Source organism: Tyto alba, unplaced genomic scaffold, assembly GCF_018691265.1.
Source record: "Tyto alba isolate M040663 unplaced genomic scaffold, T.alba_DEE_v4.0 Super-Scaffold_33, whole genome shotgun sequence".
Taxonomy (NCBI): domain Eukaryota; kingdom Metazoa; phylum Chordata; class Aves; order Strigiformes; family Tytonidae; genus Tyto; species Tyto alba.
The window spans coordinates 2,145,594-2,433,951 of NW_024881308.1; the positions used below are offsets into that span (position 1 = coordinate 2,145,594).

Genomic DNA, 288,358 nt, shown 5'->3' on the forward strand with positions numbered 1-288,358 from the left:
GGCAACTGTAGGCATCCTGAAAGTCCCTTTGGAATTCTGTCTTTTCTTTCTAAAAAGTAACCATTCTTTCCTATCCATTAAGGAACTGTTGTTACAAAACTAGTGTGAAGTCTTGCACTTAATTCTTGTCCTGTGACAGCTTAGTTTCTTTAAGTGCCTTCATAAAGGCACTGTTGAAAGATGCATGTTTTTAAAAAAATAAATATCTGTGGTATATCAACAGCAGATCTTTATCTCTGACTTTTAATGCATTAACATTTTTAGATTTCTGGAGCAAAACTTCTCTCTGCAAAAACTATGTTGGCTCTTATCTAAATATTTTATCTATTTAAGACTATAATAACTCGGTTATTTAGTACAGTACTGTGATGGGGTGTTTTGCTCCATAATCATACCTCCTTTATTTCACTCTGCAGGAATTCTGACATAAGTCGCATGTGCAGGTTGCTGTAATAGACTGGCTCTTCTGAACTGACAGTCTGACCAGCTGCTAAGCACAGCTCAGGCAAAATTCAGAGCTCCATCTTCTCTACACTTTTGCTGCCTATTTGGGCCAACAAGCAGCTGTTTGATATCTAAGAATGGTACCTCTGCATTATCTACTAGTGCGTTTCCCACTGCACATGACAGATAGGTGACATCTGTTCTTGTGGCAAGTGGGAAGACAGAAATCCGGACTCCCTTCTTAGGAAATCAGTCATTGTGGCTTTTTTCAATTGAAAGGTTTGTTTTAAAACAGTGTTCAGAAGTGGTTTGTCACAAGTTGTGAAATGATTTGTCATGTCACACTGACACTTTTTTTGTTTTGTTCCAATAACAAAAAATTAGGGGCGATTTCTGTTGTGCTGCCTAAGGATACCTCTCACTGCATTTGTCTTATACTCTCAACATTCACACTATATCCAGTATGGATAGTCTTTTTAACTGCTAGTAGAAGGCAGACCAGCTTCTTAGCAGCTCATGGCCTGTTAATCTCTTCTTTCCAGTGACTGGCCTGTTACATGCTAGAGGTAGCATATATTTCCTCCAGTAGAAAAAAATCAAGGTTACAGACATACTAGCAAAACTTCCTGTGTGTTGAGAGTGTGTGTTTGCATCTCCATATGCCCATCTACTGGTGCAGTACGTATAAATTTCCAGGAAAAAAAGAAGCTCTAATGACAAACTGTGATTTCTGTAACGGGGATAGTTAAAACAAGCAGTATCGCTGAAGACTTAGCTATACATCTCAACCACCACATAATATCTATTAGTGTTTTTGACTCTTTGCCTAGACCACAGAATTTACTTAGAACAGAAAAGAGACTCACAAACAGTTCTGGTTAGCATGAACTAGACAATCGGACCTTTTCCCTGGCTTGATGCAGATAATTGAAGTGATCATGGTTGATCCTTGGTTTCATAATGGTGTCAGTCTGGACCAACTTAATTAAGGTAAAAGATACCAATCTGCACCAGGGAGGAGCTAAGGACCAGGATTTGTTAATATGACTTTGCTATTCAGTGCAGATAGACTGTTAGCATTTACTATTGCAGAGAAGATTCCTTGTAGAAAATAAAGGCATGTGAGATACTCAAGGTGTGGTTCCAGATTTCTGAATTTCTCTGCTGGCCTAAATTGAGGAAGAGCAGGACCACAACATGCATGAAGATTATAGGCAACCTCTAAAGGTCATGGGTAAAAAATTGAAGAAAAGAAAGGTCCCCTTCATCTGGAGGCTCAGCAAACACCACAGCTTTCAGTGTGCCCAAGATTTACTTCAAAATTAACTGAGAGCAAAGTTGGGGACCAGTGCAGATATGTTTGACTCTATTCCTTGGCTACCTATTCTTTATTATGCATAATGTTCTTGTCATACCAAGAGTCATCAGCACTTCTTGTCCATTTTACTGAATAACAACCCCCCCCGATCATTAGTTTTGGAAGTTTTATTAGTGGAAAAAACTTCGTTTGTGTTGGGCTCCATGATGGCTCTGAAAGAGTTGTTTTCCATTCCTAAAAGGAGATGCAGTCAGACCCTGTAACTTTGGTTACCATCAGGAGCAAGGCTTCGTAAGCAGGTTTTGCAACAAACACTTAATACAAGAATGCATATTTAAAAGTATGAGAAAATTACACGACGATATAAATTCAACATAAATTTGTAATTTTTATTTAATATAAAACCAGAAAACTAAAATTTTTCAATGTGTTTGTACCACAAACCCTCTCCTAGAATTATGTGAAATACAGATTTTACAAGTCTCTAGCAAAAAAAGGGGAAAAAAAATCAGTATGTGATAGGAAAAACTGCAAAACAAATTTTAGGCAAAGGAATACATCTAGGCTTTCCTTTCTGCTGCCTAAGCTCTTCAGCACTTTTGTTTAAGGTATATACAGTATGAAAGAGTCAATGCGTTTCATTAAGTGTTGAAAGGCAACGTTTTTCGTAACAGCGTAATATTTTGACACTGCCATCTCCTTTCTTTCTGCCAGGTCTGCCAGTGAATTTTGTCTCCATAGAATATAATTTTCAGTGAGTTTGAATAATTTGTGAAAGATCTTGCTACAATATTTCGTTCTAGTTCCTTTGCAGAAGATTTAGACTTGGAAGTTTTAATGTCATATGAAAGTGGATGCACAGTTATAAATTTCCATTGGGTTTGCAGCTTCTTAGATTTCAACTATTTCCCTCAATACATTTCTCTGTTTTTTTGTCTTTTGTGTTCACAGTGGGCATACTTTTCAAACTTATTTTGCACATCGAAAAAAAAACCAACCTTGCTCCTGTTTTCAATTAATGGATTCCTGGATAAAATAGTACTAAAATACTCTCCAACAATGATTGAAATAGGGTTTACTCATTGAGCTGTGCTAGCAAAACTCTAAACTCACTTCTTAAACGTTAATCTGAAACAACAGCAAAATCTCAACCCTGAGGCCAAACATTTGCCCTGACTGATGGGAGGGGATTGGGGACAGGGATGGGGATGTGGGCAGGCAGGGGAGAGGCAAGATGGGCTTCTGCCTACAAAAAGACTGGCAAGGCATTGATTTTGGTTGTAAGGCAGACAAGCCCAGATCCTGAAAAGATGTTTTTACTTGTTTAAACAATTAAATAATTAAAATAATTTGGATTTAAAAAAAAAATGACAATATATAATAATAATAATTATTATTAATAATAAAATTACTTGTTTAAATGCTGTACATCATGGTACTGAAGCCAATTATCACATCTGGAGTTTGTGAATTGAACCACATGTGTCACCTTTTGCAAGACACGGACTGTAATTTACTACTTGGATTTCTAGAGCTGTGCTCCCACATGGAAAACACCGCTGAGAGGTCCTTCACACCACAAACCTACTGGGAAGGATTCTCCGTATTTCAGTGAGAAGTCAAGTGAGTTATGGATTTCAGTTTCTTAGAAAGTGGGATTTAGAAGTTTCCAAATACAGTAAGAAGCTGTTATACTACATAGGGGGTTGAAATACAAAACCATGACTGTAACGGAGATGACTTATGGTAAACACATAAGGATTTAATTTTTTCCTTTTTTAAAGTGTTTTTTCTTTTTGATCTAGGAGCTGAAAGATCTATCTCTATCTATGGTTTTGTTTCTTCAGCTTCGTGGAAAATCTAGAAAAGCCAACACTGCTAATCAGGCAAGTATGATTTTACCTGCAAGTTGGTTTTTTTTTGGTTTTTTTTTTTGCAAGATGTATTATTCAAGATACATACATATTTTTATTTCTTTCACAAACCAATTTAATGTTTCAAACTTTGACTAGATTTTCAAAAAAGGATTAAATCCAAGCAAAAATTACAAGGTACTTTCAACAGCCACATAAGACTTAGATTGCTTTTTGCACACAGAACATGGAAGGACCATATAACAGCTTCAGCTGTCACACTGCGCTTTAACTGTAGTTTGCATTTCTTCAGCTTGAGGAATGTCGAAATGCACTGTGTAAAAACAATTTCATGTATTAAAGGAAAATATAGCATTTGAAACTCTAATTGAATCATGTAAAACTTATCTTGTATTTCAGAAACTGAAAGCAAGAACAAATACAGAAAGAAATCTATTAAGCATATGGGAGCCAGGAAAAAAGAACCTATACTTATTCCTAGATTTTAAAACAACTCAGTAGACTTCCCTTGAGATAGAAAATCTGGTTAAATTACACTTTAATTCTTGTTTAAAAGCTTTTCAGCAAATATTTAAAATCAGAATGCTGAAAGTGGTATAGCAAATTTAAAACTAATTTTGCCATTTTAATAGGTCACTTCTGTAAATAGATAGTTAGCATGTATCTGTCACAATCTTTGTAAAATTGCTAAAAAGAACTTTATGCATTAAGCTTGCTATAAGTATACATTTCAGTACAAACACTAATATATATTCTTTGTGGGTTATTATATGTTTCAGGATAAAGAGAACCATAATCACAATCTTCATTAAGATGGCACTTGCTGGGTTTGGATTTTTTAAGATAGTCTTCTGGAACCGGACACTTTGATCACTAAATAATGTCAACACAGAACTGCATGCCATTGCAATGCAAGATGTATAATAGGAATAGGTAGGTTTTGCATCAGACATTTGTGGCATTTATAGAGAAATATAGTTACTGAAACACTCTTAAAACTCATTCAGTGGATTTTCCCCCAAATATTAAAAACATCTGTGGTTGTGGATATGTACTTTCATCTCTTTGTACATACCTGTAATACACCGAGAAAGTGAAGTCATCAGGCAGTTCTTAAGAGAAATTTCTGAAGAGCTTCACAAATGCACATAATGTCATTACTGCAGAGGGCTTTAATGATGTTTAGCTTATAAAACTTAGTAACTTTTAAAAATTATCTGTATTATCTCATGCTTTGACACATTCTAAATTAACAATAATTGAGAAAATGAAGAAAAAAATAAAGCCTAATCAAAACATGGAAACACATTTTTCTTATTAGAGCTTTAAAGAGGTGCTTTTTGTATTTCAGGGTTGCTTTGACACATTTAATATACATCAGTGCTTTACATTATTGATAGACTTTATTACTGTCTACTTATAACACCAAATAAATAAAACCGATGAGCCATATATCTTGCATATTGGAAACACTTCAACCTCAGTGATCACTAAGAAAGAACAGTATAATGATGATTTTGCCAAATAGCTCCCCCAGATCCTTACAAAACTGTGAGTTAAAGAGTGTTTATGAACTTTGGTAGAAAAGCACTTACTTCTCTTTTTTGCTACTTCGGTAGCTTAAGCAATGCCATAAATCCAAGAGTCTTAGAAAATTAGCTCCTTGTATTTTAAAGATGTAAAAAATTCTGTACTTTCTACTGAGAATTTTTAAAATTGAGTAATAAAAGCTTAATTGAGAATGATTCAAAGGCTAAAAAAAGGTGCTACAAAAAAGGAAATATACTAGAAAGAAACGGCATATATTTTAAATTAAAAGCTATTGAGCAACAGTGTAGCATCAGTCTGAGTTTTGTGTCGTTTGTATGTATACCATAGAAATTTATTTCTCTTCTTATTTATTTTACTGATAATAATCACAGACAAATTTCATACTTTAATAAACTAAAACTAGCTAGGCAGTACTGGATGGAAAAAAAAATTCCTACAAAAGATAAATTATTTGCAAACAGGAAATGTAATATTGAGGTCTGTAGGTACACACCTTTGTACCTTCAGATCAGTGCTTTTAAGTATAAATTTTTTTAAGAGTTTGTGAGATTCTTTATCTACAAAGTGATTCCCTGGTATTGCAAGGAAAATCTGCTGGTGTTTTCAGCACCAGTTCAAGATATAAAATGATATCTGGAACCTTTCTTTATAGATGTCTCTAAATTATAAAGCCTACATTTTTCCATCTGCAAAGAAGCTTATTGTAATACATAAATGACAGATACTATCAGCAACTCATTTAAAAGGTCAATTAGCCATTAAAACAGCCAGTTTTAACTCCTAATGCTACCTTCAGAAACATGATACACAGGAATCATGTATCTTCTAATCACATAGTAAACACAAGACTCTCCAAAAAGTCTTCTGTACATTTGCAGCTGAAAAGGATAAGATAAAAATCAGTGCAAGATAATTTCCTGAATAACCAAGATATGACATTTTCCTCTACAATGTGTAGTATCACTGAAAGATTTTGAGAGAAAAAGGCAGGAAGGGAAAGGGATATAATTTGTTACGTGCTTGAGGAACGAACTCAAGGAGCTCTGTTCTACCTGAGCAGAGACCAGCTCTAATCATTCATCCCAAGGGCTCCAAATTCTCTCTAGTGCCACTGGAACAGCTGTGGCCTTTAAGAAGCTATAGCCTCTCAGGCAAGAAGAAATCTGGTACCATCTTCCAAAAAAAAGACACACATGTAATAAAAAAGGGGAGAGGGGGTGGAAATGAACCCCAAAATAGTCAATAGAGGACATAAATGTACTGCCTCCACCACAAATCCACCAGTTTTCCCATCCCCTATCTAAGCATTTATTGCTACCTTCAAAATGGAACTCATCTGAAAAGCAAACACACCAGTGCATAATCATCTTTTTCTTCTCCAGATGAGTCACTGATTGCAGTGTAGTTTAGGGTCTTTTTCCTTGTTCTAATTTGTGGTGAAATTCATAGGCCAACTTTATTCATTTTCAGTCCCTTGAAAATCAAGGTACAGACTTGTTCTTTACAAAAGAAATCCAGGTTTTCTGCTGGGAGCAGGAAGCCAGCATTCTTTGTTATACCTGAACACAGCCTGGCTGACATGCTCCTTCAGACCTTTAATTTGTTCGGATTTTTGTCCCGCTTCAGGGCCTGATCGTGCAATCATCTGGCACCCGACCGAAGTATTTCCTGCAGGTTCCATTATTTGGTTTGCGTTAGTCCCCTTCAAATGGAATGTGGATTTGTAAAACCATAGGAAGACTAGAGTTTGTGTCACAGGAGCTAACTAATTTCTACAGGCCTTTCCTTCCAGTTCCTCAACTCAAGCTTCAGGATAGTGTGGGTTTGACATTTTCCAGCTATTCGCATCTGGCCACCTCTGCGTACTCAGATTGTACACAGCTGGTGCAAGTTAAATCTTGCTCTAATATAGTCTTGGGCAAAGAATAAGAGAAATACGGCTTCGGGCTATTTGCACCCATTTTAAATATAGTCTCACAATTTTAAGCAGGAAGAAAATTGATCCTTTAGCAAATATTTCTCACTGGTACCAAAAAAGGCCCTCTGAAACTGGACACACTCAGCTTTCTCTTCCTTGCATTTGATTGCACAGCTCTTGATGCAAGTATTAAAGTAAAGTGATTTCTTAGGCATATCAGGATTTTTTTTCATGGCTACATTGTGTGGAAGGAGGCACCCCTAAAATCTGCAGTCCCTTCTGTCATGACTTATATTAGGAACAAATCTTTGCAAATTCTTAACCATCTGATATTGGACAGTTATAAATCAGTGGAAGGGATACAGATAAATAATATCTGAGCAATTGCAGGCAATTTATTTTTCCCCTGTATAAACAAAATAATGTGGAATAGACTAGAATATAAACTGTAATTTGTTTCAGCTTGTGGATCTCAACACCAGTTTTATTATGGTTGATACTATCATCACCATAAGGGCTTACCGACTTGAGAAGGCTTGGAGCACCTCATATATAGGCCTATATGGAGATTAAAATTTTACAGTGAAGACATGAAATGATGCACTGAATAAAAGGAATTATACCTGATTTTTTTTCTTATGTAATTTTTGCAAAGACACAAGTAAATTAAGGATGTCTTGTAACTTGCATACAAGTCTTGCCACCAAATCTTGGAACATATTGTATCTCACCTTATAATACTTAAAATAAAAATGGATAAAATCAGTCTTCCATTTCAGAATATTGCTGCTAATATGAGAGTTGCTTTTCTTTCAGTTAAATCTTTTTTAAAAATTAAAAAATATTTGTTTTCCATGCAACTTGTCATACACGTGATTTCTGAGGCAAATCACAAGGAAATACAAGGAAAATCAAAGAAATGTTTGGCACAGTACCTCATTTGATTTGTCACAGTAGCTTATTTGATTTTTTTAAACTTGATTTTTACCTGCCTTGTTTTTTTTCCACAAATCTTGTATAAAGCTTCAGTGAAGGTGGAATGAAATTAACAGCAATACTGATGCCAGTTAGAACTATATCGCTCTTTCTCTTCTGGCAGCACAGAAGAACTGAAGGGTGGTGAATCTGAGATAAGTCATGGGAATATTAGAGCTGCCACAGCTTCCCCAGCTTCTTTCCCCAGACTGTGGGGACAAGGACGGGCTCTACAGCTGCAGCCCCAGTGGGAACTTATAGTTCCTGATCTGTAAAATGAATGAACCATCCCTCTCTGCCATGGGGCTAAACTGTTCTGAAAAGTATCTGTAGGTTTGGGTGGGAACAGTGAGAGCTAACATTCTCTTCTGAGAAAAAAATTTGGGAACTGTCATGGTTTCATCACAGAGGGCAACTGAGCGACAAGCAGCCATTCGCTCATCCCTTCCCCCCAGCACTGGGAAGGGGAAAATGAAGTGAAAGGCTCAAGGATAGAGATAAGGACAGGGAGGGGGTTCTCACCCATTACAATGTCCTGGTTCCATCTGGAATAGAGTTAATATTTCTTTTTGGTAGCTAGAATAGTGCTGTGTTTTGGATTGAGTATGGTGTTTGATATGAGAATAATGCTGATAGCACACTGACGTTTTGAATTCTTGCTGAGATTTTAAGGACTCTCCAACTCCCCATGTCCTGCCTGTGCTCAGGTGCACAAGAAGCAGGGAGAGAGCATGGCCAGAGCACCAGACCCAAATTGGCCAATGAAACATTCCATATCATGTAACGTCATGCTCACCATATAGAGGAGGGGTGATCGGGAAGGGGCTCTCTCTCGCCCACTTCTGGGATTGTGATCTTGGTATTTTGGGATTGCTGGCCGGGAATGGGCTGGGTATTGGTCAGCAGGTGGTGAGCAATTGCATTGTGCATTGCCCGATATACTATTACTGTCACTGTTTTATTTTATTACCATTATTAAACTGTTTCTATCTCAACCTGCAAGTCTCCCATTGCCCCTCCAATTTCCCCCCCATTCCCAGGTGGGGGAGGGTGGGCGAGCAGCTGCGTGGTGTTTGGCTGCTGACCAGGCTCAAATCATGACATACAGTCACAGGCAAAAGACAGACTGATTAGGGGAAGAAAAAGAACATCACTTTAATTCAAACTCTAAGAAAAACAACACTTAACAGACAAGGTGGGACAGTAAGAAGTGCCACCACATCCCAAAAAACAACTACCGCCACCCCTTCCTTCTTCCCAGGCTCAGCTCTGCTCCCCATCTCTCTACCTCATCCCCTGCAGTGGCTCAGGGGTCAGGGAACGGGGTTACGGTCAGTTCACCACAGTTCTTTCTTGGTAGGGAGGGGAGGAACTCCTCGCACTCTTCCCCTGCTCCACATGGCTCCCCTCTCACTGCAGACAGTCATCCATGAAATTTCTCTGACCTGAGTCCCTCCCCCAGGCTGCAGCTCTGGCGTGGGCCCCCACTGCATGTTGCAGTCCTTCCAGCACTGAACTACAACAGCGGGGGCTTCTCCTTCCCACAGAGTCCCGGTGTCCTTTAAGCACAGACACCTGTGCCAGTGTGGACTCCTCCACAGGCTTCAGGTCGGCCTTTACTGAACCACAGACCTCCACGGGTGGCACGAGGGGGTGGCCCTGCCACCTCACCGAGGGATACAGGGGGGCTCTGCGCTGGTGCACCTCCTCCCCTTCCTCTTCCTTCTTCCCACTCACCTCAGTGTTCACAGATGTGTCCTTCTTGTAACTCCCCCCTCACAAATATCAACCCCCTCTCAGGTTCCCCTTCTTAAATACCTTATTGCGGAGGCGCAGCCACCATCACTAATTGGCTCAGCCCTGGCCAGAGGTGGGGCTGACTTGGAGCCGGGGGAGCTTTGAGAAGTTTTTCACAGGGGTCACTGCTATAGCCACCTCCCCTGCTACCAAAAAAACCCACCACACAAATCCAGAACAGTAATTTTTAGCACTATGGGGGAAAGAGATGGGGAGTGCTGACAAGAACATAAAACAATCTGCTAAATTTCAGTTAGCAATGGAGGCTGTGTCTGCTCTTAGATGTGATGCTATGGACTTTAAGCCCCACATCAGGATGTCTTAGCGTTGGCTGGGCTTTTGTTGTTTTCCCCCTTCCAAAACAAGGGGTTGCATCTATGGCTGGAAAAAAACCACAACATGCTGGTACTTCCAGTTGCCTTGGGAAAACTCACTGCTAAACCTGGGTGTGGTGGTGATGCTCCCAGGCTTAAGCCAATTGCCAGATTTGGGGTCATGAGGAGATCTTCCACAAGAAAGACTGTCAGGAATAATTGTGGCCATTTTGTTGCCTTTTTCTACTAAGCAAGAGGTGATTTTCTCCTTAGTGCATGAAGTTGATTTTCTACTGTCAGAAAAACTTTATCTCCTTACCGTTATTTATCTTCTCACCCAGTTTCACTGACATCATTAAACCAGCTCTCTAGTGGATTTGTCTGTTTTTCCCTCATCTCTGCTCCCCTTCAGATAGTTAAATGGTCATAATCTACGTGTAGAAACAGTCTATTTTCCTTGAAAAACAAACTTTTACCCAAACAGAAACTCCTTACCAACTCCAGCAAATGGCTTAAAAGAGTGATCCTCAAGAGTCAGCCTTAAATAAGTCCTTGTGCCCTTAAATGATGTACATGGAGACTTGAAATACTCTTAATTAACTGCATAGCAATTAATGTGAGATCCTGAATGCCAGAAATCTTTGAGGTGGGGATGTAGCCATTATTCTGACTTTTCTTGGGGAACTACAAAGCATTGAGGGCTGAATTAATAAGGAGATAGATGCAATCCAAGGTGCTCTTCTTTGAGCACTGCAGCAAACTCCCCTCCTTGGTTTCAGCGGATATAAATAGGGTGAGGCTGGAAGTGTCAGCCAGCATGCTGTAGCATGACTGGCAAATGCATAAGTGCAGCATTCTGATATAATATTTCACTTATAATACTCCATTTGGGAGTGTTGGCTGACAGACAGCTGAATATGCGCCAACAGTGTGCCCAGGTGGTCAAGGCCAACAGCATCCTGGTTGTATCAGAAACAGGGTGGCCAGCATTTCTAGGGAAGGGATTGTCCCCCTGCACTTGGCACTGGTGAGGCTGCACCTCAAATACTGGGTTCAGTTTTGGGCCCTTCACTATAAGAAAGACATTGAGGTGTTGGAACATGTCCAAAGAAGAGCAACAAAGCTGGTGAAGGGTCTGGAGAACCAGTCTTATGAGGAGCAGCTGAGGGAACTGGGGATGTTTGACCTGGAGAAAAGGAGGCTGAGGGGAGACCTTATCTCTCTGTACAACTACCTGAAAGGAGGCTGTAGCGAGGTGGGGGTTGGTCTCTTCTCCCAGGTAACAAGTGACAGGAGGAGAGGAAATAGCCTCAAGTGGCACCAGGGGACGTTTAGATTGGATATTAGGGAAAAGTTCTTTACTGAAAGGATTGTCAAGCACTGGAACAGTCTGCCCGGAGAAGTGGTTGAATCACCATCCTCAGAGGCAATTAAAAGATATGTGGCTGTGGGCACTTAGGGACATGGTTTAGTGGTGGACTTGGCCATGTTAGGTTTACAGTTTGATGCAATGTTCTAAAGGGTCTTTTCCAATCTAAATAATTCCATGATTCTGTGATTCTATGATTTACCTTTCACTATTTCTATAGGTCTGGAGTTAATACTGACTTCAGGAGCCTCTGCTTTCAAATAAATGGTCCCAACCAGAAGATGTCTTTTTTTTGACATTTACAGGAATCAGTATAGGCCATATCATTATAGTGAAGATAGATGATACAGACACTGTATAAATGCAGGAGACTGAGCTAGACAAAAAAGAGGAGATTCAGAAGTCTCGATTGTATGGAAATATTCCTCATCTTTCTTGTTACATCAGGTGGATAAAACAAGTTGAAGACAGAGAGATTTGAGTCATACCTGTGGTGATGATGATGGACAGGAACACAGCATATGCTGTTACAGTCAGAGGAGAACTTGGAAGACAGAAGATTTAAACAAGGGCCTCCTTTCACAGTGCTTTCTCTGTGAGGAATATATGGGACATTTGCTCTAGTAGGATGCTACCCTACCATCCCAACAAAGGGCCCATCCATTCCACATGCTTCTTTCCACTACCTTCTAAATATGCATCCATCAGTTCTCTGCATGTCTTTTTCCCAAATCTGCAAGTTCCTCTTCCCACCTTGGCCACTCAGTGCACTTGCTGTGACATGGTGGCTCTGCTCTGCCAGAGGACATAGGGTTGGGGGGGCCCACGGGGAGTCCTCCAGTCCATTTCACTTCCCTAGGCAGGATCAACTGCTTGTAAAGTTTGTGGCAGAGGTTTGTCACAGTGATCTTAAGGATTAAACCTGCTAAGCTTCAGAGCAGCTTTGTTATCTACTGCCTAATGGAATTTACATACAGGCAGTCAGAGCGAAGCTCTCAGAATGATGGATATGAGTAAATTAAATGTGCCCAGCTTTGGTCACTGCTACTGGAGCCCAGAACTGCCTGTGCCCACATTGGTGGATTCCAGGTTCTCCAAAACAGGATGGTTGTCCTCCAATTGCAATTTAAAGGTGGAGACTCAGGTTTGGAAGGTCTGCCAGGACCCTTTGCTTCTCACCCACCCACTGGTCTGACAGGTCATGCTTGCCATGATTTCCTTCTGTCAGTCCCATACAACACAAGTCATCAAGCCCACAGACACCTAATATGGGCTTTGCAACTCTTGCCGTCAGTTTGGGAATCTCTGCTGAGCACATGGTGAGACAACACGCTGCCTAGAGCTGCTGCAACGTGGTTTAGTATGTTCAAGCTCCTAATAGCCCCATTGCTCCCACTTTTCATGTTTTCTTCATGTCAGACAGACTTTAACACCATCATGGACCCATGGGCACAGCCCTGGGGCAATGCCAGCACTGTGGTTTGGAACGACAGAAGGTGCACAGGCAAGGTGGGTCAAGTTGCCCCATTGTTTTTAGCAGGGTGTTGTAGGGACACATATGCCGAACTATATCAGGGTGACGGTTGTTGTCTCAAATCTATACCTGTGACAGCTTCATCCTCCTAGGTGGTATCACCACCGGTAACTGTTGGCTCTGCTCCTATACAACAGGGATCTCTCCTGGGGGATCCAGGCGGTTCCCCAACACGTCTCACCCACATTTGGAAAGACTGGGTAGGTTGGGGTAGTGTCTTTAGTGTGGTTTTCACTGCCTGATGTTCAGATTGTGCCCAGAGGTGCCTCAGTGGAGTTCTGAGATCATGGGGGCAGAATGTGCTCAAATTCTGCTGAGACTGCAGAACTGTGGCCAAAAGAACAGGGCCTAAGCTGCACAGCTTCATTTGTAGCAGTAATTAGGAAATGTCCCTAGGACATTTTGACTGCCAAACCATGATCTGGACTTGTCTGGCAGCACCTATTAGCACGTGCCAAAATTATGCCAGGGACTATTCAGGATTTTAACAGCTGAGACAGTCACAATTAAGTCCTGGAAACATCTGTGTGCAGTTTTTTATATACTGGCTCATCTTGTGACAGCTCTTGAGGAAGCCTCTTTCAGAGAATAGTTAGAAAAGAGACTGTATGTTATAACTGATAAAAAATTTTAGAGAACAAACAAAAAGTAACAGTTGGAGGAAGGATATAGGAAGTTAGTCTGCATGAAGACGACACCTGAACAGGACATCCCTGTGATCATACTGAGTGTGTTAAGGAAAATAGCAGGGAATGAGAGGTCTCTTGCTCACAGAAGATGAGCAATGACTGTCATTCTTAGGATTTTTCTCTTTCTAGATGAAGATCCATTCTCATTTCTTGTATGTTCTTGAACTAGATAGGATCATTGCTGATGCACACTGCAGTGAGACGCTGCACCTCTTGGGTCAGAGGTTTCTTTCCTTTTGAAGGCAATCTGAACAGTAATGAAAATAATGAATTCTGCTCTCTGCTTAATCAATATTCCAATATTTTTATAAAAGATAAGAGGATCAAACATTTTCTGTATGAGAGCACACTGTCAGAGCACAAATATCTTTGAGAAAAATACATCATAGGCTCCAGACTTCTTTCACTTTCAAATCCGTACAAAGTCTGTTTCAAGCGCTTGAAAAGATAATTCACCTTTTGATCATATGAATTTCTTCTATAAGTTTTCAATGTCAAAGAGCTGATTTCATATAAATTCAGACATATGTTGCAGTTCTAGCCTTTCAATTTAATTCTCATTTTATTCCTATTTTATTCCTCATCCATCTCTTAGTTACCTTATAACTGAAATTTTGTTTGTGTTTGTTCAAGTGTATGTTTTCCCTTGCCAGAAGTCTAACATGGATAAGTATGCCACTTTCTTCTTTGCTTTCTTCAGGAAGATGTCTGGAGCTTCTGCAGTTGCACTCAGTACATTTCGCAATCAGTAGTTCTTCTGCTTGAATTGCCTCCCTGACTCTTGTACTGGACAATGAAGCTATCAATATTCTTTGATTTTCATTAATAAGCAATTTTGCCTGGTAGCTGGAAAGCAGCTTTCTTCAGAAATCACCTGTTTTAGAGGAATTACATTTTCCTTTCTCAAATATTTATTGTGTTATACTTTCATTAATCATGTAACTTAATCTGCAAATTCAGAATTTTGTACAAAACAATCTCTTTTTCCTCTCATCTCTTGTGAGGTCATATGGCATAAGTAACATCCAATTCCACCAGTGCTGGGAAACACATTATAGCTTAATTACAAAACTAACACAGGAAGCATGTCACTGATAAGGCGTGTGGAAATGGAATTCTTAAATGCCATCTTGGGAGGTTTTTTAGGAACAGTGGAAATAGCTGGCTTTATTAACGGGCATATAGAAAAAGAAATAGCTTGCTTAAACCATAAGGATGCAGCCTTTCCTCCCTCCTCCATCATTGCTTCATAGCAAAATGGATCTCATTTTATACAAAAGCACACAAAACATTACCTGCTGAGATTTATTTAGGAATTATTGATTTATATTCACTTACTGAGGTATGGGATCTGATACTCTGAAAAAAGCCACTTGTCCTCCAGTTTTGTTGCATGCACTAAGAATTTCACTTTTCTCACATGACTCATTTTGCTAAGGTCATTGCACAATGCTAATTTATGCAGTGCATATTCTCAGATAATTTGCACGTTTGTAAGGAACTCATTTTGGCTTAAGACAAACAACCTCTTCCGTGGATGTCAATGGCAAGAAGTGGAGTTCTCCTCGTCTTGGTTGCAAGCTGTGGGGAGCTCAGGATAAAGAACTATCATGGGAAGTTTGTAACTGGAGGAGTTGTAGGCTATACTGGTATCACCACCAGCACCCTCAGCTAAGTTACCTGCTACTATGCTAGGCAGTTCATTAAAAGGGAGAACATAAATTTTAGCTCTGAGACATTGAAGAGTGAGTAAAATGTGAGCTAAGTGGAGCCCTTGGAACCAAAACAAGGAGTGTGCATAGGACAGCAACTGTTTTCCGTGTGAGCTCACCAGGCACTGGCACCCTCTAAAGTAGGATTGCTGGAGAGCACAGCTCTTTGAGGCCATGCCCAAGCTTTGAATTTCACCCTAAGTAGCATTTAAACCTTTCCTCATGTGCCTCCCAACCCTTCCTCACTGCACGTCACTGGGTCTCAAAATTTCTCCTGGAGTGCTATTGTCAGGACTTTTTTTGCACTTCTCTCCTTCTCCTGCTTTCCCCTATTTTTAAACAAAAATTCATCACAATTTTCTGTGGGCAAATCTGCACCCTCTTCTTTCTCGCTTCTGCAAGAAAGCAAACAACCCCTCCTGAAATGCTACTCCTGGCTATGCTTGCAGAGTCTGCCTGGGAACCGGATCATAGCCAGTCTCATCACTGGTCTCCCAGCTGGAGGTAGGGAATCCTTGGCTGTCCTGTTACAGCAGCTGTATACTGCCGTTGCATATGGTATGAACAAAAGGGATAGAGGAAGTCTGCAGATCTAGCCCTAATTATGGGAATTTGACCATGACATAGCAATCCTTCCTCACTACTATTTTAATAGCTCTGGAGCCACACTGAATCCACAGTCTTTGCTAACCCAAGTTACCACAGAGGATTCTTGAGTACATATCTATAATGAAGGAGGAGTTAGTTTGCAGCAAATAAAAGTGTCTGTGGTCTCCACACCTTGAGCAATACTGTGTAATGTTAGGGCCCTGTGTGCACCAGTAGGACTTAATGGCCCTGACCAGGCTCACCTAGGACTCCCACCCACATGCCCTGCTCGTGGGTCCTGCTGCCCCATTTAAGCTCAAGCCTTAAGCTATGCTGTAGGAGTAGGTTCTTGAGGTTGACCTTGGAGGTGTGTGCCAGGTAGCTGGTCTCCTGGATGGGCTTTAAGTGCACTTTATCATCCTTTTGCTCCTTGCTGGACAGCCTGGATGGACCCTCGACCTGGTTTGTTGTTCTCCTTGTCCTGGATTGTTGATGGATCCTGTTATCAGCACCCAGCTCTGGCTACGCTGTTTATATCCCGTGGGACTGTGCCTTGCTGGTGAGGCTGTGGCTTGCACTGGGGTCACCCTTGGCTTCTGGCTTGTCCCATTCTTGCAGTGAGTTCTGGAGGCACGTAACTGAAAATGGGTCTGACTTAGAAATTATGATGGGAAACAATAGTGATAATTAAAGACCAGTAGGATAAAATGCAGTCTAAGTCTTAGTAAAATAAAACCTTTTCATAAAATAACTCTTCTGAGAGTGAAATGATCGATTAAGCTCAGCTCTACTCAGTTACATTTATAGTCCTAAAACATTATTTTGTTATGATATTCAGTATTTTGCCACATAATTAGGAATGCACAAATTTTTCTTCTCAGCTCTTTAAAATGGATATTTTTATAGCATATTCTATATATTTTCAGCTCAAATATCATTTAAATTTCAGCGTGTTCTACAATTCAGATCAAGTTTGGAGAAAATCAATGTAATATTTATTCAAATTAAGATAGTATATTCATTTTTAGTGACCAGGAAAGCAATATTCATAACACTGAATAGCACGCTGTGGGAAAGTTACAACAGAGACAGTCATTGCTTCCTGATGCTATGAACGTGACTTAGCAGCCTCAAAGTCTTTCTGACATTCACCCCTGCTGCATTGCCCCTCAAAGAGCACACAACATTTGGAAGTCACTAATATCTTCTATCCTGCATGCCAGTAACACAAAACCAGATTAGGATTGATGTCCTCATGAAGCCTTGTGAGCCTACAACAATGTAAGGGAGGATAATACAAAGTCTCTTTGTTAGGCTTATTATTTTCCTCATTATGGAAAAATTTAAAAGCAATAGGGGTTTTTATGGAGAAAGCCAATGAGAATCTGTCTCCACTTAACTCATCACAAATGTTATTTTAAATAACCTTGACTATACACAAACAATTCTTTTGTGTGCAATACAAATCCCAGAATTGCCAGTTCTCATCTTTGGTCTTTCAGTGGTGTAGTTAAAAAGAAGCAGCAGATTCAGAGGACTCATCTGAAAGACACTAAGTCTCCTTTACTAGGAAATCTTGTGAAATCAAGAAACTTCTTCAGAACGTTATTTTAATCTTTTGCATTTTGAGGATCACGATCATGTCAAAGCAGTAGTGTTGTTTTCCTTTTCAAAGCTTATTTGGGCATAGTAGTTCATCTGGTGTTATTTTGTTTTGCTTATACTGTGGAGTACATAAGCGGAATTTAGAAATTCAGTTAAGGAAGACTTGAATGACCTGCAGTTGACTCTGGATGTTTGATGCAAGAATGAGGAGTGAGGACTTAAGATATATCTGGGCAATTTGCAGCCCTTTGCTGTCCAATGCGTGGTACACAAGTCCACAGTGAGCTTAGATGGGTATCCCTGCTCTGTGGGACGCATGCTCCTCTACGGTGTGTGCTGCTCTAAGGGTTGCAGTGCTTTCTGCTCTGCCGAAGGCTGGTGTTGGGACAGGGTCCAGCAAAGTCAAACACCCCTTTGGAGGCTGCTACAAAAGAACTTTTCAATGGATTTACTGAGACTAGACCATAAAGTAAACAACATCTTCAGCTATACAAAAAACAGAGGGAGAAAAAGAAGATGTATTTGTTAACATAAGTATGTTACTCTGTCTAGAATACAAATGTTAAGATAACTTTAAGAAACTTCTGACTTTTCAGACTACATGCCCAAATCCCAGTCCAAAATTATTAATTGAGAAGAGACCATGACTACTGAAAAATTTTGACTTCCAGCTGCTGTAGAATGATGAACTAAACCTCTTAATGCTGAGGAAGGATAAAAGCATTTAATAAAAGAAAACGTTAGTTTTATTCCTATTTATTATCTGTTCCTTCTGATTTACTTTTCTGAATCAGAGCACTGATGAAGGAAAAAGTACTCATCAGAAAATGCTGCCTAATGGAATTTTATTGAATTGTTAATAGCAAAAATTACAAGTACAATTTATAGGCTTGATGGCAATCTGTTTTTAACCTTGCAGATGAGATAATGATAAACTCTCATTCTTTTATTTGTAGTAAAAGTTCTTAATATGTGGTTTGTAGGCCAAAACTTCTGACCAGTCCTATATAATGGCAACTGTATGCCTTGAGACAGAATCTTCACTGAGTAAAATCCTTTTTCAGAGAGAAGGGATAAAGTTGCTTGTCATGCTGAATGCTGTCCAATAAATTTATTCCATAAATATTGAGTATTCAGTGCAGAAGTTTTGAGACATTTCAGCTTTGTGTTGTTAATATTTCACTATAAGACCACATGTTTTTCTGCTGTCCATTTTGAAGGAAAATGTGAATATCAATAGTAGTAGGTAACTCTTCTGAGGCATTTTAGCCAAGTAATGTAAAGGAGTGTGAAGAAAAATGAAATAGAGCTATTTTGGGTCAGAAAAAAAAACCTCCAACTTTTAAAAATAATATTTGATACATTTAGTTGGGGTGAGCCTATTTTTTTTTTTTTTTGGTAAGGAGATTTGTCTGAAGAATTTAAGTCCAAAGCTTTCAGGTGTGATTAGATGCAGCTTAGTCACTTCTAAATAGAAGGTATATGTCTTGAAACATTGTCATGGTTTAAGCCAGAGGGCAACTGAGCACCAGAAGCCTGCTCACTCACTCCTTTCCCCCCAGGGATGGGAAGGAGAAAATCAAACAAAAGACTGGGAATCAAGACAAGACAGGGAGGGATGACTCGCCCATTATGGTCAGGAGTGAAAGACAGACTTGATTGGGGAAGAAAAAAGAACATCAGTTTAATTTGAACACCACCATTACTTAATTTACTAATCAGAGTAGGACACTGAGAAATACATCTTAGAAACACCTTCTCCCACCCCTCCCTTCTTCCTGGGCTCAACTTTACTCCTCATTTCTCTTCCCTCTTCCTGCCAGCAGTGCAAGGGGCAGGCGGCAGGCGTTGCTGTCAGTTCATCACCTGTTGTTTCTGCTGCTCCTTCTTCCTCAGGGGGAGGACTCCTCACACTCTTCCCCTGCTCCAGCGTAGGGTCGCCCTCACGGGAGACAGTGCTCCATGAACTTCCTCCAGTGTGAGTCCTTCCCACGAGGCTGCAGCTCTTCACAAACTGCTCCAGCGTGGGTCTCTCCTGTGGGCCGCAGTCCTCCCAGAAACAGACTGCCCCAGAGCAGGCTGCCCTCAGAGTCCCGGCCTTCTTTGGGCTTAGCCACCTGCTCTGGTGTGCAGTCTTCCACAGGCTGCAGGTTGGCATCTGCTCCACCAGTGACTTCCGTGGGCTGCAGGGCACAGCCTGCCCTCTCACCATGGGCTTCAGAGGGGTCCCTGCTCTGGGGCACGTCCCACCCTTCCTCCTCATTTCTTCAACTGGCATCAGTGTTTGCAGAGCTATTTCCCTCACAACTCCTCCTCCTCCTAGATTCCCCTTCTTAAATATGTTATTACAGAGGTGCAGCCACCATCACTAATTGGCTTGGCCCTGGACAGAGGTGGGTCTGACGTGGATCTGGGGGAGCTTCAAGAAGCTTCTCACAGGGGCTACTGCTGTAGCCCCCTCCCCCTGCTACCAAAAAACCCACCACACACAAACCCAACATGAATATCTAATTTCCTGAATAATGTTTTAAAAATCTGTGTTTTACTTCAGCATGAGAAGAAAGATTCTGATATTGTTAATTTTTTTTTTTTTTAATTTATTTTAAATTACCTGGCTATTGCTCTTGGAGCATTCTTACCTGTGCTCTTGGCAGCATGGTGAAGGGTAAGTCTGTTGCTGTGCCTACAGGGAGGGAGAGGAGCAGCCGTACCTCAGTACTAACATAATTTTTCTTGGTTCTAATTTGAAATATTTTTATAACTGCAGCAAAATGCCAGCTTTTATGACAAAGTATTGAACTACGTGTGCAGTAGTGGATGCACTGGTAAGGTGCACAGATTTCCAGAGTGCTTCACAGCTACCTGTAATAGGCAAACAAAGAGAAAATGGGATAAATTGTACAGAAAGCATCCTCTGGAAAAGGTGTCAAGTCTTGCTTTAGTAAGGCTAGGATTTCATTCTGAGCCTGAGTTTGTAGTTGTATTTAATTTCCTTTTGCTGTAGCATAAAAGGATGGTAACCTTAAAAAAATACTTTGCATAATTCAAGATTTGTGCACTGACTCTGTTCTTCCAAGCAGCAGCAGAGCAGCTCTCTTGGCCATAGAGAAGCAGTGTGTTCTCCAAGGGTTCAAGACTCTACAAACAGTGCAAGGATGAGATATCAGAACTGGATGGTCTTCAGACACTGCCCTTCTCTGTGGCTCTGCCTGCTCTAGCCATGATACTTGGTAGTTCTCAGCTACACACAGCTTCTTGGGCTCTAGCTGGATAGCAGGTTATTTTTTTACATATATCTGTTTCCAGGGTCATAATGTCATGAGACTTTTGGTACTGTATCTCAGATTGATGAACTACAGCCTGTTGTGCTCCTGTTGGATAACTATATCTGGACAACTCTGAGCTACATGCAACCAGGAATGTGGCCTGGCAAATTCCCTAATCTCTGTTCAGAAAAGGCAAGATGATGCCTTTCCTATGTGTTCCTACTGGGGACTGGCAGGAGTGCAAGTGGCAACTTGAATGGATATGGTGAAGGAGTGCTTAGATCCAACAGTATAGTCCAGTATGGCAGCCTGGGGCTTCTTGGCAGAGTGCTGTATTTTCTTCTCAAACCGGGTGTTCTTCAGCAGTGAATAATCTGAAGTGTCCCTTGGGTTATGCTGACATTTCCCCAGGCATTGGGTTTAGCCTTGCCCACAAGCTCCATGCAGCTCACCACGCCCTCCTGCAAAGACAAAAGCTGAAGGAAACAGAAGTGTGTCAAGAATCAGTCTTGCTTGGTAACCTGTGCCCCTTTAACTAATAAATTTCACTTATAAAAGCCAAACACAAAACTGCACATCTAAAAAGAAAGCATGCAGGCTGTATCTAAAGAATGAGTGACTGGGAAGCAGCAACCATACAAAGGATCTACCACCTAAACAGGAATGAATAAGCAGTGTCCCAGGGTCTCCAGTTCAGTTCAAGAGGTGTAGGCAACTTAATTAGATGTTCGTGAATGCTCTTTAGAATTGCATCAGGTATCAAACCTAATATAACTTTCGTAAAGGGAACACTTTTCTTTGCATGGCTTAGATTTCTAGAGGCTGCAGAAGCCTGGATTGCTCTGAACAGTAGAAGAGTAGCTATTCATAGAGCTGGCTGCTTCTGGAAACTCGACAGGCTGTACCTACACCCGCTCCTTCCTGTGGCAGTGCTATGTCTGGAGGCCTGGGCGTGTGTATCTTCCCCCAACCTCTGCACTGGTGACAGCGTTTGCTCTTCCCACACTCCACCCCAGTGAGCTAAAGCTTAACTCCTCAGGGTTCTGCAGTTGCTCTGCATTACTGCTAGTTCCTCCAATCTAGCAAGTCTGTATGTAGCTCTTCTCCATGGCTTAGTCACTGATTTCCAAAGTACTGATATATTTTCATCTTTTACCTGTAAGTGGACTGTCTGCAGTCCTTACAGTGGAAAACATCTAACCCTTGTTTTTCAGCACAGGGCTTTCCTCAGGAGAATTTAAATGTTCTTGATCCCATATTGCCTTCTGAGATCAAGGGTATACTGGTTGGGCAAATATTCTTGCACTGAACAAGACTGATATGAGGTTTGTAAAACTGTTACAGAGTTGTTAAAGCAATGAGAACCTGAAAACTAGGAGGTAGTGTTGGAAGGGAGGTAGCAGAAGACGTGTTCAGATCTCGGCACAGCCACCAGCACCTCCATTTGCCAGTAACAAGGCTCCTACCTGTGTGCTCTGAATCTGTCCCTGGAGAAGCTGCTCTCAGCTGACTGCACAGGGAGTCTGGCCTCGGGACGGTGGAAGAACCTAAGGTGGAATACTGCTGTTGGGTCTACGCTAGTTGACAGCTAGATAGGCTGAAGTACAGTGAACTGTTCCCTACTTTGTCTCTTTTTTTGATGACTCAAACACCAACAAACTCACAGGGTGTAGCTCTTCTAGGACAGCACAGCATGAAGCCACTCAATATGTATATATGCAGATGACCAGTCCTGCTGATCGCCTTATATCCAAGCGGGTCTGTTAGTGCTAATATTGTCTGTCCTGCTTTGCTGAAGCTGTTTCAAATAAAAGGTGCAAATGACATTTTGTAAGGCTGACTTTGAACGAGGGAGGCCCAAGAGCTCTAGCTGTAAGTGCAGACACAGCTATATCCAGCTGTGCACCAGATGGGGACAAAAGGACACCAGAGGCCAACCTGCTATCTTGAGGTTATTGGCACCAGCTGTATTCACCACTTGTGGATTTAGGTGTCCCCGCTTGGGATTTGTCTCTACCACAGAATAAAATGTTGGTTTTCCCAGGGCGAGTGGGTATAGCCCACTCTGGGATGGCACTGGTAGGAAACTAGGCTCTGCTTTTGTTCTAATTCATGCTGTACTTGCTGGTTCTTGGTTGATCCATACATTCAGTCCCAGTGTGTTGTGGAAGAGCTTAGCTGACCTTTCTCAGCTTCCGTGGGAGTGTATTTTTAACTGCCACCTTGGTTAAATTAAATGCCAGCAACATGGCCCATTGGTGGTTACACATACTGCATTGCAGAGAAAGGGGGCAGATCCAGGTCATAAGGCAGAGTGATAGAAGTGTTAACAGTGGTATGTTTTGCTAGTGAGATAAGGCCAAATGCATGTGTGGCAGAGGAAACAATTCTGAATTTAATAGTTGGGTGCTGGTTCTGGAGATGTCCTGCAGCATCAAGTGCAGATTGCTGTATGCAAACATGGCATGACCAGCACATCATCTCTCGTGGTTACAGAACTCCTGTCAGAAAAGGCAGCCTGCATGAGAATCTGCCTTAGATTTTCAACAGTGCCAGGGCTATGGTCAGTGGCTAAGGCTGGAACTGGCAAACTTCTTGCTGGGGCTGGGATGATGGTGGAGTTACATGGTGATGTTCAAAGAATTGTGGTATCTTAGGTGGGGAAGGTTGATGTTACTCTGGGGACATGTCAAAGGACTCCTGGAATGTATGGGGGCTGTCAACTCATCCGGGTTGAGGACTGCCATCCTCTGCTGATGCACATGAATGAGTACAATGGAGTTTGATATTAAAACATGCCTGACATCCTGCATTTCTAAATGTTGTTGACTAGCCAAGAGTCTTTTCCAGTTAGTAATGTTTTGTGAACTTTACCCACTGTTTTGATACTGCTCCTCACTTGTCTGGTCTAGGAAGCCCTCCCTAGAGTTGGAAGCAGGGGCGGAAAAATATTAATGTTGTGCTGGGTGAGCACAGTGACAGTGGAATGAGTGTTTGGCTGTCACAAGGCTCTGTGTGCACACCTGAATTTTTAAACCAGCTATTTCATAGCTTCAGCAATCAAATTCATGATCCTTGGATTGGAAGGTAGAAGAACAGGGTGAGGGGGAAAAACACCTAATAAACCTCCAAGAACTCAAGGAACTGAGAGCTAGGGCCTTGGAGAAGGCAAAAGGAAGAGGTTGCAACAAGAATTTACCGTTACTTAAAGAAACAATATTAAAGACAGAAACTGAAACTTGTTCAATGCTCAGGAAAGGCAAGTGTACTAAGGAGTCAGTTTGTCTGATTTGCAGTCTTTCACCTCAGTGAAGTGAATAGTAGGACAACTTACAAAGGATATTATGAAAGAATAGCATGAATGTGCACAGAGAAAATTGGAAAGGCCAGAGTGGGATATAGCTAATAAGGGATCAAGACTACAAGAAGAAAATATATCCAAGAACATTACTATAAAGACCAAGTGCAAGGAAAATCATGGTCTACTTAAGAGAAAAATATTAAATTGAAGAGTTTAGTGACTGTATTGTTTCAGTTCTCATGAAAATGTTCAGTTGTGATTAGGCATCTTATAATATAAAGACAGCTGACATCTTGGACTAGGATATGAAACAGGCCAGAGGAAAGTTAACCCAACTCAACATTTCCACGTCAGGTGGGCATGATGTATTTCATCTCAATGTAAATTTGAGGAGATGCAGAAGACTGCATGACCAGCCAGTAACGAGACCTAACCATCAAGGAGAGGGAGAGAGGATCAGCAGGGGAGACAGGTTTCTACCAGTTTTCCCCAACATGTCACCAGACAAGCTGCTAGCAAGATAAAAAGCCCTTGTGGCTATGGATAAGCAGCACTGTCACATGTCTTGGCTTAGTAAGACTTCAGATACATGACAATTTTGTGAGCATGGAGAAACATGTTCTGAATGAAGCTTCTCAGATAGCTGTAAAACTGCTGGAAAAACATGGAAGCTCTGTCAACAGCTCCCTGTCAAAGAGGAAAGATACACGGAGGGTTCTTAATGTGGAGCAGGAATAATCAATTTCTGAAATATGGATCAGGGAACCAATGGCCATGTAACAATTCTGCAGGAAAAATCTGGCAACAGAGTCCGCAGATGCTGTGGGTTCAGATCCAGCTTGTGAACCATTGCAGTGATTGTTCACAAGCTGTCTCTGAGCCCACTGCATCATGCTACAGTGGAAAGGCAGATATTAGACCAGAACGTGTGAGCAGCTGGATGGTGTAAAACAAACGTGGAATAGACCTTCCCCTCCATACGGTGCTCAGGCCTTTGCTGCAGTGATATGTCCAATCATGGACACTGAAAGAAGAAAAGCAGGATGCATGAAAGGGTGCAGGAAAGATTAGTAAGAGTTCTTTAAAACAGGGAACTGGGACCTAAGGAGCTGCAGTCCTGCCTTCGGGGGAGATGGAAGCATTTGAAAGAATGAATCCTGGAACACTGGTTATTATTGGGCTACTGTAAAAGCAGAAAGGGGAAGAACACGCAGAAATGTGAAAATACCACCTATAGCTGGTATTTTCCAATATATTAAAATGCAAAATATCCAGACTTTCAGAGGAGAAACAAGTTACTGCTTTCAGTTAAGTCCTTTAAGTAAAATGTATGTACTGTATCCTCTGTTAGGTGAGGAAAGCAGCTTAACTGTGAGTGATGCAGAGAGCCCTGCCAAGGCAATGCTACTGCTTCTGACCCAGCAGTTGTAAAAACTGAATTAAATGCAGCTCCTATGGTAGTAAATAATCGGTGTGCTACGTGAACTTCAAAAGCAAGAGCAGAAATAGAAGAAGAATGAAAAAAAATATCTAGAGGAGCACAATTCCAACGAAAGCACAGAAATATATTTGGGGTTGAAAGCTTCTGTCTGTGGTCTTTTAAATAAAAGCTGGACAAGCTCCAAATTATAACCAGGCGGCATTTAAAGCAACTTTAGTAGATGGCCTGACCCCAGGAATGTGTCCATGTGTCTAGCCTTAGGGTGTGTAGATGTGGGAACAGCATGGGATTTGTTAGAAGCTCTGGGGCAGGCAGGAATAGGCTGTGAAATAATGAATACAGCTAAAAAAACGGTCACAGTAATGAGAAGGAATGGTCTTTGGTACTATAACTCCCTGACACCTTTCCTTGGGGAAGGACAGAAAAGGAGGGTGACTGGGTAAAAAGGAGGCATAGAATAATGTAACCTTTTAAGTAGCATTAGATAAATAATGCAGCAATGGATCTGTAACAGGAGCAAACATGAGCTCACATATGGAAATGTCCTTGGGGGTTTGGGGAGGGTATGAGGCAAGTCTTCAGGATGTGTCCTACTTGATCCCTTGACAGAGGTCAGGATGAAAAAAAGGGAAGTTGAGCCCAGGGCCTCCATCACACCAGTTCTAGAGGAGGGATGCCCATCACCTGATTTACCAGCACCTGTGGACTAGAGAGTGCCTTGCAGTTACAATGAATTTACAAGGTGCTGATGTGTCAATCAGCATAATGGTGGGCACCTGGCTACCAACCTCCATTACGTGGGGCTACAAGAAGCACTATTAACTAATCTGTTACCAGATGCACAGCAAAATCCAAAGAAATTGGACCTACTGAAGTATGTACTGGCTTCAGGAGAGGAACTAAACATTCTGTGCACAGCCTTATGCTAATAGCCTACCAGAAGCGTAAGAGCAAGACTTTCTGCCTCTAGTCTTTTTGTGAGAAAATGAATTCATACTGGATTAGCAAACCAACATCCCGATCCTCTGTCACAGAGGCAGTCAAAATACCCTTGCCCACAGTGGAAAGCCTAGAGCCCACTCACAGAGGCATATTAGAGCAGGGAGTAGTTGTACAATGCCACGTGCCTGTAGGGATCCCGTTTGGCATGTCATGAAAGCAGATGGAAAAGCTCACCAGCTAACATATTTTTGTTTCTTTATTAATAATTCCAATTTAATTTCTAATGTAGGAATTTTTATCAACAACATTTTTATGAATAATTTTTAGGATTAAATACTGTTATGCATCAAACACCAACTATTGTATAAAATAAAAATGTAGCTCTAACTGTTGCAGTTACCTTAATAAAACAGTTTGAATCCTAGAATATTATTTTGATTTTAGTTTAAAAGTATGATTTTGATTTAACATGAAGCTACAGTAGCTCTGAGAATATAAAGTACACTGAGGCCCTTAGGATTAAGCAACTAGTATGCTGTGTGCCTTGAACACTGTAACAATCGTTATGGACTCTGAATTAACACAATGGGTACTGGTTATGGATCTTGACTTGAAACAACAGGTACCGGAGGAAAACTGGTTTGGTTGGGAAGATCGGCCAAAGGAGAAATGAGCATTAGCCAAAGGTGGAGTGAGCATGCGCAAGGATGGAGTTCAATCAGCAGACGCAGTGATGAAGACTATCGATGACCACCAGAGGACCCCCGTCCAGTATAACCACGCATGCGTTAGAGACATTTGCATATGATAATGATTTCCAGGAAATAATATGAATATGCTAATCATTGCCCTCCCCCCATTCTATTTAAATCAATTGGTAAAAATGACCAATGATTTCTGTAGAATAGGAATATAGATAAGGTGAGGTAACTAAAAGCCAATCATTATTAAGGTCAACTTAAACGTTATGAATTTATTGATCTTATGTAACTATGACTCTGCTGAAAAAGTGTATAAATATGTTGTGCTTTGTACCTGTCGGCGAACATGTCTTTGGCGGAGTTATCCCCCGTGTTCCCCAGCGCTGGAATAAAGAAGTGCCTGCTTATCTGCTGGGTGTAGATAAGTTCTATTCGCAATTGCAACCGCTAACATAACTACCTTGTAGCCAGTTGGTAGCCCTAACTGTCATACTGGCTGGGGCAAAGTGGTTCCATGTAATAAACTTAGCATTACTTGCCCTACTACTAAGCACTGCTGGTACAAGTTTGTCTTTCAAAAGACAGCAGTAGTTCTTTACTCAGGTTCACTAAGGGCTTCACAGTACCCAGCTGTGTTATACTTGCATCATCTGGATGCAGGAAAAAATATCATAAGCTGATAAAGCCCGTGTTTCATATTTAGATGTAGTGTTTCATGGGCACTCAAATAAAAGTTAAAAAGTGAATTAAACAAATGTTAGCTATAGTTATGGAAATAGGATTCAAAGTAAGTTGGGAAAAGACCTACCTGGTATAGAACAAATTAAAATGATGGGAATAGATTTGGATGGGAAGACTGTCTTTGCAAGGGCTCTGTGAGAAACATGCTCACAACTTCAGACCAGCAATGGTGTGTGAGACCTGCCTGAACCAGGTTTGTCTGTCCTGCACAAACCCAAAAACTTGAACCCCCAGACTTGGAATTATTTTCAGAAACATTCCCACTGGCATTTCAGCAATGACTCCCAGCTAAGAGGCAGTACTGGCTGTGCCAGTAGATGCAGTGTTTATGCGAACACAGTAGATACGGGTGGAAAGATCTTGTGTCAGCAAGAAGGCTGTGAATGAGGTTAGTTTTTGGGGTGCTGTTACCCAGCTCTTCAGCCGTACTCATGGAGAAGAGCAGCATTCAGGGGAAGGGCAGCAGCAGAAATAAATTGTTGTGGATGTGCTTTACTTTGTTAGATAATGCAATCCCCTCATAGAAGGATGAAATTCAAGACTATTGCCCTGACCCTTGCAACATGAAAAAGAAGGGTGAGGGAGTAGTTGTGTGTACATTTGCTGTGGTTTGAGTCCAGAGGGCAACTGAGCACCATGCAGCCATTCACTCACCCCTTCCCCCTCAGTAATGGGAAAGAGAAGATAAAGTAAAAGGCTCAGGAACTGAGATAAGGACAGGGAGGAGTGGCTTACTCATTAGGGTCATGGGAAAAAGACAGACTCATTAGAGGAAGAAAACAAGAACATCACTTTAATTCAAATACTAACAACACTACTTAACAGACAGAGTGGGACAGTGAGAAGCATTACCACATCTTAAACACACCTCCCCCCACCCCCCCCCTTCTTCCTGGGCTCAGCTCTCGCCCCCAGTGGCACAGGGGGCAGGGAATGGGGGTTATGGCCAATCCGCCGCTCCTTCCTCCTTGCATTCTTCCCCTGTTCTATGTGGTTCCCCTCTCATGGGAGACAGTCCTCTGTGAATTTTCTCTGGCATGAGTCTTCCCCATGGGCTGCAGCATTTTCTGAGCTGCCCTGGCACAAGTCAGCCCTACGCGTTGCAGTCCTTCCAGTGCCAAACTACAACAGAGGCTTCTTCTCCTCACAGAGTCCTGGCCTTCTTTGGGTGAAGTCACTTGCTCCGGCGTGGGCTCCTCCATAGGCTGCAAGTCAGCCCCTGCCCCACCACGGACCTCCACGGGTGGCAGGGTGGGCAGCCCTGCCACCTCACCATGGGATACAGAAGGCTCTGCTCTGGCTCACCTCTCCCCTTTCTTCCTCCTTCCTTTCACTGACCTCGGTGTTCACATAGGTGTCCTTCTTGTAACTCCCCTCCCAGGTTCCCCTTCTTAAATCCGTTATCGCAGAGGTGCAGCCACCACAGCTAATTGCTCAGCCCTGGCCAGAGGTGGGTCAGACCTGGAGCCGGGGGAGCTTTGAGAATCTTTTCACAGGGGCCACCACTGGTATCCCTTCCTCCACTACCAAAACTACCACAACAGAAATCCAGCACAAGGTTGTTGTGCCATACCTTAAGTTTATGATGTTTTTTCCCCCTTCCACTATTTATCAGTTTCTCTTAAAAAAAAAAACAAGCAAACAAACAAACACAAAAAACCTCCAAACTCCAATAAAACCATAGTCCCATGATGTCAAACAGTAAAGTCCTTCCTGTTTCCAGCTGTTGCCATTCACTCCTGTCTCAGAAGGCCCCCCTGGGTAACTGATCCTTGTTTTGTTTCTGCTGGCTGCAAATTAAGTAGAATTACATTGATGAAAAGGAATTGGAAATATGAAATTAAAGCCTTCACCTTTAGAACAGTACAATAAGGTCCACAAAAGAGCAAATAGTCCTGACAATCTCAGGAGTCACCTGAGAAAGAACTAAGGTAATAATTTAAAACAAGGTAGCTAAATTACTTTAGATGCTATATAGGTCTTAATTTTTAATGGCTTAAATTTGCTTTAGCTTGATGAATTCTCACAGGCTGAACTACAAAGTCTTGTACATAATTTTCTTATTTCCTCCCTCTTCTCAGTTTCAAATACATACAATTAGAGGCACATTTGCTAGATTTAAGATTATTTTTTTTTGTTCCTGTCCTGCACTTCAGGCAAGAAATTCTTCTTAGATAAAATCTCAATAAAATATTACAAAAATTTTACCCAGCTATTATCTTGTTTCTAATCAAAGAGAAACTGTTAAAGATAAACCATATAAGCCATGCCAGGCAGAACTGCAACAAACAGAGCCACAACACCTAAATAAGTACAGCCCTGCCGAGCCCTTGAGCAGCCATGGGTGGGTCTTCTCCTGCCACCCGCCAACAGTGCCCCAGCAGCATCCTGGGACTGTACTGTGTACCAAAGTCTGTTCTTGTCCTAGATCCATGTTAAAGTGTGATGAGGAAGGTGGTTATTCCTGCTACAGTCTTTTGCGGGGGGAGTGGACAGTTGTTTATGAGATTCGAATCTGCCCTGGCTCTGTCCTGGATGAAGCACGTGGAAATCAGGACCAGCACTGCTGAACTACAGAGCCATGACACTTCTATTAAACCTTAATAAGCAAAGAACTCACTGGTCCAGTTTTAGATGTTGCTCTTTTCAGATTTGTAATAGGACCACAAATCAGGCAGGAAGTAATGTAAATTGGAAACAGAAATGTCATTTTCATTGACATCTCTCACATATGAAGTGGCTGAGGCAGAGAGGGGACCAGATGGCAGGCTTTGAAAATTAGGTGTGGAGATGGGGAAACCAGCAGGGGATTAGAGGAGTAGAGAAGCCTTTGCAGCTGGCTTTCTTTCCCTGTCTTTGTTTCTAAGGTCCCAGAAATTTTCTCTCTCTCTTCCCCTTCCTGGCTAAGAATTAATTAGATTCCCTAATCTGCTAGGCTTTACATTCATTACAGAAAACTTTTCTCTTTCCCTTTCCCTTTCCCTTTCCCTTTCCCTTTCCCTTTCCCTTTCCCTTTCCCTTTCCCTTTCCCTTTCCCTTTCCCTTTTCCATTTCCCTTTCCCTTTCCCTTTTCCCTTTCCCTTTCCCTTTCCCTTTCCCTTTCCCTTTCCCTTTTCCCTTCCCTTCCCTTTCCCCTTCCCTTCCCTTCCCTTCCCTTCCCTTCCCTTCCCTTCCCTTCCCTTCCCTTCCCTTCCCTTCCCTTCCCTTCCCTTCCCTTCCCTTCCCTTCCTTCCCTTCCCTTCCCTTCCCTTCCCTTCCCTTCCCTTCCCGTTTTTCCTACCTGTACTTCTTTGCTTCTGCTTCCATTGCCTCCCACTACTTTTCTTCTCTATTTTACTTTTCTTTACAGATTTGGATTTCTAAAATCTGTACTGATTTAGTATGGTAATATAGCTGTGCAAGTACAATATATCAGTACAGCATGCTGTAGGCTTTCTGCCTTCCCCAGGGGTTCTTGTGATTGGGAGGCAACAGTGTGAATACTGGTATCATTTGCACTAGATGACTTACCAAGATTAGTTACTTTTCAGATGATTGTTGTGTTTGCTGAAACTTTTGCTGTAGACCCATTCTGTACTACATACAGATATGTTATGATAATCCCAGAAAGGTGCTATATCATAGAAAATAAGAATGAACTGTATTGCAGATTTAATGCTGGTCGGTTAATATTAATATTTTGATCCCCTCCTGTGTTTTTTCTCCATACATTGCAAGAATAAAAATGCAAGCATTCTTTGCTCAGCCTTATTCAAGCCCTGCCAACTGCATTCAAAAAATCAGCTAGGAGGGATATTACATAAAATATTTTATAAACATGGAGGCAGGGTTACTACATCATTTGTAGATAATGTGTAAATTATATAACATGCTGATTTAGTTCCTTGCTTAAGCTATAAAACCCACTTATTTTTTTCCACTCTTTCGAAATGCAAGATTTAAAGGTTATGGTGTGGGCAAACATGTCTACTTTTAAGAATGAGTGGGCAGTTAACAGTAAACTACTTCCATGTTATGTTTGGGGTGACCTTGGGTAGTGCACAGGTCTTTTTTAATTTAGATGAGTGTTATTTTTGTTGCATGCTTCTGTTCTCAATTCTCTGACTTCCACATCAGGAACAGAAAATTCACTCTTTTCTCTGCAATACCTAGACCAAATTGACAGGAGTCGCTTTTATACGTTATCCATTTTGCTTTGAATAACCTGACTGGACCTGAGTGCATCCAATAAGGCATGCAACTACAGCATCTCTCTTGAAAATTCCAGACTACATTAATACTTCTGCAACTGTGAAATCAGTTACCCAAGAGACGCTACAGACAGTGAGGTGATGTTGTATTCTTATCCAAAGAAACGGAAAAATGCATAAGGGTCAGCAGGCACATACTTTGAAAATACATAAAATACGCTGCCCTGCCCTGTGTTAGTGACTCATCCAGTTCAGGTCCCACCACCTGCTCAGAGAAACTTCATGCTGACACACTGAGAGGGCTTAGTTCATGGAGCAGATCCCAGTCCTCTTCTGAATTTCTTCCCTCTTTCTGGTAAATATGAATACTCTTGTTAGTCTTGTGAGTCTCTAGCCCTCTTCTGGATCCTGTTAAGCTTGACTACAATTTTATTTCATGACTATGAACTTAAAATTTATTTCACTGAGGTAATAAAATACTCTTTATCTGTTTTAAACCTGTTGCCTTTCATGTTTTGGTATCTCCCCTTGCTCTTCCATTAAATAGATAACCTGATTTTCACAATAATAGGCACAGTAATACGTTAGTCTGTTATATTTCCACCTGTTCTTCTACTTAATTTCCTACAGGAATTCAGTAATTAATGAGCATAGCTGTAAAATTTATGTAACAAACATGTGAAAGACATTTCAATGCTAAGAACTTCTGGAAACTGCTATTTTCATCTTTTTCATGATTTATTGGGCTAAATGTTTACATTTCTTTGAACACAAGGAAAGTATTTTTAGTCAGAAATATTTTCTTTTGGCAGATGGATCTACTTCTCTGAAATCTTAATAAATAAAGTTTTGTTTAGGATTACGTTGAAGGAAATAGTGTGGTTGAAATTGCAGAGAAGAGAATGTAATTAAAGGAGGAATGAAAATTGAAGCTGTTTAGCTTTGGCTCAACTTGAAAATCAAGTTTCCTATTCGGCACCATTTTGTCAATGAATCAGAAATCTTTCATTGTTATAAAAACCTCATGCGGACTTTTTCATACCCTTATAAAGTCTGTCCGTTAGAAGAAAAGATGTCGCTGTTTGAAGAACCATTTGCTTTTATAATCTTTCATTACAAAGAAATGAAATGTTTCTTTAAATCCAAAAGAATGATTTGAGCATATTTTTGATCATAAAATTGCCCAGAAACTCAATAGTTTTCTGTGATTTTAACAAAGAAGACACACGAACTTTATAGCTCCTAATGGCATATGAAACTGTGGGTTGGGCAGATGTTTTTTATTGTAATATTTGTGATCAATGATTCTATTCTATTTGTATACATAAATATTGGGAGGGAATGTATATTGCACTGTTGATTCACATTTGTTTCTTTCCTCCTTGATAGACAATTAGAAACTTTCTGAGTTTCCTGAGTGTAAAAAACTCAAAGTGGTGTACTTGTTTTCAGCCTGGAATGTCAGACAGTGGTTTCTTAGTCCTTCGCTTTGGAGAGCCGTTGACAAGCATTTGAAAAACAGCACAGGGCGATTAGTGGGACAAAACTTCACAAGAAATAACAAGATAATCCCAAGAATGGAGTTTTGCATGAATGCTTGCAGATGTGATAAATTACATCAAATAACTTCAAGACAGAAGGGCTATCTGCTTTACCAATTCCTTGTGTTCTCCAAAACACTGCCATTCCTGTTTCTGGCTTCCTCTCATTATATTTAGAGTTTCCTTAAGTGTGGTGTTTTCCATCTCAAAGATGTCTCTTCTGAAGTCTTCCTTTTGAAGGTTGCATTTTTGGCAAAAATAACCAACACTGTTTGTCCAGGACAGTTGTGTCTTTTGTTCCATCTTCTACCCTCCAAGTAGGGGGTGTCACCCTTGTTCCTGTCCTTTAAAACAATGCTGGAGCTATCACTGAAACCTGGGAGATATTTGATCCTCTTCAGTATTGTAAATTATCATAAACACCATTTATATAATTTTAAATTATGCAAAAACTAATGGAGGAGCAGGAACATTCAAAGTACAAGCCATGAAGCAAAAAGATAAAAACAAATGAACGTAAGTCAAAAAAGTCAGGAATATGAAAAATAGCTGAGGAAAGCATTACCTAGAAGAATGCCTTGATGAACAATGAAGTGATATTTCTCCTAAATTGGGCCATCTTTGGGGATTGATGAGTCTGCACAGCAAAGACCAGCACTTTCATTGCCAGGCACCTTCTCCCAACATCATTACCAAGAGATCCAAATAAGTGGCCTGAAAAGGAAGGGACTTACAAAGCCTTTTGGTGCCACCCCCAGCCCATTTATGCATGTTTTGTTTGTTGATCCCGAAGATAAGCACCTCAAATTTCCATGGAGGCGAAAGGTAGGGGCTAAGGATGCTGCACAACTCTGGGCAATCTTTGCACTGCAGTGTTCCCATAGTAAATTTCACATGTGGTGCCCTTGGTACTCAAAGCTGCACAGACTCATGTCCTAACACATGGAGGCCTGTAGTAGAACTATTAAGTGCAAGCTAGAACTCTCTTTGGTATGCTCATGGAGAATGGTATTGCAATTGTTTAACATAACATTTGGGCTTTCCTCATAGACAAAGTACTTGTCTGAAATGCAGCAGCTACTTATTAAAACACATTTATGGCTCAACTAAGCAGCAAACTGGAGGAGAGATTTGGAAAAGCACATTTTTTATTTCCTGATTACTTTGTTGCTCGTTCTAAGCATGCTGCTCCCACAACCCTTGTTCAGGCTCTGAAGCTCTGGCCCATTTGGCTGCATTGACCCATTACACTGGGAACCTCTGACACATGACTCAGGTTTTTTGATTTCCAGCAAGCTGCAAGGCATTTCCTCAAGGCTGCTATGAATCTCATCCTAACTCTTTTGGACAGCTTCCCAGAGAAAGACAATAGCAAAGTTTTTTTCAGGAATCCCAATCCAATGCCTCAATCATAGACCTCTGCAAAACTCAGCTGTTCTTTAATGAATAAATAACTTTGGTAAGGTTAGCATACTGCCAAGATGATGTACCAGCCATGTGGCTTGGCAGCTACATGTGTAGGAATGTAGCTCTTGGGGCAGGAATCGTAGCTTGTTGCTGCTGGCATTTGTTGTGCTGCTTTCAGTGAAATCTTGTCACCTCAGCCCACAAATGATTGTCCAGTTCTGTTGACTTAACTAAATCTGTGAGTCCAGGTGCAGGACATGGGAAATGCCATCACTCTGGGAATCCCTTAGATAGTCACTGATGAGTAGGACTGTGAGACCATGAGTACATCTGACATAGTCTCGGATGCAGCGTGATACAGTGGAATTAGTTTCACAATCTGATCTAAAGCCCCCTAAAGGTAGTAGGAGGCTTTCTGTTTGTTTCTGTGGGCTTTGGGTCAGTTTATGCAGTTTGAGCTGCTGGTTTAGTATGTATTATTTAGTATGTATTATTTAGTCCCTTACATTGTTTTAAATTTAGGAACTACTCTCATGATAAAAATAAAGGTAGACAGAGATTAGAGGAGAATTTTGCTCCACCACATTATATCTTCTTAGTAGAGTCTACTGTGCAGAATCATGGGAACCAAAAGGTCCAGCAGATACTGTCACATGAGACAAAAGGGAGGAATTTCAGTGAGTGGTACACCCCAAGGTGCCTCAGTCTGGTGGAAAGGAGCTCCTGTATTTTACCTGTGGACAACAGTTCACTTCCATCACACAGTTGTGCCAGAGCCATTGCAACAGTAAAGATGAACTAGCTCCTAAAATTGATTGTATATGCCTTATGCAAAGAAGTTACGGGGCAAGGCATCCCTTCAGTGGAGAAACAGATCTGCCAGAGGCATGGGACAATTTGTGATTACAAGGGACTGGTGTTTTGGTGTCTCAAGGCCCAGCAAAAACATTCCCAGCTACTGTGGAGTAACAAACAGGCAAGAAAGAAGAAAGAAGCACAAAATGAGAGAATCTGTAGCAACCGACAGAGCACAGCTCTGAAGAGGGACTGTTATGGTCATGTAATTTTCTCAAGACAAACTATATGGACAAGAAAGAACACATTCCTTGGGTCAAAGACATAGGCCTTGCCTGCATAGCCAACAGTAAATGATACATATTTCACTGTAGCTGTATGTATGCGTACCTGTATGTGAATACATGAATGTAAAGAATACTAAAATAACCAAATAAGCTCTAAACTAAGACTTGGTGTGAGAGATGTGGAAGGAAAATTAAATGGGAAGTAGCCAACAGAGCTTGGAAAATATTTTCAAGCCTCCATAGCATCAGTGTCACGCAGTTCCCTGCCATCACAAGCAAGGTTCCTATCTTCCTTGGTACCAAACAACTGCAAGACTTTCCACTCTACTGGAGGATAAAGAAGAAATCTCCTAAAGCTAGGGCAAAGTATGTGATTCTCAAAGACAGATGACAGCTACTAAACATTTTTCTAATGAGCCACAGTCGTCCTCTTTATGAAGATACGGGCTTTATTGGGCTATAATAGAATAATAAAAACGAGCAAGTTCTAAAAGTCATGTTTTATTCTGCTACCTTAAATGCTCATGACAGCAGAGATCCTATGATAAATAAGATGTTTTTCCTCACAGTGGACACATTCTGCCTGGGAGAGGTCTCCACATCAGCCTAAGAAATATTTGCTAAATTGCTAAAGCCCATGAGGCAAAAAGGTGAGTGCTGCTTCTTGGTCTGTTTTGGCTCTCTCCTTTTGGGCTTAAAATCTGCCCAGGTCCCTGAGCACAGAGCGGTTTCATCTGTTTTCCTTTGGGAAGCACAAACACTGCAGCTGTGCTCAGCCATTGCAGCAGGCTGCTGGGGCAGGATGGTTTCTGGCTCTGCAGCCAGATGAGAGACCAGCACAACAGCCTCCAGGGAGGAGACGTTCATGATGACTAACTCAGCTGTGAACTATTGTGACTGATCTACAAGGCTGTGACTGCTCCTAGCTCACTTATAAAGTGGGTAAATCACAACATTCCTTTAAATATCAAAAAGCTGCTTTTTGTTTCCCCCCCCTCTTTTCTGTCCTGCAGACCAGGGGCCTCCTGGGGAGGAAGAGATTGAGAGAGCTTTGGTTTTGATTTGCTTTGAAGTTAAGGTTAAAGCTGACATCCTGCGACAGTCTCGTTATTTAGTGGGTGTTGAAAGGTATTGTTCTGCACTCGGGTGCGTTTCTGGGAAAAGTATTGCTATTGTTTGTTTTGCTGTCTTAACTGCAAAAAATCATAAAAATCAAAATAGAGAAAATTGGTGTCAAGGATTGTATTGGGTTTGTGTGGCAAGGTTTTTGTAGCGGGGAGGCTACAGATGTGGCTTCTATGAGAAGCTGCTAGAAGCTTCCCCCGTGTCCAGCAGAGCCAAAACCAGTCAGCTCCAAGACGGACCCACCGCTGGCCAAGACCGAGCCCATCAGTGATGGTGGGAGTGCCTCCATGGTAACATTTAATAAAAGGGAAAAAACTGCTGCATGACAGCAGCCGGAGGAAGTCAGTGAGAATACGTGAGAGAAACAACTGTGCAGACACCAAGGTCAGTGAAGAAGGAGGGGAGGAGGTGCTGCAGGTGCCAGAGCTGAGATTCCCCTGCAGCCCGTGGTGAAGGCTGGGGTGAGACTGGCTGTGCCCTGCAGCCCACGGAGGTTAAGGGTGGAGCAGGTACCCCCATGTAGCCCATGGAGGACCCCACGCCAGAGCAGGTGGATGCCCCAAGGAGGCTGTGACCCTGTGGAAAGCCCACACAGGAGCAGGCTCCTGCCAGGACCCGTGGGCCTGTGGAGAGAGGAGCCCACGGTGGAGCAGGTTTGCTGGCAGGACTTGTGACCCCGTGGGGGACCCACGCTGGAGAAGTTCACGAAGAGCTGAAAATGCAGTAATAGAGATCATGCTCTGTCTGTGAGGGCTGAGCTGAGAAGAAGTCATCAGTACAGATAAACCGAGCTGGTTCGTACCTGTGAGGAGCCAGGCTCTGGTGCAGGATGTCCATCTCTGTCTGCAAACTCATGGAGAGCAACTGGCCTCTTAGGCTGTAAATACCTTAAAGAGTGGCAGACACCGTGTCAGGCAGAATTGTAAATGAAAAGAAAAATATTGTTTCTGTGTTTGCCCCAGGGATACAGGAGTCCATAAGAAGCAAAGTAGCAGTACCTCCTGTTACCGGTAAGGCCACTATGGATTTCCATAAAAGTAAAAAATATGTCTCTTGCACTGGGAAGAGCCTGTGGGAAAACAACTGGCTGAATGACAGAGGCTGGAGACAGTGACATCTGCAGAATTTGAGCTAGCTGCCAGTTGCTTTCCTGAAAGATCAATATCAGTGGAGTGTCTAAATCTGCCAGCTCAAAGGGGATCAGTTCCTAAGTAAACAGATATATAGACAAAACTTTCAAGGAGAATAGGGTTTCTCAAACTATATTTATTCCAAGAATAACTTTGAAATGACAAGGTGCCTACTTAGATTTAAAATATTATAATTCGTTGTATTTAAAAGGGACCTGGAGCAAATGCTGCAGGGAATGAAAGCATCTGCCGTATCTAATAATCAGGTGACATGCTAATAAGTGAGAGAAAGTTTTTAAACCTCCCCCCCCCAAACACACGGAAAACATTCTAGAGCTGTAAAGAGTTTGGAAAGACTCTTTAACAACAGTAAGCATCCTTCCCCCCCTCCCCACCCCCCCCCCCCCACTTGTTTTCCCTGAAGCGTTAATTTAAGCAGTTAACTCTGGCAAGCAGGCTCTCCCAAACTGTGCATCACTGAGTCACAGTGACTACTGTGTGCATGTTCTTTACGCATGACAATGCAGCCTTTCTTCATCCCTCATTGAAGAGTATTCAGCTGAAGTGCATCACTTTGCACTTACCTTTGGCTACACTTTCAAACACAGAGTTATTGCAATTTAGTGGATGTGGTCTAGTAAACAGTAGCTTAGCACATGTGGCAACTCGCTACCATACCCTAAATTACTAATGTGTTTAGTTTCCCGGTTCAAGTATATGTATTTGTTATTCACAAAAGCACCCTCTGAAGCATCTATATATTGCAATATATAAATGAAAAAGCAGACAAAAAGATAAAATTTTGAGGCAGAAGTAGGCAATGCTCCACTAATGGCTAAGGACTGCATGGATGGTTATTGATCTTCTAGGTTCACTGGTGTGATAGTTGTTACAGATCATCAAAAGAACTTGCTATTGCAGGTACCCTGTTTGAATTGACCCATTCATAAGAAAACATACAATGGGGAGTGTTGTGCTGATATGATCCTATTACTGGCAGAAATCCTGCTCTGGAAATAAGCCAAGTCTCTGCCTTCCAGATAGTGGTAGTAGTTTCAGAATATGGGAAGTGTACTGGCCAAGAGTAAAGTATCTCCAATTTTGCTTAGTTATGTCTTTCACTTTTCTGTAAGGATTCTGAGTTGCACATAAGCCTCATTAAAATAATATATGTAATAAAGATATAGGAAGAAGCTATCTTGTCGGGCCAAAGATGATAACAAAAGGAGTGAAAAATGTTCCTTTGAAAAAAAAAGGATATTGATTTCATTACCAGATGATGAATACCACTTGCTGGGAATTCTCAGATCTGTAAAACTACATTGAGCTGCAATTTTTCATACTGAGGTTTAAAAATTAATGTTGGTGGCAAGTGTGTGGGAAGGAGCTACGTTTTTAAGAAAACCTGCTATTGGTTTAAATTGTAGAAAGCATTTGTTTCCTGTCTGCAAGTTAAAGTTCTCATGGGAAGTATGTGATCAGGATGTTATTTCTACTTTCATTTCAGGTTCAAGTTTCTTGCAACAAGATGGCTTCAATTATCTCTGTGAAAGAGGACTTTTATTTTGTGATGTTAAAAGACTTTGTTCTAGATTCTCCAGGAAGAATCTTTCTGTTGCCTGTTCAGGAAGAGTATAAGTCATGACTGGATGTTCTTAACTTCATCGTGCATTACAAAAACACAGCTATCACCTGAACTCTTTTCCTTTTAATGACTCTCCAGGGAGAGCAGGCAGATTGCAGGACAGTACCTGAACTGAACAGGGACTGAATTAGCTGCGCTCAGAGCCCTGGGAACTGCCGAGGGTTGTGTTGGCAGAATGACCATCTGGCTTCTGAGAAGCTGTGTTAATCAGAGCTCTGGCCAATGCCCTGAGACGCACCCATTGCTTCAGGTTCAGAGACACACTTTAGGGTTTATGCCCGTGGATCAGACCTGAACAAAACACACAGCTGAATGCACAGAATGCATCCCCAAAGAGAAAACGGTCAGAATGACTTTACAGCTTTTTTCCTACACCTCTCGGGGCAAGTATCTTCTTCTTACATGATTGCAGAGACCATGCTGTGAAAGAGCCATAAACATGAAGGAATCAATCTAACGAATTACCCTATGGGTTGCTGTGCATGGATGGAGCCCTGGGCCCTTCCAAGCAGCTTGGTGGGCACCTGGCATCCACCCAGGGCCAACCCACCACATGCTTGTTCATCTCTGCAGGTGAGGGAAAGTTCCAGATTGTGTTTGAAAGAACTGCAAGGGAAAAGCAGGAGTCAGAGACAAAAGAAATATACTTATCAGAAGTTACCAGTGATCTAATGAGCTCAACTTTACTTTTATAGGTGGGCTGTATTTATCTTTGTCATTGGTTACTAATTCTTACAATTTTCTGTTTTGGTTTATTCCCTGCTGCGGTAAAAATGGAAGTCATAGATTTGGTCATGAAACAGAGGACTGTTTATTTCTTCTAGAAAAAGGGAGTGATAACAATAGACAGTGAACTGAATTTTCTCCCCTCCTGGCAACAAAGCTAAGTAATTTTGGGATGGCAGACTGCTTTCTGCAAGAGGCAAGAGATTTGAGTCAATTTATTGGTGAAATCTTTCAATAAATCAGGGATTTCCAGCTTCTCCTGTGCAGAACGGATGCCAGGAGCTTCTGCCCCTCTCAGATACCTCTTTCAAAACAGCTCCCTGCTGTGTGCTTGCGCTGCTGTGTTGTCTGCCCACTGCCCGTGCCTTTGAGTTACAGCACAAATCCATTAACTTTGTCCACTTGAACTGCGGCAGCAACTGCTACCAAGCTTAGAAAATCACCTGAGTTGTCTCCTGAAGGAGGAGGGCATGATTCGCTCCATGTTGGAGTCTCAAAGGGAGCGTCTGCAAACAGCTGGGAAGAGTTCAACATCAGGATCCTTGGGCTCTTCAGCCTGTGGTTTGGGAGCAATGTGTAATCAAGAGCAGAACAATAGCCACAAAACCAGTGTCAGGGGTGGCAAAGCTGTGGAACGTATGTTCTGAAAAGCAACAGAACTGATGGGAAATGGGCCAAGACGCTTTAGTGCATGTGGTTCCCAACTCCTGGTAAGCTTTTCAGGGGAAAGAGGTATGTGGAAAAAGATTTTATTTCTTCTCCAGTGCTGCTGGCAAAGATATGCAGCTCACAGGTCAGGGAGAAAATGGCTAAAACAGTAATATGGACACACCTGCTGGAATTCCTGAAAGCCAGGCTGTCCCCAAGGGGTTTCTCTGGAGAAAGGGATTCATCATGCACAGCTTCTCTGCTAAGCCAGAATATGTCCCTTCACCAGGGGGATGATTCAAACCAGCCTCCTGAACCAATTCATTTCAGAGCATTTCAAATAAATACCCCCTTTCTGCAAGGCTTCAGTCCAGCCTTGGTCGTGAACTGCTGCGCCGTAACTCAAGAACTCAGCAAAAATGAAGCATGATCTCAGGAGTGCTTATAGAGTAAGGAGGCTGCAGAGCACACTGTCTTCTAACAGTGCAAACCTCATAGCCTCTGAAAGCGGATCTTAGCAGCTAAAAACTTCATCATTTTGAAGATGTAGATGGGGATGGATAAGTCTTCCTGATGCTTGAATTCTTATGCTAACACCCAACTGAAAGTTAAAATCTATTATGTACAGTGGAAATTGCAGGAAAAGGAGAGTGCTAGTGTGGTGTGCAACAAAGCAGCTGGGTGTGAGTCAAAGCTTCATAAATCTCCAGGCACGCTTCAGCTGCTTTGTCTATGTCTTCAGATGACTATAGATCAAGATCAGGGTGTTCAGAGAACAAATATGGTTTTCTGTCCTGAAACCTGGGCTCCTGATTTCTGTTTTCTTTCTCACTTGGCTCAATATAAACAAAAGTATTCAATACTGAGGCAGATGTTTGCTTGTGAAGAATTTAATGGCTTTTTTACCATGAAAGTAATGCTTGTGGGAAACCTCAGACTACTCTTCAGGAGTCCAGGGTTTTCCAGACAGCTGCACTGTGAAGACTGCAGTGCTACTGACAGATGCAGGAAAAGGGGTGCCTAGTTCCCCTTTCTACTTAATGTGTTTCTTTTCTGGACCTCCATCCTCATGATCAAGCCCAGACAGATCTGAGAACTAATTTGTATTTAGTTTTGCATTTGTAGTTCAAAGACAAAAACCATTAGATGGGTGGCCAGAAGCCCTAGGCTATCTAAAGCCTTAGCCTTTCCCTTTTTAGAGTACCCCTTAACCACTAACAAGGCTATCTCCTTCTCTGGTCCACTTCCCACAAGGATGTTGCTAATTACCTTTTTTTTTTTTTTTTTTTAAAAAAAGTGGCCTTATTTGTGCCTTTCCTAGTTTTTTTTTTTTTCATGACTGGTAATCTGTTTTCTGTTTGACTTATTGTTGTAATACAGACTATTTTCTCAGCAACTGCATTAAGCACATGGCCATCATCTGCAGAGACTGAAGAGAGCAGCACCAGCCAGAGCCATGCTTAATTGCCATGTCTCTTTCTGGAAGGGGAGATTAGCTTCTGCATTTAAACAGGGCTAGTTCTGGACCTGCATACATACTATATCGTATGGATGAGGGAAAAGGATCATTTATGCTTGCTCTATATGGATTTGGGTTTCCTTCAAACATCAAGCTGGGAAATAGTTTTGGTCTTTCCCTTCTGTAAAACTGCCAGTCACTGAGCTGGCTGCACAGGACTTACTGCTGTGAGAGCATGTAAAGGTGAGAGAGCGTGGGAGACACGAGGCTGCCTTTGGCATTCCCTCTTCCAGCAAGATGCAGCAGGATCATACCTACCGTTAGTGCTACCGGGATGACATGATTACAGCTGGAGGAGCAGCCCACCACACAACGGGCTGGGCATCCACTACCTCCCAGGTCAAGCCAAATGCACAAGTGCTTAAGCAGCCTGAATACTCCATGAGAGAAAGCTCAACTACTTCACAGGTGTATTTGATGCTGAAATTTGGTTCTGCCAGATGTGCGCTTAGCAAAGCAAACACAGCCATGGGTGTCCATGGAGAGTGTTCTGGGAAATCTGTCTTTTCTTTCACGCAGAAGTATAGGCTCATGTATAAATCCCCAGATTTTAGCTCCTGCAGACTTTTGTCACTCTGGTGATAATAGGCAATGAAATCACTGTCAGTTCCCAAAGATCAGCATATTGTTAAAGTACTAGGTTTAGCAACTCTGCTATATGTCTGGATCAAATCAAATTTTATTTCTCTTATGTCAAATTTTAACCGTAGATATGCCCTGCATGCTCAGGCTGTAAACAATCTTCTGTGCATTTATTTTCAAGCTGCTTCTAAGAAACAGAAGCAGCATTCTGGGACCAACACATTTTTTTAATTTTTTAAGTATCTTGAAGATGGGTTGGCCTGAAATTAGGGCTTGTAAGGCAATTTCATGCAGCTAACAATCTAAAAATATTATTGTTTGTAAAGAAAGCCATGTCTGATCTTCATCTGAGACACATTTATCCTGCTTCACTGCATAGCTGAATCATCTGGCTGTTCTACAAAGCTATTTTTCACATTTTCAGCACCTTCCTCCCCTCAGATCCATCTGAATTCTTGGATAACTCAAAAAATGATTACTTCCGTTTCCTTTAAACAACTGCCCATTTGTCAGAGTTTGTTCTCAAGAAAGGCTGACCGCTTTGATGTATCTGCTACAGGGGCTGTACAGCACCAGCAGGTCCTGCCGCGATAAGCACAACCTCCACACGTGCTTAGGAAGAGGCTCTCTTGTAATGCATTCATAACTCCTACAGACAGAAAAGGTGATAAGGAAAAAGAAGAGAAGCAAAGGCCTGAGTTACCAATGATATTCAAGTGTCTGAAATTAACGGGAGTTGAGCACTTAGTATCTTCTCATAATGTGGGGCAAAATGAAATGTCCTGAGTCCTGAGATCCTTTAAACCTTGCTTAAGCCCTGCCCATTTCTACCCGTGAACTCTCCCATGCCCCCAATATTTCTGCAGCAGAAACATACACAACTACAGAGGGTCTCTGTAATTGCTGAGCCAGAGGGAATGAGAGAGATGGTCAGTGATAAAAGCATCTTCCTTGGAGATCTAAGAACAATCACCTCTGCTTGAATGGTTTCAGTGTTTTATACAATGTAGAGCAGCTTTGAAGGAACACACAGAGTACCCTGCTGTCCATCTTGCCCCATTACCAGGGTGTGCACTGAGGAAATGGGTGATGAGAGTTCAACTCTGTGTTCTGGAAGAAGAAATTAAACTGAGACGGTTTGCTTTCCCACAGCCTGAGTGCTCTGGCTCTATGTTTGGGGGGGGGAAGAGCTGCTGCTTTCTGATCCTATCATGTTGGCTGGGCTGCAAGGCTCCTGCTCTGCTCGTGCGCTGTGCTGGGAGACTGGGCATCTAACTGGGGGCTGAGCGTCCCACCGGGTCCAGCCCGAGGTCATTTTCTATATATTGTACAGAGAGGCAAGGCCAAGTTGGGTTACAGAACCCAGAAAGTGACGTGCAGCAAGGCATCTGAAGCCTTTTCAAGATGTCCTCAATGCCATCAAGACCTCAGTGGCCAAGTGTTTCCTTCTGGCTCCACGTCTCTAAAGGCCAAAGAGCAATGCGAGGAAGAATTTAGACCCAGGAACTGTCACAACAGTTGTGCAGCCCCATCAAAAAGCACTGATATAATCTTTCCTTGCTTCCCATAGACACCAACAGCCTCATAGTGGCAGCATTATTTGCTCCCAGGACCAGTTAAGTTACTGTGTGAAGCAAAAAGTCTGTATCGCTGTCTGTTTGAGATGGTGTGGTGCTATGTGCAGTCCTGCAGGGAGCATTAAAAGTCTTTTTTTGACGTCCATGACAGTGACTGCCAAAGCACTGGACTCTATCAAAATGTGTGACTAATGAAGCCATTCCTGCATTACCCAAATCAGCTCCTCTGTAATTTATTGAACAGCTCTGACCCTCACTGTGGATTTGCTGTCACCATTAAGCTAAGGCATTTGCTTTTAAATGAATCAGCCTTCCAGATATACTGATCTTTATTGATTGAATAGTCTTCCTCACCTTGTGAAGGAAGGGTATTTCCAGATTGCTTCTGGAAAGCATTTTATATTATATATTAGCATTTGAAAATATGATCAATAAATTAAATATTAGTTTGGATTTTTTGATTCTTAAATAATTCACAGAATCAGATCAGATCTTTACTGCCAGACTGATGAAAATGAACTTCAATTTAAGGCCAGCAACTGAACTTCAGGATGTTGGATGCAACAGAAACTTTACAACTTTCCTAAGTAATGCCATGATATGCCTAGAATAGCACTTTTTTTTTTTTTTTTACTGTGTATCAAGAATCGGAAAACTGAAAAGCACTGGGCCTCCGTTTTTCAACAGTGACTACACAGAAATCCCATTTAGGAATGTGGACGAGTTGCACAGTGTAACTTAACCCAGCGGACTGCTCCAGTGTTTGAAAACCTTTCCTAGCTTGTACAATAATGTGCTAATTAAAAAAATACTGAACAGCGCTTTTACTAATCCCTCTGATTTTTCTACCACAGCCTACTGCACACTTCTGTTTGTACAGCTTACGCTGATATTAGTCACCTTGTCTGACTGGCACAGTTGTCCCTGCAAAACTTCTATTGCGGATGCAGTTATAATGGCAAGACTGAACATTTAACAGAGTATCTTTGGTCTGCGTGAGATGGTGGATTGCTTGAAATGGGTTTTTAAAACCCACTCAACATTTGCTTTTTCTTTTATGAGAGATTTATTTTGACTGGGCTTAAGCCAATCACTTATAAATTTAGGTAGGAGAATGATAAGCTGCTGCTTAAGTAAAATATATGCATTCACAAGATCTGTGCCTATGTGACAGTTTAGAAATGCACCTAATTGCTTCTTTTTTTTTCCCAGGACTTCTTTGAATTCCAAAACCGAGATGCAGTTTGGTTCTGTCAACGCTAGTAAAACTGTGTTGATTCATATTGTCAGTTATCACTAATAGGTATGTGTCAACTTCCAGTTAAGGGGCTATGATGAGAAAGGAATCTAAAACATATGCTTATGCGTATCCGTTTTCTTCCTATATTTGCCTGATCAAAACTTGTGACAGAAGGTGGCATTTCCATAAAATCTGGAAAAGGTTGTTCATGGTCTTGTATCGTTTCTAGACATATCGTTGACATTTTTATCCACATGCAACTTTTTGAAATATAGGCATGGGACGGAGTGTTTTCTGGCAACTAGGACTTACTCTTTGTTTAAATGGATGCAATTAAAATCTTGCATACACATGGTGGTGGTCTTGATCAAACTTACCGACAATTTTTCCTGAGTGAGATGCTGCTCAAGAATAGCAGTGGTGCTTTAAATGTTTCTGATGTCAATTAACCCTCAAGTGCAGGAAAGTCTTAAGTGAAAAAAGTGACGCCTCAGCAAATGTGACCACCTTGCAGGTGGTTTCTGCACCTCTGTAAGAGGAAAAATGTTGATGGAGACAGGTAGTATTGATGCAGTTTTCCTTATGTACAAACAAAGGCACAAAGTTCTTTGATCCTATGTATACAGGAGGAATTCAACGTGAACCATGTTCTTGGCTTTCAGGGCCAAGCTTTGTTTCATCAGCTCTTTCTCAACCATATTTAGAGCTTGTCCAGGCTGTGCATTTAGTTTCTTGGCTTTTTTAATGCCCAGAGGTGTTTATCTTTCTCCTTCTGTTTTCCATCTGTACTGGAAACAGTACGTAGCAAAACCTCTGCATATTATTTCATTCCCGAATGGATTTGTCTGCGATTTTTGGTATGCAAAGCAATAGGAGGGACAACAACAGCACGTACTTTAGGTTTCCAGAGAACTCCTAGACAGGCTCTAGACGATGGCTACCAAAGCTACCAGATCAGGTAAGCAGAAACCCAACTGTAAAAGCTACATTACACGGGCAACGCTTCCCAACCTGAGCATTTCTCACACACTGAACAAAATGTTTATATTAATGGACACTGTGTGCCATTATCCAGGCAGAGAGCTGAGAAAATTACGTCGTGACATAGGAGAGCTAAGCTACATCCATGGTTTTCAGTGCATTTCAAGTACCCGATTTGTTTAGCATCTGTTGAAAATGTCTGCCAACACCATGTTCAAAATAGCAAGGAGCTGGAGACAGGAGAACCAAGTCCTGCCTTGCCCCCTTCCTCTAAAATAGTGAATGGTGTCTTGAAACTTTCCTTTGCAAGTAAGGAGCAAGCACTTTCAAGCGTAAACCTCTGCATTACCTGTTGCTGGCAGATCTGACCTGAGAGCCGACTAATCTGCCAACGTTCCGGAAGAAAAGGGCTCCAAGCTAAGCCGGGAACCCCCACGCTCCCCTCTTACCCCCCGTCCCGAAGGAGGTGCGGGGGGGCACGGAGCTCAGCACCGCAACGCCCCGCAGAAGAGCAAACGCCCCCCCCCCCCCCGCCCCGGCCCCGCCGCGCCCGGTTGCCTTTGCGCTGGCGCCCCCTGGCGGCGGCGGGGGGCGCGGGGGCGGCGGGCAGGGCCGCCGCCATTTCCCCCCCACAGCCCCGGCTTTAACCGGCGGGGCCGGGGATGGGAGCAGCTGCCGCGGGGCCTCGCACGGGTGGGGCGTTTCTGAGGCGCTGTCTCTGCCGCAGCAGCGCTGGCACCCGCCGGCTGTGCTCACGCCTCGCTCCGCCCTACGCACCCCCGGCTTCACGGCTCCCCGCAGCTGCAGAGTGCCCAGGGATAGGGGATGCAAGGGTAAAAGGTGAAGAGGCAAGGGGTGGGGGGAGCGGAGTGCACTTGTGCAAAGCATAGGACACAGACCCGCACAACAGCCTTGTCTCTAAATTGGAGAGACATAGATTTGAGAGATGGAGCGCTCGGGGGATGGGGAATTGGCTGGACGGTCACACTCACAGAGCTGCAGCCGGTGGCTCGGTGTTCAAGTGGAGACTGGTGACAAGTGCCGATCCTCAGGGGTCGGCGTTGGGACCGGCACTGCTTAAAATCTTTGTTGGCAACATAGACGGTGGGGTTGAGGGCACCCTCAGCAGTTTCACCCACGGCACCGAGCTGTGCGGTGCGGTGACACGCTGAGGGCAGGGATGGCATCCAGAGGGGCCTGGGCAGGCTGGAGAGGGGGGGTCTGTGCAAACCTCATGGAGTTCAACAAGGCCAAGGGCAAGGTCCTGCCCATGGGTCGGGGCAGTCCCCAGCACAGACCCAGGCTGGGCGAGGGGTGGCTGGAGAGCAGCCCCAAGGAGAGGGACTGGGGGGGTTGGTGGGGGGAAAACTGCCCGTGAGCCAGCCCCGTGCGCTCTCAGCCCAGAACCCACTCGTGCCCTGGGCTGCAGCCAGAGCAGGGGGGGCAGCAGGGCCAGGGAGGGGATTCTCCCCCTCTGCTCTGCTCTGGGGAGCCCCCCCTGCAGTGCTGGGGCCAGCTCGGGGGCCCCCAACAGCAGAAGGACACGGAGCTGCTCGAGCGGGGCCAGAGGAGGCCACGGAGATGCTGGGGGGGCTGGAGCAGCTCCCCTGGGAGGCCGGGCTGAGAGAGTTGGGGGGGTTCAGCCTGGAGAAGAGAAGGCTCCGGGGAGACCTTCGAGCGGCCTCCCAGGGCTTAAAGGGGGGGGCAGGAGAGGTGGTGTCCTGGGTTTGAATGAGTGGTGGGTTTTTTTGTAGCAGGGAAAGAGTCTACAGTGGTGGCCCCCTGTGAGAAGCTTCTCAAAGCTCAACCAGCTCCAAGTCGTCCCCACCTCTGCACCAAGGCCAAGCCAATCAGCTGTGACTTTGCAATAGTGTATTTAAGAAGGGACCTGGGAGGAGGAGTTGAGACATCTATGTGAACACCAAGGTCAGTGGAGGAATGGCAGAGGAAAGGGGGAGAAGGTGTGCTGGAGCAGAGATCCCCCTGTATCCTGTGGTGAGACAGCAGGGTGGCCCCCCCCGCCACCCATGGAGGTCTACAGTGGAGCAGACACTGATAATCCAGACTGTGGGGAGCCCTGCACAGTCAGTTAAGGTGCATGTGCACAAAGGAGGCCAGGACCCTGTAGCAAGAAGCTCCTGCCATTGTAGTTTGGCACTGGGAGGACTACAACACGTGGGGGTGTCCCACTCCAGAGCAGCTCAGGAAGGGCTGCGTCACGTGAGAGGGACTCAGGTTGGAGAAAGTTTGTGGAGATCTGTCTCCTGTGAGAGGGGGACTATGCTGGAGCACGGGGAAGAAGTTCCAGAAGTTCCTTCCCCTCTCTCAAGATGGAAGAAGCAGCAGCACTGACTGCACTCCCCATTCCCTGCCCCCTGCGCCACTGGGGTGAGAGGTAGAGGTATTGGGAGCAGAGCTGAGCCTGCAAAGAAGGGAGGGGTGGGGAGAGGTGTTTTCAAGATGCGGTAATGCTTCTCACTGTCCTATTCTTTTTGTTAAGTGGTGGTGGTGTTAATGCCCGTATTAAATTTATGTTCTTTTTTTCTTTCCCTAATGAGTCTGTCTTTTACCCATGACCGTAATGGGTGATTCATCCCTCCCTGTCCTATCTCGAATCCCAAGTCTGTGTTTATTTTTACCTTCTCAGTGCTGGGGAGGCGGGGGGGAAGGGGGAGTGATTGCCTGCGTGGTGATCAGTTGCCCTCTGAGCTCAAACCACAACAGATGGGGAGGGACTCTTTATCAAGAAGTGTAGGGATAGGACAAGGAGTAATGGTTTTAAACTGAAAGAAGGTAGATTTGGATTAGATATAAGGAAAAAGTTCTTTACTGTGAGGGCAGTGAGACACTGGCCCAGGGTGCCCAGAGCAGCTGTGGCTGTCCCCTCCTTGGAAGGGTTCAAGGCCAGGTTGGACGGGGTTGGGAGCACCCTGGGCTGGGGGAAGGTGTCCCTGCCTGGGGAAGGGGGATTGGGACTAGGTGATCTTTAAGGTCCCTTCCAACCCAAACCATTCTATAAGCCTATGATTCTATGATATGAATGTACACATGAACAACAAATCTTGAAATCCAACCACACCGGTAAGTAACAGGATTTTCCTCTTCCAGCACTTGCCAGAGCACAGTGTTGCTGCTGGGAGTTTCAGTGGAGACAGACTTGCAGACGAGCAGTGCTTCAGGCAGCTCTGAGCAGAAGCGTTGTCGTGGTTTGAACCCGCCTGGCAGCCAAACCCTGTGCAGCTGCTCGCTCCCCCTGCCCGGGGGATGGGGGAGGGAATTGGAGGGGTAAAGGGAGACTCGTGCTCCCTCCCAGCTTCTTGTGCACCTGCGAACGGGCAGGACACAGGGAGGTGGAGAGTCCTTGATCTCTCAGCAACAGCTGAAAACATCAATATATTATCAGCAGTCTTTTCATACAAAATGCCATTCTGAACCCAAAACACAGCACTATTCTAGCTACTAAGAAGAAAAATTAACTCGATCCCAGCCAAAACCTGGACAAGCGTTTTTGTGAGACAAGAGATGTTGTAGCTTGGACTCCAGCACATGTGCTCTGATTACTTCAGGCCAACCAATCTTGCCTATCCTGTGACAAATCTTGATACAGGCTGTTATTTTGTTAATCTCTGCATGGAGATTGTTGTAGTGTTTGATCTCTCAGCTAATGACACAGACAGCTGAGCAGACTGCCTGAAAAGCCCATGCAGCAAGGAGGATGATGCCTACTAGACATTTGACATTCAATGTGCAAGGGGATTTCCCAGCCCCTTGGGCATGAAGTGGAGGGAGGAAAATAATCCCTTGTATTTCCTGACTCACGGGTGATTTAGGATTGGATATTGGAAAAGGTTCAAAGAATAACGCAGTCCAGGAATAAAGTGGTGGGAGTGATGATCACCTTAATCTCTATTACTCTTCCTTTCAGAGATGGCTGATAGCCATTCCACCAAGGAACACCACCATGGAGCGGTGGCAAACAAGATGTCAGAAGCTTAAAGAGACCTATCGTGGAGGTCCTGAGTGTCAGGGTTTGACGCTGTTTAGGAACAGTACTTCTGCAGTGAAACACTTTCATAAGCCCTTAAGGACTATAGTCTTTAGGACCAAGTACTTTCAGGACTGTACTTTGGAGAAACATCAGAAGACAGTTACTAGAGGTTGATAGCCATAAATGCCTGCGAGGTGTGCCTTAACATGTGATTGTTCCAGGCAGAAAAGGGAGTAAATACATCCACTGGTCCTGGGAATATGGCTCTCAGGAAATTAGACTTTATATATAACTTTATAGTGGCAGGTTTTGGAAAATAATCTCTGGTCATGAAAATATGTGGTGTTCTTCTCCAGACCTGAGAAAGCATTTGGACAGAAATGATTTGTGTACAGAAAACAGAAGAAAAAGACCAAAATATTTGAGAGGGAAAAGCAAGACAAAGATAGACTGTCAGGAGGACTGTATCTTGACTATCTCCTGGATTCCAGAGAGCAGACATAGTATATTCTTGTGAACAGAGCTGCATTAATGATAATTGACTGTAACTAGTTTTCGCCTTTAAGACCCTAGCCTTTGGCTTATTGTTCTGCTAAATCTGTCAGTTACCATGAAGTTCAACTTTGGACAATAACTTTCACCCTTTTTTATGCTGCTTGTGTCTCTGTTTTTCTCAAACAGCCCAAAAGTGACAATCTAATTTAAACCTGCTGCTTAAAATTTTACCAAGAGTTTCAAACCTCTGGCTGTGTTCATTTTCATGCAACTGCAGTCCAATGTAATATTCCCTTAATTGTTTTAGGTTGTTTGAGGATGATTCTACTCTTTACTCGAGTTGGCAACAATGCAGGATCATTTTTGGAGTGGAAAATGAATTTTAGTATGGCTAATTATGCGACATTCTACTTCTTCATAAACAATTTGACAGTGTTCTGGGAGTTATTTTCCATTTTTCTCTCAAAACACTGGTGATCTGTCTGCCTCAAAAGAAAGCAAGTATAGAACCTATTTTATTATTATTATTTAATAACTGAAATCAATAAAAAGACAAGAAACAGCAGTGGTGTGGGGAAGAAAATACTGACAGTGTATCTAGCACACCAGCAGCCTAAGCACTGCTATGTTTTTGTAAGTATTGTGACAAAGAGAAGTAAGGATGGATTTGGAGGTTGGTTTTGAAGTGACTGAGAAGTTCAGATACTGGGTGGATAAAAGCATGGATAAAGACAGAAGAAGAAAACTTGCACTCAGCTTGAACGATTCTAGACTGTGGGCTGTGAGAAGCCTCAAAACCAGGCATTTTGACCAAATGCTGGATCCCTTTGGGGAAGAGCTTTCACCACTGTATGAATGCACTTATTAGAATGCAAATTTGGTTTTTCAAAAACTTCTGTTGTAAAAGCAGGCCCACAGGAAAGGTTTCAAATCCTCCCCTCCCCTTTTTGGCTATTCCCTTTCTGCACAGCCAGAACAATATCACCCCTGTCCCTGACAGTTGGGCATTCGGCTGTGAAGCAGATCGTTTTCTGTCCTCACCCCCAGACTGTGATTAAGTCCTGCAGGCTTCCTCTGCCTGACGCCTCCTCAGAGGGGTTCTGTTTGTCTGGGCTGCTTTGCTAGAAAGCTTTCTTTTGCCATACAACTCCTTTCTTCTCCAAACCTACTTCATCCATTCTCTGGGATTCCCTATGAGCACAAACCTGTTTGCTTCAGATTTCCATTGAGGATCCTTCTTGCTGTTTCACTCTTTATGGATGGAAATAGGGCTATAATTCTGTCTCACAGGTATCTTAAGTGAGGGGCAGTGGATAAACCTTTGTCATTGAGTTTAAGACCAGCTGTTAACATCATTTATTCCATGGCAATCCTTAGACCAGACATTTTAAAATGAAATTACTTACTGAGAGAGAATTCAGTGCTATGCATAGACTTAATAAAACTGACACGAATTTTAAAGCAAAATCTAATTTAAAACTCAATGCTCACATAAGCCTTAAATTGTACCTAGACTTACACCAACTCCATGGAAGAGTGAACTTCACTCTGTACAGGAAGAGCTGTTTAGCCATCACCTAACAGTGGCCAGAATGAAATTCTTCCTTTTGCTCTCCAGGAAATCATAAAAACACAGCTAAAATCAAAACAGGCATGCGCGATTCTATAATCCTTAGTTTATGTGTGTAACAGCTACTTAAAACAGATGTCCGATGTCTTTTGTTTTTGGAACTGTATGAAAGTATGGCTTCAGCATCACAGAGAGCTCTAGAGCAGGGCTCAGAATTCAGGAAGGCAAACTCACAAGGTCTTTTTCTGGAGGGCTGGGTAATGCTCAGAGGGAACACATACTCACAGCCTCCACAAGCGTATTTCACATGATTGTGATTTTCATTGTGCCATCCCCCCCTATTCAGGGGTGCATTTGAAGTTTATTCATCCCACACTGTGATTGCTCATCACTTGCTGACTGTAACGGGTAACTGCAGAATACTTCCAGTGCACTCAGTTTCTGAGCTTTAAGTATCTGAACTGTAATTAGTGAAGTTAAAATTCTGCTTGACGTGCTGCATCATATGCCTCTTTCTTAATATGTCACGACTGTCACTTATCAATAAAAAAAAAAAAGAAAAAAAAAGTTTTTAATTATGTGTTTCTGCAAACTTTTTAACCCAGACTATCCTTTCCTTAACAAAAGTCATGTAGGATTTTTTTCCCCAAGTATCAGATCAAAGATACTAGTTCCAGCTCTCTCTTCTTGGTCAACTGTTGTCATTGGTAACAACTAATTAACAACTAATGTAGCAGCACTCTTAATTTTCTTTAATTCACAAGAAAAGCAAAGAAGAAAACAGAACAGGAAAGTCCTGCATCCTGAATAGTCTGCCAGAAGAGGAGGGGAAAAAATCAGAGTAAGGAGATCTCCCAGGCATGCCTTTGATGTTGCTGTGTCTGCAGTCAAGAGCTTCAAAGACAGTGTTTTGGTTTCTATCTGAAGATCAGGTCTTAACTCCAGCATCGCACTTCTAGTGACTCCCACTAGCTTTTCCTCTGACATTTCCCAAATATTGTGTATTATGTGTGTGCACAACGTTATGTTACTTATTATTCACTAGGCAATCCAACTGGAGGGGATCTCAGGATTTTTGATCACCACGTTTCTCAGGGTATTTCTCAACAATAATACTTGGTCCTCAAGTATTACTAACAAAGAAAATGGTGAATCTTATTCTAGAATGTATTAACAGATATGTTACGGATGAGACATTGAGGAGAATTATGCTGCTCTCTTTGGAACTACCAAGGCATCCGGTGAAAGTACTATGCCCAGTGTTGGGCACTACACTTAAGAAATATGTATGTAAGTGTGGTGCAGAAGATAGAAATGAAAATGAGAAGTCATCAAAAAACTATGATCTTGTGAAAACGTTTGGGGGCCTGGATTTGCATCTTTTGAAAACAGAAGACTGTGAGGGCAAGACAAGGAAGGGCACAGCGATATTCCAAATGCCTGTGAGTTATCACACAGAGAACAGTGAACTTCTATGTCCTCAGGGGACACTACAACAGGTGTTGGATTAAGTCACAGCAAGGATGAAGGAGGAATTTTTTTTATCAGGCTCTTGATCAGGCTGCAGAGAAAATCTCTGTCCATGGTGGTTTTTAAGAACAGCTTAGACAAATGTAATTGGGGGTGATATAAAAATACAGTTATCCTGTCTCAGGACAGGAGGTTGGTCTAGGTGAGCTCCGGGAGGTGGCTGTTGGGCTGTGGGTAGGCCTGCAGCAAAAGAAGGAAGAATAATTTGGTTGGAGACCATCTTCAGCACTGAATGCGTCTGCTCAGCTTATCAACAGCATTAAATAACAGCTGCCTGCAGTACCTGAAAGTCCACAGTATCTCTGCAACGTAATGACAGGTGACAAAGGCACAAATGCTGCAAATACCCAGGGAAATGTGGTGGTATTGAAGCAAGAAAGGAAAGTAGTCTTCTGAAGTTGGATTTCAGAGTTTTAACAGAAAAATATTTCAGTCATACAGGGAAAAGCTAAAACTGATCCTGTCCTGGTGCCTACTATGTCTCCAAACTGTTGTTTTTGCATACAGAATATGCTGGGTGTCCTCATTTTCAACCGAGGCAAGCAAGAAAGGCAGATGAAAGGAAGTCCAAGGATAGACAAGATGGGCAGTCTTTTCTTATAGGCACTAAAAAGTTAAATGATGAAGTGTGCATAATCTCCCACTAGCATAAAAAGGATAGTACAAGTTTACACCACATAATGGGAAGTTATGGGACTCCAAGAATGCAAATGGTCTGGAAATACTAAAACGTAAATCACTCTGTACCAGTGTTTAGGCTGATGGCTCTGTCTGCTTTAACACTAAATCTTGCATGAAATGGATGACCTTTTAATTTCAAAGATTTGTTTGGGAGGCAGAATTTTAACACATAATTCACCGTAAGTAATTCTGTTGTGTATTAGTGCCATGTTCTTTTATTAGCTAGTATTTGGGAAGACTGTTGCCTCCCTGGAGCCCATATTAAGGACATCACTAGGAAATTTCCTAGCTTGGTATGGCCCTCAAACTGCTACCCATTACTCCTCTTCCATGTGTGTGGTGATGAAACCAGAATGTGTAGTCCAAGGGCAATCAAAAAAGACTTCAGGGCCTTGGGCTGGTTGGTAAGGGAATCTGGAGAGCACAGGATATTTTTATATCTCTCCTTCCAGTTGCAGGCAGCAACACTGGAAGAAACAGGCAGGCTCAGTCTATTAATACATGGCCCTGTGGCTGGTGTCACTGATGAAGTTTTTTTTTTTTATGATGGGATGGTCTACATGGCATCAGGCTTGTTGCCATCAGATGGGATTCACCTTTCTCAAAGGGGGAAGAGCATCTTTTCTCATGAGCTAGCTAGACTTTAGAACCTAGACTTTAACCTAGACTTGAAGGGGGAGGGAGATAATATCAGGCTTGCCCAAGACAAGCTGTGGGACGACATGCCAAGGTTAGAGGGACTAGGTGCTAGAGAGAGCACTCAGCCTGTTCTACACTGGAGCATGCTTGAAGTCTTTCAAAGATGAGCCACAGGCTCCTGAAGTAATAGAATCCAACAGGGAATCACCAGTGAAATACCTCAAAGGAACTAAGGGGTGTTCCTCTAAAAAGGTGACACAGCCGACAGCCCAGCAGAAGAGCCTCTACACCAATGCATGCAGCATGGGCAACAGGAAGAGTTGGAAGCCACTGTGCTGCTAGAAAGCTATGACCTAGTTGCCATTACTGAAACTTGGTGGGATGAATCCCATGACTGGAGTGTGGCTATTGATGGCTACAGGCTGTTCAGAAAGGACATGTGAGAAAGAAGGGGTGGAGGGGTTGCCCTCTATGTCAAGAAATGGATAGAATGTGAAGAACTATCTCTGAGGAGTAGCCACGAGCAGGTTGAAAACTTATGGGTAAGAATTAAAGACCAAGGCAACGAAGGTAACCTTGTGGTTTGTGTCTACTGCAGACCACCCGATCAAGGAGAGCCTATTGATGGAAGCCTTCCTACTCCAGCTACTAAAGACATCACACTCACAGGCTCTTGTCCTGCTGGAGGACTTCAACTACCCTGACATCTGCTGGGAAAGTAGCAGGGTGAGCTGTAGGCAATCCAGGAGACTCCTGGAGAGCATCGAAGAGAACTTCTTAAGTGAGATAATAGCTCTACCAGAGGGGATGTGATACTGGACCTGTTGGTCATCAACACAAGTGAGGTAATTAGTGGTGTCAAGATTGGAGGCAGCCTGGGCTGCAGGGATCGTGCACTGGTGGACTTTGCAGTCCTGAGGGATATGGGTCAAGTAAATATCGGTCAGTAAAGTCAGAACTCTGAATTTTAGGTAAGAAAACTTCTAGCTGTTCAAGGAATTAGTCAATAGGACCCCCTGGGAAACTGCCCAAGGGAGCAGAACAGAGATGGTAGCTCTTTAAGAACACTTTCCATAGAGTGCAAGAGCTCACAATACCCAGGTGTAAAAAATCAGGAAAAAAATGCAAGAGACCAGCATGGCTGAGTCAAGACCTAAAGGTCAAGAAGGAAATGCACAGGTGGTGGCAGCAAGGATAGGTACCCTGGGAAGAGTATAGGGACACTGTCCAGTTATGTAGGGATGGGGTCAGGAAGGCCAAGGCGTGACTGGAGCTGAACTTGGAAAGGGATGCAAAGAATAATAAGGACATCTACAGTTGTGTCAGCCAGAAAAGAGAGGTCAAAGAAAGCGTACCTCCCCTGATGAGCAAGACTGGCAAACTGGTAACAACAGATGAGGAGAAGGCTGACAACAACTTTTTTGTCTCAGTCTTCACTGGCAACCTCTCTTCCCACACCTCTTGAGTGGATGGACCACAAGACAAGTCTGGAGGATCAAAGGCCCTCCCACTGGAAAAGAAGATCAGGTTTGTGACCACCTGAGGAACCTGAACATACATAAGTCTATGGGACTTGATGAGATGAATCCGAGTCCTGAGGGAACTGGCTGATGTAGTTGCCAAGCCACTCTCTATGATATTTGAAAAGTCATGGCAGTCAGGTGAAGTCCATGCTGACTGGAAAAAGGGAAACATTGCACCCATTTTTAAAAAGGGTGGAAAGGAGGACCCTGGGAACTACCGACCTGTCAGCCTTACCTCTGTGCCTGGGAAGATGACAGAACAGATCCTCCTAGAAGGAGGATCTATGTGCCTGTGCTAAGGCCCATGGAGGACATGGAGGTGAGTCAAGACAGCCAGCATGGCTTCACTAAGGGCAAGTCCTGCCTGACCAACTTAGTGGACTTCTATGATGGAGTGACTACATCAGTGGAGAAGGGAAGAGGTACAGATGTCATCTATCTGGGCTTCTGTAAGGCCTTTGACATGGTCCCCCACAACATCCTTCTCTCTAAATTGGAGAGACATGGATTTGATGGGTGGACTGTTCAGTGGATGAGGAATTGGTTGGATAGTTGCATTCAGAGGGTAGTGGTCAACAGCTCAATGTCCAGAGGGAGATCAGTGACAATGGTGCCCCTCAGGGGTCCATACTGGGACCAGTACTGTTTAATATCCTCATCAGTGACATAGACAGTGGGATCGAGTGCACACTCAGCGAGTTTGCAGGTGACAGAAAGCTGAGTGTTGCAGTTGATAAGCTGAAGGGAAGGGAGGCCGTCCAGAGCAACCTCCATAAGCTCAAGAAGTGGGCCCATGTGAAGCTCATAAGGTTCAACGAGGCTGAGTGCAAGGTCCTGCCCATAGATCAAGGCAATTCCAAGCACACAGACTGGGCAAGGAGTAGACTGAGAGCAGCCCTGAGGAGAAGGACTTGGAGGTATTGGTGGATGAAAAGCTGGACATGAGCTGACAATTTGTGCTTACAGCCCAGAAGGCCAACTGTATCCTGGGCGGCATCACAGGCAGTGTGGCTAGCAGGTCGAAGGAGGTGATGCTTCGCCTCTCCTGTGCTCTTGTGAGACCCCACCTACAGTACTGTGTCCACCTCTGGAGTCCTCAGCACAGGAAAGACATGGACATCTTGGAGCAGGTCCAGAGGAGGACACAAAGATGCTCGGGGGGGCTGGAGCACCTCCTCTATGAGGACAGACTGAGAGAGTTGGGGTTGTTCATCCTGAAGAAGAGAAGGCTCCGGGGGGACCTTATAGCGGCCTTCCAGTGCTTAAAGGGGGGACAGGAAAGATGGGGACAAACTTTTTAGCAGGGCCTGTTCTGGTAAGACTAGGGGTAATGGTTTTAAACTAAAAGAGGGTAGATTTAGACTAGATATAAGGAAGAAATTTTTTACACTGAGGGTGGTGAAACTCTGGCACATGTTGCCCATAGAGGTGGTAGATGCCCCATCCCTGGAAACATCCAAGGTCAGGCTGGCCGGCGCTCTGGACAACATGGTCTCATTGAAGATGTCCCTGCTCACTGCAGGGGGAGTTGGACTAGATGACCTTTAAAGGTCCCTTCCCACCCAAACCATTCTATGATTCTATTAGGGAAATTAAATGAGGAAGGACTAAGGAACTGGAGCATCTGACATATGAGAAGCCAGGAGAGCCTGGATTGTTAAACCTATAAAAGAGAAGCCTCACGGGGATCTTATGAACGTCTATACAGAGAGGGGTAAACAAGAGAGAGCCAGACTCTTCTGGGTGATGTAACAAGGGGCAGTAAGTACAGGTTGAAACACAGGAAATTCTACTTAAACATAGAAAAAAACCATTTTTATTATGAAGATGATGCAACAAGTTGCCAGAGAGGTTGTTGTGTCCCCATCCTTGGAGATATTCAAATCTCAGCAGGACAAGGTCCTGAGCAACCTGTTCTAGCTGACTCTGTATGAGCAAGCAGGTTGGACCAGATGCTCTCCAGAAGTCCTTTCCTACATCAAGGAGATTCTGGGGAAGGAAAGTCTGCTTATTTAATGACGGACGAAGCAGTATTGCATTTCTCCACTACTTTGATCAAAGAAACCACCCAGTCAGTTCACTTCTTCCCCTATGCCTCAGCCCTGTCATTTTCTGGTGTGTAGTCCTCCTATTCCCTTCGTGCTTTTATGTCCAATGAACTTGGGAAAGAAATGCCACTCTTCCCGGACGCAGCAAACCCCTCATGGCTCCCGCCCAGCGGCCCAGGTCGCCGCTCGGGAAACGACAACTCCCGCCAGGCGCCGCGGCGGGGCGCGCATGCGCGGCGCAGGCGCGGGGCCGCGCGGCGGGGCGGGGGAGGGGATCGCTGATGCAAGAGGCGAGCGCGGCGGTCGTGGGCAACGGCCGATCCCGTCCCTGAGAGTCCCGCGCTCCGCGCCGCGCCGCGCCCGGCCGCAGCCATGTCGGGCGACGAGGTGAGACCCGGCGCCGCCGCCCTCGGAGCAGCCGGGCTCGAGGCCTGCGCCGCAGCCGGGGCCGCCGCCATGTGGGAGCCCGGGCCTGCGGCCTGCGCCGGGCAGCGAGCGCGGCCTCCGGCCTGGGGCAGGGCGGTGCGTGGGTCCCGCGGTGCGCGGGTCCCGAGGCCCCGCTCGCCGTCCGCCCCGAGCAGGGTGGCCGCGGCCGCCTCTCGGTGCGATGGGCGGAGGCCGGGCCGGGCCGAGGCTCCTTCCCCGGAGCCTTCCCGGCCTCTGCGCGCTGCGGGGCCCCGCCCGGCCCGCGCCTTTGGTCTGGCCCCACGTATCGTGGAAAGGCCGGAAAGTCGCCGGGAGCTCCCCGTGTTGCGCCGGCGCCCGTCGCTGGCAGAGGGAGGGCCGGGGAGAAAGGCCGGTTTCCCCCGCCACCTCTTCCCATCGTGTTCCATGCCGTTTTAGCGATACGGAGCGCTTAGTTCCCTTATCACTCTCTGTGCAGCTTTAATATCTTGTCTTTTAACCCGGAGAGCTAAATAGCTACATCTTAACAAATGATAATTTAGTTTTTCCCAGATACGATGGTCTTTGCTTAGGCCAGCTTCCAGGGAGGTGGATACATACATCTGTCTCTGAGAATTTCTTCACGTGTTGTAGATGCCATGTGTTGGCACCTTTACTAACTTCATGTCAGTTGGTCTTATGGGGAAATGGAATGTTTTATGTGTATGAGGTTATAAGGGTCCTGATGGATGACTCTGTAGCCTGTGGAAAACTGCACTGGCTGAGCCCACGAGATGGTGCTTTTGGTCTTGCATCTTCTTTCTGATGGTGTTTAAAATACCCGTGTGGCTTGTTTCCTTCTGAGCAAAGTGATCATTCAAGCCTTGGAGAAAGGCAAGTCATAATTTGTTCTACGTAATAAAGGAGAAGTAGTATAATTACTAGTTATTTTAATGAAAGCTGAGACCGGCTTATTCAGCTATTTTAACATCTAGAATGAATGTACTGCATTTTTATGCCTAATTATGTCCCTAGAACTGCAATTCCAATGTCTAGGTTGTACTCTAGTTCCAGAAATTAGGACCCAGGAATTTGCATCAGGTGCTTTCTGTCTCAGGTGATCATAGGACCATAGAGGAGTTCATCTGGCGTTTTCCAGTTTGTATTTAGTTGAAGCATCAGTAAAATTTTTTTCTTACATAAGCATTTGTTCTGATGTTGAGGTGATATCAGGAATATCTGGTACAGGAGAATTAAATCTCTCGATTGCTTTATGTAGCAGACTGACAGAATTAAAATGGTAGCAGGTATCACAGTTGAACTGTCGCTGTTAGATCTTCTGGCTGGTGTATGTGTGAGAGTGAGTCCGCAGGTGCACACACTTTCCAGAACTTCTCTCTACCTGGTTTCTAGGAGCCAAATAATTTGTTTTTGTGCTAAGTTGGTGAAACTTTTTAAAGTTGATGATCCTATAAAGTTGAGGTGGATGAAGACACATGAAGGCAAATTCGCACCTTACAATGGTATAGATTTACAAAACTTGTTTTGTTTCATTGGACTGTGGCTTAAAATTTTCAGAGCTGTATACAAGATGAAACTTCCTGATAGAAACATCTACTGTCTGAGTGCTGCCCAGAAGTGTGGTGCAGTGGAGGCAGCACAGGCCCTATTTGCAAGGGGAAGCAGTCTGTTAACATGTATTTGCTCTATGAAAAGTCCTGATATATATATATATATATATATATATATATATATATATATATAAATAAATATCTTACTAGTTATCTAAAAGTTATTCTGGCCCTGTAGTTTTATGAAGCTTCAGGAAATTGTATTAGAGAATGCTGTGTTTTGAGCAGCCAGGGGTTTAGGTGCAGATTGGTCTTGATAATTTTGCACTTCATTGTAGACATCAGCTCAGTGTAGTGAAAGGATACCTGAACTACTTTCAGTGCTGAGTTGCTGTCTGCTTTGTAGACATGCTTGTGTTTATTCAGACTAATGAAATGGGATTTGTGACCTCTGATAGAATCCCGAGCATGTGCCACTGGCATAGCAGTTTAACGTTGGTTTCTGTCTTGAGAGTTGTATTTGGACTATGAAGCTTTGATTTTTTTTTTTTTTTTTTTCCTTCTCCCTCTGTTCTTTCACTTGCTCATTTTTCTGTAAGTTGGGATTTTGACTGTGTAGGCATTTGAAATAAGGAGTAGATATATGGAGCTGGATGTGAGAAAGAACTGTGTGGTCTACAGAAGAGAAAACCCCATATGGGAATTTGTCTCTGAGAGCAGAAACAGGATGGAAATTTATAACCATTTCTACGCAGGAAAAGCACAGTTTGGTGTATTTGGGCTGGGGACTACAGTCCTTTCAGTAGAGGGCATGCAGCTTTGTAGTGTTTTTCAGTGCTCAAATGGTGTCATAATGCTTCGACTAATCAAACATAATGAATAGAGAAAAGGAATGAAGAAATTTCTGAAATGTCTAGCTCAGAAGGGAAAACCCCAGAATAGCCCAGTTATCAGCCTGGTTAGTTTATATCATGATCTGTTAAAGTGTGTGTGACCTAAGACTTCTGTTTAGATTTCGTTGAAGCCCTCAAGGAATAAAGTATTTCAGGCATAGACCTCCTTCTCAGGTTGTGTAAACTCTTGTATTAGCTTCCTGAGAACAATTAGCACGTTATGACTAGTTCTTAGGTTTGCAGAACCTTGGACTGACTGGATGGAGAGGACCTACAGAGCAAGCAGTCCTTTGTTTTTTTAGCACTAAAACTGTGTAGTTGGCCTTGAACAATCTCCTGTGTCCAGAAGTTGTCCTTGTGTGTTAACTTCAGTTTAGTGTGGTACTGCTGAAGATGCATTCTGTCTTGTAGACACAAGATGTGGTTCAGGATGAAAGATGTCTTTTTCTTTGCAAAGAGAAGAGTGATTTGGGGTGGGTGGGTGGGCTGATTCCTTCTTGGAAATTATTACACTTGACCTAAGGATTATCTTGTTTGCTTAATAATGTGAGAACATACAAAACCTCAGAGTCTTGCAAAGCTTCATTGAAATGAGTCATGACCTTGAAAATGGTGTTCATGTGCTTGTTCCCAAAGCTGTGGACTCTTGCAGACGCAGGCAGCTTTCCTTCTGTTTCATCAGACTGTGGAGGTTACAAGAGGAAGCCAGCAGACAGTGTAACTGGTTGTGCACATTCTTTGATAACTGTGCATTACAAGAGCATGATTCATGCATGCGTCTGTCTAAGCATTAGAGGGAAGCTCTCTGACAGAACTTTTTTGAAAATACTTTTTAGTGTATACAGCTAAGATGGCACTGAAGCCTCAAGCTTCAGCATCCCATGTATGTGGACGCTTTTGTGGCGCTGTGCTTCAAACTCCCGTATGTGCACTTTACTGACTTTCAGTAGAGCCTTAATGAAATGTGTAAGTTCCAGAAAATCAGAAGACTATCACAAGAATATCATGTGTAGGAGAATGAGAAGTGTGAGGAAAAGGTTGCTTTGTGGGGGGAGGGAAACCACCATACTTGTGGCTTGTAACAAAGCAAGAAGTTGGAGAACTGTTCCTTTGATGAAGCGGTGGTATTTTCATGAGTGAGGGTATTCATGATGTGGAATTTTAACTGCCTGTGAGAATATTCTTCAATTACTAGATAAGAAAAACTGCAGAAAGAGTCTCATTAAGTGTCCAGAATTGTTTGATGCTTTAAATATGTACTGTGATGTGAAATATATGGCCAGATGTATGTAACAAAACTGACCAATAGCTATGATGTCAAACTTGCATCTTAAATGAAAATAATAAGTCCTCCTTGTGTTAGAAAACTAAGGAGCTTGTGTGTTAAATATCTCACATCTGTAGATGATTAATAGGTTAAAAGTGAGTCTTGGGGTTAGTGCCTTCTTCTCAGTCAGACTAGATTAGTTAAGCATATTCACTGGCCAAAGAACTCATTAACAGCTTTTAATCACTTGGTCTCTGAGGTTGTTTCCCACCAGTGGGGGAAAAGGATGAGACCTTTGCTACTTCATAGTGTTGAGAGCTGATGCAGGCTTTGCTGCATCACCAGCCCCCTAGGTTTCTCCCTAGTCCAGAGCATTCTTGTCAAGAGAGTTGTTGGTAAATCTCACCTTTTAATAAATCTGGAAATTAATGTGTCTCGCAAATGGAAGTACAAAGTGTAACTGACATGTAATCAGGCTCTGTGGTATATGTGTGCTTAAATTTTTTTCTGATGTTGAGTGGTTCAGTAATTGCTTTGCATAGTCTTACTTCAAAATTTGAGTCCATAATGATAATAATGGATAAGTAGCTGGTAGCTAATCTGTCAGAGGTTCACAGCTTTAATATATTTTCAGCTGAACTAATACATAGATGGCAGGAAACATGAACTAGCACAGGAAAAGTAGCAGAAGCTCTAAACTGTCAAGCAGTGTTCTAATCTCTCTTGCTTCTCTTGTAATTGGTTGTATCAGTTATACCTTGGGACAAGATCTGCTGTGATTTTAAAGAAGCCTATGTAATCACTGTTTTGAGTCAGTTAACTTTTATTATATTGTCATAGATCTAGAAGAATCCCTAGCTGATCTTGAAGCCAAGGAACAGTTTGCGTAACTGAAGGAATGTTGAGAGAAACTTAAAGATGTTAGAAATATTAAATGGTAGGTGATTATTGTGCTGCTAAGAAATTCTTGACTTTTACAGATGATTTTCGATCCCACTATGAGCAAGAAGAAGAAGAAAAAGAAGAAGCCCTTTATGTTGGATGAGGAAGGAGGGGATACACAAGCGGAGGAGACTCAGCAGTCAGAAACAAAAGAAGTTGAACCAGAGCCAACAGAAGACAAAGATGTTGAAGCAGACGAAGAAGACAGCAGGAAGAAAGGTAAAGTAAATCCACATAGATGAATTAGTAAGGGTAGCCATTCTGTATTTTGAGACTGCAAGCCCCACTTCAAGAATTTGGCATGACAATGTGTAATGTTGGGGCCCAGGTTTGTTTAGAGGCTTGTGAGTGATACTCTGTTGCCAATTTGGAGGGTCTATTTCCCTCCTGCTTGAAATCGTGTTCACAGACATCCAGCAATGAGAAACATAAATTCCACTTTCCTGACTTGAAGTCTTTAGTGTGAGGCAATGAAAAGAGAATCCCTAAAATAGATAGCATGAAGTTCTGTGTCTTCCACATGCAGTTGTTTCAATAATTACACAATTATGGCTGGTTTTCATTTGAACGATTAAGCAATAATGTGATGACAGAAATACGGTTTAAAGGGTTTCTAGTTTTTGGGACAACTGTGAATGTGATATCTAGAGTGTTCTTCAGAATCTTTCAGGAAATAAGCTTCTGATTATGTATATAATCTTGCTTTTTAAATTGAGGCCAATGTCATTTCAAGATGACCCAGTTTGGAGAATGCTGTTAACTTAAATCCAGTTTGTTGATAATTGGTTCCTGCAGTAGACCGAAGGAACTATACCTTCCTCCTACAGTTCTCTTTCATTTTTTTTCAAGCATATGTACTATGATGACAGAAGTGGCTAGTTTCACTTGTATATCAGAAAGAGAGATTAAGCACTTAAAAAACAAGTAAATGCAGTTAGAAGTCTAAAATAATACTGAGGTATTTGGAGATGGAGGGGAATCATCTCTTTAAAACCCTAAAGGATATCTCTAGGGGCTATAGATCATTGCTTATGTCTTGCTGTAATGTTTTGAAGATTTGGATGTAAATTAAAAACCTTAATGTCTAAACTGCTTCTACAGTTACTACACTTCTCGCAATCCTGTGTTTTTTAGATGCAACAGATGACCTGGATGATTTAAACTTCTTAAATCAAAAGAAAAAGAAAAAAAAACAAAAAAGATATTTGACATAGATGAAGCAGAAGAAGGTGTAAAGGTTTGTTTGCATAACCAGGCCATCTTGTGTATGGCTGAAAACTTTCTTGCTTTCTTTTTCTGGGCATTGGCAGTGTGGGAGTTGTTTCGGATCTGTCATTGTGTCTTAGTGCAGTTAATAATGAAACTTGTGGTTCACTGCGTTTTTCATATGTAGCAGGTTCTGCTGAACATGTTGCTTCTGCAGGGCGCTTTGCCCAAAACTGGAAAAAAAAATCTAATGATCTGCACAATGACAAGTAATTATGCAATCTGTAGTAGGGATTGACTAGCATCAAGGTTAATTGTCTTTTGGGGTGAGAGAAGTAAATGAATGTTGGAAACCACGCATAGAATAGTCTTCTAAAGGCCAGCCCTTCAGATAAAGAGTATATATCTGTTAAGAAATCTGTTTCTACTCTGGTGTTTTCTTTAGAAATGATCAGCTACTGTTCTGTGTTCCAGAAGGTGTACGAGATATTTTTACACTTCTCAAGTTTTATTCCAAGTCGTGGTTTTGTATCATGTGTCAGTGTAGCTGACAGGCCCAGGGAGCAAGAGGACAGAGAAATGTTACATGTAAACCTCTTCTTTAGATCCTGCCTTTTGGGAAAGAAAATGTCCCCCTGATCTGCCCCAGAGAGGCAAAATGCAGGTTCTACATGTGCAGAATTGTGATAAAAATTGGACTGGCTGCAGGTAGCACAGCTTTGTCTTACCTTATTGCCTGGCACGTAGGGTGTTTTCTTCCCTTATGCCCTAAAATGGCTGATGTCTTTGGGCAGGTAAAGTGTGACCTTGTTCTTGACCAGCCAGAAGGTAGACCAGATTTTTGCCTGCATTAATTACCTAGTAGGAAATCAGCTATTCCAAAGAAAATAGTATAAACTAAGTTTTAATACAAGACTTCACTGTTAGATGCCTGTACATCATTGTGTCTGAGCTAGTCATATAAAAATCTATCCCTGTTTCATGGTGTAGCGCAGCACTGTCTTCAACACTAATTCCTTTTTTATCTGTTATGTTTCAGGATTGTGGTAGATATTACTGGTATTAATCTAGTATAGTGTACTACTATTAGTGTTTCTAATGCTGTACAAGGGAGATTTGTGTTTAATACTGTAAACTATGGTCTTACTATTTCTTTGTAGGACTTGAAAATTGAAGGAGATGTGCCAGAGGCAGTAGAACCTGAGGATGACCTTGATATCATGCTGGGCAATAAAAAGAAAAAAAAGAAGAATGTGAAGTTTCCAGATGAAGATGAGATAATGGAGAAGGATGAAGGTAAAAGGATAACATAGATCAATGAGACATTGAAAGTTAAATGTAGTCCATGTTGTAGGTGAATAAGTTCTGTTCAAGTGCCTTTTTTTGTTTCAAAATTCCTTTTGTTACCTTTACCACTATATTGTTTGTCAGAAAAATGTTCTATAAAAACGCTGTATAAATTTGCCATAAGTACTGGTGTCCCTTGTAGGCAGACAGGGAAGACTTGTGTTCACATCACAGTGGAATCTCTTTTGATGTACTTTCCAGAAATGGTGTAAGCATGAGGTTAAAGAATGTTTCTTCTTTATGAATCCCAAACAAATTTCTTTACAGCTTTTGAGGATGAAGATAGCAAAAAAGATGATGGAATTTCTTTTAGCCTTCAGTCAGGACCTGCGTGGGCAGGCTCAGAAAGGGACTACACGTATGATGAGGTACCGTTCAAAAGACTTTTAAAGTTTTTTCTGTGTTGATATGCATCAGTAGAGCAGGGCCTTATGCTCCAATGTTCCTATTTCTAACTTAAAATTAAAGGACTTATAGTCAGAAGCTTGTAAACAGAAAAATAACGGAAAGTGTGTCTTTTATCACAGTTAACTTTCATACAGGGCAATATTAGTGATAGTTAAAACACCTCTGCAAATAGACGGAGACATTGTAGATTATGAAGTAAACCCTTGGGGAAACAGCTTTTTTCAAGTGTGTGTTCAAAAGCATATGGGGAAATGCTAATGGGCAATGACGGGCTAATATTCATTGTGAACACTTTCAAGTCTTTTAGAAGGTTTACTTCATTTGAGAAATGCAAGATACTCATGATGATATGAATCCATTCTTTTGCAGTTGCTCAACAGAGTATTTAACATCATGCGGGAAAAAAATCCAGATATGGTAGCTGGAGAAAAACGAAAATTTGTCATGAAGCCTCCACAGGTTGTAAGAGTAGGGACCAAGAAAACATCTTTTGTCAACTTCACAGATATCTGCAAATTGTAAGTTTCCTCTTAGGATTCCCCAGGAATAGTGGATGAATGCACTTTTCTGTGCTGTTGGCTGCTGTGTTGAATGCAAGTTTTCTGGCAACAGACTATGGCAAAAGGGTATTTCAGTCATACTGCTTATTTCCTCTACATCTCTCTGTAAGAAGATATTTATGAAGGTGATTTATTGAAATAATTACTTATTTTATACTTAAATTCTTAAAATGGTAGGTTTGCTACATGGGGCTCATGAACTGAAACAAAACGTTTCTGTAAAGTCTGTGGATGGGTCACTAGTGATATTTATTTGCAAGTCTAGGGCTGGGGAAAACGTATTCTGATTTCAGCTGGCTGCACATACTGTTCTTTTGGTAAATGGTATGGAGTTTGATAAGTTGTTTTGTGTTTTTTTTTTTGTTTGTGTTTTTTTTTTTTCTTTTTTTTCCATGGTTTTCTGCAGTGCTTTCTATATCTTAATTCTTGTGAAAGCAGTTCTATTCTTTGTGGGCACTTCTGGGAATGCATATCTGGTTTGTTTCATAACTATGCCAGAAACCAGTCCTGATGAAATTGTACTGAAGATCTGGGTGGTATACTAAAGTGAATTTTCAGTGGTAGCTGGTAACACTTTTTTCAGAGAATGGTGGGGGGATGGGGCAACAAGAATGGAAAATCTCAAATAGAAGACTTATTTTCAATAGTTACTGTAATTGTGAGTTTGGTTGGGGGGGGATGGTGGCATTTTTTTGTGGGCTGTTGAACTTTCTTGGGTCCTCAATCATTGCTTATGCTTTTTGGTGCAGATGCCCTGGCACTGCCCCCTTTATACTTAGTAATGTAAGATTGTGTTGGCCTGCCAGTCCTGTACAAATATCAGATTTCTCTGAAGGGGGGAGGTTAAACATATCCTTATTGTATTTTTAGATTACATCGTCAGCCAAAACATCTTCTGGCATTTTTGTTGGCAGAATTGGGTACAAGGTAAGGCTACTGGGCTACGTATGTGCTTATGCATGTAGGAAGCAATGGCAGCATAGTTGATGTATGATCAAAAATCAAATTCTTGGGTTTAGGTCTGTATATATGTGCTTGAACCTTCAGGTTTTTCCTTTCCAGCACTTAGATGCAGTGCTGAGTGGTTGAAGAGATACCATCTTAGGGAAGAGGAACAGAGGCAAACCATAAGTCCCAGGGAACAGTTTGGATAAGGGTTTGGATTCCCTGTTTGGGACCTCCCTTAAAGTTGCTCTGACAGCAGAGCTGTGTGGTTTGTATCAACTTAAGGCAGATGATGGATAGCTAGGGAGGAGAGAATGCCTGACTGCCTAATGGCAAGTCTTGTGGGCCTGTAGCTGGTTATTCTGTCTAATGCTGCAGTGAAATCCGCCTGTCTTAGCATAAAAACAGTGTTGATTTTTTATGTCTCCTATCAGGTGGTGTGCTTTCTGTTTGTCTATTAATTTCTCTGTTGTAGACTACAATGTTGTTGTATGTAGACATAGATAATCAAGGAATCTGAGTTGCAATATGTATATAACATGCCCATTTGATTGGGCTTTGGAGTCTCTTCAGCTCTAGACAACTTAAACACTTGGAAACTGTGATGACAAAAGATTGAACACAATACATCAGAATGGGTCGGAGAGGATCTTAGTCATATTACACCTTACTAGGCAGTTGTTTTGGTCACTTCTGTGAGATAAGCAGGTGCTAATTCTCAATTCTGTAAAGTTCTTCTGATTGGGTAGCTTAACTATGAGGCTGATCTCTGATGTAGTTTCTTTTATTGGAGTGAGGGTTATACTTCATGTAGGTTTTCAAGTACCTTCAGAATTTTGCATTTTTTTTTTCCTCAAAGTAGTTCTGGCTTAATGAAGAATACAGCATTATCTTGCTTGATGTCCTGACTTGTTTTAATGCTTGATGTCTTCTGCAAATCAAATAATTAATTTTTCTTTTAAATTAGTGGCTCAATAGATGGTAACAACCAACTTGTAATCAAAGGAAGATTCCAGCAAAAACAGATAGAAAACGTTTTGAGAAGATATATCAGTAAGTATAACTCCCTTTTCCACTACAGATTTCTTGGACCCCTTTGACCAGTGTCCCCATGTGTGGTCCACATGTGTGTGCAAGCTGTGGAGATTTTGTGCTAAGAAGCTACAACTTTGCTGCAACTTTATAATGGAGTAATGCAAGTACAGGTGTTTCTACCATGATTATAAATAAGCACGTAGGTCGTACTCTATCCTGGCACTAAAACATACTAGGAAAACAGGAAGAGCATTTGAGAATTGCTTGTTTCTATCTGCCTTTAATTTTTTGACTTTGAGGACTACAGAAATGGTTAATTTTAAAGTCCATTGTACACATTAATTAACAAATACAGTGTGTGTGCTGCTGGCCAAAGGACTTGCAGATTATATGTAACAAAAAACTCTGCTTTAGTGCTGTGTCTGTACAAGAGTTGCGGACATCTGGGAATGCTGTTTCAGCAGAGGAAGTTATGGAACGCTAGTGGGAAGTCTTAACTGATGGTTACTATTTTTAAAACATCAGTGTCAGTGCATCATGTACCATATGAAACCTGGGAACTAGAGGGAATTTTTAGGTTGCCTCAACCTCTGTGGTTTTCATAGTAAGCCACTTCTAAGTTGGTAGATGCATTTGAACAGCCTTTCAAGACAATTGTTAAACTAAAGGTTGAAGTGATAACTTGTTCCCTGATAATGCATTATCTTTTAACTGCAACTTATTTCCTTTTGTGCAGAGGAGTATGTCACCTGTCATACATGTCGGTCACCAGACACAATCCTACAGAAGGACACCAGATTATATTTCTTGCAGTGTGAGACCTGCCACTCTCGCTGCTCTGTCGCCAGCATCAAAACTGGTTTCCAGGCTGTCACAGGCAAGAGAGCACAGCTCCGTGCCAAAGCTAACTAGTTTGCTAATCAACACTGGATTTTGCAAAGTGTTCTGGGGAGATATGACTGGACAGGTTTACGATCGGAATGGATTTACCATTGTATTAAAACAAGATTGTAAAAGCAACAGGAAATTTGGCTTTTGATTGGTCTGTGAAATCCTTGCAAGATGCAGATCCTCAAGCTGTTCACATACATTTGCTCGTTGAATATATTTTACCAACTGTAAGGAACGTGATGGGAAAGGAAGTGCTTTTTAATCCATTCAGACTTCTGTAAAACACAAGATAAATTAAACATACTATAACAGTGAGTGTCTTCGATTTGGATTTTTCCTTCAGTTTCCTCTTTTTAAACTGCTCATGGGAATGGTTGGCATGTTGTTCTGCAGATCATGTCACTGAACTATGTCCAAGACCCAGAATAAAGTTTAAGACAAAGGTTATTTTTCTTTTACATAACAAGCTTATTTTTAGTTAGGCTGTCGTTAAACAGAGAAACCAGTCACAAAAGGTCACAGGGACAATATACCAACATGAGAACTGCTCATGCTTTTATAGCCACACTAATATGAGAATGCATTTTGCACAGAAAGTGACGTCAGGACATGTTGATACTGCTTAATTAGGCAGAATGTAGCTTTGAGATAGTTCAGACACCATATTGATGCTGAGTTTTAACATAGGATCGATGAACTGTACTGTAAGCTTTCATAGTGTCATAATACTAAATTTCATGATTTCTAGTAGAGAAATGTTTATATTTCTAAAGTCCTGCACTCTTCACCACTTTAAAAAGAATCTAACTAAATGCAGCAAAAGGGAGAACTAAAGAAGAATAAAAAAAGGTATAGGTAACATCATTATATGATGGCTGCAACACACTGTCTTATATAAATCTTGAATTTACAGAAGATACTGCCAAGTAGTTTGAGTTCCAAATTAACACGTTATGCTTCTTGATCATAACATGCACTTCTCTTTGCTAGCAGTCAGTATTGGTAATCTCTAGGGGACATGCATAGTGCTGGCCTAACTACTTTTTCTAGTGCTGTAGGAATTTTGTTACAGCTGCCAAGTACAAAGATGCAAATGGGGAGTGAAATCCCTCTTGAGTACTGTAAGGGGGTGACAGTTTTCATTGAATCACCAAAATAGCTCGGGGTCAGGATAAGGTGTGCTCCAGACCTGGGGCACCCATCCATGCAGGTAAGAAGAATAGCCTTCTCCTCAGAGAAAATAGTGGTCATTCTGAATGCAATTCATGAAATACCAGAAACTGAAGGGTTTCTACTGAGTTTTAATCTTTGTATGTATGTTAATACAGAACACAGTCTTGTTGGGAAGTCACTTGCTATTTGAAAACTTGACAGCACTGTAAGGCAAAAATTGAGGTTTTGTGGTTGGTTTCTTAAAAGCATTTTGAATTTCAAGTGAGCTATAACAAATGTTGGATGTATCTTTAAGTGAATAAAGCCAGGATCAGTGCCTCTTGTAACATTATTGTTGTATTCTTGTTTTTTTCTCTAGCAAATAGGCATTCTCCTGTTGGAAGTAAAACTTTTTGGAGAACTGCTAGGCACCTTTTTGTTTCAGTGACTTGCTGCCGAGACACACTGAAATAGCTGAAGAACAATGATACTTTCTGGTTTTAAATGCTTACGTTTTGCTGTGTCAAATACTTATAACTTTGAAAAAAATACAGCGTGCCCTTGGGCTGGTGCTATATTTTAGTGCATTAAATACAAAGCTTGATTTCAGTATAATTGGATCAAAAAGATCAAGTTAATGTTCAAACGCATCATCTCTGAGCTCTCCTGGCTCACAGGAAAGCTTTATAGGTGTATTTTATAGATGTATTTTGAGTCTGTGCATAAAATCCTGAAAGCATCAGTTTTGATGACTAATACTGGAGTGCAACATCTTGAGCTGTAGACTCTAGTTGACTTCTGAAATAACCTCACTGGTGCATGAAGTGTCTTCTGTTTCTAGGAGCAGATATTAGTTTATTTATTTATTTTAAAAAAACAAACACCTTCCCGTGTACATGCAAAAAAGAGTATGGTCTACTGCAAGTGTTTTATGGACATAAATGCCTCCTGCTGCTTGTAAGGCTGATGTAACTTTCAACTGCAATCATGTGTTTTGCAGAGGCAAAAAACCAGAGTTTTATACTTCAGCTGAACATAAGCATGAAGTTCTTAACAGATGAAGGTGGTAGCTTTGTTTGCCTTGGGTCTGTACAGGTGTGTATTTGGAGGCAGACAAAACTGTGTTTCTCCATGCTTTTTTCTCTGAGCTAAAACTGTCTGTATGGTGCTGATGGAAATATGGGAGCCAAATGTTTAGCTACTGAAAGACTGCGGAGCAGAATGGGATCCCTGTTTGAATGGGTTGAGGAGGAGCCTGGGAGCTAACAAAGAGCAGAGTGATGCAGGTGGGTTACTCCTCCAGGGCTCCTGCCCTGCCCAGGGTTCTCTTGCACCTCATCAAAGTAATCTAAACTGTTGCAGGTCTGTTCCTTTCTAGCGGTAAAGATGCAACACCCCTTTCAGCCCAGAACATGCAAAAGAAAATCTGAGACTTGTCGTTGGAGCTCCTAGGAGAACTGTACAGAAGTTTTGTTGCTGTCAGTCAGCTTGAAATTTGCAGATAGCCCTCTAAGATGAATACTCTCTTTATAACCCACTTTTGCCAGGTAAATGCTTTTACCTCCATTGTGTTGTCAGAGGGTTGGAACTTAAAAGGGTTAGATGACCTTGCTCAGGTCACCAAAGTAACCAGTAAAATGAAAACTAGTTCCCCCTTTCAGTATAGATGTAGTGGGATCAGCTGCATTTGAGGTGGTGTGGTTCTGTTCTGCAGAAATAACTGTTCACTATTACGAAAATAAGTGAGATTAAACTCTTTTTTCATAAAAGCTTCTGGCCAGAGCAAGGGTTTAATCAAAGCAGTAGTGTTTTTATAACCAGAAAGGGTGTAAAGAAGGAGGAGCATTTATGAAAGGTTTCCACTGAGAGTGGGGGATTTCTGGTTATGACTGTGCACGGGTCGTCATGCACTGTGTCCTCCAGACACGTACACCACACCTTAAAGTCCCTGGTTGGTGTCAGGTGTGGGCCCGCTTGACAGGAAGACTTGGTCATCAGAGATGGTAAGCAAGAAGAAGAAAAAGCAGACTTCCAAAGCTGCTGCTGCTGAAAACAGGACAAGGTTTGTCACGAATTGCATGGGATGTTCTGCAGTTGGGCGAAAGTGTGTGTGATGGTATCTAGTGGAGGAGGTACAGAAATAGAAACAGCAGGAAGGCTCTGAAAGTCAAGAGAATATGAAGTTGAGTGTGATGCTGACAGCTAAAATTCATTAGAACTTATCTGTTAATCTTTTAAATAACATTTTAGCTATGTGTTCTGCCTCTCTGCTCAGTTTTTTCCTAGAGGTTTATTCCAGATTATCAGACTAATAGAAGAGTATCCAAGCAAGTGAGAGGCCAAGCTTTGAGAAATAATTGAATGCAGATGTTTAACAGAAAACAGCAGCTGCACAAGAATTGCCAGTTCAGCTTCAGCCTGTATGGACAACAAACTGCAAAGCCACACCAGCTTCCAAAATAATTGCTTGCTTTTCTATTTTTAAATGTGTTTTTGCCATAGCAAGCGTTAGTCCCATGTTGCCTGAGTAGCAGAATATAATTTTTTGCAGCTTTCGGTTTCATGAGTGGTTGCCCTTGCAATATGTAGGTTTGCACTCTGGCTGCCCCAGTGCAAGCGCTTCCCTGAGCAGCCGGGGCAGGATGGTAAATCTGGGCTCACTTACCCTGCTTCTGAGCTGTCTTGCTAACTGTTGTATTTTTTTAGCCACTAAGTTCCCTCTTCCCTAGAGTCATGAAAGACTGAAATGATGGGAAAAGGGGCAGTTTGGTGTCCTTGGAGGAAAAGGGCCATAAACCCCCAGGTTAGAGATAGTGGGCAGGTATCAGGACAAGCCTGGCCTGATGAAAGCCTCTCTTGGGCTTTTCCAGCAGTGCAAAGCAGGCCTACAGCTAAAGTCTGCAGAAGTTTGGATTCCCATGATGTTCTTGGGGATCAGCCGGGTTATGTTGTACCTGTATGGCTCTACCTCATCTTCTGCTTTCTGCACGTATAGGGGCATTTTGGCAGTTAACCGTAGTCATGGCTTGCTCGAGTCCCAGGTGTCTGTCAGCCTTGGGAAAACTCAAATGGATCTAATTTGGGCTAATAGCTAAAAGGGTTTTGGCTAAACAGTAAAACCCTATGGCAGAGAAGGGAGTGCAGCCCTATGTGTCCTTTCCCTCAGCACACCTTTGGATGCAGAGCCGATGGAGAAGAAAGGCTGCTTTGATCATGGTAAGTTGCTTAAATGATCTCATGACAGGAGGAGGAAAAAGACTTTTGAAGGAAGATAATACTTGGAAATTGTGGAATCCTGAAGAGAAACAGGTTCAGAGGCTCTTGCTGATCTTTAACACATGCTATCTCACCTGTGAAAGCCTTTGGTTTGAAGGGACCTCACCCACCTCCAGTCCCTTGGCTAAGAAACTCGTTTTTTTCAGCTCTTTCCGTAGTCAATGATGAAGATGGGGAAGTACCTCCAGAGGCAATTCAGCCTGTCTCAGTTTTTAGAAAGAGCAGAGACTGCGCTTCTACTGTAGGTGTTTCACCACAGATGAATATAGATAATATATGCATAAATATTCACATAGGTATCATATGTATATACACTATACATTTCTATGTATTCTGTATATAAGAATATGGCTGCACTTGTGCTGTTGGTCTCTGTCACAAGCCCAAGGGAGCAACCATACTTCTTTATATAGAAGTAGAAATTTAAGCTGACCCTGGAAATGTGTTGCTGCCTGATAAACATGTGGAATTGGCTTTTTCTTGCAGGAAGAAAAATACCTTCTCACTTCCCTTCTGCTTGTGACTATAACACCAGGTTCATTCCTTGCTGTGTAAGCTTGCTGTTCATCCTTTTTCCTTCTTGCATATTGCAAACAACTGCACATTTCTGAAATAAAAGTCATAACTTTACATCTGTGTTATTACTAATCTTTCTGACGAATACACAGCAGAAATGTGTGGTACCTCCCTCTTCAGCCCGTTGCATCTTCCATAGTGGGTCTCTGGGCTTACAGAGACTTTGGATTTTCTAACGCAGAAATTCCACGTTTTTTTATTAAAATAAATTAGTTTTAAAAACTTTGTTTCTTCCCTCAGCCGTGCTTTGGGTAATTATCCCATAGGTTTCTTCCATGTGGAAACATTGCACTTGATGTGGAGCAGGGCTGTGTGACTTTGATGGCGAAACATGCTTGTGCCCTAATTGTCACCAGTGTTAGGTGACAGGGCTGGATCTTGGTGCTTCTAATGTGGTCTTGCAGTCCTCTTCTGATAATTTTAATTAAAAAAGGAAAATAAAAGGGAGTTTTATTGCCTTTGTTAGAGGGAGACAAGCTAGATGTGATTCCTTTTGAAAACAAGGCACAAAAGGCATGTAAAACTTTCAGTTCTTTTTAGTTTTGTGGACTGAGATGTCTTTCTGTACTGCTCATGGTCTTCAAAGCCTGCTGCAGGCCTTGTGCTATGTGTTTGTTCAACACCAGAATAGCCTTTTTTACACCATAAACGTGAATAACTAAGTTCTGGGAAATGTGAGCTCATCTGAAATAAAATGTTTTTCTTTGCTGCATTGTTTCTACACTTTCTGACACCCTCAAACAATGGGTTGTTCTACAAATCCCAGCCAGCAGAGAGGATTACATTTCTTTTTTCTTCTGAAGGAGCTGTGTAAAGATTTTCTGGGTTCTCTTGAAGCGCTTGTTTAAGGCTGTGGTTGTGATTGAGTTTTCCCTGTTAGTGGGAAGCTGCTCGGGCAGGCTGGGTGGTCTCAAATTTTTTTTGTTTTATGACAGTTTTTAATTCCAGACCTATTCCACTTTCTCCAATTAATTTGTGTGCTGAAGCACACTGTTTCCCTCTACACTTTGTTCTCCGTGAGGGAGGTGGCTGTTAAGTCCTGCCCCTGCCCAAGGCCATACTCAGGCTTGAAGAATGAGGAGTGTGCTGGGGCTGGAGCCCCGTCTGCGCCTTGTGGAGATGCTGCGGGCAAAGAGGTATCTTCTGAGGTGGCGAAAATCAGGAGACTGGATGCTTTGACGTGTGGATACGAAGGGAACCTGAGCAGTAATGAGGGGGCCAAGCTGGAGCACCAGGCGAAGATCAGGAGTGGATGTCCCAGCTGTGCTGCCAGACCTGCCCTCCTCTCCCCAGATGGCTCAGGATCACCCAGCAGAAGGAAACTCCAAGCAAACGCAGGGAATGTTTGCACTGTTGCGACTCTGAGCCCCTCCTGCCTGGGCTAACCCCCACTCTACAGCCCGAGCCCACCCTGGGCTGGCATCTCCTCAGCTCCTGCTGCTCGTTTTACCAGAGATGGAGCTGCAGTTGTCCCCGTGCAGCAGAGAGCTGTTTTGCCGTGAAGGTGGAAGGTTTCTTGAAGGTAGAAATGAATTAAGTAGGTAATGAAAAAATAAGATTAAACTTAATGCGTAGAAATAACAAAAGGTGAGGATTGGGCAAGTATATAAATGCCATAGAGAAAAAACCTGTGAAATGCAATCAGAAAGGTATCGATATGAGTGTGCAGAGGCACTGGTTCTAGGTTAGTATTCCTGCTATCTTTACTGTTGTTTGAGAGCTCTGCTGTTAAAAAGGTGATTCTGTATATCAGATTTATCTTTCTAATTTGGATTGTAATGCCCAGTGCACCATGTTTTTCCCTCTTAGACATTGAATGTTTTCCAGAAGAGTATGATATTCAGTGTGTCTTGTATATCCACAGCCTCATGGGTTGAAATGATGCTTAAAATAACACAAGAAATCAGAGGAAGGGAAGAGGGGAGTGTTGTGAGGAGCAGAGCTGATGGGAATGAGACAGATGTAGGGAGTAATACAGCCCAAAGCAACATCCCATCCCTCTGCATTCCCACCGAGTGCTCTGCCAAGCCATCACTATGGCCAGTCCTTGTCTTCTGAAGTACAGAAGGGATTAGACCGTATATACTCTTTTCAGCGGTTCTGTCTGTGTGTTTTATATCACCACATATGAATTGGGGTGTGAGCAGGGTTCTTCCATCTCTAACTTGGGTTGCTCTTTGCATGTCCTCGGTTGCAGTCATGTTCTTACAGTTTCTTTACCAGCTTAAGTTCATCACTCTTTGAGTTGGTCCCCACTACGTGTTTAGCAATTTTCCAAGGCAGATTTTCTTCATGCACAACCAGTAGTGATGGATAGTGAAGGTGCAGGTTGGCTATCTAAATGCAAACCCTATCCTATTAGGATAGTTTCTGGCTGAGATTTGGGAGGACACAGGACTCTCCCATATGCCCGGGCTTGGTGGCTGGAAAGACAGGGAGCATTGCTGCTTCTTTGACAATGCAATTATTTTTTATTTGGTAAGAAAGTAGCAGAGATCTGTTTTGGATTGAAAAATAATCCCACAACAAAAATTATAATGTGAGAAATGGTCTCTACTGTGAGACCATTTAGGAAGACAGCATCCTACTGACTATTTTCAACATACATATTCATAATTAACTAAAAAAGCTGTTTTTTACCAGAAAACCAGCTGAAATTATGGCAATAAAACCAGAATATTTCATTCATTACAGTGAAGTGGTGTGAATGACAGAAATAGTCTTAAAGCTGTGACAGATGAAACGTACCTCCTGCAGGTAAATGCCATGGTTTTTGACTCAGCTGGCTGGTTCTGTGTTGTTTCCAGCCAGTTTCAGTACCTCGCTCCCAAGTTCAGTGCAGGTTTGATATGTTCTGCTGCTGGGGAAGTGCTTTCCCTGCTGGGGTAATAATTCAAATCCATTAAGGCATGAGTTGAAAATTGTGAGGAGGAGTTGCAAGAGCAGCACTTGAATTTTGAAAGCTGGACCCAGAATGAATTAGAGAAGCCAAATACATCTTTTGCCCTTATTCTTGCTGTTATGGTTCTGAAACATTTGACTTTTAATGTTGGTTTTGTGGTGTCGTCATTGTTCATCTCAGCCCCGTTGTGGGCCACTTTCCCCCCAGTGTCTCAGTCCCCGTGAAGGCAGCACTGCTCTGGTCACCGTGCTCCTGCCTGCAGCATTGTGCTGAGCTCCACAGCCTGGGGAACGCTCCTGGAGTTGTGAGGAAGGAAGAGAAATTTTTATGACAGCCTTGTTGTTGGGAAAGCCGTGTCATGTGTGCCAGGTATGTGACAGGTAATGCTGAGGCTGGAGCAAGGGTGCATTGCTCAGCGAACTGCTTGTTTTGGGGAGAGGAGAACAAGAGCAGGAGAGCCATTGGATGAAAGACCAGCCACTTGTGTGCCCCAGAGATTCAGCTGTTGTTGACCTGGCTCCCCATTTCCCCCCCGTGCCCTCCGTTTGCCTCCTGGCAGAAGGAAATGGTGCCCAGCCTGCACTTCCCACGGGCACGGTGGTATGGCACCCAGAGAGGTGCCTCTCTCACCACATCCTCGGGATTTGCACTCTGCAAGGAGAGGGGCCAGTCTCTGGCTGTTGGGTTCAAGCCAGTTCACTTTCCCCCAGTGCCAGACAAGTTCAGGTGTGAAAAACTGTCTGGTAAGATTTAAAGCCAGGCTGTTTTGTAATAGACCGTGAACAAATAACTACAAGTAAAACTGATACGAATTACATTTTTGCTTCAGCATAACTATCAAAGAATTTTCTTTATACTAGGTTTCCTGTAACAGAGTCTCAGGCATCAAATCTTGTAAAAATAATTGCTTCTGATGGTATAGCAGAAAAACAGCTCAAGCTGTGTGCCTCTGGAGAGGGACCCTGAACAAGGAAATCTTTGGGCCTTTATACCCTTACAATCTAAGTTCCCCTCCCCTTGTGAGATAGTTTGGACCAATAGTAATATTTGGGCCTGGGGTTGTCTTGTTCCTCATTGGATCCTTCTCTGTCTCTAGGCTGGCTGTTTCTTTTCTTATCTTGAGGATGCAGCTTCTGCTGATGGATGTGGCTGCCTTACCTTTCACAGGATGCACTGGTCTTGGGGCTTCCCTTCATGTAACTAAGTTACACGTACATAAATTCAGCCTAAGTTCCCTGGTGGTGGCCTAAGGCTTTAGTAAGTTTTTCTATTAATGATATACAATGGATTCTGTTTAAGCTAGGAAGTGACTATACAGAGGATTCCATTTGAGCTACCACAGCAATAACCCCCAGATATGTTTCGAGTTGCTGTGCTGCTTCTTCCTGCGATGTCCCATGTGTCCAAGCCCTGAGAACTGGAAAATTTCATGGGAATATCTGTCTGTTGGTTTACACTTTGGGGCTGTAGATCTCCAGGAGGGTTGGGTGCCTGTGCTATTATTTCTTAATGTCTTCGGTTTGTTGTTTTTTGTTTTTTTGTTTTTTTTTCCTGTCCTCTTCGTTTAAATTCACTTTCCCCCATTGCTGTTAACACATACTTGCTTCTCCTTTTATCTCTGTAGTGTGTCTTGAAGTTTAGGCTTTTGAATGCAAATGCATGTCCCAGGTGGCAATGTTGGTCATAAGTGCTCTGAGTACATAAAAATTATTTCTGACTCATTCATAACCTATCAGCCAGGTGTATGTGAGTTACTTTAGAAGAGCTTTTAGGTGCAAAGATAGGTCATTATGGTATGTTTATGAGTATTTTACTTTTGTCCCTATTCCTCCTGCTGGCTGCCTGCTTCCTGCCCAGCCTGAAGGCCCTTCACATAAAGCTCTTCATGCATTTACTGAAGTATTATGTTAGCTACTGACATGCAAACAAGTTCCTAGTTTCTTGTGTTAATAGCATGTGCACATTGTCTCTTCCTCCCCACCCCTCCATGATACAGCATTAATAGCCAGCTCCGGTGGCACTTGGACATCACTGGTTTTGCCTCTGGGAACATGGTGCTGCCACAGTCTGGGGCTGCTCATGCAGCTGCGTGAAGACCTGTGGTCAGGGCTGGACCTGCTGACAAGGGTGAGTCTTCTGTTCTGCTGGGCTCCTGCATCGCAATGAGGTAGGATGCTGCATTCGGGTCCCTGGGCCCCATCGCCACCCTGGTCTTTAAGCAGTTTAAATGGATATATTTAAGTGTTGCCACCTTGTCGCGTCCAAAGCAATTTTATCAAAGGGGATGTGGAAGTAAAAGTTCCCAAAGCCTCCAGGTCTCAGTTGTGGTCCTAATGCAGGAAATTTTCACCTTGACCTTGAGGAGCTGCTCATGCTGTGCTCAGTGTGATGGGCTGTGCTCCAGAGCGGCTGACAGGCTGGGAGCATCCCCCTCCAGCTGCTTGCAGCCAACCCAGCAGCTAAGTGGGGACATCTCTGGCTTCCAAACATGTTGAATTCAACTGCAGTGGATGAGAAGGAGCCGCAGAAGTTGCCCACCAGTGGGGCAGGAGAGGTGAAGTAGTCAGTGAGCAGGCAGGAGAGGCTGCAGCTTTGGTTTGTGTTTTACCCCCGGTGATGTCTGCTATTCTTCCTTTTTCCCCCTCTGGCATTTTGTCTATCTTGATCACGCTTTCTCTAGGTCTCCTTTGCAACTAGTCTGGGTGAATCATGGGGACTGTGAGCCCAGGGAGGGAGTGAACGCCGGGATCTGTAGGAAACTGTGTTTGAGGAAGCCTTTCAAACCTGTCAGAGAAAATAATCCACCTGCTAGGAAGTAAACTGGGCAATCAGAAGGTGCTGAACTTGAGGGTTTTGTTGCTAAGCTGATACAGCACATACGTACTGTCATGTCTGTCCACACGCTGCCGTGATGGGTACGCGAGTGGTGCTGGCAGTGCGGAGCTTAGCGCAGGCAGGAACGGCTGCTCGAGCCCCTCTGCCAGATGTGCACGGGGAATTTTGGATATGGCCAAGTCCTTTTGGCATCGGACTGTCCCTGTCCAAGGCTTGGGTGTATTTTCCTGGCCGAGGACGGACAGACTCCACTAGGAGCCCTTGGGGTTCTTGACCACATCTCCAAATGTTTCCACAACTTTCTTGAGAAGAACAACAATATGGAATTAAATCTCCTGCAGATAATAGGAAGAAAGTGCAGGAGGGATATGACAACTCTCACAGAGATAGCAACTGGCTTTTACAAATTCCCCAAAGAATGGGTCCTATTAAAAGCTGCAATAATTGAAGTATTTCCAAAGCACTGCATGGACTTTTAACAGTGATGATCATTAAAGTTAATAGGATTTGTTAAAGTCAGTGGGGCTTTTGTTGAATCTCCTGACTCAAACTGACTGCAAGATTACAGGCGTTTTGGCCTGAGAGATTATCTTTACATGTCCAGAAGCACATAGAAGGAGGATCTGGGACTCGAGTAACCCTGCTCTATTGCTTTAATGACTGACAAGGCCAGCATATGAAAAAGCAGAGCACCAAAACTTCCTGCACATCTGCTATTTCTATTCAGAGCAGCCCATTCAAGCCCAAAGTGTGTTGGCAACCTCACACATTTTCTGTTTCCTTTGCAGAGGTGCAGGCAAGGCAGTGAGGATTAAGACCTTTAGTTTCCAACAAAGACCATGCTGCTGTTACCACCAAATGCAGATTGGCCAGCAACAAGCAGAGCAGCAATGTGAGAAGCCGAGCGAGGTCCAGGGTTCTTGGTAACGAGATCTGGCCTTTGTGGGTGGTGGGGAATGGCTTTAACAAAAGCATTGTTTTTTTCCCAGTTCATAAGATGGAAACTGTGTGTGTTCAGTTGAGTTGCTCAGTTTATGTTGGTCATTTTTCTTCAGAATGTGCAGATGTTGAATTAACTGTTGCTCTGAGGGAAATGCTGGGGAGAACGGGCTGGCCCAACCCTCCTTTTCCCACATCCCAGCAGGACAGGGATGATTTACAGGGAGTGACTATGGAGACACTGGGTCATAGAAAAGGATGTTGGGTGCATGTAGGGTGGGACCCCTCTATATTCATTCAAGAGCTAATGAGATCTGACAGTCTTTTTGTGTCATGATGATTTAAAATGCTCTGTGGAGGACCACATTTCCTTCTGCTAACCAGAACAAGCCCAGTTAATGGGGCTTCTGCTCTTCACTGCGGTCTGCTCTGCTGTCACAGCAGTGTGATTTGGCTGGGGTTGAGGATGAGGATGGATGGGCTGTGGTTAAAGCGCTGTCTTGTGCTCTGAGCATGCAGCACCCCACACTGTACCTCACATGTGTGTTCATGCTTGGAAAGATGAGATGGGAAGTCAGGGAAGAGTAGCCAACTATGATAAGGTGCACACTTATGTAGCACCGATGGCTTTGTCCGTGCTCTGTGAGCATGTTCACTATAAATACTCTGGAGTCCTTAAACCTCTACAGCCCTGGCTCCTCTTGCCCATGTGATTTCACCTGCCTCTTTCTCCAAAGCTCTGCCCCTGTGCTTCGTGCCCCTGCGGTGGGCATCTGCCTTTCCCCCTGCCTGCCCTCCCTCCTCGGAAAGCAGAGCTCAGGGAGGCGGTGACACCTCCTCTCCCTCTGCTCCTCTCTTGATGGACCCAGTGAAGTCAGCAGGAAGCTTTGCAGCTGCTTCGTGGCCTTAAGGGATGAAAGGGGTGGTGTGAGTTCCCTTTCCCGCCCCGCTGCTGTGCCCTTGCTTTTTCACACAAAGATTTTCTGGCTTTTCACATACAGAGCTCGGTAAGCATGAAAAACCCAGAACTCATTTCATTGAGGTCCTATCCCCAGCCAGCAGCAGTTAGTTACCATAAAGGGGCCTGCATAAGCGCACCCAGAGTCCCTCACTCTCCCCCTCTTCCCTAGCCCCCCACCCCTCCCCGTAATTAACAAAATCAAAGCAATTGTTTGCCAGACCATGCCCTAATGGCCTAAAGCTCATGAGCTGCATGGCTCTGGGATTACCTGGCCAGGCTGAGTGTTTGGCTGGTGGGGCAGGGGCTCGAGGTGGGGATGGAGCAGGGAACTACTCTGCCCTCCTCTGGGGCACTGAGCCATGGTTACTCTCAGATCCCAGGTACACGGCTCAGCGGACCTAAAGTTGGGCTGATTTTGATCTTATTGATAGCCAAATGTTTTGACTTGCTCATTTTCTCCGCCCCCCCAGTCCTTCCTCCTTCTTCCCAGCTGCAAAGACATCCAGCTATTAGTCTGACAATACTGCTTTCCTCATCTTGAAGTGAATGGGTGACTGATGGCTGGATGCTCAAGCATCCTCAGACTCACCATGAACTTGAACAGATGCAGTGGGCAGCTTTGCCCTCTAGTGCTGGATGGTGGCTCAGACCAGGTTCAGCAGACAACTTTCTAGGACTGGAAAATGAAAAAAGCATTGAAAGTGGGGTAGCAGCTGGGTTCTCCTCATGTGATAACTGGTGCCCTCCAGATGCAGCCCGGGTGCCAAACATGCCAGGGTTTGGATGACTACTCCAGTGAACACGGGCACAGCTGGCAACATGGTGTGAGTGTTGGTCTGCTGATGAAGGGACTGGGGAGATGGCCAGAAGACATTGTTCTTAAGGATCATTTATTAGCACAGTTGGCTTGTGCAAACTGGAACAGCAGCCTCATTTTTCCACTCTGTTATGAGCTGGACCAGTGTAAAGTCCAGAGATTAAAGGCCTGGATTTGTCCCCTGCTCTCCTGCATCAAATGAGTCTCCAGGCTTCCAGAGAAGATCCAGAGCCCCTGTGAACCCAGATGGTTTGCACAGCCCAGTGGGATATGCCTTGTGTAAAGGAAAGAAAATTCTGTGGAGCTCAAGATCTTAGAAAGGGAAAGAAGACTTATTGTCTGAAATAGACACAAAAAGCATGTGTGTGTATATGTATGACAGAGAGAGACGAGAGCAAAAGCAAATTAGATTTCTTTCTTTTATTATACAGGATTGTATGTACAAGGTCACCTTTCTCCCAAACATCAGCATCACAGTCAGTTCATAGCAAAAACTGCAGCTCATCTCTCAAAGCCTAGAAAACAGCTCTGCAATGGCTCAGTACAACACAATGGATAAATTGTACAGGAACCAGAAAAAGGTAGGGGAAAGCACGGTTATCCCTTTAATCCCTCATAAATTATTTGAAACTAAGAAATGCAAATAAAACATTGTGCTTCAAGAGCCATGCTTGCTCCAGGATGGCCCTTGGGGGAGGGAAGTGTTGCCCCCGGGACCTGTTTTCCCCTTCATCCTTCAAAGAGAGATGCCATAGATGAGGGCTGGCTTTGAGCATTGGAGCACAAAGCAGGAGTCCCCTTTCAGAGCATTCTACATGACCTGGGGGCCACGCATTTTGTGGAGGGTTTGACCAAGGGTAAGGTGTGGACACGGTTCTGGATTCAAAGCACTGATTGTGTGTGTGTTTTGGAGGGGAAGAGAAGAGACGGGCAGGACACATCTGATCTGAATAAAGTGCTGCATGAGTATCAGTTCCATCTACCCTGAACTCAGAAAAACTGGGTGAGCCCATGAAGGAGGTACGAACAAGAGAAAGGCCAGAGACCTCTTGGGTGCTCTGGCGTAAGGGGGTTCCCATGACAAGCCCCACGCTGGCTGCTGCAGTCCTGCTCGCAGGACGTGGCACCAGGTCAAAAGCAGCTTGGATTTGGGTAGGCAGGGGAGGTGCTTGCACGCCCACATGCATCATGCTCGGGGATATTCACTGTTCCCAGCCTCGTGATGCTCAAGCAAGTTGTTCACACTGCGCAGACCTGTCAGACTGGTGATGGTGCACAGCCCTCGCAGCCAGGAGCGGGAGCTGTTGTGCCGGTGTGAACACCCAGCGAGGCCGGGGCAGGAGGAGACATGGGCACCCGGGGAGGGGGCTGATGTTTTTGGCACTGGGCTGGAGAAGTGGGAGCATAGCACCCTTTCCAGGGAGCGGCTGCTCCATGGAGAGGGTCTCATCCACACATGCTTGCATCCCCCTACTCTGCAGAGACTTGTTTGGCCTTTACAGGGTGGTTTCCCAGTGGGGAATGAGGAGACCAAACCATTGAAGATGATGTATGCTTTGTTTCTCCTGCTTGGGATCACTTGCTTTCCTGCAGGCACCTTCCTTCCCCTTCCCCTCTCTTCAAGCAGCTGCGCAGAGCACAGCACATACACCAGCACTGACTCCTTTCCACCTGGAAGTGACCGTGTACCTGCAGCAGCTCATGGGGCAAAAGAGACACAGCTCACCCCACACCCTCTTCCTCAACAGGACCTTTAGCATGAGAACACAAATTGTCCAAACTGAGGCACTACTTCTCCCCCAGTTAGCAAATGCTCTGGCTCTCACCTAGCATGGGAAAAAAAAAAAGTCTTTATTGGGTTAGCCTTAGTTCTCCCTCCTCTCCCTACAAAAAAATCTCTATAACATCTCTGACTCATTTGGTGACACAACCGCTCTCCTGTTATCCAGGCAGTGATGGTTATGGACTGTGCAGGGTTTGGTTCCTGCCTCTGCTGGCTGCAGAGCTCCGAATTCATTGCACAGGGTAGTGGGGATTCACTGGTATGATGAGTTTTCTTTGTCTTTGCTTTACAGATGGATGGAAGATGTCGGGCCATGTTTCTCCTTTTTGAATGCCAGGTAGAGATGACAGCACCACTTCGATTCAGCTTGTCTTGCTCAACGTGCCAGGACAGGATCTAGCCTCGTGCTTTCCTCACACTGTTGCTCACTGCTGTTCTGAATGGGCTGCAAGGAGAGAAGAGAGGGGGGTGGAAAAAAGGTACGTAATTTTCCTTGAACCTCAGTGACCCAGCTAAGCAGCCAGGCTCAGTGCTAGGAAAACGCAGAGGATCAGTGGGAAAGAGCATCTTCTGAAGCAGCAACCCCCCCCTTCCCCCTCAACGTGCATGGAATGAAAGCTTTTGCTCAGAATCGGCCTCTAAAAAGCAGTGAAGCAGAGTGAGCTGTACCTGGTTACTGTAGTCTGGCATCCTCCACATCTGTGTAATGGCTGTTCTCCTGGAGGGAAAAGGGAACCATAAACAGTAAATCACCACCTGTCCCTCCTGCCCTGCCTGGGACACCGTGACACTTCGCGTGCCGTGACCAGCTGGTACCGTGGTCTGGGAGAGCTCGCACGCTGTGAGCAGTGTCAGGTTGCTCAGCATGTGGAGGAACTACAAAACACACCTGATATGGACACCGGGTGCTGTGCTGTGGTTTCTGGAAGACAGTCCCAGGCAAACCCCAAAATTTCCTCCTGGCTCTTTATTCTGCAAGGGCTCTGCCAGCCAGACCTGGGATGTGTGATTCCCTCTTGGATTTTGAAGTCTGTCTCCTGCTGAACTTCAAAGGGACTGGGATGAAATTAAGCCCAGCTTCCCTTGTGTAAAGTCAGGTGTGTGTTCTGGGCTATGCCAGAGTCAACACCTCCAGTGAACATGTCCCAGGGAAGGTCTTGAGCCTGTGGCATGAGTTGCCATGCTTTGACTGGATGCCTAATTTCTGCATGGCAAGGTTAAGTCCATGATCAGCACTTTCATAAAGTTTATTGTGTGCTTGCACAGCTCATGCCTTGTTATAGCACTGTGAGAAGTTAATTTGGGACCTAGGAATGTCCTGCACCAGGGAACAGGCACTGCCACTGGCCAACACCACCAATGTGCAGTCAGTCTGCAATGGCAAACTGCACACGACATAATTCTGCTGTCGAGCACAGAAATTGGTCTCAGTTTGCAGCAGAACTCATCATCCAGAATGATAACACTCATTCATGACTCCAAAGGCCACCGTAATGGTGCCAGTGTGCTGAACCACTCCCTGTGCCACAGTGGTTTTGAAAGCACAGCGTGTGAAAGTCCCCCTCCTGGACCCATTCTGCAATGCAGTATCATTAAAAGAATTAGGTGCTCACAGCAGTTATCTCCTGCGCAGGCCAAATTTTGTGGTGAATATTTTAGAGGTGGAAATGAATCCAGGAGATGTCTGCCAGTGGTGCTAGGTACTCTGAAAGGAAAAGCAAGGGAGCCCAGTCCCAACGTTGTTAGCAGCAGACTGGTGTAGAGGGTACTGGGGGACGTAAATGGATTTTTACAATCAGAGAGACCGACAGGGTCTTTGCACAGACCCCACAGGGGTAAAGTCTCAGGACTGCAACACATAAAGAAGGGACAGCTGGAGACTACGCTCAAAGGAGCGGTGGATGGAGGTTCCCAAGTGAGGGAAGTCTGGAGGCTTGTGACTTCTGGCAACAGAACAAAGGCTCCTTCTCTGCAATTACAGAGCAGGTAGCACCATGGGAACAGGATCTTCAGGAAAGCCAGGTGAGGTGGCATGTGCTGTGGGCAAAAGAATAGCCCAGATGCACAGGGATTGCCTTGGAAAAGTGATGAGTCAGCTGAGAGCTTGTTTGTGAGGATCAGGGGACAGACCAACATGGGTGACATCGTGGCAGGCACCTGCTGCAGGCCACCTGATACGAAGGCCACCTCCTCTGGATGGCTGGAGGAAGCCTCCTGATCGCAGGCCCTTGTACTCCTGGGGGACTTCAAAGATAGCAGAATCAAATCCCTAAACTTAAGAGAGCAGATTTTGTGTTGTTCTTCAAGGACTCCTGCATCGAAGGATAAAAATGGCCCGTGCTGATGACAGTTGGGCAGGTGTGGCAGGAGGCCAGCGAGGATGAACAGCAAGCTCCCAACAGAGCTTTTTTCCTACATGAAAAGGCAGAACCTAGCAGATGGAAAGGAAAGCTGAGCCACCCAGGAGGAGTATGGAGCCATCCCTCCAGTGTACAGTGATGGAGTTAGAAGAGCATGTGTAGGTACACCAGCAGCAAAAGGAAGGCTAAGGAAAGTGTAAGCTCACTGCTGAGTGGGGCAGGGGACAAAGGGACCTAGTGACAAAGCACAAGGAAAAGGTCAAGGTACACAATGCTGCTTTTTTTTTCCCTTTTTGGTTTTCACTGGTCAGGTCTGTCTTCTGGCCTCCCAGGTCCCTGAGACTAGTGGCAGAGCCTGTGGGAATGAAACATTACCTACTTTATCCTTCCTCCCCTTTCCTTCCCTGCCCACCCTCTCTGAGAAGGACACAAACTCATGCTGGAAGGGGGCCCCCCTTTGTGCTTCTCCCTGTGGGCTGCAGTGTGTATTTTGGACTTCATTTACCCAGGTGATGTTGGAAACTTCCCCCAGGCCAACCAGAGGTTTGTGCTCAAAACCAGGGCAGCCGACTTTGCACCAGGAGTGAGGCTGAAAGGAAGTATTTGCCCAGCTCCCATTGACTTTCAGTGGAAATTGTGTGCCTGATTCCTTGGGGAACTAAAATACTCCCCCTCACCCAGCTGGGGCTAACACCATGGTGAAGCACCACTCAGCTTAGCCACGGTATTTTCACATGAGCCCTGTTCAGTGAACTCCCCTACAAGCAGGGATGCTCAGGCCTGCTGCTCCCCAGGAGACATCCTACAGTTGTCTGCAGGGCATGGGTGGGACCGAGACCCAAGTCCAAGTGGACCTTCCCCACTTGTCACCATGGGGAAGAGGTTCAAGGCAAGGAAGCCTCTGTGCTGGGTACTGCCCAAGCATTGGCAGGTCTGGTTCCTGACTTACCTAAACTGTGTCTTTCCCACTTGTGATGGATGTCTTCTCCTGTCTGAACTAACTGGACCTCGGTCCGGGCAGTTGCTCAGAAAGTAAGCCTAAACAAAGTTAATCCTATTGTGTGAGGCTATCGGTGAGAACCCAGCACCACACCCAAAAAAGCAGTTTTGCTGGAGACTGGGCTGATAAGTGGCCAAAATTGCACGAACACAGCAGAAAATATGACTATGAATCAACCACTTTATGCTATAAATATCTGCAGCCATGAAGGCCCATGGAGCTCTCCCTCCATAGCCGCTGGCTGCGCGGCAGGGATCTCCCCTTGAGTAGGGACACCTCAAAGTTACCCTTCAAGGCTGAGAGATCCCTTACCTGACACCAAGCATTGATGGGTTGGTAAGTCACATTTTTTGCATGCGTGTAACATATAGTAAGCTTACATGATAATCTTTGTATCCCATACTAACTTTAAATGTAATAAATAGTAGAATATTGACTGCCAGTCCAACTGTACTTGTTAAATATTTTACGTGCCCAAATTTACTGATTAGAACTTAATAAACTAACTACTAGATCGGATCTGTCCAAGTGACCTCTGACTCTTCTCTTGCGACACCACTTCCCCTCCTAGCCAAGGGTAGATAATGCTTTTAGGGACTGGTGTGGGCACCATGCCCACGGACAGCAGGTGGTGAAGGCTACACTGATGTGTGTAAGCCACAGAGGCGTGGGATAAAGGAGTCATGCCCCAGGAACTGGAAAGACTTCAGAACTGTTCAGTGTTATAAGGTCAGGAGCAAAATATAAAGGATGGCTTTTGTGAGTCACCTTGCAGTGTTTAAGAGAACATCCCCGCAAACAAACTGCACATTAACCTGCCCCATGCTGAGCACATGTGAGCCTGTCTGATGTTGGCAGTAAAATATTTCTGATCTCAATGCCACTTTAGGACCAGAGAGCTACAGAAAATAGAGATGTAAGGGAGCTGAAATAGTTATCTTGTTCATCTACTCTTAATGAAGACCAGCTCTTCCAAAATCATTGCCAGCAGATGTCTGTCCACTCTGTTTTCTTAGCCACTAATAACAGAAAAGTCCACGTTTTTTTTGTTGACAGGCGGTGTGCTGCTTTATCATCATTAGCATCAGCAAGTTTCCCCCTAATTTCTTCCATGTGTTTCCCTTGATGTAATTCAAACCTGGCCTTTGTTATCCTAATTGATATAGAGATGGAGGCCAGCTTTTGCCTTTCTTCTTTATAGCGTCTGTTATGTGTCCCCTTAATCATCTCTTCTTAGCAGGAGTCACAGACTTTAGCCATGAGGCCCCAGAAACTGAAACAGCTGAAAGACCCTGTTCAGATCCCTCATCCCTCAGGACTGAGGTGGGGCAGAGTAGAAGAGTACAAGCGAGCTGGGAAGTGTTTGAGTTAGAGGAGCTTTTGGGCCGTAGGAAGAGTGCTGCTCATGTGCAGTGGGGTTCAGTCACCCCAGTGATGAAGGGACAAGGGAGAAAGAAAGGGATGCCGAGCTTCATCCTCACTTCTGCTGCAACCAGCGCCGGGGAGGGGAAGGAGCAGAGCTGTTGCAGGGACACTCAGTACAGGCTCAGAGGCTGCCCCGATGTGCCCCAAGCCTCCACTGGTGAGCTGTGCCAGCCAGCCCCACTTCCCAGGACTGCAGCCCTGCAGAAGAGGCAGCAAGCAGGGCCGTCCTTCCACCACAGCACCCTGTTGCTCTCTGCCTGGGTCCGGAGCTCACCCCATTCTCCAAGGAGTCTTAATCTGTGATAAGTGACAGTGCTGCCAGTGGTAAAACAGTGCCCCGCATTTCCCTTAACACCAGGGTACCAAGAACAGGGCTCCCATCCCGATGCTTTTTAGGCACAAAATTTGCTCACTGGGTTCACCGGGAGTGTCCTGGCTCGGGGCAGGACTCACACCAGTGGGGCTGATGTGTGCACGGCATCAGGCCAGCCACGCTCAAGCGCTGCCCTGGCTATGGATATGCAGCTTCATGCACAGCGGCTGTGGCTTGCTCGGACCTTCTAACTAGGTTTATGCCATTTCGTGTCTGTTTAGGTGAAAGGGCACTGCAAAGGCACGGTTCTACAAGTGCAGTTAATATAACATGGCCTGTCGTTGCTGTATGTTTCAATCCAAGAATTACCTGGGAGCAGAGCAACTTATTTTAACCATTAATTAACAGTTGTGAAAAAAGGATAAATGTGGTCCAAATTTCAAGAGCCAAACATGTTTCTTTAGCGGCCCTACAGTGCATTTGCTAGGTCAATGCTTTTGCAAGCAGCAGAACAGTTTGAAAGAACAAGCTGTTAACAATGACAGGGTTTAAATACAACTATTTCTTTTGAGGAAGGAAGAACTGTTTTTCTGGGGATTCAGTAAGTTCCAGTAAAACTGCGGTCCATTACTGAACTCCTTTGTCTAGAGGGATATATTACCCAAATTCTCTTACCAGTTCATCTTCACACTCATCCCGTGCGAGACCCTCTTCCTCACCCTCGTCCCCATTCAGCGGCTCCTCTGTGTTGATCTCTGCCTCTGATGCTGTGTCTTCCTGGGAGATTTCGCTTTTGCTGCCATCTGCCTTCTTCCGTACCTCTGTGAGAGCAAGAGCCAAGCCACCAGGATCAGAGGCTTGGGAGGCAATGCCTGGAGCCTGATGACATTAATCCAGTGGGCCTCCCAATTCAGTTTGTAGGTAAAGAATGGATCTGGGTTTTTTTCTGCAACAGGAAGTTTTGCTGATTTTGAGGAAGATGCCTGAAAGCAACCCTGGAGAGGGCAGAGCACGTCATTATTCTGCATCCCTCCGGAGTGAGTGTGGGAGAAAGATTAGAATAGAGTTAGAATTAGAATTAGAATTAGAATAGAATAGAATAGAATAGAATAGAATAGAATAGAATAGAATAGAATAGAATAGAATAGAATAGAATAGAATAGAATAGAATAGAATAGAATAGAATAGAATAGAATAGAAAAAAAAGGCAAACTAAAAAAATACAAACGAGATGACAAACGAAAAAAAATCTCATTATTTTAAAACCCAATTCCATAATTTGGGGAATTTTGGTATGTAATTTTTGTCTGTGATTCTACCCTGGAACCTGGGGATCAGCACTTCACCACTGGAGCCCAGAGGATGCTCTAAGTGGAGATGGTTTCAAGGCCAGCTCTGCATGGCGCTCCCTGAACTCTTTGCCCATTCTCAGAGTGGTCCCAAGGCATCCGCATGCACCCGACTGACCTGCAGACAGCTTCTGTTCCTCAGCGATCTGCTCCAGTCGGCCCAGGAGAGCATCAATGTTGGATTTGATCTGTGTCAGCTCGGTTTTGATTGTTTGCAGCTCGCTGCACTTCACTTGGACGAAGGAAGGAAGGAAGGAAGGAAGGAAGGAAGGAAGGAAGGAAGGAAGGAAGGAAGGAAGGAAGGAAGGAAGGAAGGAAGGAAGGAAGGAAGGAAGGAAGGAAGGAAGGAAGGAAGGAAGGAAGGAAGGAAGGAAGGAAGGGAGGGAAGGGAGGGAGGGAGGGAGGGAGGGAGGGAGGGAGGGAGGGAGGGAGGGAGGGAGGGAGGGAGGGAGGGAGGGAGGGAGGGAGGGAGGGAGGGAGGAAAGGAGGAAAGGAGGAAAGGAGGAAAGGAGGAAAGGAGGGAGGGAGGGAGGGAGGGAGGGAGGGAGGGAGGGAGGGAGGGAGGGAGGGAGGGAGGGAGGGAGGGAGGGAGGGAGGGAGGAAAGGAGGGAGGGGAGGGAGGGAGGGAGGGAGGGAGGGAGGGAGGGAGGGAGGGAGGGAGGGAGGGAGGGAGGGAGGGAGGGAGGGAGGGAGGAGGAGGAAAGGAGGGAGGAAAAGGAGGGAGGAAAGGAGGGAGGGAGGAAAGGAGGGAGGAAGAAAGGAAGGAAAAAAAGGCATTTAGTGCCCTGCAGAGCACCCAAAGGCACCTGCTTCACCCCTCTGCCCGCTGTCAGTCACTTCTCTAAGCAGGTTGTAAAATCAACTAGAAGCCCCACGCTAGAAACATACTCCATGCATCCCTGGGGCCAATGTGTGGTGATGCTCCCACCTCATCGCATGGCGCATCTGAGCATGTCTAGGCTGGGAAGGAGCTGCGGTGTGTGGGGTGCAGGGCACCCAGCTCAGCTAGCAGGGCTTGGTGGGCAGGCGAGGAGAGGCTGGCTTGGCACGGAGCAGCAACGCGCTCTCCTGCACTGTCGGCCCTCGCCGCCCCGCTGCCTGTTATGGCACTGGCAGGGAAAGCTGAGGGGCTGTGGGTGATCATATGCACCAAAAAAAGCCTGGGTGTCTGCTCTCCGGGCACATTGTGGAGGCTGACACCAAGCTTTGGCACGATCGGGTTGTACTTGCACTTTCCCCTGCTGCATTCGCAGCCTGTGGGCTTCTGAAAGGCCCTCACTTGGGCCGCTGTTCCCAGACTGTTTTGGATTTTTTAAGGTTTTCCCTGCGAGCATCTGGCCCTGTGGGTGAATGCCTGGGGATGGGAGGTCCGCATGCACATCAGTCTCCACGCTGTCCCGTTCCACCCCACGCACATACTCACACTTCAACTTGGCCGAGCTGTTGGCGATGGCAGCCGATCTGGCGAAGAGCTTGACAGGGAGCGTTGCCTTCACACGCCGGACGAGGGGGATGGTGACCCGCGGCCGCTTCACGGGAACCACCCTGGGCACCGGAGAGACTCGGCCCCGGTACTCGAAGAGCCTGGAGTTTGGGGGGAGGGATGGGGGGGGCTGAAGCAGCCCCGCAGCACCCCCAGCCCTGCCGTGCCGGCGATCGGGTGCCACAACCAGAGCCCAAGCGGTGCTGGCGGTGAGCCGGGGCACAGCGGGGCCATCGGACCCCACCGCTCCTGGCTGGGAGGGACCACCCTGCAGCCCACTGCGCTCCCCACGGCAGGAGCCTTGCTGCAGGGAAGATCCTGCCCCACAGAAAACCCCTTTGGCTGAGGCCTCCCTTGCTCACCTGTCGTAGAAGTCATCTCTGTAATAGTCATAGTCGAAGTCATAGCCGCTGCAGAGACAGAGTCAGGATAGCAGAGGTTAATTAGTGCTGGCAATTCATTATTATTACTCCCCCACTGCCTGATGAGCCTCCCAGGTCCTTTATTTATTCCACCTCCATAGGGGATCCCCTGTCCGTTCCACCTGGCCAGATGTGGTGGTGAGGTGGGCTGAGCCTGGGAGAAAGATCTGGGGGTTGCTGAACACACTGGACAGGGTGATGCTGGCAGTGGGGTGTTAACCTGGTTATCTCAAGGTGGAGCAAGAAGACCCGTGGGTGGATTAAAACCTACAAACAGGGGTGGGGAGACATCTCCGCAAATGCCCTGCGGGGATGTCTGCTGAGTCTGGGGAGCAGGGACCAGCCCTCCATCCCCGGCCAGCCTGCAGAGAAGTTGAAAGTATGGCTAATGGGTTGTTTCTGTAAAGTGTCAGTTGAACTGTACTCGTGTCATTGCTGATATCCCTCCATCCTGCATTTTGTGCAGTGGGGCTGTGTCTGCGTCAGGATGGCACTGCCCTGCTGCCACCCTCATACAACTTTTTTTCATACCATTTATAATTGTTGGGGGAGAAGTCAGGAAGAAGAGGGTATTTCTTAATTTAACATCTTCGCTATGAAGATGTTTAAGCATCTCTCCTCCCAGCGAGACATTGCCCATGTCCTGTATTTTAACCTTGAACTGCATGTTAACCCGAAGTTGGAGCAGTGCATTACCTAGTAACATGCTTTCTCTCTTGCTGCAGCTGGTTCTTCACAAGGCAACACAAACCAGGTGTTTGCAGCGGGCAATCACAGCTCTTCAGAAACAAGACCCACTCTGGTGTTGCCTGATGTCCTGGCACACTCCCATCAGTGGGGAAGAGCAACGCTGCTGAACATACCAGCCACCCCCAGCTAAACACAGCGTCTGGTTCCCTTGTGTGCTGCTGGCTGAATGAATGCTGGTTAAATAAGAAGTTATGTTGACGTTCCCTCCTCTTTGCTTTGAACGAAGAGACTGGTTATTGCAGCCCTTGAAAGCAAAGAGTCTGTCCTGCATCGTGAAACTGTTTGAAGTAACTTATAAAAAAGAAAAATCGAATGGGAAGAGAGTGATGGGGAGAGGGAAGGACTCTGAGCGAGGATAAACTGGGGCATGGGGAGAGAGAAGGATGAGCTGAGAGTAAACTTGGTGTCCTGCATCTTAGGCAAGAAGTGACAAGAAGAACATGTGGCTGGCCAGGATGTGCAATGCAGGGTCTTGCTGCCGAGCAAGCAGCACTGGAGCGGGGTGGGGAGGGAGGTGTGCCTATGGAGGTGTTATCACCATAAGCCTTCTGAATTCAACTGCATGATGAAAAATAGCCATTCTGCTGACAGTCTCAGCACAGACGAATTTCAACATCTTTTCACCCGTGGTGTCCCCGCCTTCTGACTCAACCTGTAGCCAACATTTCTGCTGGGCTCACAGAGGAGACGTGAATATCCCGGCAGCCTTCTGTCCCAAGCAGCCAGTGACCTGTATTTATGCCCTTGTGTGATTTTCTGAATTGAAAAGGAATTCCTACCACATCAGCTCTTGCTGGATTATAACCAGCCTGTCTGTATGGCTGAGGAGATGGGCAGTATGGAACGAGGAAATGTATTTTCATGGAGATTCTCCTGACTGGTAACTTGATTTTCATTCTAAACTGGGATGAAACCTGGAAATACAGAAAATCTCCAGAAAACAGATCCCCTCAGTCCACCAATCTATCTTGATCACTAAGGATGTTTGACTCCAGTTCTGTTCAAATCCAATAAACACAGAATACAATCAAAATAGGAAGTAATTTGAAAGGAAAATTGAACTAGGATCCTTCTACACTGTCAGACTCCCCTCCTCATTTTTGTTGTTTCTCTTTTTTTTTTTCCCGCTTAGACACAACTTAACTGAAATTGCTGTGATTTTGTAATATTTGTCAATCCTGACAGACTCTGGTGAACTGCTTCTGGCTAGCTCCAGCAGTGCTCTGGAGCCCATGTTCTCTGTAGCCACAGGCAAGAGAAGAGAGTGGCAACTCTCTGCAGCTCAAGGACTCCAAGTGGGAATAAGCAGTGTCTTTATTAACAGCAAATACTCCCTCCATGGGCTGTAGCTCTCACTGTGAAACTTGTTGTGGCTTGGAGACCATGATGCAGCTTTAGACCATTTGCTCATAAACAACTCAAAGCTTGGAGGCATCTGGAAAAATTCTGAAAAGCCCACACGGCGCCCACACTCCCTTCTTCTCACCCTATTCACGCTCCTGGTCTGAGGCAGCTTTTCTTCCAAGCCTTCGCTGACCAGTGGGAGCCCGGCTGGCAGAGCCGAGGACACTGTGGGCTCAGCACATGGCTGGATCCCGGGAGAGATGGGGATGGAGAGGAGCTTCAGCTCCAACCCCCTCGCACAGGCATTGCCCTGCTGCTGTCAGCACTGTCCTGGGCAAAGCACTGCACCTAGGAACAAGGAATGAAGCACGGAACAGGGTGGGTACCCTCCGTGTCCATCACTGACCCTGTCCTGCAGTGTTTGGGCACCTCCGCCTCACTCCTGGGCTCAGCCCCAGCACCAACAGGATGAAGCCCGGCCTCGGGTACCCATAGATCCAACCTAGTGTGGACTGGAGAAGGATGGAGAAGCCTAAAACCTCAGGTGAAGTCCTAAGCCTTTTTCAAGGCTAGTCAAGACAACAGTTTGGTATATGAGGTAGCTAATAAATACTGTGGATGTTAATATGTTACGTGCAGTACGGAACGTGTGAGCAAAGCTGGGCAGCCTTGTCTTTTTCTGGTGGAAATCACTGGCCCAGTTTTGCAGCTTGTCTACAGAGGCAGTGGAGTTGGCTTACAACATGCCTGACTTACAGGGCAGTGGGTCCAAGAGCATCTACTAATATTTGTGGGTGAAAAGCAAGATGGTGTGTGGGGGTACTACTGCCCTGGCACTGAATCCTCAGGGGACTGGAGACACTTCCACCCATTTCAAAAGGAATTAGGGGCATTACTATGCTGGGGAGCTGGTCCTGACTTCCCCAAAACAGTAGGATTCATCTCACTTGGCTTTAGACACTGGGAGTGTAAAGAGATAAATCCAAGCTGGGGTGAAAGAGGCAGTTCCAGGTCATACATCACATCCAAAGGCAGACATCTAAAATACTGTCAGGTGAAGAACTGTTTTTTTTATCCATCAAGCATAAAGGTAGTCCAGTCAACCAGACCACATAAAAGCCTTGACAGCATAGAGAGCTGAACTCAATGTGAGATGAATCCACCCTTCGACTCAGTCTGGTGCGGGACAGCAAATACTCTGATCTCAGCCTCTGGCAGTACCACTTTTAATACCTGCAAACCATGAGACAGCCCTCAAGGAAGGCAGTGGGCTGAAATAAGGGATTTTTGGAAGTCTGTGACTGTATGATCCTGACATGCCAGTCAGGTCATGGCTTAACAGATGATGCCAAGGTGGTGGTGGCCGGATGCTTTTACCAGCATCCTTGGAAGTCAGGGCTTGAGCTAAAGGCAGGTCTTCCAACATGAATGCAGGGAAAAAAGCTAGTAAAAGTGAGTGCCTTAGCATGGGTGATTTATCTGGACATTGTGTGCCTGAAAATTTCACTGAACGTAGGATAAACCTTCATAAGACTGATAGATCGTTTTTCAGTGACCTGGCAGGCCTTCCTTTGTGTACAGGAATAATTTTTGCTATTTTTCAATCAGTCGGAGACATCGTGCCCTTTAAAACTAAAGCAGGAACAATGAGAGTGAGAGGCAGCAGAAGGCTGTAAGGCTGTGTCAAGTAACCTTATGCTTCTACCTCCTGATGCATGCCTTCTGCTTTTTCTTTAATAATTAACATTTATTAATGACTCACAAAGGTTCAAAATCCAAATATTCCTACCTGAAGGGCAATTGTTTCTATGTTCTGCCTTTACATTACATTTGTGATGCCATTTCTGAGCATGTACCTGAACAGCAAATGTACATTTGAGCGGCTGTGCATCTAGTTACTGGCTGACAGCACCACACCCATAATCACAGGTGACACGTTGTGCTCAGCTCAAAACCTCCTGCTAATGGTTGCACAACCTTAATTCCTGCAGCAGCAGAAAAGCTACTTAGAGAATCTGGCATTGATTGAATAGTGAACTTTTCCCGTCTTGTCTATCTGCTGTGAAATTCCTTCCTCCTGCAAATAGCCAAGGTAGTGGGAAGCTGGGAGAGAAATGTGGGAAGGGAGCCTGGCATTTCCAAGACACCAGGGCTGCAGCGGGGCTGCTGTAGGCTGGGATAGTGTGCACATCCCTACTGCCAGCATTGCCTCTGCTGGGTTTGGGCACTGGTGCTTGCCCCCTCCTCTGCCCTGTGGTTGTTTCTCAGCCCCATCTGTGTGGATTTGGCACCAGGGCTTGCCGGGGTGTCAGTGCTCCCCGTGCTGCTGCCAAGATGTGGGAGGGGTGGATCTGTTTGGAGATGGGTTGATACCAGCTTTCTGCAGGGATCGTAATGGGGTATAACAAGGGCTGTGAATGCCAGCTGAGCCGGAAGGACACCGTCCACTTGTGTCTGTAGACTGAAAATAAGTCAGCAGTGGTTTGTGTCTGTCACCATTTCGGAGACAGTTCCTTGGGCCACTGAGCAGCCAGACACTCGGTTGCTCTTGCAGCTCTTGCTCTAGGTTGTCCTCACTGTCCTTTTGGCCACTGAGCAACATTAGCACCAGCATCACAGGGAAGGGCAGAGATTTGTGCCTTCAAAGGTCAGGTGAAGCACTGGCAGACTCCACTGCTCTGGGGCAGAGCCACCTTCCCTTCCTAGCCCGTGGCAACAAGCAGCCAACTCACAGCACTGCAGGATCACTGTCACCAACCCGAGCATGGCCCAAAATGCCCCAGGAAATCCTGTCCAGACATTTGCTGTGCAGGCAAAAAAAGTTTTGCCAGAAGGCAAAAGGTTTTGAGACACAGTATGTAAACACCTCGGGGACACGGTCAAAATACAAATTCATTTTGAGCCATCCTAACTAACTTGCAGTATCTCCAGGCACGTCTGCATTCAGCAGCAGTGGCCAGGGTGCCAGACAGGAGCACCCAGGGGACTTTCTGTGTGCAAAGAGATGCACTGGCAAATTCCAGAGGCAGAGAGAGGGAGGTCCTGAAGGTCTGGAGAGAGCAGTTACTGCAAGGCTTTATATTAACTGAAGGTCCCTCTTGTGGAGAGACCTGAGAAAAATATCTGATGTCATGAACCTGGGTGTATGTTTTACCTACTGGAAGTAGATGGGAGGCTATGTCCCAAAGGATTGCTATTAAACACCCAGATACCCCCTGGGCCGGTGGATCAAGTAAGACTGTTGAGACTGTTGCTTCCTCTGTGTCCAAAACGAGATCTCCCTTCCCTTTCCTTCTCTTCCCTTCTCTTCCCTTCCCCTTGACCCTCTTATACAGTCTCGGAGTAAGACAAAGTAAAACTCAACCTTTGAAAAAATAATCTTACATATTTAACACAGCATTTCTATAAATTATAGTGCTGTGATTTTTGAAGTTTAACATTTAGAAAAATTTATGATGCTTAGGGAAGCTATAACCATGGCTCACTGCAAACTTGTATTCCCTGCTTTCCATGAGATATTGTAAGTTCTGCTGGTCCAGATGGCAAAGTTTAAATCTGACAGCCAATCTGGGATGAAATATTGTTGAAGCTCAGAGCAGTGTAGTTCTCTGGCCCATATTTTAGCAGATCCGTATTTGTGGGAAAAAACAAACATCTCTCATTTGCTCTCTCTTCATCTACATGGCAGCCTGGAAGTCTGAAATATTGGTCATTTCAATAGAAATGGATTAGCGGTCAAGGCACAGACAAATAGTAAATGAAATGCTCTTTATTGCAAGATGTACGGAATGAATTGATTTGCGTTATGGCTACCAGCACGATGTAAGTAGTATACGTGCAGCTAAATAGGAAGATTTGTGTCAATTCTATTTCCATATATCAGCACAGGCAATGCAGTCTATTTCCCCTCAACTGGCATCCCGTGTGAATACAGAGGGCCAAATTCTGGTGAAGGTCCAAGATGGCCCAGGGTGAGAGGGAAAATTTGTCTGGTGAAAGCTGCAGAGGAAGAGCTCAGCTGAGAGACTCATGGAAGGTCTCAACAGACGCCTTGCGGGTGGTGGTGGGAGGACTGCTGAAGCTCTGGTGGGTTTGCCTGTGCCAGAAGAGTGCTGCCACCACTGAGGTTTGCCATTTTGCAGCATACCGGTATTGGACTGCACGGCTGAGTCTGAATCATAGATTTTTTTAATTTCTCTTAATTCCTCTCACTTTTATTTTTTTCTTTTTGTAGAAAAACCTACAGTTCTCTCATGATACCCTTTTTTATTACACCTACTTATAACCCTGATACTGATTTTAGTCTTTTCTTTCCAACATCACACCTTCTAAATCCTGACTCAGTGCCCCAGTCTCCATACGAGACTGGCATAAAAATAACGAGAATTTATAAATAAAACACATTTTGGGATCTTGTTATTCACTTCTGGATTCTTGAATACCTTTTCAAGTTTTCCCTTCTGCAACCACAGAAGCAAGAACTTAATGAGTTTCTCCCATATTCTCATGACTCCAGTCTCTGTGGCTTAAAGGAAAGTCTTCACTTCTTGTGAAAATCTTGATATAGTCTCTAAAGTTGGCAACAGCGGCACTGAAGGCTCACTCTGACACCTGTAATACCCTACATCTCCCACAGACCTACTCCACATCCCACTTGTCCCTCCTGTTCCCTTGATCCCTTGGTCACTGCTCCACAGCACAGGCTCCCTTGGGGCTTCTCCTGGCCACCTCCTTGATCCACCTCCACTGCTCCAAGGGCTTCCCACTTTCTTCCTTTCTTCTCTCCCTTTCCACGTCATTCTTCTCTTTCCCTGTTCTCCAGCATCTTTCCCTAAACCATCCCTGTTCCCTGTTCTCCCCCAACACCCAGCATGTGCCACTGTGCCCCACTCCTACTCCCCATCTGGAGGAGTTGGGGCTGGAGGGGAGCGCTGGGGCTGGAGGGGGAACCCACCCCTAATGTGGTTAAAGCAGGTACCACCCACCTTTCTTCAATGATCTTCAGGTCTGACACCATTCACAGCTTGGACCCTGCCCAGGCAGAGTCCCACAACACCATGGGTGTTGGCCAACCTTGGGTCTGCCGCTGAGGCCTCTTGCTGGTTCTCCTCCCTGCAGCCCAGCGCTCAGGGGCATTGCAAAGGCCAAGAAGCCCGTGGGAGGAGAAGATGTGAAGGGGCAGCAGTGAACTAGGATTGCCTGGGGTAGGGGCCAGGGAGCTCAGGGCAGCAGCCTGGGGGGGTGCAAAAATCAGTCCCAGCCAGAAGGCAAAAACCAGCCCAGAGACCTCACCGCAGGGAGGTGGCGTGGTGGAGACCTACCTGTACAACGTGGAGGCTGCTCTCTTCAGCCCTTTAGGTCTGTTGGGTTTAGGTTCCCCAGCCATGTTGATATCTGCAATGAATGGACAGGCAGCTGTGACACAGCGTGTCCCCACTTACCCGCAGCTGCACCCGACCAACGGAGCAAGGGAGGCTGTGCACAGCCCTGCCATCAGCAGAAACAAACTCCTCCACACCTCCCACCGTCTTTCTACCTGCTTTTAGCATGTCCGGGGCCCTTCTGGACCTCCATAAGAAAGCAAATATATCCTTGCACTCAACAAGCCTCTTCCTTTTCCTTTATAAAGCTAGTAATCATTCATTTTTGAAGTCAATGCCCTGAACATGGTCTAACCCATGCACACAAATTCAGGACAGGCTTCTCAGGAGAACTTGGTGCTGTTCTGGTAAGACATGGACAATATATAAAACTGCTGTGTGCTGCTAACTGCTAACAATTTATCCCTTGCTCCTTCTAGCATAAAAATGAATGCTAAGCATGAGCTAGCTGGGCATTACTGCGGACTGCACTGTGTTAAATGCTGCTTGGGGTGCAGGCACATGCCTGCAGCCACCCCAGGTGCTCTCGGAGGAGCATCTTCTACCAGAGGAGGTGAGAATGAGCTCTTCTAATCTGCTGAGGAAATTTCTCTCCTCAGCCTCACTGCCAAGCATGCTTCTGACGTGAGAATAAAGTGATACAGCCAATTTCATGGAGACTGCTGAGAGCCTGGCAATCTAATGCCAAGCGTGGCCCCAGAATGGCAGAGAAGGGAACTATTGGGCGCAGAAGGCCTCACCTCATTTCTTGGCCCAGAAGTGAGCAAATTCCCTGCTGGCTTCTTCAATCAGCCCCAAACTTTTTCTGTTCTTCAGGTCCTTTCTGTCTAAATAGGTGTCAGATTGCTGGGCATGCCAGATCTGAGCCAAGCAAGACAGGATTTCCTTATGTAGACTAAAAGCAGCATTTGTGTGGGGCTAGACACAGGCTGCCCCACAGCGTAGGGACAGGTCCCCGTGCTAAGCTGGTGGCACAAGTTACAGCCTCGGAGGTGCAGGTAGATTTGAAGACCTCCATCTGGGGCTCAGGGTTCGTGGATCTGTGACTGCAAACCGAGGTACTGAAGTTCTTGTCTCTTCAGGACTTGCAGCATACGCCATGACACTCAGCAGGCTTAAGCTTACTAATTGCTGGAATTTATGGTGAAATGTGGACAGGCCAGTCCACTCACCATCAAAATAAAGAGCTTGCAAAGTCTGCTGACTTCATTATCAACCAAGAAAATCATCCCTGGGAGTTCAAGAAAGCTGCAGCACTGCCGAAACAACCTGAGCAGGATGAGTCCAGACTGCACGCGCTGGGCACAGCTCCAGAGGAGCTCGGACATACTCCCACTGCCCAAATATCTCGCTGTGCAGTTCCCTGGACTGCGTTCTAGGGTCTAGCAAGAGACACCATATCTACTGAAGCTGTAGCTTAGCCTATTATAAGCTTGCATAACGAGTGTGGTATTAGGGTGTTGCTCAGCCGTTACACTGAACGTTCCTCTGGAGGCACATTCAGATCGGAGCGTGTGTTTTCCTTGCTGCCTTTCACCCTCCACCCTTCCATACTCAACTGCCAAGGGGGATGCAGAAGAGCACTGAGCCTGAACGCTAGCAAGGGTGCACATGGCCACAGGACAGGTCCGTGGACAACTGCTGCCAGTGTGAACACTATGCATGCGGTCGCCTTTCTAAGTCTGTTGAGCAATGCAGTGCTTCTGGCAGTGCTGTTTGCTGTAAGGGAAGAGAGAAATAAATTGTTCCTTGGTGCATCCCAGAACACATCCCTGCTCAGCTCCAGTTCCCTTGTCATGAACCCTTTTTGCTGTCAGGATGCGTCTTGCTAGCTGCCAGTCACTTTTCTTGCAAAATGGAGCTAATGACAGCACCATGCTGATTAACACCCTTCGAGGGAGACACAATGAAAGCCCAATGGTGAATAATGACAACAATTAACTCAATTTGCTGGTACGCACTGCTAGAAACAGCACTGCGGAGCCTTCATTGGTGCATGCAGACAGATCAGGAAATTTACACTTTCAGTCTATTGTGGTGATGGGCAGTCAGACCCCTCAGGATTCCATTGACAGTGAACAAGGAGAGACAAGGGCTCAGCATGCACATCAGCCTGGGTAGATTTTGCACCTTATTCCCATTCTGGCTCCCTCCTCTGCACCACTGAATCCACCTGCCTACTCCAAAGCAGTACCTATCCCTCCTGCTCACATCCAGGCACCTTTGCCCACACTAAATGGGGCGGTCGTGCTTTATCTAGCCACCATGGTAGGGTCAGGTTGTGGTATGGATCCATCCTCCAGCGCAGAGCTGCCCCACTAGAATGGTAATTGTCCCCTGCAGGGACTGTGGTGTCTGGGAGCCTTTGGAGAAAGGTTGCCAGGACCTGCCTGGCAGAGTAGCCCATGTCCCAGCACAGGATGGGCTGCAGCCATGGTGTCAAACCTGACCAACTGAAAAGCAAGTTTGCTTGTATATCTGCTGACAAAGGAAGAAGAAAAAAAAGAAAAAAATGGAAGATATGCTATTAGACCACTTATCTTGAGAGCTGACCTTATCTGGGACATGTGAGCTAGAAAGATGCTGCTTGCTTTCCTTATTCATTCTGGTATGTGCTGGAAAGTGTCACCTGCAAATGATCATTGGCACTTGGGAGCAGGTGGAGGCCTGAACCCTCCTGCCACCACTGGCACAGGTAACTGTCCCATGGCAGCCCGCTGTGCTCCTGGAGGGGACAAGTACCACTGAGAGCTGGAGTGGATCATTTAAGGGTTTCTGCAAGGACCAGCTTTCCTTGATCTATTGGCAGGGCTTGCAAGAGACTTAATGGATGCTCTGGGAGATATGAGACCCTTAAACTACATGCCCACTCAGCTGAGAGCAGGCACAGCACTCATGTCACACGCAAAACTACGAGGCTGCCCTGTTTCTTAAATGATGGTGCAAATTTTCTTTCCCATCTGAATAGCCGAAGCAGGAAAGGCAGTTTCACCCGAACTGTGCCGCTACAACCGAGTCATTACAGCAAGCTCTTGCCATGCAGGAGTGGCTCTGGATTTGGGCAGGGATGCTCTCCTGCTGGGGGACCGCCTGCTGGCACTGGGGACAGGCAGCTTTGCACTGTCCAAGAGCTGCTGCTCCTGAGCAGACTGGGGGCACTTTGCCCCGACACCAGGCACTGCCTTGAGCCACGGTGCCCCCCCGTGCAGGCAGTGACACCCCAGAAGCTCCTGCCACACCAAATGCAGCCGTTTGCCTGGCAGGCACGGTTTGCAGCTCTTCCACAGGTTCGTGTGCCTGCACCCTGATGAAGTTACTGGCTGGAGCTTCCAGGACAGAAAGCAGCCCACCTTCCTGCTGCCCACAAGGGGAGGGAAGTTCTGTCATCACCTCAAAGGACCCCCCCAAAAACCCAGCCCATGAACAGAAGCAGGGACAGTCTTTTCACCAGTGCACCTGCCATGTCCCCTGCCAGTCCCATCCTGTCCCTCCTTTCCCATTCCTATGTGGCCATCACCTCCTCTTTTTTAGGGGGTTTTGTGCAAAGACATTTTGTTTTGTGCAAAGACATTTTCTAACCACATCGTTCAGCTCTTCTTCTCTGCCAGATTCTCCTAGAAGGGGAGTGTCCCTGTGTTTATGCTGGTCCACGAACAGCAAAGGAAAGCCTGCTGAGCTCTTCTGTGGTAAGACTGGCCCATGAAGGGAAGGCAGATGAAAGGGAGCTGAATTTGCACCGTGTTCAGCAGGTGTACTTAGTCCAGTATAGGACTCCTAGCTACAATACAGTCCTTTTGTCTTGTTGGCATGTCAAACCTCTGGGACCAGCACTGAGAGTAAGAGGCTCCTATCATGGTAAACCTTTCACCTCTCTCTCCAGCTAAGTGGGCAAGTGTTGCCTGTCTCTTAGCTGCATCTCCTGTGTCTGTCTGGAGCATCACAGTGAGCTCCTTTGCGCCCCAAGGCCCTCTTTGGCATATCTACAGACTCTGCACATGTGGGCAATGCCTGGGCTGGAAGCATCCCTGGCACACTGCGCTTCACCTTGGTCTGCAGCTCTGCTCTCCGGACCACAAGAGAAGTGAAAAGAAGTTTCTCGTATTTGAATAAACCACTGAGGGAAACAGCACACTGTCTTGAAAGATCAGATCTAGCACGTAACTTTTTATTTCAACTGCTGCGCCAGAAGCAGGGTGGGAATGGGCTGAAAATTGCTCTCTTGGGTGCCCAATGGCCACTGTTGGCAGTAGGCTTGGAAATAACAATTTTTCATTAAAAATACTATCTCCAGTTCCAATTCTCAGCTTAGAGCTGGTGACAAGAGCCTCTCAGCATGTGACACTTCGGAGCAATCTGCAAAATAAGGATGCAGCTGGGAGCAGCTGGGGTGGTTTTGTTTATTTCTTATCACACAGCAGTGCAGACGAGAGACTTTCATGTGTCCAGGGGGGGAAGTTATCTCATTTAACATCAGCTAGCTAAAGTTAGTCTGAGCTAGTCTGAGTTTGACTATCACCCCTCTTGACAGGCAAAGGGTAAGGCCTGGTCCAGAAAGGGAACCAAACAATGTTTTTTCCCACTCTTATTCTTCCCCACCAGATCAAGGACAAGGACATGGGACGATTCAGAATTGTTTTAGCTTCTATAATCACAGCCTGTAACATGAGTTTTTGGGCTACAATGTCACAGTCCTGAGGGTACTAATATGCCTGAATGGCCATGACCACTTCTGACCCCTACACACATGGGACCCCGGTGCCTTTAGCCCCTACCTGAGCTGTGTTGTAGAAGTGCTGGTCTCCAGCTCTGTCACAGCCATGCCTGTGCCTGGCCATGGACCCTGCTGAGCCTCACCCAGACGTGCCTTGTCACTATGGACCTGCTCAGTCATCACTGGGTTGGGTCTGACCTGCTCAACATCACTGACCCCGACCCTGATCTGCAGATTGATGTCTCAGTTTGACCTTGGACTGGCCATCCCTTGGCCATCCCCTATGGAGCGACCAACCTGTGTTGCACCTGGACACCCAAAATAGCTGAAGAAACTACTTACCCAGTGTCTGGCCAGCAAGCACACGCCCATTCTCACCCAGGACAGCAGCACGTGCGTGCCTCTCATTGGAGTACTGTACGAAGGCGTAGCCCTTGTGAACGGAGCAGCCCACCACTCGGCCGTACTTGGAGAAAATGGTCTCCACATCTGATTTCTTGACCACAGCTGTGTTGAGATTGCCAATGAAGACTCTGGAGTTGATGGACTTGGGGTCATTCTTGTTTGTGATGTTGCTCGTCTGCACCTTCAATGACATCTTGAACACCTGAGTGAACAAACTGGGAATCAGGAAGGTGTGCAAGGGAATTGCCAGAGTCTTGCAAGAAGGGGTGGAGGATAAGTCTCCCAGCAAGCCTGGAGCAAGAGAACCAGATCCTCAGCTTCAACTAGTCACAGCTGGGGGATTCCATCTCTGGAGAGGACCTGTGTGTTGGGGAGGCAACTGTCACAGCCAGTGCAAAACTCTTGCTGGAGTTTATCAGGCTCCTGAAACCTGTTTATCAGGCTTACACTCTGGGTGTAAGCTGGTTGCTTTTAGGGGACAACACAAGATTTAAATAAATCTTACATCTAAGTAAAAGCTTTAATGCTATTATACAAAAGCTTTTACCTCTCTATACTTAATGACAATTCAAAGGCCTGCTCTTTCTAAAGCAGTTTGTGTTCAGCACCTTTGTTCATGCCCACCTTTCTGGGCTTTCCCCTGCTGAGCACCTCCCAGCACAGGCCAGCTCTCACCACACACAGGGACAGCCTCATCCCCATGGATCCACACTTGCAGCTGGAAGAGGACCTGAGTCTTCCAGACATGGATGAAGAGATTTAAGTGGTGAAACAGCCCGTGTGCACCTATCTGACATCTGCACTCTGCTGCCTGCCTGCGCATTTACACGCCGGGCTTTGAGCTGAATTCTGTGCAAACAGGAGGTGTCACTGTTAGCTTGGAAATCACTAAGCCATCAGCCAGATCAGCTGGAAGCCACTCCGACTTGCTTCCCACAGCTGCAAGGCACGATCCTCCAAGTTTCTTGCCTGAAGTATTTCATGGGCAGCTCCTGAGAACAGGCTTCATCTCTGAGGACTAAGAAGACTAAGGGACAGGGCTGGAAACTGTGGAATTAAAGCTAGTCTGGCTGCCTATCAGGCTGGCTGCTCACATTTCTGCAGCAAAAATTACAGGTGTCCAAAGACATCAGTTTGATTTTAATCTCCTAGGAATGCTTTGGGATCTTTACTGTGTGCTGCATACATAGTGTGTGGTTTTCACCTGGAAAAAGTCAGCTCAGCGCTACGGAAGGTATTTTATGATGCACATTGAGGTTCTGCTCTTCCCCAGCCCCTTCCAGCAGCATCTACAGGTACTCCCAGCACCCAGAGCAATGTCACCAGGGTGTCCACAGCTCCAGATGGTCACCGAGCCTGGCACAGGGGACGCACTGCTACCACAGGGCCATGGTGTCCCCTCCCTGGTAGTCCCCAGCATCTGCCCTGGCACTTGGCAGAGCTAAGGCACCACCTCGCTTTGGGGTTTTGGCTCTCTGGGCTCAAAGCTGAAGTTTGTCTGAGCAGCTTGGTCTGAGGTGGGGACAGCAACTGCCCGACAGCACGGGTGCAACTCCTGTGGACCCAGTCATCCCAGTCCCCAAGTACTGGCAGGCTCTGCTCGCCCGCAGCCCAGCCTGCCCAAGGCACTGACACCAGCAGCGTGTGATGCTCTGGCTTTGCTGAGCCCTAAACCACACAGTTAGTCTTTCTTACACTCCTCGCTAGGCTGGCCGAGCCTGGGAAAAAGCCACAACGTTTTCTGGTGTGCTTTTTGTGGTTGCACCCAAGACTTTCAAAAAACCCAATTCCTCCTTCTTCCTCATCTTCTCCTGCACAGAGACACAGGACATGAAACCTCTGGTTGCTTCATCTCCTCTTAAAGCTACCAGGGGGGATAACCTCATTATACCTATCTCACCCTTTTGCCAGGTGAGCCCCATTTTGGCTCCTTGGGCGATGGATGTCCTTCTGAGCTACCAGTCCCTTGGGGGATACCCAGCGGGGGCTGCTCCTACCCACAGTCCCATTTTGCTTCAGGGTACTTCCAGCCATACAGAAAAGGATAAATGCATTAGGGCTCGACACTACCAGTGCTGTATCTCCAGGATTTGAGACTTCAGTCCAGCACGGAGGTAAAGAAACAGCAGAGGAGACTCACCCAGCCCCACACGCAGATGGTGCCTGCAGCCTGACCCGGGGAGACACGGAGTGTTTTCACACCAACTGCAATCAATGAGTTCCGAATAGACAAGCTGTATGTGCAGACCTCCACCTTTTTCATTTTCAGAGCAGAAAGAACTGGATATTCGATTCCTTTCACTGTTTAAAGCCATACAGAGCACTGGAGATAGCTGGCAAGGCTGATCGTCTATGCGGAGCAGAGGGAGGATGCAATGGGACAATAAATCTCATCTGGCTCTAACCCCTGTGACTCTATTAACCTACCACTGAGGCTGGAAATGATCTCCATGCTAAATCCAATCAAAAGAAAGTTAGACTTTGTCTGAGTCTAGTTTGTTATATTTTCTCTTTCACCCTTATGGATTAAAAGAGCCAGAGACTTTTGTTTGATTACTTTAAAAACAATTCCTGGCAGATACAGTGTTCCTAAAAACACTGGAAAAAAATAACCAAGGGACAGGACTTTTAAAGGCATCTAAGTGAATGAAATTCTCACATCTTTGGCAAGTGGTGCCCAACTTTTTCAGGTTGCTCCAAGTTCCAACCTATATAACACTTGCTTAATGTTATCTATTTTAATGTATTTTTGCAGCGCAGTCTGGAAGAGGTTCAGAAAGGAAACTGTCCCCATTCCTGGCGCAGAGGTGGAGAAACAGAGAAAAAGCCAAGGCTGTTTTCAGCCACTTGGTCACTTTGGGTACCCAGCTAGAGCCTCAAGGACTTGTTTTGCAGAAATTTCCAGCATCTGCACAAAGACTTGCTGGAAGCTGCTCCAGGATGGCCAGTCCCCAGGGAATCTCCATCCTAAACCTGATGTTTGGGCTGATGGCTGAGGCTGTGCGGGACCTTCAGAGAGCTTGAACACACGGAGGGTATCTGTAGCCAGGTAGCCCTGAATGGTCTTGCTACCCATGGACACGTCCAACCTGTTGTGAACCCATGGCTCTCCCTGCCCCGAGGTTTCAGTGATGTTGCAAGACAGTGACTCCAACATGTGGCTTTATACTTGGTGACTCCTTCAGTTTCCAGTTCCTGCTGCCCATTATTTTTATTTCAGAGCAAATCTGCCCTGGCACTTCTTTCACCCACACCAGGCCATGTCACATGGACATCCTTGGCCCCATGTAGCTGCCTCCCCTCTAGATGATGCACTGACACTTTTCTATCCCTGCTTATCTGCCAGAGTTTATGCAAGTCTCCAACCTATTTTTCTACCTACCCACGGCCCTCCTTTCCCCCATGCCCAGTCCCTGGAGGAACTCCTCTTGCAACAGGCCTCTGGGCAGAGTACGAGCCCTTATCACTGCCCTTGGAACCCCACCATCCAGCTTGCACTGCGCCGGGGGGCCACTCATCCAGACCGCCGTATTCCAATCTGGGTGCCAGGACGCTGCAGGAGGGCGCGTCAAAAGCCTTCCTGAAGTTAAGGCAGACATCACCCATGTCACATCTTCGGCCATACGCTTCTCCACAGAAAGCAAGTACGATGGTCAAATCTGGCCAAACCTTTTCCAGGTCTGGCCCAGCTGCAGGCCGGCAGGAGGAATGCTCTCTTCCCCAAAATAAAATATAGTGCTAAAATAACATAAACCCCTGTCTCTATTTTCACACCCCATCACTGAAGAGTTTTATTGCTGCTACCCTCCCCAGTCTCAGCTTAGGCAAACCCCAGGCTGCCATTTGCTCAAACCCTTCCTAAGTACTGACCAGCCCAGAAGTGTGTTATTTACCATAGTCTGAATCTCTGACCAGCTGTTTGCAGTTGCAAACGCCAATTACATCAGGGTGCTGAGTTTCTTAAGTCTGTGTAGGAGGGATGTGGGTTAAGCTGCCTCTGTGCATAGAGATAGAAAAGGCTGGCTGGAGGATTTGGGTAAGACAGGGGTGTGTGTGGGCAGAAAACATTTGTTTTCCCCCAGATCTAGTGGACTGGTCTCTCAATGGGTGCAACACAAGCCAGCTCTGCTGCTGTCGATGGACCCTCCACTCTGTGGGTTTGCTTTAAAAGAGCTGCACGAAGTTGAGGTGTTTCTCAGGTGGACAGTAAGATGGATCTTCACTTGGAGAAGGACGTCTCCTAAGGCATCTCCCAAGGTACGACCTTGGCTGCCATGGAGGTGGGGTGGTGAAGGGGAACCCGTGTCTCTCCCAGGTCCCTGCTTCCCTGTCCCCCCCGTTGCACCTTCCTTGCCTGGCTCCTGTGACCTTCCCCCATGCTTCCTGCAGTAAGACCAGCATGTGCTTGTTCCCTGTGCTGTCTCCTCCCCTCCCCACCTGGGATACTGGGTTCCTCAAGCCAATAAAGCCTGAGGCTGTAGAAACTGAAGATGGGTGAAGTCACTTCCACCACTCGTGGCGGGGACCGGTGATGGATTGGGGAGCTCAGCATCTGCCTCCCTTGGTAGAGCCCTTTCCTGGGCTCCCTGGTGGAAACCCCAGTGGCTTTGGGGCCATGTCAGGACACTGCAGGTCTGCACAGGAGACGTGCCTGCGGCTGATGAGCAATGGGACGGGGCCACCAGATGGCAAACTAAAGGTCAAGCAAGGTGATGGCTACGCCGCTGGGAAAGACTTGGGAGGAAGCCAACGAGGACCCAATGTCTCTGCAGATGGGATGCTCTGCCAGTGCCATCTGCCCACCGACTGCTGTCCCTGTCCAAGGCTGGGGAGCTGGGACGCTGGGCTCCTAACACGGCATTGCTCTGAGATTTTGGGCACGATCAGTCATGTCCTCCATTTGACAAGTGGCCTGCATGGCTCTGATTTTGCAGCTTATAAAACACTCAGCACTGCATGTTCAAAAGCCCTGTGCAAAGTGCTCTTCTGGTGCCTCATGCAAGCCTGTCATCCCCTGGAGAAATCAGCCTCCCTTGCCTTCTCTGTCCCAGTCGTTTAGGGTCTTCTTACACACAATATTCATTTTGCATCACTTATTGGCCCCCTTATTGTAACAACTGGAAAAGGACACTTTAATCATCGCATATTAATATTTCATAGTCCACCTAACTGCATTCCAGCAGAGCACTTTGCACTGTGTGCTGATTAAATCCAGCACAGCAATCAACCATGCCGGCTTAGTGTCCCTCGCTCGCCAGTGCAGTGCTGTGAAGTAGCGTCTCCTCAAGCCATCATCTCTTTGATATGGCACGTAAAAACCAGTGGGCATGAGTCAGAGTAGAGTATCTTGGCTGATGTGTCTGATTAGAAAAATATACACAGCAGAAACACATATTACTGGTTATAGATTAATATTCTGATAACTATCACTGCCTTCAGCAGATGCATTCTCACAGCTATTATTTTAAATTTCATCCCCCAACCCACAACTGCAACAAGACAGTCTTGAGATAGAAAAGAGAACAAAACAAAATGCAACTAGTAATAATAATTGGAGACAGATAAATTAATGTATAAAGGGGTCCTTCATCTGTAGGACCCCAGAGAACAGCAAGGACAGATTAATATGATTATTCCTGTTTTCTGCAAGGGAAACTGAGGCCCAGACAGGAGAGGTCCGGGGTGGAGGGGTGTGTGACACTGGCCTCACTAAAGCTTACAGAAACATCGTAACAACACCTCTCATTCCCAAATGGCCCAGTTGCCAGAAGTTTGTTTGCTTCCTCCCTTTCCCTTTCCCTTTCCCTTTCCCTTTCCTTTCCTTTCCTTTCCCTTCCCCTTCCCTTTCCCTTTCCCTTTCCTTTCCTTTCCCTTCCCCTTCCCTTTCCCTTCCCTTTCCCTTCCTTTCCTTTCCTTTCCTTTCCTTTCCTTTCCTTTCCTTTCCTTTCCTTTCCTTTCCTTTCCTTTCCTTTCCTTTCCTTTCCTTTCCTTTCCTTTCCTTTCCTTTCCTTTCCTTTCCTTTCCTTTCCTTTCCTTTCCTTTCCTTTCCTTTCCTTTCCTTTCCTTTCCTTTCCTTTCCTTTCCTTTCCTTTCCTTTCCTTTCCTTTCCTTTCCTTTCCTTTCCTTTCCTCTTTCCTTTCCTCTTTCCTTTCCTTTCCTTTCCTCTTTCCTTTCCTTTCCTTTCCTTCCTTTCCTTCCTTTCCTTCCTTTCCTTTCCTTTCCTTTCCTTTCCTCCCTCCCTCCCTCCCTTCCTTTCCTTCCTTCCCTCCCTCCCCACACTGCAGTGACCCCAGAAATCCACCTGAACCTGCCCCAGGGCCCTCCAGCCGTCCATTCACCACCATCCCTGCAACCTGACCCTACCCCGGATCCCAGGACCACAGCTCTCCAACCATTTACCAACCTCCCACCCATGGCACAAGGAAGCCTGTTTGCCACCGCCAGCCTGAGAAGAAAACCCAACATAGGATTAACTGAGCTTTGTACCCCAAAAAGTCCAGGATCCCTTGTGCCATTTCTTAGCAGGGGTGAGGACCGCCTGGAGGCCCGCCGAAGCTCCCACGCCGGAGGAGAGGCTGTGCCTGCCTGCCCATGCCCCTGGGCAGGACGCTGCAGCACCGGGAGGTGCACGGACGCCCTCCCACAGAGTCGTCTCCCCACTAGCACTTCTCCTCTCCTCCTAGGACAGCATGGCTGGGAACAATGTCACGGTCCCTGCTGCTGCTAACGTTCAGGAATCCCTTAAAAATATTGATATTCAATCTGGTAACAGCCCAAGGCCAGAGCTGGTTTACTTGATAAGCTGTTTTTCCTCCCTGCTTTAAGTGCCTTGCTTCACAGATTAGCTGTTTAATTGAGAGCCAGGTGTCTGAAAACCCCAGGGGCCTCAGTCTTAGTGACAAACTGTCAAAGAAGGCGGCGGCAAAGAAAAACCACTGAGCCCCACCACTCTCTCCTGCAGAAAGCTCTCTTTATTTCAGCATGACAGCAACATGCAGCCTGGCTGTTATTCTCCTCTTATCACACTTGTTCACAAAAGGGGAGATGCGGTGTTTCATCCTGTCCCTGGTCCGTTCAGTAACAAGTTTTCCCAACTTGGTGGCTTTTCACTGGGAGCAAAATGACAAATGAAGACATCCTGTGGGGACGTCTGACACAGGGCGAAGGGCCAAATCTGCTCCCTGCTAGGTTTGGGGACAATCTGGCATGCGGGAAGCTGAAAAAACCACCAGCAAACCTGTGTCTTGCCAGCACACATGATGGATGTTAGAGCCTGTGGTGCACCCGCAGAGCTTTGGTGAGAGCAGGGGGGTCCCCAGCTCCGACGCCAGGGCTGGTGCACCCCTGCCCACGCGCTGGAGGAAGCCTGAACCGCACAGCTTGGTTCAGGTCTTCTTTAATCAACTTGTATACTCTTGCATAGAACAAAACCCAATTCTGCACCACCTCACTGCTTTCTGGAGGTTGCCCTCCTGCTTTCATCCCAAACATCCATACGTCCTTCTTGCCACTTCCTTGCAAGTGGCAAGAAAGATTTTGAGGGAGGAACAAGGCAGTTAACATGCCCCAGCACAAACTGGCATGGCTGTGACACAGTGGGCATCTCCCTTTGGGCAGCGATCAACCGAGATGGTTGGCTCTGAGGGATTTCTGACTAAACGAGTCCTTTTAGCCAAAAAAAGTAGCTTTGAAAAGAAACACGTCCACCTAAAAGACAGAGGGACTCCACTGACTGCACTGCCATAGCACCATCGATAGCACAGAAATGCACATGCATTTAAAAGCAAAGTCCTTACTACCCCTGGTGCCAATCATTCCTCCCCTGAGTGCTGTGAGTAATTTGCTAGTGAGTCCCCAAACATCAGCGCCAAGCTCCAAAGCATTAGTTTAATAACCAACACAAACCCTGCAATCTTTTTAATAACTTCTGAGTCCCCAACAAGTCCTGCACAGAAACCCAGAGGGGCTCAGCCCTAATTCCCAGAGAGTGAAAAGACCCTGTTCACTGTTGTGTGGTTCAATAAATAGAATGAACTGGAAGGAAACCAGTCCTTGGGTTTTCTGGGGAAAAAAGCTTCAATTTTCCCAGATGTGATTGTTAAGGGACAAGAAAGTTATTAAAAAATGGGGATAGACAAAGATGTCACAATTATTAGACTAGTTCTGCAGGACCAGGGCTGTCTTTTGGGGAAACCTCTGCTATGCTGAGTGAGCTGGAAGGGCCAGAAAGCTGGAGAGCAGCTCAGCAGGAGCCAGGCGAGCTTGTTGTGAAGCTGAGGGTCCATTTTGCAAATCTTTCCCCCGCTATGTAATGTGCAACTGAATACATAGCCCAATAAGGGAGGATGCTTTTTCTGCAGAGTCCAAGGGTCCCTGGAGCGCTATTTTGGGTTGTCCCACCTCCCATTAAAGTGCTCCTTGTATAGGGTATGCGAATTTTTCCAGACACTTCCCTGGGCTCCACCTTGCAGACGCGTCAGCCCGGACCTGTCCAGGCTGAGGCTCGGCCGGTGGCCATCACTGACCTGGGTCCCGGTCACCGCGGAGCTGCCCACCCCTTACACACCCCAGCACCAAGCCCCAGCCCGGGACTCCCCACTGCCACCCAACCCCATCCACTCCCCATAGCCAGGCCACCCCAGCAGGGTTGTGGGGCTGGATCAGCGATGGAGAAGGCACCGATGCTGCCTTGCAGCCCGCTATGCGTCCCCACAGCCCCCCCAACTTTTCTGCCTGAGGACAATCTCCTCCTCCTGAGCATGCAGGCTCTGTGGGCTTAGGTGGTGAGCCCAGTTTCAGCCCAGTTTCCTCCCCGCACATCGTATTTTCCCTGGTAGGATGAAACTGTGTTAACGCGGGGAGACAATGCTGCTGACACGGGGACTGCCCGTAACGACACGCACGGCAGTGCATCTGCACCACCCAGGGTCGTGGGAGAGCACCCAGCAATTTCTGCCTTTGCAAGCACGCTGGAGGCTCCTGGGGAGCTCAGCGTCACAGCCGTATTTATAACCTGACCTCACTGCCCGCTCTCCACTGAGCACCCCGCTCTCAATTTATGGGGTGGGTGAAGGGGGGGTAGGGGCTGCCCACCCCTGGTCTCCTTCACCCCTGTTGGGACGGAGGCTGGACCCATCCTGCGCACTTGGATTGTATGGAGGAAAAAGCAAAGCTACGGAGGGGGAGGGAGAGAAAACATCAGCCACGTCTGGTTCATTAAAGCACATTTGCTGCAGGACGTAAGCAAATAATCCAGACCGACACCATTAGCTTGTGGCAGATGCCGAGTTCTGCATTTCACAGGGCTCTAGCAGGAGGGGCTGCCTCCATCCCCTCAATCCAGCTTACTTTATGCCACACCTGACGCACTGAATTTTTACATCGGCGCATCCTGTCCCAGGTCACCACCGCACCCGGGCTTATGGCACCGGCTGCTGAAGCACCGGGACCTGCAAGCGTGGGGATGCTGGTGCCTCTGTGCTGGACGGCTGGGTGTGAGGCAGAACTAGTTTCCTTAACCTCTCTTCTGAGGTCAAAACTTCTGGTTTTGAGTGAGATCTCTACAAATTTGGGATTCACTCCTGTTTGATGCAGGGTGCTGTGGCCCAGATGAGTGGATGCTGAATGCTCAGCAGTGTGAACAGTTAGCTCCCTCATCATCTTCCTTCAACTATCCATCTTGCTATTCAAATAGCCTTCTTTTAAAATTTTTAATTAAAACAACAAGTCATTTTGAACTGGAGAAATCCTGACAATCCTCTGAAAACCTGGCTCTGATTTAAATTTCAGTGCAACTGGTAAATCCTTCATAAAGGAGCAATAAATAATCAATAGTGGTTTTAATAAGTATTTAATCAGTTGTTAAAGGTACAATGGTTAAAAAGTCTATCAGGTCAGCATATAGTTTATAGCTGTGGCTCATAATCATCTGTCCTACATATTATTCATGCCTATAGAAAGCTTAAAAACATATTCATTAGAGCCTTAAATCCTTCCTAGTAAGTGTGATAAAGGGATGACCTATGGCTGGAAACTCTGAGATCCATCCAAGCAGCCCCTGCAGCAGCACTGCTCCTCACCCTGCCTGTCTCCACAGATTTGGGGCTCACTCCAAACGTTGCACAGCTCCTTGCACACCAGTGTGCAGGCACGCTGGAGCTAACAGGGCTCCCTGTGGGGCAGGCCATGGCTCCCACAAGGCAGACACCAGAGGTATGTGCATATACGTGCTTCTCACCATGGGGTCACGAGGCTCTGCCTTTACACCAAAGCTGCTGATCTACACTGGCTTTGGAGGCAGTGTTTTCCTCCATCTGCTTTGTAAAGCCGAAGTCTCTCCTTGGGCCAAGACAGGCAAAAGCTGTCCCACCAGCACTGCAATGTGACAGCAAGGAGCATCCAAAGTGCCCCTGGTCCTCAGTCCTGCCGTTTGGTTCACAGCTGAATTCCTTTGAAAACAAGGATGTCTGTCGTGCACTGATCAGGATTTTCAGGCAGGTATCAACCTTGGTGGGTTAATTTGGGTTTCCACTCCCATACTAATAACATTGCATTTAAAACATGAGAGTCTTGGCAGCATATGATGCCAAAAAAGAAATCCCATTGTCAATACTGTGCTAGAAGCAAGAATTAGAGCATCTTCTGAAGCCTAGATGGATCAACTCCCTGGGTTTCACCGTATGAGAAGGAGCTCCTCAGCAGTTCTTTGACTGTCTTCTTGAACATGGACTCCCCATCTACATTGAACTTTTCTGGACTCTGCTTTTCCATGAAAATATTTTTAAAATGAAGGTATTTTTCTCAAAAAAAAACAAAAACAAAAACAAAAAACCACAAACTAGGATCATCCTTTGATTGCAGAATATGCAACAAGTAGACTTTTCAGGCGTCTCTGCTTCTAATCGTCTTGGAAATCTCCTGTGAACAGACTAACATTCTTTTTGACAGCAGCAAAATAAATTTTAAAGGTCAATTGAATCAGATAAGCCCAGTCTGGCAGCACTTTCAGATGCAGAATTCCATGGATAACATTTAGGTTATGTTTGAGAACAGAAACAAAAATCTTTGGAGGAAAGAATCTTTAAAAGAAAAAAAAAAGGAAAGAAAATGAAAAAGAAACAGCAATTAAATAGAATGTCATCCGTAATCCCACTGGTGAAAAACCTGATGATTACTTACTGGGCTATGGTCAATGCTACATGTATTAATCTAATTAAAGTCCTTTTTTACAGGCATCTGAAGCTAGCTCATTAGTGTGTTACTGAGATGCTCATTAATGGCTGGCCATGACTAATTTCTTGAGAATTATTCTTTAACTCTTTATCATTCACAGCCTAATAGGAAAACACAATGGTTCCAGCCCCCACTCTCCCACTCGTACGCGGTAGAGACAGGTTCTCATCAGCCGCCTGTTGACTTGATGTTTCTTAATGAACAACCCACCACACCAGCCCAAATGTTGTTTTAACAGCAAATGATTTATTTATGAGGAAAAGCAAATGAACCTTCTGGGAACTTTCTTAGCTGTAAATGAACTGGCATCTTTGCTGCTGCTTTTTGCATCTCCTGCATGTGGCACAGAGGAAATGGAGTGGTGGGAGAGCACGGCTCCCAGTCTGGCCACAGAAGAGCCTCCTGCCCCGATCCAAGAGCCCAGTGCTCACCTCCTCACACAAACCCCCTCTGGACATGTCTAATGGATGGCTTCAGGAGCGCTCCCAAGCTCCAGTGTTGGGCTGTGTCCCACCCTACATAGGGCATGAGGCAGGTTCCTGTGAGAAGGATATGTGGACCTCTTACCACAGGGCAACACTGAAGTAGGAGGAAAATCTGGGCTCCAGGAAGGACCCAATTTCATGCTGCCAACCCACGACCAGATAACTTAATCACCCGTCAGGCCACCCAGCTCCCACGGAGGAGCTGATGCAGATGGAGCTTCACTGATGCAATTCTCATTATTTAGCTCTGATGGTGTCTTCTAAGCAAAAGTCCTGCATCTTGATGCCACAGCTTCTTTAACGTGCAAATGTTGCTGTTCCCAGCCAAGCTGGTCCTGCTCATCCCCCAAGTTGTGCTGTGTGCTGGGGGCCGTCCCTGCCTCTGCCAAGCCATGAGTGCCATGGCTGTTTTTTCTGAATGATGGAGCAGAAGTCAGGGATTTGCACATCACCACGTGCTTCCTGCCACTGGGGATTTTAGCAAAGCCCCGCATGCCAGGAGATTTGGCAAAACCACGAGTTGAGGACGATACTGTGAGTGCAGTCACCAGCTGCAGGTCAAGGGGGTCCCTCTGGCACCCAGACCAGACTGTTCCTACAAAATGCTTGTCCATGTTTTACTACAGAGAGAAACAGCTGTTTGTCCCCTCAGCCACTACAGGACTTTATGTCACAGGTATCACCGAAGCCAGGTGCTTGCTCCCTAGAGATTGTGCTGGTGGGGGGGAGCAGGACTTGAGATGGGAAGCCTTAGGGAGCGCAGAGCATGAGAGAGTTGCCGGTCCTTGGCACACTTACCCTCAACTCTTTAACAGCTGAGGTTTCTGACATGCTCCTTTCCTCTCTCAGTAAATTATCAGCTGATTGCCTTTCAAAATTATTTCAGACACTTTAAATACACAGAATGACATATATGATTAAGATACATATCTCTGTAAAGTCACTGGGATGTGGGTTCATGCTTCACTTGTGGTGGGATTTTCTGAGGTTTGGCTGTCTAAATGCCACCTCTGAGGCTTCACAGAGATTGGGGAGGCATGCTCACCCCAAGGAAAGCAGGGATGAAGCCTGCAGTGATGGCAGAGGGAGACCTGAAAAGCAGCTGAGCTGCTTGAGTGATTGCTACAGCAAGCCCTGTGTTAGCAGCTATTCCTTTTCCTCATGAAAAATAATAAATCCTGCTCTCCAACTAGTGGTCTTTGCCTCTCCAGTACTGTGTGGATGCAAAGACTAAAAGAAAGCCTGGTTTTACAGATGGTACACCTGCTCCTGTGTGCTGTGCTACCCTTGGCATCGGTTTGCCTGAAGCCTAGAGGTGACTGATGGTCTGGTGATTTTCCCACTGATGTCAGCAGGCTTTGGGTCAAAGCCGGAGATGAAATTATGCCATCAGCTGCTCTCACTCTCCATCAATATTGTCATTCCAGTCTTGCACACCACGATTACGTGTGATGGTTCAGGACTGCGTGGACTCCTGGGGCTCCCCGCTGATGCTGTTTTCATCCCTTCACACTCTGCCAGACCTTCTCTGGGGCAGCATCACCCTTCCCTTCACAGTGTTAAGCTCCCATAGTGGGAGTTAGAGACTCAGACCCCTTTTTTAATAATATAGAAAGATTAGTAACCCATCATTGTTTGTTGATTATGGTCATTCTTTTCTGTAAATGAAGTTTAAAAGTCATTAAAAGATTTGTCAGCTGTGACTTACGAGCCCTTCTTGCCGTAGGGGAGTGAAGCAATGACAAATTCCCTCCCTTGCTGTATCATCTGTTATGTGTTAGAAGTTGCCACGTTCCAATTACCAGGGACCCACCAAATCCGTAAACGAAAAGCAACTCAAATATCCTACACAGCTGCTGGGACCATTAGTCAGAGCTGGCGGGTTTCACTGCTGCAGCATCAGGCAGAGCGGGAGTCAGGAATAAATAGCACTTTGCATGTGTGCAGTGCATCACTGGCTACCACACGTGGCTTTATCAACATTAATTATGCCTTGGGTCCACTTCTGGGGAGGTGGAGCAACTCCTGGCTTCCAAAGCAAGAGGCACGGCTGAAGGGCTGCAGGAGCTGAGGGCTGGGGCCACTGGGACATGACCAGCATCGAGTGGTAGGTCGGAGCCAGAAGAGCTCTGTAGCCCAGTCAAACACTGAATAAAAAAAATCAGCTTGCTCATTTTTTGTTGCTTGCAGCATAGTGGCAAAGGATACAGCTACTGCTAAGCACTGCTGCCACTTCCAGCGAAGCCTTTCACGCTGGGGCAGCTGCAAACCCCTGAAGACACAGAAGGGCTCAGTGATCTGCCCTGGTCCTGCCAGCCCCAGCAGCAGGCGAGCCCGGCCCTCCCCGCTGCGCCTTGCCCCCTACCCAGGGAAGCTCCTCCCGATGGCACCAGGAATTTGAAGCACGGAGAGCCTGTGCTCGCTGGGAGAGCAGCCAGTGTTGTACACGGTACAGGAGATTTCTCTGGGGTGCAGGACACAGGGTCACCTTCCGCAGGCCAGCCAGCCGAGCCTGGCATGGCCCGTTGTCTCTGCTCTGGGATGAGGGGGTTGCTCCCCATAGAATATCCCGATGGAGGCATCCAGTTGAAGTCAAATTTTCCTGCCAGGGCAGGGGCCAGCGCCGGCACCAAACACTCCTCAGCTCCGTGGGGACCCTGCAGCTCCTCACCAACATGGCCAGCTTAACCTTGCCCTTCCCATGGGATGCCGAACAGCTTCCCTGCATCAGACAGGCACTCCTGCCCCCCATCCACACAGGGCTCCCAAATACTCCAGGGAAGACAGGGCCAAGCTACTGGCCCCCGAGTCACGGCACAAAAGTAGAAGCTCTCCAGGTCTCTGTAGCATCTGTCCTCTAACCCCGGCCCTGGGAACCAGCCCCAGTGTGTGGGTTACAAGCAAAGCTGATGCCTACTAGCAACTCCCAGTGCTCGGGGAAGGGCATGCACCAGATGTTACCAAACTGTCTGGGTGATGTCAGGGGAACACCGTAGAGCTTCTTGTTAACACAACAGCTTATAAAATCAATTAGATCACATTAAATGGCAATTTGGCTTTCATCACACTTAACCTTTTCTGTGAGAGGGGTAATGGTCCATGGAAGTGTACTGCCTGTTTGGCTTTAATTTGTTGGGCATGGTGGAGGAAGCATTCACAGTGGCAAACCTTGATTTCCCAGGCAACAAAATCTATCACTAAAATCTTCAGGATGAGCTTCTTCCCAAGCTTTTCCCTATCAGAGTCCACTGGAGGTGTCCTGGAGGAGCCACCCCAGAGCAGAAACATGTGACTGCAGTCGTGACTCAGTCGTGGGACTATTGCGACAGACCACACCGCTGTGTCAGGAGCTTAGCGTCCTGCAGCTGGCAGTGGCCAACAGCTAACCACTGCCTGTAATGCCAGCAGAGAGGACTAACGTGCCTGACTGGGGCAAAGAGCTGCCTTTGGGGACCCTGAATTGTCTGGCTGACATCCTCACGCGTGAAGGTTGACCACCTTTCATTCACCCTCCCTGACCACACACAGAAGCAGGCAGGCATTTATCCCATTAATCCTATTTTATCCTATTTAACTCTATAAAATCTGCTATTTTATCAGCAAAACTGGCTGCCTGAACTGTGTCTACCATCACTAATCCACAGACCTTTGGAGACGCACGCAAGTCAGCGTGACTTTCAGCCGCTGTTTATGTTCTTTGCTGCATAGGGCATCTTTGACTATCATCAAGAACTGTGAGCAGAAACAGGTCTGTCTGGGCACAGCTGCTCCACAATTACTCATTTTAACAGTAGCAGTCATTGGAAAAGCAAAAGAAGAATGATTTCATTTTCATAACCTTGAGTTCCCCCTGCCCTGCTTGGACGAATCTGCTTGCATTGTTTTCATCCCCCAGGAACGTAGACACCACGTTGCTCCTGCTACTGAGCACACTACGTGTCTTCCACACATGCTTAAGTCTTGGTCTTAGAAGCCCAGGGCTAGTTGCAGTCTGATGGATGATGAACCCCACAGGGAACCTGTTGTTGACCCTAACACATAAATCCTGGGCACCCATCCCACACTTGCTTCTTCTGGTTAGTGCTCATCCGCAAATGCTAAATGAGTTGGGCGCAAATTGTGCTGCTGTTTCACTGGGCATCTCGTAGCAGATAACGAGGGAGTTCATGCCATTGCTGTGTTGACAGCCCACAGCCAAGCACTGGCTCTTTGATGAACTGAAGCTGATGAAGTTAAATGGGGAATTCAAGCTGGTTTATGAAACCTTCACGGTTCGCTGTGAGGGGGTTTCAGCCATTCCCTCATCTTCCACTTTGCAAGGGTGCTGGTTGTGCATGCAAACACACACATTGATGCACCCACAGCCATGACACAGATAAACCCTTGCGATACACCAAATGATCCTGTGAGAGTCAGATTCTGGGAAAGGCAAGGAGGAAGTTTTATAATGTTATGCATTTGTATTTTTATAGAGGAGTCTGAAACATGCCAACACCTCTCCACAACACACAGTTATTGCTTAGGAACTCACTACTGCAGAATACCAACACTAGAGACAGAGAAATCAAGAAAATTAAATTTTTAAGTGTTATCCTAACCCCCGTCCATCCACAAGACTTTAATTTTGCTAGGTCAAAGTGATAGTTGTTTTGTTCTTTGCAGGTGGAATATGTAATCACAAAGGGGCAGCAGTTGGCAGTCACATTTAATTACTGTATTAGAAGCCCACTGGTAACCAGTATTTTCTCCTGGCACCAGGTGATATTGTGAAACCTGTTTTGATTTTGCAAAACACAACTCTCATCCTGCCTTTGCGGTGGAGAACAGAAAATGTATCCTAAACACTTTGGCAGAAATAAAGAGAAAGCTGGTTACTTTTAAAAAAATCTCATATTTTTAAAACCAAACTCGGGAAGAGAGAGAGGGAGGGAAAGACCAGCTGCTGGGTCCATGGAGTTGGCAAGAACTCTCTTCATCAGCTGGTGCGAGGCAGATAATCTCCAGGGGCTTGGAGAAACCTTCTGTGGGTTTCTGGAGGAGGAAGAGGGGGTTCATGACACTCTTCATCAAGGGTCACCTCCTGAATGCACTGGCCCTCAGGGGGCTGTCTCAATCTGCCCTGAGGGAACCGGGCCCCATAGACATCCACCGGCTGAGGATGTCCCACCAATGGGTACATTCTACAGCTCCATGAGTCCAGTGTCCCACTGGAGTGTTTGGGATGAACCACAGATATGATGGGATTAAAACATGGCTTGCTTTCTGATACCTGCAGTTTATGGGGCATCAAGTCAGTTTTTATCACGTCAGGCTAGTTAAAACATTTTTTTTTTTTCCCCAAAGGAAGAATTAATAAACAGTCATGTTTATCTTCCTGGCTTTGAAGAGGTATTTTTCCACAGCACTACCTGGCCAGCTGATCTCTCACTCCTGAATGGAGAGGAGTAAATATCATTGCAGTCACTTCCTCCAAAGTTATTTCATTTCTTAACTTGTCTATATGACTCACATACACATTGTCTCTGCAAATGGCTGCCAATTTGGGAGGACAGTTGAAATTGTGAGGGCTCTGCATTAAGGGTGCTCATCATCCTTCATGTCAGGAGGTGAAAACCTCACCCTCTGAAGCACCTATGAGAACGTCTTACATGGGAAAGCCTGGAGAAATCCTCTTTCTTTCGCTATGATCTTTAACCTCCCTGTGCCATAGTCCACATAAGCATAAAGGGGGTTGCTTTCTGGATTCAATATAAAGTCACAAAGATTTGTTCATGGCTGTAAATCGCCTAGATGAAAAGCAACCTGCAAATGCAAATGATGACAGTGATAGCTGCTATATATAATGCCTGTAAGTTCATTAGTGCCAATCAACTCGCGTATATGGAATATACATCTTGTCAAAGTAAGACGAGATGATTTTACAGTAAGATCCCAAGCTGGGTTTATAAAGGTAATAATAGTATTGATAAACTTAGACTTCTTAAAGATGTTTGACTGGGGCACATGTCTTCACTAAGAAATCTGAACGGTAAAACTTCAGCTTGAATTATGATCCACCTAAACAGGGAAGTCTTCAACCGTCAGCATGCAGCCTCAGAGTTCAATTCCCATTCAGTGTGAACAAAAACCTGTTTAAACTTCAGGTGGCCAGCTATGCAAGTAGAGGTGGGTGCTCTGAACTGCTCCTTTCCTGACTCATGAACTATCACCCTTCTGCCTCCTGACACAGAGACTGCTTCCTGATGCAATAAAGTATCACTGATCCATTAAGATCACTAGCAGAAATACAGCAGGAAGGTCTGAATTAACATTATAACATTCGTTTGGGCGTTTTTTGCTGCCTGAAACATTGCATGATGCCATTTCTTTCTGTGCTGTACAGTCCCGCGCTGAGATCAATTCAGTTGCGGTTTCTCCTGGCTCTGCTCAGGCTGCAGGGCAGCAGAAGATGAGTATGCAGTGGTATCAAACTGCATGCAGTCGCAGCCATGCTTCCAGGAGGCAGCGCATGGAATGTGTGCACTCTGCAGAGAAATTGCTCTTTGGGGCAGGAACGGGCTGCAATCAATGGCAAAGGTCTCCTGTGCTATGCATGAGCAGGAGCAGACAGTGCCCTCTCCGACTGCACATCTGCATTATAGATCTGGTGTAGTGCCCTGGGAGCAAGTGAAGAGGAGGGGTATGGGATCCAGAGCAGAGGTATGGGAGCCACAGAGGCTAAATCAAGCACTAGCATGAGAAGGAAGCCATGGGTTAAAGTCTCTGGAGACACCCTCCTAGTTACAGGGGAACCCATTGACCAACGTGACTTGATGCCTATACAGGTTTGGCGCTTGCCCAGGGGCTTGGAGCAGGGATGATGTGCAGAGACACATCTGGCAGAATGAATGCTCTGTTGGACCTGTTATTCATGAGCAAGGAAGAACAGGACAAAGACATGACGGCTGAAACAAGTCTTGGTTGCAGCAACCATGGGACCGTGCACATCCCAAAAGAAGTGCACAGGAACAATAGCAGATCCTGGACTTACATGAACAGATTTCAGTTTGTTCAGGGATCTGCTTGGCAGAATCCTACTGGAAACTGGGCTGTAGGTCCAAGGAGTCCATGGGACCTGCATCATCTTCAAGGACACCCGCCTTGAAGCACAAGAATGGTCCATTCTGATGACGGTCAGGCAGGCATGGCATAAGGCCAGCATGGATGAACAGCAAACTCCTAACTGAGCTTTCTCCTACACAAAAAGGCAGAACCTAGAAGGTAGAAGCAGGTCTGGGCCACCCAACAGGAATCTGGAAACGTTGTCTTACTGCTACCATTTCACCCCCATCTTTATTTCCCTTTGCTGGATCATTATACGAGCAGAGAGAGTTAATGATGCTGCTGAAGGACACGAAGCCATGAGAGAAAGGAGACATTGCAGCACAGGGGGCTTTAATCGAAGAGCAGGGGAGTAAGCTGGGAGGAGGGTCCCTTGAGCTAGCCTGACTAACCTCAGCAGTGGATGTATGTGGAATGAGATGTACCTAAGTGAAATGGTGAAAGCGTGGTGCATCTTCCAACTGTCAGCATCCCCACTGCCAGAGAAAGCCCAAAGCTCCCACAGCTTCAGATACTCTCAGTTGCTCAAGGAACTGCTCTTCCTGGTTAATTCTTGGTGTAAGAGCTCCCTGCTTGGCTGCCAAACAAAGCTCCTACAGGATAACAGGCCCTTAAAACTAACTGGCCCTCTTGCACAACTGACAGAGCATGAAGGATGGCCCCTAGGAGACAGGAAAGGCAGGTGGCAATTTGTAACCTGCCCAGCAGCACAGTAAGAGATGGCAATATCACCATCAAGGCAACCATTTCTCATCCTCCCATTGTCATTCTTGTGATTCCTTATCATAACTGTTTCTTTGACATGTCACGTGCAACCTGCCAGAGCACGGCCAGTCAGGACTGGCTCGATGTGGAGGACCTCCTGAGCCAACCTGCTTGGCTAATTCTCGACAGTCCTGCTGGGAATCAGGCTGTCAAATTTGTGATCCTTGCTCAGGCAAAATCCCCTAGAATTTGTGACCGAGATTTGCTAAAACAAAGATTCACTGCTGCCAAACCAAAGGGCCGAGTGGACTTCTGAAGAAGCTACAGGACTGAGCCATGGACTAGACAATTCATGCCTTCATCGCATTTCAGGTTTACTCTTTTGAGTTAGTTGTCCATTAACAACACACCTCTGGAAATTCCACTATTCGCTCTATTTAATTCACTAATTTAAGCCTCTGGGAAATGCAGTGTAGCTGAATGAGGAGGAGATGGGCAAATACAAGCATTAAATAGGTAATATGTAAAAATTTCAGCCAAGCACAGATTCGGCCACCTTGACACTCTGCACAGATCGTGCCTGGAGCTTGTCACATGGAATGTGCTATCTACAAGGACAGCACAGCAGCACTGTCCCTGGTCCCTGTTTGTGCTGTAGAGTGAAGGAGATGGATGGTCCATCTCAAACATGCTGTGATAGAGATGGGTAAAACTCCCAGAAGGTGGGAGAGGAAAGGGACTTCTGTGGGTTTAAAAGGAGATCCCTTTCTTAACCATCTTTCAACTCATGAAATCATCATCTCTCACATTTGGCACTGCCCTTCCTTGATCTGCCTCCAGCAGTCAGGTAATGTATTACTGCAGAGCTACGTGGAGCACAGAGCAGGAGGGCATTACACAGGAATTCAGTGAGATTTCCACACCTTTACAAAGCTCCCTGCTGCCTGGGCATCTCCTGACTAGAAAGATTAAAGGGATTAGAAGCTTACAAATGATGAGGCAGGGAAGCGAAGGGCTTTAGAAAATACCAAGGTCTTAATTTACAAGGGATGTTTCAAAAATGAATGGAGTGAGGATTTTCTCCCACAGGAAGGTGGAAAAATTTGTTCTGAAGCAAGGTTATTTGACCATTAAAATAACTGGCTCATCCCATGTGAAAGTACTAATGTATATGTTATACAATGCAGAGACAAAGGTATCTCTCATTTGCTCCTCTACAAATTAGGTGAAGAGAGTGAATGGGGTTAGTAGGATGGGTAAAGAATATGGTTTTATGAACACAACGAATAAAGCACTGCTAGAGTAAAGCTGGGAAGCACATTTCCAGATGAGTAGTTCATTGACTAAAAATTATATTTTGGGGTAGGCTGAACACTACTCCCAAAGCACGCAAAAAGTCCCACTGGAGCACTTGCAGAAGGAATAAAGTGCAGATATCTTTTTTTCCACAGACATATGGGCAGCGTTTTAGTTCAGCATTGGCAACACCCTGCCGAGCCCTCTCCTGTCTTTCACCCCCCCATCCCTGCTCCTGGGAGGGCTGTGCTATTTCCCATGCTAACTCGTTGCTTGGGCCAGTTTAGTATCCAGCCCTGGTTAAAACAAAATTTAGCTGAACCTGTAAAAGGCAGGGGGTGGAAAGAGCTCTTGAAGACTTTCCAAAGTGGGGTTTACAAGTCAAGAATATGTTCTTCTCTTTCTGTTCTCCCCATGCACAGATCCAGCAAAGAAGGAAAGGGCAGGATGGGTGGTATGGAGCAGCTTGCAGAGGCTGGAGGATTCCTGCCTTGGGCGCAGACTCCCAGAAGGCATCCTCCCCAGGCTTGTTTCTGCAGGTTTCTCCTTGGCTCTGAATACAGCTCCTGCAGGAGGAGAAGCAATTCCCAATGTAGGTGTCTTTCCATGTAGCGATTCCCAGTGTAGGCTCTTTCAAGCATGGTTTTCTCCATCCTCAGTCCCCATTGACTTGTGCACCCCAGATGATAATTTTGTAACTCCAGGAAGCCAGGCAGTGTGTGCCTCCAGCGACAGCCTCATCCTCACGGGTTTATAGAGACTGTATCCAAATGCCCACCAAGATTGTGCACAGCTGCAGCACTTCTAGAAACACTCTCAAAATTTCAGAGCCCAGCACCAAAAAGGACTCACAGCAAGACCCCTGTTTGCAATACCACTGAGCCAGTCTGAGAGGGCCCCAACCTCTGCAGGCACCTGCTCTTCTTGTGTATCACCTATGCCCAGGGTCCCAAGGGTGCTCCTGACAGCCCTGCACCTCTTGGTGCACAAGACATCCTTTGAGTTTGCTGTGGCCACCACTACGCGTGAGCATAATACCAAGGAGCACCCAGCCTCCTTTGCACTCGACACGAAAAATAAAGATAGTCAGAGGGAGATTAATACACACAGGGCTAGAGGTACGTTGCCTCTCTCAAGTCAGCAAGGCAGAGCAGGTATGTGATGCTGACATACATCAGAAAGTAGAATCCACCCTTGTGAGATACAAAGTGGATGGAAACCAGGCTTGGCTGGATGAAGGGCTCTTCCCCTAATGCAGGAACTTCCTCAAGCCACAGAAAGTTGGTGTAACTGAATCTGGGCCAAGCTGGCGTCGCAGTGCCATGGGGCACAGTGGACTGGGCAGATGGTCCCAGGGCAGAGCACTGCAGTGGTGGCACTGAGACCACCTACAAGCCCTGGAGCTCTTCTGAATTACTCCAAGGGCTGGATCAGGAGGAGAGGTGGTGTGTGATGGCCAAGCAAAGAGCCTTCTAAAATGATTTTTGATATATCTATCTATAACCAATTATCCTTCACAGAGCAGAGCAGAACTGGAATCACACATTACTTGGGCTAATAAAAACCACTCAAAGTACAGATACTTTGGTGCAGAGTAAACAATAACTGTGACATCAAAAGGGAATTAGCAAGTGGGAAGGATTTGGCTCTCTATATTTAACCTTGTGATGTGTTTGAATGGCTGACAGTCTAAGATGTGAAAAAGTGTTTTTTAATTGATTCAGGATTTTTGTTTTAATGCAGATACGGCCATATTTTCATCAGACATCCTCAACCTGATTGATCCAATCTTCCACTACCCATGTGGCTAACACAACATTAAGCCTCTTCCTAGTGCAAATCACAGGTACGTTATGTGCAATCCCACCAAGGAACATACCTGGCCACTGATGGTCACATACAGCACCAACACTAAAAGCAGCAGCAGAGCTAAATGTCCCTCAGCATTTCGAAGGCCACACTGGTGCCCTTGGGTCACAGCTATGAACCAACATAACCAAGCCATTGCAAACAGGTAATTTAGATTTTGTTTTAAAGTAGCAACAGGGGTGCAGAGAGGTATAAATTGTGACATGCATTTATATGTATTCCAGCCTCCCCTGCAGTGTCATAAACCATAATGAAAACAGGTTCATGCCAGAAGGTATGAACTGGAGCATTAAACATGTTAACGTACTTATACTTCAAAAACCCTATTCAAAGTTAAAAGAAATTAAGACAAATTAGGCCTCTTAATGGAATTCAGTGGTTTCAGGTGTTTCAGTTAAATTACAAAATCCCAGCCATAGAGACGAAAGGTGGGCAGCAAGGATGTTCCACTGGGGCTTCCAGTTCCCCACAACCTGACCACGGTCATAAAGTCTTTGCAGTCAGGTTGTCCCTTGGTTCACCACGCCTCGCAGAAAGGGGCTGTATTTCCTAATCTGATCTGTGGTTCACCCCTGCAGAAAAATCAATAAGCACTGTAATCACACCCAAGCAGTGCTCCTGGTCTGGGTCTCTCTCATTATTCTAATTCTGGAGGTTGTGTAACTTTGCTGCTTTCTGCGACTCGCTCCTGATTTATTTCTAGGGTTGCCACCTACTGCTTTCCAAACGGCTTCCAGCTGTTGCAGAGGGCTTGCTGGTGGCTCCTGAGGAGCGTGGTGGTGTGAAGGCAGTGGTCGTCCATCCTGGGTGCTGGGGGGCTCTGGCTTCAGAGGAGCAGCACCCTCCAGCACATCGTAAGTGAGACAAACATGGGTGTCCCTGTTTCAAGTGCTGGGTGGCACTGACGATCACTGGCTGATCGCAGAGTCCTCCTCTCCCTTGGGTGAAAGCCCTGGGGGTGACTCTTGTCCCTCTCCAACCCTCAGTGTGCTCTGGGTGTGTGCACAGACCCCGCTCGCTACCAGCAGTGCTCAGCCCTGCCCCGTGCTGAGAGCCAGCCCCAGCCTGAGCAGAGAAATGCTGCTGATTCAGAGAGAAGGCTGAAATGCTCCTGCTTTGGGCACAATCTCTGCCGGCTCTAACAGCAATGGCAGTGTGACTCAACAGTGTTAAAACTTTCCAGGCTTTGGGTGACATTTACAGAGCATGGGGCGTAGGAAAGTGTTTATTGTGGAGCAGAGGCGACAGTGAACCTAGAGAGTGCAGGACATGGGAAGGAAGGCAGCATGATTCATCAGTGGGGAAGAGCAAGACAACTTATCTGTTTTCTGCAATTCCACATACAGCCAAGAAAAATGAGCCATCGTAACAGAAATTATGTGTGACAAGGAAGGACAAACCATTCTAATCAAAACAACAGCGGTGCAGATAACTCCTGGAAGAACCCTGTCACGGGCACCCAACTCCATTTGGAGGGTGATAGCGGGCCAGGAGGATGCTCCTGGCAGGACAGCAACACAGACACTGCACACCCTCACCTCCTCTGGGATGGATAAATGAGTTCTCAAAAAGCAAGGAATGAACTTCCAGGATACTGATTCCCTGGTGCTAATATTTTCTTCTGGCTTCCTGCTACAAAGCCAAGGTGATTTGATTTAAGCCACAGCATAATAAATAAATAAGAACTTCCCAAATGTAGGGTGAGCTGAGGGAGAAGGGGAGGGTGAGGAGGAAATATGGAAGCAATGAAAACAAAAGCTGATAATGCAAGTTGCTGAGAATGACTGGCTCCCAGAAATGCTTGAAATGGCTTCTGAAGGCAAAGCTGTCATCTGGGTCTCCAATGCACTGTTTATTTTCCTCAAGTGAAATGTGAACCTCGGGGTCAGCAGCATCACCTTGAAGCTCCTCTCAAGTTAGCTGATTCCTGAGCACCTACGAACTCCATTCTGCCACTGTGTTGGCAGAGATCAAACCCCAGACCCAGAGAGGTTTTTATCTTCTTGTGGTGGAAGGATAAGTTATCAGTCAAAACTACATTTGCAGTTAAGCAATAACCCCTATTTGGAGATCAGTTAGTAGCACCTGTTAAAACCGTGATTGGGGGAACAGGTTCAGAGAAGATCCAAGATATAGGAGATGACTATTTAACTAGAGATACAGATCTCCATTCAGATCATACAGCAAAGACCCAGGCACCACTTGAATCTAAATCAGACCATTTGGAAAGGTTGCAGTGATTTGGATGCTGAATTTATCCTTATGTTTCAAGTCTGCTTAACTTCAGCTCCTCCAGAAACCAGCTGGGTCTTAAGTCTGTTTGGTTTCTCCTGAAGAAAGTGAAGAACCAAGCAGAACACGCTTTGTGGGGAGAGAGGATTTCCTACTGCAAAGGAGCTTTGACGTTTTGCCTTTGCCCATGACAAGGTACAAAACCTGGAGTTGAGCACTATGTTTTTTTGCCATGTTCACCTTGAGTGACTTGACCAAGTCCACGCGGTCTGGCGGCGGGTGAGGAGAGGACAGTGCTCATCATGCAAACAGCAGGTTGTGCCTGAGCACTGGACCACCCTCCGAAGAGCAAATCAAGTTTGGCTTTGACGCTCTCTGAGTCAGCCAGCAGGCTGACACCGCTCTTCCCTGCCCTGTGCTATGCAGGTGAACATGCCAGAATATGATGATATTATAATCTTTTTTTATTATTATTATTTTTGGGTGTCTCTCTCATGTCTGTGCTCGTGTCCTGCAGCCAGGGGAGCTCACCTTCTCGGTCTGGGTGGGGGGTCCAGGCCAGCCCTCTAACTCTGCCAGCCTTCAGACTTCATACAGGTTAGCTGGGATGGACTGAACTCCAGACAAGAGCCTACTGTGAACAACACCCTTAACTTAAAAACCTAGATCCTGTAGCTGGGTCTGCCATGCAGCATGACACAATGCTAGACTTCCTCTCCCATCCCGTTTGTGCAACGTGTATGTTTTACCATCTCTGACATCCCATGTCATCTCCCAGTTCCCTCTACAAGCCAAAATCCAGTGATGAATTTGGAGTCCCAATAATCTTAAAAAAGTATCTTTGAGATGTTTTAATTAGCCTTCACCTTTTTTTTAGGACCCATTCAGGCTGAATTTTGAAGCTTTTCACCATGATATACCAGAAATACACTACTACTTTGCTGAAAGTGTTCACAACTGATATCCCTACAAGAACTGAAGTTTTAAGAAAATAAGACTCAAGGCCCATGGTAGAACCACGAAGGCTGGCAAACCCACTGAGGCTGCAGCATGACACTTCCCTTTTCATAATTTATTCTAGAACTGAAATAGTTTATTCATAAAACAAACATTGCTTCTAGTAGAACTTTATTATTAAAAAGTCTCCCTCTCAAACACTCAATTCTCATTACTATAATTCTAATCAAAATATGAAAATATTAATGCAGATAAAAGAAATAGAAACCTATTGGCAATATAAGCAGTGAGACCTATGGATCAGATGTTTTATTGATGCAAACTGACTGGTGACTTTGTGTCATACCAGTTTACACCAGCAGAAAATTTCACCGTGGCTTATAAGTTGTATAGTGTTAGAACCGGACTAGAATTTTCTAGTGGTGTAAGCTGAAGTCAGCAGAGACATGCTGACTTTTATCAGTCAAGAAGCATACTGGACATTTTCCAAAAAGTGAAGTCTTAATGATGGATCTTTATCTTGGAGAATTAATTTCAAATTTGAAAAAAAGAAAAGGGACCTTAGAGTTCACTGCAAAGGTGAGGCGAGCCTTGGGTCCTGCAACTGCACATCTCAGAAACCTCTGTGCCTGGGCAGCAGGTTCGATTTACTGCATTTGCTGTGTGTGAACACACAGCCAGGGCACGCACTGCACCTCCCACATTGCAGCAGCGGCACTCGCTGCGTGCTTGCTGTTTGCTGCAGCAGATCCTCCTCGGGTCTGCAGCCAGGGGCCAGGAGTCGAGTCTGATATAAAAAGATGTTAGGTAAACAAGATGCAGGGAGGAACTCTTGTCAGGCAACAACAGGGAAACCCTGTGTCCTAAAGTTTTAGGGAACTGCTGTGGTCCTGGTGCTGGTGATGAGGGAAAGCGGAGACAGGAGAGTTATGCTGAGAAGAAGAAATAAACAGTTGAATAGTAGAAAGTAAGAGTTCAAGGAGAATTAATTTATGTAGTTTCCATTCAGGAGTACCCATGTGGCATTTTGGAGCATCATCTCTGGAGAGATGTTGGAGAAAAACTGAAGTGAGAGGAGGTGGGGTGAAGTAAGAGGAAGGCTTTCACCACTCTCCTTAGGAGGTCCTGGAAGAAAGGGAGTTGCAATAGGGCAGTGCCAAGGTGTGGTGGTGCTTGTGTGTTTCAAGAGTCTAGGGAACAGAAAATTCAAAAAGGAAACTTGTCCAGCATTAAAACAGGCTATGACCACAATCCTCTCATGGGGTAAAAGCCACCCTGTCCAGCTGGGAGACCTGATGCCAGCCTGGGATGAGGTACAGCAGAGGGGAAAATGCTGCTTCACGAGGCACGGGAAGCTGAGCTAAAGCGCTGTGGCCACCAGTCTCACCAGGGCATGCTTCCTTTCACCACCCATTGCACTGCACCACAGTTCATGACCCGATCTGGTGCAGTCTTTCTTTACCTCTTAGGAGAACAATGTCATGGCTTTTGGCTTTCAACTCTTACTTGGCCTCCAGAAGAGGGTTTTCACTACTGTTCATCTGGAGAAGGACTCCGAGGCTTTCAAACCTCAGCTCAGAAGTCAGTTATGCTCAAATAACCCCCTGGAGTCACTCACATGCCACTGAGGGACACTCCAGATCCAAACCATGGTGAAACACGGGAGCTATCTCCACTGACTTTTTTGGTGAGCCTTCAGGCCCTCTAAAAGACCAGTGACCAACCCAGTGCCCTGCAACAAATTGGTGCAAAAGAGGAGAGCTTGTGCCTCCCAACTCATCGTCCCCAAATTCTTGTATCCAAGTCCAAGCAGAATGTCTTCATTACCAAGCACCATGGGCTCTGAGAGCATAGAATGTTGGCCTGTCTGCTGCTACTGCTGTGAGACACCAGACTGTTCACTTAATCCTCTCCTTCTCTCTCTTCTTTTTAATAGTTTATGCTTTCTGTTGTTTCAATCCTTGTTAAAGGCTCAAACTTTGCCTAAAGTGTAAAGAATAACCAGTGACAAGTTGGCATCACTCTCAGCAGGCAGGAAAGATCTCCCTGACACACGTTCCCCATGCAAGAAGATGTCTGAGCACCTTCTGGACAGAGAACTCAAAAAGGACATAAGGAACCAGAGCCATGCAGGTATAGGATGAAGGGGAAAAAGAAACACATGCAAAAACTAATTCCTGAGCTGATGCCAAAGCTGGATCTAAAGGCAATGACAGCAATTAAAGGCAACCCTCTTGTCTCTGGTCTGCACCATGGATCTCTTCTGCCTTCACCAGCTGTACCTGGCATTTACAAAATGAATCCTGAGGTCCCTGCCACATGCATTATGAAAGTAAAACATCCCACGGGACAATGTTGGTGGTGACAGCACACTCCAGTCTGGTGGAGCACACACTGGTGGGGACCCCCCGTGAGCTCCCATTCCTCGCACAGTGCAAGTCTGGCTGTCGCCCAACGAGGGAAAAACAAATATCCTCACTTCAGAAGAAACAGGGCCATGAGGACTGTAAAGGCCTGAGCAAGCACCTCACTGTCAGACCTCTATATAGGCTGCCGAAAGGAATAACAAGCCTTGCTTTCCCTGGAGCTCCCCAGTGGGTTTGCCAGACCATCCCCTTTCTGAGCCAGACAGCTCTGGCTCTCCTTACAGCTCTCCCTGTTCCCTGTGATGTATGACATCTGGGAACTCTCATATATCCAGTGGGCAGGCTCATTTATACAGTGTTTGAAAAATAGATGGTATATGAAGTGCAATTTGGTGTTGTAGCAGAGTTCTGTCCCCCTTGGGGTGTCAGGGCATTTGATTAAAGTCCTTTTATGGGAAATCAATATTTTACTCATTATAACTTTCATTCTCAGACCTAAAAACTACTGAGATGGACTTGTAAGATGCTGCACTACATGCATGCACACACAGGTCTATTCATTAGGGGAGTAATCCCTTAGCATTTATTTTTCTTTCATAAGCACACACAGAGGTCAATAAGCAGCTAGAGGGTGTCTTTCTAATGGGTTAGCGACAGGCTGCAGTAGGGATGCACCATTTACTGCTGGATTAAAGCCCCCCACTTAAAATCACTGGCCCAGATCATCCCAAGATCCCAACTAAGTTGAGAAGAGGCAAGCATCTTGGACAAAACTCTTCCAAGGCCAAAATAGCCTAAAGCTTTGAATTAGACCCAAGGGCAGTGACTGACACAGGAGACTGGAGAGACACTCAGTTGAATGAAATGAATAAAACACTGACTTGAGATTCATGAGATGTAGAGTTGACTTCTGCTTCTGCCTCTGACCCCCTGGGAACCCTGGTGAGACCCTTTGCAGCTCTGTGCCTTGGTTTTCCCACCTGTACAATGGGCTGGAGACACCGTCCTCCTGCAGAGTAACACCTGCAGACAGACTCACCTTAGGTGCTGGAGAAGGAGCGGGACTGTCGCTGGGATTTTGGCATGGAGACTGTTATCAGCCAGTCAAGCTCTCCCCAAGAGTGGTTACAGGGGCTGCGGGCAGGACTGGAGGCAGCATGGCACAAACTGCCTGCACAGCGTGCTGGGCTCTTGTTAATTACCACCCCTGCAAACAGCCGGCAGCTACAGAAATTAAACAAGTAGCAATAATAATAAGGAAATAATATTTAATAATCCCTTCCCAAAGCAGCACTGATTTATTTCTCTAAGGGGTTGCTTTGCCTCCTACAACCTGATCCGTTAGTGCTGAAACCATAGCAACAGCCCGGATTGTACCATTATGCATAAGGATGCACAGCCACTGTCATCTGCACCAGTACTAGCAACCTGCCTTGATTTCACAAAGATGAAGGATGTTCAGGGCCCACCCTACAGCTTGCACTGCATCTCACAGACATACAGACTATGGGTGCGGCATGGCCTGTGCTCCCCGGGCCGCCGGTGCCAGTGCCACAGGGCTCGGGGTGCTGTGTGTGCTGGGATGTGTTTGCTGGTACCGTCGTTCTGATGCCAAATCCAGCAGGAAAAAAGAAAAGCTGGCATTGACAGGATTTTCTGGTACAAACTGAGGCCAGAACACACACTCGCTTACCAGAGAACTGGAGCAGGTGTGAATCTAATGATGATAAAACCAATTTAATTTCTGCTCAACACTGAGGAGGAGGCAGATGGACATGTCCAGCAGTGTTTTGTTTTGTTTTGTTGTTTTAAATTAAAAGTACCACATTCCAGTTTATTATTGGTTATTATTTACGGGGCTTTTGCTTTTGGGAGACAAAATAAAGGATGTGAGGGCAACATGGCAAATGATGCACAAGGAGAGGACAGGTCCTGTCTTACAGGGCTGAGTGGTCCCCAGTCCAACCCAGAGCTGTGCTCCTTAGCCTGGACCGCTCCTCCCTCGTGCATCGCCACTACGCACTGACTCTGTCCCGCAAAGACCAGAGTAAACTTTATTATTTTCTGTTTAAAGCAGCTCAGCTACCCAACCCACCAGCAGAAACAGTAATGTGTCAAAAGGACGACTTCTCAACAAGATGAAAGGAACAAAGTGACTGGAGATTGCAGAATGACGGGACAGAGTTACAGCATCATCTGGGGGGTATTTTTATGTTTGTTATTTTTTTCTTTCAAAATAGAAAATTTCATTAACTTTTGAAAGCACTGAGTATTTTCTGCTTGCTCCCTAGACATTAGGAAGTGGGAAGGAAAAGTCTGCAAACATTTCACAACTATCCTATTGTTTATTCTTGGAAAAATGTCAGATGTTCAAAATACATCTGAGGGTTTGTGCACAAGCCGCACGTAGATAATTATGCTGCTTTGCAGTGGGATGAGTGTATATGAGAAATACCTCCATTTAGAGAATCTGTAAGTGGGTTGGGGTTTCTACAGGATGAGTGGGATCAGATGAAGGGATTTTTGAAGGGGACCTAGTTGGTTATCTGGGGACAATATCCCTCTTGGTGAAAGCAGGCTGGGAGAGCCCAGATCAGTATTGACTGCTGTAGACAGTCAACACCAGCCTGAATCTGATCTGATGTTCATCTGTGCTGTGCTATCTTCCATGGCTCCTTTGCTGAATCAGTCACACTCTTGCAAAGCCAAAAATGGAAATAATTTGTCTGGGTAAAGACACCCAGACAAAAAATCAAAACAAAATCAGGCATCATCATTGCAAGGGAGAGCGAATGACTCCCCCAAAGACAGTCCTCAGGTCAATCCTCTCTCCGTGTCCATGGCCAGGAAGAAATATCTTTCTAACATTGGGATGCCGAGGGAGCAGCTCTGCCCTTCACCAGCCACCTACCCCGCACTTCAGTGTGTGGCTCAGTGGTGCAACGACACAGTGCAGCATCTGCTGACTCCCTCGGTGGCTGTATGGGGAGATGGAACCTGCGGATCGTGGGAGACCAGCTCAGCAGCCCCCCAGATTTCTGTGTTTGGGAGCACAGCAGTGCAAGATGCTGATAAGCCATTGCTTGTCACCAGCAGCACTCCTTTGTGGGGCAGGGGCCTATGGAACATGTCCTACACGGGTCCATTTTGGGTGACGGGAACTTTGTGGCCCACATGACTAACGCTGGCTAATGACTTGTCCTCTTCTCCTTCAGTGATGTTCAAGGAGCAGGTGCATCCATCCATCTAATATCCCACTCACTAGGCAAAATAAATCCCTGGTACCTCCTGACATATGGTACATACGACAATATGGATCTGATCAGCTGTTCACATTCCCCCTGCTACAATAATTTTATGATATGCCACTGAAGGATTTTCATCATTTTGAGAAGCTTAGAAACTGGAGGGGAGCCCTGCTGCTTCCCAGCACAGGCAGGATTTACAAGCAGGAGTAGGGGAAAGAAACCTTACGAGATTTATACAATTTTTTCTTTAAAAAGTGTCATTTTCTATTTACTGACCTGGTTTCCAGCCTCACATCTACATGTGCAATTGAAGACACCCCGAATGAGAATTAATGGCAAGCAGGCAGCATACTTTTTGCTTTATTTTAAAAGTATTAAGAGTAAACGCAGACTTTTCTCCTGTGCACCTCTGTGAAACACATCTATCGGGGTCCCTGTGGCCAGACACATCACGGTGACTCGTGCATGTGCATTGAGGAGCTGGAAGCATCTTTCATGACAGGGTGGCTCTCACAAGTCATAGCAGGAGGTCAAGAGCAGTCATGTGTAGGAAATCCAACATATGGCTCGAAGCAAACACGCATCTCACCTCATCCCCTCTTACAGGCACCACTTTGGCTCACAGCCCCTGCCCATGGCTCTTGGGGCTGTGTGGGATGCTCCCTTGCTTCGGCAGGCACGGTGATACAGGTTGGGGACCTCTGGGGTGATTTGGGGCTGTTTTTCACCAGGCGTGCAATGCACTGCTTGGTGGGTCATGGCACAGCCAAAACAAGAGTTGCTGTGGGTCGTGGGGTGAGATCTGCTGTGCCCAGGAAGGTGCAAGTGTCAACCCATGCTTGCACTGGAGGGTGACCAGACACTGGGGGCCATGTCTCTCCAGGGGCTGGGTGGGTTTCCCTGGACCAGCTCTCTTCTTCTCATCTCTACTGTATGTAGAATATGGTGGTTCCCAGGACCATGGCTTCAGAGGATGGACAGGGGAAAACCTTATGTCAAGGATGAAATCCAGGACAGAAGAATGAGACTGGGACAGTGAAGGACTATTCTGAACCTGCTCCTGGCAAACCTGAAAACCGCTCATGCTACTGAATATTAGATGTAAATTCCTACAAGTTTCATAAAAATGCGTGGCTGGGAAGAGAAGACCTCTAAGAAGGTCTTAGAGACCCTCTTAGGTAAGACTCTATGAACATAACACTTTTTAGACATCAGAGAAGTTACAAGGATGGGTGGGAGGTTCTGAACAATCCAGTTGCAGAAAACCTTTCAGCCTGAAGTCATTATACATGAGAAAATCCATGTCTCAGCTAGACATTTCCTCCTGCACAGACACTCTGGTGCCTGGCAGCGTGCAAGGTCTGAATCTCTTCCTACCATTAGGGCTTTCATGTTTCACAGTCATTTAGATCCACCAATATTTAGAAGAGCTCAGTTCATGCTGAAACCTTGGCACAATTCAGTCAAAAAGTCCATGAACTGAGACCAAAAGTGGCTCTGCATAAGCTTCTGTAGCACCAACTGCTCATGAAACTCCAGGTTCTGCCCTGAACTTACAGAAGTCGATTAACTATTCCATTAACTTCAGTGGAGCAGGATAGTCCCTAATGAAACACCAGAATTACTTTATTTGGTGTTATTTACTGTCTGGAAAACAGTTCCAGGTGACAATGATCAGTTAAAAAATTACTACAGACATACTACCAAAGGATTTACAAACCCTTCTATTTTCAGGATGAGTGAAAAAGCAGGTCTGTATTTTAGCCACCTTCTTCAAAATGCCTTGTAATCTCAGGGTTAGCACAGCAGCATGATTTGGGGTGAAACATTATATCCTGTGACATACAGATAGTTTGACTAGAGGCAATATCAGTTCTTGAAAGTCCAGAGTATTGCACAATTTAGCAAATGTCATGGTTGTATATAGATTAAATCTGACACCACTTATTCAAGAAGACAACCCACCACCTAGAAAGCACTTAAAAACAAGGTCTTGTTGGTCTTTCAAGTTTGAGTAGGAAGTATAATTTTTTTCCCAAAATTTTATCTCCTTGAGGATCCTCCTGAGTGAAACCATCTTCTCTTTAACTGAATTGTCTTGAGCTAAATGCCAGGGAAAATAAATGGGGAGCAGGCCTTACTTAAGGAACGGGCCTCCAACACCTGTAGCTCAACCAGCTGTGCCCATGTTATTCATTACAGACTTTTTGTCTTCCACTGAGGGTGAAAATACATTGATCAAAACCTCCTGAATGCGAAAAGAAAACACATCCAGCAGCGATGGCCCCGTGCCGATGCCGAAGCGCAGCAGCAGGCCCGTCAGCTCGCTGCCCCTGGCACGCAGCAGCCGTTGCCCGGCTGGGACCGAGCACGGCGACCCGCCGGCCCTCGGAGCTCACCAGGTACCCGGAGGAACAAACCTGCCCCTCGCCTGCCGCCAACAGCGGCCACAGCCCGAACGGCTACGAGGTTGGGTGGGAGGAGGACACCCAGCCCCTGGCTCCAGGCTCGCACCCTGCCCCGGCGGGATGCCTCCAACGCCCTGCGCACGCACACAGCTGCACCCCTCGCCAGGCACGTGTCCAGCGAGGCCACGACACCCACACTGGCTCTGTCTACACCTAGGGACACTTAGCCAGGGCAGGGCACTATGATTTCATGACTCGAAGTCAATGGAACTGCAGCAGTTCTTTAAAGAGAAATTAATCCCTGTCTTTCAATCGACTACGTAAGAAAATGCTTTCTTGAACAGAGATGCTCTCCTACATGAGGGCCGTATTAGAGGGTTTGCTGGCTGACGCCAAATCCTGCTGTGCTGTGAACATCTTTAATATATGTGCACTCAAAGTTTGTTTTAAAACTGTCACTCCAAGTTTGACTTCAAAAAATGTCATCTAAATATTTCTTAATCTGGGGTTTACTGCTATATGTTATTTTTTTATTTGTATAAAAGGTTTTAAAGCTATGAAACTGCATAAAAGTTGGAATTCTACAAATTCACAAAAAATCTGTGATTAAAAGAAGATGCCAAAATGATTGTTCCTCATTGTGGAAACTTCTGAAATTCCTGAGAGCAGCTGTGACAAACAGAGCTAATAAACACCTTCCACTCCTACAATCAGTACCATGTACTTTGGAGTAGATACATTCCCAGCAACATTAAATTAAGTTCATTAGAAAGATTATTAAATTTATTTTGATTAAGTGTCAGGAATAAACTATAGATGAACAATGGAGTTTTCTAATGAGTTCAAAGTCCAGGAAATATTTTTTTTCCCTGGGTCAATTATAATTTCAAAGCAAAATTCCTACGGGACCAATTTATTGGGAGGGCAGAGAGGCTTTTGTTCTGCAACTCCCAGCTGCTCCATACAACGCCTGATCCTGCCTGTGTTTGCTTAGCTGTGATTTCACTTACTCAGATAAGATGTTGAATGCCTCAGCAAAAAGCTCTGGGGAGCAGCTTTCTCCTTCTGCCTTATAATACGTATTTTGGTGCTATTACTTACAAAAGAAAAAAGATAAAATGTCCTACACAATGAACACTTCCCACTGATTTCTGAAACCATCCAGGGATTTTTGCAGGCACGTTATGTAGACAGAGACATTCAATGCTGTCTGGGTGAAAAGAGCTCTTCCTCAGAGGCTGAAGGTATGGGATCGTTGCTGGAATACTTAGAGAAAGAGGTCTCACTGACACAGGTCACAAAATGTGCAATATGGTATTGCACTGTATGAAGAAAGCACTGGACCCAAAACATAGAGAACACTCCTATGTTTTAGTCTCAGACATACCTGTGAAGGCCAAATATTCACAGTAAGGATGGCCAGAGAAGGTGGCCCCAGTGACCAGATCTGTGTGTACATCTACCTCATGGGCTTTCAATGGGAACTTGAAGCTTTTGTTGGATGTCTGTTGTGAGACAGCCTTCAGCCCCCCAAGATCCCAGCAGAAAATCACCAGCCAGCTTCAAAACCACTTCCAGAAACATGACAGCTCCTGCTAGCACCAGCAACCACCAGAACATCCAAATTTCTGACATGGGCCAAACCAAAGATCCATCCAATCTGCTTCTATGGGAGGCTTGGAGATAAGTACACAGGACATCATGTATGCAGGGTGACACCACATATATCTATTAATTTAATAGAGTAACTGAATAAACACGGCAGAGAAGGCAGAGCAGGTGACCGCAGTCCTATAGAGATGGCAGCAGCAGTAACAGAGAAGAGGCGAGAGATGTGCAAAATATAAATGAATCAAACCCTACCCCCTTATTCCTGCGTGTGAGCTACGCTGGCACGCAGTGAGCATGCACAACCAGTGAAACCTGGGCAAGCTCTGCTGCTGTTAACCAAAGTCTCATCAATTCACCCTCCCAAATCTGGGTGCAGCACCTGACCAGCACAACCCTGGCACTGCAGCAACGCTCTTGTCCCATGAGAAGGTCCTGGGAAAGCAGAGTTACTGCAGGCTGTTCCCCCCTGAGAAGCACTCCAGTCTCTGCTTCCCTCCTGTCCTCAACAGCAGAAGAATTTTTTGACATTTTATTTACCACCAGCTCTTCATTTTGTCCTCTCTTTACCCACACCACTGTCTGCCATAAGCCATGACCTCCCCTTTCTGCTCTTCTTCCTGAACACAACTTAGACTGTCATCCACAAAGATGCAGGGAAAGCCTGAGAACTGATGGCACTAAGCATTTTTGGGGACCTGGGCATCAGAATGCAGAGACTCTAGACCATGGACCTAGTCTTTGATTTAACCATCTACAGGCCCAGATGTCGCTCTGGCATATAATACATCAGATCCAGAATAACATGGCATCATTTCTGCTAAATCCATTCCTTGCTCAGTAGGATGCACTAAAAAATAGGACATCTGTTCTTCAGAAACTTCCTAGCATGCCAGCTTCTGCAACTTCTACAATAAAATACAGCACCAGATTCAACAATAAAATAAGACGTGGGCTTAAGTGCAGCTTGGTCCAAACCTCTCCTTAATGGAATGAACTACCAGATTTCTGATTCTCCATCTAAGGCTGTTTTATCTTTCCCCTCTGTCAGCATGGCTTTGCCCTCTGCCTGAAGGCTGAAACCTCGGAAGTGGAGAACAAAAGTGGCTGACACCTCCACAGCTGCCATTCGCAGCTGGGGTGTTCAGTTAAATTGCCATTGATTTCCACAGCCATTAGCGCGGCAGGCTGGGTGCTGCCGCCAGATCAGGCTACATCTTGATTTTGGTCTCAGAATATTCTCTGATTAAGCATCTTCCCAGCTTCAGACCCCACAACCCCTCTTGGCTCCTTCAGTGGAAACAGTAAATAGGATGGGATCTTCACTCTAAGTCTTTGCTATAAGCTGACCCTTGCTATCCACAGGACAAACCTGGTGGTCCTTTTGAAACTTGATGGATGTCCTGCCTCGTCCACCCCACTCAGTGGCACCTTCTAAAGTTCCTCTATACCCCATGCATGTATAATTTCCCAGAGTAACAGACTTTTTCCAAGGCTTAGCACCCAGAAAATACACCATTCAACTGGCTTATTACCAGAAGTGCAGGCATTTTTGAAAATAAATCAAGAAAATTCACTAAAATCAAGACAGCCTTCAGTGACTGCATTTTCCATTTCTCCCAGTGAAAAACTCATGAAACCCAGAAAGTGAGTATCTTAATTAACTCAATTTTATAAATATGGATCAACACACATTCACAATTTTACTGCAATGATGCCTTTCACTTAACACAGGTCCCTGAACATCCACCACACAGAAATGATGAAATTCAAGCCCTTCTGATCTGGGCTGGATAAAAACTATGCCTCCCGTTAGTGTGCAGAGCTGGGGACTGTGGATGAAGCCACGCTGGGATCTCTGAGATCATATTCTGCAGTCGAACAGCAGGAGCTGAGAAAGGAGCTGGTTGAGCAAAGCAAAACATTTAAACATGTCCTCTAAATATGACTGATTCAATGATTTCTCCTCCTCTGTGAGCTAGCACGTCTGCAGAAAGGAAATCACAAGCGGCATGCCCCAGCAGCAGAGAACCTCCACTGGAAGTGGTGATTTTCGTAACTAAGCTCAAAGCAGAGTCAGTGCATGTGACTTACCTACATATTCAGATTTTTTTGTGGATTAAGGATTTCAAATTGGTGTTTACCAGGGAAGAAAGGCTAACTAGGTGCTAGGCACTAGGTGTGCAGAGCAGAGGTCTAATGTGATCCACGTGAAATACTGTGCTCCACAACACAAAGAAGGGGCAGTTTGCAAGGTGCTCAGTACCCTCCTACTGATCCAGGAAATCAGTTAATTATTTGCTTAAATCCAAGCACACAAGCAGCCTAATTACATGCAACAGGACACCCCTCCAGCTTAAGTGTTTTGCTGGACTGGCTCCCTGATATAAAGTATAAAGCCAGAGGCTCTGTGCAGAATACAGAGGGATTTTGATTAAATTCTTCTGACAGGGAAGGAGGGAGGGAGAAATGCAGCCTTTATTTAATGCCCTCCTCAGTTTACAATTTATATTCCAAAAAGCTGTGAGCTATGGTCTTAAGTAAGGAAGGAGGAGATTTGCATTGCCACAGTGTCCCTCCCCCTCTGCCAACCATGCCGTGTTGACATGAAATCTAAAGAGGAATCAACCATGTCTCATCATTTTAGTCAAAAAGCAAAAAACTGAAGGATTGTGCTTCCTCAAAGGAGGGACAAGATTGTGTAACCGAGGCTTCCCGATTGATTTTGGATGCCCCGAAGGAGCAGCACGTGCCTGCAGAGAGCTGATACCTGAGCTGCTGCTTCCCAGGAGTGACTGCCGCAGCCCACCAACCATGCCCAGCTGAGCAGAACCACCCCCAGATCCACTGCAAACCCCATCTGGAGTTATGCAAAGTACACGGGAAAGACATTGCATGTGTAAAGATGGGCTTTCTGCACAATTTGGAGGTGCTGAATTTGCCTAGCAGGCAGGATGGTAAAAGGGAATTAGATCAATCTACCAGCAACCCCCCAGCTCTCACCCCCTCAACCATCCCCATATGAATCAACACCCTGAAACCTTCAGCAGACAGACCTGACTTCCCAACTACATGCTTGTAATGACCAAAACAACTATTTATCTCTTCCTCAGCCTTCAGAGCAGCAAAGATTTCGGTAATCACCAGCCGCCAGCACATCTGTGAACACAGCACAAACCCAGCAGACCCAGCCCCAAAACCGTGGGCTTTGCTAAAAGTCTCAATGAACGCTGTGTCAAACCTCCCCCAAATTCCCCAAAGATCCAGCTATGGAGACTAGTACTCAAAAACATTCCAAACCAGTAGAGGACAAGGCATCCCAAAGGCCACTGAAGGCAGTGGGGTGTTATGGCACGGCGCCGATGGCTCCCACTGCATTGGTGGGGCAGGGACCCACTGCAGCCAGCCCTCAACTCTGGCACCAGCTCTCAGGGTTTCAGCTTCCATAAGATGGCAACTTCCTCCTGTGTGTTTCCACCAGTACTTTCATAGGTTTTTTGACCAGCAGCCCGTTTACGCTGCTGCCTGATTTGAACACACTGTCACTGCGAATGGTCAGCACTAAACTGGAAACCGAGCTCTGCACATCAATACACTGTTTTGCCAAATTCTGCTGCTCTGAATTCACCTGTCCTCCAGATCTTAATTCATCCCAAGCCACTTCCTGCATCGTTTCATCTCCACTAGCCCGTCCCTTCCTAAGTACCAGGCCAGTGTGAGTCCCCGCGATGCTGCAGCACGGGGGCTCCTGCCTTGCTGCCCCGCACCAGGACCAGCAGCCTGGCAGCAGAGCAGGCTCGTGGGGACCATCAGGGGAGAATGTGGGGATCTGCATCGAGGTCCTCGTTCAGCCGCTGGCCTCACGTGCAACCCTAGGCAGCTATTTAACCTTTCTTGGGCCTCGATTCTCATCTATATATGGAGCTAATGCAGCTAAGCCTCACATGTCTACTGCTAATTCATTAATCTTTTATGACTGCATGTCACTGCCACCCCTTTGCAGGGAGATCAGATCTTACCCTGAAAAGATTGTTACAAAGGTCAACAGGTGAACAGCAAACCCACATCAGGGGCTGCTCAAATTTTTTTTTTTTTTTTTACGTTGGACACAGTTCTGTACAGACATGCCCCTTGTAACACATTTGCATCACTGTCCCTTTTAACATCTTTTAAAATCTGGAGTGGGTAGAGAAGAACAGAAAATGACTACTACCTTCAGAAAATAGAAATTCTACATTTACACGGGGCTGCTCAGAGACAGAGCTGTGTAGTCTTAGCAAAGCTCTGCCTACAAACAGGTCAGAAATATTTATCAGGAGCAAAGACAGTAAAGAATGAGAGATGCTGATTAGACCAAGAAACTAAAAAAAAAACCTTTCACAAGTGACAAGGCCATTAGCTGTGACTCAGAGGCAAGACTAAGCTTTAGGATTATCCCACTTAAAGCTGCAGAAGAAAATTCAATTAAATGACATTCTACCTTGATTGTCGCCTTTGTCAGGAAAAAATAAGCATGCCAAGGAAGGCCCAACTGGGCCAACTAATTGAAGCAAGCTGGTATAAGTTGGAGGGAGAAGAATGGGAAGGAAAAAGGCTGTGTGTCAAATGATCGGAGATAGGAGATGTACAACCTAGAGCAGATACTGGAACAGCTGGAACAGACTAGTTGCAGGAAACAATTTAAAGAAAGGAATTATGAGATAGACAAGGAGAGCCTAGAACAACAAAACCCAGAAAGTCATTCCTTTCAAAACTGGCAGTCCCCAGCAAGGTGAGTAGTACAACCAGACCTGGCAATCTGCAGGGCGAGTACAGCTTAATTTGAGCAGCACTGGGAAGCAAGAAGCTGGAGAGTTAGTGGCTGTAGCTGCCATTGAAATGGCACTTGCTTAAGGAGTTGGCCACCAATACCAAAGCTGGGTGATGCCTCAGTGTGCTGCTGGCATGTGGCTGATAGAAATGGGGGGGCATGCGTAAACCCAAATGAGTGACCCACCTGCAAACATCTCACTGAGATTCATTGCCTTGGAGGTCTCCCATCATCCAGCCTTGCTCTCTCCTGGGAACTCTGCACCATCCACTTATAACTCAACATCTGTTTCTCTCCAGTCCAAGCCATGCAGTCAGAAAAGCTCATTTTGGGAGTATTCCTGTGTCTCCTCCTCACAGCCTGGCAGTACAGGCTCAACATAGAGCACGGACCTCTTAGACCTCCTGTCCCTTGCTCTCCTTCACAGGCTCTCCTGGTTTGGTTGGTTTCTCTCTGTGGTTGATACGAAAGCAATCTGGGGCAGAGGAGCAGCATATGCCAGCAAGCCAGGCTCTTTGCTTTTGGCTGCCCAGTGTCCTTGATACACACCTCGAAACTGCTCAGAAAAAGGAGCAACAGTGTGTGGTCCACATGGTCAGGTCCATATTGCCATAAGGTACCTGACTCCCACCTAGAAACCTGTGTGTCCTTGGGGAAACTGGCTCTAAATATCTCCATGTCAGACAGATGAAAATAGTGAAGACTAAATTGAAGATATGAAAAGCATGTTGGCATATGACAGTGGGATCAGTGTTTGTTATGCAAATACATGAAATACTCTAAAGTACTTAAAAAAAAAAAACAAAAAAAAAAACCAAAAAACAACCAAAAAAACAATAGGCTACTTGACCATTCGAGACTAAATTCTTGCTGGTCTTTAACTGCTGCCTGCTAAATGGACAGGCAGTCTTTATTAACCAACAACTGCAGCACAAAACTCAAGTGACAGTGAAGCTCAAGAGCTAAAATAAATCTCAGAGACTCTTCAGCCAACGCAGTAGAAACACAAGGGTTTTCCAGCAATCTGTGATGCCTGTTTAATAGCAGGGTGAAGGATGTTAAGAAAAGAAATTGGCTGGGCAAGCTTTAACTACAGTGAACAGATCACCTTAGGTTAGCAAAGCTGTAGTCAATACCCAAGCCTTCAGATTTAGACTTTCAATCAAGTGCCTAATTAACGGAGCCTAGGAAAGCAGGGTTCTGAAATTTAATGAGACACTCAACACAGAGCTAAGCACTTCACATACCTAAGCTTTCAAAAACCATCAGAGAGTGATATTAAAAAAGTGAAGACTATGCAAATATAACCCCTCTTTGGGTCCACTATAAGGTTTGCTGAAAAGCAATAAGGATGCACCATCGCTGGAATGGCTCTGAGATGGTGATGGGAGTATATATTAAGAGGCTTGATCCTCAGTGGCTCCAGAGCCCCCCAGCTTCTTTGATTTCAAGTGGATACCCCAGATTTGCATCTGCTATAATGACTGCTCTACCAGCACGTTGCCTCCTGCAGTCCACTTCTCCTGGGTATCTTCACCATCAGGAAAAGGCTCCTCTCGGGTGAACCAGGCTGGAGGAGCTGGGAAGGGACCAACAGCCATTGTGGCAACTTCAAGAAAGTTTCAGAAAAGTTTGGGTTGCTTTGGGTCTCTCCTTTTCTGCCCTGCATATTCTGATGGGAGGATCAGAAAGCAAAATGCCCAAGTAGAGCAGGAGGTGATGGAGGAGTCCTCTGTGATGGTGGCCTTGAGTGCATCACTCTGCACAGGGAGTCCGGTGGTTCCAGACTGGTAGACACTCACTGAGGGTTCAGGTAAACACCTCCTCACTGGCATGGCCTGTCTGAACCTGCCCTTGTGAGCACAGTGTATCCCCAGAACAACCAAGGGAAATAAGTAATTTAATGAAAGCACCACGGAACAAGACTAGGAGAAATGAACTTCAGATCAATATAAATGCCTGTGTGCACTTGATCCTGAGCTGGCCTGTCTGAGAGGGGTTAAAGAGACGTGGTTGGGGAGTTTGGTGGGGCACCGCATCAGAAAAGAGATGTTGTATCTGTCCTGGCTTTGTTACGTGAAAAAAAGTCTTATATCAGCTGGTAAATCACATTGATTCAGTTTAAGAGGGTGTCATCTCTAAATGATATTGCCAAAACTGAGCCAGGTGTTGACCTACAGTCTTCTCCAGGGGCTTATTTACAAAGGCAATAGTAAATGAGTTGACATTATTTTAAACTGAAATTAATTATGCGTCTTCAACAGGAGGACCACAGACTGGGATTTTACAGTTGGCTTTAGTAGAGTCGAGTCAGTGCTCAGCTGTTAATCCAGGCTCAGACTGCTTGCTGTGAAGAATTGCTCTGTGCAGCGTCCCACACTCCTCATCTGAAAGGGTCGATGGGTGTAATTGTGCGATAGATAACCACACTGATGGGTCAGCAGAGGCCGGGGGGGGGCAGATACTGATCTCAGCAAGAGAGATAGCAACATGGACCTCAGTGGCACTTGCTGTGGCTCTATGGATGGACAAGAGAGATTCTCTTTGCTCGCTGGCGGATGGGAGAGTAGCAGGGCTTTGAATGAACATCTGGCAAAGCCACGGCCAGATCTCTTCCAATATCCTTCACTCCTGCTACGTGAGATGGTGGCCAGCAAGAGGACTGGTTTGGCGCTTGCAGTGTGCAGGGTAGATGGGCGCCCATCGGTGAGAAGACCACTGTAGGAGGCTGCAACCTGGAGCTGAGCTTGTAGCAAGGCTGGTTTCTAGACGTGGACCCTGCGCAGACCTGTGCTGCATCCTCCTGCCAGCCCTTGGGATCCTAAATCCCGGGCATTTGGGGGCTTCTGGCTTGACAAGCATTGTGAGGGGTCTCAGAGGCCAGGGGGCTGTGCAGAAGAGGGCGAGATCCAGGCCACAGGATGGGCACTCTCCATGCTCAGGGCTTGAGGCTTGACAGGGCTTCTGCACTTGACTTGAAAACTTGAACACCCAATTCAACATCCAAATTTTACAGATTAAAAAAAGGGAGAAAGTGCAGAACGCAGACATGAAGATGATTCAAGGGTTGAAGAAAATGCTTGACAAAGAGAAAATTAAAGACTTTGCTCTATTTAGCTTATCAAAAAGGAGATGGGAAGGTGATGTGACTACTCTGTGTAAGAACTTTAATCTGCAGACAATACTGGATACGAAAGTGCTCTTTAATTGAAAGGGTAAAGACAGAACAGAAATAAATGGCTGTAAGCTGAAGCCCAACCAATTCAAATGAGATAAAGGGCACAAATTTTAACAGGGAGATGATTAACCACTGGCACAAGTGACAAGGGGGCAGGGGAGTCTTTGACTATTGACATCTTAACTGCATTTCATTTTGAAAGAGATACTTTAATTGCACACTGGTTCCCAGGCTCAATCCTGGCCACAGCTGGGCTATATTGTGAGTGTACACCAGCAGGCAGAAGAAATGGCAGAGTGACCGCGATGGGTTGATGCCAACACACTAGAGATGCTTCCAGACTTCTTCTTAAGGAAATCCACCCCCAGGGATACCTTCCCATTGCTCAGAGGCAGAGGATTAACACTCCACTCATGGGAGACACCAGCCTGCTGTGGGCTGCTAGCTGGGGACCCCAGATTCAGGGGCCCCAGCCCAGACACAGCCTGTCTCTGACACTCTGCCTCTACCACATGCTTCACAGGATAGCAGAAGAAGCTGTAAGCACTTGACTGTCTGTGTAAAACCACAGCACAAGGTGAAATGTTTTATTTGCTTCCTTAAATTACAGCCCTGCTTTTTTTACACTGCTCTAAACATGACTGTCTACCCCTCGGCTCCATTATTTCCAGCATTTCACACCCAGAGGATATATTCTGGCAATTTCTCCTGGTTCTGGTTTTTAAGTACCAGGAACAATTACACTCAACTGCATTCATAAGCCAATGTTAATGAGGCTCGTCGACACACTTTACTGATAGCAGCTGCTACGCATCACATTATTGATCTGTATGCTACATAGATATTGCAAACCTTCTCACTAAAATCCAAGTTTCCTCCTTTAATGCGACCGCTACAGTGAGGTGTGTGTGAGCCCTTCCTCCCTGCTTCTCCTTTCACCACCACCAAATAAGCTGCCTGGCCCTCCCCAGCTGGAGGTGCATGCAGGCACAGCCTTCCCACCCAGGTCAGTGCATGGTCACCCCGGGCTCTCTGCATTTACTGCCCAGCATCCCGCCCCTGGCTAAGCCACTGCACACAAATACCACCCTCTGTCCCGGTGAGTTACTGGGAAAACCTCGGACTGATACAGGTGAGTGGCTCTGCATACTCTGGGAGCCCCAGCTGAAATCAGTGGGGTATCTGCTTCTGGGGCTTACCTCCTCTACAGACCACTTCCAGGGGCAATGCAGACCCAGTGTGGTTATTTCTCCAGAGGCTGAAGAAGTAAAGAAGGATGTATTTTCTCTGACCCTTAAGGACACACATCACCCACCAAGGGGCTGTGCGTGGCTCTGTGGGGTAACTGGGGAGCCTGACCCTCAGCTGGCGTGGGCACAGGCTGCTCTGCTCAGCCCAGGACTCATTCATGCTGGCAGAGGATATGCCTGTATCTCCGGGACTGTATTAATAGAGTCACTGCTACTCACTGCTCTAATAATATTTACCCACAGGCCACCGAGTGCTTCTCAACAGAGCAAATATTTGTGCGTTACACCCTGACTGTCCCAGTAACTGCGAACAGCGTCATCAGGAGATGGATCAAGAGGCAGCACGTCTGAGGCTGCTCCTCAACAGCCAGAGCCCCAGTGAAGGCCAACAGCTCTTTTTCCACAGGGGTGACAAGGGGGGACATGCCTGGGGACATTTCAGGGTATCCTGCTGGGGGGGGATCCTGAGGCTGCTCCATGCTGCCACAGGGCTAGTCTTGAATGAAAGGATGCTGCACGGATTCCCCCAAATCCAGCCCTAAGCGGAGTGAGAGGCTTAAGAAGATCTTTCTGTAGGCACAATCCATGAAACCTCCTGGGTAAGGCTCCTTTTGGCTCTTCGAGCCTGGAAACAGTCTGTTTTGGAGAAGTCTCCACTGAAGCCAGTTGCTCCCACCCCTGCAAAATGCTGGAGATCACTGTTGGTGGTAACTGGATCCATTCCCTTTCCCTGTGGCCGGGAGCGCTCCTGCCCACTCCTGCTGATCCCTGTCCCAGGGTGGGTGGGAGCTGCCAGAGATGCCAGATTCGGGCATTCTGGGCTGCCCCGCATCAGGATCATGCCGCAGGGGCATGAAAGCCCATGCTTGGACCCAGAGAGGACTCCAGCCCAGCCACCCGAGAGACGAAGCAATTACTGCTAATTATGAGGTGTCTAAGTAGGAACTAGTTGAGGAGAAAGACTGCAGGGGCATGGGCTGGCACTACGGATGGAGGGGACAGGGTGAACTGTCTTGTTAGGAAAACAAAGCAAATGTTTTCAGCATCTTAAGGATGGCATTTAATAAGCTGTGATCTGTGAAAGTGCTGTGTGCCTGTTTGTGTTTCATCTGAGGAAAGGCCGGGTATGGCGATGGCGTTCAAGGACCCAAGTTTATTCCCCGCGTGCCAATTTGTCACTCTTATCTTCGGCAGCCCACGCTGTTCTGGCAGGGCTTGAAAGCAAATTTTGCCCTTGAAGAATAAGCGTGTTCTGTGAAAAGAGATCTTTCCAAATGAGATGCACAAGTGTTCGCCGGAATGAAAGCGACAGTCACCGGGGAGCGAGACTCACCATCCTGGGTCAGGACAAATGGCCGCTGCACCAAGTGTGGCCTCGAAAGAAGTAATCTCAAATCTATTAGAAAATTACCCCCTGCTTGACAGTGCTGGAGAGCAGCTGGTCAGGAAGTGGAAAGGGTTTTCCATGAAATATGTGAAATGAAATCACAAAGCTTGTAGAAAAATATTTCCACTATGTCCTTTTTCTTAGATTAAAACCCCAAGTTACAATTTACTGTTCCTCAGTAAATGTTACAGCTTTCATTCTTCTTATTAAAAACATGACAGCTTTGAAATAAAATGCTTTCCATGACAATTTGCACTGAAAAAGTAGTTTTTAAACTAAAATCTTCAATGAAAACTCACCCTTTTAATTTTTGTTCTGTAGAACTAAAACCTCAATGTTACTGCTACAGAGAGCTATGAAATCTATGAAAGGTGGTCTTCCCATCAAATCCTACAATCATTACATTATTGATGTATCACACTCTGCAGGACTTCCCTGCAAAGAGACTGAAAAACACTGATTATCTGTAGCATTGGTCAGCAAACTGCAAAGTGATAGACTGTTTGCTGTGCTGCTCCCATGATAAATAAATAATACTGCTGCTTTGCCCTTTATAGCATTGATTAGATCTGGTTAAAACAAATAGGAAAAAAAAAAAAATCACAGGAGGAACTTATAGTTGCTCGTCAACTAAATCTCAGCCTGGAGCAGGAGGTATTACTATTAATTATATTGTTTCAAAGGCAGTTGCAGTGGGATGATAAAGATTTAACTCTCTCCAGCTGCAGCTCAATACAACACACTGAAGTCAAGGTCAAAGCCCCTCTTTGACTTTAGGGGTGCAGGATCAGAGGTTAAATATTCCTGCGGACCCCTGCGTTGGGTGCAGTGGTACACAGGCAGTGCTCTGCCCCAGCATCCGGACAGATCTGGAGGAGGCCAGAAGGGTCATGGAAATGGAGCCCAAAGAGGCAAACTACCCTGCAAGCTCACAAAGCTAATCAGTGAGCAAAAGGACTGCAGGAGAGCAGCGTCCTGGTGTACACCGTACGAGCAACCCCTCCTTCCATCACGTCTTCCACCTCTTTGAAGAATGCCTGGAGGCCTCTACCAACACTGGCCATGGCACAGTACCGTATGGAGGGCTGTAGCTTTGATCCTTCCTATCTTGCTCCGACACCACTGTTCATTTTGCAGTTACAAGCCCTTAAAAGTGCAGGAGTCTCAGAGGCCCAGGGACACCACTCCACGGACCCCAGGAGAGCTGCAGGGGTTTAGGCAGGGTGGATCTGTCTTGCTCATGCTACAAGACCTACAGCAGCTGACACCAGCTGAAGGTGAGGGCCTTCCACCTCAGCATCACCTTCATTTTCACCAAGACAGGAGATGGCTTGGTGACAAGGTGGAGAGGGCAGACTCCCAACCTCCTGTTGCGCTTAGCAGACGGCAGGTATCGCTTAAGGAGAGAAGACCCACGCTGCAGTGAGATGCAGAGCAGGCAGGACCCTGCCATACTCACATGGAGACACTCTTGGTATGGAGGCACACGGAGGCAACACGCTGAAGAGGGGAAAGCAGTCACGAGTCCAAATTTCAATTCACGTACGCCTTTTCCTCAGCGCTCCCTGCTCACTTCCCCACATCCCCTCATTTCACTGCCATGTTCTTACATCTATCCCCTCATCATCTCCCTCCTCCTCCTCATCAATAGAAAATGATGACACCGGACAGCCCCAATCTCCTTCTTTGCAAAGAAATCCGGTGCCAAATACTGTGATTCATCAAATGAGTAAAAGCAGAGCCCCTTCTTAGTCTAAATGTTGATCTTTAACCTTCAGAAGCTTCTGCTGTCTGGAGTATAAGCTTCACTTATAATTAATTACGTTAATGAGTCTTTCTGCACTAGCAAACTTTTCAGTGGTGCTTTTCCCAAGGGCTTTGTCAGAAAGACTCCAGCAGCACGTTGCCCTCCTGGGGGAAGCTACTTTGGGGAGCAGAGACCATCACTCTGTGTTGAGACACATGCCTGTGTTCCACAGCACTGGGGCACCTGGACCAAGACAGTTCTGCTCCAGAGACCTCACCTTCCTCTAGTGCCTTCAGTGGGTGCCACGGCTTCTTTACATGTGCTGGCTTTCACTTTCCTTCATGAGTGCAGGAAACACAAGCTGCTTTAGGCAAAGACAGTTTAGATTTCCTTTTTATTGGGAAATCCATGAGAGATGGGAGGAATCACTGCTGTCATCTACAGACCCGAGAGGCACCCTGGACATGCAGACCAGCCTTTGACATCTGTTTTTTAGGAGAGACGAGTCCCAAATTACTGTTTGCAGCCAGAAACTTCTTCTAACACAGGGGGCTCACCCCACATTTCAGAATGTAATACAAAGCAAGGTCAGGCCACTTCAGCTAGGAGATACTCTGCTTTTTCTTTTTGAGGCCTGAAAACCCACAGGCTTCTTCTTCCTCTCTCTGTGCATCCCACCACAGGCCCACACAAGTCAGAGCATCTCTCACTCTGCCAAGAGCAATCCCTCGGACTGAGCTACTTGTTAGTTTTAAGTTTTATAGAGTATAGATCTGTTTCTTTCCCAGCTCTAAACTTTGCTGACTCAGAGGAAAGTGATCTTTAACAATTCCCTAGATAGCTGTATTTTTCTTACCTAAGTACACACAAATTGCAACCTACAACCAATTAAACAGACAGTTTCTCATTTTTTTCACAACAAACATAATTTGTAATTCCAAAATGTCAATAAAGAGTCCTTCAATTTTATGTTCCATAGCATTTGCAACTCAGCTTGGTAATTTTGGAGTCAATAATTAAAAAAAGGCAATTAGGGTATTAATTAAGAATCACCAAGTTACTTCATATAACATATTGCATATTTATTCACTTGCATGCTTTGCCCTAAATGCTCATACCACCCTGAATGCTGTTCTATCATTGCAGCTGGAATTCTTAGAGCCACGCATCTCCTCCTCCCCAGCCGTGCTCCTGGCTTTAAACACAGAGACAAGTGATGGATCTGGTACAGGGTGAGGGAATGATGAATCATGGAGGGACAAGCAGGATTTACCTTGAACTAAGCTGTGTTTGCTGACTGGAACAAGGTGGGGAAAAAAGAGCCTGTTCACTGTGGAGAATGGTAGTGAGAAAAGAAGAACAGGAAAATCTAAAAATGTTACCATCCACAATAACCACAGCATTTTAAAAATGTTTTTATAAATCATACATTTTGTTTTCTGCCCACTGTTCTGGGTTATTTTTAGAACTGAAAAATAGAAGTGGCCCAACAGAAAGCAGGTTCTTGGTACTAAAAAAATGGCAGTCTAGTCACCAGCCCAAATCTCACTTGATGGCTATGCATCCCTTCCACTGTCTCCTCCAGAAGAGCATATGCATATGGGACCCCCAAGCTAGGTAGGGTCCCCAAACTCTGGGGAGGCTCAGGAGCCCAGACTGACTGCAGCCACATTTGCCCATGGTCTTGTACCACACTGGGAAAAGGAGAAGATGAGTATGGAAGAAAAATATGGAAGAGGGTAGAGGAAAAAGAAGTGAGCACTTTCATCAGAAGGGGCTGTTAGTTACTGAGTGTCCCCAGTTCTGTAGACATAACCCAACAGGGACAGCTGTGAAAGGCCACCTCGGCTGTGTCCCCTCCTCATGCCTCAGCAGCTGTCTTGCAACCTGACATTTTCAGAAATAGGATGTTATTCTTTTTTTTTTTTTTTTTTTTTCACACTAATATCCAAATTCATAGGAGGCATTATTGATGTGACAGATTCTTTGCAAATTTGAACATGAAGCCAGAAAAGCAGCGTGCATACACATGCCCAGACATAACGGCAATGCACTCTGCTTTATAAAGCTCTCCGTTGGAGGGATATTTCTGATATCAGGAGGGATATTTCTGATATCAGAGTGCTAATACAGTACAGCTTTAGATGGATTGGCAGCACACCACCTGCAGTATTAAAACTTCCATCAGCTGTCTCGTCACACAAAGAGTGGCGTCTCTATAAAAACCTAATACCTTGCAATTTTGCAAGTTTGATATTAATGCCAAGGCTTAAGAAGAAAATACAAGTCAGCTGAATACAGGCGGATGTTCTGCCAGTTTGGTGATGCTGCTGCCTGAGAATGAGCTTCACTGCACCAATAAGGCAGGTCTGGCCCTTTGGTAGTGGACACAGACGCTACAAATGATGAAGGCGAAGCAGCCCAAAACATGCCCTAGGGACCGATGCGCTACTGTAGACACTATAGAAATACTTCTGTAAGTGAATTAGGTTAGGCAGAGCATGGGGATTCAGAAACAGAGAAAGGTAGGCAGGTGTGAGAAGCTCTCACTGACCAGATCAGAAGCTGGTCTGAGGTGCAGTAGGAAGCATCCTACTTTTGTAGCACAAGGCAATGCCAGATCATGATCACAGACCTCATGTACCTCTTCAGCCCCACCGCCATCCTTAGGGCTGCTGCAGCAGCAATCCCAGCAGAGGCTTTCAGGGTGGAGCGACTTTGGGATTAGCCATCAGGGCAATCCCTGCTCCCCTATAGCTCTGGAGTGGGGCTCACAGGAAGGGCCAGAGGCAGAAGCTACACCTCTACTCCCTGTCTTGCCTTCGTGAAAGGTTTCCAGCACAAACACCACAACACTGGTCACTGTATCTTGCATTTGAGGTGCCATGCCTGGTCTGCTGTGCTCCAAAGCCTTGCTGTCTCGAGGCAACGCTTTACTAGTCTGCAGGTTGAGTTGACACCAGCCATGTCCTTGCCTGCAGTAGGTGTGACATCTCTCTCTGAATGCCACCATTAGAAGTTTAAAAGGCAGGACTGAAAGGAGAGACGAAAGGCAAACCTGACAGCAGTGAGCATCTGGCAGAGCCCCTCCTGTGGCTTTGTTTTCTCCTACAATTGAATTAGATGCTGATCTCCTACAATTGAATTAAATGCTGATAAGAGATGGTGAAGGATTTCCGTGCCACATGCGGCTCTGCAATGGAGCTTCTGATCTATGGATTACAGTTTACCAAGGAGACAGCTCTGTGGAAAAATGCTTATGAGGAAAAAATGCCACTGCTGTAAAGAAAAGCTCAGGGAACCCTCTTCTGGGGTCATTTCTCTTCGAAAAACAGCCCTATAAAGTCACCGAAAGACTCTTAACCAAGCATCAGGGACCTGGCAGCTGGCTCTGAGCAGGACAACTCCAGCGTACTCATGCCACCAGGTTCCTGTCCTAACCCTGCTCACAGCATCTTCACCAGCACTTGCTTGAGGCAAACACGGCTGAGCTTGCTTTCAATTACTTCTCCAAATAAATAAAAACAATGCCATGTGGTTTTACTTCTGAGGTCCACTACAACTAGGGAGGTGGCCCTGATATTTGGGCTTGTGCTACAAATTAATCTGGGACCTTTTATGAACAGCCAAGCATGCCTCTGACCTTCAGCATTTGAACTAATGCTCATCTGAATAAAATCCCACGTGCCAGATACTGAGACCAACAGAAGACCAGCCTCATCTCTGATTAAAACATTTACCATTGACTTATCCATAGCCATAAGCATCTCATATGCATCTGTGACTGCAGTGTGAAGCAAGTAGTACTCCCAGGAAGTCAAGCAGATCATTGCAAAGCAGCCAGCAACATTGTCTGAGCCTAGTTTAGAAAATCCCAATGGAACAGCTGCAGGTTAAATGTTAAAACAGATTCTTTTTACACAAAATAAGGCACTTCTCATAACCCAGTGGTTGGGAAATCCTTTTCAAGCCAATGGAAACTGCCACACTAGTGTTTGCAAGCCCTGGACGCTGCCCCAGTGGCCCCAGTAAGGTGCACTGGCCAGGTGGTAAGCCACAAAATCACCTTCCTGGGCCAAGGGTGCCCACGAACTGTACCTGTAGGATGAGGATACCTGCAAGAATTCCCTCATCACAGAGTCCTAAAGCCAAAAATCAGAGAAACCCCCAAATTTTACTTTGCTCAAACTTCCCAGCAGCTCCAATTAATGCTGATACATTATGTATAACCCTTAATTTGTCTGTGTGTCATTGCATACAGTGCCTTTCCCTTCAGCTCACAGCACCGAGGCCCTACAACAAGAAGCTTTTCTCAAATCTCCTCACAGGTGAGTGTCAGCAGACTTTCCACTGCTAGTAAAGAAAACTGCAGATCCCTCCAGCCCCCCAGGCCAGCCAGCAGTGGAGGCTTTCACTCCTCACCTGGTGCATCACTTTCACCAGTCCATGGAGCCTTGAACCTCCAGGACCACAAGTGCCATCATTTATAGTCTGCTTGTGGGCGTGAGTAAGAAAAAGCTCACTGAAAGGCTTGGCTGTTCCTTATTAAAAACTCTCCATGCCCTTATATGCTTTCTCCTCAAACGGTAAAATAATATTATGTGCTTTTACAATACTGTAGGTTTCATGTGCCACAAAGCAACATCTTATGTGTATTCCTGATTTCTGCATGGCTTTGACTTACAGTATCCCTTAATTGTCTGGTTTTGTTTACAATGTACAAAGGAAAAGCTCCAGTGCAGCTTTCCAATCCCTGCAAATACAGATATCGTTGTTTATTTATAGCTCCTTATTTGCAGAGAGCCTATGGAGATGAGAAAAGATGTCATTCACAGGGGAAGGCAGATGTATTGAATCAGTCACCATGCAGAGGGGCCTGGGGTATTTCACAAAAGAACCACAATTCACAATAGAAGATAAATCATCCAAACAGTTATGCATCCTTTGTCTGTCAGTCACTGTCTCAATACCAACTTCGCAAAAAAATAAAGCAAAAGCACCTTTTCCTAGGTCTCATTAAAGTACAGCTCTCTTCTCCAGTTTGTAAGCTTGCCCAAGCTGCAATGGCAAAGGGAGCTGTCTCTGCCTCTATTTCCCTAGCTATTTAGGCACATCTAAGTTTCAATCTCAAGTCTAAGTCTAATGGATACGGCCATATCACTGATTGACCACCCAAGTGGTCTTCACCATCTTTAAAAGTTTCCTTTTATAGGTTGGGGAAAAAAAATCTCCCAGCCCAAGCTGCTGTAAATCACTATATAGGTAGGGTGGGGGGCCCTTCCTACATAAAAAAAAGATATTTCTGTGTCTGTAGATATAAAGCAACACAGTCAGAAGGAAGCTGGTCTACTTTTCCCAGGCAATGATAAAAATTGTTGAAGATGGACAAGGAGAGATTCTTAATTTGGAAAGAGGGTCAGCAGACACCTACAGATTTTTCTGAAAGCATTGGGAAAATAACCTACCTTCAGAGTTTATAGGATGATCCTATCTTTGATATCAAACTCAAATGAAGAAGGGAGAATGGAAAATAGGAAGAACTAAAAAGAAAAAATAATAAAAGAGAATTAATAGAATAAAATCAATGAAATAAACTAGTCCAACAAAGGGCTGTGGCATTTAACTTCAGACCATGCTGGAGGGAGGAAGGTCTGCCTTAGGCGGGAGCTGAATTCACATTTTTCAGGGCCCATCCCACACACCTCTGCTGAATGCAGCAGCCAGCTCCACCTGGGGCACAGACAATTTCAACAACATAGTTCCTGTGTTTTATCCCTAGCCAAAGATAACCATGCCAATACCTCACTGCAGAATTACAAGTATTTATAACCAACCTACCAGTTAAACCAACCATGTTCAATTAGTTTCCCGGGGACAGACCTTCCTGGGGACATGTGGGACCTTCCTGCGCCGGGGTACCACTCGTGCCACGCCGGGCAGGCCTATCTGATCCCCACACACCGGGCCCCGGAGCTCAGCCGTCTCTTCCGCTGCCTAGCTGAGATCTTCTAAGCTTTATGTGGCCCATGCAATGCCCTTTGTATTTCCCCACTTCCCACACAGTGATAATATCCCAGGGCTGATATACTCAAGGGCTTACTAATTTGATTGCCTGGGAGATGGGAGGTGATGTATCCAAACATGTCATTTGCTAGAGACAGTTTCTAGCTCACTCTTTGCGCACTCTGGTCCATCAGACATAACCATCTCAGTCACACAATGTCCCATGAAAATGGGTAACACGTATACGAGCACAGATCTAACCAGAGTATTTTTTAGCACAGATAGCTCAGGGAACTATGTAGATAATCACAATTTTGAGACACAACATGCTGATGTCCTATGCCTGTTCTACAGGAAAGCAAGTAATAGCTCTAGTTCTTGCCTTGTCGTGTGGTTTTTAAAACATATGATTCCCACCTCTGACCCTCTCCCACTTTTGGGCTCTGCTTGCCAATCACACAGTAACACTTGTCAAAATAAGCTGTGTATCTGCAGTAATATGTTTTCCAAACCCACTGTGGTAATGGAAGGAATTGGTCTATAAGTAAACGGACCATTATGGATCATAAATAGAGAATATTCAATTCTTCATAACTATAGAGCAAAGCTCAAGGTTCCCTCTTTGTCTGAGCCTGTGGACACCCAGATCCTGCGAGCTGGACTGTGGCAGGCAGGGGGCAGCTAAAAGACAGAAGAAAAATCATTTATTCCCTCTCCCCTTCCACAATATTCTCACCATTTAAACGCAGACCAGGAAAAAGCTTCCGAACTGAAGAGTCAGGCTGTGAGCAGCCAAGGTTTCTCCAGGACAGCCACAGATGCACTTTCTCATCTCCAGGATAATGGCAGGAATAAAGAGCTGCTGAGAGCACAAACTTCTCCCCTTGGTCAGAGCTGAAATCCAGTGGAGTCTGACCCAACGAGTCCATCTCTGTCCCTGGGAGCGACTGCCTGTCTGCAGGCAACTCAGCAGAGAAGCTACATCAGGTTATGGCCATCGAACCTCTTAGATACGGAGGAGGCTCGCTGGAAAAGGACCGTTTCCTTATCATGGCAACTAGGATGGGAATTGCCCAGAGATAATTTTGAGACACTTGGAAGTTGGGGTGGGAACTAAGCAGAAGCAAGGTGGGCACCCAACAAACAGCAATCTTAGCCCTGTTGGGCCAGGAATTACAAGGCAGCAAGGTCACTAATGGGGGCAGAAATTCAGCCAAGCAATTTTGATGGGGAGGGAAAAGTAGAAGATGGTGCTGGCAAGCACAGGATGAAATCAAACTGGAGAAATCAATAAATGGGAAGGACAGAGGGGGGCGACGGGACGCAGGAAAAGATAAATTAAAGGCTTGCCCAGGGGTTATGATGGCTAGTGAGCAATAAATTAAATAAAAGAGGGCAACAGGGACAAGCAAGGTAGTGTGAAAAATTAATTAAAAGGAATGGAGGCATAACCAAGGCATAAAACATGGCTGATGGTGGAAAGATTAGAGGACCCAGGCAATGAAGAGGCCTTGGAAAGTGTAATAGGAGCTAAGGCAGAGGCTGTGAAGGCTGTGACCGCGTGTGAGGGTCAGATAAACAATGCAGATGCATTTTCAAGACCACTAGGAACAGCAAACCATTGAAGACGAAAGGAAGCATCTCGTAGAAGGAGGAGGCATTGCTAGTATGGAGGCTCTGGTATGCCAAGCTCCACTCCCTGGGTTTTACAGTCAAAATGCCATGGGGTATTGACTCCCCCCCATCTGTCTGCAAATGGTGTCCTTGCACGGACCCCTCTGCCCCCAAAGGAGAGGGCACAGGTGCTGCCCGCAGGATGAGGCATTGCAAGATGAGGTATTTTAGCTGGGTATCTTAAATGCATGTCTGCTGAGACACAAGGAAAGGGGTGAGCAGGTCAGCCTCGAGCTGGCTGCCTCCAGGACTCCCCTCCAGCTCTCCAAAATGACACCACAGACTCCCTGCAGCTATCTCTGAAGGTATCCCCCAGCTCCCGAGCAAAATTCACCAACATCTCAGCCACTGCAGTTCAGTTTAGCCCATGCCCTGGTGTGGACGCATCCTGTTGCCTTTTTCAGGTTCATGGGACAGGCTGACTTCAGGTGATGGGCGGAGGACCCTGGCCTCAGGGGATTTATGTGGCAAGTGCAGACTTACATCCATGTCCCTGCTGGGTCCATTTGCCATTGAGGACTTGAATGCCAGGTCTCAGACTGCACAGGGGAGCACCCTGCTTCCCTCAAGGGTTATCCTGGGGTGAGTCCCCTTCATCCTTTTATGCTGAAGCTGTTCCACTTTGAACAAAGTAATGACATGCACTGGGAGAACCAAAGATGGAGAAAGGGGTGGACAGAGAGAGCACAGCTCGGCAGCCTGGCAGTCATGCATCTCACTTGAGCACCAGGGAACCCGGACTTTCCTGAAGTCTCGTTTCTGTCCACCTTTGTGAGACAGGAGCAAAACAGTCCTCCTCGCCCAGCAGCCCAGATGTGCTGAGCCCTGTCTCAAGGCATCAAATCTCTGTGCGGTTGGGGTCCCAAGGCTGCTGCGCTGGGCACTGCACTGCCGAGAGCTGTGTGGGGTCACCCCAAAACCCTGCAGCCCATCACCTGCTTCCTGGCCTCAGGTGCATCACCAGGAAGGCACCAATCAGTCACGGGTATGGTGGTTTTCAAAGGATTTACTGTTGCATGCCAGAGAGGATTAGAAGGCGCTCATCAGCTCTGTGCAGAGCAGGATGGAGTGTCCCACCGCCACAGTTTTTGCATTGACAGATTTTCTGTTTGTAATTCAGGTCCTGCTCTCAGCTCTGCAGCGGTCAGGACTCAGGCAGCCTGGATGGGACCAGCTGGTCAGCAGGGACAGGCAGTCCCACCTTTGGCCTCAAAAGCGTCTGTTTGTTTAGCCCAGGATGCTGGTGCACTTACAGGGCTGCCCAAGACCACAGGAGCCTTCTCCAGTTACGTCAGCGTGAGCAATGAGTTTTGTGAGCTCCTAGTGCCCATCACCGCAAAGCTCCCTACATCAGTATTTCATTAGATGGCTGTTAATTGCACTGCAGTGCAGGTGGTGCTTTGCTTTTGGAGGATTTCTCATGAGGAGCAAGGATGCAATTTTTAAAAGAAGAGCCGAGGAGTATTTGGGGGCATGTGTGTGGGGGAAACGACCACACGAATGCACAAATATTTTCAGGCCCTTCAAATCACAGGGGAAAAGAAAGGATTGGACAAGTCTGCATCACACCTGCCTTTAAAGCAACATTCTTTGAAATGAACAGGCTGCCTTGGTGCTCAGAGATGGCTAAGAAGGTTATAAGTAGAAGGTATCTATGCCAGAGGAGGGAAGAAGAAATAATAAAGGCATTCAAAGCTATGACACGCCAATAAAATAAAATAAAAAAAAAAAAACAACCAAACAAAAAACCTCAGACTTTTTGGCTATACCAGGAGGGGTACAAGCAAGATCAATACACTGACAAGGGCAGCCAAAGTTGGACAAGGAACAGATGCAGAGCATCACCACGGGGCTGGGCCACCCAACCCAGAATACAGCATGACTTTCACCGGTCTCAGCAGCCACTGATCAGGCACTCCAGTGAATGCTTGTAAGCAGGACAAGAAGTAATGGATAATTAACAACATCAGAGAAAGCTAAATGGGCTCCCTAACCCCTCTCTGCCCTAACAAACTTCTATTTGGCTGCTGTTTGAACTCGACTATAGACAGTTAAGTGACAGTTCATTGTACTCTATGCATAATAGGAAGCAGGTGAGGTCTCAATTAAGCTGTAACATAAATAGAGGAGGAAAAGGGTTTATTTCCACTGCTTTTTAACATACCAGAGCAGAAACACATGGGGTATTAGGGCTCAGGCCAATGAAACACCAGTTTGAGTTCAGTGCGGTGCAGAGCCGGGAGCCACAGGGAGCCTGTGCCGGATCCAGAGCCGAGCACGCCGCTCCCGAGATCCCACTCCACATCTCCACTGAGACACTGCCTGTCCTTATTTTGTGCGCATTTCTTAACATTAATGAACTCAGTCTGCAAACGCATACCCTGGAGTCACTTCCCACTTCTTGTAGCACTCCTGTCAGTTTTGCTACCGAGATTCAGTGGGAATTTCAGTGCACATCAAAAACAAAAGCTGCCTTGTTCTTTTATATGAAGGCACAAGCAAGTGATTGAAAGCCCGTGGGTTACTGCAAGGTGTTGGTTCCAGGGCATCACTTTCAGCCCATCAGTTGGCAACCAACTTTGCGGTGGTTTAAATTAACACCACGGAGCTGGTGCAGGCTGGGTGTCAGCACACCGTCACTCAGTGCAGCTCACCTGGCAATGAGCAACTTGTTTGGCTGTTGTAAGACAGACTCTTCCACCTGTGTGTGGACTCTGTCATCAGTGTTTCTTCTGCACCTGTGTTACACTAAGCTGCACGTCTCTGAAGTCATGTGGAAGATAGATCTGCTGAGCAGGACAATATTTCTATCCCAAGTTATTTCTCCAAATATAACCACATTTGAAACTTTTACCCTTTAAAACACTAATTCCTATGATTACTAGCCCTCCTAACTACAAAGAGTCATTGTTCAAAGGTATGGTGTTAATGACAACCCTCAATTCACCCAGCTTCAGAGAAGCCTGAGACTGCCTTGCATGTAGCACCTTCAAGGTAGAAATCTGTTATTCAAGAGGATTCAGGCAAAATCTTCCTAGCTTTACGTGTGTTGGAATAAATTCAAGTATAATGAATACACTCCAAGGCCATGCAGACCGATGTGTGCGGTGCAGAGCCCGCTGCCACCACCAACCCTTTTTCAGGCTAAGCTCTTCCTGACACCGTTGCTCCCCACTGCCTGGGGAACCCCAGAGACAACCTGGATTTGGTTTTGTGCTTGATGTAACCCAGGCACACGTTCAATCTGCAGTCACAGTCTGCAGGTGAGATGGGGCACAACAAGGCAAATGACTTGAGGTGAATGCAGAGGAGGAGATAACTGTTGGGAGGTGATCAGGGTGCCTGTGTTGTGTCCTGGTAAAACCGAGCTTTTAGGGAAAAATGCAGAGGAATGGGACAAGGCTTGATTATAAGGCTTTCCCCTAGCATACAGGAAAAAACAGGCAAGAGACCAAGGCTGCCATGGTCCCTGTTTGTCCCTCTCCTGTGACATGTGTAGGAACAGGCAATGTCCAAGAGCTTGTCCCTACAGAGCTCGTCTACCAGAAGAAAGCTGGGGACCCAGATCAGTCCTCCAAGGTTACCAGCACATCCCAAGGTCACCCTTACTGATCCACTGGCCCTGTTTTTTTAAGTTGAACCTCCACCCTCAGGAAGAAAACAAACAAGAGAGGGGATTTTAGAAGAAAAATAAACCCCAAAACCTACCCCCGACACAGCTCATCATAAATACAGGGTGCACGGCATCGTACAGCATCCTCTGGATGTTAAAGCACACAGGGAAAGGAATCCAGCCTAACCTCTCCAGGCTGCACAAGGTCCTGTATGTTACCACTACATCTTTTGCCTGCAAAAGGTCAGTGCCTCATAGAAGAAGCACATATGATAATGAAATGCTACAGAAGGGCGATGGTAAAATAAGCAACTTTTTGGCTCATTTCCTGAAATCTCCAATTCAAGCCAAGCTGGAAGCAAATCTCAGGCCTGGAATTCTATTGATGAAGGAATGCGACCATCTGTCTGTTTGTCTTTTCTGCATTTCTTGCTAACCCTTATTTCTCTCCTTAAAAAAAAAAAAAAAAAAAAAAAATCCATGCTCACATTTCATATATTTGATGCATCTGACAAGGTCAGAGCCATCATATTGCACCAAGCACACGCCAATACAGCCTTGCAAAGGGAAGCTGAGAAAAGATGTGCAAAGAGAGATCTATTTTTGCATTTTCAATTTAAGGCATCCCCCTGACTTCTGCTTTCTGACTCACTTTCCAGCTCTGGTATGCAGAGATGTAACCAGAAAGCTGCATCTGGTTAGGAGAGGACAGAGTGAATGAGCAGCATCGAGGTACTCACTTGTCTCCTGTCCCCAGTGCCTGAGCACCTCATGGAGTCATGCTTCCATAGTCAATGCTTCACCAGTTCAAGCCAGAGCAAAAAGACTACTCCTTTTTGGAGGCTGAGAACTGAGAAGTTCAGGCCCAGCTCCTCAACACTGACTGGACATCTTTGATAACTGAAGCCCAGCTGACTGGCCAGGGAACCTGAGAAAATTATGGTGGAGAACTTGAGCCCTGAGGCAGACACTTAAACCCCTCTCCATCTAGCATTATATCCTGTCCCCTCAATTTTCTCTCCATAATGTACAACGCTGCTTGAATGGGCAGCAAATGGCTCTTGACAGGAGAGGCAGAAAACACCTTGCAGATGATGGGGAAAACCAGCCGAGATGGTGACGACCTGGAGGTTCAGAAACAGGTGAGAAGAACCCCCCCTCAGACCTTCTGGCCATCAGCTTGTTCCCCTGAGAAGGACTGAAGGTGTCAATAAATACAACCCACCCCACTCCAAGCCTGGAAGCACGCCCTGGAGTTCTTCACAAATTCACTCCAGCTGGGTTCTCCCGCCCAAATGAACACAAATACACACCTGGGGGATGTGCCTGTGACAGACCACTAACACCTGGGGCAGCCCTGACCTGCCCTCTGGAGCAATTCAGAAACTTTTCAGATTTCATTCTGCAAACATTTTCACCTGAAGTTTGAGCACAGGCATTATCTTCAACCACACTGGAAGAAATGACTTGTGTGATCACCTGTCTGCTGGTGCTTACACAAACAGTTACTTGGGAAAAGATTTTACATTTTCCATTCATGCACTACCTTAATCTGAATTAGCCTTCAAGTCTTGAGAGGCTCTGAAAACAAGATAATTTCAGAAAGAAAATCCAGAAATGAAAAAACAAAAATCTCAAAATCAAATAATTTAAATTGACATATTATTTTGATAAGATCAAGATTTGCAGAAAACTTAATTCTCAGATACAGTATTCGTTGTGAATCGCTTGCTCACTTCTTAAAAGAATCAAACATTTTGGTTGATCGCAGGAAACTAGCTCAGCTCTACAAACCGACTCAGGAAAGTATTATTAACCCATGGCTTTCTTTGAGCATAAGAGTTTTAACTGAATTTATAGGTTTAAAAGTAGACATATGCTTGAGGTTTGTTGGCTTATGAAGGTTTTAAATCTCAAACCAAGTCCAGCACAATCCACTGGATCATGTGAAGATATTTTTGATTTTCTGTTCAGCCTTACTGTCCTTAAATAACACCAAATGCTCTGCTTTTCTCACATACCAAGATGTGAGTGAGTTAGGTAACTTCCCACCTGCAGACTGCACCATCAGCCAGAAGGTCCAGAGCAGGAGGCTCGCCCAGGTGCTGCTGGCAATGGCCCGTCAGGCGATCAGAAACACCACAGCTTTCCTGCTGCTGCAGAGCTGTTGAGAGCTTCATGCAATTAATTTGCTTATTTAAAACCGCAGGTAACCCTATAGACAGAGCAATGAGGCTGTTTATAAACGGTTAATTAGCAGCTCATCTTCCACCAATTCACCCCCATCAGAGCCAGGGGAGCCTGACATGGGCAGAAATAAGGAAACAGCTTCTCGGTGAAGGTCAGCGCCTGGCGTCCGCCTCTGAAGGCTCCAGTGTGAAGAACAGCAGTTCAACGTGTCAGGCCTTGGCTCTTGCTGGTCCTTTATCAGAACTGCTTGCGTTCCCACGCAAATCCAGGCAAGCCCAGCTCTGCAACAGCAGAATGCATGCGGGGACAAAGGGAGGAGATGGCTCCATCACAGAGAACTACAGAGCTGGCCACCACCAGGATCTGAGCCTGCAGACCGCTCCCCTGGTGTGTGCAACAGCTAAATGACTCTTAATCATCTTCAATCAAAATAATCCCTGACACGCTCTGCTTTCACAACAAACGTTAGTGCCAAGGACCTGGCTTTCTAGACCCATCTGCTTCCCTGCAGGGAGCAGTCATGGACCAGGGTCTCTGCACAAGGAGAGCACTCCTCTCACCTTGTGTTTGCTAGGCGGGCTCTGCAGCCTGCTCTCATCCGTGAGCGTGAACTTACTGAACACAAAGCCTGTTCCAGATGAACCAGGTGCCTGCAAACATCCTCCAGCCAACCACTTATAAATATCGCGCGTGCCACTCGGTTATTTCCAGCAAAGACATTGTGGGCAATCTTTACAGAGAATCTACTTAGAAAGGATTTTTAACTGGGTCTTTGCATTTATTTTCTGTAGATAAAGACTAGGGAGCATTAGCTTTGGAGGAAATTGTTCCTCCAAAAAAAATGTTCGCGTCCTCTACAGCCCAGGCCACCCTTCTCCCCATCCACACACAGTTCACATATACCATGTCAGCTCTGACTCTTGAGACATGAATGAGGACCTTATTTCATATGGGGCCTCACCACCCTGAGACTATAACAAAAGAAAAAAATCTTCAGAGGCACCAAGAGTCCCAGGACTTTGACAAAGTGTCAAGAGAAATCGGTCCTCTCTGGGTGGTCTTGAGGCTCTCATTGCTGGAGTATGCTGGGTACATTCATGCTTGAATCTGCTCATCCTCATGGTTCCCTCTTTGTTTTCTGGGACAGCTGGGGTCACTGGGTCTATAAATGGACAGCATGGGTGTGACAAACCCTGGGTTCACTTTCCAGGCAGCTTTTTAACCAGTTCTCCCTGACTCCACTTTTTAGTTTGCCTAAAAGGGGTCTCTTTTTGACTTTTACACAGGTCTATTTTGACTTAACGGTCTGTACTGTTGCAGCCAAAGCAGGCTGCAGGTGACAGCACACATGTCCACCACCCCATCAACAGAAGAGGTGGTACAAATGGGCTTCACTGACCAATTTCTGCACCTCTGTGTCAGCTGCCTGCAACCACCCTCACTGCTAGGACCATGCTCTGGGCTCTGCAGCAGACAGCAGGGCCAGGTCTTCTCCCATTTATCACTAAACAAAACCACATACTTTATCTACTGGGAGCTGTCTGAAGGAAGTTTCAATTATTTGGGTTTCTTCTCCCCTCCTTTGAGGTTTTCAGAAACACACAAGCCACTGAAGATAACTGAATTTTACTGCACTCTTGCAAATACTTGCATTTCACAGACTGTCCGTGGCCAGAAACACGTGGGGCTGGTAACAGGGTTCAGAAAGACAAGCACACTGCACCCTGCTCTGAACTACTCGGCACTTCACCTGATCCTCCACTGTAATCCCTGTGCTGGGAAGTGATGCTGCTGATGAGATAACTGCATTCAATAATCTTCCCAGCACATGCCTGCAGAAGTATGAACAGAAATAAAGAATTTGTGCATGCACATGTCAGAATCCACGCTGCAGAAATCCCACCATCTAATTGCCTACAGAGGAATAAGTAATTAAAAAAAAAAAAAAAAAAAAAAAACAACCAAAAAAACAAACCCACACAAGCCACAAAGGGCTAGTCTGCGCTAGGCATGAAGTACTTGCACACTCTTGTTGAAATGTTAGAGCTGCAAAGTGAGCACTGCAAGCAGCAGAGCCAGCAGCTGACAGGCAGCTCCCCCTGCTCTGCACACCGCTGCTCCTGAAGAGCCTCTGGCTCTAAATTACAACTTTATAGTGAGATCCGTGAGTTATTCTAATGCCCATTCATTCCCGTGACAAAGCTATCTTAGGCACAGAGGGTAACAGTCCCACAGTTAGGTTTGTTTAGTCTTGATCATGAATCCTGTGAATGTGCCGTTCGTGTCCTGCAACGTCCTTCGCAGCGGCCACTGCAGCCCTCAACCAGAGCCTGCACCTACCAGCACCCATACCTGCAACCTCCTCCTGACCTGCATGGTATTTTCTAAATAAAGAAACCTGTTACATCACTTCCTTCCTTGGCCCACCGGGTGCTAAGAAGGTCACTACCAGATCACAGCTTAAAGGGCTACCGAGTGCCATCCTAATCCTGGAAGGACAGGAACTGCCGGAGCTGATAAATGACCTGAGCAAGTGATTACAGTCTGGATTTAGTTCTCATTAGACACTGTGATGGCCTGCTCCAACACTGTGTTTTTTCTAAGAAGACAGATAAAAATTTCACCCATCCAGTTTTTGTTGAGCTACCTAAGGATGCTCTGTGTCCTCTCACTACAGGACACTTCCAACCCTGTATGGGTGGACTCAATAACAGGTACTTCTGTGACCTTCCCTGCACTGCTGGAAAAATGGGCATTTTCATCAGCCTTCCTAGTTCTCTAGAGTTACTCTCAATGCTCTTCTCCAATTGCCTGAATGACAGATATTTTCACAGCTTTTTCTGCGTCCTCCAAGAAACAGGCAGTTTCACAGCTCCCTCTGGAATCAACCTTTATTCTGTGCACTCACAATAATTGGAGGGAGAAGTGAAAAATGAAAAAGCAAATAATCAATCAGCAGCATTCAAGAGTTCAGGAGTCCTGTGAAAGTGAAGAACTCACAGATTGAAGGAGGTGCTGCAGTTCAAGCCCTGCAGTCTATGCACACAGGATAAAAGACACTTTCCTCCACTTAGAGTAAATACCCTGTATGAAAGGAAGGCTCCATAGTTTAAAACACTGTTTAATATGCCAACAGCCAAAACAAAACTTTGAAAAAAATTCTGGCAGTGTTATTTTTTAAAATGTCTTGAATATTAAAAAAATAAGGTGTTTTTTCAATGCTGCTGAATCCCATAATTTAATTTGCTGAGTTAAATCCTGGTCTATGGAATTAGGGCACAGTAGTTCTCTCATTCGTGCTGAAAAGGGTTTTTAGCCAGCTCATTTGTTTAACATATCTGTATGTCAGAATTTTTCAGTCCTACTTTGTGTCAAGATATTCTCACCGCTACTAAGGGAAGGTATATTATGCTAGAAGCAAAAAATGGTTTTAGACAAATCAAAAGCAAACCCAAATTTCCTTTCTCCTTCAGCTGCCTGGTTTTGGTTTGAGAAAGTTGAGGTAGATCTTTATCCCGCTGTTATTTGGAGTTTCCTGGATTAGATTTGCAAATAAGGTAAGAAGTGGAAAACTCTTGGATCCTTATTTACTGTACATGGTATCTCTTGGGCTCTACTAAGCCACAGCAGAGCTTCTACTAGTATGATAAGAAGTTTTTACCTGTTCACATTTATTTTCTCTCCCTTCTACATAGGTTCCAAGGAAAAACTCAACCACAATACCAATTAAAGCAAATGTGTTACACCAAGACTGTAAACCCTGCCGAACTGGAAAACGAGGACCTGCTTTTATCCATTTGCCTGGGAACTGGAGGGAAGAGTCCACTGCTGAAAACATTACACCACTCCATCTTCATGTCATGGACTGTGCATGGTACGATTACACCCCGAAATCTTCATTCACCCTCTTCTGAAGCAAACTCCAGGTTTTATTCACCCAGACTACTGTTACTCCATTCTTACTGAAACAAAACTCCCACAAAACCAGGAAGAGATCTCCAAGCTCAGATCTTCACCGACTTCACTGCTGAGGAAGCACAGCAAGTTTCTAACAGCCACAGCGATTCCTGGACCTGCATTCCTCAATACTTAGATCACACCGTCACTGGACCTGATCCCTAAACCCTCTCCCATCTTTCCACAAAACCCATTCTTCAGAGAGGTGTTTTCAGCTCAGCTTACCTAGCCAAGCTAGGTCTGGGGGATGTTAAAGCTCATGTCTTGACAGTACCATGTCTGTTGGCACTTTGTGATTGGTAATCTTCCTAAATTGTGGCCTGAGGACACTGCTGTACCTTTTGGGGATGGGGAAATCCTCTGTCCTGACTGATTCTAAGAAACACAGCCCTGATTTGCTGGTGTTCAAGGAAATACCAAGAGTGTGCTTTCTCCCAGCCCATTTTAAAGCGGATGCTCTGCTTACCCTGTGCAGAGGCAGTACCAGGGCTTTGATCAAACTCTGAGCACCCTTCATCACCACACCACCAGCTCTGCAAGGTGCGTGTCTGCCCTGAGCACAGCGTCTCCCATGTGCAGAACTTCTGTCCAGCTTCTCTTTGCAACCTCTTGCACTGGGGTGTGCACGAGGAAAGCCAAGTGCAGAATCCGCCTCTACATTACCCAGAAGTCACACTCGTATTCACATTCACTGATAACAAGCTGCAAACGTAACTTTTAGAAGAAACAGAAGCAATGAATCAGAAGTAAAAACATGCCAAAACCCACCGTGTCTAAAACAACAACAATCTGCCCATCAGGGTATTAATTAAAGCAATTCTGCTTTTTTGCCAATAGCACACAAGGGGATGGCAGATTCTCAGCTCATCCATCAACCTTTGACTCCTTGAACGCTTACACTAGGCCAGAATGAGGTCACTGTCAACAGGCTCAAAGAAAGAAAACCTTCTGCCCGAATCCAGGATGTAGCCTGCTCATGCAATTCAGCATCTCGGGCAAGGTGTCCTTGCTGCCCCACATCTCACGGCTGAGTCCTCCCTCCCACAGTGGAACAGCAGCAGCTGGGAACTGCAGGGGTCTCTCTCAGCATTCCTCATGTCTAAAGGTACCTCAAGTAACAGTTACTTACTGGGACTGGTGCGGGCACTTGAGGGTTGTCAGTCCTTCCCGTCACTGGTCTGGGAGCAGGCGTAGCACCCCTCTACAGTCTTGGCTTCACCCTGCAAGAATCAGGACACAGAAGGGTTTTTTTGCCACTTGTGGTAAGCAGATAATCCCGTACTTTCTAACCCTCAGCAGAGAAGGGTATGCTGCAATGGACAGAAAAGCCCCTGGCTGGTTGTCTGCAAGGATCAGACCCAGGACTTTCCGAGTTAAGACTCTGAGCTGCTTAGCAAGGAGCTCAAACCAGAGCAGTCGGCTGTGTTTGCAGGGCTAAGTACTTGGGATAGCTGCTGGGGAGGTGGTTCAGACTGGCTTGGGCATGGGAAAGTGCTACAGAGTGTTAATGCTTGCAGAGAACGAGGTAGTCACGATGGCTAGGATTTATTCAGGGAAAACAGAGTTTCTTCAAACTGAAATACCCAACAGTAAAGCAGAAACTTTTTAATGTTGTGGGGTTTTTTGTTTGTTTGTTTGTTTTTGTTGTTGTTGTTTTTTTTTGTTTGTTTGTTTGTTTTGTTTTGTTTTCTTCTGTTTAGAAAATGTGTTTTGATTTCGCTTTGGGTCAGGAAATCTTGAATTGAAACATTTTATTGATGGAATTGAAATGTTCTGCTTTAAGTCAGTTCCTCTGGGTTCCCCAAGCTGCCAGGATACCTCCTGGGACTTTAAATCGAGGTGCTTTCCCTTCCCTGCCAGAGGCTGAGACACCTGGCTGGACTGCGCGCAGTCCGCTGATGTGTCACCTTGAGAGACCTGCCAGGTAGAAACGAAACCAGAATGTTCCAATTCAGAAGCAGGAGCTGCAGGACTTTACACAGCATTTTATGCTGGGCAACACACAAGTGCCCACTGAAGAGGCTCCTGGTGCAGCCAGGCTGGCAGGCGATGCTCCTCGCAGGGAAGGCTGCAGAGCATGGTTGGTCATCCCGTAAGAACTGGGCCGGCTGCTTTAGAGGTGGGATCTAGGTCTCATCCAATCCTCTCTCCTCTGCAACCAAACACATGCCGAATCCTCCCCCAGCCTCAGCACACCAGGCAGGGAGCTGGGATCTGTGGTTGAAGGGATGGGATAGAGCGAGACCTCCTCTGTGCTTGGTGCTCTTCAGCCCTGGGCTCCAGCACAAGGGCTGCCCCCACAAGCTCACAGCCTACACAGTCCACAGCTGATGGGAACTGGATCCAGGTCTCCCACTCCAGTGCCTAAGCCATTAACAAGAGCCAGTGTTTTAAAGCTATTCCTTCCAATCAGCCTTCGCGGGCTAGTGATAATCTACAACACAGGCAATAAATCACTGTGAGATTCCTGTTCTGCTTTCTCCACCCTCCTGAAGCCAGCGATGATTCCCACCTCCTGCAATGTTTCCCGAGTAACCATGGGTTTTATTGAAAGAATAATGCTTTTTCCACCCTGCTCTGTGAAATACTTAGATATGTGGACTGCCTGATACCCTGGGGAGGGCAGGAGGGGCAGTCAGGGCTCCTGCCAGTCATCATAAATGTTAAGGTAAACGGTTATAGTTCATCTACCCAGCCTGCCAGGAGAGACCCTCTGTACTTAGAGGCTTAATTCAGTCTCAGTCCTGACACAGCCTTGAAAAAGGTCAAACTGGAATGAAGCTTTTAATTAAAACAGAGAAAGCACTAAAGAGACAGTGAAATGAAGCACTAGGCTTCAACCAACAATGAGGTCACAGGTATCTAATGAGCTGATCAGAGATGACATGCTGGCTTTCACAGCAGAAGTCTCTGCACACTCTGGCAGTGCCCCAATGGATAATCTCTCCTGCACAGGTGTTCAAAGTTCTGCATGAAAAAGCCACCCCAGTGATGACAGCTAAGATCAGGGATGCTGCCACATTTCCCGTCATCCAAGAACCCAACAAAGCATTCAGGATGATGAACTTCTCTGTGCTGTTTCCTCAGTTCCCCTCCATTTCAACAGACCCATCAATCAAGTTTATTGAGCCTCTCCAGAAATCCAGTAGCATCTCTCAGAAGTTCAACTGAGTATGTAAAGTAAAATCAATGATGAGCGTCAGCAACACCGTGAAAACGGGTCTTCATGCAGGAGAGATGCAGAAGATGGGAGAGAGTAAGAGAAACTTGAGGCCAAACCAAGTCTGAGCAGAGGCTCGAACATCAAAACTCTCCAAGACCCTAGGGACATGGAAAAGCAAGCAGTTCATGCCCTGCTCCGATCATACCTGCCAGAGCCCTGAAGGTCGCTACTTCACTGTTGCTTGGACAGAACAGGGCAGGTGGAGAATTATGGAAGCAAATACCAGCAAGAATGGATGAACGTAGGTTCTATATGAGATCTGGATGAAGTTCTGAATGCCTTTCCCATCCTCCTCCCAAACTGACCCAGATGCCTCGACTGAGGAAAAAGTGCTGATCCTGCTCCTAAAGCCTCCTCCTGCTGCTAAGAACAACCCAAAAGCGTGTGAAGGGAGGGGAAATATGAGGGGCAGAGGTATATGGTGCATCAAAGAGCATCAGAAGCTCCGAGTTCAGCTCTTGGCTCCACTGTGTACCTCTCTGAGACCAAGGACCAAATTACTGCATCTCTGTGTCCCTCAGGATGTTAAGTTAGACCCAGATGAGGTCTACACAGTTGCCTGATAACCTGAAGTGGAAGCTGTACAGGAGATATCATATTAAAACCTCACCAGTAGCAAGATCAAGGGAGCTAAGAAAAGAAAGTCCACCTCTGCTGCTCCATAATCCCTCATTTCCCAAGTGTACAGCTACAGAAAAGACCAAATTGCCCTGCTCTTATACCTAATTCCTCTTTACTGCGTAAGTCCTAACGAATTCAGGCAACAGGAGCAGCAGACGCCAGCCCTTACAAGGCTGGAGGCAATCAGTGCAGTGCACTGTCCTGGGATTTTTCTAGAACCACTTCAACCTATGATGCAAAAGCAAACGAGGAAAAAGGCAAGTACCCTGCCAAAATACAACAACATCTTTCAAACAAAGTAACTGCACTAAAATGTGCTGGTTTATTTTCACTCTGGGCTCCCAAAGCATTTCCCTTCTCTCCCTGAATGATAACAGGCATAAAAATTAAATATAAATTCTCCAACAAAAAGCAAAATGCAGTGAAGGGTAATAAATCACGGGGGCTGGATGGAATTCAGAGGAAGTTGGGGGAAGGAATAAAGGATGAAATACCGTAGATACTGACTAAGATATATCATAGACCCTTAAAAACCCAAGACTCGTCCTCAGGGCAGAGGATTCACTGCAATGGGCTGAATTTTGATGAAGCAGCAAAGGGAACTTGCCCAGTGAAGTGGTGGGGTTGGTACGTGGTGCTTGCAGTCCCACAGGGCTCAGAGCACAGCGAACATCACCCCAGCGCCATGCTCGCACCCCCACCTCGTGCAGCGATGATGACCCCAATGAAAACACCTTCTAATTTCCCCAAAGCAGTAATTCTGTCCTGGTTGCCAACTGCCGAGGTCACAAGACCTGCAAACAGCAAGTATGTTCTGGGGTTTCCAGCATACTTTGCGTGAAAGAGGAGACGTGCCCTTCTTGCTCACGCAGAGGGCCCGCAGGGAGGTACCCGCAGGACTGGTGCTGCCCCTCTTTCTCCTTAGGGCCACAAGCCTCTGTGCTAGCGCTGGCCATGGGATCAATCAGGGGCTCCAGAAAAAGTAAAGAGGGCCCAGCCCGGTGCTGCAGTGGGGATATACACATTCCTGATCAGCAGCTATCACAGACTGGATGCTCTCTCATGTGATCACCTGAGATTCTCATATCGGCATTTCCAGTAGGTTGAAACACTCCACGGGGCACCACACAGAAACACAGTATTCTGGAAACACTACATATCAGCACCAATTTTCTTCTAATAAACAGGATCACCTTTAATTTTGCAGGCACCTCCCACTTCATTAAACTTAAAGATCTTGCTCTCCAGGGGTTTCCTCCTCAACTGGGGCACGAAATGAAGACAGAAAATGCAATTTAATTGGGGATGAAGCTTCATCTTTACACTGCCTATCATAATTATGTGTCATTTAAAAACAAGCATGGAGCAGGTGTGAAATGGCACCAGCTCCAGATGCACATAAAAAAAAAAAAAAAGGTTGACACCAGCAGCACGCCTTAGCCAGAATCAGATGGTACAACCTGAAAAATCCTTTTGTCTTTAGTTTCTTTCTTCCTTCATTCCCTCAAACTTCTCAGAAAATTTTATTTTTGAAATTGGAGAGAAGAAATGGCATCTTTGTGAAGCCAAGTCATTTGAAAGGAAGAGAAGGTGATTTCAGCATCAGGTGCTGGGGCACAGCAACAGTCCCTGCAAAACGCGGGGCAGGGCTGGCGTTGGTGAGGGAGGACAGGTGAGTGGGGGTACATCAGCACAGCCATGTGCCTTCATGTGACACAGAGGGGGCAGTGATAAACATGCTGCTCCTGTTTCTTCCTCTTGCCATCCTGGATAAGACATCCAAGCTGGGTTTGACACTGGCAGGTGAGACTGGAGTGCACCTTTATGGAAGTGACCTCAAGGTGCTGAAGTTTGCCCTGGGAGTTGAGTTGGGTAGGAGAAGGCTTCTGCTCTCCCTCGGGTCACCCAGCCCCTCTCTCTCCATGCTCCAGCACCAGGAGGAACAAAGCGATTTAACACTTCTGTCAAGTTAATATTCAGGGTTTCGGTCGACCATCTGCAGAGAACAGAAGCAGGGAAGAGCAAGGAGAGCTCTGCGGATGGGTTATGCTGCTCATTATAAGGGAAATGAGACTTGGAGCTCATCTTTTAAGCTTCTAGGGAGTCTACTGATTTTAGAGCAGCTCAGTTGGCTCAAGCCTTCTCAAAACAGCTACAATCACTGAGGCTTTTCCATCTGAGGAAGAGCAAGATCAGGCTCATCACATATGTCCCTCTGTGCTGAGATCTTCTCTGGCATGGGCTTTCCATGTGGGCTGGGAGCTTGGACCTGCCTGCGACCCAGCCTCTCTTCTGCACAACAGCAGTTTGGGCGCTCGTCTGCCTGCCAGAGCCTTTCCAAACCCTGTGGGTGAGAGGGTCCCCCAAGCCCGAGGAGAGACCAGCAGGAAATGTGGAGAAACCAAACCATTTTACTCCAAAGCAAATGCAAAGCGGCTCAGCCTGAAGCATCAGTGTTCACCGATTCCTGCTTTGTCTGTCTGGTTGGCCTGACAGGACTGTACATTCCTACTGAAAAAGAAATGCCTGAAATGTGAATTAGAGCAGAGATCTCTACCCTTTGTGACTTTCTGGACATTATTGGTAACACCCTGGATTTAAACAGTGCCTATTTTTCTAACAAGTGGCTTTTCTATATTTCTGACCATGGGAGATAAAATAGGAAGGAACTCCATTTAACTGATGCACTTTAATTAGTTGCCTGTCATTGTCACAGCCTTGCTCTCATATTCTGATGCAAATGCACAGCCTTTCACTTTAAGCAATACGTCACTTGGGCTTTAGTCTTCCAGTGATCCTTTAATGTCATATTTTCTTCCCAGTGAATCAATATTCAGATGCTCTAATTGGAACTTATCTGCTCATCCAACCTTGGGCTAGGTTTGTTTAGTAGCTGAGCGTATCAGACACTTCTACTGACTGAACCAGCGGAGCTGAACTGTGCACAGTAACTTCCCGGCAGAGACGCTGCAGACGGCGTGTGCCAGGAGCCAGCCCCGCTCCCTGCCCTCTCCCACGCTCCCCCACGCAGACCGGCTCCACAAGCCACGTGGCTCCTGAGCCCGGGGGTGGCTGGTAGCAAGATGTGCCTTGCCCAAGACGGGCAGCCCAGAGTGTTTTCTGGAATGGAGATATGAAACTCTAAACCACGTCCCAGCCCAGGATGGGATCAGGGACAGGTCAATTTTCCTGTTCCACTTCAAGGGGCAAAGATACAGCTCCCCACGGTTTCTAATTTTAAATCACGACGTCTCCATCTTCTGCCTGTAAATTCTCTCCTGCTGTCAGAAGGCCACCAGGCCAGCTGAAAAGCTATTTTTCACAACCTTGCTAATCTGGAGGCATCTTGCTGCCTCCTCCCACCAGGAAAACTCCGACAACAAAACTAATCAGTGGCCAGCAGGACTGCAGGTTGCGCAAGGCACTGCAGACAGGACTGGCCTTTAAGGTACCAGCCAGAAATTCATGAGACTCAGGAGCAGTCCCCAGTTCTTCCCCAGACTTCCTTCATGACCTTGGGCTCCCACTCTGTGCCTCAACCTCACCTCTACTAACTGAGGCTAATGACACTTCCCACAGTTGGTCATGTGGATAAATTAATTTATATTTAGGAAATAAGCTATTGCAATGGGCACAAGGGTCCTTTTAGAGTAAAACTAAATATTTTTCCCCTTGCATCACCCCCGACTTTAGAGGAATGAAGCCAAGAATGACTAAAACTCACTATGTCTAGGGCTGAGCTTTTTATTCAGAAAATGCACAAATCCAGTAATCTCCCAAAGTCCGGGCTGAGTGAACTACACTAACTGTTTGTGCTGAAGTTTAAGAGGGGGCTACGATCTGGCTTGGAAGGGCACTGACCTGCCTCTCAACTGGTGGGTGGTAGCACAGCCTGTTTCAGTCAAGGAGGACAGATCACACCTTGATGAGCTCAGCACCTGCAGCCAGCCATCAATACGAAAAGCACAGCAAGGTGTCAATCCCATGCTCAGCTCTGGGATTGTCTCCCACCACCTACCGCCAGTTTTTGGCAATAAATATTTCTAAGGAATAGCAGCAGCCCAGCACTCTCCCCTAAATGACAGAGGCATTCCCAGGTGGAAGGGCTGGGCTCTCAGGGTTTCCACTCAGAGCTGGGGGGGTTCACCAGGGACTGCTCGAGCATCACCTCCCTCCCCCAGGATTTTACCAGGCTCTGAACCAAGCTGTTTGATGAAAAGTCTTAAAGCTGGCACACCACATGTACAGGCCTGCATTGATAATGGCATCAGGCACACACATTTCCCAAGTCCGGGTGTGTTTTGCGGCACTGCTCGAAGAGGCAGTTACCCCAGGGCAGAGGGATGCAAATTGCTCTGACAAAGGTCAACCCCAGGCCTGAAGCTGCCCGGCCAGGGGATGCTCCACAGAAGGTGGTAGATCGGGAGGGGGTTAACTCCACACGCAGCTTGTGTCGTCATCTGGACACCACTGGTGAATGGACATCCACAGACTGTAATTCATTCTCAAATGATATTAGGGACCGCAGACTGCCCCCCAGTTTGCAGCACAAACACAGCTATCCTCTTGGAGGTCCAACCGTTTGGCTCTTTATCACTTGTCCAGCACTGACACTGCCCGGGGCAGTGGCTGGAGGGAGCAGAGACCCACACCAGCCTCCAGACACCCCCACAGCACCCCAGCTCAGCCGCCCTCCAGACAACCCCCAGGAAGTTTGGACAACCCCAATTTGGAAACAGAATGAAAAACACCTCAACATCCCCGGCCAGCAACGGTTCCTCTCTTCTATAAAACACAGAGAGGGGCTCGGCTACCAGGGCAAGAGGTGTCTGCTGAAGCACAGCACACGAAGACCCCCCCCGAGACAGAAGGGAAAGGGAAACCCTAAGCCACCTATCAAAACTTCAGCAGTGGAGATAACTGGTTTATAAACATTTATCCCCGCACTCAATTATCAGATCAGTTTAATGTTTGATTTTACACAACTCTGGTCCAGCAGACCTGCCGTTGTTCTGGTTGATTCTGCCTCTCTCGCTCATTTATGTATATATTATCCAGTCCCTAAATCATTTTTAATAGCTTCTTTACACGCATGCCCTCCTGACTAATTCCAGCACCATCAGCACAGGGCAGGTTGCAGACACAAAGAAGCTGACATTTCTCTTTTGAGTAATTTGCAGTGGATTTCTTGCCCGTTTGATGTAGTCATTTTGTTCTCTGCGCTGATGTGACATTAATTATTGTTAAATATTCTTATCTGTTACATACAGTTCTGCTTAGATAAAGGTCAGTGCATGAACCCCTGACAGTGCTTGTTGCTGCCATGCTCTAAAGCCAATTTGTCATTCTCTCCCTTCAATACTCTCATCTTAGTTTCAGTCCATTTTTTCCATTAATTCAGACAGAGCAGAGAGCCATTAAAAAATGCAAAGTATCTCAGCTGTTCAGATTGACACTCGGATAGGAAATTGTTAGCTTGGGTAGCACCAGTTGCACAGGGAGGTCAAGTAATATTGCTGATGCAAATCCAGCAGCAGCCTCCTGTTAAGGAACTGTATGACTGTCCCCCAAAACGCGTACATATTTCTGCTTTAATTGAAAAATCAGCTAAGCCTTGCATAGCATGCCATGCCCTCTCGCAGCCCGGTTTGCAGGGGGATAACAGCATGAACCCACACCACCCTCTCTTGGCAGAGGACATGAAGGGCAAGCTCAAGCCATCGCTACCGAATTTGTCAGAACAGAAGCACGTGGTGGAGCTGATCCATCTTCCCTGGGACCCAGCCAGCAGCTGGACTCACATGAGCCTGCTCACACCAAGTAAAATCTACACCTGCATCTGCTCAGTCTCACTTTTTATCTCTCTGAACGAGTAAGTCCTCCCCTGCCACCCCCCCCGCATGTTGCTTCCCACAGTGGCACCTGTGACGGGAGGATGGGGACGCAGGGGCACCTTGGCTGCAACTCGCTCCCAGCACCCCCGTACCCCACGTGCCTTGGGACACTTCAACAGGCCAAAACAGCATCTCCATAGCACATCACAAGTACGGGTGTTGCAGGCTTGCTGGCTGTCAGGAAGCAGCCTGTGACCTTGAGTGGCTTTCCCAGGGACAACACGGTCATACAATCTTACAGGGACAAACGTCAGTGTGGCACAAACAGACCTCAGGACATTTCGTCTGCAGTAGCGGAGGGCAGGGAACCCTCACGATTCCCAGGTCATCTTTCACCAGCAGCCACCAGGACAAGGAGTAGGGCTGGCAGCCCCCAGTGCCTTGTAAAACCTCTTTTACTGCTCGGTTAAAGCTCGTGCGCCTTTATGCCTCCATCCACCGAAGTGCTTCAGCACGTACTTGACTTCAAGCACACAAATAGCCTTAATTACATCAAGGGAGCTGTTCAGATGCTTAAATTGAAGTCCATGCCTAAGAAAGCGTCTGAGTGAGGACTCTGATGCAGAGAGATGGAGCAAAGAGGATTGCAAGATGTTGAGCCCGCAGTCCCACCAAGCTGGTCATGAGGACCAGGGATGCTCAGGTGGGGCCAAGGCCTCCGAAAGCAGGACTGGGTAAGTGCAATGGCTCAGCTGGCTGAAAAGGTGGATTCTGCTGCATGAGCAGAGAAGGATGCAAAAGTGAATTTGGCATGACTGAAACTACCACACAATAAAACACGTGCTTGTTTCAACACTTGCCAAATAGAGGAACATTTGATCACATATTCAAAGAGACATTTAATTTTGCATTGTGCTAAATCTTTTTGTACTTTTAAATAGAGGAGAATAAACTCCTAAAATTTTCCCTCTCAGTAAAATACAAAGAAATACTGCATTTTGCTGAATGTAATCAAGTGTGGGGGGTTTGTTCCTCTACTTCTTTGTATATGAACAAGATAAAAAATAGAAGGGAAAAATCGTATTGGGCCCCCTCGGTTCCAGGCTCAAGGAGAAAAGCACAGTTCACACCATGCTGAACCTGCCCCAGCCTGAGGGCATTGGACTTGTGCAACTGGCACCTGCACATTGAGTCCTGGACGAGCACACACACCGCGGTGCCTGCTCCACGCAGACCTACAGGTACCCAGAGACACGTGGAGGGCAGAAAGCCCTGCATTGAAAAGGTTCAGTCTACACCTGCTCCTTGGGTCCCTGCCTTGTAGCCACGGACCAGTCTGCACACAAGGGCTCCTCTACCCTTTATGTCACTGCATCTCAGATACCTTCCTCAGCCTTTCTTGAAGGCTCTTATTCGGCACAACCATCAATAAACTCGCAGGCAAACAGCTATTTGAATCTTAGGTCCTCAGCTTAGCTACACCAGTACAAGTAGGAAGTGTACTGCTACTCTCCCTTTTTCTAAACTGAGACACAGAGAAGGGCAAGAGCTGGCTGCGCACGTTCAGAAAGGTCTGAGAAAGCTCAGGTCCTCTCTGGGTTTGGGGACAGGGTGTCCTGCAGCTAAAAATACAGAATCAAGCCAAAAAGTCAAGGCTAGCAAGAGGCATTGGTAGGGTGACCGAAGGCAAAAACAGAACCTGTTTGTTTACATAGCCAGCGACTATCCAGCAAGAGAGACTGAAACCTCCGCACACATGCTGCATGCATGATGGACACACTCCTGCCAGCTGTAGGCGTCCAATTTCTCATGCAGACACAGGGGTTCCAGGTCCCCTTCCCTTGTTGCAGGCTCACGCCTTTCTTTTGATTATTTTTAGCTGCTGCACAAAAAAGGGTAATGTGCAGGTACTGAAGAAAAAGGTAAGGGATGGAAATCACTACTCTGGTAAAGGCTCTCCCCCTTGCCACCACAATAGGGAGCTCAGGATCCAAGCCTCATCAGGGTCCATGCTCAAACGTGTCTGCAGTTTGTGGGATCCAAGATGAAAATCTCTCCCAGAGGCTCTATCAGCAGCTTGAGTTGTGCAGCAGATGCCTGGTGCAGGACTGGGCTGCTCTGTGCTGCCCAAGGTGCTCCCACCACGCCTTCCTTAGGGGTCTTGCCCTGCACCAGACCTGGGCATCTGCTCCAGGTGGTTTTTGGATCTTCATCAGCCCAAAGGGCCAGACTTCCAGGGAAAATGGCCTGGGTAAGGGGAACAGTCAGGTCATTTGGATATTAGCCCCGTCTTCACCAAAAGTCCTTCAGTACAAGAGGGCAGGGAGACACAAATATACCTGAAGGAACATTTTGCTGCATTTGGGACAGCATCTCTCACTGCCTCATTTCTCTGCAGCAGCTGCTGCATGTGTAGCAGTGTATACCAGCATACCAGTACATATCAGGGCTACCAGGGCTGACCTTAACTGAAGTTTAAGTGGGATGAAAGTTGTGGTCTGTAAAGCTTTCTTCTTCTGTTCTTCCCAAAGATCTCCAAGCTTGAGAATGATGTTGCAAAAGGCCCCAATAAGATTAAGGTTTTCTCAGCCTGATTTTGTTCCCATCTTGCTCTTAAAAGAGCCTGGGTAATCTCAAGGAAAGCCCAAGAACAGAAGTACAGATGAGACCCAGGGGAGAGCTGCTTGGCAGAGTCCTTTGCTCCAGTAACACCTGCAAAGTTTCATTTACCAAGGTTAAATAGTGCTGTGCCAGAGCCCGGCAGGTGTTGGGAAGCAGCGGCTGGCGGGGGCTGCTGGGAAGATGAGGCATCCTGCTCACTGTCAGCATCACTTAGAAGAGCAAATCTTGAGCTAAGCTGACTCAAGAAACTTTCAGAAGTCTGGCCATGAGCAGCAAAAGGTCCTGCTGAATTAGCTGTATGGAGCAATGCATCAACAGCCAGGGGATGGACAGAGTATGATCTATTACCCATGACAGACACTTACAATTTAACAACGGCCAGGCATAAGTGATGTAAAGGACAGGTGACCTTCTGCTGGTGACTGAACCCTCAGATCTGTTTCTGTAATGAGACATGTGTCCTTCCATGAGCTCTGAGGCCAGCAGGAGAGAAACAAGTGAAGCATCTCTATGTCCTGAGAAGGCATCAGATCAACCCCTTCTCTTGAGCCACCTCTGTTGGAAACCCAGGCACAGCCAACACTTCACACCTCTGCAGTGGAGTGTCCTCTGTAGAACGCTGGGGGTGTTACAGCACACGGGGAGGCAGGCCCTGCTAGGGTGATAGCTCAGCCAGGATGCAAGGTGTGCAAGAGGGGGGGTCCGAGAGAGCTCTGGCCCAAGAGGTCACAGCTCACGTTGGTGCCAGCATGTCAGCTCCCAGGGCTGGGATCCCTCCCGGCGCGGAGCAAGAGACATGGCATGACACGATCCCAGCACCCTGGACCTCAGGCATCAGCCCTTCTGGCAGGGAGAGCATCTCCTCTGCCCCCAAAGTTGTGGCTGGATCGTCCATTTCTAGCAAACCCACCTTCTACTCACCGGTGTACCAACTCCCACCCAAATCCTGATGGGCTCATGAATCCAGACTATCATGCCCCCCCTTCTCCCCCGGTCCCACCGGAGCTGTGCGGCTGCCATCGGCATGAACCCACATCCCACCTGCTCAGGCTGGCAAGTCAAACACCCCCCACCACTTCAACTCGGGGGAGGGCTGGCAGGATACAGTGATCTGTACCAGAATTTAATTTGGGTTCCAGAGCTAATGCTTGCCAAAGCACCAGAAGTGCTTCTGTGACAAATATTTGACATGTCATCCAAAAGATACTACTAACTGCGATGGTTAGGGAATTGCAGAAACGTGGAGCAAGCTCAGGGCTGTGCAGCTTCCAGCCCGTGGGGCTTTGCACCACCAGAGCAAGTGGTCCACAGGTCCGTGAAATAACTGCAGGTAGATCAGAAACAAACCCCAAGGAACACACATACCCAAGCGTTTAAGTAAAGAAACAAGACAGGAGGTTTGCTTTCTTCATTGCAAGTTACAATGGTTGCAGCTGTCAGTCCTCTTGGCCAGCGTAAATGAGCAAAACACTGACACCAAAATGCAGCCATTAAAGACACCATGGGAGCAAGAGGAGCCTCTGAAACCAGCTATATGCCAGGCTAAGCTTTCCATACAGGGCTCTTCAATTCAATTTACCTTATTTCATTAACCTCAATGGATTTACACCTGAGACCAGCACTGAAAAAAAAAAAATCAATTATCTATCTATTTAACCTTGCTGCCCTGATATTATTCCCTCTGTCCCATATTTGGCTCCCCTCTGATATCTGAATTCTTGCAGGCTGGCTGGAAATCTGGGTGCAGACTCCATGCTGTAGGACAAACTTCCTCCTGCATTCACCAAGGTAAGGAAAGGATAAAGCCAGAGTTGCTTTTGCAAGATTGATTTCAGCAATAAACTACTGCAAAAATATTAATAGAAAACTCCAGACCTGTAAGTTCAGCCATTCCCTCTGCAACTTGCCCTCAATTGGATGGATTAAGGTCCGTATCTTGCTGTAAGAAACCATCTCCTTCTGATAGGAATGCTGCTGAAGCTCTTGTGAAAGTTGTCACTGCATTAGAGCTGAAAGGAAGAATCAATAGACCAGCGTATCACTTAGCAGAGGCCAGACAAGCTGCCTGGCACCCAGACAGCAGGGCTGGTGTTAGTTTTCTGCCTACTGCAGTGGCGATGTGCTTTTATCTCGCTGCTGATGGCAAACGTGCTGTGTGGGAAAAGTGGATCTGAAGTTTTACAAAACCAGCTTTCATCAGACAGGTGCCATCCGTTCCAGGCTTTGGTGTGGCACAGTGAAAGCCACAGAAGGAAAGATCTCCAATGTGGGATAAATAATTTTTTGTGCTACTCTGGTGTCTGAGAGCAGACCAGATCATCAAGTAGAGCTGACATGAAAATGAAGCAAAGGTGCTTCTGCTGCTCTAGCACTGCTGACCTTCAGACACAAAGTCCACAATCCCAGCTCAGTGGCTGCCTGGACACTCGGTCATGGTGCACAGACCATAGTCCCTCAAAGTTCTGGCCAGTTTTGAGGGTTCTTTCTCCCCCCCATCTTATAAATATCTCTTGAGAATCTACCTCTCAACGTTTGTAATGCAGCTGCATGAGACTCAGCTTGGCTGCTGGACCTCCCAGGGATGCCCACACAAGCCAGTGCTTGCACAGCTCCAGCCTGAGAGGCGGATATTAATTCTGTACTAAATGGGGTGGTTTGCTGTACACAAGCAATTTCTTTTTTTTAATGAAATGGGTGTATCATTATGATTAGGCATAGTCGTTACACTCAGCCTTTAATTAGATTTGTATAATTAGAAATTCACTGAGTTATTTCACACAGTGGAAAAAATATTGCTTGGATGGGGTTATGTAAGAAGACATCAACAAATTTCTCTGTAGCCCCCAGAGCTGACTGATAATCTGAAGCAAATGACACCTTCGATTTTGAGACCTTCACAAGATGTGCACGATGCTTAACTTCTGGCAGATTTTGCTTGGCTAAAGGGTAGAAATTAGCCAAGAGCAAGTCGAACATATGACCAAGTCCATACTGGTATTTTCTTCTCCTGATAGGATATTCACCTGCCCAGCCAGGGTAACAAGGAGGTTGATGCTGCAATGCCTGGTGCTGTGTGGGAGGCACCAGCCCCAGACACCCAGCTGGGCTCACTGCGCTGGAGGGGGGCAGGAGGAGGTAACGTCCCCAAGTCACCACTATGGCTTGGACACAGGAATGGGACATTCATACACCAAATGCAGAGGAAGTCATTTGGAGAATGCCTAAAGGATCGTAAGGCTTTAGCGAAAGCCCAGACCGCAGATGAGGGTGCAGACCCACATGATTCAGATCCCACTGCATCACTGCACCAGATGGGAAGTATCAAGCAAGTTCGTTGCCCATTTTTGGCTCGTTTATCCCAGCAAACAAAAGCTGAGAGGCAATACAGCTGCTTTCCACAGGGGCAAGCATAAGGGCAGACAGAAAATCATCTGAGCTAGAGGAGAGGCTGCTACACAGAGAAATGGCCACAAGCTGGCTGTCAACAGACTCGAGCAATAAAGCCCTTAGCTACCAGCACAGAGGGGCTGAGCTGGCTCCCCATCTCTTCTCCCAACACAAAGCTGCTTGTAAGAAGACAACCCAGTTGTTTATGGTTATGATTATTCATGAGCTACAAGACAATAAGAACAGAGTTCAAGGTGGGTGCTCCCTTGCAGTCCTTCAAGCCAGAGTTCAGTGTGCACCAGTGCAAGGGGCTGATCTAGCCCTGCCTCCTTTGGTTAGTTGCTTTAGTCTTCAGAGATAACTTCTAGCTCCTCCTGACTGTCTTGATGAACGTCCAGCTGAAAGAAAAACCTTCTGGAGTTTAGTGTCAGCAGATTTCTCTTGACCATAAGATGTAACAGGCACGAGGCTGCCATATAAGAAGAAATGCTTTCACACTTACTTTTTTAGGTTTGACCTAAGAGCAGCAATGTTCAGGTGTCCTGGAACGGATCAAGCTTAAAACAGCCACTGGCTTTGCTACTGATATACAAGTAGGTTAGCCTTGCCCGCCAGAGCTTTCAAATAGATGGAAAAAACCCCTCGGTTTGGAGGGGCGGTGTGTGTTTCTATTGTCTTATGGCATTAGTAATCAGAAAAGGAAAAAAATCTCCAAGGTAATTTGTACGTAACTGCTTTTGTCTTTCTATCAAATCCTATCAACAAGATGAAGAAAGAGGACACTTTTTCCAACAAATGTGGTATTTGCTTAGGGTTCAGTTACAGAGTAAACAGCTATATTATTTATATATAAATATATCTTGGAGACTGTGTATATGTGTGTACACGAGAGCATGCTCCCTCTTGGCCTCCTGTCAGAAACATCTTATTACATTTCATCTCAGCACTGCCCTTTCAGAAACAAACACTTCTTTAGTGCATTATCCTCCTCTCTTTCTTTTGTTGATCCCCAGGTATCACAGGTTTTGTAGGACATGAGTTTATTAATTCAAAAGATGCTTCCCCCTACCCACCCCCCCCAAATAAACTGTTAACATAAACCCATTATAATATAAAAAGTTCATCTGATCATTCTTCTTTGGACATATTTGAATATAGAGTTTTTCCCTAAATCCACTCTTTCTTGAAGGAATATTTTTAAATTTGAAAAATACTTCATCTAGGCTTGTACCAACATCAATGCTGCATAACTCAAATATATTTTGCCTCCATGTCATCTCATACACAGACATGGACTGAGTGCTCCTACAGTAGAAAAAGCTGAGTGATGCTACAAGTCACCCCCTGAATGATCACCCAGAGCACCTCAATCTCCTGCCACCAAAGAAATGGTGTTTCACTGCAAACATCCACTGTGCTTGGCCAAAAGGAAGGGAAATCCAAGGTGGTATCACCTGTTGCTTTCCTCAATCCCTGTCCATGCGATGAGCAAACATGGGGACCCTTTGGCAGACACATCCTTTTCACCCTCATCCACCTGCTAAAAATGCCCCATTGATTCTCACATGGGCTTTATTGGGTCACCACTGATAAACTGCATGAGGGAGAAGAGGATGGGGTAGCAGGGAAAGCATCAGGAAAGCATAAATTCAACATTTTTTTCTTCCATTTTAATGTACGTCATGTAACAGCACTGTAGTGAGCAACACCAACCTCATGCATCTCCATACATGTTTGAAAAGGACCTGACCCCATGTTTACTGATGGCTCAAAGTCTTCAACAACTCTAATGCCTTCACTCTCACAAATCTCTGATCCCTGAAACAAGTGACATCTCCAATCCAGGTGCTCAGTCCCTCCTGGTAAAACAGCCACAGGTCTTCTGCCCACCTGCGTGTCAGCTCCTCCTTCCCAGGCAGGTGAGGGAGTACCCCAATTCCGAGCACACACGTTGTCCATAACAAGGGGCAGAAACTGGGACATAGCGGGGTACACCACTGGTATGCCCTGCCCACACAAACCTGGCACCTCTATCAGGCACTGGGGCTCCCCAGTTCACACTGGGAGTCAAGTGCCACATCACAAGTCCATTTTTCAGAGCCAGAGCATGGTCCTAGACATTTCCACATGTTCTCTAACACTGATGATTTTAGCACTCCAGCCAGGTAGGGACACTGAAACCCAAAGTCATTTTAATTTACCCCGAGGCAGAAAAGCATTTTGTGGCACAGCCAGGGGCAGAATCTGGACTCACCCCACAGCATCACATCTTAAAAAACCACCCCGAGCTCCTTCTTCTGTGATGGCTGTTGCCACATCACTGCACCAGGCACCTGCAATGGGCCGAGTGCTCTCTGCACGCTAGAGGAAAACACCAAGAGCACGAGGCTTTTGGGAAAGCAACAGGAAAATGCTCTCCTGTGAGGTTTGAACCTGAGGTTTTCCCATTAGATTATTTTTACAGCTGAGGAAATGAAGCAGAGAGAAGAAATGGCCCCCAGCCATGGAGTTAGCTACCAGCAAGAGAACAGCCAGCTTTACTATCAGATTTACGCATGGCTGCCTTACGACTCTGAGCAATATTTGCACCTTAAGTAACTTCTCCCACTTAAGCAGGGACAGTGGAGCACAGCCAAGGCAGCGAGGCTTTGCTTAGTGATGAGGTGGCCAGCCAGAGGGGATGGCCCACACCTTCTCTTGGTCAGGCCAGGGATGGCCAAACAGCCCAGAGCTTCTGGTAAGATAACATCTACTCTCTGGCTCTGGTCCAGCTGTGACAAGTTACAGCAGGATTTGAAAAAAGCTGGAAGAGGTAAAAGAAGGCAGCTCTAACCAGTAGAGATGACAAAGCTCCTAAAATCATAGCTTTCTCCTTAAAAGTTTTTCAATTAAAGTGCTTCTCAAGCAGCAGGCCTAGTGGGTTAGAAAAGGGGGAACCAATTATACAAACAACTCATTCACGATACAATGATAAGAGCATTTGATTAAGGAGCACTTTAAAGAAAATCCTTAACAAACATTTGAAGAATTCCTAATATATGTTTGCAGTCATGTCTGGAGCTAATTTAAAGAAAATGTTTATTTGCACAACCAGGTGAGAGTCAAACTATGAAGCAAAACCGTGTTTTCTTCCTCTCCCACAGCTTCCCATTAGGTACATGGCCCCTGCTACTCAAATTTCTCTCAGTCCTGTTTGTGGGAATAAAACTTTTCCTCCCCACCTGCAAGCTTTCAGGCTAGAAGTGCTCATTTGCTCACTGCAATCACAGCCCTCAGTGACTCTTAAAAAACCCTCTCACTTCTCAGGCCAATCACAAATAAGCAGCACAGCTTGAATTTCAAACATTTTTTTGAAGTTGAACACCTCAGAGAGCTCTTCATCAAAACCACTTGATGAACAAGCTTGGGAGAGATGTCTGGAGCAGTGGCTGGTGCAGCGGAGGAAGCCAAATCTGCCAGTAGCTACAGCTTCTGAGGACACAGGGTGGCTGCTCACAGTGCACTGTGTCTTCCTCCTCAAAACTAGTGCTCCTTCAGCTTCAGGGCAGTGCCAAGGATCTCAGGCAGCCATCAATGAGATGAGCTGTTCCAAGTCCATCTTCTAAATAAACCCACCGACCTCACGTTCAGGATGTTTCACAAAGCAAATCTCCCAACAGACGAAGAGAAACTCTGGCTCCTGAATCCCTGGTTGGGTGCCCGGGCTGACCCTGGGACAGCCAGCTCCTCCCGGGTGCCTGCTGCTGGGAGAGCATCCCACCTCCTCGGGTGGGCAGGACAGGACTGCCGACCTTCAGAGCTCAGAGGACGCGGGGAAGCAGCTTGCATCGAAGATGCGAGTGGGAGCGTGTATCCCTGCGTCACTGCGCTGACCCCCCAGTGACAGGGCACCCACCACAGAAATAACGCGAGGAAGGTATTCTTATAGTAAGCAAAGTACAGGTGCAGAGTAAACTGACTTAGGACAGAAGTTCATTTTTACTTGACTTAAACAGAGATATTTCAGTTGTAGTCCAAAACTACTCATCAAAACAGTCTCTACAAAACATGAGGTGACTGGTTCTGAAAGGAGGAAAAATGGAAATTAGTTTGGAAAAAAAAAAATCACTTAAGTAATCAAGCCCAGCAGAAATCTGATCTGTACAGCTGAGACAGACCTTGAACTTACTCTCTGTTACACCTAGAAATAAATATCGGATATTCAAATACTCCAACTTTCAAAACTCTGCATCTCACTGGTATCCAGCTTCTCCTCTGCTTTTCCTCTGGTATAAAGTATGGGTTTTATCTGATCAGGACTGAAATAAAGGGTCACTTTCACAAATTGCTTGCGTTCACCTAATAACAGAAACAAACATGAGAAAAAAGACTTCATCACAAGCTGAAATTTGACACAAAGAAGTTGAATTTTCAAAACAGACTTCCGAGTGGAACATTTTTTCAGTTCAACGTTTTTCCTGGCACATCTATATTTTTCCAAACATTTAAAATTTGATGAAAATAGTTATTTTATGAAAAAGATCTCCTCATTCAGGCAGGATCTCTGCTTGACTGATTGAGTGAAACAACCTTACAATGATGAGTAAGTATTGATTTACCTAAAGGTGGTAAGTGGGTGGTGATTAGAAGAGGACAGCTTTTTATACACTCTGGGAGAAATGCATGCTCCCAAGAGCACATCCCACACACCATATAATGACAGTGCCACAGGGCCACCAGAATAGGTCTCTCCCTGTCTGTATCCCTGTCAAACATCCTTGCCTAGTACGGTAATCTTTTATTTGTTGTTTCAGTGCACTCGAGATTTTTTTTCATTTTCTTCAGTTTTTGATCTTTTTTTTTTTCTTCTTCTTCTTTTCGTTGCTGTGCTGGAAACACATACTGTCAGCAGCAATTGTTGTGGCTGCTGGGAGAACACTTGCTAGTCTAAGGTGATGCAAAACAGCTTAATCTCTCCCAGATTTATCTGTTTTTTTCCAATCCCACGATCTATCTTGCCCAAAAGCCTCATCCCTGCACTTTACTCAATGCAGCCTGTGCCAGCCCCCCTCCATCCCGAAGCACAGACACTTGGTGTGCTGGCAACAGCTCCAGAATGATGGAGCTGCTGAACATCAATCAAACAGGATGAGCAACCTGAATGATGCTTTCTGTAACTGTGTACAGCGTGGTGGATGAAGTGCCTCAGAGCTTTGGACACGAGTTGCCTGACTGTAGGAAGGGGTGTGGGTGTTACCCTAAAGGGTGAAAAGGGGGGAATTGCTCAGAGGGAGGTTTGGGGAGAGATCCTTGGAAAAGGACAGTTGGGATAGCGAAGCCTGATGAGGAGGAACCCCACAGGTCAAGCACGAGGCAGCCCTCTGCTAGCACACCAGTTTATCCAAGCCAGGAAGCCTAACCTACACCACCATTCCCAGATCTCCCCCAGTACAGACACATCTCATTCAGCTTCTGCAACAACTCAGAGACTGGACCAGGTACCTCCAAAGAACCCCTTCTACCTAAACTGCTCCACTGCAGATGTTAGGAGGTATTAGAGAAGGCAGTATCTTCCTCTTAGCTATGAGATGCCTGAATGACAGTAGTCCTTAGACTGCAGAACAACAGGCAAACAAGCAGGGAATTTTAACCGTTTGGAGATAAATGTAAATGGCTTTTCCGAAGGGTAATAAAATGTCCTCTGCCACCTGAACATCCTTCTGCTGAAAGCAAATGGGGAATGACAGACCTCTGAAGGAAACATCAGCCCCTCTTTCAGCATACCATGTGTGTTATCTGTAATACAAGCCCTGCTGTAGGAAACACTGCAGAGCCCCCACCCACCCTCTCATTTCTGCACAGTGTACCGCCTGTGAAGCAACTCAAAACTTTCACGAAATCCCAAACACGAGCTGCTTTACAAAGCCGGTTAACTATGCGGCTGATCGTGCAGATGGTTAACGTTCAGGGAGCCGGTGTGAATCCTCCATCGCACGGCGGCCGCAGAAGCGACTCGGCGGCTCCAAACCCGGCTCTGCGCTCGGGTGGTGCCGCAGGTGACCCGCTCTCCCCCGCCAAGCAGCAGTGTGCCAGGGGACCCGGCAGTTCAGCTGGGGTCAGCAAAGCCCTGAGGCAACTAAAGCTGGCCCCTGCTAGCTCAGCAGCTCTCAGCTGGGCTCTCCTGGCTCACTTTACTGACAGACACACACAGCTCCTCCTTGCCAAGACAGATGGAGGCAGCTGGGTACGCACTGGGGACAGCCTGAGGCACACACCCAAATGTTTTGGAGAGGGTCCTCCTTAGGCAGCTCCCCAGCATGAGCGCCTCTCCTGACACCATTTTAGAAGATCTAACTCAGGTCCTGAGCTCTTTCTGTTGCTAAATCAGCTCCCGACACCAACTCAGCTAACAGAACAGCCCCGGCACTTTTCTCCTTGCTCTGCCAACACCTGAGTTTCCCTCAAATCCCCTACTTTGGGCACCCCTGCTTTGCAGTCTCCTCCTCCTCGGCACATAGCAAGAGCAAGCTATCACCGTTCACTGAAGTACTTCACACAGGGCTATGCAACCCCATGCATGGACAAGAGCTTGGGCCCTGGAAATATTATCTCAGAGTGGGAAGGGAGAGGCATCCTCGCTGTCATCTCTGCAATGACAGTCTTGCTGTGTCCTTGCACGAAGGTGGAGGTGCTATGGATTAACAGGAACATGTCACCACCTGCTGAGTTCCGCTTCTGCATCCAGCAGACATGGAAGACCTGCTCCGTGGGGGTCCTGACACAATTCCCTCTTGCTCCCCATCCCCTCCTGAGGATATTGACTGTCCATAACCATTTTGTCTTCAGGAAATTAAAAGGATGTTAGATACGTGTCTACATGGCAAAATGGCAAACTCGCAGCAAGAGGGGGGAGATATAACATTGTGGTAACTACCTTACAGGAAAAAGTACAGGCTGAACCAATGGCTGGCAATGGTAATGGCTACTGTCAGCCAAAATCCAGTCTGGGATTACTCCTGCCAGCGATGGTAAGAAATCTGTGCCTTTCATGGACTACAGTCACATCCATTTTCCTGGGCAGCCCTGTCCCACGAGAGAAAATGTGCTGATATCTATTTCTGAGAACTGGGCTCATCTTCAAACAGAAGCAGCAAGTGCTTTCACCTCCCCCAGACACCAGTGGGACTTGTGGCATCCTCCAAAAAGGGCACACACTGACCCACTCCACAAGTCCCCAGCCCATCGGCTCCATGAGCAGCTATGTGCCAAGATGCCAGGGGAGGAGACACAAGGGCCCAGCACCTCCACATGCCACCACTGCTTCACAACAGCCACGCTGGCGAGAGGTCACAGTGAGAACTTCAAGGTGAAAGATCAGCCAGTGCACTCATACATGGCACAGCCTAATCCAGCGAGCAGAAACAAGGCATGCAGGGGTAAAACCACTGCTCTGCATAGCACAGAGGTGGGCAGGGTCAGACCAAGGGTCCCCTGCTGAATACAGTCATTATTAAGCCTTAGGACTTCAAGGCTTTCCTAGCTAAGACTTGGTGAGTTCTTTTTGTAGATGCGGCTCACCCACCTCATAAATCCTGTAGTGCAGCTTATGTGCTGTGATGTAGAAACCCAGCATTCAGAGGATGAGAAAGACAATGCATGTGGCTGAGCTTCCCCACCCCAAACTGCTGGTGCCTGTGGCGTTTCCTATACCAGACGATCCCATTATGCTTGGGAGTAGTCTTAAAGATTCCTCTGCTGCAAACAAAGCAAACAAACTAACAACTGGGGCAAAAGAGCAGTATCTGGGGCAGTGATTTACATCAAAAGACAAATCCTTGTCTTTCCCAGCTTGGAGAAATGCTGCATTTGTTTGTTCTGGAGGTATGGGAACCAGAGGCCCCAGCCCTTTGGGCAATAGCATGGGGAAGTCACCAGCAGAACCCAGCTCCTCAAGCATTGCTATCTCCCCGCTCACCCATGGCAGCTTCCCCCTTACAAAACCTCAGTGGGGCTGCAGCTGCCCCGTGAGACACATTGAGGATTTCTGCTTGCCCAGACTGATGCCGGGGCAGAGGCAGGGGACGCAGAGCTGGCCTCACACTCACCCACCGGCTGTCCCAAGGGCTCATTAGCAGAAGCTCAGTGCCCTGCAAACTGTACTAGCTTGTGTCTGGCTGTACCTAGAAAGACACAGCTGATCCCACCTAGATACTGCAGGAGGTGCCTACAAAAGGATTAACGCCCCTCTGCTGCCCTGCCCACAGGCCAGGGAGGCAGCGGGTGTGCTCCAGGGAAGGCAGCAGCAGGCACTGGCAGAACAGGCAGCACGCCGTTCCTGAGCAGCCTCTGGCAACACAGCACCCCCAAACCACCCATCACCCACACCTGACCCTCAGCACACACTGGTCCTGACAATTTTACCAGAGTCCTCAGCGATCTGGTTTAAATAAGCATTTTGCTGATCTCAAAGAGCATCATCCCCAGTTTGATTTAGCCCAATTTGTCCTAAATTGATTTCCCATTCCCATTGGCTTAAGGGAAGAGGAAAACGGATTGAAATAGTATTTCTGATTCATGCAGCTAAGCAAATCCATGCCATTTAGAAAATGTAAAGGTCTTGCTGAGACAGGAATATCAACTTGGGATTCTTACCTCTGTGTATGGGGGAGGAGTCCCTTCTCCAACGCCCTCCTGAAGCACAGGGAAGGCAGGGCCACAGGCCTGTTTCAACCACGAGCTAACAAGCCTGCTCCCAGCCAGGACAGGACATCACTATTCAGCAAAGGGCAGGTTCTTGCCATATTTGCCTTTCTGCCTGTTTTCCCAGAATCTCATTTAAATCAAACTTTATTAGTACTAAAGCTAGATCATATGAAACATACTGCAGAATACATTCGAGGAGAGATAGAACCACCTATCTTTATATGATGAGTATCTATATATAGGGCTCAGCATCTATCTTTATCACTGACACTACACATAGCTTATCCTTCTGCATTCCCTCCTACTTGTTAGGCTCAGCTTTTCAAAAACACCTAGGAAGGCAGGTGATCAAATACCCTTGGAATTCATTAATAGGCAAGTAAGATGCAAGTCAGTAAGATACTTGGGCTTCACTGAAAGTCCTGCCATTAAACATGCTATATTAATTACAATCTTACCTTTATGTTATGTCTCTCATTTCAAGGGGGTCCAAAACATTTTGCAAGCATGACATTTGTTGCCCTATCTTCACCTGCAGAGACATATCTGGACTGATAAAGTGGCTGTTATTCAACATCCCCCACAACAGTTCAGCACTGACCTTCCCCAGAGTCACAGAAGAGGTGCCACCATGACAGCATCCCCATCACCCACCTGGTAACCTATGGTCCCTGCCACTCCTCCCCTTGGAAAAAAAGGCATCATCTTTCTATGAGAAAAACTTTCCATGAAACATTATGCTCAGCCAAGTTTCTCAACCCACCTGTTGACTGGGCACCATCTCTTCTACATAAAACCACCACAGCAGTTCAAGGCTGGCTTCCTTCCTGGGGTGTATGGGCAGGAGGAACAACAGTTATGGACATACAGCTATTTCCTACTCTAACAAAACCCCAACAAAATAAAAGCCGAAACCTACAGTGTTTCTAGTGCATGTGGGTATAAATTTAATTTAGTTTAAAGATGAAACACTGGGACAACGGAAATATTTAAAACCATTACAGGGGTTTCCCCTCTCTTCTTCAATTTTAAATGCCTCGTTACTAGCCACATTCAAATCATATGATATAAAACGTGTTAGTTCTTTGGCATCACTATTCCATACTTGCATGCAGACCTGCAAGACTTTTATCTATCTCTCATACCACAAAACAACTTTTAACCTTTATAAACTACAATGCCAGTTCCAAATTGGACAAAAATCAAAATGCATTAGATATTCTTCAGTGCTGAGCTGCTACATAGTTAGAAATTGTGAGATAGCAAAGACAATGAATTGGTTGGCACTGCTGTGCATGGACAAGCATGCAAAGGGCAGACGTGGAGCCCAGGGCTCACAGAAGTGGGAAAGATCAAAGGCTTGCATGTTTTCTCTGGCAACTGCACCACATCTCCTCTGTGACCTAGAGAGATCCACAGAAACCCTATCAGCTTCCTGACACCTGGAAATTATTTTAGTTATTTGTTCCCATTCATAAGAAAGATGCTTCCCACCTTACCTCTTCGCAATAGGGAAGATGTTGCTAAATTTGCCCTGGATCCTAAAGATCTTGCAGTATTAAGCTTTCTTTTCACCCAAACTGTGTCTGTAATGTCTCCTCACAATCTGCAGCAGAGCGGAGTACTTCCCGGGGATTTTTGTGCCAGTCTAGTTCCAACCTTCCTGGGATCTTCTGCCCGTCTCAGTGATGCAGAAATGCTGCCGATACCAGACATATCTGTATCATTGTCACTCCAGTCTATTAGCTCAGCAGTCTCCAATGTGTATTCTTCCACCATGCTAGAAATCAAGTTGTACAGATATGCAATTCCCTTACACGAGGAGCCTGCAAGTCCTCTGCGACACCAGAAAAAGGCTTCTATGGGGCTCAGACTGATCATTGCCAGACAACGGGGCAATGGCTTGCTGAACCATGGATGAATTTGTGCCCACATGTGAAGTCAGAGATCCCTGTGACTGACAAAGCCACCTCCTCCCTGGCTGCAAACATAAAAATCCCCACTGTAAAGCAAAAAGAGAGCACTTAAGAAACAGAAGATTTTTGGGGCGGGGGCAGGAAAGCCTGGCAGGGAGAGGTAACAGAGAGGATTGTGGCAAGAGGGCAGCAGGAGGAAGAGCAAACGCAAGTGCTCGCTCACTGCGGCTATCTCAGCTCCTGGCCCTGCGGAGGCAGGACACGTGCAGCATCCCATGGGACTGCTGCTTTTATAAGCGACCCTCTAAAGCAACTACTTTACACAGTCATAGTGAATTGTGATAAGAGGTTTCGTCTGAGTGATGCAGACTGGTCCAAGAAGACAGATCTGCACACAGAAGAGACGAGATCAAGACTTTCCTTTCCCCTCATCAGAGCACAGGAAGCAGCCGAGATCCCAGCTCCCCAGCCCACAGGCACTACCTCCTCCTCTCCCAACCCAGTGCTCATGACAAGCAGAGACCTGAGCATCCCTGTGAAGTCCTCAAGCTGCTACCCTCAATCCAACCCAAACTCCATAAGCTCAGCTGCCTTGCACCCAGCCAGAGACAGGATTCAGCCCCTAAACCTACATTCTTTCAATTCTCCTTGTCTTAAAACAGTTTTAAGAAGCAGCTCAGCACTTCAGATCACTTAAATGTAACCATACTGTGCCTTATCAAGGGGTCAAAGGCAGACAAGCATGTCAGTAAAGCTACGAACATCACATCTATTCCCGCAAGATGCTGGGTGCAAGGCATTCACCCGGGGTCTCTCATTAAACACCCTGCCCTCTAATTTTACCAAACGGTGAAGGAATCAAATTCAAACCTTGTTTCCAGCAGAACAGTATCTCATTTTGATCCAACACAGACACGCACCCCCCAAAAGCACACAGAGAGGGAAACAAACAAAGCTTGTGGATACAACAGCAAAAGGCATATTCCTACCAGCTTGTCTCTGGGCTGTACAGCGGGGTGAGTACAAACCGCACCAGGAGGAAAGGGTTTGGAGGCACACGGCTTGCAGAGCTTGAGCGGGGCACTGAGTCAGCTGCAGTATTCAAGGCACACTGTGGTGCCTCAAAGCAAGGGGCTGCACCCAAGCACCTTAATCTCCGAGAGCAGTCTGGGGACTCCCACTTACGAGCACTGGTCTTCACAAACGGGAACCCCTCTGCAGGGTCAGAACCATTCCCCTGCACAATGATGGTTTCTTTGCACGGCAACTTTCTAGGCTGAAAAATCTGGAATAGCTCAAGACAGTATCTGGTGCAGTACTGTTCTTATTCCATTCCCAAATTGGGGAGGGTCCAGTCCAAGTTAACAACTGGTGAAAGCACCAAGATCCAAGCCACTGAGCAGACAGCCTCCACAAATTTGATATGAGATAGCCACCAACATTTTGCCTTTCATGAAACAGCATGTTTGATATAGTTACTTTACAGTCCCAGGCAGCTATATGTAGAAGGCCACCACTCACTCTGGTCCCAAAGTCCCTGCCAAATGTCTGGCTGCTTTTCCACAATCAAATGCCGGGCTGTGCCCTACACCAGCAAATAGCAAAGCACAGCCTTCCCACAGGTTTTTCAGAGCACGCCAAATTACTTGGGGTATTGAATTAGTGAGGTTAGATCCAATTAGCTCCATTTGACCCAGATGCTTTAAGCAACATTTTTCTAATATACTGGGATCTTGTTATCATACAAGTTCATCTTGGCAGCAGGTAAAAAAAAAAGATCTATCTCAGAGCAGCTTTTTCCTTTGGGATGCATTTTCATCCTTTATCTGGGTAACAAAGTGCACAACTGCAAACAGCTGAGCAGGAAAGACCAGATTTGTGTTTACAGCCCAGGACCCAGGAGATCCTCTGGCCAGGAACTACCTCTGGATCTCCACTGCTTGTTGATGAAAAATAATGTCCCAACAATTCATCACCTCTTTCTCTCCTGCCTACTCCAAGTGCAACTTGCTCAGGACACAAGCTGCGTTTAATAATGCCCTTTGCATGCTAAGACCCCGACCCCAGCAGGGGCAGCCACAGAGCTACCATTGCCCAGATACCACAGCACATTAAAACCAGCAACATACCTGGATTTGACCAAAATTCCTTTTCTGCACACATTTCACCTGCAGGAAGAAATGGTCCCACTCTGTCCATTTGCACTGGAAGAGTGGAAGGAAGGAGACATAGGTAAAGCTACTGCAAAAAGTGTACAAAAACACCAATAAAGCTGAAACAGTGTTTCATTATCAAGGGCAACTGCTCAGAAAAGGTGACAGCAACCAGAGCAAGAGCAGTAGATCTCACCTCAGTGATTCAGATCCCAACAGCTTTAATGAGTCACCAGGAACAGTCAAAATGTTTAGCCATGTAAGGTACAGATGTTAGCTGTATCATGTTACCCTCTTCTCTTTAAAAGGAAAAAGCTCTTAAAAGATTAAGCATATCCCAGAAGTAAAAGATTAGTAGGTAAAGAAGAAACTGCAGGAACAGTGAGGGTGTTTCCTGGGAAAGAGCAGCAGAGTAAAGCAAATGATGATGCTGGTTCTGTCAAGCAAGAAGTCACAACTGCAGCTGAACAATGCAGATCAGAGAAAGACCAAGTCACATCACCCAGGCCTGCAGCAACCAACAGCTGGGGTTTTTCAAAAAATGAAAGAATCCTCAACAAAACCATTTCCAGTTTCCTGAAAGAATATGCAATTATGTTTTTTTCCCCAATAAGTGTGGAAGCAGAAAAAGTTTGACTTTTTCCAACCAGTATTTCCAAACATCAAATTAACCCATATTTTTATGTTTTATTTTATTGTCATTCCCAGCAATATGTTCCAGAATGGCACTGCAAAACCCATCACTGGAGTGGAAAACACCAACTTCTCCAAATTTGTTTTTATTCTGTGACTACTACTTTCTGTATGTCAGGTGTTCTTGTCAAAATGTCAGATACTGAAGCACTAGAATCTCTTACAGACAAATTCCCATTTCCAGAAACTCTGTGCAGACAGTGGTGGGGTGATGCTCATCAGACCTTTCACCACCAGCAGCTCAGGGCACAGCACTGCTCTGCAGCTACAACACCTGGGCCAAAAGGGAGGGAGACTCCTTCAAAAGGATCCAGAAGAGATGAGAAAAGGTCCATATCTGTGTTAAGGCCATTCAGCCTCCACATCCCTCGCCGCAGCTGCAGCCAGTTTGGTTTCTTAATGACTGGTACATGCTTCAGTTTTGACTCATGACAAAAGAGTCCCAAGGCCCCATCACTAGATCATGACAAGGAGGTGTCATGAGATGGGACCCCGTGGGGTGTCACATCACCTCTCCACCTTCATCTGGCACCTAGGAGCAGCCACACACCCTAAACAGGGCTGAGGTGCTTGTGATCCCCTCTTAGGGCTCCCCACATCACCCCAAGGCTGGGATCATCTTGTGCCCTCCCAGGAACTGCCCTGGGGGAGCCTCCTGCGGCGCAGGGCAGCCCCCCAGCTCTCTACACCAACAGCACCCACCATGTGGGCCCCAACTGGGATGTTGCTGCTCTTGTGCTCCCACAGCAGTCATGGGAGAATGCCAGAAGGCACAACTCTTGCAGGCCGAGATGGCTTTTTCCCATCACTAAATATAGAAGATGGATCAAAATAAATGCACTCATTGAATAAGTGCTTGCTACTGTGAAGAAGCTTTATGTAACCAAACCATGAACCCCTCCTGCCTACCTTTGATTGAAATCATGGAATTTTTTTATTCATCTTTCCCTGACATTCCCTTCTTATCACCGCAAAGCCTAATGAACGCAATTAAAGTGAAAAGTCTCTTAATTTCTTTCCTTTCTTCTGAACTGGCTCTTCTTTTTTTTAAAAAAAAAAAAAAAATCCTGAAATGGAACAGCAACTGAAGTCACAACTTTAACAAATACAATTTGATATGCAGGAACAAAACCCCAGCCCAAATAGCTGTTCCACCAGGATTCCCAAACACACAGTCTCAGAGATCAGGGAAATGCAGGGTGTTTGTGCACAAAGCTACAAAACAGAAATTAAATGTTGTGTTGGGCCAAGAAGAAAGCAAATTAACAAAGGGATATTTCTGCCTGTACTAGTTTCAGCTGGCTGCGTTACTTCTGCAAGCCACTAATGCAGTCTAATTGGGAGGGGGGACATGTAGCACAGCTGTTGCTTAGCAAACTTTATCATTACTTTTCATGAGGTCCCAATGTTCCCTGCTGCATTGGGTTCACTATGCCTTGGTGTATTTTGCTGTCTTCTGCTTTATTTTCTTTCCTCCCTTCCTCATCTCTTTCCACTCCTTTTATCACAACACCCAGGTCTGGCTACCAAAAAACGCCTTCAGAAGCCCATCACAACTAGGCAGCAGCAAGTCCATCACTCTGCCCCAAGTAAAGTCACAAGACAGCACGCTGTTGCATCCCACCATAGCTACTCCACAACACACAGGGAGAGCAGACCGAGGCAGCCCCTCTCCTCTGCTGCATCCCCCTGGAAGCCACAGAGCAGTTGCCTCTGCACACGCAGAAAGAGGCATCCTACACATGCTGCTGATTTATCGCAAGAGCAGATGATCCAAAGATGGTAGAGATAAGAGTCAAGCAAAAAATTAAGCAATAAGATACATGCATTATTTATCTGAGCAGACTATACATGCATCAATGCATACGCCAGGCAGACACTATGGCAGGAGTGTGTTGCAGGTGGCACAGCCACCAGTGCACATGTGCACGTGTGCGCCAGGCCTGGCGCAGCCTGTCCCCGACAGGACTCCCTCCTCCTGTGCCTGAAAATACCAGGCATCTCCACCTTGGCAGTCTTGGAAGGAGCCATGTGGAAGCAGAACACTGGCAGATCCTCTGCAGAGCCCTCTAAGCACAACTAGGACGGCTTTGGCCACCGACCCTCCTGCCGCCTGACTCCCTGCTCCAGGGCAGGGAAGCAGAGCACGCCTGGGTCCGTCCGTCCCCCCTAGGTCACTGACAGAAGGGAGCCAGCAGAAGACAACTCCTGCTAGACCCAGAGAAAAAACACCTTGATGAGCAAGGGGAAGCAAGGCTGAACGGTCCTGGTTCTGGAGAAGCTGAAGCTCCACCTTGCACATGGGGTAAAGCTAACTCTGCATCACTGGGGCCAGCTGTCCTGCTTTTACCAGCTTATAGACAAGGTTATGTTGGCTTTTGCTGATCAGGATGAGCCCAAAGTAGCTGACAGGCTGGGAAACACCAAGGTTGGCTCACGTGGTAGAACATCCTCATGAATTATCTTCCAAGGTATCACCACGGGCTGTGGAACAGATGGCCAAGGATTTTTAAGTTATACTCCCTAGCAAGGATGAAGGGACCCAAACTCAGTATACATCCCCTATACACCTCCCACGCAGCCCCTATTACAACACAGACCGGGACGAAGCTGATACTGATCATTTCCTAATCAAGCACTAAGAGATCCAACACTCCAACCAGGTGGTCAAAGGAAGACTATTCTTCAGAGCAAACCCTTGCTGGTTGGGTACCAGTCTTCATGCATGCCTGCGGACAGTGCTAAGGATTTATACACTTCATCTTCTATCATTTTCTACCCTGGAGGAAGCAAGCCTCTAAATTGAATTATCACAAAGAAATCAATTCCAGATCAAACCTCTGTGAAATTATAATTGCTTTAATGATCTGCAGACTGGAATAGACAGGGCCCAGGGAAAGCATCATATACTTTTCCTCTTCAATTCATAAGGCTCCTATAGGAATCAGCCTTTGTTCGCAGGGAGCATTAGTGTTTTCTAATTATGTATTAATTTAATCTACTATTAATTTTCAATTATTGTTATTTCACAGGCACTTCCTTTTTCCCCAAATGTGACTGCCATGTAAGATGTGAATTCCAAACAGCTCTGTGTCAAGCTGACAGGCAGCAGCTTAGCCTTTAAAAACGAAAAAAAACTTCAACAACCAATTTTGATGAAGATATTCCAACCAAATAAAAATATATTAAAGAAAAAAAAAACACACACGCACACAGAGACACCTTTCTGACTCATCTGAAAATGCTATCAGCAGCCTGCTTAGCCTAAAGGTTTAAATCACTTAGGTACAGAATGCCTGTGGAGACTTTCATTAGAACTGACATTTTGACAACTGCAAAAAACTCTACAACAACACAACTCACAACATGACGGGCAGTTTAAAAATAATTATCAACCACAGGAGAAAGATACCCATGGCAATGAAGTTTCACTAACCCCTCTCCTCCTTAAAGATGCAGGTGAATATTATATTAAAACAAAATAATCAAGTATGCCTCCTTGCTTAATTGTAGTTGCAAAAATAGCTCAGGATTTTCAGCATTACACATTAGGAAGAGCAGAAGTGACACGGCTGTGACCAGAGCTGGCCTGGGTGGATGGCAGAGGCGTCTGGGAATGTGGAGGGATTTAATTCTCGAATTTCACATTCCAGAGATTCTGCTCATCAGAAAGCTGCTGGCACAAAGGGTAGACCCTCTTTACTATGGAAAACATCCAAGATGCCAAAGAGAAGAGGAAGCACCTGGAGAACACAGCACATTTCAAACCCCATTGGTTTGGTCCATCCTTCCTTTTTCATGGATGCTGTGGGGAGAGGATAGAGAGAGGGAATGAAGAATGCCTGCTTGTGGACTTTGGGCCAATCTACAGCAGCTTGGCAGACTACCCTCAAATTTTCCCTATACAGCTAGCGTCGCATCCAACAACTAGTAAACTAGTGAGAGACTTTCCAAAGGCTTCAATAGCTTTGGATCAGAGAGGCTCACACACTTACAGTGTATTCAAAACAAGGAATTAAGTAATACTGTGAAATGAAGGCTTGGAAAGTGCCATTGCCTTTGCTGGTACAACATCATGCAGGATGAGTCCATCTGAACGGAGACCAAGCAGCATTATAACAATAAACTAAAGCTCTTGCAACAGCACAGGCATGCAAATCCTGCTAGAGCTGTGCTGCATGAATCCTGTGGAAGAGGCTACCTGCAGGCCTGCCTCCAGGGCTTGACTGTCCACCTTGGTGGATCATCTCTGAGCTCACTGCCACTATTACTGAGCTGGGATCAGTCTCTCACAATTCAGTGAGGTGACAAAGCCAATTTCCCAAAAAACTTCGGGCACATAGGTCACCCTAGAAGCTCATAGCTATCCTGCCCCCTGAAATACAATGTCTAACCTGCATACAATGAAGAGCAGAGGAACCTTTGGACAAGTCTCCAGAGGAGAAATGAGTCACCTGTTTTTTCTGCGAGAATAATCAAGTATTAAGGATAAGGTCAGAAGGTTTATTTTGAGCAGTGTGGTCCAGGTCTACTGTCTGCTGCTCTTCTCACTCCACAAAGGCCCTATTTATCACAGAGCTCCATTCTGCTATTATATTATTCTATATCAAAGCAGCTGTAGCAAAATTAGAATTACTCCCCATTCATACCAGAATATCAGCAAGCTAAGTTTGGCTCATCAGCTGTAAAAGTATTTTGGCATGAAAAAGCTACAAAGTGAATAAAATCTTCTCTATGAAAGTAAATACCTCTTTATGTATAATGTACCTGGCTCCCCACGTCAACATTGCCTCTGCAGGTAGCCTGAAACCAGCTGGATTTTGGCGTGCCTTGACACCCTGCCTGCAGCAGGAGGTCACAGCCCTTTGGGGATGAGCACTGGGCCTCCCAGTCTGTCCGACATCTAACACATACCTAGGGCAAGTGAAATAGCGGTGCAGATTATCACGGCCTGCCCACAATGCAGGCAGCACGTGATGAACACAGCTAAGATTCTCCCTGGAATACTAACAGGGTTTGCCCAGCCAGCTATCTGCTCCAGCGTGGAAGTGAGAGATAAGTGACAAATGTGGCCTGGAGACCTCTCTTCCAGAGCAGAAGAAACTGCCAGCATGATGATTAAGAATTTGGCAAGTTTTGAAGACAAATTGGACTGTCAGAGAGATAACGGCAACAACTCCAGACATCTTCAACAAATAGTACCTTCCTCTACCATTTTTGTGCTAGCACCTATCAGACAGGATCCCACTCCTGCAGATCTATGGTGAGGGTCCAGAGGACAGTCCAGGTACCACTACATCCAAAAAGATCCATCAGTACAAAAAGCCCTCAAAGTCATCCAACTCCTTCAGCTAAGGTGTGGACCAAGATGAACATCAGACTGCGTTCACTGACGTTTTCTGAAAGGGGACATTATTACACCCAGAAAACCATCACACAGAGCCACCTCAGCTGTTTGCCGTCTCATCTGCCTTTCTGAGAACGAGATGAACTATGCTACCAAAGAGGGTAGAGCGAGTGGTGGCTGAGGCTGGATCAAAGCCACAATGTTCTTCAGCTATCCACCCTGCTCTGTGCAACTTCTGTTCAATCATCAGCCTGACACAAGAACTGTTGCTAATGCCAAGCTACTCTCATTTTTGTGTATGCTGCTCCAGCACTACCACAGGAAGCCCTGGACAAAGTCATTGGAAAAAGCTTGACATCAGGCCTACAGCATTTTAGTCACTCTCAACATCATTTATTATACCCGCACCAGCAAGGTCCTCAATCAGAACAGCACACTGGAATGGTTAACAGTCACCTTGCACCCCAATGCCAGGGGGCTTGTTCACCAGCTCAGCTGGGAAATTCAGCCATTAGACTCCAATCCAGTCTGCACAGCATATCAGAGCACCAGCACAGAGTCATCAAGTCTCTCACTGACAGCACGTAGCCAAAACAAACGGGAAACAGGGATCTAAGGAGTGCCCAGAAAGTGTGAAAAGACACTTCATACCAAAGCACAGGCATGCACTGGTCCCACAGAGAGTGAGGCTGAAGATGCATCTTCCCCTGAAACCCTAGCAAAGCTCCCCAAACTATCGTTATGAAAAGTTTTAATATCTACTATAACCATTTTCCATGCTGCCTTTCCAAGATCATTGCTGTTACCTGCTTTACAGCTGGTGTAACAGCAAATAAGTGTACAGAGATGAAAATGCACTCAGAACAGAGGAGCCATAAGGAACCTCAAGGATTTCACTGGCTTTTAGGGCCTAAAATACTTTTTTTTTTTGAAGAAGAAGAAACCTAAACCCCCCTTGCCTTGATCACATGCAAAGGTGCAGCACAGCATATTAAAGAGAGTAGCAGACACCTCTGCAGCAGGAACCTAGAATTACAATACAAGTCTCTCCAAACAAAAAGTACAGGTTCACAGCTTGCACCACCTTCTGAGATTTGGCAGTGTTTGTTATTGAGTTTTTGACACTTAGGGCTCTTGATGTCAAGCAATGTGAAATTCTAAGTTTGAGTTTGTTTTTTTTTTTTATTTCTAAGTCTGCTGCTAGCCATCTTGCTAAAATGGCTGAAAGAATAAATCTTGCAGAATAAATCTTGAAAAGGGATCCCTGGAGAAGTTCAGGCAGCAAAATGGAAATGTGAAAGAAAAGTGCAACACTCAAAAAACAATACAGAATTAGAAATCATGAGACGACTTGTTATTTGGGGGCAATTTATCTTGGAACATAAAAGGATAGCAAAAGCATCAAGTCTACGGAAAACAAAAGGTTAATGTAAGATATTTTACTCAGGGAATACCACAAGTAGGAAGAATGTTTTTTTGATTCAATTTTTTAGCCAGTTGTGCCAGATGATTACCTTGTAATGCATGAAATCCCACCCAATGGAAACGTGTAATTGAGATGGGACAGTACAGATCTGCTGGGCTCTTGAAGTTTCACACATGACTTCTCTGAACCCTCCCCAGTTTGCATCATTCAGTCATCATGAAACCATCATATTTCTCCCCCTTTACAAGGTATAAAAAGTTACTTCTCCCTTCTCCACCCCTTTGCAAGTAGGACAGGGTGACACACACTACCACCAGCACTTGAAAGCTTCAGCCTAGGCTGGAGGAGCTCCTTACCGTCACTGCAATACAGATAAAACTAAAGTCTTGTCAAATTGCTTGGTCTGGCATATTTTCTCTTCCTTTAAACCAAGTAACTCATATTAATCTGCAGCTAAATCCCACAGTATAGGATGCACTGCTGACGTCTGTAAGGAAGTAATTCCTGTTTCAGAGGACAAAAAAAGATCTCGTCGACAACACCCAGTGTCGTATTCTTATCTAAAGGGGTCTGAAGCTCTGCGAAACAGACAGGGGAAACCTTGTTTTGAACATTATTTCAAGGATGGCCAGAGCTACAAGTTGCCCACAGAGGAACAGGCTGGCTTCTGCAGGGTCCTGTTTTATACACGATACAGCACTGCAGCTTCTGAAGCACACTGCTTTGAAGAGTTATTGTTTATGAATGTGTTAGTAAAATAAACTGGAACAAGCAGGGGACAGAGGATTCCCAACTCTCCTGGCATTCCCATATCATTTAAGATCAAAATAATCCCTGTGTGCACAGAGCGCAAATTAAAGCATACCCTTGGGCTCACCTTGGTACATCAGCCAAAGGGCTAGCAGTAGGACAGTGCTGGCAGACAGGACTCCCCAGCGCCACATTTGAAGTTTTGCTTCATTTTAATACTACAAGCTAATGGGGACAACCTCAATGAAGTGCTGGAGCTGCAACAGTGCCTCCTGAACCCTGACCGGGATGATTTCCTCTGGAATCGGCCAGATGGAGGTGTTCAGCTCCGATGGAGAGGTTACATATGCACAGGCTCTATAGCTAGGTGGGGTGTAGAGCCCAGTCCCAGTTTCACCCCCCTTCCTACACAGCCTTGCACTGCCTTGGCTGCTTTGGACAAGGAACAGCTAGACAGAAAGTAACTGCAGAAGACTAATAATTTTCTCTCGCAGAGGAGGACTGAAGGCATACAGCATGGCTGGTGGGATCAGGGGCAGTTTGGTAAACTTTTGACAGTCCTGGGCCCTCTATGGCCCTCGCTGCTCTACCTGAGATGTCATCTTGGTTGTCAGGTAAATCATTCCAACAGCTCAAGTACAGGACTGATTTCCCTCTACTTAAAAGGAAGAATAGAAGTAACGGGCTGCTTGAGAAGCGTCCTGGTCCTGGAGGCTAACCCATCCAGTAATTACAAGTACACTTGATGCAGAGCTACCTGTCTCCAAGTGTGGCACACAGACACTGCTGTCCTGGCCCCACAGGACTCGCTGCCTTCACCAACTATGCCCAGTCTCTGAGCTGGGAGAGGCTCTCTGGTTACTGGGTTCCTCTGAGTAAGATGGTGCCTACCACCCCAAAGTCCAACCGCAGCTTGGGTGCACCACCACCACAGGACTGCTAACAGCATGGAGCCAGGCTTCACTCACTCGGCTGGATCCAGAGCAGTGCCAGAGACAGCCATGACCACAGGAAGGGACAGATGTCTTGAAAGTGTCTGCACACCAAAGGCTGTGTCTTCCAGCACCTGAGCTTTAGTACATTTGGCAACTGAGGCCTTCAAGCCACAGGTCTTTGCTGGGAAAAAAACAGCCCCAACATTTGAAAAAAAAAAAAAACAAAAACAAAACAAAACACCACCACCAACAAAAAAAACACAACCAAACCCAAAACCCAACAACAAAAAACCCCCCAACAAAACATAAAAATAAAAAACCCCACAATTCAGTTCTTCACAAAACAGGTAAAGCAATGGTCACTTATCTGTGGCTAGAGGTCCTAATGAATGCTCAAGCCTACCAAAATCCTTTTCTCCTTCAAACTTTGAGGCTCTGAGCAGCATCTGAACTCAGCCTTATCTCATCCTCTCCCATCTAACTCTGAATTTACATAAAAGTAAAATAAAGGCTCTGTCGAGCTGCTGGGAGGTTCAGCCAGGCTCACTCCCCTTGAAGCACAACCTTTCTCAAAAGGACTTACTGACATAAAAATGTTCAAGATGACTGTTTTGGTCAAAACAAGTAATTTCACTTCTTGTGTGAATGCAGGGCAGGGAACAGCATTCTTCCTCTCTTTTTTATTCTCCTAAAATAAGAAGTTTACACCCTGGTTTTAAATTCAAGTCTGGATAAAACTGCAAAACACTCCAGCTTCTCTGTTTGCTTCATAACCAGAATAGCCGAGAGACATCCCATAGCTCCGGGGACTCCACTTGTGTGCTCATGCATAAACCAGAGACAACAACATGGCAGATTTGTACACCACTCTGGTCTCTGCCATTATTTTAAACCATCACCGTCACCACTGCATCTCAGCTCACCTTTTGCCCAAAACAAGCCAAACATATTTCCCAGTGGGTCTCCTGACTCACCAACACATTTTACTTTTAAAGGTCAAAAAAAAAAAAATAATTGTTGTGACAATAGGGATTTCATTAGTTTCCTCTTAGCTTCAGTTGGTCAGGGGGGACTTAAGAGTCTCGTTGCACTCAGGAGTTTCCCTAACAACACACTGTTCATCTTACTTAGGAAGCAGAGAAAGGACAATCCTGGGAAACATCTCATCCCTTGATTTCCCTCTGGGCACAGCAACAGAGCAATTTGCAAGGTGGTCTCTCCAGCAGACACATCTGTACTGAGATGTGCTCACACACTTCACATTTACACACTGAGAATCAGGATTCCAGATAGACTGTGCAGAATACGACAGACAGAAGCTTTACTCCAATTTACACCAATTTCCCTTCAAGTGCTCCAGTACTGCTCTTTTCCAAGCAATTTTAAGCAACTCCATGAAGTCTAAAGTCCACTTCCCCACACTGGAAGCCTGCTACAACCCATACCCAGTTTCCAAGACCAATGCTCTTAAATCCACAGACCAATCACACCAAGTCAGCTTCAGGTGGACCACCGAGAGGCTGCTGAAGTCACTAGGCTCTGCTCATTGCTGAGAGGCCCTGAGGTGCTGGCTACTCATCCAGCTGCTTTAGAGTACAGAACTTCACATCCAATTTTGAGTCTCTCAGGAGGCTGGCAGTGCTTGTAGACAATCATTCATTTGCTGAAGGAAGAGCTGTAGATGATATCCATTTGCTTGCAGATGCTAGGCATTTGCTGAAGGAGGTGGTGACAGGTGCAGACCTTTCAATTCAAATGTTTCTTGATAGTCTTGCAACGCATCCAGATGAGCTTTAATACTAGAAATATCTTCCACACTGCATTGGATTGCATTAGGAAGCTCATATAACCGTCTTCAACTACTCTGATCCTCCTCTGCCACTGTTTCAATTGTGGTCACTTACAAGGTCATCTTAGCTGAGGAAAAATAATTCAGGTAGCAGAGCCAGTTCCCTCTTCAGCTTTAAAATAAAATCTAGATCCTCTATTTATCTGGTTTTAATGGATATTTAGGGTCCCATGGTGTCACATTTTCAAGTTTTTCCTCCGCAAAGCTAGGAGCTTCCTTCTGTGGGAAACAAAGTCCTTACACCACCATGTAACTTCAGGAGTGAAGACAAAGAAACTCCCCAACATGTAGAAGCCGGGTTGGTTTTGGTCCCCTACTCAATGGACTGCAGTCAAACTAAGGACAGAGGACCACGCTCAAGTGGGTAGATTAGTAAGAACCGTATCTTTGATCCTCACTGGTTTCACCCTAGTAGAGCATCTTCCACAATGCCAAACACATCTGGATCTGAGGACATGTCCATCAAGTAAAGGGAGACTCTCAACCTTTTTAAGAACCTGATCCAACACCCTTTAACATGCTTCTGGGCAAGACAGGTTTTCTGTTTCCAAATCATTTTATCCTCCACCACAGCCAGAGTCAGTACAGGTCAAGAAATACCAGAACAGGATTGGCTTGAAGGAAGGAAGGAGGAAGGAGAGTGATTTGCATTTTAAGAAATACAGTAATAGAAACACAGGCTTCAGAGATTAGGAAAGAGGCTTTTTAGTCAGAGCAAAGCAAGAAGCATCTGCTGGAAGCATGGCATAGAGGCATTTAGTATTTTGAACTGTAAGGCTAATCTGATATGACACTCCATCAACCTTGGATACGCAGCTTAGATAAATCTTTCATCAGTAAAGCTCATTGTCACTAACCTGAAACACATGGTAAAGCTAAAATATTTCACCTGCACATGCATCCCCTTTGGGATCTTCCCTTAAGGACATTCCTTGTGGAGACTGCATGTGAATTTTGTGATTCTCCCTCCCTGGTTGCAGAAAGTAAATGCTGTCAAGTTTAGTCTTCATAAAGAAGTGAACACACATCTGACCTACATAGAGTGCACAGATGTGAGTAGCCTCACATAGCACTACACAGATTACATTTTTTTAATGCAAAAAAATTAAACACCACCTGCTTTGCCTGGACATGTGCAGGAACAAAAGCCAGCTGTACACAGCAGTGCTGCACCAGGCTTCTGACTGGAACCCAGTATCACCACATCCATCTTTTTTTTTAAAATGCACTTTTCAACATAACATTTTCGAGACTGTTTAAGACACAGCTTTTGTTACTGAAAGCTAATTGTTACTGTTACCAAGACTGAAAGCACTAGTAACTCTGGGCAGGAGCCTGAAGGACTGACATCTGTCCCACAGGGACCTTTGCAGTTTTGCGTGATGATTAATGGCACAAGCGCAGGAACAGAGCACTGGATCTGCTGAATCAGGCAAGAACTACATCACCTCCAGCACTGGTGCAAACAACTTTTTTTAAAAAAAAATCTGCATGCTTCTACAGCACCTAGATGACCTATCAAAGGCCCAAGGCACATTAGGTGTCTGTTGTCATAAGAGAATCCCAGAGTTTAATCTTGAGACAAAAAAGTAGGAAAACAAATAGATGCAGCAATATGAAACAAAGTTAAGGCGCTCCAGCCAGATCTGCCAACTTCCTAGCAAGGAAGATGCCTAGCAGAGGGTTACCTCCTTGCAAGCCAACATTAAGCCTTTCAAAAATGGCTGCTACGCTCCTGCACTGAGCTAACTATCACATGCCTTGTATTTCCCAGAGTCCAGGCCTTCCTGCAAGAAAATCAGCTGTGCCAGGGTAAAGCCCCTAGGAATGGGAATCGCAGGGACAGCAGCAGGCTTGGAAGGCTGGGCTCAGGCACGCAAGGCCCTGCCGGCTCCTTCGGCTGCAAGTCAGGTTTCTGCAGGCAAGTTTTGGGTGAGGAGAGACAACAGAGCAGTTTAACTAACACTGAAGAGTGCAAACTGGGAGCAAGGAGAGCTGGCTTTATTCCCAGCTCTGCCACCACCCAAGGTCAGGCCAAGTCACATGCCCTCCTACCTTTTATATATTTAGAGCATAAACTCCAGAGCCACAACTACTTCTCATTAGCTATATGCACAGAGCTTCAGATACTATTGTACTGTAAGGAAAGATGTCAAAGACTGGCTAGCAAGTGCTCCAGGTTTTTCATGTGTTAAAAAAATTGGTTTCCCTTCTCCCCCCTACTGAAGAATAGAAAAGCCAGGATGGTGGTTACTCTAGAGGGTGAGAAGCCTTACCAATATTTCCTGCTCTCCTTTATTCTTATGAGAAAACTTTAAACAAAGTTCAAGGAATAAACATTAAAGCAAATTAATCAGCTTACACCTATTTTACCAGCTAGTCTTTAGACTACTTGCTAGGGATTCCCCTTGCTCATGACTGTGAGGCTCTGAAGGTGAAATAAAAAGTTGACAAACTTCAGAGTAAGAAAAAAAAATCCAAATGTGCTGCCTGCTCTTAGCTGGAAATTTAAAAGCCAGCCACTAGAAGCAGAAGTGCTCACTCTCTGCATTCAGGCACAAGCACCTCATCAGCATCAGCCCATTTCTTATAGACAAGGACAGCAGTCCAGCACGGGCACAGGGCATGAACTTCCTAAAGTGTTTTCTCAAAGAGTAACTCACTGGATCTAAAGGCTACTTTCCATCATTGCACAAAGCTTTTTCACTCACATCATTGTCACATCATTGCAGGCTGTGGAGATGATTGGTAATTCTCCCATTCTCTTATAACCAAGGAAAGAAATAAAAAAGTGTCCATATTTATAAGGTATTGATAAGCTGTTTCCTCCAACTGCATTTTGCCCCAAGATGTGGGAACTTTTGAGCCTGAGTAGCCTGTTGAAGCATAGAGTTCATCCTCTTTTTTGGGACTTCTAAAGAAAAGGTTTTGTGTAAACATATGATATTTACTCCCCATACATGCTATATCTGTATCTCTCTCTATATATATATACATGGCAACCCAGCTGTGAAGACTCGGGGCAAGCCATAAATCACTCGCATGACTTAATGGGTAAAAGCCTATGACTTGCTGAGCCAGAATCCTATGCACCAATACCTCACAACAAGCTATAAAATATAGATGTTTATGCTACATATATGGCTAAAATCTATTAATTTTGAGGTCACAAGCACTGTGTTTTTCCCTCTCTTGCAAATCAGTATTTGAACTGGCATACATCATCGGCTAGAAGCACGCAAAATTGGATGGTGATACAGCATCTGCAAATTGAACTGCAGAAGGAAATGATAATAAAAGCAATGAATGCAGAGGACAGCCTGTATCACAAGTACACACACAGCCTCTTCCCCACCGCTCAGGCTGCTGCACCACCCGTTTGCTCCGCGCCCTTCAGCCACGCAAACCCCCCCACGCTCCCAGCCCTCCTGGAGCTCCTCGCGCCAGTATTTTGGAACATGCTACAGGAACAGGGTGATCATGAATCTAAATAGCAAGTCAGTAAAGCACTCCCTTCCAGGTTAACTCAGGGAAGAGATCTGTACAAGTTGTTGCCATTTAAGTGCTAACAAAAAAAAAAAAAAAAGTATCTGCATACATAAAGTAGGCAACATAAACATGCTACATAATGATTTATTAATCCTTGCTTCCTATTCAACTGTAGCTTCTGGTCCTTTCTACACTGAATTAGCCACCTCCACTGTCTCCTGCTTGTTTTATACAGAATAAACTTTGTTGCTGTTGTATTTTTTTCCAGACCTGGCAGGTCTCAATGCTCAGAGCGGAAAGGAAGGAAGAGAGATCCTAAAGTTTCTTCTCCCAACTACCCTGCCAGCACCAGGCACCATTTCACTGCTTCATCCCACCGGCCTCACAGCATCACCCAGCAGAGCCCCTCCATCCCTTCTTCAGTGAGCAGCAAGAAAAACAGAGATCCTACTGTTGCGGTAAGTGGAGAGCAAGTAATTTTTAAACAGGATCCTGCTCACCAAACAGAGCACTGGTAGCTTTTGCCTTGAAATTACACAGCATCTTAGCTTTTTTTTCTTTCCTGGAATCCCTGCTGCTTTCCAGACTGGGCTGGAAAGCAAGTCCAGGAGAACTGGGAGCAAATACAGGAGCAGAGACATCAGCTGATTTATACTTTGGCTGAAAGAGCTTTATTCTCCTGGACCATATACACAGCCCATTCATTTTGGGAAAAGAGGTAATTTAAGATACCTTTTGTAATGTCTGCTGGCAGAACAAAGATGAAGGACTGTAAAAGATGATCAATGTTTAAGCTCATCTTCAAAGTGATTTGGGGAGCTGCTGAAAATAAACAAGCAATCAGGGCCCAGGAGCCAGGGTAAAAGCTGACAAAGAAATTGCTTTTTTTTCCTAGGCAAACAGAAGGCAGCTAATAGCTCAGTTCAGAAAGGCTGAGCTCTCTCCCCTCGTAATACGAGCAGGGCAAAGAGACCAAATTTAATTTCTTCCTCACAACAACTTTAATTAAAATCATCTAAGCCCTTCCTGCCACTCTCCTGCCATGAGGTGTGGTTCTGCTCACAGGAGGTATTAGCAAACTCTGGCTTATTAACGTGCCCTCCCCAAAAATGCTGTTTATCCTGCAATCAAATGGCTGGGGAACCCATCTGCAGGAAATCACTCGACTCCTAATGAAGAGGGAAAAAAAAAAAAAAACCAAACCACAAAACAACAAAGCCCACTTTTGATATGTATCTGTGGCAGCAGTCATTCCCCATGTGCTCATGAAGCTGTTCAACAGTATGAGCTTCACAGGTACCCTTCCAGTGGAATTTACCATCAGATGTTTCTCTTCACAATCACCTGTGCTCTGTGGGTGCCAAGACACTACTGCAGGTAAACAAAGAACACTGGCTGCATGAGATTAGCTGTACCAAGGATTTTTCAGTAGTAATATAAACACAGAAATTTCAAAGCCAGTTCCATGGTCTAGGTCCCTGTGTTTGTGACGTGACTGACAGTGACCCACGCCTGTGTCTGCACAGATGCACTGCCTGCAGTGGTGTGGGCAGGCTTGGGTACCAGGCTGGGGAACAATGTATGGGACCTCTCAAATCCACCACAGATGTGGCCAGTACACGTGGAAGGCAATGTTTTACTGGCCTGCTGAAATGCATGAGCATGAATAAGAGTTGCACACTAGACCTTGGAACAAAAGTAAAAAGATATAAATAAAAAAATAAAGCCTAAATTACTAGAGGAGCTGAAGAGGATCTTTGGATTGCTTCTGGGTTTCAGGAGTTGGTAAGAGTTCTAAGCTTTGCACATTGCTGCAGAACCAACTGTCACAAGCAAATACCGGTTTTACAGGCAGATAGAGCTTCAGGGACAGAAACCAGGACATCAAACCACCTCAATGCTGCCCTTCCAGCATGAACACGCTCTGTCAGGCCATGCAGCACCATCAGCTCTGCAATGTTATGTCCCAGAGCAACCACACAGTTTCTCAAATCTATCTAAAAAAAAAAAAAAAATCACATTGGAGCATCAACCACCTGAAATCTTCTACACAGGGGCCATACCTCAGACCAGGAGAGTCACCTTGAAGTTCTGGCAAGTCTAGGATGTAAGTGAGAAGAGAGTGAAGGCCAGGTGGGAGGTACCGTGAAGGCACTGCCTGCCAGCTGACCAGGAGATGATACCCACAGCAGCAATTGCAGCCCCATGTGGTCGAGGTCCAAACCTCTTAACTGGAGCACCAGATCATCCTTATTTCACCAAGACAATGAGCTTTATCCACAAGTTCAAACAGACTTCCCACCTCTAAGCAGAGATATTCTCTTCCTCTACAGAATTGCTGACAGAACCACTGCTCCCCATCTCCTTGTAAAGGCAGGATTTTTCTCACAAACACTCCCAAGACAGTTTTCAAAAAAAGTTTACAAAAGGCAGAAAGCAAGCATGAGATTTAGACTAATAAAGCCATCAAGAGCCCAAGTGGGGAAACATCTGAAACCACCTCCTCCATCCACCTTGTGTCCATTGCCAGCCTAGTCCTGAACTCAGGAATTCATACATTAAAATGAATAATAGTGTTGATCTATTCCCAGCTTCCAGAGCAAGTGTCCATCGTCATCACTTCCACATATCTTGTCTGGCAGAAACTGTCACCCTTATTGCCATGCTTAAGTACCCTCTCTATCAGGCAAACCCCCCACACGGAAGGATGTTCTCCCTCTGAGGAAGGCGGGACACAGCAGGAGCCACTTAATCCTGACACAGCAGGAGATGAGCTGCACTGCCTCAGTTATTGCTCTCACTCTTACATTAAGCCTGTCCATTCTTATTCTGTTTGTAGTAGCAATCAGAAGATGAGTTCAAATTCATTCCCACTGTGGCTGTATTATTTGAAATATAAGCTGCTCGCAAAAGCATCAGATAAAGCTATGGCACTTTTCAGCACCTATTGTTCAGTATCAACACACACCACATTCAGATGATGCTGCAGACTTCACCTGGGAATCACTGAATTCACATGGAGGTAGCCCAGAGGTGCCCATGCTGTTTACCTCATTCTTGTTTTCTTATAAAAAAAAAAAAAACAACAACCTGCCATTATGTTTTCTATTTTAAAACCAGACTTTTGGAAACAAAACAAAAAAAAAAGGACAGTTGTGCAACATCACCAGCAAAGTCTACAAATGGATGTTCAGGAAAGGAAACACTCTGCAGCAGGTGCAGAAATGCTACTGAAACAGAGTTTGACATCCTGCCATTCAGCTCCGGCATCAGCATAGACCCAAAAGCTCAGAAGCCCTTAAATCAACTGGGGGACCTTCCCTGCAAAGGCAAGGCCAAGTCTTGCCTCAGGAGCTTCTCCCCAGCACATCTCACTCTATGTCAGTACTTGATTTCAACATATTCAAGGCTTACTCTTAAAAAAATAAAATTATTCTTAGGTGCCAGATGCAGGATCCTCCCACCTCCACAACAGCCGCAGCAGCTCATCACGTCCCCCCAGAGAGAGAGTACATCCACTCCCAGGTCTCTTCACGTTGGAAAATACAAGAGACCTCAGTAAGCAGAACAAACAGGATTGTTTGTGTTTAACAGTGTTATACAAGAGCCAAAAAGATGAGTCACGCTGCCCTTACAGCCTTTCCCTGGATATCCAGAACAAAGCTAGGCACATCTACAGAAAGCAGTTGTCTCTCAGGGTGGGGTTAACTCCAGGGATACCTCCTGCCCTAGCAATACGGCTGTGGATGCTGTTAATAAGGCCAAAGCTGCCTAAAGATGGTTAGATTTTAAGAAAAAAACTGTTCTCATTATATTTAAGAAAAGGAAGTCATTACAGTAGTCCCAGTATTTCACCTTTCTGAAACAAGAAGGACCTCACTGGGAGCATACAAAGCTACAGATTGCAGGCAATATACTTTTCCACACCCAGGCTTCAGCATCATGCTATATCGTGCACACTATCCCTCGTCTCAGGCTCTACAGAAGTAGCTCCTCTTGTTTGCCCACAGCCTGGCAACAACAGGATACTATTTCTGATTGTTTTAAGCTGCAAGAAACATGAGAAGCCATGAGAAAAGCTTTAGATTCACTACTTGCATGCATATTTGTCTCCATGCAAGCTGAGGATTTCCTAAAACACGCAAAAGAAAACAGTCTTTGCTCGTTGTTACAAGCCTTGGCTTTGACAGTTCCTGCACCTTAAATGCAAAACTAGACACTTACAAGCAGATGTTAACTCTGCAGAGCACTGGTTCTGAGACAATCTCTGCCCTGGTGTCACCTCAATTCTGCCTTTTGTAAAACATACAATTAATTTTATATCAGAGAGGGAGCTAGCAGAAGTCTGACCTTCTATTTAAATATACACTTTCAGGTGAGAAACACCATGTAATAGTACTCACTTGATTTAAACAGGTACTCTAGAACTAGTGGCAAAAATAAAAATAGACACAGTTCATGCCATGCCAAGGAAAGCAGCAGCATTCTGGTGCACAACAGCAAAATCAACTTAATCACAAATGACAACTTCTGAAAGCCCTTACTTTGGATTCATCCTTGGCATTTTTCTAGGCCAGCTTGAAAACAAAAGCTTTGTCTTCTTAAAACGCAATTGCCCGAGGCACCTCTAAAAAAAACTGACATAACTCAGGTCTGAAAAACCCCTCCTGGGTTTCAGATTCTCCTAAGAGCCTCTTTACTATTCCGCTTTAGTCAGATTACCCAGATCAGCATGAACTCTGTAGATTTAGCCTTGGCTACCAAGACAGGTATAAAAAGCACACATTTAGGATTATTTTTTAAAACTATACAATTAAAGCCCTGCAGTTACAAAACAAACAAACAAACAACAAACACCACCAAACCAAAAAACAAAACAACAAACAACCTGTTACTGATCCAAATGGTTCCTCCCTCACTTTTCTCCAGTATGTTTATAACCACTCTCTGATGACAGTTTATTCTGAATTTCACTGACTAGCTTATGTGAGATTTTTTTTCTAGCATGTTTTCCTTGCTGGGTGTTTTCAACCTTTCCATCACAAACCTCAAGCTGTGAAAAGAATGAGCAACTTACTTTAGAATCAAAACTTGGTCCCAAAATTTGATCCTTTTTTCTTTTCCCCTCCCTAAGCTCTCTTTATTTCAGTAATTCTGCAAGCAATGTCTTTGTGCTTCTTCAAACACAGGAACACAACCTTGTGCCAGGCAACACAGTAACTTCATGAGAGGAGGCAAGGAAGGAAAAGCTGCAATTCTCTTCAAGACAGACACTGTTCTTTCTAATACCTATAATTAACATCTTGGATAACTCCAGTACAGTACCTTCAGCATATCAAAGGTTTTTATATCCACAGGCCGTTTTCTTTGAGTAGATGCAAGTTTACTTCCAGGTCTGAAAACTCCTTATGCAGTCATCAATAAAGAATTCAAATCAAAAGAAGTTCTGTTGCTTTTATTAAAGAATTTGGGACATGGAGAGCTAAAAGCTCTCATGGTGATGAGAACGCGTTAGAGCTTTATTTTACTGAACGATCAAGTCCCATCACTTATTCCACATAAACTGTTCTCCGTCAAGGGCTTTAATCCTCTCTTTGCAATCCCTAAATAAAATATCCTTCCAAAACTTGTTGCCTATTATTTGCCTTTTCTAAAGAAAATGGTCCTTAAGAGACCCACCTTCTGCTTTGCCAATCCCCTGAAATACACCTACAACGTCAGCTTGACAAAAGTAAAATACTGGTAATCCGTCACAGGCACAGCATGGTGAACTAAATGAGCGTCTGCCTTCACATACACACCTCTTGAAGAAAGGTATCACACGCGGCCAAGTCAAACACCACTCACCGAAAACAAGAGTCATAAAAAGACTTCAGGAATGTGAGCAATAAATAAACCTTGTGACAGGTTGTCACCGAGAGCAGGCACCCCGTAAAGGATGCTACAGAGCCACATCGCTGTGGCTTAAGCTGAGGTTTTGCTTGTGACACGGGCTCCTTACCTCCCCGGTCACCCATGAAGATCAGAAAAAAGCAGCCCTTCCCTTTACACCAAGGAGCTCTGCTTCGAAAAAATTACCCTTCCCTATCCTTTACCTTAGTAGAGGAAAAAAAAAAAAAAAATGCAAAGAGCCCAAATCAGAACAAACTGCAGAATAAAGGACAGGACAAAATGCAAGTGAAAGTAGCACACCCCGCCTTCTCAGCTGAGAAAGGGAAAACGCAAGTGGAAGCACCTGTAGCAGGGATGAGCCCCAGGTCCTGCGACGTGGCTACACCTCCCCGGCCGTGACTGCTCATCCGAGGCGCCAGCCAGCACTGCTCAAAGCCAAACCACCAGGCTCGGCTCAGCCTGGCCGGAGCCCCGCGCTAAACACGAGGCCGAAGGCTCGCGCTGCCCCTGCCAGCTCTGGAGAGATGGCCAGCCGTGGCCGAGACGCTGCCCACACCAGCTCCCTCCCCACCCAGCAAACACTGGCACCCGCTGTCGACAGCCGTATGGTATTTATTTGTAGGGGAAAGACAGCAATTACTTCCTTAAGATGAAATAAGATGGTCTTTTTTTCCTGGCCTTGAAAGTAAGCTGAAGTCCATCATGCTGCTACCAACTTCAGTCTCCACTAAAGCCTGAACACACCAGCTACCAGAAAACCGGGCTGCTGCTGAAACACAGAAAAGTCCCAGGAAAGCCTGCTCCCTGGCTTAGCCCCACGGCCCAGACCTTTCCCGTGCCAAGCAACAAACCGGAGAATTCAACTCAGAAGCACCGTCAGGAAACTAAAGGTGCAAATCCATGCTGTCTTCATACAGGCAGTTTATATCTTAGCCTTCTGGGCTCTCTAATCATACAAGAAATTCAATACACAGCCAAAACTTACTGTTTGGCATGTGAATAGGGGAAGGCATTCCGACAGCAGCCTGGAGTCACAACTGGAGTTTCGTAAATACTTGTAGAAATCGCCAACCCAAACCCATCCGCGACAGAGAAACACTCGGAAATGCTGCACAACTGCCTTTGCAGAGACCGCAGGGCTCGGGGGAAGCGCACGGAAGCCCCTCGGCGACCGGGGCACAAGCCGCGCTCGGTATTCAGCCCGTTTCACCGGGGAGAAGCCCCTCACGGAGCTTCCAAGCCCACCCGAGAGAACCCTCCCGTCGCGGAGCCGAGCGTTTCTGCTGCGCAAGGGACACCGAGTAACTCGCGGTCGCTCCGCGGGATTCCGCCCCGCCGGGACCCGCGTCCCGCCCGCCCCAGCACCGCGCGGGGCCCAGCGGGGCTCAGCCCGGCCCCGCGGCGGCAGCGGGGACGGGATTTCACCCGGCCGCCGCCTGGAAACGCGGAAGTTTCGCATCCCGCAGGTGCCCGGCATCTCCGCGCTTCCTTCCCATCTAACAGGGGACAACGTGCCTCGGGGGTGGGAAAACAAACCCACGAGAAAAGCAGCGAACAGCGAGGAAAGGAGACGATTGAAGGGGGGGGGAGGGAATAAGAAAGGCAGCAATAACTCGTTTGCAGCCAGCCAGCCGTCGCTAGCGGAGCCCCCAGGACAGCACGCTCGGTCTCGCAAGCGGCGGCCCCGCGCTGCAGGGGCAGCGCGGCCGGGGAGGAAGCGGCGGGAGCACTCACCGGGCAGGGAGGCGCCGCAGGACGGAGAGGGACGAGGCGCGGAGCAGCGGCCCCAGCCCGGCCCGGCCCGGCCGCCCTCGCCCCGCGGGAGCCGCCGGCACAGTGCCGCGCGCCGCCCCGCCGCCCCGGCTCCTTCCCGCCGACCGTACCACGGCGCCGGGCGGGGGGGGGAAAAGGGGGGGGGAACACGGCGGAGAGGAGCGGGGGGGACGAGCCCCCGGCGGCCCCTCTGCCCGGCGCCGGTGCCGCCGCGACGCTGCCCGAACGACCGCGCCCGGCGGGGCTGTGCCGAGCCGGCCTCGCCCGAGGGCAGCGCCGCGCCGCCCGCACCCCGCCGGCTCCCTCCCGCGCTGCAGCCGGCGCGGTGGAAGAGTCCAGAGCGGGGGCGGGCGGGGCCGGGCCGGGCGGGGGCGGCCGGTCCCGCTGCCGGTCCCGGTTCGGGCCCCGCGGCTCAGCCCCGGGAGCTGCGGAGCCGCCGAGCCCGTCCACCCCCCCCCCCCGAGCGCCTCGTCTCACCCGAACCGCGGGCCGGCTTCGTGCCCCCGGGCCGCATTTGGCCGCGGGGTTCCCCCCGGTGAGCGCTGAGCCGGAGCTGCAGCCCTGCGCCCTTCCTGGGGGCTCTCCGCACCGGACCGATTCTCAGCTTGGCTTCTCTGTGCCGTGCTTGCTTGCTCCTCGCACTCGCGAGGAAGAAAACAATTCTCTTAGCAATCAGATGTTTTCTCACCAAAACTAACGTCCAGCATTTCATCACTCAGTGCGTGCGTGGGAAGTCCACGCGGAAAGCCTTGGCGGCAGAGGGACGGACACACGCGGAGATGCGCACCAGCACCGTGCACGGCATCGGCTGACGATGTGCCCACGGGTCCCACTCACGGACACTGTGCTCCTAGCTCCGGGGGGGCTCCTTCGGGGCACCGGGACACTGACTGCAAATAATTTGGTGCAACAGCTCTCAGCCCCCACCCGCAGGAGCTCCCCACCACAGCCGTGCTGGCTGCAACACTTCAGCGTGTTCCTGTTCAAAGGTTTCTGGGAGAGCACCATAGCACAGGTGATTAATTGTCAATTAAGGCAGAGACAGGTGTGTGTGTGTGTCCCGAAGTATTCTCCATTGATCCCAGCATAGCTACGGCAGCATTTAAGTGCTCAGTTATACACAACTACCCAGCAGAATCATCAAATACCAAGTTGGAAGGGGCCACCTTTCTTGGCAAAGCCCAGTCTGGGCAAGCTGGCCCAGCACCCTGGCCGGCTGAATCTTAAAAGTGTTCAATGTTGGGGAATCCACCGCTTCCCCGGGGAGTTTAGTCCAGTGGCTGATTGTTCTCATTGTGAAAAATGTTCCTCTTGTCTCCAGTTGGAATCTCCCCAGGAGTAACTTGTACCCATGACCCACCCCGCTGCTTCCCCCCCTCCTTTTCCATGTGACTCCTTGTAAAAAGTCTCCATCTTTGTAGCCATCCTTTAAATACTGGAACATGGTGATAAGGTCTCCCCTAAGTCTTGTCTCCTCAAGACCAAACAAACCCATTTTTGTCAGCCTCACAGCTGCCCAGTCCCTTGACCATATTTGTGGCCCTTCTCTGGACCCTCTCCAACCTGTCCACAGCTTTTTTTGTACAGCAGGGACCAAAACTGAACACAGTTTTCCACGTGTGGCCTGACAAGCACTGAGTAGAGTGGGATAATGACTTCTGTACCTCTTCTGGTGATGCCCTTGGTCCAGCTGAGACTGGTGGGAGTGATGCGGTGCTCAGAAGACACCTCTGCAGGTTGGGTTGTTCAGTTGTAGGAGACCCCTTAATAAACGGAGCTCTCTTGTCAACATCAAGGCCTGACTGACTGTGGGCTGGAGACAAGATCTCCAGGTACCTACCAACCCAGACATGAAGAATTAACAGTTTATCAGCTTAATTTTTCTTGGTCAACTAACATATCTCTTCCAAGTTTCAGTTTTTCACCTGCAGACTGAGCTTCCCAAAGAAGGGTTGAAAGGCAAAACCACATCAGCCTCCCAAGTGAATACAAAGGCTTTTCCGCAGAAATCCAAATACCCTGGTTTGTCATGGGACACTGCAGTCCTCCTCGCCTCGGAAAACAATCTCCTCCCTGGTTTTGCTTCCCATGATCAATCACCCCCTCAGGGTTAGGGGACACAGTGAACCATAGAAGTCCCACATTCTATCCGAGTGCATATCCTGGGCAAGGTATTCCCAGTACCATCTGTAAACTTCTGCAAAAGCAGGTGCTTCTCATATTAGTCCAGAATTAAGTTTTCATCAAAATCTGATTTTCTTTAAAGTCCTATTTATTATTGTTTAACAATCACTTCAAAGTCTATGGGTGGGAAGCAATACAAAAGGATCTTTCATTATTCATTAAGGACAAATGATGCAGGGCTTTTGGAAGGGAACAGAAAGTACACATACTTTTCTGCACTTAAAACAATTATTTCTTATTAATAACTCTGCAGAAAGGTGCCCCACAGAGAGCTACAGTTTGGATGGTTTTGAAGTTAAGTCTCTTGATCACAAAAAGAATTATTCTTCCCCTGTGACATTCCTGAGCAGAGACGCTGGGAAATGTTTAGTTTTGTCATTTTTATTTTCAAAAAAGATTTAGATGCTTGTTTTTTGGGGGTGTCCCCCTCATGGAATGGAAAAGTAACAGTGGTAATCACAGAGATTGAGACCCGTTATGAGAATAAAAAGCTGCAGCTACAGAGCAGACTTGCAGCAGGTTTGGGGAGAGGACTGGAGGAGCCACAAAATCCCAGGAGAGCTCAGGCTGGAAGGGACCCTGGAGGTCTCATCCAGCCGCCTGGGAGTGTGCTGCACTTATTCCAGTCTAGTACCACATCTCTTGGCCCCAGGGGGCCGCGACTGCATCTGCTCTTCCAGATGTGGTTGGTGCTTGGCAGGGAGAGGGAGCAGGCATTGCCCTCCATCCACTGACTGTACAGCCTGGTCTGCTGTCCCTGTCCTTGCTGCCAGCGTGCACGGCTCCTCAAGGTTCTCTTGCTGCCCAGGGGCACCCCAGGGCCTTTGCAGCAGAGCTGCTCTCCAGCCAGTCTGTCCGATGCCGTACGGGGCAAGGTCAGGTCTTCGCACTTGTCCTCTCTGGGTTTCACAAGGGCCTTGTTGGCCTCCAGCCCGTGAAGGCTGGGCTCAGTGGCAGCCCTGCCCTCAGGCATGCTGACTGTATGTTTGGTGTCATCTTGAGGGTGCATTTTGTCTCCTCCTCAGGTCATTGTTAGGGCTATTAAGCCAGGTCTCAGTGAAGACTCCCTTTGTAAAGGGAGGTACTGCCCCTTGTAACTGCCCTCCAGTTAGAGCACGACCCACCCCTAACCTCCTTGGAGCCCAGCTATCCCACCAGACTTTCAGTGCTTTACAAAGCCACCCATACGGACTGTGATGTCCCAGCTTGGATGCCAAGATGCTGTGGGAGACCACGTCAAAATCTTGGCCAGCCCTAAGGTAAATGGGGTGGTGTGGGATCCTGTGTAAGGAACCACAGACAGTGCTCCTTGTCCACCCTTTGTCCCTCACATGGGCAGGAGAGGCTGGATGGGGGGAACTCTGACCTGCAGAGCTGAGGATCTGCTATTCTGAGTCCATTGGTCTGTCTGCCCTGAGCAGAAGTCATGCACTGGTCCTAAGGCTTGAAGGACTAACACAGAGCAATTTTGCTGCAGTCCCACTGGTGAGGAGGGGCTCCAGGGCATGGCACAGCTCCTCTGGCTGTGCCTCGCGATAGGATCTGTCCCTCCAGGCATTAAAAGGTGTCCTTGAGAGTGCAGATTGTGAAACTCAGTCAACATAGGGCTGTGCACAACTGCCTGCAGAGTCCCCCAGTTACCAACCCCATTGCTAGAAAATGAGGTGCTGTGAGCCCATGAGCAGCGTCTGTGTGGTGGGGGAGCTGGTCCTGGGGTCTCACTGCCCCAGTGCATCCTGCCCGTGCCTCAGTTTCCCACACCTCCTTGGCCTGTCCTCCCCCTGCCACCTCCTGCCCTTGCAACCCTGCTTGGAAAAATGGGGCAGGTCAGAGTAGAAGTGACCTCCTTGGGAACGTGGGGCCATGTGGGGACCGCGGGAGCCGGCCTGGGTGGAAAGGAGAGTGCATGGTGACCTGCCAGGCTCGGAGAGAGGGGCTGAAAGGAGAGCACACTGCTTGGGGAGCCTCCTGGAGCCACGGCGCAGCTCCTGGAGCTCCTCTGAGGGGTCTCTGCCTGCTGAAATGTCCTGAAGAAAGCAAGTCCTCATGTGAGACCCTTCTCTTACTCCTAATTTGATAGCAGTACCCTATAAAGGAGGTGACAGGTCCTCTTTACTGGCACGTTTGTCCAGGACACGACACATATGGCTATGAATCCTTCAGATATTTAACCCTCTACCCTTCTCTCCCCATTGCCCTGATTTCAATCTTTTTTTTGTGCTGGGAGATAGAGAAATGCCAGTGGTTTTCTTTCTTTCCCTTTTTTTCTCTGTTTTTAATGAATTTTTCATTTTGTTCCACCAGTACAGAAAGAATAACAATGAATCAACAGTGTCAACACAGAAAGAATTTTCTCCAAAGTCACACTGTGGTCAATCTGCAGCAACAGTAATAGATTTTATGAATCCTACTAAAAGAATTGTTAGTGGGGGTGGCAGGGGGTGCATCTCAAAGGCTCCTAAGTTATTTGTGCTTTCCACACCATGAGGCCCCGTTATAAGCAGATGTTTAAAGAACAAGGAAAAACCCCCAGATCATTCTGCACAAGCAGAGGAACAAAAAATACATGGATGCTTTATGACGTTTCAAGAAAATAAGTTGCCTAAAAAGGCAGCTTTCTCCTGCTTGCTCTGGGAGATGGGGGCAGGATGCTGCCAGGGGCTGGGGACCACAGCTGGACAGAACAGTGCTGAATGGGCTCTGGATTTCATCCACATTTGCAGTCCTGCTGGACTCACGCTCCGCAGTGGCTGCCCCGGTAATGGGTATGCTTCCAAGTATGAGCAAGGTTCTCTTTTTATATTTGTCGTTTTTTTCCAGGAGGTGTTAACACCAATTTATGAGCTCAGTGGGATGACAGAGACAGGTGAGCAGCACTGACCTTGGAACTTACCTCTGTCAGATTTCTTTTTCCGCCCCATCTCAAAGTCAGTCTAAAAGCAATAAAAGGATTTTGGGGCGGGGGAGCTGGGACTCATCCGACTTCATGTTAAAGGAGAAAAACTCAGTGAACACAATCTCAAAAAGCAGATGCCACTGCCGTGGCCATGCTGTATCTGTACAACTGTTGTCCTGGGGAAGGGCTGCACACTTCATGTCTGTCTCCTGCACGGCTGCTGCCATGAGTGCAGGAACATCTGCACAATGCAAAATTAATACTGACATTAGTTTTTGTTCCTGTGTATATACTGTGTATATCCAAGTGCCTTTTCTTTCAGGAACTGCACACTACATGCAGCTGAAGACGGTCTGAAAACAAAACCTGAGCTTGTTTTCTTATGTTTTCTTACTGCTGTCAAAGTGAGGAAATCAGGGATATGCTCTTAAGCACTCATTCCACCTCACCCGGATACGTAGCAGCTCATAACCTGTCAATGTGAGAGAGCACAAAGAGGATTCTCTCTAAAAAAAAACCAACCAGTTAACACGATGGGGAGGGGGAAGCAAATAAAGAATATTACTTCCAAAGGTCATTCAGAATGATCGTCTTTGCCTGAATTTTGGAGGTTAAACAATCAAGCTGACAACATTTTCTTCCTGAAAACAACACATTGTCTGTCAAGGTGTTTTTTGGCCCAGTAATGCTGCCCAGTTCTAACAGTGACACTGTTCGTGAGCTATCAAGTGAAGGTGACTGATTTAAATGATTGTCCTGGGGGAAGGGAGCAGAAATGCTAGCGACACGTGGCAACACCTGCCCAGGTAGCACTGGTGCTCCCTTGGATGGTGCCTGGGCACAAGCACCAATAAATCTGCTACCATATGGGTATCAGCAGTGTTTCCCAGATTGACATTTCCTCTGTTTGGTTCGAGTGCCTGACAAATGATGGAAGCACAAGAACAATAAAGACTAAATCTTATCTTAATAGTCTTTCATTATTAACTGTCTCCAGATTTATTCATCGCTCTGGGAAGGAGTGAGCCAGACACTACTGATGTGAACCCAGGCAAAGCTTCTGGCTTTACCAGAGCTGTCCGGTTTCCACCAGTGGGATCTGATCCTACAGTTTGTTTCCCTTTCAACGTGTACGCTGACTATGGAGAAACACTGGCCACGTGCTGCTCTCACCGCCCACCGGCTCTTGGTCTTCAGGCCCTTCTCCTGCCCTCGGATCCACTGGGGATGGCACCACGTGGTGAAGCAGAGGCAGGGACCGGCTTCTCCCCTCTGCAGTGCCCCAAGCTGCTCCTGGGGAAAGGGGAGAAGTGGGGGCCCTGGTTCTGACCAGGAAGTAGCTGGAAAAAAAGAGCATCGAGGGACTGGATAATCTGATTCCCCATCAGCATGCTTCCATCTGCCATTTCCATGCTCTAGGGAAGGAATGTGAATGGCCTGAATGATGCTTTATTTTCCACACTTTCTGTACTGCCCTTCTGTGACCATCAGACAGTGGCCTAGCAGCCCTTGTCCAAATCACCTGGCATCTCAAAAGATTTCTTTCCTGAGAAAACTAATAAGATCCTTTTCACTTGCAGTTCCTGTGGATGTGCTCTGGTAAATGGATCCAGCATCATGGGAGCTGGCTGGAGAGAAGGACCAAACTTTTACCTGAATAGACATGAGAAATCTGGGGGTCAGGGGATGGGGGAGAGGAGGAACCTGACAGCAGAGGCAGGGTGCTAAAGCCTGAGGCCATCAATCCTGCTTAGCTGCCAGAGCCTGTGCTGATGACTTGCAAACCGGTACAGCAGCAAAAAGAGAAAAAATCATAGTGGCTTAGGGAAATGTAGACCAACTCCGTTGCAAAACCCAGCACCCCCAGCCAGCATCTCCCAAACCATGTGGTATTTCTGCCCGCTGTAAGAGTGGGATCATTTTTCTAGACAGATCTTAATTTGTGTTTCCTTTATCACTTTTCCCTAAAAAGCCAAAAAAGGACAGCCTCCGGTGAAGTTCCCACCCTGGAGTTCCCCTTCTTAGTTGGACCACATCCACTTCTCAGAGACTTGCTGTCATTAGGTGCCCAGCTGAAATCCCATTGAAATGCTTTAATGAAAGTGGACATTAAGAGCTCACTTGTTCAAGCCAAAGAACATTAGAAGGAATTGAAATGAAGAGGTTTTTAAATCTATGACATTTGTTCTAATGAGAAAACACTTTCTAATTCCAAGTGTCTCCTAATTCAAAACAGGTTGGAAAGACTGCAAGTGAAAATTTTTGGTTTTTTCCTCCCCCAAAACCCCATGTCCTTTAATTAGTAGACCTAACTGTCAAATTACATTAATCTTTTCCCCACAGCTTCCACATAAGCTTGGAAGAAAGCAGTGAAATGTAATGCGTGGATGTACCCATACATGTATGCATTTTGTGTTAGGACAGGTAACAGAACTCACAGAAATTGCCATCACATCAATCCCAGCATCTGTTGAGGAAACAATTACAGAAGATGCAGAGCACTCCTGGCCCACCTAATGCAAGGCATATTGCTGCTGCGGTGTGCTGAATGCTGAGGAAAAGCAGGGAAACAATCTGTTTACAACAGAGAAAAAACTTCCAGTAATTTGTAGGATTATTTTCATCTGAAAACACTGAGATAATGAAATTTAAAATAACAGCAGAAGGAAAAGTGTGAGGCCTCAAATGAGAGTGACTTGGGGACCAAGCGCACCATTTCAGGAGTGTTTTAGACAGATGCTAGAGAGATGAAATACAATCCCTCTCTTCATGGCCTTTCTTCTTAACCATGGCCATCGGAAGAGAAGGCGAGCAAGGAAACTACTTGTGAAGACTGTAGGCTCCTTAATTTTCCATGCATTTAACAAATGAAAGTCCTGCACAGTGGAAAGTGATGTGACCTGTCTCTCCCTTGCTTGCCTTTTATTTAGGAATACTAACTTCAGCATAAAACAGTAAGGCAGAAAACTTTCTCTGTACTACTACTATTTACTGAGAATCCCAGTCATCTATGGTCCTTAAGGACTTTATCCTTTTCCCTAGGAAAAAAAGACTTGACTGTACCAACAGAAATCCTTAAAATATCAGCAGTCCATCAGTTCTCCCAGTCCCTTCCGTGCTGCGACAGTGACCTCCTGCTATGCCAGCTTGTTTTCTATAAATACAACGGTGGTGACCAGCCTTTGCTGGGCCCTGAGCAGAATCCTGCTCTGCTCCTCTGGGCCCTCATTTTAATGTTTTAATGTCCTGTGACCAAAGGCAACGCAGGACTGTTTCACAAGCAGAGCATCTTCACTGAGCTATAGTCTGGGGATTTCTGAATGAGGGCACAGTGTTCTGGTGTGTTCAGCAAAGCAGACAGACATCAGCCTGAATCCAACTTCCCACCTCCTTCCGATTTTGCAGAAGTTGGCTCCAGAACTAAAATTCCCTGGCAGTCTTATTTTTCTAATGGGACAAACAAAAAAAGTCTGGATATGAAGACCCAGTTCTGAAGTCTGGATCAGGATGTTTGTGGCACGTATCTATCTTTAGTTCAATGCACAACATTACCTTCATTAACAAAGAAAGTGGTTGCATATGACATCATCTTATTTAAGTATCTAGATCTGGCTGGTTGCTATTATTGAATAGATGTTAGTGCTGGTGGTTCCCGATGCATTTGCATTGCTTCTTGATGGCTTGCTGTAAATACACTAGCATAAATGACAGCAATATTCCCAGAAACACCTACTTCTAGGCATGCATCAGTAACTTTGTGAAAGTGTCTTTGAATTCATCCTACTGAGTATTCACTTTGGAAACATGAAACACTTTACCTATGAGTCCAATTAAAACAACTTAGGCTGTAAAGCTGGGTACTCATAGCCACCTTCTTGAAAGAAAAATCCTGTGTTGGCATAAATGGATATAAATCAATGCAGATCAAGGGACTGACACCCGTTTATGCTCACTGACAACCCAACTTAGATCTTACTCAGTAAATCTTCTCAAATACTGTGGAAAAACTCAGAACTGTTCTGAAAAATCTACAAAGAGACAGAAAATGCATCCCTTATTTCAGTGGGAATTAACTCACTGGAAATATGGGGCTCCTTAGCTTCTGGATGCAGAATCTGTAAACATAAAGCATCTACAGTCATTTGCCAGTTTTGAAAGTGGGTCTCTTCATCCTGACTGTCCCCCCTGACATCTCATCCACACCTCCATGCAGCTCTGTTGCTGTTCTTCTAATCTTTCCTCCTTGTCCTCCTTTGACTCTTTGTCACCATGGATGACCCACCATGAATAAAAGATTAGGATGTACCGGATTCAAACACAACCTTTGCTTCTGAGGTCAACGCTCTAACTCCTGAGCTGCTAGGCAGGAAGGCTGCAGAGCCCCAAGGGTTCAGCTCAGGTCTCCATCACGTAGGTGCACATCCAGTCACCCCTTGGTCCAGGTTGAGAAGATAATACTTCTTTTGTGAGACCTAATGGACCCAAGGCAATGCTGTGAAGGCTGTCAATTTTAGGCCTGTTTTCATACAGATAACAGGGTACATCACCAGCAAATCCATAGGAGGATAAATTGGGTAAAGGTGGCCAAAGGAAAAAAATAAGCATTTCTGCCCAGCATTTCTTGGCCCAATCTCCTCCAGCCCTGCACCCGAATGCAAGGAAGGGATCAGTTTGTGCTAGGGTGGTGCTGGGTTGGGGGACATGGGCCTGGCCTTACCTCCTGAAGTTTGTTCAGCACTAGTTTAGATCCGTGGGGCATGAAGCAAGGTTGGTGCTGAGTATGGGCCCAAGCCTGTGCTGATGATGCAGTGAAAGCTGTGCACAAGATGTGAGCATTGCCCCAGAGGAGATGGGAGGAGAGAGCAGGAGCCTTTGGTTTGTTCCTACCCTTGACTTGGTGGAGAACCTGCCCTCACAGAGTGACCTGACTGAATGTGAAAGCCAGAGGCTTGGGTGTTTTGAAAGTAGGAGAGGCCGTAGATTATCTCACACATGAAATGGGATTTTGATCAGTTGTTGGCATCTTGAGAACTTGTACAGAGTAAAATTTAGTTAAACTTCAGGGAGGGGCAGCAGAAGGGAAGGTGCTGATCTCCTCTCTCTGATGATGGGACATGAGGAAGCTGCATCAGAGGAAGTTCGGGTTGGACATTAAGGAAGAGGTTCTTCACTGAGAGGGTGGTCAGTGCTTGGAACAGGCTCCTACGGAAGTGGTGTTGTGGTTTGGGCCTGATCAGCAACCAACCCCTGCAGCTAATCCCCCTCCCTTCCCCCTCCCCACCTGGGAATGGGGGAGGGATTAGAGGGGTGAAGGGAGACTCGCAGGCTGAGATAAGAACAGTTTAATAATGACAATAAAATGAGAACAATAACGATGATGGGGGAAAACAAAAAGAAATATATAAACAGGCAATGTACAGCGTAATTGCTCACCACCCGCTGACCAATATCCAGCCCGTTCCCGGCCAGCGACCCCGAGATACCAAGATCCCACAATCGCAATCCCAGAAGCGAGAGAGAGAGAGAGCTCCTTCCCAACCACCCCTCCTTTATATAGTGAGCATGACGTTCCATGATATGGAATATTTCACTGGCCAGTTTGGGTCAGGTGCTGTGGCCGTGCTCCCTCCCTGCTCCCTGTGCCCTTGCGCACGGGCAGGACATGGAGAGTCGGAGAGTCCTTGAAGTCTCGGCAGCAGCTGAAAACACCAGTGTGCTATCAGCATTTTTCCCATACCAAACCCAAAGCTAAATCCAAAACACAGCACTCATCTAATTCCTGAAAAGGAATATTAACTCTATTTCAGCCCAAACTAAGACAAGTGGTCATGGCACTAAGCCTGTCAGAGTTCAAGGGGTGTCTGGACAATGCTCTTAGTCATATGGTTTATTTCTAGGTGGTCCTGTGGGGAGCTGGGAGTTGGACACCATGATCCTCCTGGGTCCCTTCCAATTTAAGATATTCTGTGAGTCTATGATTCTATGAAATTTATTTCCCTGAAAATCACCTGACTAAGAAATTTGCCTTGAGGAAAAGGTATCAAGAGAAAGTCTTTAGGCCATCATTTTGGCCAACCCTCTTGATGGTTAATCTCACTTTTAAAACACGTCTTTCCTCCAGCGATTGTTCAGCTTACCTCTAAGCTGAGGTGGCCTTCAACACCCATCGCTTTCTCCTTCTGAGAGCATTTACCCACCACAATCGTATGCCTCATGAGCTTTGACACAACCCAAACCAACAGGCTATTACTGCTCCTACCTCATGGCACTTCTCCAATCTTTAAGTCACTTCAGTGGCTCCTCTCCATGCATGCTCTCACCTCTAACTGCCTTTTAAAACCCCTGGCTTGGTGCTGGACTTAGCACTGGTTTGAGAGCTGTACACAAACTTAAACTAGCCTGACTGTTCTCTCTTGACTTCTTGCTGAAACACTCAGTGATCACAGTGTAGGTAGATAAGAACTGATTTTGAGCAAACTGGTTTCTTATCAGTTTGAGGTCCAATTCACCACTCACGTTGTTGTCTGATACTTTTCTCTTGAAGCATTCTTCCACAAACTGCTGGGACAGCTTAAGGGCTGTGGTGGCACTCAAACCAAACAAGGATGGCAGAACTAGGTCTCCTGAAAGGAAGACATAAATGAAATTCACCTTCCAGCATTCACTGCAAGTGAAGCTGATCTGCATTTCTTATACTAAGCAAAGGCTACAGCTCGGATGCTAATTTTATCTTGCTGGCTTTGTAGTGTCCTTGATCTTCAAGAGAATTCAAAATAACATGTAGCAAATGTATAACTAAGTCGTTTTAAAGAAGTAACTGCAAAGTGCATTACACTGCTCAAGGGGAAACAGATTCTCTGCTAAACACAGAGTGTGAAATCAGATCATACCGGCAGACCGAACAAATGGACTCTTTATGCCTTATCCTCACAACTGGGCTCTTAGGGGAGACCAGGGCAGCCTGGTCTCCTTTTGCCCTACAAACCCATCCCTGATGGTAACATATAGGAAGGCCAAGCCCATCTTCACCTCTTAATGGCTTGTGACAGCATGATCCCTTTGCTGAGCAGTCACAGGGTGATTGCTTGTCACAGACATCAGGACCGCTTTGTGCTAAACATTGGACATAGCTATTGCAAGAGACCCTCTCCACCCTGCGTGTAAACACCCAGCGTCAAGTGCTGGGGCAGGAAAGGGCTGCTCCTCTGAGGACAGGCAGTCATCCCCGCGATAGTCCCAACAAACCCAGGAGAAGATGAGTGGGGAAGAAGACAGTCCCACCACTGCTGTGTGTTTGCCTGGCTGGGGGCATCTGCACTGGGAAGGGAAGCACAAACCCAAGAGAGATGGGTCTGGAGTGCTTTGAGCACTGCCAACAGCTTATCGGTGCAGCTCCCACTTTCAAAGTTCGGGCTTCCCTCCCCCTGCAGAGCTCCAACTGAGGCAGGAGTTTAGCATGAGCTTCAGGGCTTGATGCTCTGGTTCCAGGAGCAGAATCAAACCTGTGCTAAACTGACTTGTATAGATACATCTGCTACAATGGTCTTCAAGGATTTTTGGAAACAGCATGGACTAGTACAGCTGAACCAACCCAGAAGGCAGGCAGAGGCCAACTAAGAGCGTGGGACTTCCTTCTCCCTCCAGTACGCAAAGAAATGAGGGATGAGGTGACAGCCCCCTCACTCAGACCTTGCCTCCCAGGGCAGTGCCTGCCACCAATAATAACTGAATTATTTTCCATGGAAAGCAAGTTCTTACTTCGAGGCTGCTATCCAGGTGTAGGGCCTGATTATCCTCACACTAAATGTTAGGTTACAGGTGAGTCGGTGAAGAGCTTAGTTTGCCAACTGGCACTTTCACACACCTTCCTGGGAATAGCCACAGCTCTCCCAGGAGTCATAGCTGAATTATTTTCTTAGTCTGTACCAGGCAGAGCTCAATGGCAGGGAGGAATAAGATTTCCTAATGTAACAGGGAAACATTCTTGTCTTTCACTGGTACAAAACTCAAGAGAAGCCCCTCTTCTCCAGGTGACAGGTATAGGGGTGCTGGGAGCAATGCTGCAGAGCTATCACACCCCCTGACAGCAAGTGCTCGAGAGCATCTGGGCAGACAGCACTCTGGCTCCCGCAGCAAGGATGGTGTGGTGCTACCAGGACAATTTCTATATTTTTTTCCAACTCCTACAATAAAAAGAGGAGAAAAATTAATAGCAGCTCTGTCTGAGAACAAGAAGGATAGATGACTGGCATTAGCTCTGCCAAAGCACACCTTGGAGGAGATTAGAACAGCTCTACCATGCTGAATAAAGACCCCTTGCGATTCCTCCTCATTCTGGTAAGACAGAACTGGGCTGGGGAAATGCCTTCCTTGAATTTGTGCAGCCACGTGCGCCATGGTGCTGCTCAGCAGGGTCCAGGACGAGCGTGCTGAGGTCCATCACAACCTCCAAGAAACACCCACCACACCAGGATGGTGGGCAGGCTCCAGAGTTCAATTCTGGAGGGAGGTCAAAGGAGAGAGACAGCCATTCTTTCTTACTGCCCCCCATATACACCTCCACACTTATTTTAGAGATGAATTGACCATCTTCCTTCCTTCTTAGCAAGCATCGAGGTCTCACAGCCTTATCAAATGTATCTGCCTCCTTAAAGAGGGGTCATGGGCACATCCAAAGAGCTGGGTCCTCATGAAGATGAAGACAAGGAAGGATTTAATCTGAAAGCACCAGAACCTAAACCCCCACACCTGCAGAGCTGAGGTGCAGCTGGAGACATCTACTCCACAAGTGGAACCAGGATATCTGCCAGGGAGTTTAGACTCTGCTCCCTGACTGTATTTTATCTCTAGTTGGAGATAAGTAAAATGAAAAGAAGAAACTGGAGAAACTACTGAAAAAGAGAAACAAGCTGTTTTGTTTTTTGTTTCTTTTTTTTTTTTTTCTTTTTTTTTTTTCTTTTTTCTTGGAATAAAGTATCAAGAACCAGATACTCTCTCCCTGAAATACTCGTGCTGTCCCCACTGGTCTGCACCGGAGCCTGCTTCCCTCTGAGCCTCTGCCCATGGAGCAGATACACTGCAGGCGAATGCTGAAGGTGAACGATGAGAGGTGCTGAACTCTCTTTCTTGAGCACACTCGTACTCAAATCACTTTCTCTAGTCTCTCAGTGCTTTCATTAAGTATTTTCCTTATTTTCAGAGCAGGTGCTCATTCCCATTCTTAATGAATCACTCTGCTCACTTGTAAACAAGACCTTTATTAGCTCCACAAGCATGCATTTGTTTCTATTTATACCTTTTCCATATCAATATTTGAAAGCACATTACTCTATGCTGAATTCTTTCTCCATGCCCTTTTCCATCCCTGCTGCCTCTTTCCCACCTCTTCTTTCTCTTCCCTGTCTGTTCACAGCTTGGACTTTCCCAGGTTTATCCGTGCTGACAAAAAATAAACCTAGATTTTACATTTCCTTTTTTTGGCCTGAATTAAATAATTGGGAACTTCCTTTATGAATGATATTCATTCAGAGGAGATCTTCATATCCCTGTACAGGTTTAATCCTTTACGTGTATTAGAAATTGGTGGGAACTGAACACCTAAATCCTCCAGGCAGACTTCTGAATGTCTACTGTCCACCTCACTTTGGAGAAAGCTACACACCTACTTATTTATTATATGTTTCTGCACTTTGTATTTTAAATTCTGGTCTTATTAGTATTGGGAATTAGTGTTCTGGGGGTTCAAACATGTGAAAATAGGGTGCTGCTTCCCCTCTCCCACCAGCTGTATCCAGGGACAAGACTTCAGTTTCCTTTACAAGTGCTAGAAATAGCTTTGTAATGTAAATAGGCACTTACCATATTTTTAACAAGCACCCGCTTTATCATGCTGCCTAATGAGAGCCTGGACAAAAGTGCAGTGAAAGCAAAGGAAGGTAAGACTACTATTTAAGCTAATTAACAACAAATTAAATTAAACTGACACACACATATATTTGGGGCTTTTGCATCTAAGGGGAGAGAATACTGCAGAGATTTCATTATTCCCATTTCCCATCATCTGTTTTTCCCAGCACCTTCCTACCCAATTATCTGGAGAAGGAAGAGTGAGAAAGATACTAAAGCCAATAAGATAATTCTCATTTACATAATAATTTTTCTGCATTGTGTTTAATAGTCTGCAAGTAACTGTAGAAGAATATATAGTCCATTCTTTAAAAAGCTCCAATGAACTAATTGAAATTAAATTACATGGAACTCAGTGTCTGTCTTCTGTTCATTGGGAGATAATATGCAAGCCACAGTTTTATGTGTTATTATTAATATTGATAGAAGAACCACTATACTCACCACAGAACCACTTTCCCAGATGTGTTTCCCCTTCCTTCAGCTATAGGTGAGCCTAAAATGATGTTTTTCCCCATTAAAATGTCTCATTTGCTGCACCCAGGATTGAGATCCTTTAGCATTCAAGACAGTCATCACTGCAGGTAGCAGTGCCTATTTGCGGCATTAACACTGGGTAATGCAACTGCATTCTTTTTTCCCATCACTTTGCATGTGTTATAGCTCAATTAATCTGTCAGGGTGACACTTCCATCACAATCAAAATTTAGGAGAATTTAATGCAAAGTTGGCAGGCCTAGAAAGCAGAGTTTAATGTTATGTTCCTCGGAAGAGGCAAAACATCAGGACCTATTTCTCCTACTTCCCAGTCCATCACTGGAGCTGCTGGGGCGGGAGCACGGGTCTTGCTGGTGCTTGAGGGAAATTCAGGTTATGTGGCAGCTTGCTCCTTGCCTTCTCGCCGAGGCTGCTAACAAGGGAGCCAATTAGTGCCAGTTGTGATGTGAGCACTTTTTCCACCAGGAGCTGGATTGAAAACTAATTCATTTTGCACAGGCAGAGGCACACAAAATGTCCAAGCATAGAAAAAATCTACAAATTCTGAGGGTTTAGAGTATCCCCATGGATTTTATTCTTTGCTTCAGACTTGCAGCTTTCATTTAAAAAAAAAAAAAAAAAAAAGAAAAAAAAGAGAAAGGTTTCTTGCTCTTCTGATGGTGAAACTAATTTTCTTCATCTAAACTAATACCTGGCCTTCCTGAGATACGTGTGCTGAAATGGGCTTTCTCTCCTTGGTGACTCTGGGACCTTGGAATAACAACTTGCCAAGATTGGACATTAGTCCTTGCTGCTGATCGCACCAGAGAAAGCCTGCCAACACTCCAGGGGCCTCATGTCATTTCGCAGCACAAAGCAGAATAACCAAGGAGCTCTGTGCTATTGTCTTTCAGCTCTTTATGATGTGGAGCGAATGAGACGTTGATGAAGAGCCCCTCCATTGTCTCTGTCCCAGGTGGCCCAATTGCACCCTAAGCTTTCAGCAGGTTCTGCCAAGGAGTGCCTGGTCCTCACTTCCATCACATTTCAACGTGGGAAGGACATTGATCTGCTTCTCTGCCTTCTGCTTGGACCTCTGCATGGTTAAAGAGAAGATAAACTGTCCCTTCATCCACAGTGCTCCTCCAGGACCTGGTTTCTCTCCTCCTGCAGACAGACTTTTGCTCTCAGAGGATGCAGAAGGAAGTCCCTTGAGACTGTGCAGAACTGTCTCAGAGGATGTTTTATACCAGGTGGCTGTCTCACCTTTGCACGAGGAGTCCTGCCAGTGGCCCAGCAGCACCGAGCAGCTCAGCGGAGGGAGCAGTGTGCCAAGCACGAGGCCACGGGCACTGGCATTTCACAAAAGCAGGAGGTGCCATGGCCAGCTCCCATCAGAAGGGCTTGGGAGCATCACCAGTGACTTGAAGAAGGCTGGGCCTTGTTTAGATTACTAAATCCTGCCCTAAAGACCTAGGATATTCTAGAAGGATGAAATTTCCTTTCAAAGAAACTGATCAAACACTGCTCACACACTGACAGAAGGGTATAATTTTCCAGCAAGGTAAATGGGAATGCAGGTTCCCCCCTGTGCTTTAGATGAGTCATCAGGCAAACGTTCCTGAAAACCTCCTGTCAAATAGACTTTACATTAAAGGCAGCATCAGAAAGTAGAAAGTGTTTTTCTCAGGACATATATTAAGTCCTGCAGCTAATTAATCCATGCATTTACAAAAGAAATGCTTGACAATACACACAGTTCAACTGAGTTCAAGCGATGACAGAACAGGAAACCTACACATCTCCTTCGGTCTGTAACCTACCTTCTTAGCAGCAAATCCCAGAAAGAAACTTCTTTTTCTATTTTCTTTTTTTTTTTTTTTTTTCCCTCTCAAGTAAAATCTTCTGTGTCAAACCCTGTTGTTCTACTCAGCCCACTGAACTTGTGAGTGTGAAAACCCTGTGTAAGGACTCTGGGTTCTGCACCACTGAATTTAATAGGAATGCACTTGGGAAAGACCATCAGCCCAGCACAGTTATTGGTAGAGATGCAGAATATTTGAGTGCGGAGGAAGCAATGCAGAACTTCTTCCTCAAACATACAGCAGATGCTCTTGGGTACCTGGCTGACACAAGCATAAGGAGGACCCAGCTGGTGAATAGTAGAGATGTAGCACTGATGGCTAGTTCACTGAGGTCCAGCTCTTGGCTTGGGTGTTCACAAAAGCATCTCATGGCTTTTGTGGCAACAGCACAAGATTCTGTGCAGCTCTGAGTCCTTTATCCTTGGGAGGAACTCCTGGAGGAACAGATCAGTTGGAGAGACCTTGTAGTCACTGGAAATGATGGCTTTCCAAAGAGAAGATCTTATGGAAGTGGCTCTGTTAACTACCTCAGTCTCCAAGAAAAAGCAGATCCACAGCAGAGGAAAGGGAGAGGGTTGGAAGCTACAGTGCGAAATGAAACTACGGGTCTCTCCTTGTTATAGTAGGTGCTACAGCCATGAGATGTCTCTAATAGCAGGACCATGACAGCTCTGCCAGTTCAGCCTATGCTCTCTGTAAATACTGATGATCTCTACATTCCGTAAAGCCTTACACTGTACAGTCATCTCTAGCAATAGGTGGAAAGGTGTGAGCTCTCATGATTTGAGACAGACTAAGCTAAGGATAACAACATACCAGGAGCGTATTGACACTTGCCTTGGAGGAGAAAGAAGAAGAGATGAAGATGTAAGAAATGGCAGCAGTCACAAGTGTGATCATGGATCTTGGACTCCATGGGATGAACAGTGCTGCTCCTTGCTTTCTGTAGCAAGCAGGATTGTGTCCCGCCTAATTATTTTCTGGAGTGGAATTGGGAGTTAAATGACGTTAATTGCTAGTTCAGTGGTCTTGTGGGGCTTCTTTAGGTTCAATAATTCAGTTTATAGCTGTGTAGTGCGATTACATTGCTCATTACTTTTGTCAACAAATGAGGCCACTTACAGAGTTCTGGTCTGACTGTGTGGGGCTTAAAAGCTGACCAGATATGAGGACAGTGGGAGGACTACATGCACCTCCTACACCAGTGATGGTGTGGCTCCTTCTCCTCCATCAGTAAATAAGTTCCCTGGCACGGTTTCATCTACTAGCACTCACATCTGAGACGTGGAGAACACAGCCCCAGGGGCTCAGACCTGATGGCATGCAGAAGCAAATGAAGTGCCTGGCCATCAGGCAGCCTGTGAAAGGGCACCCACTGTGCCAGGGCTGGAAGCCACCCCTGTGCCACACATGCCAGCACTGGCCAGGAGCACAGGCTGGGTAAGGGGCCTAAGTCTGACCCTGCCACATCCTCCTCCATGTAAGCCAGGGTTTCACTGCAGGGAACACATCAGCTGGCCAGTGGGAGTGAAAATATCCCATATATTGCTGTGTATGTGATGTCCTATGTCCAGGGTAAGCCTTCCTATATGGGGACACAGCTCCTGCATCACTGCCTGCAGCCACGCACACCTCACAGGCAGGCATCACCGATGGAGCTGCTCAGGACCAGCCTGTGCCTCTCTGGGCAGACACAGACAGTGGGTCTCCATGGAGCATCAGTAAGGGAGAAGAAAAAGGAAAGCCCTACTCTAATAAATACCTCAAATTCAGCACTGACACCATTGTTGGTTTTCAAGCTGATGAATCTCTTTTAGCTTCCCAGAAACACAGTCACATATAACATTTGCTTGAAAAAACACTGGCATCTAGATCTCAGCAGCAGAGTAAATATGGAAAAGATGAATAGGAGAAGATACCAATCAGCTACTGAATGGATTTAAGAATTAATTAACCCAGTCTTGTAATTTCCATGTTCAGCAATGCTCAGTCTACACAAGAGACCCCTGGAGAAGCACAGAGATGCTGGGTGCTCCTTGTGTTGTGTGTGCAACGTGAATAACTGGTGCAAAGGAAGCAGCTCTGAGGTCATAGACAGATCCTGAGGTCAAGAGTCAGTGCTACCAGGGCTCTGGCTGTGCAGGTCAGTACCTTGGAACGATGCTATTAACACACAAAGCTCATTTCACCTTTCCTGTTCAGCGTAAGCAGGCCAATGTGTACTGCAGACAGTTGGTACACGGCAGCAAGGAACAAGGGCCATCCAAATGGTCTGAATGCTGCTGAGATCTGTTACACTGCCTCTACATAAAGACCTCAACAGATGGAGAGGTAGGGGACAGAGTGGATCTCCAGTTATTCCATGTAGCTTAACTATTTCATAATAACATCTTTAATACATCTTAGAAACTTGGAAGAACTCCTTTCATGCCTAATTGCAAGGCTTTCTGAGAAAGCAATCATTGCTCAGAGGCATTTTCCAAGGATTTTTCTGTCTTTTGCCTTTGTAACATCAGTCAAACAAACCACTATTCAGCAGTCTCTGTAGTCTGTCTCCCTTTTTAACCTCTCCTGTAAAACCTTTGGATATTATTATCCTTTCCCTATTTGTTCATGTCTTATGAGTACAGATGCTTATTTGGAACCTGCATTAGCACACTCGCCAAACAAAGAAAAGACATGAAAGGAGCAAAGAGAGCAGTTAAGTTGAAAGTCTCTTGGATGGGCTTGGAAGTTATTTGTTACCAAATGAGAAGCAATCTTTCATCTGCTTTCACCTGGTGCCGCTTCACTGTGGTGGGGAGTGGAGGAGGAGGGCAGGCATCCAGTTGCAGGTGAGGAGTCTCTGCAAATGACTCCAGCTCATGTCAGATGGGAGAAGGCTTCCTCAGGGTGTGTGTTTGAACACTTTATCCCTGGGCTGCAGCACTACAAAGACTCACGCTGAGTGGAGGCATTTTCACCATGTCAGTCACTCCTCCTGGCTTAGAGGAACAGTAAAGTCAAGTCTAATACCCCCGCTGTGCGCGGGTGCACACACACACACACACACAGCGCCAGCAGCAGCTGCCTGCCTGGCTGCCTGGGGTGGTGGGCGTGCTGAGTGGCTACAGCACCGACAGGAGCCCTAGCCACCGTGGCCACTCACCGCAGAACAGCCGAACTGTGGGAAGAACAGTTTCCCCTCATGGTCAGGTCATCCCCGCACGCGGCTGGAGGGATAGGCAGAGCTGGGTGAGGAGATACAGCCAGATGACCCATTCCCCCCAGTAAGCAAGGACATGGGGGTTTCCATCCCTCATACCAGAGTGGCTTCACAGACCTCCTGGGAGTAAACACACAGCAACTGTGACCTTTTGAAGCTATCTTCCACTGAGTAATAGTTCTCTCTAATCACACAACCATTAATTGTTTCATAATAAACACATTCCCTCCGTAGTCAGTGGGAGTTGGACACAATGGCTCCATTGCTCATGAAGATTGCTTTGCTCCAGCTGTTCCTGTGGTAATGATCCTGGAGACACCCTTTGCGTGGGGCCCAGGCCCACTTTAAATAGAAGGACTAAAGGGGACAGTGCTACTATATCTCATGTTGCTGGTGTCCCAAGGGACATTAATTTGTCTGCATTTTGGCTGGAAAGCCAGCTGGTGGCTCCTCAAAGTATTTCGTGATTACTCTTCTAAGTATTTCATAGTGTTTGACTCCTCAAAGTATTTCAAGAGCTGCTGCTCCAGCTGAGTCAGAAATACCAAAAGCGCTTCCCTTAATACCTGGCTTGTATGTTCACACCTCTTATCTCCACAGAGTAACCCGGAGACTGTGTTCAGTTATGGCACCATCAGGTATGTCACTTCTTACTACAAGCAGACCGCATGCCCCATCACACATGAACCATACGTCTGGGACACAAAGCTAGTCACCCCATTTAGATTTCATTTTGATCTGGTAAACAGATACTGGATTTACTGCACAAGGTGTCTGTGTACACGTCTGTCACACAAAAACCACAGCTGGCACCTGAAATACCTCTGCTGAAACCGCACACAGAAGATACGTTGCTAGCAGTTAGGTTTTTATGAACACAAGCTGTTATGGTTTGAGCTCAGAGGGCAACTGAGCACCACACAGCTACTCACCCCTCCTTCCCCCTCAGTGCTGGGGAGAAAATAAACAGGGACTTGGGATTCGAGATAGAACAGGGAGGAATGAATCACCCATTATGGTCATGAGCAAAAGACAGACTCATTAGGGAAAGGAAAAGAGAACACAAATTTATTGCAGACACTAACAACAACACTTAACAGACAGAGTAGGACAGTGAGAAGCATTACCACATCTTGAGAACACCTTCCCCCCACCCCTCCCTTCTTCCCGGGCTCAGTTCTGCTCCCGATATCTCTACCTCCTCCCCTAGCGGTGCAGGGGCAGGGAATGGGGGGGTGCAGTCAGTGCTGCCCCTTTTTCCATCTTTGGTGGGGGGAGCTTCTGGAACTTCTTCCCCCTGCTCCAGCATAGTCCCCCTCTCACAGGAGACAGATCTCCACAAACTTTCTCCAACTTGAGTCCCTCCCATGGGATGCAGCCCTTCCTGAGCTGCTCTGGAGTGGGTCTCCCCTGTGTGTTGCAATCCTCCCAGCACCAAACTACAACAGTGGGGGCTGCTTCTTCCCACAGGGTCCTGGCCTCCTTTGGGCGCAGCCACCTTAATTGTTCTCTACAGGCTGTATATCAGTGTCTGCTCCGCCACAGACCTCCATGGGTGGCAGGGGGGGCCGCCCTGCCGTCTCACCACAGGATACAGGGGGGTCTCTGCTCCGGCACACCTCCCCCCTCCTTTCTTCCTCTGTTCTTCCACTGACCTTGATGTTCACACAGCTGCTGCAACTCCTCCTCCCAGGTCCCTTCTTAAGTATGTTATTGCAGAGGTGCAACTGATTGGCTCAGTTTTGGTGCAGAGGTGGAGCTGACTTGGAGCTGGGACAACAAGGAGCTTCTCACAGGGGCCACTGCTGTAGCCCCCTCCCCTGCTACCAAAAAACCCCACCACTCACTCAAACCCAGGACACAAGCTCAGAAAGCCAGACCTCTGAGAAGTGTTCTTATGAAAATAAACACAGGTCCATGGAGTATTACTGCTTTAGATTTGATGAGGATCTGTTAATGCTCTTTCCATTCTCCATCACCACTTAACTGGGTTTCCTGACCATAAGATCACAAATCAGGTCTGGGAGCAACATCCCTGGTTTTCTGCTCAGGATTTTTATTTCTTGTTTACCTGTTCATTTTAGTTTGGGAAGGAGACAGATGCTTTTCATTTGTGCTGTGAATAGAAAATAAAGCAAAGTCTCCCCAAGCCTGCATCTCATAAGGAATGGTGCCAATGCCAGCCTCCCAGCTCCATCATCATTGTGGCAGGCAAGAGCACTCAAACATACCATGAATGCTAATTCCATACCTCCTTGTGTGACACCAGCACCGCACCAGCCCACTGGCCCTACATCAGGAGGGAGGAGTTGTTGCCATACTTTGAGCAAAAGCTCAGGCCAGATATTCAGACTTCCCAGTTGTTCAGGAGAAGCTTCCCACATTTGCAAAGAAAACTCATCTGGCATGCTTTTGTTGGCTTTGTCAGAGTCACCCTGACACACACATTGTAGATCTTGTCCAGAGCTGGAGTAACACCAGGCAACAGAATTAGACATAAGGGAAAGAACAGGGTGCTATTACATGATAAATCAAAGCATTCGGTCATGAGGCCAGACACTTTTGTATTAGAGGGAGCTCAGAATAGAAGTGGAGCACCAAAAATTTTGGCCACTGGAGTACCACAAAGATCTAACAACCCTAGTGTTTTCACAGCTGATTTTAATAGCCAGGTCTCCATATCTCTGTTGTAACTCTATTCAGAGCACGTTGCACAGACTCTTTTCCTGCAAGTCCATCAAGGGCTTCACCTGGCCTAGCTCCAGAAGAGGAGACCCACCAGATCTGGCATAGCTGGTTTTGCAGAACACATAGTTGAGCAAGATCTGCTGGAAGCTCTCCACTTATATTAGTGTCATCCTTCACCTTGATGATAACTAAAAATAAAGTGCTGCAATAATCAACTAGATTGACTAAGACAGATGCTGCTTTTAACATGTGTACTGTAATTAACTTACACAAGACTCAAAAGCTCCATCTCAGCCTCTTCCCACAGTGGAGGAAGTTTGGATTTCTAATAATAGGAGCTGGTAACACATGTTGAATTATAAAGTAATCAGAGTTGGTTTTGGCAGGAACAATCCAGATTTGTCGTGCTTCCATTTAATCTCCAATCTCTGACAGGCATTCATCTCCCAATGGACTGGCTGCTTTTCTCGTAGCTCCTTCTGAATTTCTTTCCTCTGGCATAAGGTAGGGCACAAATTTTTCACAGTGGGAGGGGAAGATTGCTTTCTCTGACTGTCCTCTTGACAATGCATGTGCTGACTTGCTCTCACTTGCCATATGGTTTGCACACATTAGTTAGCAACCACACATACACACATATCGCGGCTAATCTGGACGCACGTTATGTGTGCGCACCCACACAAAACCTGGCTCAGCTATAAGATATACACTTCAGTCGTAGTGGCCTCACCCTGAACTGTCACATATGGGATTACACGGCACTGTCTGAGCAACGGATAAAGGATGCTTCACTGCCCTCTTCCATTTTCCAGTCTGCATGCATGCAATATTATGCAATGTCCTTTCATTGCCTTTTGCTGCTGTTGATGTAGACATCCATTATTCTGGGACACAGCCTTGACAGTAAATGTTAGTTAGCACTGCCTAGGTTATTAACTTTCCTCACAAATCCTCTCCTAGCCCCAATTTTCAGATCCTGATTCCAGTCAGTCTTAGTACCCTTCCCATCATCACAGCTGTCTTGGGATCATCACTGGTAACACCAGTTCCCTCTGGCACGCCTGACCTTCTCTCTTCCTCTACAGCTCCTCAGATTCACTCTGCTTTCTTACTTGCTCAGCCTTGCTTGGCCAAATCACATTTTATGTAGCAATCTAGCAGGAGTGAAGTTCAGGCAGCCAGGCCCTTGCTGGATTTCGTCTCATCAGCTCAGCTAACATCCACAGGAACTAGGTAACAGCAAGGGCTTCTGTGTATTCTAAAAACCTAGAATACCTACTGAGCTGTTACTTTGGGTTCCCAGATTATGTCCTGTGCCTTTTTGCTAGTGTTTCTTGCCAGGTTAAGAAGCCCATAATGCCCTTACATCTCTAGCTTGCCTTGTCAAGACGCCCTTCTTCACACATCCCAGTGCACTCAGAGCATCCTGGAGGTAATACCGAAGCTGTCCCTCTTCATCTCACCACTTCAGATCAGTTTAACTAACAATCACTGACCCTCATTCTAGTTTTACATTTGCTGCCTGCATTTCCCTGTGCTCTTAGATTTGCAGAACAATTTATTCTAGTCTGACTCCTACTTCCACACATAAAAAACACACCCCCACAATAATATTTGTGCACTGTTTATGTGTGTGTGCAGACACCTGCTACAAATCTTCATTCTTGAAGGGACATCCCCCAGGCAGAAAAGCATGGCTGTAGGGAGCCAGGAGTGCACTCATGCAGACAGCCCTGGGCTGCAAAGGCTGCACCTCCCAAAGCCCACGCTCAACTAGCATCAGGAGCAAAGACTTCAACACACTCAGGGCATTGTGCACACAAATGAGCACCCTCCCAAGCTGCTTCATCTCCACAGTTTTCTAGCTTTGGGTATGTGCAACTTTGCAGACCTGCTGCGGACACCCAGCATCTGAAAACCTAACCTTAGAATCATCAAATGTTAACTGGAAGTGAGCAATGGGGAGTTTATTCAGATGCAGTTAAAGAGTAATTTTATTCCCCGCCCCCCCATCTCATTAGGATGCCAGAGGAAAGGTTTTTGGCTGTGTCCACATTGCATAGCACTGATATGGCTTCCAAAAGCACCATCTGCCTCCCCTGACTTCTTGGGAGCTAGAGAGAGCTCAGGATCCACCAGGCATGCAATGCTGGGGTGGACAAAGATACAAATAATATTTTCTGTCTGCTCCAATGCAGACTCAACAAGGCTCTGTCTTGGCACTTTCTCGTTATTTATTTGTTATGTTTGGCTATTATGCAAAGCATTGGTCACTCACAGCACAAACACAGTGCTGAGAGGAGTCAGTCTAAGCGGATGAGATGTAGTAAAACAGTGTAGCTTTCCTTCTGATGCATTAAACAAGGAACAGGCGTAAGGCAGGAGAACATTCTTGTAATGGTAAAGGACATGCACAAAGAAGATGGAGAGCCAGACTGTAATCACGTTAACTAAACAAGCCCTGCAGAGTTTACTGGCCCTTGACTTTCATCCTTATTTGTTGAGCCTCCTAATGAGGACACATGACTTTGCTCTGCTCTCACATCACCTCAGCTGGTGCAAATCAGGTTTGCTCCTGTCTGCTTGGTGCCTTAACATCAGCAACAGGGAGGTCATGTCCCTGACGCCCTCATTAGAGGCAGCGTGGGTAGCCCTGGGTGCACACACACACCTAAGGAAGAAGGGTTTAGCGACAGGTCCCAAGCACGCCAAAACCACGGGGATATGAGCTCCATGCGCAGGTGCAAGTTTTTCAGCTTGCCCTGAAACTCAGTAGGTGCCCTCGCTGCAGCAGCCTGCACAGGGGGTAGCATCTCAGGGGCAGTCTGCTCTGCATCAGAGGTGCTCTGCGTGGTGTCCATGCCACGGCTACCTTTTCTCCATAGGAGAAAGGCTTTCTGGGGAGTCTGTCAAAGTCAGAGGACCCTCTGTTTCATGATCCAGTCTGCTCCATGCTTCCCCAGGGCTTTATTTACAGCTCTGCTCTTCACCACAGACCAGTGCTCTGAACTGTGCCATAATGCGCCACAGCTTTCATTGAGATAAGAAGCAACTGCCTCATGTGGGATGGGGTGGTCAAACAATTGGAAAAAAAGGCAGAGAAAGAAGCAAACAATGTCATCACAACACTGTCAGTACCAGAGAAGTCCCATTTCAGGTCCCATGTGAAACCAAATGCCGCATTTCAAAGCATGATGCTTTGATTCAAGCCTAAGCACACCCATAATTAAAACAAAGTACTGGTACTTCGCTTGTGGAAGATAAAGAAATCTTGACAAGTGTCAAATTTCATGGCATAAGAGTTACGTATTACAGAAAGTACAATGTGCTAGACATTTCTGGAATCCCTTGAGGCACTCCCAGCATCACTTGCCCCAGGCAGCAAGGTACCAGCATTTGCTGTATTGCAGTTACACACATGATTTTCCAAGGCTTATATTTCAGTTGAATCAAAAGTTTTCATCTAAACGCGCAAAGGCTTCTCAGGTAGACATATGTAATGCAAAAGTAACTTTGCAGTTCTTTCAACTCAGAAGAGAAGAATGACATCTCAGTTTCCTCAGGCTTGTGCCTCTGGACCAAGCGTTAACCAAACCCAAGCTCCAGCTCTTCCAAAGGGAAGTTAGATCCATAAATTAAGAAAGTGAAATGGAAACATTTAGCAGAGTCTCTGGCTGCTCTGACTTCTGAATGTTTGCAGATGGTTCCAGGTAGGAAACACTGCTTGGAACATTTCAGTGATTTCCAGAAGAGAACACAGGCTTGCAAATACAACACATACATGGTGAATGCCTGTGAAAACAACGAATTTGACATTTATCCACCTAGTCTGGCCCTTTATTATAAGCCACTGTTTTTCCCCTCATGCTTCTCACTGCTAGTTAGCAAGGGTAGCAGGAGGGCAGAGTTTAAGCGGCTGACCAGGACAACATTGTAGTTGGAGCACTCTGTGCTCAGTGAGAGATCCCCCTTCCCCTCCAGTGATAAAGAGGATCAGGAAAAGCCTACTCTGCCTGGACCAGACTGTTTCTGGGATGAGCCAAGTCAAGAACAGCGCTGGCTGCCAAACTGGGAAGGAATTCCAGAGGGTGAGCATGGTCCTGAACAAGCAGCTCACAGGCCATGGGAGGGTGGCTGCTGCAGATTGGGAGAGGAGGCACAAAAATTGGTAATGAAGCAAGAGAGTAGGGAGTGGGTGATGTTTTGGGGGACTGAACCATCAGAGATGATAAAGACTCTGCTGGGGACTGAAAGCCAGGGCAAGGATAGGTTGGACTCCGTGGAGTCCCCTGCTCCCAGAAGCTGGGACCTCACTAAGTGCTCTGATGGAAGGTGAGGTGCAGCCCCCCAAGCTGATCTAGGACAAGGTACTTGCCAGCACTGAGAAATGCCAAACTTCGTGGCACTGTGAAATGCTGAGCCCTGCTGCTGCCATGGGATCTCCAACCCAAAGGGAACAAGAGCAGAGGACAGCCATACTAGTATTCTCTGCCACCTTCTCACCCAGGTACAACCACAAACCCTGAATACTGGTTCTCAGCAAAACTACCCTTTATGGAAAGATTACAGCATGCAGCACCTGTAAATGCAACAAAATTCAGCTGGTTGTTTTTTCTATGACTCTAAGTTCTCAAAATTCAGTCAAAGCCACTTTCAGCTAGTTTCGCTTAAGAAAAGTCTAGCAAACCTGTGAGTTTCACACAAAACGTAAGCCATAAACCATCAAAGGTTCTGTTAGGGGGTTGGTGAACTTTAGCAGTGCCTTTGATGAAAATGGTCTGAGTTTCAAGTGTGTAATGAAACCCCAAATCATTCAAGTTTCACATGGTTGCAAATATTTCTCACAGTTCTGATCAAAGGTGTATTCAGCAGGGAAGAAGCTTTGATTTTGCAGTACAGGGGACGTGCTGAAATTTTCAAAGCCAGGCCCTGGGATTTAGATGAGCAGTTCTTCTTGGAAGCAATACAGCTAAACTTAGCAATGCTTAGGGGGAAGTAATGTGAAGATGGCATATTTGGATTACTCCCGTTACCCCTAGCCCCTTTCCCAGGGGGAAGTTTTAATCCCCCACACTGATGTTCTGGAGGCTGCATGCCCCCACAGCATGTTTGGGTTCAACAACTGCCCTCCCTACATATCCATTTCCAATACTCTTCCCTGACTTCACTCTGCCGGCTGCTGACATTGCTGCTCTGTAGCACAGCACTTCAGAGGAAAAGCTCGTGTGTTTTGAGGAGGAGGCATTAATGCTGCAGGACTGGTTGCTGACCCACATTCCAGCAGACAGATGCAAAAGGCACACAGCACAGCTGGGGAGGTTTCCCTTGCTGCCTATACAGGGTCCCAGCACCACCCTGTGTCTCCCTGGCCAGCACCACCTTGGGTGGAACAGGAAAGCAGCTGCATATTTCACTGCACTTGGTGACGAGACCCAAATCCCCCTGGAGCCAGAGGCATATGTAAATGTCTGGTTTTAATACCACTGCCTTGCTGTGAAGTCTTCATTTGTGACAAAGATTTCCATAGCAACAGACTGATCTCCCTAGCAGGACTGTGGTCCCCTCGGAAGAGCAGGTGGAAGGAGAGAATAAAGAAAGCACAACGCTGCTATAGAGAAGCAGATACAGGTATTTACGTAACCAGAGTATCAGGCTTCAGCAGGTTAAAGCTCCCAGATAAAGGGAATTCACTAGGAAACCTGTGCAGAGGATGCTGTGACTGTTACACTGGGGCTAAGGAGACATGGACTTCGCACAAACCACATTTCTCCACCTTGATTTCCCCGCGCACAGCTCAGGGATCCTGACACTGCTCTCCTTTGCTGTGACACCTTGCCTGTCTAAAGGGACATGTTACAGGTACCTCAGAGGCAGAGGAGCCCTACCAGGTGCTGCAGCCCTCCAGCTAGAGGTGTGCAGAGAAGAGGACAGACTACCTGCCATGCGTCAGCAGGTATAAGCCCTTACCACAGCCCTGCCAGCATTTGCTCTACCCCCAGATCACCCCCCTAGCCTACTTCTGTCCTCCAAAGGCAGCAGCTACTAACGCTGACCTACCAGGCTGTTCCATAATTAGCCACAGACTAATCAATGTTTAGATACTGCCTTTAAATCCTTAGTTACTTGGCACTGCAGAAACGCAAAGCTTTGTCATGCTGATAGATACAACTCTATCACACCAAAGATACATTGCAGATGCTGTTTTTCCTAAGAACAACCCATTTTACAGGCAGCCTGGCATGATACTATGATTCATTCCCACATCCAGTTTCCAATCAGTACAAATAATATGCACATGCATTACAGAGCCATCAACTGCTGCCTAGGAGGCAGTAACAGCTTTTGGTCAAAAAGGGCTAGGGCAGCCAAAGACTTTTTTAGGCAACAGCAAGTTTTTCTTTCTGATGTGTTTTGCTTCTTGATAATTTTGTTATTTTCACTAAGATATTACAGTAAGTGGCATGGTAACACCTTGTGATTCTGACAAATAAATCACATCACGGCAATTTAACCATGAAGGTAGCACCTTTGGCTGGCATATTTCACTTTAATGTGTCTAGAGGCATTTATGCAGAAAGCCCTGAAAAGGCAAAGCAGATTTTTTTTTTCCCTCCAGTCTGTGTAACTCCCTATCTAGTTGTTTTTGTTGTCCAAATAAGAAGCTACTGTTATAACAGGTTCAAAGTCTAGGAGCTTCAAGAGGGAGAGAACAAGATCCAGCATCACAGAAAACTTTAGGATCTTCAGCTTTAGTATTAACTGACTTAACAGTTCACCCAGCAACACCAAAACCCATTGTTCCTGAAATTCAAGCCTAATAAAGGTCTTAGTGCTTTCTGAGATACTGACAAACATGTTGAGGAGCTTTTCTTACACAGATTTCTCTGAAGTCCTGAATACTCTAAGAGCTGAAGACACCATCCTTATGAGAACTGTAACTATTTCATTTCCTCTACTAAAGCCAGGAAAGGATGCTCCAAAAAGACATGCTCAGCTCTTCTGTTTTAAGATGACCGTGTGGGTTCACATATTTGTTAATAATTCCTGCATACATCCAATTTTGTGCTTACTACCACTAGCTTCCACTTACCAGAACTATCTATCACCTTGCTGCTCATGTCTCCTACCCCATCACTCCCAAAGCAGAAAGTTAAGTTAAAGGGTGCCAGAAAAACAACAAAACCCCCCCAACCTTAAGTGCAGGAAAAGTTCATTATAACCCCCTTGCAAAGCCTGAACACAGAGGGGTGCTTACTAGCCAGCTCGAAACACACTACATTCCTCACCTCAAACCCACATCCTAAGCAAAAATACATCGCTATCCTCACACCAGCCAACCTTTTATTCCTCATGAGGGTAAACAATCAGCTTCCTGCCTGATTTGCTGAATTGGGTATTTTCTCCCCCTTCATGCAAATGAGCAGTTAATTATTTACAAGGCTGTCTGTAATGCTCTAGTTTACATGCTGGAATTTACATGATTTATTAAACAAAATAGCATTTAAAAAGAAATCATGTCATAGATATGTCATACTTAAAGGAGACTGAACATTTTTTCTTAAGAAGTAAGTAAATTAAGGAATTGCTGAAGATGCCTTCTTTTGTTTGCAGCCATTTACCCGCTTAAATAAATCATCTCCCTCCTCCCTTTCATTCACAGGGTTTGTGATGAAGTCTCATTAGTTGACTAACCTTTCTGAGTATGTTGGTGTTGCAGCAGGGACTGCTTCATGAAGAAGATAATACACGAATCATGAATTCTTAAAGGACTGTCTTAAAAATCTGGGAAGGTCAGCTGGTAACACTGTGTTGATTAGTGGCCCAGAGAGCACAACAGTGAGAAATTAAAGGGTATTTAACCCTTGCTAGGTGATTTTTTCTTTTTTTTTAACCTGTGCCTTTTTTTTTTCTGCTGTGAAAAATTCAATTTGATCTGACAAAACATTTGATAGTGATTGTGGTCAAATAAAAAGCCTTAAAATGTAGAAAAAGAGATTTTGTTTTTCTACTTCAATTTTTTTTTTTCTTAAAACAAAATCCCATTTAGAAGGAAATGGCTGCTGCATATTCCTGAACATTATTCATTACAGAAACAGACTGTGATCCTGTAGAGCCTGACTAATTTCTTACTGGGAAATGCTCCATAATTCTTAGAGCTGGACCTTCTCTAAATTCAGAGTCAGAGTGCACAGCCTCCAAATGCAATTAGCTGAGCAGTGTCTCCCTTAAGTGGAAATAAAGTTTAATGCATTTAAGGCTGAGTCAAAATGGTTGAAACTGAACTTCAAATAATAAACATATCAATCATTTTCCCTTCTTTGGATTACACCTGTATCAATCATGATCTTCACAACAACCACAAAAGCACTGTTCCTACACGTTCCACTGCTTTAAGTATCAATGTCCTTGCACTTGGCATGGGTGACCTGCAATCTCTAACTCATCTTTTGTCAGGTAAAATGTCCTCTAATTTCCTTTTTCAACAAGCAGGTATGATCCATAACTGCTAAAACAGTAAGTTCATTTGTTATTGCAGGAAATGATGTGATGTAATAAAAGTTACCCTGTAAAATCTGTAAACAACATGAATTTGGCTGTATGTAACAGCTAGATATATTCAAATATAAATAAAGTTTACATTTGAGAAGTGGCATTACTTAAATCACTAAGTCAGGTTACTGAGAGGTGGATATGGTCCAGCATCCTTTTCAAACACCCAGTTCTGCTGCCAGTCACTGGCTTTGATGTAGAAATCCTGGTGCAAACTTTGCTTGCCTGGGTTATCAGGAAGATCAAGCTAGGTAATAATAATGGTCTGTTCTGGCCTTAAAATCCCTGGCAAGCTAAAGCAGTGAATCTGAGTATGAATTTTTCAACACTGACACTAATGTCTCTCTCCTTTTACAGAATTGAGCTATGGAAATACTTAGCAGCTGAATCGGCACAGCAGCTCACAGCAGAGTAAGTGTGGAAAACATTCTGAGCAAGATTATTGCAAAATATTGCCTTGCATCATGTTAGGGAAGTAATCAATGAAGTGGATTATTTTCTTTCTTTCCAACTGTTGACAGCAGAGGTATGCTCCCAGCCCCTTTGCTGCCTGGCTCCCCTCTGATTTTGGGCAGGCTGAAATTACTCTAACTAATGGAGTGAGTCTAAGGTTTTGTGAGTGTGAACAAAGTGAGACTCTGGCCTCAGGGGATGCAAAAAATGAGCCATGTTTTCCTCTGGTCTCACAATACAGGAGAAAGATATGTGCATAATCACAGGTAAGGACATCCATCCAGTGCAAGATTTGAGCACTCCCCAAATTGATGAGATATAAAGCTGTGACTAAACCTACTCTTAGCTGTCTGTTGAACCCCATTAGTGATGGGCCCAAGAGCACCGACAGCATTAGAGGATGAAGGGACACAGTGCAGCAGAAATGACTTGAGAAAGACAAACCTTACTGAGCAAAAATGTGAGTCCCTTCTGGGTTGCAGCATGTGTCAAACTAGAGTGCTGCCACCTGCGTCTGTTGCCTATTTAATGAATATTCTCTGAACAAAGGAAAAGGATGAGAAAGTCATTATTAGACAAGGCAGAAAAAATATCTCAAGACACAGTCATCTTCTTCCCCTGCCTATGAGGCTGGAGTTACACTTTTCGGTTAATAGGATAACAGCAGCAGCAGCAGCAGTACGAACTTCCCCTCTGACTGCCCCTGTGTGCCTGAGCTGTTGCATAAATGCACCATCTCCTCAACAAAATGGGAGGCTGGCATCTTGGGCTCAATTAGTTCTTAGCCTGGACATCACAGATGTCAGGCAGATCATGATAGCTTATTTGTAATGTAGGGAAAACTAAAGAGTACCAGTATACGCCGGTGACTTTGGTGCATGGCTGCTCAGCAGCTGGAAGATGACCTGGACCTGCAGTCAGCATATGCTCTGGAGAGTCACTGGGAGCTTCTCCACCAACTGCAGTGGGCATTAGATTAGATTTTTAGGGTCTTAACTCAGACAGATGCATCCTGCAGTATTCTTCAGTAGGAGCTGTGGGCCCTGAGCAATGCTCAGGAGGTGTTCTGCAGGCTCAACCCCTTGTTGATGCAGGCTAGGATTGAGCAGAGGTGGGAAAGCTGCGAAGTTTCTATCTCAATCCTAGTTCTCTGAGCCCAGTCACTGCTAGTGGTTTGCTCATTTTCTGAACATGTGGTTTGTGTTATTAGGTTGGTAGCATCCATCATTTGTAGTCATTTATCCTCCTCCTTGATCAGTAGTCAAAGGGTCTATCTCAGACAGGTTTTATATGGACTTTTCTTGTCAGACCCTGCCTGCAGGATCCTGGAAGGAAAATTATCTCAGAGGTGAGGATGAAAGTGCCACCTCACACAAGGAGCCTTGAGAGACCAGTGGAGTCCCCAAGACATGCAGTGCCAGGAAGGTGGCTTTATGAGCAGCTTGTCTAGAGCATGTATTCTTCCAGTATGTTGTTCTGTGATGTGCTCATAAAACAAGGCTGTCCTCATGCTTTGTACAGCTGACTGGAGCAGCTCTCACTTCAGGGGGAGCATTGAGCTGGCAAAGGGAGAGATAAAATGTAGAAGTTGCTTTGGGCTCCAGCTTCTAACACTGTTTATGGAGCTGAATCCTCCTTGCCTGTGCAATCTCGGCTTGATTTTACATAGGGTGTCCTGATTCTCCCTCTCATCTGCTTCAAACATGGGATTAGGCAAAGCATTCAAAATCAGGAACAACCACCAAAAAAGCCCTCAGCCATTGAATAAACAAACACAGGCCTTCACAGGTTGAAATCGATTCCTGTTAGTATTCTGCACAATGCCACAGAAGCAATTCTACTTAGCTTTGCCTTAAATGCCACTGTATGTCACACTTTGGAGAAACTGATAGTTCCATTTTCAGCATATTGATCTCCAATTAAATCAATGGTTTTCAGCAAGTCCACCTGTCCAACCCACAGAGCAGACTGCAGCAGGTGTGGACAGAGAGGTCTGAAAATGTAATTGGAGTTGTAGCAGATCGTACTGTGCTGCGCATGCATGTAGCATCACCAAGTGCCAGGGCAAAAGGGATGTTTCACTTTGTTCATTAAGGAGCTCATTTGTGTAGGAGTACCTAGGGAATCTGTTCGGTGACAAATTTGTATGCAGGATGTGGCCAGCAACCTCCTGGTAGCATTTTGAACAATGGATGAAGGCCAAAGAAGGAAAAGAGCTATGGAAGTGCAAGTTAAAATATGGAAAAGAACACAAAACAATTCAGGAATTCTTTCCAAGAAGAAAACCTCACCATAAACAGTGTAGGAGCAAATGGCACTTGGTGCATTGGTAAGGAATGGTGAGGAAATCATGCATGCTTTCTATGTCTCTGCAAAGTTCATGCAGAGGGAACCAAAACCTTTTATTTCACCTCTGACATCACCACAACCAAATGAATGTCCATGGTGTAAATGCCCTCATTTACAAAGTCTGAATGTACATATCAATTTTGCCATCAATATACCAAATGACAATAAATACCTTCCTTACTCTGTCAATACGCAAAATACTGAATCCTAAAAGAAAAAGAGATTTGTCAGAGGTTCAGATAAGATCTGAACATCTTCCCACAAATTGAAGTAGGCAAATAATTCTCAGAAAGGATAATTCACAAATGAGCTCTGAAAGTTTTACCCCACGGCTGTAGCACGCTTTGTACCCTGTATAAACATGGTCAACTGCGGAGCTTGGTTTTAGTGGGAAAAGGGGATGTGATGGCGATAGCAACAATGGGCTATTTTTACAGTTTGGAAGAGTCACCATTTGCCTTGCTGTGCTTTGGGCACTGATCCAAATGTTCTAGGTGTGCAAATGACCAGCCTGTCCACCACAGCAGTGTAACCTCTGATCACTTGTGTTTTCAAAGCCTGTGTTATTTCCATGGCAGTCTATTGGCACTGTCCATCCCAACCCATGGCTCTGGTTACACTTTGGCTTTCCTCTAGGCTGTGGCTCCTGAAATCAGCCCCCTTATAACCCTGGAAAAGGGTTTGTGTCCAGCCAGATCAAGTTCTTGGTCCTCCTCACTGGGTGGCCTTGTGGACATTAACTCTGGTGCAGAGAGGGGACAGCAGATAGGAGTGGTTTCTGGGTTGCAGGGTTGTCTTCTGGGTGCCAGGTGGCAGAAGGTGTGTCAGGGATGCTCAGCAGCTGTGCCCAGTGCACAGCCACCAAAGGTAGGGACAGCCCCCTGGGCACAGGGATTGCCTCAGGGCCAGCACCCCAAAGACCTTCCTCTGAAGGATGCTGGGCAGAGGGGCGGTGGGTAGGGCTGCAGGGGGCCCATCACCCCCATGTCAGGGTGCACCACCCGGCAATGCAGCAGTCACAATGCCCCGGTGGCATCCTCCTGTGTCCCACTGCCATCGGGACAGATCCGGCCAGAGGCAGCCTGAAGACATCTGAGAGGAAGTCTCTGATGAGCCGGTGGAATTACTTGGAGGGGGTTGAGGGAGGAAGACTGGAGGCTGGATGAGGCTGCTGGAGGTTCTCTGCTGCAAGGCCAGCTCCTGTCGAGGGCATGTTTAAAGTTCTTCTGATGGATGGAAATCCTGGCTCAACCTTCAGGGAACAGATACCAGCTCCTCAGGAAATGAGCAGAACCACCAACCCCTGGAGGTGCCTGAGGCTATCAGGCCTTTTCAGTTGGATAGCAGTGGCAAGACAAGGGAATGCCTTCTTGAGGAGCACTGCAGAGCTTGCTGTCCTCAAACCCTGCGGAGCCAGAGGCAGCAACCAGAAGATACGGGATGCACAGATGATGCAAGGGGTCCCAGTGCTTTGGAGCACTCACTGGTGTCCTGACAGGCACGGGAAGGATTGTAACTCCCAAGGTCGATCAGGCCTGGGGCTTTTTGCCACTATTGGAAGCTTCAGGTTGAGGGAGAATAGGGGTTGGGCATCTCCTGGGAGGCATGATCAGCCGGTGGGATGAGGAGGCAGGTCTTGCTTACATGGTCAGGGAACAGCTGATCCCCAGCTCTGGGGTCAGGAAGGAACTTTCTCCTGGGGCAGATTGGCACTGGTCCCCGGGGTTTTATCACCTTCCTTTCTAGCATTGAGCGTGACCACTTGTCAGGGTTCCTCTGGTCCATTTTGCCTAGGTTACTGCCTGCTGTTCATGTGCCACAAAGAGGGCCTCTCGTGCCCTGCAGCTGGGGGGAGGAAGGCTTTCTTTCCCCCAGGGTGGACTGGCAAATGTCCCTGAGGGTTTTTTGCCTTTCTCTGTAGCATTGAGCACAGACCCTTGCCAGGGCTCCTTTGGGCCATTTTGGCTAAGTGCCCCACTGTTCATGCTCCACAACAGTGGCCCTCGTGATCCACATCCAGAGGGAGGGGGCAAAGAACTCTGCTGGTCCTCACACTGAGCAGGAGTGTTACATCAGTGCTAAACACAGAAAGAGCACCCCATGCTGAAGTGCTAATAACTTTTTCTGCAAAACAAAGATCTCCTGTGCAGGAAGTGCGTTGACCAGATAAGCCTGTACAATCTAAGGACAACATAGTCAGAAGCAATACATCTCTGGGACAAAGAGTCACCTTTTTTTCCTTACTGAGTACCTTTAGACACGTTAGATGCTGCAGTCTTTCCTCAGAAGAAAACTGCCCAAACACATATACTTTAAAGTTTGCACAGTGTGCTAACATAAAGCAATCACAGGTTGGAGTACTGGGTTAAATTAATCACTAACATGAACCGACCCCACATTCACTGCTAGTTATTAAGTACCAGGCTGGATGTGGGCACTCAGCACAGCAGGCAGCAGCAATCCTAGAGCCCTGGGCTGGAACATTTGTGTTCCTGTTCTGTTTTTTTGAAATGAATGTGGCAAAAAATACCAAAGGCTCCTAATGGCTGAGACTGCATTTTATTAGAATACAAAAATAATAAATTAGAACAAGACTCACAAGATTAAATATCATCTAAAAACCAAACCTTTCTTTCAGATGAGACCTGACTTTCTGGATTGAAACAAGCTCCTTGTGGGTCTTTCTCCGTCTATCACCTCTGCTTCTGGGTTGTGAGTTGTTCCCTGCTGCAGGCCAGGAACCTCCCAAGCATCTCCCAGCCATGCTGATGGCTCTTCATCTTCCCCTGTCCTCTTGATCTCAGCACCATCTCCAAGCCAACTTTGTATCAGAGAATGAGCAATCTCCACTCCACATGCTGGTAGCGAGGACAATGCAATCAAACAGCCTTTCCCTTCCTGCCTGGCTACACCACCACTTTGGCAGGATGTCTTTGTCCAGGGACTATGAACATGCGGTTCTATCATCTCTCCACTGCAGATACACATCTTCTTACTGGGACCTTCTTAGATTATGTAGAGGTGACAGCTGGAAAGCATTCCCATTTAGGACATTGTTAAGATGAGAATAATAACAATGTTTACCTGGGGACAGGCTGGGCAATTATTGAGAACTATTTTGGGCACAGGTGACCTTTTCCAGTGAGGCTTTTTGGTGGGAAAACAGAAAGCAAAAAAGCTTACCCATCTTGCTGCTTAGAGCAGGAAAGCAGACAATGCTTGAAAAGGGGCTTATGAGGATAAGTGAAATATCTGATGAAAAAGCTGCTTTCCCTCCTCCACTGGGCAAACTGGGAAACACATCAGGTGGAAAACAGAGTGCAGGAGTTGCTTAAAGTGCTACAGCTGCATTGAAAATGGCTGAGTTCTAGACAACGTGCTTTTACATCTTTCGTTCATATGCCCCTGATGCTCTGATGGGTTATATTTATCAAGCCCCTTTGACAGTCTCCTCTGAACTTTGACCATCAATTAATCTCCTTTTACCTGCTCTGAGTTGCCTCCATTTTTTAAGAGCAGTCTGCTGAAGTAATGTGTTCTGCAGAAATTTGTCACTTTTTTTTCCATCTGCACACCCCCTCTGCTGAAGGTGAGCAGTAAAGTGTGGCTCTGCTCTGTTGCTGTATCTTTAATCTATGTGAGGCTTCTGGGTACTAAACAATCTCCTGGACAGTGAACCTCATTTTGCTGTGTACTACCCTTGCCTCTGCTGGGCCCCTTACGGCATATATGGGGCAAGAGTGGTGAAGTGGTTTTCATGGGCTTAGGGAGACTTTCAGGGGAGTGTGTTTTCTGTGCTTAGGTGTGCTGGTGTGGCACATGAGGTATGCTGGGAAGCAGGCAGCCCAGAGCAGGGAATGTTGCTTTTCCTAGCTGCAGAACAGATATGTGCTCACAGATTCAGGGCTGGTTCACCACTGTGCCAAGGAAAATAGAGCAAGGAATGAACAGGGGTCTTCCAAAGCCCTTGGGAAGCTACACAGAACAGGCTGCATCCCATAAGGGTTTATTAGATTAGGTGCAGCCAAAAAATGTCTGCACTGTTGATGTAGCCTGAATCAATAGCATTGTGAAGGTACAGCATGACATCCAGCCTACCAAGTCCTTTCAGATCCATAGTGACTTTGCATTGTGCCAGGTCTGGCAGCGCAGCTTCCTTGGCACAGTTTTGCTCCACAGGCATCTTATTATCCCTATATCCTACCCTCTGAGCCCTCCATATGCTAACATTGCTTGCATGGCAATAAAAAGTGGCCTGAGAAGCACAGGGATATTTTGATCAAATATATATGGAAAGTATCTCTGATAAATCTTTTATGTTCTTATATACCTGCCTTCTGCAGAGTCCCGCTCAGCAAACCCAGTTTCTCTGCATATTTTGAGAAACTTCAGTGTAATCAGTGTATTTCCTAGTTAATAAAGGAGTGCAACTTGCTCAGTGGGGATTAGACCTAAGAACTTTAATCTTTCTAGTCTGCTTCTTGGGCCCATGACAGGTACAGCTCTGTCCCACTCAATGGCTGCTTTGTTGTCTTTCTCAACATGCTCTTCGGTATTGTAGGGAAGTCTTCTCTGAAGGCAGGTTTGAGCTCTCTGCCTCAGCACAGGTGCAGCTGACAAGCCTGAGCAGCTCACAAGCTGAGTCCAAGGTTGAAAGCCCAGAGGGCATTCAGAGTGACAAACGAAAATATTATGGAATTTATTTCCTCCTTTTCTGATCTATTGTTAATGCAGTTGTAGGGGAAATGGCAAACTCTGCTGCCCTGATCTTTGCTTGTAACAAGCTCTCCAGCACCCCTACAAGGAGTTTTATTTTAGCTTGATGGATTTTAGAATTTAATTTTCAGTAGTTCAGAATTTGTGACCCTCCAGCACACCTGAGCCCATGGAGCACAAAAGCATTTGCTGCTTCTCCTCACCACACAGAAAGATACTTGGATGAATTTCGCTTGTAAGTTTTAGACCTGGATATCTGAGGTATAAAGAAAATAAAGTACTCATGAATATTCTTTTGAACCAACTCTGCATATTCCTAGAGCTGGGCTTCAGAGCTTTTCCACTTACTTTCCAATCATTTGTGGAAGATGGGTTTTTCATTCGCAACAAAAGTTGGCCAAAGCAAAAGCATCCTGAATACTTAGAGTCAGACTGCATCTCTGTGGAAGCAGGCTCACAGTACTGGATCCCATTGTAAACCACAGTTTTTCTTATCAAACCAGCCAGGAGCAAGTTGCTTCCATCTTCTGGTTGATGGACAGTCTGCAAACAGTAAAAGTGACCAGATAGGTTTTGCAGAGTACAGTGGGCTCTCAGCTTAAGCACAAAATTGACTGGAGGCGAGGATTGATAACTCTGATTTTACTTGTTTTAGAAGAGATTGTTTTCCCTGGTCCACATCGTGCTCCCCGGGGTGTGGGCCGGCACAGGTGGCTCCAAGCTTGCTGTCCAGTCACCCTGACCTCCCAGAAAGTACTGAATACAGTTTAACATAGTGTGGAGACACAGGGACGAGGGACTCCACTCGCAACAGCACCTTGTTACTGCCCATTCCCCGTTGGAAAGAGTTTACCTGCCAGAGGATGGTGGCAGGCCATGCAGTGCCATACAGAGCCCCAAGGCCCCTGAGGGCACCCTCAGCCCCTGCGGCCCTGGGCAGCCTCCCCCGGGCTTCCCTCCAGGCCTCCACGGTGGCTCCAGCCCCCAGGCCCAGGGGTGGCTCCAGCCCCCAGGCCCAGGGGTGCCCGTGACAGCCCCGTCCCTGCCTGGGAGAGCCGCGGGAGGCGAGGGCCACGCGTGGCTGTGAGGTGGGGGGCTGCGCCCCAGCCCCGAGGGGCCTCCTCAGCCCCGGCTGCAGCCCAGAGCCCCCGCAGGCAAGGACAGGGGCACAGCCTGGCAGAGACCCTGCTGCTGCCACCGCCACCTCGTAGGACCGGATTTCTTTACAGGTCCTTTATTTGCTTTCCCCATCCTGCTGAGGCTTGCCTGCTTCATGGATCCCAGCTGCTTTTGAATGAAATGCGGCTCTGGTGCTGGCAACACGCTCTGGCAGCATGGCTCCGGGAGGGAGGAGGAGGCCACGCGAGTCCCTGCCCAGCTCCAGCGTGGGGTCTGCTGCATTGGCTCTGGGCCATGGCTGCGGCGGGAGGGGGCAAGGCGAGGAAGGGGAGAGCTTGCGCTCGGTGTGCGCTGAGGTCAGGCAGAACAGGAGCAAGAGCTCACTTCCCAGTGCTGCCTCAGGGCTGCTACAAAGTGCAAGTGGAGAGAAGCAGCTGCTTCTTTAAATGGCAGGATCCCCCTGCATGCTGTTTCCACTGACATGAAACTGTTTTTGTAACAGATGTTTGAAGCTTTTAAATTTATATGCTGGCCAGGTTTGAATCTTGCTTTTAAACCTCTAGCATAGTTATCTAGACCTTAAGCAGCTACTGGGCATTGTTTCTAGAGCAGGACATGTTATTCCCATTTTCACCCTCTTCCAGAGCAGGCAAGGCAAGAAGCAGTGCCAAGAACAAAGGTCACCACGCACGTTGTTAAAACTCTTCCATTTGCCTGACAAATAAACAGGGCAAACCCAAAAGCGGTGACAAAACTGCAACTGCATTGGCATTGAGGAGACGTGGTGGGATACGCTGCAGGATGGGCCATTAGCATTTGGCTGAAGCAATGTTAATCCGGGCCTGAAAAATATGCAGCCCAATTACTGCAGCTATACCACCGAAGTAATGGGGAGCTTGGGAGTGGGACTGATGAGCAGCTTCATAACGGGCTAATGAGCAGTCTGGTTGCTCTCCATCAAAGACCTAGTGGAAGCTGGTACAAGACCCCTGGGGTGGTACAGGAGGAGAATGTGCAGACTGGGAAATGTCCAAATATAGCATTAAAATACAGCATGAACTGAGTGGAAGCTTGTGCTTAGCACGTGGATAAAGCAACTTGAATGTGACAGGTGCGTGAGAACCGATACGTTCTCAAAAGAGGCTATATTTGCATTATACAAAGCACAAGGAATAGATTAAATGTATATTTAGGAGACCCGTTTTAGACTTAGAGCTTCTGGGTGGCTGGAAACACCTTTTGTTCCAGATAGTGGAGGAAGCTGCCAAAAAAATCAGACTCTTGGGGTTTGATTATTGAGGAAGAGAAGAGAAAAGGGGAGAATAGGTCAGAGCTGTGGGCAAAAAAGTAGTTGTCAAAGGTGGTTTGGGAGGAGCTGCTGAGGATGACAGAGAAGGAGGTAGGCAGGAGCTGAAAAGGACTTTAGGGAGAAACTGGAGATGGCAAGAATTATCTGATGCACATGGAGCTGGAGCTGTTAATCAGGCATTTATCTCTGCTGTCTGGTAAACAACTGATAATCACCATCTCCATCCCTCTGTACTGGAGGTCCATGAGAGTTTTAACAGCTTTCTACCACTCCTCATTATAGGTTAACTGAAGGACTTACTGTGGATCTAAACATCCAAATCCTGCTGATTAAACGTGTGAGAAATCAGTACTGCTGGACTGTAGGATATTTTTTCCTCTCAGTTTTTAATTTTTTTAAGAATCCATGAGCTGAGGGTGTTAGTAAGTTGGCAAAATCAAGATCTCAAAAGTTAGGCATTATCTGTACATCCTAAATTCACCTCTCTGATTATGCATGATACAGTTAATTCTAATGAAGTGTTCATGTGCATGAAAGGGCTGGCCCGCACCTGCTTTTGCTGCCTCCTTGTGCTCCTGGCAGCGTAGCCCCTGCAGGTGTTTGGTTATCATCTATTTTCTTTGTGGCTGGGCAACAGGAGGTTACATGGCTGATTAACAGATTCAAGATACCTTTCCTTGACTGACAACTATTTCAGCATGTGCTAAAATGTGCTTGGGAATCATGTCCCAAGATAGGTCAGAATTGAAGCCCCAGAGAATGTAAGTTACTTAACATTCACCAGGGTGAGTACAATAGTTGATATAAATTATATTTACTCAAGAGATAATTGAAAAGCATCTGTCACAACAGCACATGTAATGTAGGCCTGCCCAGCACACAGGTTAAGTCCCAGCCCAGAAGTGCTGATGATGTTTCTTAATCAGCCTCTAATTTCTTCCTTCTAATTTCTTGCAATTTAATGATCATGCTGCACAGGGTTTTTTATTCCTGAGTGATCTCTCAGAAGCCTTTGATGGTGTGTTAGCAACTTGAGAGGAGTGACTTGCTTCGAAGTGTCTGGGTGATGATCTCAGAGGGACATAGAATAGGGTAAGATATTTTGCAGTGTGTCATCAGTTGCTACTAAAGTGCTAACATGAATCCCTTGCCAGTCATAGGCTGCAAGCAGCAATCAGATCCTGCCAGTTATACTTTTGATGAGGGAAGTTGCAGTGTCTTGGAAGTAAAACTATCTGTGACTGACATATTTTCCTTCAGCTGCCAGAGTAATAAGTTATTTCTGTGCAAAAACTGAGATGTAATTATTCCTAATGGTGTCATGTTGACTTGCTTCTTGTACTGCTAGGCAAAAAGGTAGTTTCTGTAAATACAGGAAACTAAAACCAATTAATAATAAAAAGGATGGCTTCTGGAAGTGTATGCCTGAATGAAGAAAGCAAAGAGATGTGTATGAACATTTACTCCAATCAAAATAACAAATTTTCCAGCAAGTTATTTCTGATCCTTTCTGTCCATTCCTCATCAGCATTCATAGAAGCAGATATTATTTGTGAGAACTTCTGTGATAAAAGGAGCATATGAATATTAATGGAAATTACAAGAAATGACATGCAACTGTATGTGCAAAACCTGTATGAGAAGCGCTCTGGTGCCCATCATGTAATCTTGGCAGATTTTGCACAGTTTTGCAACATCTCTAGTAATAAATGTGGGTGCAAATGTATCAGGTGACTGATCAAGCCCTACAGGCAATAAAGAGCTAATATTCAAACTAAATGAACTCTGGGGAAATCCTTGGCTTAGATCTCTTTTCACTACAATATTTAGTTCAGAAATAAATATACATCTATTTCACTAGGTTGTTAGGATAGGCAGTGGAGAAAAAACCTACTAACTTCAACAATGTCTGGCTTTCACTTTAAACTCCTAAAGCACAACTTGTGAACTGTATTTGTGAACAAAACAGAGCTGAATTTATTAGTTAATCCTGTGACCAAAAAACTGTGCAGAATTTTATACTTGGGCCTGGGACTGCTTCTGCTGATGCTGTGAAGTAGAAAATTAATCAACAATGAATAGGGCAAAGCAATCACTCTCTGAATGGACAGATCTATCTACCTATCTATCTACCTATCTACTTATCTACCTATCTATCTATCTATCTATCTATCTATCTATCTATCTATCTATCTATCTATCTATCTATCTATCTATCTATCTATCTATCTATCTATCTATCTATAAAAATCAACTGGTTAGAATTCAGGATTGTTTTCCTTTTGCATGAATGCATATCTCAGATGGTCTTACACCAAGATGTTACGATTTGTGTTTGATCCCCTCTTCCTCTCTCACACAGTCAGTGGAGTGACCATCCTGATGCTAACTGAGGTGCTGTTAGTGCACATACTACTAATCTTTGTGCTATTAATCCTTTTACCCTATGTTTTTGTATTGTATATGGTTGCTCCTGAGCTTCTAGAGATTAATTTTTACTGACACCTCTGCTTAACCAGCTTGGGTTGTTCTCCAGTTTTGTATCAGTGCATGTTCCCATTGGAGTGCAGTTTTCAAAATAAATTCCTAAGGGTTTTTTTGTTTGTTTGATTGATTGATTGATTGTTTTTTAAATGATGCTTGCCCTTGACCTCTTTCTTGTATTGAACAACAAAGTGTTTGTTTCATTTAATTTCATTTTGAAAGAGTGCTAATAGTTTACCTGTATTACTGGTTTTCCTCCTTTATTGAATAGTCCACAGTTCTTGTATTCTCTGAACCTGCAGGCTCCAAATTTGCTGTCTGTGGATGTTATGTAATGTCTGGTTCAATAAGTTGGCTTGTAAAGTGCTTCAAAATAATAACAACAATAATAATAATAATAATAATAACAATAACAACAACAACAACAGCAACAACAACAGTAACAACAACAATAATAAATTAGAAAAAAATGCAACCAACCTATGAGAGGGCAAAAGTTAGTTTAGTGGGGTGTAAGTTCATGGGAACATTTGGAAATATTTGCTTGACTCTGAAAGCTGTAGTTCATAGGTCCTTTTCTCTACAGTGCCTTGGGAAATAGAAGCAGGAACAGGGACAATGAAATTAAAGGTGGTTAGAGTGCTGCCACCTTTTGGTACAAAATTAGGGAGATTTGTTGCCAATACTGACTTGGGGAGAAAAGCCTTTTCAATATCTAAATATCAGTGAAAAGGGATTACCTGGACTTAACCTGCTTGACAAGAATGTTATCCCATGTAGCTGCTTTTCTGTCTTGCTCCTCTGTGCAGTCCTTCTTCTGTCAGTTCTTTATTTTCCTGTTTTTTTCACTATCAGTTTTCATACCATTGTTTGTCATGTTTGTATCTATGATGAATGCAACATGAAACTGCTTACAGCATCCCACAGCCTTGAGAAAGGGTGCTCTGATGCTTCTTTTAGGAGGAGCTGTGGCTTAAATCAAAGACATGTATCAGCTGAGCAGGTTTTAGAAAATTGCTTGACATGGAAAAATGACTTGTGTCTAAGTGTTGCTTGTCTTCTGGCACTCGAGAGCAAGGATGTGAATTGAGCTGGTTTATCAGTCTCACCAAGAGTCAGTGGTAGTACACAGTTGGACCTGAAACATTGATTCCTCCCCTGTGCACCATTCAGGGACAGGGAGAGATGAAGGGAACAGTGTGTTGCATTTGCGTGCAGTTTTACTTCCTGCCACTATGTGTTTAAATGCTTCTAATGAAAATTTTATGCAGTTTAACCCATAGGAGAAGGCAGACACTATATAGACAGGTCATAGGAATTTCTCTTCAGCATGGCTTTTTGCACAATTGGAAGGACATGGGGCCAAAACAGAAATCTCACTTTCTTTCAGAAGTAAGTTTCTTGGAGAGGATAAGAGATGCCATCTAGAGACACTCTGATGTCACTTCCCAGACTTCGAGATGGGATATTGGCATGCAAATATCTGCAGGGGTCTCTAATCCCTCATTACTGGATCTTGTAGGAATGGAGGCAGTACCTTAACCAGGAAATAGCTGTTGTCCCTATAAAGCACTTGTGCAGCACCAGACTGATTTGTGTTGGGGTTAGTCCATCACTGAAGAATGCACTGCAAGTTATCAGGGTGCCCTGGGTTACTGGCTCTTCCTGGATGTGGATGTGCTGTGAGCAGCCAGCTGCACATAACTAGCGGTGCCTAAGGTTTTTAATAACCATTTTCAGGGTTGGTAGTGACAGTAATATTTTATTAAGTGAGAAAGCTACCCATTTCTTTACTCTGTAGGCTCCAGCTTGTAACTGATAGTTAAATAGTACTATAATTTTACTTTACAATGCATTCAAGACCTGTTTTTATGCCTTTGAGTAGTTCTTTCTTACAGGAGTATGTTCCTTGACTTTAAAGACAATGTTCATGTGAACAAAGATGCAGAATCATGTCTTACATCTGTATTGTACATGCAGCATGTAAATTACTGGATGTATGCTGTAATTATTATTTCTGTACATGTTATAAAGCCAATGTGATTTCTTCTATCTCAGGGTAAGAGTACTGATAGTGAATAACTGAGAGGAAGCTACAAAGGAAACTTAGTTGATATGCAAAATACAAGATGTCAAGATCTGACATTCTTCATCACTTATAAGAAGACATCTAATAACTCATAAGTGAATGTAAATGTCATATCACTCCTAAAACATTATGCATTCTCTATCAACCAGAATAATGAATGATTACAAATGTTCCAGCACACAAAATACCAACAAAATAAAAGTGAAGCATGAAATTAAATTAAAGAAATAAAGCAGAAAATAATGATAATGCTACTATACCTTGCTTTATTAATACTTATCATCTGGAAGGATCTCAAAGCTCTGTGGGCAGGATGGCTGCTCACTGGCTCCAGATAAATCTGACCATATGTATATAAATACTCATACATCATTTATATATAACTGTTGGCACAGAACATTTTTTTTTCTAATTCTTAGGGGACTTGCAATAAGGCAGACATAGTATTCTGGAAAAAAATGAAATGCTTTTTGAAGATTTCTTTTCAGTTGCAAGCACTGGAAAATTAGTGTTGGCAGCAGCAGCATTTGTAATCACATGATTCCAGGAGCTGAATCCTGTAATATCTCCCTTAGAGTGACCAAATGGGGGATGTTTTGTTTTCTGAACATCCTATGGCTTTTCTGCAAAGGTAGATGAAAACGGGAACATCATAACTTCTTAGTTATTTTATTTCTGTCTTTGTATATTCTGTGGGCAATTTTTAAACATTTTGGTCTCTGCTGTGCCTAAAACATATCAGGCACATTCTGTGCCTCAAATGTCCATGCTATCATTTTCACCCTTCCTTTTTCTGCCCACTTCTAGTTTCCTTTGGGGATTTGGTAGAACAGGCAGTTGCTGCTGTTACTTGTCATATTTGGGATTTTTACGCAAATGATAAATTGTTGTAGGTGTTTTGTTTTTGTTTTTGTTTTGTTTTTTTTCTTTTTCCCCTGGTAACTTTGAAAAATGTTAATCTGCAAAATATCTTAATATGCATCTGAAATCTGTGAAGGAATGAGGTTTTGCAAATTGGTCTCCAGAAGGTTAGATTACAGAAAATATTGGGCCTATTCCCTTTCCCATACTCTTGGTGAGCTCAGCTCCTTTTTAAAAGTAACAAGGCCAAGTGGCAGTTAGGAAAAAGTCTATGTTTTTTAAATCACATAAAGGCAAATTCAGATACTACACAGAGGCATCATAAGCCCATCTCCTACTGACATGTTGTGGGATTCTGGTACCTAACTGCAGGTTGCCTGTAAAAATCTCCCTTGCCATACATTTTAAAATGAATATTTCTTTCAGGGCAGGAGTAACTGGGCTAAATTGGCTTCTGGGACAGAGGAAGGTGATCATTATACACGTTTCAGCAAAAAACATCTAACGCATTACACTGACCATATGCTTCTGAAGCTTTGCTCCTAAGGGTCCTTTATTTAGAATAAGCATTCCTGGGCAGATATTCTCATAAAAAATGAACAAAGCAGTTATCTCATGTCAGCACTTACTGCAGTGGCTGTTGCTGTGTTTTCACGTGTGCTTGTATAATGCAGCTACCATACAAACAATGAGTCAGAGACTGGAAAGGGCAAAATTGTCCCCAGGTAGGTTTTAGAGCAGATCCCAGGCTAAGTGGCAGTTCGTCTGCACATGGTGTGTTTGCTGGTGGGGTGTAACTGGGGTGAACTGTGCAAGTGTGTCTTGGCTTGTAACTCCTCCCTGATGCCGTCATGTCATAGGAAATAGCAGAGAAACTCTACAGGGCATAAACAAACCTGGTTCTTGGACTAGCTTCTCCAATAATATTTGTTTCCAGCCCTCTATGTTGCCTTTTACATGAGCAACATGCCCTTTCCTTTAGCTGTCTTTGCTGCCAGTATTCTTCCTCTCTGATGCTATTCTCCCATTTCTGTGTCTGTCACTATCAGAAGACATTTCCTTCTGTCTTGCTCCTGCCTTGTGGTGCCCTCCTGGGTCACCTCTTCCTTCTTGGCTCTTTCCTTCCTCCAGATCCATGAAGCCCACTGTCCTAAGAGGAGGCTTCATTCTTCATTACACTTTCATTAATGCCAGTTGACTACAACCTTTTGCCCCTCAAAGAGACAAGGAGTGTTTACTAGAGGCTGGCTGTGCCAAGCTGTGTGGCTTCTCATACCAGAGCCAGAAGAGGAGAGGTGCAGCTGTAGTGGAAGGGGGAAAGTATTGCAAAATTCCTGGTAGCAAGCCAGAATCCAGAGGAGAAGTGAAAGGAAAGGGCTGGAGACAAGAGCAGAGAGCAAAAGCCTAGGACTTTGACTTGCAAGTGTCCTGTGATCATGAAAATCTGCATTTTGGGATCCTGATATGAACTTTCTTAAAGAAACAATGACTAATTGTGATACAATGTTGTATGGATTTTAGAAAAAAAAAAAAAAAAGGTGGGAAATTCATTTACAAGCATCAGCTGTTTTGTTCTGTGCCCCTGTAAAGCCCATGCCCTAATCATCCAGGTTCTCTGCAGCAGTACTGGGAACAAGGCATTATTTGTAAGTCTGTGAAAATCTGTGCCCAGAACAGGGGTTTCTTTAGTAGTGCTCTCCTGGCAAAGGGGCAATTTCTAGGAGCTCATGTCATTGCCCAGGAAACCCATATGGAGATATCCTTTCATCTACCATGAAGTAAACCTATAGTCTTTCAGAATCACCCCCCAAAACTGTACTTTGTATTCTGTTAAATCATGTAGGATTTATTAGTTTATCTGTTAGTTTCTTATCTCTTTCTCTGCCATGAGACGAGAAGCCCAGTGATTAAAGCCAGTACATTTGAACTACTGCCGTCCTGCCTCCAGTTCATTAATTTTTCTACTTCTATTTTAGTCTCTTTTCAGATGTTTACTCAAGGGATTGATCACAGGCAATAAGCACAATTTGAGTCATAGTTTCATGCAGTGGCCTGGTGAGTGTCATGGCTTCATGCTGTTCTCTTGCTTAGAGAATGCATTATCAATGAAAATATTTGCAGGATGAGAATTTCCACCTCTGCCCCTAAAGTGGCCAGAAGTACTCTAATGCTGATGTGCACAAATGTTTGTTCACAGAGTGTTGAATTCATGGCAAGGGGCATTTTATTTTTACTCAACATACTGGTGTATCTGAAGAGCTGTGCTGATAAAAGTTCACAGCATGGATTATGACTTTAATAAACCAACATAATTTTTCCAGAAGAAGCCCTGCGACAGCATCTTGACCTTGTTCCTTCTCCTTGCCTCACATAGGGACCATTTTCAGAATTCCATGTTTATACCTGCTGATAACATGTAACTAATGAACAAACCTTTTGTAGAAACTCCTAGGCAGAGAACAGTGTTTATAAACAGAAATTACAATATGTACTAAATCATTCAAAATGAAATAGTTAGTACACCGAATAAAGTAAATGCATTTTATTGCTGTCTCATTATAGATGCTTAATTGCTTCCAGCAAAGTACTGCATATGCAGATATAAATATTAGATACCTATTTAAAAAGCCTTACGGGAAAATGGACAAACCTGCAAGTTAAATACATGCTGTAAATTCCATGGTAGTTCAACAGAGGTTTCCAGAGAAGTCACTGTACACTAATATTTATTGAAGATGATGCCTTTCTGTTATATATAGTGAACTTAGTGAACTGACCTCAATTTCTCATTGTGATGTTGGTCAAGTCTTTTTGAAAGAAACAGAAAATTGTATTGATTACGCAAAATGTTCATACAGCATTTTTTTTATGAGGGAGAACTGGGTGCACCACAACAACAGGCTGCTGGGGTTTAGTTGAAAACAGAAGCATGAGGAAGGATGAGGGAATGGTTTAGAGGCATCCCAGCTCCAAACCATCAGCAGTGTGTCTCTTGGGAGCTGTAGTTCAGATCTTCCATGTCCTCCTTTTCTCAGCTAGCTGGTGTCCACCAGTGAGTGACTTAGGGCGGGGACTCTCCTGCTGTGCAGCAAAGCACACGGATGGTACCTCTCCCCCATGAGGTACCATGGTGCCATTGAGGAGGTGAAAATTGTATTTTCAAGAGTTTCTGTCTTCTTCCTCTGGAAAACACACTGTCCATGAAAATGTATATGGGCCCCACAGTGCAAGTGCCCAGGAACAAGCAGAAGTGCCAGTCCAAGTGCTCTTAGCCTGGAGGAAAAGGGAAGAGGTCTTTACGTTGGCTTGGCTATCCCCATTGAAGGGACTTCCATCAGGAGCTGGGGAGCACAGAAGTACTTGCTCATGGTATGTCTAAATGTGGGAAAATGGGAAGACCTGTCTCCTGGAATGACATACCTGGAGTGTGCTGGTTTGGTGACTGTGGCAAGCCTATCTCTGACTAGTTTATAGTAGATTATGCCTGTGATCTGTATGCTGCTTCATTTCAGTCAGGGCCTAATTTTCATGGGGAACTGGATCAGATTTCCTCCACCATTCCTCAAGGTAAACACTAAGCTCAGGAGAACTTGTTGATAACTTCTAGTTACCAGTAGGGAAACTGAGGCATACAAAAGGGACATGAATTGCTCAGGGGTATTCATTTACATAAACAGCCGCCACATGCTGGATATCCCCTTAATCAGTGCTCTACTCCTCCTGTACATAGTGTTTAGCAAATAGCTGGAGCATGCTTGCAACCTATTAGCTGTTACAGCACACTAATGGATAGTCCTTAAGGACTAAGTAATAAAACAACTTGATACCTAATGTATTCTGATTTTTGGGAGGGAATTCGATGGCCAGACTGTCAGCCCTGCAAGTTGAAGTCTACCTGATACTTTCCCCACCACCACCTTATATGCCTTATGCCCTTTAATGACGAGAACACTTCTAAAGGTTAATTTCAGTGCTGTTAAACTGATGGCTCTCCTGAAGCTGATGCAAGGCAGACAACTGCATTTTCAAAAAAAATTTTTGAAAGGCCCAGAAGGAGAGAAACGAGTGCAGATAAGCAAATACATTAGGCCTAGGCAGTGCTTGTCATTTGTCTTGGTGAGCCCTGTGATATCTGATGTTTCACAGGTCCTGGAGATAACGTGACTCTATAAAACCTTTGGTTTATTAAAGAGGGGCCATATCACAGGATAGTAGAAACCCTGCAGCTTATCAAGCCTGTTTTTTCTGTGAGTGTGCACACTATTCTGCCCCACTCAGTGTCCCTTACAGACTCATCCTCCTGACACCTCCAGCACTGTCCTTCATCCTGTAGCTATTAGCAAACCAAGGGTCTGCACCCTGCTTCTGAGCAAGGGTTTGCTGGTCAGCTGATTAAATCAAAAGGGTAACAAGGAGTTCAAGGGTTGTTTTTTCTGGTGGGTGGTAGTTTAGGTCTCTTACGTCAGTCCTGCATGTGATTTTCAGGAGGCTGGAGAGGTAATTACATACTTACAAAACATCTACTCGTTTGTCAAACTTAGTCAAAATTTAGCCAACTGTTTCAAATAATCTTTGGAAAATTGGTCTGGGAGGACCAACATAGGCAGCATAGCTACATAGAACCAGTTTCCTTAGGAAACTAGGCTTTAAAATGTCTCAGAAAAGGCTCTAACAGTTCATCAGTTCAAGGTCTACACTGATGGACAGTGATTAACTAATGTTTCTTAAAAACAACTAAAGAGGATTTCACTGTGTACTTTGGCAAAATACGAGTTGACAAAGTCTCTTGGTGGAGTGTCACAAATTTAGGGACGTACTACTGATGCTGGCATGTTTTCTTTCTGTTCCCATCTCCCAATCTATAGTTCCTCCTCTGATTCACATGCTGCCAAGGCAGCTTTTTAAACATTAGATATCAAGTTGGACATATAAAAGATTTTTTTCTGAGTAGGCGGGTCTTAAGTAAAATCTGTGTTGAGTACTTCACTTGACTACTAGATAAAGCATTCAGAACAAAATCAGAAAGTAACCTTAAAAATTAAAGAATTCGAAGTCCCTTTTTAAGGATAAAGGGGAAAGTATTTAATTGGTTACTCCAGGGAAAAATGAAAAGCTAGCATGAGATCATTCTCAACCATGAAGGATGAAAAAATCTATGAAATCCTGGTTGTAAATCTCAAGATGGTGCTAAAACCACCTTTGCACTAAGTGGGAAGTGTCCCAGACTTTGCCTGAAAGGAATCAAGACTTAGGTTTGTTGGCTTTTTCCTTCTTGATCCAGGAGAATTGTGACTCTCGGTGGAAAACTGTGTGAGTTGAGAAGTGCAGCACAGTAAGGTCTGTACTAAAGGTTAATACAGAAGTGTTAAGCTTTCTGTGCTTGGACTCAAGCCTGGAAATTGCCTCCTAGCTATATGGATCATTACCAAAGGGGAGAATTATTGTACCATTATGGAGATCTTCATGATTCTGTAGTATAAAAAGATAAGCAAGTTCTGATAAGATTTTCTCTGCTCTCCAGTGCAGAGGTTTCCTTGCAGAGTTGCTCTCAGATGGTGTAACAGCAGGCAAAGCATGATTAAAATTAAAAGACAAAATTTAATTTTAAAAAATTTTAAAAAATCCCACGTGGTTAGCTTCGTGAGTAATTCTAGGAAGCAGAACACCATACCACATGATCATGCTGGATATAGTCCTTTCAGTAGCACTTATTAAGAATCTCATGGCAGATTTCTGTGATTACAGCATACCCCACAAACCAGCACTCACGTAAAGTCGTCACTGAGTACATACCTAGGCTGTCCCTAAGGACCTGCAAACCTCCTGTGTTTCCATCAGCTCTGGGGTTGCTGAAAGAACTCGAGGCCTTTCAAATTAAAAATGTTTTATCTTTGGTAAAGTATGTCTGAAACAGCACATCTGAGAATACAAATCTGGGATAGCGGCACGTGATTGAAGGTTCATGTGGTATGTTATGAAGATGGGATCTCCATCACTTTCCACAGAAGTGTCCTCTGCTTTTTCCTGTGTGCTGGCCTTGGCAGGTGGCAGGATCCCAAACTTTTATAGGTATCAGACAGGAATCTGATGTAGGGGATACTTGGCCTGTTTCTGTCTCACCTGTTTGCAGTTCTGAGAATGCAGCTATAATTGGGAGGATATATTTTTAATTGGGTTTTTCTGAAGCCCTTTGATATGGGCAGATTAACTTTCATCTCCAGATACTAAATGAAAGGCTTTTGCCTGGATCAGGTGGAAGAAGTTCCCTTAAATAACTAGGATGGTGAAAAGCACAAGGGTAATAGGGGCTAGTAATACTTACAACATTAAATGGGTAGAAAAAAAAAAAATAAATCCTCAACACAAGCTCAGGGTAAGGGAAGCTTTCCAAACATTGAGGTTGGGGGACTGGCTCACCGTGTGAGACCAAAACTCAGTGCAAAAGCTGAAATGATAATTGCAAAACCAATTTCTGTTGATAATTGTTTGAGTATAAGCTGTATTCCTGCTTTTGCTATGAGACAATGCAAAGTAATGGCAAAACTTCATTATGGACAGGTAGTTTGTCCTTCCCTGGCACTATCTGTATGGTGGTTAATGGTTGGATCCTCACCTGCCTGGTCTGCCTGAGGACAGATGGTATGCTTGTTTACCCGTGTGACCAGCTTCTCCTCTTCCTTCGTTGCTTTAGTTCTTTTTCCTCTTTCTTGTATCAGTGCCCATAACTCGGTCCAGAAAAGTGCGTGTGTTGATGTCACTGGTGTTTTAATTAATGTTTCTGGTTGCTAGAATATATATGGAACTGAGGCAAATGTGTTCGCTCATGCCAAATATGCAGCTCAGTTTAAGGAGTAATTAGAGTATGGGTGTGTGTTCACAAATGCGAACTCTAAATAGATGGGTGGTATAGATCAAGACATGAAACAGGATACGGGAAAAAGCAAGTTGTTTTTCTGAGCTACTTGAGATTGTACAATTTGGATGAGCAATCTTGGAAGATCTGGAGATTTTTAAGGACTTCTAGAACTATTCAAGAAGTGGCCCCTTAAGAGCTATTTCATTTTTCAGCATGTCTGGATATAAGCATATCCCTGTTCTCACTAGCATGCCACCATTGTCTTTCCAAGCAGAATTAAATCAGATGAAATTCTCATATGAAATGGAAATGTATACAAGGGAAATAGTCATTAGACAGTGGTCATGGAGGAATTTTTAAAGAGATCAGGTGAAATTTGGCTTTAATAAAGTTTTCTTTAGCCTTGGTTTTACTTGGCCAAGACTAAGAGCTTCTTTCTACCCACCTTAGCATGAAATAATTATTTTTTCAAGAAAGCGATTGGCAAAGAAGGGTGTTTCATGGTGGGAGATGGTCTTGTGTAGACTGTGTAATAGCTAGACAGATAAAAATATTTTAAGGTTAAGAATATTTTGTTGTAGTTGAGAAATGCCTGCTTAGTGATTTTACTTAGTATACTACTGTATAGCAATTTCTGTGAAATAGCAGTAAAGGCATGTTTGTGAAAGACTTGGCTCCTGTTCAGATCTGTAAATGAGCATGAGATCAGTGGAGCAAGAGATGTTATTTCTCCCAGCTTGGTGTGCTCACCCCTGCTCACAGGTACGTGGTTCAGTTCACATCCGTTTAATTAAGGTACTTATGTTATACTAGGGGAAAAGGAAGTTGTTTGCAGGACAGAAAGAATTGATTAAGAACAAGAAAATCAAGTTACTGAGTAAGATGGGCTAAATCAAAAGATTTTATTGAAGTCTCTGTACATTAGGATTGGGGATACTAATGAACTCAGATCTTAACCATCTCCTGGCTCTATGTATTTGCAGAAGCTAATGAGGTTTTACTATAACACCTAGAAAGGGAAGGCACTTGTCACATTATAGGTGAACTGATTCCAACTGGAACACATGGATCTTATTTGAAAAACTTGAATTCAGTGTTACAGACCTTGATCACCCTGAGAGGAGTCCTCAGCTATCCCATAGGTGTCTTGTCTGGGTCGATTGCTGTAGTGATCTGCTCGGTAAGGACAAAGGACATTAGCACGGAGGTGTGCCTTTGAAACTCCAGACGAATAACTCAATGTGCCATTCTTCTGCAGAAGCATCTCAGCACTTAAGCTTTGCTTGTAGTAAACCTCGAACCAATTAAGCTAACATCAGGTTTTTAATTGCCTTGGTTAAGTTGGTGTAGACCTCAGTGTGCATACTCATAAATCAATTTAAATGCAAGTTGTACCATCTTCGTGAAATTTGCATTAAAGCAGAACAATTCTTCTCCTTCCCCCTCCCCACCCCCCCCAGCATTACACCAGACTTCCCTTTAAACAAAACCAAGAATCAAGTGCCCCTTGGCAGATTCCCTGGGACATGGCACATTGCTCCAGCACTGGCCATTTTGTTGTGCTGTAGCTGCTGATGCAGAATGTAGAATCATGAGAGGAGACGTGTTGTGTAGGGAAGGGGAGCTATGTGGCAGTGGGAGTTGGAAGGGAAAGTCCAAGCACTGGGCTACTCAGAGGGCAGCACTGCTGTGAGCCCCAGAGCCCCAGAGGTGAGCCCTGGATGCTGGGGGACACCTCAGAGAGGAGCTGTTTGCAGCAGCTGGTGAGGGGTCTTGCCTGTGACCCCCTGCTTCCAGGTCAAGCTTCCTCAGCAGAGAAACAGGAGCTGCTGCTGCAGATCTCCTGTTGGTCAGTGCCACAGAGCATCCCACTGTGTCCCATCTTGTTTTAAGACACCACAGGCTGCAGTAAGATGTTAATCCCTTCTTCTCAGGTGTTACCATGTCAGTTTTGTCTTGGGCAGAGCCAGATGTGGATTACCTTTCTTCCCCAAATCCTAGTGCTTTCACCTCAAGTCTCTTGTTAAGTCCAGCTTTGATTCAGTGATTTTATCCTCATGAGATATTCTGGATGGAAAAGGGATTGGAAAATAAGCTTTTGTTCTCTCTGCCACGCTCCATTAACTTAAACCTCCTTGCGTGGAGTTTCACTCTCAGTCCCTTCAGCCCATCTACTCTTCAGACTGTGTGACCTCTTACAGCTCCTTGGGGAGACAAGCAAATGCTTCAAAATTCGGAACAAAACTGTGATCAGTCCTGGAAAGAAGGAAAAAAGGATGTTTATTTACTTCTGCTCCCACCTGCAGAGACCCCACGTGGCCAACCAATGCAAAGGGTATGCTGGTGAAACAGCCTACTCCAAGCCCCTTGGTTCTCACTCTTACTCCAGTTTTTGTTTTAATTTGATTTTCAGGATTTTGTTCTTAGAGTTAATCAGCCAAAGCAGTCTGGGAAGAACAAACACAGCCACATCAAATTATTAAACTTTAAACCATGATTTGCAGTGCCATACTGCTCTTGCTCCTTACTCCTCTGCCTGTGTCCAAGAGCCTGGCAGACCCTGGGATGCAGCGCTGCTGACAGGTGCATGGAAAACACAAGAGGAAGAGGAGCATGTGAAAGGCATCACTGCACACACCTCTTGCTTATAAGGGAAAGAAGCACAGGGAGAGGATTTTTTTTCCTAAAAAGCTGCAGAAATTTCTTAAGACAAGCTTCTGTGTAACTTCTCAGCAGTGAGGAATCCTACTGTCTTACAGCACTGCGGTTTATTATTTTTACAGATATATTCTTTGTCGTGAATTTTTTTTTTTTTTTGGTCTCTCTATTAATCTTAGTTACATAAATAATCACTGTGAAAAAGGACATCGAGTATGCAGCAATCTTGCATTCACTGAGGTCTCTAGGGCTGGAATTTCTACAGCTGTGAAGCAGCTGCAATGTCTCCTTAGTTCTTGTGATGTTCAACTATGGGATCAGATAACGATCATTTAATAATGCACATAAGCCTCTAATACCTGGTTATGATGGTATGAAAAATTATATCCATCTGTGCTAGAGTACATTGTGCCTTTCTGTAGCTAACATATGAAGTACAAATGAGTCACCATGAATGAACTGAGCTGTTGTAAAATCCATGTGTGAGCTAAGAGTGCACATGAATGGTTGTAGTAACACAGTCCGTGCACCATTACTTGTAACTTGCTTGTGTAAGTGATCCTACAGCAAGCTTCCTTGAAACACCCATGCTAGAAAGGACAGATAGGATAACCAAAGTAAATTTAGTTCTGCATGTCAGATGCTTTGATTAACAGAGACTGCCTTGAGGATTGATTTGGGTTTTGGAACATCTTGAGTATCCTGGAGGTGGTAGATGAGATGTTACAGAATTTGTCAGATTTTCTCAATTGGATTTTGGGTGGGAGCTGGTGAGTAAGGATGCACTGGAGGAGGGTGCTAGTCTCATCAGCTGTGTTAACCAGCAGAAGAAGGAATAGATAGATAGAAAATAATCCTCAGATAGAAAATGCAGAGGATTAATATTTAATTTATTATTGCCTTCTGACTGAGTTTTAAACTTCTCTGAGGTGTCACTTCATTCTCCATCCATACTTTCCCTTCTGAATCTTCTGTCAGCTGTTTTCAGACAGTTATTTTAAGGTTGGGGCTGGGGCTGTACCTGCACTTAGTAAAGGGGAAAATCTCCATTCATGTAAGGACAGCAAATGTTTGACAGGGCTAGGTTGGAGCTTGATTTGTGCTGGTCCAGAGGGGAAGGAAGAAGGGGCATCTTAAAGAAAACTAAGTCTTTGAATTGAAGGAGGTCCTTCTTGTATACACAAAACCTGTGAGAGAAGCATGCAGATGAAAGTGGACACTGTTGTGCAGAGTTGTAACTTAGGGACTTTAACACAAAGCCATCAAGCAAGTGTCTTTTATATTGATAACATATTTGTTTGTTTTTTCTTTTCTTCTCCCCCTTTTTTCTTAACTGGATGTCAGCCACATGGCAAGGTTATTCTGTTAGACAAGCTGGGAAATGACAATGGCAGGATTATAATAAAGTGTCAGGACATGCAGCCAACACAATTACCATGCTGTTATTACACTGGATGATGTGCTAAAGAAGCTCATAAAAATGTTGTAAAGAATATAAATCATGGGACATGTATACAGTTGGGGAAGGAAATGTTTCCCCCTTTGCTAATGCCCAATCTTTGCTAAAGAATGCCAGTGAGAGAGATGTTCTCTTGCACTGACAGCTTTCCTACTTCCAAATGAATCTAGTAGCAAGCAATGGTTTCTTTTTGTTTGTTTGTCTGTTTGTTTGTTTTTTTGTTTGTTTTTTCCAACTTCATACATGGTGCTGCAAATCTTAGTGATTTTTAAGCTAGTATTTCCCTGCTGTGTTCAGCCATTACTTTCCCAGGCTTCTCTGGGCTTTGTGTAGGCATCCGTCACTTCTGGTAATACTACCTTATTCTGCTGATTTTCTTTGTCGTCTTCTTGATAAAATAGCTAAACCAAAACAAGTCTGAATCTTCTCACTGAAGTCAGAAGACCCAGGGAATTCCTGTGAAATATGCCAATTACACAAAACACTAATTAACAGCATTTGCCTCCAAGGTCTATTTTTAGTCTTCTATTCTTCAGATGAATGGTGAATCTGAGGTTCATGCTTGTCAACATCTACCTTGAGTCCAAAATTTTTAACATTCAGTTCAAAAGGGAAGCTTTCAGTCAGATCCTTGCTTTTGCAGACCTTGTGTCTGGAATTGAACTTCTCTAAAAAAGCAAACTCCCGGGAGTGGGGCTGGTCAGGAGAAGGCCTGATGCCTTCTACAGCCAAAGGCATTTCCACTGAAATTGTAATGCTTTGTCACATTGCTGTTTTGATAATACTTTTGTTTCAGACCATCTCCTCCTTAGAAAGCTACCATTCTGATATCTCCAGAAAAATTACAAAAACCTTTTTCATCTTTAAATTCACATGGCTTTCTGCTGTACTGCACAAAGCTAAAATTTCAAATGGTCAAATTTTATCAGTTTGAAAAACTCAGCACTTTGAAATGAAGTGTAAAAGAAGTTAAATTTTCTCCACCGTCTGTTTCGATTTTTGATCTAAACATTCTGGTAATTTGAATGATTTGAAGTTATGTAGGGCTTTGAATTCTAGACTAACGTGCAAAATTCTGAGACCTTGAAGTGCTCATGGTATCTTAGATCTGCTCCCAGCACCTCCAGTACCTTAATTCCTCTTTCAAGGCTAATCAAGGACAGCTTCAGTCTGAATGAATAAATGTCCAAACCACAGATTAGTTCCCTAACTCTGAAAAACACCTTATGCTCCTCTCATGCAACATTGCAGAATCAGGCCCTGAGGCCTTCTGGCTGGACTTTCACCTCATTAAACTGAAATGAAAGCAAAGAAAGGGGGTTTCTGCCAAGCCTATATTGGTATAAATTTTGAAATATGGAGCTGGTGAACTTGATTTACTGTCTCAGTAGTTGGTAATTAGCATGGCTATTTGTAAATGTTGTGTTGCCTCATCTCCACTCCTGGGAGTTTCATCAATTTAATCTTGCCCAGACATTAGCAGTTCCTCTTGCTCTGAAGTTACCTGATGTGTGTTTTGGGATCACGGTCTGAGCTGGCTTGTGGAGGCAGAGCAGCTTGTGGGACTCAAACAAAATCTCCAAGCCCCCATCTATGCTGGCTCCAGGGATGCAGCAGTGTTTCTCTGAAAGCTGCCCTTGTGATAAGGGGTTGCCGAAGGGCGTTGGTAGGCCCCTTTCTGATAAAGGGTTTGCCAAAAGCCATTGGTAAGGCTGTGTTGTCTCTGTCTGGATTTTTCTTTCTGTAAATTCCTATCACATTCAGTTGTACATAATGGAGAGAACTGCAGAGATGACAGGGCTTTATTATTACTTATTATTATTTTAAATTTACTCTTTTATAAAAGGCAGGACAAGATACTGCTGCCTGACATTTCAGTCAATTCCTTTATTTCATATTTTAAAACATAATGAGGAGCCTGATGTACTGACTGGCAGCTGCAGGCGAGCATCTTACTCATCAAAAGATTTATATGTAAGGGCAGTTGCTCATTCAGCACTGATCTCCTGCTGGGACGCAGGCGTCTGTAAGGAACAAAATACATCCATACATGCCAGGAAGGATTTGCAGGTCTCTTCCATAGGTGCAGGGAATCAGACATGAAGGGAAAGCACAGGGGTCACTCATGTAGAAGTGGCTTCACTGGTGCTATGGCTGGCAGAAGTGTGTGAGTGCATTGGCATGGGGTAGTCTCTGCATATTTAAGTGCTCCTATGGGCTATAAGGGCTATGGAACAATTGTGCATTCAGGGCTGTCTATGTCTGTGCTGCTGCCCAGTGGGTGGACTGCTGCTATGATCCAAGTGCCAGCAGCAACAACCATATAGCTGTTTTGTTTTTATTTTTTTAAGTTTCTATATTGCCCTCCATACATGGAAGGGAATGAATGGGACAGAGAAGCCAGGGATTTTCTGAGCACTATGCTGCTTGGCTACAGGTAGAGACGCAGCAAGCAGGCAAACCTTACCTGCAAACTCCTCTGCCCACGCGCAGTCGCCAAGGTGGCCCCGCTGCACTCATCGCTCAGCAGCTGCTGTCTTTGGATCTTGGTAGCTTTGCTACCCTGCGGCTGCCTCTTATTCCCAGCACTACTCTTCTTGCAGGGGCCTGTTACTGCTGATCCTGTTCTTTCTGTTCTTGGCATATTTTTGTCATTGACTGGCTGAGTGGGCGCGTTACGCTGTGTGTTGCATTAGCACTATCTATAACACGCTCGCACAGGAGGCGGGTGGGAAGCTGCCAGGCTGAGCCACTCAGCGGTGCAAGGACTCCTATGGACTTGCCTTGAGCAATGCTCTCTCTCCGTGGCTTTCTCAGCCCCTGAAACAAACAGATTTGCATCCAGTCTTCCCTTCTGTACTGGAGGAAGAATAGTCGAGTTGCATTTCTGGAGTGACATCGGTGAAAGGGAAAGCTACTGGTGGCCACTATAGCTGGCAAACATTGCCCACCAATGCAGTTTACTGCAGCCATGCTGCAGCATTACTGGAGACCAAAATATACCTGGGTCTACATGACATATTCCAAAGGATATATGTGAAACAGCCTTTGTAGGAGTGCCATTGTCGTTGTTTATCTCTTTACAGAACTTGTTTTTCTCTTTTAAGGTCCCATCCCTTGGAAATGTGATTAAGTATGAATTCCAGCTTTTTCTCATCTTTTCCTCTTCCCTCCAAGTGACTTTCTAGTCATCTTGGTTGCATTTTGGTTTGAGATTTGAACTTTCAAATTCTCCATTACTCTTTTTTTCCCTCCTAGCCTTTTTATGATTTCTGGACACGGGGGGTGGGTAGATGCTACATAGGATTCTTTCCCTTGACTGGGCACTTGTATATTCTCAATTAGCCCATGTGGAAACATAGGCTGCTGTGCTCAGATGGTGCTTTTGGTCTGTGAGCTCAGCTCACCCTTCTACCTGCTGTCTATGCCACAAAGCAAGGAACAAAGTGAGCAGTGATGAAAGCAAGAAAGATCATTGAGTTTTCTTCAAACAGTCTACTTGAAAGCTTGACTTAAACATTTGCTGTTGGGGTAAGAGTGGGAAATGTCAGGAGGCAAGCAGCAGGGTTTTGGCATACATGGCAGCTGACCTTATTTTCAACATGTCACTGACCCTGGAAACTTTAAGCATGAAAGACACGGTATCTTGTAAAGACTTATGGTGTCTGAGGAGCAGACTCTGCCTCAGAAAGGTTCAAGGAGGTTTTATCTCTTCACATCTCCAGCCATTGGCTGAGTCTGAAAATGTTTGTGTTCTTCTAATTGTCATATCAACTAATATAGAAATAGTAGTGAGAAAAGAGGCATCAATAAGATTCAGTGTTTGTGTTTGACAACTAAGAGGAACTCAGGGTGTCAAACTTCAGAGCTGAGTCATTTTAGAGATGAAGAAATAGCAGAGAAAGATGGAGAGCTGATCCTCAGTGTGCCTTGAGTTTTACATCCATGCCACTGCTCTGGTTTCAGTGTTGAATCAGAATCAGAAAACCATGGTTCAGATTTGGGCCTTTTTCTTCTCTTTTTCCTCCACAAAGATTCAGAAAGGCATCACCAAATGTACGTCATTAACTACACTAATAAGCTGCAAAACTGAATTGAGGAGAGTGAAAGAACAGCAGAAGCAACTCCCTTGAAACACAGGGGGTTGCCCCTGTATTCCGCCTGGGGTTCTTGCTGCTCAGGGGACAATGGGGGACCCCCAAGTTCTGGTCCTGGTACAGCTGCATAGGAGGAGTCAGGAGCCCCAGGATGCAGGGGTGGCCTGCTGAGATGGGGGTAGCTCTTTGACTGTCCTTCATGAGAATTTCAGAGGTGATGGAAAGGATTTGGAGAAGAAGACATATCTGAGGGAGGAAATAGTTAGAGATGGATGGAAATATTGTCTTTCTGTGGACTGGAACCCAGGGAGATGATGCATGGTCGTATAGGGGAGTATCCTGACAAGAGAGACCACTGCAGTGCTATCCTCAAAGGGGAGAGACAGCTGTTGTGCCATTAAGGTATAAATAAAAGAGCAGGCAGAATCATTACCGGTGGAATTCAAATGGGAAACTGAGGAAAATCTGTTATGCATCATCAAAGGGTGCTCTCAGTGGAGGTCTACTTTGCAGTTGCTGAAATAGTATGAAGAACAGACAAGTGTGTGCTGGCCATAGTGATGCTCAAGCTGTGCCCAGCTTGACTGTTCAGAGCTGACTGTGATACAGCTGCAGCATGGGAAATTTATCTCTGTGCCATACCCTGCAAGTATTTGAAGAGTCCTGTGGTTCGTCTCCTCCATGGACCAGCACAGCAGATGCTGAGGTTTGGACTTTCTCGAGTAAGAAGCAGTTCTGACCAGCTGGTGTGACTTGCAGTGTGTGCAGAGCCACAGATGGTGTACGTGGTATAGAGCTTAGCAACAGCAATGGAGCCAGGAGGACTCCAGGCTGTGGGCACAGCCCTTCCTGCCCCTTGTTTTGCACAATGTAAAAAATCAGTCAAAATAAGAATGATATATGTACAGAGCTAGGTTGGATCCTCCTCCAAGATCCAGTGCAGAATATTTACAAGTCTGTTATTTTCCTCCAGTTGAAGAGTCATACTGGGAAACAAGTCTGAGCTAAATCAGCAGTGGATTTTGGGTCAGATGCTGTAACTGGTGGACTGTCTTTCTTCTACATGCAGACAGTCCCTGCTGCTTTCTTAATCTTTTCTCAATAGGTACAATACCAGCGTAGATGCAACATGTTGTCAGTGGCCATGCAAAACTCATGAGAAGATAGCAGGTGGGTGGTAGGTCAAAATGGAATGGCCGCAGCGAGCTCTGTGATATCAGTGACACCTGGAAGTCTGATTCCCTTTGTCTCACTCACATTTTTCCATTCCCTTAAGAGCCTTTTATTTAGAAATTCAGCAAACAGCAAACACAGCCCAATTTGCCCAGTTGACTAGGAAACGGATATTCCCAGAGCCTGCTCTCAAATAAATGACCTACTAAAAATAGCTATGGTTAAGAGCAGGTGAACAATACTATTGCAAAACCTGTCTAGCTGTTTTAGTAACTGTGGCTTGCTCATCTTGGAGGCCAAAGTATTTGGGTATGTTACCTCTGTTGGAGAGCAGTGAGAGGCAGGTACGGGGCTGACTTCCAAACTTAGGGCCTGCTGCTCTTTAGCTTTTATTTGGATATACAGTTAGCAATGTTTGCAACTATGCTACCCTCTCTCACAACTCAGCAGGCCAAGCAGGGGTCTCTGATCCGATGGGAGCTCTTGAAGGAGCTCTGAATTGTCTGTGCTGTATCCAGCAGCACAGGAGATATGTCAGACTGAAGTGGAAGGGGCAGCATTTTGAGGTGTTCCCATTGCTTTAATATTCTTAATTCTGGGATTTGTTGGCAACTGGCAATATAAAGCTGGGGTCTGGTAGAAAATAGGGAGTCTTGACTTGAAAACTTGGCCTTTTTCCTATCAAGTTATGCAACTGAAATGGCTTCTGTTGTGTCACCAGAAAAAAATGTTTCTCTAGACAGTAGTTTTATGTGCTTTTAGGAATGGAAACTTCTGTGCCTGTCTCTGTTCAAATGAAGCAAACCTGCAGACAGATCTTTCTTGATTCTTTTTTCATGTCTTGCCCAGCACTTTGTCCTTCATCTCTTGATAGCAGATACACAGAGGAAAAGTAAGGAAATACTGCACCTGAATCTTTCACTGGCCACAATCTCTTCCTCTCTTTCTCTCCATGGGTGATGCGCCCATGTGTGTGATGGGGCAGATATCACTTCATGACTAGACCTTGCACCATTCTCCTCTGGAGAAGTTATGTCTGAGTGTAATGTACGCAACAGAAGAAAATATTGTGATTTCTTTGCACTTTAGGGAACTGATAGCATGTCCAGGACTTGCCTTCTTTCAGCAGTTGTGTTTGTTGAGGTATGCTGTAGGTGCTGAGATAATTCTGACTACCCCATTGGATGTGTTCCCACTTTACATTGGCTCCTTTATGCACTGTCCCCTACTCAGGATGTCTTCCAGCATCTCTGTTCCTCTCATTTGCAGTCATGGGAAGATGGTACGAGGGTGTCTGTGAAGATGCCTGGATGTCAATAAGCTGCCATGGTGATGGAGTACAGAACTAGCTCGGGTGTGCACAGCAAATAAACAGTGCTTGTGGAGGCTCTGCAGAGCAGATCAGTCACCTCTCTTCTTTGCCATGCCTGACATCTGTCCTAGGTTTTCAAGCCAGCCCTCTGCTAAATGACTTGC

At 45.6% G+C, this 288,358-nt stretch overlaps 2 protein-coding genes and 1 long non-coding RNA gene across 5 annotated transcripts in view; 2 read left to right on the top strand and 1 right to left on the bottom strand.

Moving 5' to 3' along the window:
• LOC116963716 overlaps positions 1 to 3,649 on the top strand; it is a 10,216-nt gene extending 6,567 nt beyond the window's left edge. The window contains exon 3 of the long non-coding RNA XR_004408364.1: positions 3,568 to 3,649. This is a non-coding gene — a long non-coding RNA (uncharacterized LOC116963716). The remainder of the gene's footprint in view (positions 1 to 3,567) is intronic.
• A 56,538-nt stretch (positions 3,650 to 60,187) lies between these two features.
• EIF2S2 (eukaryotic translation initiation factor 2 subunit beta) lies at positions 60,188 to 71,711 on the top strand. Its single transcript, XM_042801125.1, is given in 10 exon segments — positions 60,188 to 60,334; positions 65,043 to 65,223; positions 66,139 to 66,186; positions 66,189 to 66,241; positions 67,371 to 67,506; positions 67,825 to 67,925; positions 68,335 to 68,483; positions 69,396 to 69,452; positions 70,438 to 70,523; positions 71,242 to 71,711. Coding segments are annotated over 10 exon segments (1,002 nt in total). The 5' UTR covers positions 60,188 to 60,319; the 3' UTR covers positions 71,418 to 71,711.
• A 13,548-nt stretch (positions 71,712 to 85,259) lies between these two features.
• Positions 85,260 to 223,554, bottom strand: RALY (RALY heterogeneous nuclear ribonucleoprotein). 3 transcript variants are annotated; one of them, XM_042801005.1, is made up of 10 exons: positions 223,450 to 223,554; positions 174,026 to 174,116; positions 107,518 to 107,782; positions 102,405 to 102,477; positions 94,930 to 94,977; positions 94,508 to 94,668; positions 93,203 to 93,316; positions 92,411 to 92,556; positions 87,307 to 87,355; positions 85,260 to 87,082 (listed from the first exon to the last, which is right to left on the bottom strand). In XM_042801005.1, the coding sequence occupies exons 3-9, from the start codon at positions 107,771 to 107,773 to the stop codon at positions 87,311 to 87,313; spliced, it is 843 nt and encodes a 280-aa protein (XP_042656939.1). In that variant the 5' UTR covers positions 107,774 to 107,782; positions 174,026 to 174,116; positions 223,450 to 223,554; the 3' UTR covers positions 85,260 to 87,082; positions 87,307 to 87,310. The 3 variants fall into 3 exon arrangements, with proteins under 3 accessions (XP_042656939.1, XP_032857143.1, XP_042656940.1); XM_033001252.2 differs by lacking the exon at positions 223,450 to 223,554 and adding an exon at positions 175,093 to 175,103; XM_042801006.1 differs by lacking the exon at positions 174,026 to 174,116.
• Positions 223,555 to 288,358: the final 64,804 nt, after the last annotated feature.

Coding starts and splice junctions, on each gene's coding strand:
- RALY (XM_042801006.1), bottom strand. CDS start 107,773: ATGTCATTGAAGGTGCAGACGAGCAACATCACAAACAAGAATGACCCC. Junction 94,978..102,404: donor GCAGCCTCCACGTTGTACAG/GTAGGTCTCCAC, acceptor CTGTCTCTGCAG/CGGCTATGACTTCGACTATG. Junction 92,557..93,202: donor GGAACAGAAGCTGTCTGCAG/GTCAGTCGGGTG, acceptor TTGCTCTCACAG/AGGTACGGAAGAAGGCAGAT.